The 288358-nt window shown below is 35.8% G+C and overlaps 3 protein-coding genes and 1 long non-coding RNA gene across 4 annotated transcripts; 2 read left to right on the forward strand and 2 right to left on the reverse strand.

Moving 5' to 3' along the window:
• Positions 1-29980: 29980 nt before the first annotated feature.
• On the reverse strand, positions 29981-185063 carry LOC123556538 (uncharacterized). The gene is made up of 27 exons (XM_053544445.1): positions 185030-185063; positions 184065-184196; positions 167802-167948; positions 162287-162419; positions 161535-161667; positions 155277-155411; positions 150255-150358; positions 142190-142314; positions 140379-140635; positions 135310-135510; positions 130090-130257; positions 126603-126788; positions 73733-73943; positions 70094-70225; positions 61514-61657; positions 57042-57197; positions 52468-52570; positions 51788-51924; positions 49517-49751; positions 48647-48771; positions 46731-46975; positions 41981-42181; positions 40136-40297; positions 38421-38562; positions 37364-37525; positions 35646-35800; positions 29981-35051 (listed from the first exon to the last, which is right to left on the reverse strand). Exons 1-27 carry the CDS (start codon positions 185061-185063, stop codon positions 34959-34961), a joined length of 4158 nt encoding a protein of 1385 aa, XP_053400420.1. The 3' UTR covers positions 29981-34958.
• Positions 77129-79062, forward strand: LOC123556358 (uncharacterized). The gene is made up of 3 exons (XR_006687433.2): positions 77129-77731; positions 78036-78153; positions 78689-79062. It is a non-coding gene; the product is annotated as an uncharacterized LOC123556358 (long non-coding RNA).
• Positions 185064-195417: 10354 nt separating the features above from the next.
• On the reverse strand, positions 195418-257042 carry LOC128556889 (uncharacterized). The gene is made up of 4 exons (XM_053542773.1): positions 256977-257042; positions 236208-236417; positions 204960-205055; positions 195418-195558 (listed from the first exon to the last, which is right to left on the reverse strand). Exons 2-4 carry the CDS (start codon positions 236412-236414, stop codon positions 195436-195438), a joined length of 426 nt encoding a protein of 141 aa, XP_053398748.1. The 5' UTR covers positions 236415-236417; positions 256977-257042; the 3' UTR covers positions 195418-195435.
• LOC123556539 (tripartite motif-containing protein 2-like) lies at positions 220864-229534 on the forward strand. Its single transcript, XM_045347319.2, has 2 exons — positions 220864-221017; positions 226470-229534. The coding sequence occupies exon 2, from the start codon at positions 226477-226479 to the stop codon at positions 228232-228234; it is 1758 nt and encodes a 585-aa protein (XP_045203254.2). The 5' UTR covers positions 220864-221017; positions 226470-226476; the 3' UTR covers positions 228235-229534.
• Positions 257043-288358: the final 31316 nt, after the last annotated feature.

Consider the following 288358-nt stretch of genomic DNA (forward strand, 5'->3'; position numbering starts at 1 on the left):
GACCTCCCGCAAGTAAATATTACCATTTTTATTACTAAAAATACACCTTCTTTGTCGCAATTTTATTCCGTACTCTGACAGTATTACTACAGCGTAACAATACACCCTGCCACATTAGGGGCGATCACATTATAAGCCATAATGGTGGAGTAATTTCGCGAGTACCTATTAAAATACCTCGTCCTACAATGCCACATGGCAAAATGATACGTGCTTAGTGATTCACTCCTATTATGATATAAAATATCAATTAAATGGGAAATTAGAGATTATAAAAGAAAGTTAGTGAGACATTAAGTAATTGAGTATATCCATTGTACTTTTCGGACTCCACTTTTCTATACCTCTGTAAAGTTTATCTTTTTTTTAAGTTTGAATAAATTTTTTTCTGTAGCTGGTAATATAATAAATTAAAAAAAAAAAAAAAGTTTAAAAAAAATCTGTTGCTTTCTTTTTGTCTTTTTGTTGATAATTTCCAAACAAGATAAAGGCTTTGAACATATAAGAGAAATAGAATGCAACCTGGACTTGGTAAAACCAATAGCACCAATGGATAGTGCGGAAATTGCGATAAAAATGAAATGTGGGCTGGAATAATTAATAATTGAAACAGTTACTGTACAGCTGGCTGATGATGTATTTTTAAAATACCTACTGTCAGGAATAATTAAGTAAAATGATATTCAGTTTTGCAGTTTAATCAAACAAAAAAAAAAGATGGTCTAACAATCAACTCAAATCCACATGTATCTTTTATAGAAATACAAATTTTAGCGATCATGAACTTCTGGTTCCTCCAATCAGACATAACAGTTTTGAACTTGAATAAATATCAAGTAATTTTGACCATTTTGAAGCATTAAAATAGGTTCAGACGGTTCACAAAGGATTTGTGCTTGTGATATGATATCTTTTTTTAAAGTACAAATTTAAGATATGCCTTCATTATCACCAAGTTAAGAACATGCATTTAAAATTCAATTTGGTCCACAGGGTTACCTTAAAGGAAACTATAAAAAGGTATGAATTAAAACATGACTATTTGATCGCATGTGAAAGTTCAAATTTGCTTAAATCATCAGTAATTCACGCTTTGTATCAATCCAAGAAAAAATGATTTAAGATTACGAGATAGGTCACAATTTCTCATCAATTGTTAAACTATTTATTATGGACGGAACCACTTTCAAATCTTGACAATTTTTTAGGGAAATTAATTTCCAACTGGTGAATTTCTGAGTTAAACGGCATTTAAAGTAAATTTTCATTTTTTTAATTGTTTTTGTGCATACCATTTATAAAAATGATGCTCAAAATACAAGGACTTCCCAAAATTCAGAAGATTTTTTCTCATGGTGCATATGAAGTTAAGATATAATTTAGAACACGGACCAGTTTATAAATAATATGCAAATTTAAGTGAGACACTGAAATATTTGAAAATGCATAACATTATTCATAAGATCTTTTAAGTATATGGCTCTGATGCAGGTTGATTATTAAGAATCTGACTTATTTGATTCAATTTTACACTCTGTGTGCAAAATAAATCAACTGTACTTTGTGACTTCAAATATTTTTTAAATTTTCCAAAATAGAACTACGGTATATCTTTGTCACAAGTTGTTTAAAATTGTCATACTAAGCCTTTTTGAACTTTATCAACCATTATACAAATAAATAAATATATAAGCGCCTGTCAACAGCATATTTTTATAAGAAATTTAAATTTGAGCTTAGTTCTTGGTCTAAAATTTGGCTCAATTTTACGATACAACATAAATCTTTAGACGGCTTTCGAAGAAAATAGACCAATGGAGACAAATTGCAGCCTTTAGCAAGTTAACAAATTCGAAAACATTTCGGAAGTTCCATGAAAATTTTCATTAAGATTCTCGAGGAAAACAAACCTACATGAGACGGCCGGTATAAACTTTCTTTTGACGGTAGTGAAAATTGTTACTTTTATTATAACATGTCTATTTTAAGTTAATAAAATTAGATTTTTCTCAGGCCTCCAATCAAAACAAAAATGCAGCAATTAAATTTACAACAATGTTCATTTAAAGACTTTGAGGAATTTGCGTTTGACCAGCCTTCACTGAAGACGGCTTGTGATCAGTATTTTTTTTAAATTAAAATTATAGATAATGTCCTTCATTATCACCAGCATGTTAGAGAACATGCATTTAAAATTCAATTTTAGGTCACAGCTTAACTTTGAAATAAGAAACTATAAAAAGGATGAATAAAACAGATGCTATCATAGTCGAGACCTGTAAAATGTGTCAGAAATTGGTTTAAATCGTATCAGTTTTTGTTATCGAAATAAGAAAAAAAAAATTGATTAAAAATATAAAGATATAGATCTGACAATCATCACCACATTGTTAAAATTTATTCAGGATAGATGAATACCAATTATCCATCTTGACAATTTTCTGAGCGACAAATTTCTCCAACCTGGTGAATTTCTGAGTTATGACGGCAATTACACATAAATTTCAATTTAACTTTTCAATTTTTTTGTTACACATTTATAAAAAAGGATGCTTCAAAATTACAGACTTCCCAGATGAGATCAAAGATTTTTTCTCACATTAGGTGCATATGCTAAGTTTGATAAAAATCAGTAAAACGGACCATTTAATATTATAAATATAGCAAATTTAAGTGAGACGACTGAAATAGATTTGCTAAAATGCATAAACAGTTGCATATCTAATCAATTACGCAGCTTTTCATTATTTGCTGGTGATGATGATGCATATCTAATGGCATTTATGACACTTTAAAATATTTTACTACTCTTGTGTGCAAAATAAATCAAACTCATGTACTTCTGACTTCAAACTAATGTTTTGTTTCACATTTCCAAAGAAGAAACTATGGTATATCTTTTTCACACAATATGGTTTAAAAGGATGGCATAGCTAACGCCTTATATAGATACTTTATCAACTTTCGTAACAAAATAAATAACATATAATGATAGCAGTCTGTCAACAGCATATTTATTATTCATAAGAAATTTAAATTTGCCAGTTAGTTCTTGGTCTAAAATATGGCCAAAAACAGATAAAAATAAAAACTTTACAAAGGCTTTAGAAAGAAAGACTAAAATGGAGACAAAATTCCAAGCCTTTAGCAGTTTGATACAAGAAGTATCAAAATATGATCTGGAGTTTCCATGAGACTTTTCATTAATAGATTCTCCGAGTTTGAAACAAACACTACAGTGATGCTGGTTGGTTTAACTGCTCTTATTGAATCTTTGTCTATTTCTTTTTTTATAATGCTCATTTTCTGTTTGAAATATTTTTTCTCAAGCCTCTCAAAAAAGCAAATAATGCCAACAAAATGCTTAAATTTATCAAGCAATGTCTTAAAAGACTTTTGAGAAGTTTTGCATTTGTTACTGCTCACTGTGACAGTTTCAAGTAGATTAAAAGCTTGTGTAAATATGGCAGCCTTCAGCATCTCCCAAAAGTAATCAGCATGCATTTGCAGCAATATCCATGTTGTTTGCTCAATGGATCATCAGCTGAATAATTATTCCATGGATCACTGTTTGAATTATTATTCATAGTATAAAATGGGAATGTTTCAGACTGAGATTAATCGGAATCTCAGGGTCTGAAGCTGACAGTGACAAAACTGTTGAAGGGCAACATGTAAAATATTCAATGTTATTTTTGTGTTGTTTGATTTCTTAGTCACCTTATTTACTAATTATATAGAAGCTTAATATTGATATGATCTTTTAAAACTATTTCTAATGTTTGAAGAGTTCAGCTACTGATTTAACCTAAGTAGGTAGGGCAATGGGATTATCAGTCGGAAGTCATAAGTGTGATCTTTGAGTGTGCATCAGATAATTTTCAAGAAAATTAAATAATTATAATGAAAAGTCAAAAACTTTTCAGGGAAAATATTTTTACTTACTTTAGTTAGTGCTTAGAACTGCATGTGAAAACAAGATATTTTGGTGAAACCTTTTCTTTTTTTATGACAAATAAATGTTTTCATGATTTTCTTTTGCCAAAAGTTAGAATGTTTCAGATGGCAAAGAAGCAATCTAATCAAAATTGAAATAAAATAGACTAAGAAACAAGCTGCCTTACTGTTATTTTATGGCATTTTACTGTTAGACATGCAGACTGTAGATTTTTTGTCTCCCCTTTATGAGCATGAGCTGAGGCCATAAACAGGCAAACATTAAGAGGTTTGGTTGTTTGATGCAAACTTTGTATTATTTTGGGTGTATACTAGATATTACATGTGGACTGATTTAGTTACAAGGCAAAAGCTGGTCCCATCCAATAAATCCAGGTTATGTGACTGAACTTGATAAATACTTTCTGATGTTGATCAAATAGGACCAGATCAAGCCCACAAAGAAAGATGACCACCCAGAGTTTGTTTATGTGACAGTGACTTTAATCACCATGCTTTTAGTACAAAGATGCACCCATTAAATATTAATAAACACAAACAAACTGGAAATTTTTACAATATTGGCAACTTGACAAACCCTTTGAATCTGAAAACTGCCATATTTTAAAAATGCCTCGAAACAGACCTGCATAGAAATAATTTTAATATTAACATGATAAAATAAGCATTATACCGGGTCTTCAACAAAAACTCTTCAAAATGGAGGTGGAACAACATTAAAGGAAGGGTCATTCCCAACAAAAACACAAATCAGATTTTCATCGCCTACTAATAACACATTAATGGTCGCTCCTCTTTATAAATCAACTATCTATTGTGTTTTATGACTTTATCGAAATAATAATCTTTGACCGGGAATTTTTCACATACAGTAGCAAAAACTAATTTGCAAACTAGTTTCTCCTATCTCTTTTCAATTACTTTTTTGGAGTACTACAATTTTTCTCTGAATCATAATGATACAACACAGTCATTTACACTTACTAAACTCTTTAAGAAGATCCTTTGGAAGCACAGAATGAAGCAAAAAAAAAAAAAAAAAAAACAAAAGCAGACTTGGTTTGATAGAGTCTGTTCAAAAGAAGTAATTGCTGAAAATGAACATACTGAATTTGTTATTTTGGAGCTTGAGGTACAAAGGGTTTATGTTGTTCAATGCTTTTATTAAGATATTCACTTTTTACTCTTAAAGTAATAATTTATTTATAACCTGCATATTCAATTACAAGTTATTTCATAAATACAGTGTAATTTTTATTTTCATTTAAGAATTTTGTTTTTGTATCAAATTATTTCTTTTGAGGTAGCGGTCTAGCGGAGTTAGTTTTCATACCATTAATCACATATTCATCGTTTGAAGTGACCACAGCATACTGTGTATTTCATATTTATATGCCTACCTCCTCCTGTGTACTGCAGCAGATAATGCATTAATATTTCTCTTGACATGCTATTTTATGATAAATTTGTGCATAAGCCATGAAAACTGTCTAGAAATATTAGATTTTCATATGAATTATGGTATTAAATAATAATAAATTATCATAAAACTGTTCATAATACCAGCTGGAATCAAATAGAAACCCATTTCATGAACTTTGTAACTGTCTTAAAATTAATTTGATGGTATGCTTTTATGCCTATTTAAATAAATTATTAATGAATTAATCAACAAATTCTCCTTGTCAGTATTTTTTGTTCAGATTGAAGTTTCACTTACAAAGTTGAATTTATTTCTTACCACTTTATCTTGCCGACTTTTCAGCTTTCATTGTGCAGGAAGTCCTGTGACTCATATTTAGGCAATATTGTAAGCATATGTGGGTATATTGGTAGAACCAATGACCTTTCTCAGGCTAGTTGTATGCTTTTCTCACGTTACACTAATGTACTCAAGCAAATCTACAAAGACCAGCAATGTTAGCCAGAAAGACATTTCCTAATATAATACTACTTTGAGTTCTGTCCGTCAGTATCTTCTTAGAAACTTTGAGGACTTACAGGGTATTCTGTCTGTCAGTACCTTAGAACTACTGAAGTTCTTATTTTAAATATGTTTACCATCTACAGTATGTTATGATGCAAATAGCTGAAATTCCTTACATAGAGAAGAAAGATTCTGACAGAAAGTTGTAACATATAGATCAAACAGGTATTTCATAAAAAGCTAGATGCTGAGATTCCACACACTGTGCATGAAGGTCCAAGAAGTAAGTTGCTCAGGAATAGGTATAAAAGGTTGGCACATAACTGAAACCAGCAAATCAGATAAAATCCTTTCAACGGTGGAAAACAGTCCTGAGAACAAGTTGTTTTAAATCACATGACACGCATAGTTTAAATAACAGCTTCACAAGCAGCTACACATTGTGATCCCTAAAATAGTGCAGATGAAGCCTAAAAGCAAGTTGTTCAAAGTGATAGGCATATAAATTAAATGAAAATTACCCAAGAGACCTGGATGCTGATACCTCTTGCATGGTGGAGTAAGGTCTAAGGAAAAAGCTTTTAAAGAAGACATGACAGGCATACAGTTTAAAGAAACCTCTCACAAGGTGGCAGATATTGATTCCCTTACATAGTGGAGAAAGAACATAACAGCAAGCTGTTATAAGTGGCATGACAGGCATAATTTGAACCTATACTCTACATGGGTGCTTAGATGGAAAAAAAATCAGAAGCAAGTTGTGTAAAACTGCATGACAGTCTCATAGTTTAAACAAATGTGACAAAAGTGACCAGGTTGCTGAGGTCCTTTACATAATTCAGAATGAGCCTAATAGCATTGTAGACTGTATGGCAGGAAAATGCAGTTTAAAAAAGGAACTATATGCTGGCTCCTTTACACAATGGGAAAATACCCAAAGAATAAATTGTTTAACACTGTATGACAAGCATAGTTTCAACTAACATTTCACAAGTGAGCTGGATATAGTGGAGAAAGATCCTGTGAGCAAGTTGTATATGGTGACAAGACAGCCGTATGAACTAAACCTGCTTCTAACAATTTTAATGGATGCTGATTCCATACTTAGTGTACAGGTTGCAAGAAAGACACAGATTAAGCTGGGACTTTGTAAGTCATCTTTACCTTATCTTTTTAAACTGTTTATTTACATTTCATATATAGATCTAGCAGAGAAAATAAAGACAAGACTGTTGCTGAGATACCTTAGTGAAGAATTATTTAAGGTGGCACGGGCTGTATATAGATTGAATTTCATAAATCATCCGGTAGATCTCAAACCACAATGCCTCTGCACCTTGCCACACACTTTACATCCTAGCATAGATAAAACAAATGATACATATTTTAAATCATTAGTTCAGATAAATACATTAGAGAATCAAGATAAAACACATAAATTATATATTGCCTAACCATTTGCATAATGACAACACAGTAATGATCTCGAGGTCATTACATATTGATGAGCTTGTTGGAATAGGGAATACGTCTCGCAACATTTATATGCAAATTATATAAAAACACAATTCTCTCTTAACAATCATAAAGTTAATGTTTAAAAGCTTTTATTTTAGTAACATTGTCTGATTATTGTCTGATATGAAACAATGTGTACTTTTTGAACTTAAATGGCAATAGCTTTTCCAGGAAACAAGTAAAAACTTGCTTTCCGCTTTGTGTTATTCGGAGCTTCCATTTGGTGGCATTAAAGTTATAGTTCAGTTGGGTGTAAAAACTTCAGCAATCAAAAAATTCTATAAAGTTGATAATGTGTCAGTGAGGCAATAGATTATGGATCTTGTTAGCACCAAACTATTTTTAAGCAATTTCAACTACAGCAAACACCGTAATGTCAGTGCTTTAGATAGCATGAGCTTGACCAAATTACCAAATTTTCATAGACATTCTGAAATAAATGTACTACAATACAGTAAATGAATAGATTTAAAGATATTTTCCAGCTTTTATTTAGTTAATTTCAATTTCTTTCAGAACACCAAAGAGGCAAAAATGAAGATATGGAACTGGAGTTAAAAAGCTGTAATGAACAAACCAAATGTACTGTTACTTTGCTTCCTTGTTTTTTTTTTGCTGAAGATTGTTGGTTCAAACTCCAGAGGCAGCACTCTTCATATAAAAATTATTAGTCTTTTGAATGTGATTTTAAATCAAGGTCTGGTGTAGGTGTTTTACATCTTGTACAGGAAAGAACCTGGAGATGCTTCTGAAATTTAAGCATCTACTAATCTTGCCCAACCTTTTCTGGAGGGGTCACCAACACAGGCAACCATAGAAAGAAACAAATTTGCTTCTTCACTGCAAGTTATGCACAAACACCTATATAAGTAAGGTACTCAAGTTTCTCCGCTCCTTACCTGTGACATTGATAGGTAGTAAGATGACACAATCAACTATCAATTCTACTGTCTTACATGACATACATACCTGATTAATACAGCCTTGTGTGTCCAAACAGTCCCTGACTAATGTTTCATCATTAAACTGCAATAAAACAATGTCACTGCTTAAATATTACACATATATACTTGTAGTTACAAAATGGATGCTTTACAAAAATAAAATGTAGTTGTAAATTATAGAAATAAAATTTAGTTCTAAATGTCCATAATCCAAGTTTGGCAGAAACCAAGCCAATGATTTGTGAGAACTAGCCATGACAGCAATGGTTACATACAGCCAGAGAGGCTTACTCAAGACCATTAATTTAGAGTTTAAGTCACATGAACCCTATTTAGGTCATATGGTGATTTTTCAGCTTTGGTGGTGGAGAGACACAAGTGTATCCTTCAGAACTACTCACCTTACACAGACCAGTTGAAAGACTTCTACATCCCAAACTAGGTTTAGAACACACAGTTGTGGTGGGCAAAGGAATCCGAACACACAGTCGTGGTGGGCAAAGAATCCTGCAAGGATATGGAACATAATGCTTTATACACATACTTTTGCTTATATGCAAAATGAAACTAAGTTCTGTAGCTTACAAAACGGAGCTGGTGTCGTATACTGCTGATTTGTAAAGGACACTGACTTTGAATAACTTGCCAGTAACCGATGTTGGTTCAAAACCTCACATGAGATGTAAAATTTTTACATGTGAGGAAGCCATCCAGCTGGGAACAATGTCTATTGAAATCTATTTACTATTTTGTTAATCAGTTCTAAAAACAGTCTGGAGAACAGAGTCATACCTAAAACTTCTTTTTTTATTTGTAGAAGACTTGAGTAAAGCAAAGAAGTCAAGTTTTCACCACCATATCTGCCATCTTTAATAATAAAACCAAATTAGCCTCGTAACAACAATACCACACAGGTAATCAAGGTGAAGAAATACACAAAAAAACAAAGAAATAATCAAGCAATTAATTACAAAAATATGACCATAAATAATGAAAGATATAAACTTATTGACAAGAGATCAATCAATACAGACAGGCATGTAATCTTCTGGGCTACTTCGGGCAGTCATAAAATACCCGTCGCCGACACTATGGATCGAGATAGTGTCAGAACGAGGACTACACTAAAAACTATCTTAACTTACTGAAATTAAAGAATAATTTACAACAGTTTTCTGTAAGGGCTTGAAATACAGGACAATCAATAGAAATATGAGAGTTTATAATCTCTGGGACTGTCAGGGTGAGAGTGTTAAGAAATGGTCAGTAGGGAATGGTGAGGAAATGTCTTTGGATATGTTTCTATGGTGGACATATATACATATTTAATTGACCAGTAATTTTACACCAAGTGACAACAGTTAGTTTACAGATTATGTCAAAAGCTGTAGGATTAGACACTAAATCATTTTATTAACTAGAGCTGCTTTTGAGAAAAGCGCATGTCTCCCACAACTGCCTAATCATCTGAATAGTAAGTCTGTCTTTATATACTGTTTACTCACAGCCAATATACCTTTAATAGTGTTGGAGTAAATGGCCTTTCATTATGTACCTGAGTCAACCATGCACCAACCCTGTATCACTTGCATCAGTATTTTCGGTAATTCAAGGGCCATAATTCCGAAGTGCCTAGGCCGATTTTGGCGTTACTGAACTTGGTCGAGGACTTATTGTCAAACACATTTTGTTCAAGTTTAGTGAAGATCGGATGAGAACTGTTTGACTTAGAGAGCAGACAAGATTTGTGACAGACAGAAGACAGACACACAGACAGGAGTAAATCAATATGTCTCCCACACCACTATATGGTGGAAGACATAACTGTTTAAAGTTTAATAAAAGTTTATGCCACTGAATCAAAGATTCTTACTTTGAAAATATTCAAATATAACTGTATACTGCTAAAAACAGTAAATGGTTCATATAAGATAGAATCAAGTTGTAAAATCAATTGGAAGTTTCAAAGCAAAACTACATTATACATATAAACATGAAATATGACCACCTCAGAAGCAAAGTGGTATAGCCCTTGCTAGGAGTGAAACAGGTTTTACGCTTGCTTCCTGGCTGCATAATACAGAAGACATGGTACCAACTCTGCAACATTATTAGGATAGATCTAGGTCATGTCAGCAGGATGACAATATAATGTGACTGGGCAGGGTATCATGTCATATATCTATGGGGTGATATTCCAGTGAGCCAGCACAGTCAGCACTATAAAGCTGGGCATTGTGCTCAATGCTACAAGTACACACGGTCATTTTTATAACCTAGAATATTGGTGAAAAAGACACTAAATCTGAACACACACACACTTAAATATTCTTGAAATTGCCAGTTTAAAAGCTTTCTTTCATTATAATACTCCTCACATTTTATAAGATTGAAAAAAAAAATGTTTTTGTACCTATACAATGACATATGTGTAAGCCGGAGTCCAGTTTCACCTTAGTTCACCTTACACCTTCCTGTCAACACAGTGGAAAATATTCATCAATAACATACACTTTGACAGACAACTGTTAGTTACTCTAATTTACTCATTAATCTTAACTAATTCTTTGCCGTCAGGTGTTAAATTAAAAACTGCATTTCTCTGGCAAATAAATTCAAGTTTGGCTTGCCTTTTTTCCCATCTTCACTATTTAAAAAAAGCAATGAATGATATAAAGCTATTTTAACCATGAAACTGTTTTAATAATAATGTCACTAAAAACGTGTGATATGTTTTGTTCAAAAGCTTCAAAACCTTGATCAATTCTCTGACAAATTTCCAATGGTTTTTCATTAAAAAATTTAGTTATATGTGAAAAATGTCAACAATTTCTCTCTTTTTGTAAACTTTCTATCCCAAACACAGGATTCTGCTCTTCTTTGAAAATAAAAAATTGGAAAGAGCTATGTCCTAGGTCCCTGATTATCGAGCTTTGTTTTGAGAGAAGTCTCAAATCTCAAGCACCGAACAACCAGTCTCAAAATCTAGGGTAAATCTTTATACCACTTTACAATGATGGTACCTTTTCATTTCCTAGCTGTTAGATAAATTCATAAACCAATCCCCTAACTACAACATCTGATTGGATGATATTTTGCACAAATTTGAAACTGACCAATGGCATTGCTGCATTCCAAGACTGGTCTCCAATTTGAATTTTTATGATCTAGGAGCCTGTTCAGAATCTAAAGTTCCATTTTAAAAAAGCAGACAGATAAGTTGTTATTTTCATTCACACACTTAAAAAGATAGACCATTAAGTTGTTACTAATATATCATAAAAAACTAAGACAACTAGCTGTTCAAACTGAACTTACATTAACATCAAATTAACATTACAAAATAATGCTTGTAATAATTCAAAACTCATAATTCAAACGCACTTTTAACATAATTTTCACCTGAATGTGAGTCTTGGTGACTTTGCAAACAAAAGAATTAATCATCAGAATATTAAGCCAGCATAAAAAATACAATAAGCCATGCGGAGCCTTATTTATCTCTATAACTCATACTGATACTCTATCATCATTACAATATAATGTTTAATTGCTAAATGAATAATAATCTACAGTAATTATGATGGTTTATAATCTAACCTATATTTCCTATTGTAGTTAATCATTTGAAATATATAGTGCTTGAAATTTGAATGAATTTGCAGGAAAATTTGCCAATTTCTTAGAAAGAGTGAGTGAGTTGGGTTTTATGGCGAATAAACACAAAAAGGTCATAAATTGTCAAGAAGAAGATATATTGCAAACGCTAATTGTAAAGCATATCTAAAGTCATTTATGTAAAAATGTAAAGCATATCTAAAATCATTTATGTAAAAATGTATAATATGTATGTGATAAAATTATCTGCTGCAAACATAATAATATTGCAAAAGATGTGAACTGTAGGGGAATTAAAGGTCCATGGTTGGAATTGAATTTTCTTTAATACCATCAAATTCAAAGACAGTTTCATTCATAGTTCTAAGATTGTATGCGAAATCCAAACAGTTTGATTTGGTTTGGTTTTTTCTCACATGAATCGAAGTACTTTGGTTTAAAAATGATTTTATGAGCAGGATTAGATTTGTTTGCAGCCATCCTCAAAGCATATTGCAGTGAAAGTTTTAGAAAGAGGAACAGAAGGCATTTGCAGTAAGAAAACATACCTGAAACTCTCATTAGAACATATATGGAGAAAAATCTCAGTATCATAAGATAACCAATGAGATGTCATTTATCAATGAAAATGCTTTCTACAATGCACTTCATTTAACAGTTAGCCCCATATTTTGAGAAATAAAAAATCAAACAACACCAAATCATAGAAAGAAAGAGTTGTTTTACATGAAAATTGAATGAAATATAAAACATATATATTACTCTACAAAACAACTGTCAGCTGCCTGATATATACATTGAATTCTTCAATAGGGCTGCATAAAGGAGCCAAACTTTGTTCAACGTCTTTAAAAACTCACCATTTGGAATTTCTTAATCACCAAGTCAAAAAACGAAGTCTGGAGATCAGTTTCAAATTCTATCATCTGATTGGTTCATTCTGAATATAATTTTGAAATTAACCAATGAAAAGGTTGCATTCTCAGAGTGGTTTAATATTCTGAAAACTTTGACAAGGACTAACCTTTAATTTCATTCATTTTAAAAATAGAGATGTCTTAAAACTTTTTCAGACTTCTCCCATTTTCAAATTGGAAAGGTGACAAAATATTTCAATCTTTCAATTCTATTGACTTCACATCTTCCTTACAAAATCTTAAAGGCAAGATCAGGTGATTATTTTTATTGATAATTTTTGTTTGAAAGTAGACTGTGACATTAAATGCTAGATTTACGCTGAAAGGTCCCACTGTCGTGACAGTAGTTGATATTTTTTCAACTTTTTCAATAATTTACGATAACAAAAATTGTTGTGAAATTGGAGAAAGATTTTTAGCACAATTTGATACTTTTTGATTGTCTTAGATTTCAGTCACAATTTTACTGACCCCCTCTAAAGGCGGCAAAGAATATGTGAGTCAACTTAGCAAGGGGTGAAGGCCCATAGATAGAAAAAAAATTGAGACCAGTCAAAAATTAACGAGTTTAGCGTGACTTTGAGTTATTGTTTTAGAGAAAATGGTGTGAAATAGTGCTAGATAAGGCTGCTCAAATTTAGATATATATACATAAGAACAATGCAAATATCATGATAATAAATCATTAGAATATAAAGGTTATACCCCCTGCACTTTTTATGTCAGTGCACTTGCATGCAGTCAAACCTGGGTTAATTAAGCAGCCAGCTAAGGGAGCACCACAATCTGGCTATTTATAGACAAGGTGAAATTGGAACTAAATTTGGATTTGGGAAGTTAGCTGACTGACAGCTTTTTAACAGAGATGACAGTTATAATTTACTTAAGAAATGAAATGATTTTTTTTGGTGTTCATGCGAAATGAACGACAGAATAGGATCGGAAAATCCATGAATAGCGCTAGCAATTCATGTTTAATTTGCCGATCCTATTCTGTCATTCATTTTGCATGAACACCGAAAACGATAGTTTCATTTCTTATATTTATATTCTATTTCCTTTCCATTTTTAAACAAGATAATATTATAAACTGCACATATTTTGTGGCATTTAACATTAAAATCAGCTTCCCGGTCATTCTGTTCACCACACAGAACAACTGCGACGTCATCTAAAGAACATTCTCCCTGACTATACACGGACGTAATCAAAACAGCAGTCCGTTATCACTAAGCAGCAATGACATAACTTTCGCGCCTTTCCTTTTGCTGTTCATACGAAATGAACCTCATAATTTTCAATGGAAAAAAATAGGGCGAATGTAAATATATACCAGTATTAGTTTATGCTAATTTCTTTTAACTCAAGCAAGGTAAATTTTAGAAAATATCAATGGCACTCTCAGAGGTTCTGCACAATACCTTGACAAGACGACTGGTGTAGGAGAATAGTAAATTGCTCAGTTTGAAACTGCAATTAACGTATCCTTAAGTGGAATTTTCTGTTCATGTCTTAGGAAGCAGAACAGTGCTTCAGACTTTTGAAATACAATACAATAAATTTTATTTAAAGTCGGCAAGACATCATAACAGAAAACATAAGCTCGAGACTGACTGCATTTTATTCTGGGTACTTTTGTTTGCAAATACTGTTACAACAAATAGCACAAATTCACAAAAACTATGAATATTAAAATTTTCCATATACATTATTGTTGTTATTCAAAATATTTGTATAGATATTCAAACAGTTGTACAAAATCCCTTAAAAGGACAATCTGAGTACATAGCTTAAAGTGTTTCTCCACTATATAGACAAATCTAAATTATAACAGGATAGAAATACTAGAAAATTTGAAAACTTCAAAATATCACAATACTTGTGTTATTCTAAAAACATTTAAAGTTATATGGTATGTATTCTCATGGAAAACTTGTAATCATTTTAAAAATAGGATAAGGCAACCTGCAAATTATTATTTTTCTTTCATCTAAGTAGAGGGTATAATTTTCATGTTCATCTGAATGTGCTGCTTTTGCAAGGACAAATTCAATTACTGTCTGCATTGCATGCATATTGATGGCTGACAAAAAAGAAACTCAAAATGGAGAAAATGTGATTACAAAATAAGAACACTTTTTTTTTTCTATAACGATTTCCACAAATTTCTTTTATGACAGATATTGGTTTATAAAATACGCAAATAGATTCACTCCAATCAGTATTATCAACCAGCGTGAGGCAAGCTCCAAAAAGACTATCAACTCACTGAAACTATCACCCTGTGAAATTACATACTTTAAAATTCAGTTGACCGATAGTCCAAATCTCGGCTTGATACCCAGGATTACAATCAAAAAACCTCTTTAACAGCAAGACATTGGGTGCATTCCTTTTATAATAACATAAAAAACATATAAATTATATTGCCGCCACTCAAACATTCAATATGGTCAACAAAAAAATTATTAAGTGATAAAAGAATTACTGTTCAAGTACGTACTTTATGACAGGAAAATTAACGCATCTTCTTTATTGGTCAGTAGTTTAAAAGACATAAATTCTGAAATGGTGATCGAAAACGCAGTAGTACCTTATGTTTTTGAACTTTTGACATTTTTAATACTGATAAAAAATACTGAAAAAAAAGAGAGAAATATTTGCTAATGATTAAGGTTTGCAGATATCGCGTCTTATATCATTTTGACCAATTTAAAGTTGCTAAAAAGACAGTTTTTTATCATTACAGAAAAAAGTTGTGGAATATAAAATGCCCCATCATTTAAATATTATTAAATTCTGCAAAATTTTGGTCACTCAAAAATATCTGATATCAAAACTGTTGCTGGGAAGAAAAGACGTAACAGTTTCCATTTAAATAAGATATTTGAGAAGATTTTTTTCATGCTGACCACAAAAAGGTACAATAATTACATTTAAGAAATAATGGATAAAAGGGCTCCAATAAAAATGGTCATAATGATATAACACAAATTGGTCACTGTGACTAGTCATGGTAAAAAGAATGCTCTAGTTTTGTTAAATTTTTTGCAGGTTCTTCAAATATCAATTTTTCAGTTTTTAAAGAAAATCTCTATTTTTGTACATCCTTGTTTTTTTTTTTCAAATAGTTAAATGAAGTTGATGTAAGGCTCTAAAAGCTATTAAATGTGGTGTTCAGGACTTCAGGCACTCCCAGTGTATCACAGGTAGGTCCTACCTAGAATATTTCAAGATGGTCCATTTTCACCTGATAACATTCATTTCAATCAACTATAGCCTCAATTGCTGCAGTTAAACTGTGACTAAAAGGCAGGTCCTTCCTGGAATATTTCAAGATGGTCCATTTTCACCTGATAACAGTCATTTCAATCAACTATAGCCTCAATTGCTGCTTGTAAAACTGTGACTAAAGGTAGGGTCCTTCCTAGAATATTTCAAGATGGTCCCTTTTCACCTGATAACAGTCATTTCATCAACTATAGCCTCAATTGCTGCAGTTAAACTGTGACTAAAAGGCAGGTCCTTCCTGGAATATTTCAAGATGGTCCATTTTCACCTGATAACATTCATTTCAATCAACTATAGCCTCAATTGCTGCAGTTAAACTGTGACTAAAAGGTAGGTCCTTCCTAGAATATTTCAAGATGGTCCATTTTCACATGACCACATTCATTTCAATCAACTATAGCCTCAACTGCTGCAGTAAAACTGTGGCTAAAAGGTAGGTCCTTCCTAGAATATTTCAAAGTGGTCCATTTTCACTGATAACATTCATTTCAATCAACTATAGCCTCAATTGCTGCAGTTAAACTGTGACTAAAAGGTAGGTCTTTCCTGGAATATTTCAAGATAGTCAATTTTTAACCTGATAACATTATTTCAATCAACTATGTGACTAAAAGGTAGGTCCTTCCTGGAATATTTCAAGATGGTCAATTTTCACCTGATAACATTCATTTCAATCAACTATAGCCTCAACTGCTGTAATTTAAAACTGTGACTAAAAGGTAGGTCCTTCCTAGAATATTTCAAGATGGTCCATTTTCACCTGATAACATTCATTTCAATCAACTATAGCCTCAACTGCAGTAAAACTGTGACTAAAAGATAGGTCCTTCCAAGAATATTTCAAGATGGTCCATTTTCACCTGATAACAGTCATTTCAATCAACTATAGCCTCAATTGCTGCTTGTTAAACTGTGACTAAAAGGTAGGTCCTTCCTAGAATATTTCAAGATGGTCCATTTTCACCTGATAACAGTCATTTCAATCAACTATAGCCTCAATTGCTGCAGTTAAACTGTGACTAAAAGGCAGGTCCTTCCTGGAATATTTCAAGATGGTCCATTTTCACCTGATAACATTCATTTCAATCAACTATAGCCTCAATTGCTGCAGTAAAACTGTGACTAAAAGGTAGGTCCTTCCTAGAATATTTCAAGGTGGTCCATTTTCACATGACCACATTCATTTCAATCAACTATAGCCTCAACTGCTGCAGTAAAACTGTGGCTAAAAGGTAGGTCCTTCCTAGAATATTTCAAAGTGGTCCATTTTCACCTGATAACATTCATTTCAATCAACTATAGCCTCAATTGCTGCAGTTAAACTGTGACTAAAAGGTAGGTCTTTCCTGGAATATTTCAAGATAGTCAATTTTAACCTGATAACATTCATTTCAATCAACTATGTGACTAAAAGGTAGGTCCTTCCTGGAATATTTCAAGATGGTCAATTTTCACCTGATAACATTCATTTCAATCAACTATAGCCTCAACTGCTGTAATTTAAAACTGTGACTAAAAGGTAGGTCCTTCCTAGAATATTTCAAGATGGTCCATTTTCACCTGATAACATTCATTTCAATCAACTATAGCCTCAACTGCAGTAAAACTGTGACTAAAAGATAGGTCCTTCCAAGAATATTTCAAGATGGTTCATTTTCACCTGATAACAGTCATTTCAATCAATTATAGCCTCAATTGCTGCAGTTAAACTGTGACTAAAATTCCTGGAATATTTCAAGATGGTCCATTTTCACCTGATAAACATTCATTTCAATCAACTACAGCCTCAATTGCTGCAGTTAAACTATGACTAAAAGGTAGGTCCTTCCTAGAATATTTCAAGATGGTCCATTTTCACCTGATAACATTCATTTCAATCAACTATAGCCTCAATTGCTGCAGTTTAAAACTCCTTCCTAGAATATTTCAAGATGGTCCATTTTCACCTGATAACATTCATTTCAATCAACTACAGCCCCAGTTGCTGCAGTTTAAAACTATGACTAAAAGGTAGGTCCGTCCTAGAGTATTTCAAGATGGTCCATTTTCACCTGACGACATTCATTTCAATCAACTACAGCCCCGATTGCTGCAGTTTAAAACTGTTACTAAAAGGTAGGTCCTTCCTAGAATATTTCAAGGTGGTCCATTTTCACCTGATAACATTCATTTCAATCAACTATAGCCTCAACTGCTGCAGTAAAACTGTGACTACAAGGTAGGTCCTTCCTAGAATATTTCAAGATGTTTGATTTTCACCTGATAACATTCATTTCAATCATCTACAGCCTCAATTGCTGCAGTTAAACTATGACTAAAAGGTAGGTCCTTCCTAGAATATTTCAAGATGGTCCATTTTCACCTGATAACATTCATTTCAATCAACTCTAGCCTCAATTGCTGCAGTTTGAAACTGTGACTAAAAGTTAGGTCCTTCCTAGAATATTTCAAGATGGTCCATTTTCTCCTGATAACATTCATTTCAATCAACTACAGCCCCGATTGCTGCAGTTTAAAACTATGACTAAAAGGTAGGTCCATCCTAGAATATTTCAAGATGGTCCATTTTCACCTGATAACATTCATTTCAAACAACTATAGCCTCAACTGCAGTAAAACTGTGACTAAAAGATAGGTCCTTCCTAGAATATTTCAAGATGGTCCATTTTCACTTGATAACAGTCACTTCAATCAACTATAGTCTCAATTGCTGCAGTTAAACTGTGACTAAAAGGCAGGTCCTTCCTGGAATATTTCAAGATGGTCCATTTTCACCTGATAACATTCATTTCAATCAACTACATCCTCAATTGCTGCAGTTAAACTATGACTAAAAGGTAGGTCCTTCCTAGAATGTTTCAAGATGGTCAATTTTCACCTGATAACATTCATTTCAATCAACTATAGCCTCAACTGCTGCAATTTAAAACTGTGACAAAAAGGTAGGTCCTTCCTAGAATATTTCAAGATGGTCCATTTTCACCTGATAACAGTCATTTCAATCAATTATAGCCTCAATTGCTGCAGTTAAACTGTGACTAAAAGGTAGGTCCTTCCTGGAATATTTCAAGATGGTCCATTTTCACCTGATAAACGTTCATTTCAATCAACTATAGCCTCAACTGCTGCAGTAAAACTGTGACTAAAAGGTAGGTCCTTCCTAGAAAATTTCAAGATGTTTGATTTTCACCAGATAACATTCATTTCAATCAACTATAGCCTCAACTGCAGTAAAACTGTGACTAAAAGATAGGTCCTTCCTAGAATATTTCAAGATGGTCCATTTTCACCTGATAACAGTCATTTCAATCAACTACAGTCCCAATTGCTGCAGTTTAAAACTATGACTAAAAGGTAGGTCCGTCCTAGAATATTTCAAGGTGGTCCATTTTCACCTGATAACATTCATTTCAATCAACTATAGCCTCAACTGTTGCAGTAAAACTGTGACTACAAGGTAGGTCCTTCCTAGAATATTTCAAGATGTTTGATTTTCACCTGATAACATTCATTTCAATCAACTACAGCCTCAACTGCTGCAGTTAAACTATGACTAAAAGGTAGGTCCTTCCTAGAATATTTCAAGATGGTCCATTTTCACCTGATAACACTCATTTCAATCAACTATAGCCTCAATTGCTGCAGTTTAAAACTGTTACTAAAAGGTAGGTCCTTCCTAGAATATTTCAAGATGGTCCATTTTCACCTGATAACATTCATTTCAATCAACTATAGCCTCAATTGCTGCAGTTTAAAACTGTTAATAAAAGGTAGGTCCTTCCTAGAATATTTCAAGATGGTCCATTTTCACCTGATAACATTCTTTCAATCAACTATAGCCTCAACTGCAGTAAAACTGTGACTAAAACAGTAGCAGTTAAGATCAACTTGAATCAAATTCATTGATGATAAGTAATGCACTAGCTTAGTTGTTTCAGTGTAATATCGAAATATCTTCAAATAGGTGAACACCAGAATTATGCAACCTTATAACTTGCTAAAAGTGGAAATAAATTAGGACTGAGACGATTACTCGGTTAATCGGATCCGATTCGATTACTAGGTGAAACCGGTTTCAATTTTGCAAAACCACTAACTGCTCTCAAACAATAAACACCACGAATCGTACTTTATCTTAATACATTTCTTTGACCAGCACATAGACCCGCAGTATATTTCCACTAAAACACATCAACTGAACATAATCAACAGTCTCGGAATTGCCTGTTGTGATATATCTAAAATAAAATACACCAAAATATGACTTATTAATTATCACACTGCTTCGAAATGATAAAGTCCGTAAGTTCCTAATGAAGTCAGCTGCTGGAAGTACCCTTTATACAGTTGTCCGGAAAGAAAACAGCATTTCAAATATGGCGGCCGATTAACCGTTTCGATTCGATTTCATACAAATGATTAACCGGTTTCAAAATTTTGAAATCGTCCCAACCCTAAAATAAATCAAGTTCATGTATCAAATACATAAAACACACATAATTTTCTTATATGTAATGTATTTTCAAATGGTTTTAACAAAGTTTTACCCATTTTGTACTTTCATACTAGTTTTATATATTCACTGTTCTATTACAATTATTATCTGTAAAAACATGACATTGTAACAATTAAGCATAGTTTTTAATGTGAAATTGGAGATGAGCCCCTTCACAATTTCTTTCATCTTTATATGAGTAAATGACTCATTACAGAAATGCTTAAACCTAAAAGGAAAGGTTTAAGTAACAATTATTTTTATATAAAACACCTGGTACATGGGAAAATAAAGAGTTTTAAGGTTCAAAGAAAGTGCTGAAAGACAATAATTATGATTTTTTTTCACATTAAAGATAATGTATCATCATGTACATTATAGCTGAATGTGTGAGACTATGAACTAGAACCTTAAGGATTTCAGGATTAGAAAATTTGGAACATCTTTAATATTTTGATGAAGAAGCCAATTTAATGAATTATTATTCCATGCAAAAGAGTGTTACATATTTTGTTACAGCACATACAAATTATGTAGCTATAAAATCACCCAATAAGGGGCCGCAATAATTGTTAAGTGAATAATATGGTAAGTGAGAGGACATTTGCTGCCTTGTATCCACTACTGAACAGAAACATTCCCACAAAATATCCGCTACATATGGCATTGGATGGAAATTTGTTAAATGAAGGACAATAACTCATGTGTCTGACTGGATTTGCTGAGTAGCATCATATGGTACAATCATGAATTTTGATATATTTTCTAAAGCTTACACAATGGCAAAGATATCAACATTTCAGTCTAATCAGGGGCAATAACTCACTTACTATATACTAAAATTAAAAGAAAAATATTGCAGCTATGATAATTATGAAGAAGAAAAAACATCTTTCATTTAATGTATTTTTAAACATGACAATTAAATTTTTAAAGCAATTTAACCATGTAATGGTTACAAATACACAGAAAAAACAGGGACAACTTTATGACTGATGTATATATCTAAGGCATTTTTTCCCAAAGAAACTGGCATTTGTTTTTAAATGTATGTGTATAAAAGAAATTAATTTGTCAATTCATTCTTAAATCTGTTAAAATCATGGTATCATTTACACAGAAAAAATACAAAAAAGGCCTTTAAAACTGAGGTATGTATCCGAGATATTCTGGGTTCAAATCTCACCTGTCCCTGTGACAAAGATAAAACCAACATACAGCTTTAATTTGACAATAAACCAGCGAGATGTGTACCAAAATTACTGGGTAAAATAAAGATTTATTTCTACATAATGTTATAGCCTCGGCCTGTAATTTGCCTGAAATTAAAATGTCAATGAGGTTTCAAAGAAATGATATAACCCAGATTCTAAATTGCTACCCTGGTATATTGTTGGACTGACATTACTTTACCAATACCTGGTCCACCTGTCACGCCCCCTATTTTTGCGCAATAACCCAAATATGGTAATTCTACCCCGTGGTGTATTTACTTTAAAAAATTGTATTTATTTCATGATAAACTAAGTAAACTGTGAAAAGCATTACCTATGAGAATCTTTTAAACAGTCCAAATTAAGCAATGTCATGATCTTTACTTTATTTGATATACTTTATACCATGTTCATATCTTGTTCAGAATTACAGCAACACTTTTTCAAACAGTTTGAATTTTACCAATAGAAAAATGTTCAAAATCTTAGTAATTTGTCTTTCATTTGGCTAAATGATTCTTTTCTGTATGCTGTGTAATTCTTTACTTTATCAGGACTTCAAACAAGAGGGTAACACAAATAGACATGCTATTGTAACAATTTTTTTAAAACCTAAATTTTCTGAAAACAGAATACAACAAGCTTTTCAAAAGTGATTTTTGTTGTTCAATGTATCTCTGTAATAGAAGAAATCATTCTTCATTTAAACTGTGAAATTAAAACACACACAATCATATGTCTTTTTTCTTTTTCTACACTAGCCTTTTGAGAGCCAGTACTATCACCCATTTATTATAAACACATGAATATTTCAATGTACAAAACAAATAATTCTAGTCTCTCTGAACAGTCATCAAACTATCCCTGACCCCTTTTTGCCCTGCCCATATACCCTGTCACATATAATTGACCCTTAATCCCTGCCACCATAAAACTCCAAAATTTACCCATAAACTCACTTGAACTGGTCATGTGACCATTTGGAAGACTATCAATTAGTCTAATTAAACTCGAGTTAAAACCAACACTTACTGAAATTGTTGCAATCAATTCTTGGGTGTTCGGAATAAATCACATTACTAACTATGTGTCCGAACAGACATACCCGAGGCAAGGTGCTTACCTTGAAATCTGAGCCTGCGGTCAAGACGTCTCGAGCAAAATTACAAGGCGGACAACAGTAAATTTCATGGTACCGTATTCATGTCAGTTTGACATCCAGCAATTGAGTCAAGTAGCTGTTTGTCTCGAATTTCACACTGTAAATAATAAAATTTTGTCAAGTTTAAACAAAATATTTTATCTGTGCTTATCATAGTAAAAGATATTAATGAGTATTTAATCATGTAAAAATCATACCATCCTTCTATCAGTTCTCAAGACAGAAAATGATTTTTTTAGATATGAGATTTTTCTAAGTATGATATGAATTACCAGTATATCTTTTGATCCCACAAAAAAACTGGATAGAAACAGTAATGATACCATGTAATTAAAGTTAATTAAAGTACGGTATGGGTAAATTTAGGTTAAAAACATTGCAAAGATAAAAACTGAGTATGTCTGTTTAAAGGTAACTTCAAGTTTCTGCAATGATTTATTTATTTTTTTCTGTTGGGTTTAGTATCATATCGACACAAATTACAGGTGACTTTCCAGAATCTGATGGTCCCCCTTTGTTTCTTATTTAACACACAGAAAGGCACTTTGGTAGAAGCATCAACCTTCTGTAAGCTAGCTGGATGGCTTCCTTACATGAAAGAATTTTTCACCCTTAGCAAGGTTTTGAATCAAAGCTACACTGGCTTACTTGCGTGGCGTACCTGACTAGTTTGTTGCTGTCATCTGCTCTGCTGGACTGTTGTGCTTGCCCTGCAATTAATGTGCTGCCCTACTCGCTGGAGTTCCCATGATTCTCATACTAATGACAGTTTGGGGCATAACGTTGTGCTACATGAAACATAAAAAATATGTATTATACATATATGCATTTATAGTAAGATTTACTGTTTGAATACAAAAATACATTTCTGATGTCTCCAGCAGACGGCGGCCACTCTTGTAATTGGACAATGTCAATTTCCCTCCTTATTTGTCAGATGTCATGTGACCAACCAGAGTTACAGCGGCGATGACATGATAACAGATAGATGAAATATACGACACAGACACTGTCTAAATCGTTAGTAATTTGCGCTAACTACTGCTATCCTATTTCATCACAACAAAAGAAATTCTTTTCAAAATGTTTAAAGTTACATGAAATCAATAGATCTGATGGGGACGCTGCCCTGGGATAGATATATGGTAATGTTAAATAATTGAAAAAGAGGATAGGTCTTTAGTCTCCAATTTATGTTTTTGTTCACTTGATAACGGCTCATCAGCACCTTTTAATCTAAGCGAAAACAGATATGTTTCTCCCTACAGCATCTTAAAAGATCACTGATTAGTACCTTGTGCAAGTTTAGGAGGATGCCCATAAATGAGACAATAAAATGTGATCATGAATAAAACCTCCAAAATCAAGGTGTTTAAAATAACATGTTTCATTCTTTATTGAAATCTATTATGATGTGTAGTACCATTCTTAAAGTACTAAAATAATTGGGGCTCATTGGCATAATTTTATGGTAAATGAGTAAGAATCATTCGCACCCCACCACTTTGGTTCGCAGCCTTACCAGTGGTTCAATTTTTTTCATGCATGGCCATCAACCTTCCTTGTCTTTGGTTCCAATGTCTGAGATAATGCTCAAAGATGAGAAAGTTCCATAAAACGTTAACTGCAAAAGCAATAAAAGGCATTTTGAATGGTAAAATCCAACTTACTCAAAATCATGACTATGCATGTACAAGTATGTGTATTCTGATTGCATCTACATACACTAGAACATGTTCACCAGACTGTAGTTCACAGGTTTCTGCATGGGCCATTCACAATTGTCCTGTATGTTATCTACCCTGATATTGATGATGATAACCATTGTTTTGTTTTAATCTGTCATCAATTACCTGAAATCATTGAAATTAATTATAATGATAACACGTATCATATTGCAGACATAATAGAAGTAGGTATACAAGCATGGGAACTAGGGCTGTAGTTAGCTGGGAAATTTTCAGTTAACATATCAATCCAGCAACAAAATTAACGTAAAACATTGCTGTTATGCAATCTTGAAAGTCAGAAGTTATAAAAAATGTTTCCATTGAGTAATATCTCTAAATATATGTATAAAATAAGTCTATATTACCATTTAAAATGGCAGTCAAACTAAGAAAGTTTTCAAGATATAACTTATCCTTATCCTCCCCTTCTGGATAGAACACAAGTATGGGTGACAGCATATGAAATGTTAACCATCTTCCCAGCAGGAGCAATGACTAATCTAAAGTTTCTAAGAAAACCAGACTTCTTAATATTAGACTGGTTCAAGATCCACGCCCATATTCATTACTGTCTGCAGTCTGAAATCTTGACTTAAGGTACTTCTGCACGTTTGATAAACCAGAAGTGATGGCGTAACGTCATTTATCCGGAAAACGTAGAATAATGCCTGGATTCAGCGTACGGAAACGAAAATCAGTTTATGAGTTAAGGGCAATTAACCTGTGAGTAAATATATAAAAATGGCACTGTTACTATCTTTCTACAGTTAAAATATGATATTAAAGCTTCTTACAGGTTAAATAATTCAAAATAATGTCTTAGAATTAGCTTGAAATAGGCGGTTCACTTTTATCATAGTCAGATATCTCAAAAATAAGCACACGGACCTATATATTTTATTTCATCATATTATAGGTCATATGTTTATTTATGACTGTAGGAAGTTTCATTAAAAGCTACATTGTAGAAAAATTTCTATTTGCAAAAATGTTATGAAAATTGCGTTTTTCCCATAGACTCCCATTGTGAAAAATTGCGCGAGGTCGAAATTTTTCAAATCAGTCTAGCAAAAAATCAAGCACACGACCCTATCTATTTTATTTGCTGAATTTTCTTAGTATATTCGGAAGTTTTGAAAAATCAGAGTATAATCAAATTCTACATTGTAGAAAAAATTTCGATCCTAACATGCAGAATTACCTTAAACCTTAATATTTTCCTTCTGCCACTGTTAGGTTAGCAAAATAAAAAGGTGTGAAATTTTGGTTAAAAAGTCTTACTGGATACTCACCAAGATGATTTTTTACAGGGAGGAAGAAGTTGTGCTGTATTTATATTTCGTGTTCAAAAAAGCTTACTAAATGTGAGCTGTATATAGAACAAACCATTAACAGTCAAATCTACCCGCCAAAACTTTTTACATCATTAAGTTTGAATGTGAAACACGATTATTATCTCTGATGACAATCTAGCACCAGTTGCTTCTTGAGTTACTGACGCCTCGAGGTGGCAATACTATCATTATTGAATTTATATCACAACGCTGCAGAACGAGGTATCTAAATAGTATTTAATACTATCACCAATCAGAAGTCAGTTATCGGCAGATTTCCGACATGTGATCTTGTATGAGCACTGATATGATATATGTAATAGTTATACGTGTTGACAGGCGGCCAAAGTGAGGGGTGCTGACCCTTTTGTTAAATTTCGAAATAGATCATGATAAAGCAATGGTATCATAAATAAGCAGTGACCATGCAAAAATATATAAATATCTTTTCAATAGTTTTTGATAATGGTTGATACATAACCAACAGCTACAATTGGATGATAAGGTTCACACATCTTTCATTCAGTCTGTCATTTCTGATATAAAATCAGGTTCTGACACTGTAAGTGCAAGGCACAATTCAACGTGTGTGTTTACTCTACTCTTAAAGGATAAAAAAAAACTAATTTAGTATGATTAACTGTGCAACTGTAGTTAACCAAGTTGTTACAGAGGTTGTAATTTCATATTTGTACATGTACGCATATACATATGATTTTATTCTTTATTTTGATAAGCACCCAAGGTGAAAAATTTCAGAACATCTAAAAAGTAAAACAAATTCACAAAACAACATAAATTTCATAATAAATACACACAATAAACAAAGGAAACAGAAATCTAATATTTGGCAATTATATGTCTCACATTCAAACAAGTAAGAACCTCAGACAGATATCAAATTATCAAAAATCAATCAAAATTTTGGCACGAAAAGTCTGTTATGAGAACACTGCATTAATAGAAATAACTCTTTTTTTTCAAAGCATAAGGTATTTGGAGTAAAGCTTGGAGTTTGTTCTATACAAGTTAAAAACTATGACAGCAATGTACACTTTAACATCTATTTTTGTCAAAAATGTATCAACTACATAATTATAACATCTTTTGTTTCAACCATTTACGACAGTTTTTCAAAAAAAGTAACAAACATCATAATGAGTATCAGATACGATCATAATGCAGGAAACAGGAGTTATCTGATCTTGGCTGGAGCCAGCGCTCTTTCAACAGATTTCATTTGAAGATAAAAATTTGTAACTTAAGTGTCATGTCCTTTGTTCCAACATTTCTGTTGAATATTTTTTCAAAGCTCAAAAATAATATAAAAGTTTGATGGTTACAATGATACCAAAGTTGTTACTGATTTTACGAGCTAGATAATCTAGCGTCTAAAGAAACTGATAAGGGGCTGGTAGCAACTGAAACAATCAGTTTGAAAAACATCTTTAGAAACCTATTGCTACAGTGGTAATTTGGCTATTTGTATTTATACAAAAGAAGTTTATAGAAAATTGTTACAAAAAATAACCATATACTAATAATCAAATTACAGTTGAACCTGTCTTAGTAATCTCCACTTGCTTTAAAGTTACCTTCCGTGGAATTGCAAGCATTTATATCTTTTATTTACAATTTCAGACTATGTAAATCGAAATTGTTGAATTTAAATTCCATTTTGTTACTTTGTAATCATTAATTTTTTTCACGGGGTACCAAAATCTATTGTTAGAACAGGAAATTGAAATTTGTATGTTTTCGTTTATGAAGTATCAATCATTTTTCAACAAAACTATCAATAGTTTCTGTCTCACTTTCTTTCGGCCCATGATCAGGACAGTTTACATCCGGACATATATGTTTGTGCATACGCTGAGGTGAACTGTTTATAATTGCTAAGTGTCTTCGATGACATTTAGTGGTTTCAAGGTATGCCATATTTCAACAAAATTATTTGACCACGAGAAAGTATAAATTTTTTTCTGTAACAAAATTTAATTGTTCTGTAGAAAGTAGAGGATATTTGGTGATTTCAGTTTGGTTCATTTTCTCCATATGTGCCTTTGGTATTCTCTGGTTAGTACAAAAACCAACGTTCATATGAGCCACATATACCACCAAAGAATGCCAAAATAACAGACTGATGAGAACATGAAATCGCACAGAAATTGCCAACTGTCATTATCGGTCAACTACCTAAAGCACCCAGTCGACGAACTTCCAAACTTGTCTTTTTGTTCTAATTTCAATTGCTCATAAATAGCCAGCTCAAGCAGCTCCCTTGGCCAGCTGCTTAAAACAGGTTTGATTGTACTAATGAATTCTTCAGTCTGATCCAGCCATCTAGTTGTGTGCCCATTTTCCAGCTGGACTTGAGGCAGAAGATCACTTTTTACTCTAAGGGAGTTTTTTATGGCATGAATTTAGGTTGGAACAGCAGGAAGACTTTAGTTTCAACTTTGCAAGGTCCAAACTAGGTGCAATAGCAGAGGGCTAGGAATGGCATTAACTGTTCAGAAATATGTAAAGGGAAACAACCTTTATACTACCACTAATAATACCATCATTTATTCTCTCCCTTTAGTAAAACAATTTACCTTTTGACACTTACTCCCTATGGATTTTCACAATTTGATAGCAAGTTGCTGCAAGTCTAATAAACTTTCTTGGTTAGTTATGTAACTATCAGTAAACTTCCTTATTTTATGTATATCAACATAGCACGGTAATTTAACACTCAACCCTCAGTTTGTATCTGACAGAACCGACAAAGTGAAAGGCCTACTATTCCACATACTTTGATAAGAAAACAGTGTTCTTGTTTTATATCAGACCGATTTTCCATGACTTCTTACAATGACTGAAATCCTTTCATAAACAATTAGTGCAGGATGATGCATTTCAAATAAATAAATTTGATATATGACCTAAATGGAATATCAGGGTTAATTTACGAGTTGAATGTCAAACATTAAACTGGATACACTATCATATGTTATGGTCAAAAGCGACCATGACAACAAGGATGTCTAAAATATCTTAAAACTTGCCTTTTTTTCATTTCTTAAAAGCTATTAAAATAAGTTTATCTTTCCTGTTTCATGAAGTACAAAACATTTTATTTTTTAAAGTAAGTAATTTGTTTTATTTTCATTTGTTTAAACTAATATTCATTTCAAAGCTTAAAATAGTTACAGTAGTATTTATCATCTGATTTTTATAAAGGAAAAAGTAATGTTTGCTTGCAACTGTTACTCCCAAAGTTAGTTAAGAAATTGAGAACAGGCCAGTGTAAAAGCCTTTGAATGTTTGTTAGATAATATAGGTTTCATGGTTCCCATCCATGGGAACATTAATTTAGTTACACTATCGCAATTTTCTACTGAAATATGGACAATTTTAGACTTCTTGAAAATAGGTATTAAAATAAAACCGCCCAATTATATGAAAATGGATGACTGATATTCTACCCAAGATATTTTATCTTCCCAAGAAGATCAGTTATCAAGAACTGTTTTCTGAAATTCTGCATGTTTCAGTCCAAGTACCTGAACACTGCAAAATACTGATCACTATTTAAAATGAAAGATTCATGAAGATATTTCTATTCAGACACAATTAGATTGTAGTAAATGTTGAAAATTCTCACATTTGCTTCCCCGTTGGACATGCACACATTCAAATATTGTGGTATACTACTTCCTTAAAACACTGAAGAATTTTATTTTAGTACAAGACTCGTTTCTGTAGAAGCAAATGCATGAAGACATGCAAACAGCTTCTGGGGGAATAATGTACAAATTTAAGGTCAGACACTCCAATAAGTACTAATATAATTATAATTAGAACGGCAAATCAGAAAAAGGACAGTGCATGGTTCAACAAACATTTATTTACATGTTTTATTTACAAGTAATCACAGTCTGGTGAAAATAGGTTATTGTTATAAATCAAATATTGTAATACATAAATAAAACATATGTAAGGGCTGAATCTTATAAACAGCTGAAATAAACAAAACAAAACAATTGAAATTCATGTCAGATCTTCAGTCTAGTCATGTGCTGCTAGGGAACTACTAGAAAGTCATTGTGGGTGGGGAGAGGATTGGCAGAAAAAGGTAACAAACAATCGTAGTTTAGCTTCATTATTTTCCATGTCATCAAACTTGAAAGTAAATACGTAGAAATTTAATTTGTTTGTTGGGACTTGATTTTATGGTTTGACTTAACCGTAAAAATTAACACCCAATGAGTATCTATGATTTTACAGTTTCAATTTAAAATGTTCACATTTCTAAGTCTGTGCCCATCAGTCTATGGTGTAACATGTTCTTATCCAGTTTTTGAATTTTGGCTGGTGATTTTCATACTCTGTTAAATTGCTTCACATTTGCCAAACTGTTTATTTTTCAAGGACTAAGAATTATTTTAACTGAAGGCGACTATATAAAACATTGTAAGACTCAAAAAGCTTCATTTACAAACATCAGTCCCAAATGAAAATTGTGATTTTCCAGTGAGGCCCAAACTGTCAGACCGCCATCCCCACCCCCACCAAAATATAATGGTCGTCCTCTTATAAGTGTTACAAATTTTAACCTTAACTGAAATACTATACCAAAGTTAATGTTTCTTTTATGAGAAAACAATTCATAAGTCATTTCAACTCGATTCAAATGCTACCGGTACTATATGAAGCATATCATCTTAATAAAAGTTTGTAGAAAATCATGACAACACACAGCTTATTTTTCAAACAAAATATTTCACATAATTATACATGTACATATATCAATGTGTATTTAATACACATTTCAAACTCTGTCTGTCTATTTTTCCATACTGACTTCTCTCACATCTGGTATGTGACATCATTTGATATGTAAATTTAACATGTATCACTGCATTAAAAGTTTAAATCACAATTTAATTCTTTCAAAAAACAAATTTAGATAATACTAGATACCACAAGTTAATCTGATATGATAAGCCAGAAATGTGTAGAATTTATTTTTTGCAAAATAATACTGCTCTCCTCTACTCTCAGAATATGCAACTGCTGCACTTTTTCATATTTCTTTACACAAATTTAACCACTGCCCTGCTAAATTTCTATAATGAACGGATGTGCAGGCTGATCATGATTTGCACTGGGTGCAAAGGCAGAATCAATCGTGTCCAGCATGATAAGGGTAAATAACACATAAGTATATTTTGTTCAGGGATATGAGATCACAGTCAATCATGTTAGAAAGAACAGTCTTAGAGAACTTTTCAAAACTGATTTTTCAAAAAAAAAAAAAAAAAAATAATTTTAAGATTTTGTTTGGGGTTCTCAAAAGACTTAGTGAAGTTGCAGATATAAAGGACAGTTAAGAAATATTTATTTAGTTAATTAGCTTTAAACCATTTGATAAATATTAAATGTAGTTTTTCAATAAAACAAAAGGGCCAAATCAGCGTGTCGCTCACCTGAGGCGAACTTTGCCATCTGACCTTGCTTTAAAAGAGGGTTGGTGAAAATCCTTTAAGCTGTTCATTAAAAAAAGTTATTTAATTGTTGTTTGCCTAACTTCTGCTGTGATGCCCCGAAAATGCATAACCATTTCAATATTTTTTTCTGGTTTCCCCTAAAAGGGACCAAGAAGAACCATTACAATGATTCTACATATCAAGTTTGATGACAATCCATTAAGTGGTTCATGAGAAGAAGTCATTTAAAGCCTTTTCTATTCTTAGCTCTAATGGCCTCTACAAGTCATCAAATAAAAAATTGAGAGAGGAGCTTATAACAATGCTACAGACAAAGTTTGATGAAGATCCATTGAGGGGTTAAAGAGAAAAAGTCATTTAAAGGTATTTCTATTTTTAGTTCTAGTAGCCCCTAAAAGGGCAAAGTGCCCCAATTTGAAAAACAAGAGGGTCATGATGACCCTGGATCGCTCACCAGAGTAATATGAGCTACATGTTTCAAATGTCAAACTGATGATTTTTAGAAATTTTTTGGAAGATTTTCCGTTGTACAATCAAGTAACCCCTGGGGCAGGGACAATTTTACCCCGAGGGTCATGATTTGAACAAAGTTTGTAGAAGTCTACTAGGAAATGTTACATATCAAATATCTAAGATCTAGGCCTTCTGGTTTATTTTTAGCAAATTTATGAAAATTTCCCTATGTACAATCAAGTAACCCCTGGGGCGGGGTCAAGATTTGAACAACTTTTGTAGAGGTCCACTAGGCAATGCTACATGTCAAATATCTAAGCTCTAGTCCTTCTGGTTTATTTTTAGAAAATTTTGAAGATTTTTCTATGTACAATCAAGTAACTCCATGGGGCAGGGTCAATTTGAACCCGGGGGTCATGATTTGAACAAATTTTGTAGAAGTCTACTAGGCAATGCTACATGTCAAATATCTAAGACCTAGGCCTTCTGGTTTATTTTTAGAAATTTTTTTAAGATTTTCCTATGTAAAATCAAGTGACCCCTGGGGCGGGGTCATGATTTGAACAAATTTTGTAGAGGTCCACTAGGCAATGCTACAAGTCAAATATCTAAGCTCTAGGCCTTCTGGTTTATTTTAAGAAATTTTTTGAAGATTTTCCTATGTAAAATCAAGTGACCCCTTGGGCGGGGTAAATTTTGACCCCGGGGGTCATGATTTGAACAAATTTTGTAAAGGTCCACTAGGCAATGCTACATGTCAAATATCTAAGATCTAGGCCTTCTACTTTATTTTTAGAAAATTTTGAAGATTTTTCTATGTACAATCAAGTAACCCCATGGGGCGGGGTCAATTTGACCCCGGGGTCATGATTTGAACAAATTTTGTAGAAGTCTACTAGGCAATGCTACATGTCAAATATCTAAGATCTAGCCCTTCTGGTTTATTTTTAGAAAATTTTTGAAGATTTTCCTATGTAAAATCAAGTGACCTCTGGGGCGGGGTCAATTTTGACCCCGAGGGTCATGATTTGAACAAATTTTGTAGAGGTCCACTAGGCAATGCTACACGTGAAATATCTAAGCTCTAGGCCTTCTGGTTTATTTTTAGAAATTTTTTGAAGATTTTCCTATGTAAAATCAAGTGACCCCTGGTGTGGGGTCAATTTTGATCCCGGGGGTCATGATTTGAACAAATTTTGTAGAGGTCCTCTAGGCAATGCTACATGTCAAATATCTAAGCTCTAGGCCTTCTGGTTTATTTTTAGAATTTTTTTGAAGATTTTCCTATGTAAAATCAAGTGACCCCTGGGGCGGGGTCAATTTTGAACCCGGGGTCATGATTTGAACAACTTTAGTAGAGGTCCACTAGGCAATGCTACATGTCAAAAACCTAAGCTCTAGGGCTTCTGGTTTTTGAGAAGAAGATTTTTGAAGATTTTCCTATGTAAAATCAAGTGACCCCTGGGGCGGGGTCAATTTTGACCCCAGGGTCACGATTTGAACAAACTTGGTAGAGGTCCACTAGGCATTGCTTCACACCAAATATCTAAGCTCTAGGCTTCTGGTTTTCGAGAAGAAGGTTTTTAAAGTTTTTCCTTTCTGTTGCCATGGCAACCAGAGTTCTGCATGGAATTCAATTCTTTGAAAAATTTTGTAGAGCTTCACCCAGGGAACATTCCTGTGAAGTTTGGATGAAATTGGCCTAGCGGTTTATGAGGAGATGTTGTGTAAAGTAAAAGTTTACGGATGCCGGACGGTGAATGATCAGAATAGCTCACCCTGAGCCTTTGGCTCTGGTGAGCTAAAAATTGGGAGAAGACCTTTAAATGATGCTTCAGACCAGGTTTTGATTAAGATCCACAACGCATTTCATGAGAAAGAGTCATTTAAAGGCATTTCTATTTTTAGCTCATGCAGCCCCTAAAAAGGACCAAATGCCCCAATTTGAAGGAACTTGAGAGAAGACCTTATAATAATGTTACAGACCAACTTTGATAAGTTCCACACAGCGGTTCATGAGAAAAAGTTGTTTTAAGGTACATGTATTTCTATTTTCAGCTCTAATGGCCACAGAAGTGAACCTTTTAAAATAATTTGATAGAGGTTTATGCCAGGATATTACTGACTAAATTTGGTGCAAGTCTGACCAGTACCTTCAGAGAAGAAAATGTTTAACTAAAAACGTGACGAAGGACTCAGGACAACTGATGCCAAACCATCTACCTATACTAATTTCTCACCCTGATCAAAGTTTAGGTAAGCTAACTAGAATGGTGTCAACATTGTCATATGCCTCATGCAAATGCCCGATAGAAAAATAAGCAAAGTCCACTACAGGGCTACAAGTCAAGAAAAATAATCAGACATGACACTTCTGGTAATATACACATATCCACTTCATGCAAAGTTTCATTTTAATTGGATAGAACAACAGGAGGAGACGAGTAAAGAAGAAAGTGACAGACTGAAGGTCGGATGCCCGGTTCAAACACTATATGCTTCCCCGGTCTTTGACACAGGGGACATAAAAACAGTGGAGACACGGTCTTTTTAAGGACTAAATGCCAATATTTTATCAGAGTTTAATCACTGCCAACTGTCTATACCCACTTTTTATCAAACAAGATGGAAAGTTCACATTTATTAAGAAGCAGTCAGTTCTACCTGCCTCAGCTAAATTATATTCAGACCTTGCATCTGTAATTGGGTTACAGAATATCAACATTTCCTAGAATTTCATCCGTTTCAACTGTCTCAGCACAAATTTTCTGTAATTTTGTTTCAAAAAGGACTGAGTGCCAACTTTTTCTCAGCCTTTCGTCATTTTCATAAGTCTTAGCTCTTTTTTATCAGAACCTGCATCTGTAAATTGGTGTTAAAAAGAATGGAATGCAAATATTTCCTCAAAATTTAGTCACTTCCACTTGTAATGTGTTGCAGCTGGTTGAGGGATTTACATCTGTCTCTATCTTCATCTCCTTCAATGACCTAACACTCTGAAATATATTGGTATAAAATCAACTTCTGCTAAACTCAATCTTCTTTAACTAAAATCTTCCACTAACAGTAAGTTATCTGAAATTCTATCTTTAAGCCTGTTATTAGATATTGTATTTCCAGCCAAATTCTATCAATTTTACTTTAAGCCACTTTTTAGAAAAACCACATCAAGCCAGTTTTATGGAAATTCTACCTTCAAGTCTAAATCCTGTCAGTTTCTAGAAATTCTAGATCCAGCCAGTTTTCAGAAAAATTCTAAAATCCAGCCTGTTTTAGAAAATCTACATCCAACCAGTTCTTAATTTTTTTATATCCAGCCATTCTTAAAATGATTCTTTTTACAGTGAATATTTCATTCATGGTTACAAATCTGCAGGATACAATCTTTGGGTACAGAGAAAATTAAACATAAATGTAAAGGTCCAAACCCATGGTGACGAAAACCAAGTGATTCAAAATTAGTAACCATTACCACTTGCTCTAGGGGCCCCACAGACTACATGAAACAAAAGTGTTTTTTAAACAATGATGCATACAGGAATCTATGTTGCTTCCAGAATTTCAGTCACAAAGAGAAAGAAAACACACACCCCTTGTTTGAGAGCAAGAGTAAAACTTCTAGCATCTGTCTGTGTTGCTGCGTCCTGAGACCCAATACTCAACTTCTTTCTTGTTACTATAAGAACATCTCCAGATGGTGAAATCTCTGAAAAGGACAACCTTGGTTTGATCTGGTCTATCGAACCTGTAAAGAGAAACTCACTGATATATGAAACTATGAGTGACATTTACTTGATCTCAGGTTCCCCAAGACTGAAAATGTAAATCTGTTCATCATGTACAAATTATGCAGCAAAATATAACTGGCCCTACCTAATACTGGAAATGTTACATTGTTAACTGCAGCAAAGCACTACTTACCGTTGGAAATGTTGCACTGTGAACTGCAGCAAAGCACTACTTACCATTGGAAATGTTGCACTGTGAACTGCATCAAAGCACTACCTACCATTGGAAATGTTGCACTGTGAACTGCATCAAAGCACTACCTACCATTGGAAATGTTGCACTGTGAACTGCATCAAAGCACTACTTACCACTGGAAATGTTGCATTGTGTACTGCAGCAAAGCACTACTTACCATTGGAAATGTTGCATTGTGTACTGCAGCAAAGCACTACTTACCATTGGAAATGTTGCATTGTGTACTGCAGTAAAGCACTACTTACCATTGGAAATGTTGCATTGTGTACTGCAGCAAAGCACTACTTACCACTGGAAATGTTGCATTGTGAACTGCAGCAAAGCACGACCTACCATTGGAAATGCTGCAATGTGAACTGCAGCAAAGCACTACTTACCACTGGAAATGTTGCATTGTGAACTGCAGCAAAGCATGGCTTACCATTGTGAACTGCAGCAAAGCACGACCAACCATTGGAAATGCTGCAATGTGAACTGCATCAAAGCACTACTTACCACTGGAAATGTTACATTGTGAACTGCCTACCATTGGAAATGTTGCATTGTGAACTGCAAGCAAAGCACGACCTACCATTGGAAATGCTGCAATGTGAACTGCATCAAAGCACTACTTACCACTGGAAATGTTACATTGTGAACTGCCTACCATTGGAAATGTTGCATTGTGAACTGCAGCAAAGCACGACCTACCATTGGAAATGCTGCAATGTGAACTGCATCAAAGCACTACTTACCACTGGAAATATTGCATTGTGAACTACCTACCATTGGAAATGTTGCATTGTGAACTGCATCAAAGCACGACTTACCATTGGAAATGCTGCAATGTGAACTGCATCAAAGCACTACTTACCACTGGAAATGTTGCATTGTGAACTGCAGCAAAGCACGACCTACCATTGGAAATGCTGCAATGTGAACTGCAGCAAAGCACTACTTACCACTGGAAATATTGCATTGTGAACTACTTACCATTGGAAATGTTCCATTGTGAACTGCATCAAAGCATGACTTACCATTGTGAACTGTAGCAAAGCACTACCACTGGAAATGTTGCATTGTTGCATTGTGTAAGTAGGAAACAGCAAAGCACTACCTACTTATTTTTGGACATGTAAGATTGTAAAAGGAAGGCACTACCTAACAACCCTTAGACAAGTTACTTTATGGAATGTTCTCAATACAGCTAAGCACTAGCATACTGTGCTGTAGGTTAGGCAAAGCCTATCTATTAGTTGAAAATGTGTACCACAGACTGTTGTCAACAATAAAGAGCAAAGAAAGGTCTGTTGTGAACAATAAAAAGCAAAGCAAAGCTACCTACCATTGGACATATTGCATTGTGGGTTGCTATAAGCATGGTTAAGTATTGCTTTCTGGCGAAGCTCCTGTGGTCGTTTAGGAGACATCTGTTTATTATGGCTTATTAACGTTGCTTCTGATAATTTTGGCAAACGCACCTGAGATGTAGAAAAATCTACACGATCTGAAATATAACATGATGGTTTCTTAAATATTGTACTATTATGTTTGTTAAAAGACAGTTGCAAACGTCTGTTGCCAAGCAACCACATTTGTACTATTGAAACTAAATCAAAGGACCTGCATATTTTAAGTCTCACAATCAGTTTTCATGAAAAAATCTCTTGTTTTTTAGAGTTTAAACAAGATCTGGTGACCATTAAATAGACAGATGGACAAACAAACAGTTAATATAAAATGATATGCATATTCTCCATATTGCTTTCTACATCCCCAGTATCATGTAAACAGTTTTTGTACATTTTAACCTTTAGCCTGCTGGTAGCAAGTGAGTCTGCCTTTGGGACCTGTTCAGACCAAGATCTGCCTGCATGGACAGGAAATTTTCAGTGCAAACCTCTTTGAGAAGTCACATGGTACTGCCAAAATTGAACATGTGGCCAGTCCATTTTAGAAATTTACCTAGCATGCATGTGCAGGGGTCATTATATATTACATCTACAGACCACATGTTTAATTCACAAAAAAATATTTACCATATCTGCTAAAACATATATAATACTTTATATATCTCCAGTTCACAAGATAAAATTAATATCTGCCACATCATGTACAGGACTTAATATCTACAGAAAATGTGTGTTCACAAGATAATATTTACCAAACCTGCAATAGCAAATACAAGACTTTATATCTACATGAAATATAATATTATATGTGTTCACAAGATAATATTCATAACATCTGCCACAGCATGTACAGAACGCTACTCTGTGTCAAAAGAGAATGTATATGTTTATAAAAGATACTATTCACCATACCTGCTACAGCATGTACAGGGCTTTGTTCTGTATTTTACAGACAATGTATATGTTTACAGAAGATACTATTCACCGTACCTGCTATAGCATGAACAGGGCTTTGTTCTATATCTACTGACAATGTATGTGTATTCACAGCTGGATAATATTCTACATGTTTCCAGTGTTTAATAAGTGCTGGTCCCCAATTATCTTGTGATAAACAAGCTTCTTGAATTCTCTGCAAAAAAAGGGAGATATTTCTGAACAAATATGTTCGGTGATAGTTAGAGCATATCTATTGGACACAAATGCCATTGCTCTGTGATATCACAGCACAGAGGTCCTGCCCTGTTAATAATGGCACTTCTGAAAATACAGAACATCTCGCCTGAGCTGACAGTGACATTTAGCTAGGGGTCTAAGTCCTGCAACCGTTATGTTGTCTTGCTATTGTGAATGCTTACCTCAAGTTATTTGAATACACATCTGTTTCCAAGTGTAAAGAAGTTACAGACCAGACAAAAAAATGACATAAAATATTTGACTTATTGTGACTGTGGAGCAACATATCGTGTTATGGTGATATCAGACACTGCAGGACAAAGTTCTTGGCTGGATGTGATTTTACACATATGCACACACATACAGGGTTAGCACTATACACCTCCCTCTCCATCCAATTACTGTATTACGACAAAGGCATAAATATGTACATGATAAAACTATTTCATGCAATGGGTTTGTCAATTACTTGCAAATATTATTATTATACATTGTTTATATATAGATTCCTTTCCTTATAAACAAAGGTGCTTTACAAACCTACTTACACTTAGAGCAATAAATTCATCCTCTACCAGTGCAAACACAGAGCGATCTGACAAGAGTGACAAAAAGAGAGAACTGAGACAGAAACCTTTTAGATACAGGCATGTCTGGCTAACTTAGCCTAGCTCTTTTAGAAGAGACAGCCTGGTTTCTCAATGTGCCCAGTGTATAGAACCAACACCCTCTTTGCTGTGAAGAACCTGTGCTAGTCTCTTACCTGAGTACATTCAGGAGCATCTTAGGAATCCCTAGTGGCTTGATTGGGATTCGAACCCCTGACCTCTGGATTCATCAACTGATGCCAATTTATTCTATTGGTTTAGAAGATATGTATGGACACAACTTCAATCTATTTGACCTTTGTTCTCCAAGTGTGACTGTGACCCTTGGACTTAGTGACCCAGATCATAATGCTCTATACACATCCTCTTGACAAGGTAAACAATTGGTACTAGTTTTATGAAAATCTTCTAAGCAGTTAACAAGATACTGAGCAGACACAAAATAAAGCTCCTAGACAATTTACATCAAAGTGTGACCTTGACCTTGGACCTAGTGACTTGGTCGTGTGCTCTGCACACAGTCTTGACGAGGTTAATATTTGATGCTAGTTTTATGAAAAACTTCCAATCAGTTTAGAAGATATGAAGTGGTTGACATTACATCTCCAAAGTGTGGCCATGGCCTTGGGCCTAGTAACCTAGGCTGTGTGCTTTGCAAGATGTCTTGATGAGATTAATGGTTGTTGCAAGTTTTATGGAAGACTTCCCATCGTTTTAGAAGATATGGAGCCAATGGAAGGATGGACGGACCAATGGATATGCCGGACTTCAACATAGCTCCTATATACCTTGTATCTGGGGTATAACTGTTTACTGACGAAGATACTAACTGTTAAACCAGACTGGCATGTATCTGACATTTAAAACTATTTTGATTAAGTGTGACCAATAAAAGATTTGTTCAAAGGATGAATTTATTACCTGTCGTATTGGTCCTTCAAGATTGCAAATTTTTTTCACAGCATACCCTGGTATTGAGATCACACATAGAACAGTAAGGGTAATAGCCAATGGCTCTGCCCAGACAGGATAATGCTCCGTTTTCAGGTTCACTCCAGTAATAATGGCAGATACAAGGATAAACTGAAAAAAATTACATCATACAGAATCAAATTATATATGACTGAGATATCACACAAAGAAAAGTGGTCAATAGGCAATGATTCTGTCCAAACAGGATAATGGTCCATTATCAACTTCATCTCATAATAATGGCATACACATGGATAAAATATAAATTAACAAGCTATTCATTCATTCAAACTTAAGGGTCCTGAAGAAACTGGTTCAAGTCATAGAGTTTGCAGCCAATTTTCCAGTTTTCATGCATAAGGTAAGACTTATAATATAAAATCCATATTTTCCACAAATTGCAGTATATCATCTGATGTATATTATCTAAAAATAATCTTTATTACAGTTGAACTTCATTGGCCTGAACTCGACATGACCAGCAAAATTTGTTTGAGTTATCGATAGTTTGAGCCACTAGCAAAATACATTATACAGAGGTTTCGTCGGTACCTAACAAAGAGTTTGAGTGAAGGACGGTTTACGAATTATCCGAGTTCGAGCAAACAAAGTTTGACTACCTACAAACTAGAAATTGCTTTTGTAAAAAAGTGCATGCCTACCCCAATGCAAAGTCCTATAGGCAAGAAGTCAATAGGGGTCAGGAGCGAAAGTCAAAGAGACACTGATGGTTTGCTGCAATAGGGATTATCTACTTGGCATGTCCAGTCATCCCGCTAAGTTTCAACACTCTTGACCTAGTGATTCTCAAGTCACTGTTCAGGCTCCTGTGACCTTGACCTTTGATCAAGTGATCGCAAAATTAATAGGGGTCATCTACTCTGCATGTCCAATCATCCTATTAAGTTTCAACATTCTAGGTCAAGCGGTTCTCAAGTTATTTTCCGGAAATGATTTTACATGACCAGGCCCCTGTGACCTTGACCTTTAAGTGGTTCTCAAGTTACTGACCGGAAATGGTTTTCAATGTTCAGGCCCCTGTGACCTTGACCTTCAACAGAGTGACCCCAAAATCAATAGGAATCATCTACTGTGCATGAACAATCATCCTATGAAGTTTCAACATTCTGGGTCAAGTCATTCTCAAGTTATTGATCGGAAATGGTTTTCCATGTTCAGGCCCCTGTGACCTTGACCTTCGACGGAGTGACCCCAAAATCAATAGGGGTCATCTGCTGTGCATGATCAATCATCCTATGAAGTTTCAACATTCTGGGTCAAGTCGTTCTCAAGTTATTGATCGGAAATGGTTTTCCATGTTCAGGCCCCTGTGACCTTGACCTTCGACGGAGTGACCCCAAAATCAATAGGAGTCATCTACTGTGCATGAACAATCATCCTATGAAGTTTCAACATTCTGGGTCAAGTCGTTCTTGAGTTATTGATCGGAAATGGTTTTCTATGTTCAGGCCCCTGTGACCTTGACCTTTGACTAAGTGACCCCAGAAACAATAGGGGTCGTCTCCTCCATAAGCCCTACCAACCTATGAAGTTTGAAGGTTCTAGGTCAAATGATTCTCCAGTTATTGCTCAGAAATGAAGTGCGATGTACGGACGGACAGGGCAAAAACAATACATCTCCCCCAGAGTGGGGGAGACATAATAATCTAAAAGCTCTATCAAATTTTAATTTTATTGAACATTTTTACACACCCCTTAAATATGTAATAGAAAAACATGATATGATTTCCATTGCCATATAGACTTCTGAAACTTAAAACTGTAATTACTTACTATCATTATAACTGGAGACACGAAACACCACATTCCTCTCCACCACCAGCTGACAGGCCGTCCCAACATCAACCCAAGGTCTGTACAGAAATGACGTATCTTGTAGACCCAGGCCAGACCCACACACATGAATATACCTATTACAACATTTGGTGTTCCTCCACAGAACTGATCCAGTAACTGAAGGAGGTATAAACCACCCTGAAAATTCAAATAAGATGTTTGATTCATGTATTCTGTAATACGAGGGGTGAATGCAAAAGAGTTCTAAGTGCTTCTTTATTTATATGCATTTAGAACTCTTTCCCATTCACCCCTCGAATAGGTTTTACCCTTACTTCTCTTTAAATATGAGGCATTTTGTTTGTTTCAGTTTTAACGCTGATTTTCAACAGTATTTCAATTTTTATGTAATGGCAGGCATACAATTTAAACCATTTAAGATATTTCAAACCCATGAAAAGAGAATGGAAAAAAATACTAGATATTATTTCTATTTCAATCAAACAGTTCTTTTATGCTTGTCTAATGCCTTATATGTACTTGCATGTTATCAGACCCCTGTATTACCCGCAGAAAGAGTGCTTTGTGGGAAGAAATTACAGTTCAAACAAAGTCTTGTCATAACTACTTAAAACAAGAGGACCATGATGGTCCTGAATTGCTCACCTGTCCCCACATGACCCAGTTTTAAACAGAGTATGATGTCGTTTTTTTTCTATTATTTGACATTGTGACCTAGTTTTTGAGCTCATGTGACCCAGTGTTGAATCTGACCTAGATATCATCAAGATAAAAATTCTAACCAATTTTCATGAAGATCCATTGAAAAATATGGCCGCTAGAGAGGTCACAAGATTTTTTATTATTTGACCTACTGACCTAGTTATTGACGGCATGTGACCCAGTTTCGAACTTGACCTAGATATCATCAAAGTGAACATTCTGACCAATTTTCATGAAGATCCATTTAAAAGTATGGCCTCTAGAGAGGTCACAAGGTTTTTCTATTTTTAGATCTACTTACCTAGTTTTTGATTGCAGTTGACCCAGTTTCGAACTTGACCTAGATATCATCAAGATAAACATTCAGACCAACTTTCATACAGATCCCATGAAAAATATGGCCTCTAGAGAGGTCACAAGTTTTTTTTTATTATTTGACCTACTGACCTAGTTATTGAAAACACGTGACCCAGTTTCGAACTTGACCTAGATATCATCAAGGTGAACATTCTCACTTAATTTCATGAAGATCCATTGAAAAGTATGGCCTCTAGAGAGGTCACAAGGTTTTTCTATTTTTAGACCTACTGACCTAGTTTTTGACCGCAGTTGATCCAGTTTCGAATTTGACCTAGATATCATCAAGATAAAAATTCTAACCAATTTTCATACAGATCCCGTGGAAAATATGGCCTCTAGAGAGGTCACAAGGTTTTTTTGTTATTTGACCTACTGACCTAGTTATTGACGGCATGTGACCCAGTTTCGAACTTGACCTAGATATCATCAAGGTAAACATTCTGACCAATTTTCATGAAGATCCATTCACAAGTATGGCCTCTAGAGAGGTCACAAGGTTTTTCTATTTTTAGACCTACTGACCTAGTTTTTGATCGCAGTTGACCCAGTTTCGTACTTGATCTAGATATCATCAAGATGAACATTCTAACCAACTTTCATACAGATCCCATGAAAAATATAGCCTCTAGAAAGGCCAGAAGGTTTTTTTATCATTTGACCTACTGACCTAGTTTTTAATGGCACGTGACCCAGTTTCGAACTTGACCTAGATATCATCAAGGTGAACATTCTGACCAATTTTCATGAAGATCCATTTAAAAGTATGGCCTCTAGAGAGGTCACAAGGTTTTTCTATTTTTAGACCTACTGACCTAGTTTTTGACCGTAGTTGACCCAGTTTCGAACTTGACCTAGATATCATCAAGATGAACAATCTAACCAACTTTCATACAGATCGCATGAAAAATATAGCTTCTAGAGAGGTCACAAGGTTTTTTTTATCATTTGACCTAATGACCTAGTTTTTGACGGCACGTGACCCGGTTTCGAACTTGACCTAAATATCATCAAGGTGAACACTCTGAATAACTTTCATGAAGATCCATTGAAAAGTATGGCCTCTAGAGAGGTCACAAGGTTTTTCTATTTTTAGACCTACTGACTTAGTTTTTGATCGCAGTTGACCTAGTTTTGAACTTGACCTAGATATCATCAAGATAAACATTCTGACCAACTTTCATAAAGATCCCATGAAAAATGTGACCTCTAGAGCGGTCACAAGCAAAAGTTTACGCACGCACGAACGGACGATGCGTGATCACAAAAGCTCACATTGTCACTTTGTGACATGTGAGCTAACAACGAGAGGAAAAAAATATGAAGCAACTATGTTTACATCTTGGTAGGAAATACATAGCAAGTGTATAAAGTAACTGTTGAGGTCTTTGGCAGAGATCCACACACTTGCCAATATATTCCCTGCACAGATCTGCACACTTCCAAAGTACTCCAGGACTAGATTCAAACACTTGCCAATGTGTTCCAGGCCTAGATTTCACAAACATGCCAAAGTATTCTAGGTCAAGATTTAAACACTTGCCAACATAATCTGGGCCTAGATTCAAACACTTGCCAATGTATTTAAGGACTAGATTCAAACTCTTTCCAATGTATTCCAGGCCTAGATTCATGCACTTGTAACTAGATTCAAACACTTGCCTATTTATTCCAGGTCTAGATTCAAAGACTTGCCAATATATTCCAGACCTAGATTCATGCACTTGGAACTATATTCAAACACTTGCCTATGTATTTAAGGACTAGATTCAAACACTTGCCAGTGTATTTAAGGACTAGATTCAAACTCTATCCAATGTATTCCAGGCCTAGATTCATGCACTTGCCAATGTATATAAGGACTAAATTCAAAGACTTGCCAATATATTCCAGACCTAGATTCTTGCACTTGGAACTATATTCAAACACTTGCCAATGTATTTAAGGACTAGCTTCAAACACTTGCCTATTTATTCCAGTCTAGATTCATGCATTTGCCAAACTGAATGTATTTCAGGACTAGATTCAAACACTGGCCTATTTATTCCAGGTCTAGATTCATGCATTTGCCAAACTGAATGTATTTCAGGACTAGATTCAAACACTGGCCTATTTATTCCAGGTCTAGATTCATGCATTTGCCGAACTGAATGTATTTCAGGACTAGATTCAAACACTGGCCTATTTATTCCAGGTCTAGATTCATGCATTTGCCAAACTGAATGTATTTCAGGACTAGATTCAAACACTGGCCTATTTATTCCAGGTCTAGATTCATGCATTTGCCAAACTGAATGTATTTCAGGACTAGATTCAAACACTGGCCTATTTATTCCAGGTCTAGATTCATGCATTTGCCAAACTGAATGTATTTCAGGACTAGATTCAAACACTGGCCTATTTATTCCAGGTCTAGATTCATGCATTTGCCAAACTGAATGTATTTCAGGACTAGATTCAAACACTTGCCTATTTATTCCAGTCTAGATTCATGCATTTGCCAAACTGAATGTATTTCAGGACTAGATTTAAACACTGGCCAATGTATTCCATGCCCTGATTTACACAATTGTCCATTCATTCAAGGCCTCGGTTTACACACTTTCAAATGTATTACAGGCCTACCTTTCTATGTTTATGTATAGGGCGGCTTGACACATAAAGTATGTGCTCTTCACCACTGTACCTATGAGTCGTGCAACATCAAGTTGTAATAATGAAATGAATGAACTAGCACGCAGAAAAGTGCCATTCAAATATTCCACATGAAAATGCAAACACAACTAGCCGTGTCCAACTGTATAAAACATTTTGGTTAATTCCGACTAGAACTGAAATAGTTTAATACAATAATTTAGCACAACCATTCTAAAGCATCAAATACCACCACAATCCGATAATGTTACAATATGTAATTAATTCAGAATTAACAGTTCTATCAATTCAGTATTCAATATAATATTCAAAATTTATAAAATTACAAAGGTGGGGGTTTACCTACAGCGATCTGCATATATTTAAAGTATCGAAATTAATATTTAAAGTAGCAGTCCTAAGGCAGTGAGTTTCATATATTTTTAAAGTGTTAATTGAGTAGGCAACAAAAATAAGCAAAATAAGGTGTCATGCATCCTTAGCCAGCACTACAGACACTACGAGTGTTTCAGCTGAGTAAAACATGTTTAAGGCACCACTACATTTTCACAAGGAATGTATAATGTCATATATTCTTGGGTCTTTTTTCCAGCACAGGCTGAACCGAAAGATAGTGCAAATATAATTAACCAAAATGTTCTTATACAGTTGGACACGGCTGGTTGTGTTTGCATTTTCATGTGGAATATTTGAATGGCACTTTTCTGCGTGCTAGTTCATTCATTTCATTATTACAACTTGATGTTGCACGACTCATAGGTACAGTGGTGAAGAGCACATACTTTATGTGTCAAGCCACCCTATACATAAACATGCCCTGATTTACACAATTGTCCATTCATTCAAGGCCTCGGTTTATACACTTTCAAATGTATTACAGGCCTACCGGTACATCTGCACACTTGCCAATGTATGTTAGGACTAGAATTAACAACTGCCAATGCTTTCATACCCCAAATAAAAACTTAAAAAAGCCTATCTCATTTCTTCAAATTCTAAGATATATACATACCTCTGTTGTCATTGGAAGCCCTAACAGGTATAATACAGAACATGTAATTAACAGCACCAGTATTCGTGACTTGCGGAAAATTTCCACGTTCTCATCCATGATCACGGTGATGATGATCTCTGTCATCACGAGGATGGAACTCATTCCCATCATCACTATCATCAGGAAGAAGAACGCTGACCACATTGCTGATGGCTGGAAATTGGTAACAGCAGCCGGGAATGCAACAAACACAAGACCTATATCTGTAACAGAAAATATACTTAAACAAGAGCACCGCCTTGCGGGTGCTGACGCTCATCTGATTTTTTTGTGTAATAGAAATATTGTCCTACCCATGATTTTCTAAGTCTAAAAAGGGCCATCATTCTTGCAAAAAGCAGGATAGAGTTATGTTTCTTGAAGTTCAGTGTCCACTTATGATGGTGAAAAACTGCTGCAAGTTTTAAAGCAATAGCTTTGATAGTTTATGAGAAAAGTTGACTTAAACATAATACTCAACCAAGAAAATGATTTTCTAAGTCCAAAAGGGGCAATAATTATTGCAAAAAGCAGGATGGAGTTATGTTGCTTGCTGTACAGGGTCAGCTTATGATGGTGAACAAGTGTTGCAAGTTTCAAAGCAATAGCTTTGATAGTTTAAGAGAAAAAGTTGACCTAAACATAAAACTTAACCAAGAAATCTGATATTTTCTAAGTCCAAAAGGGGCCATAAATCTTGCAAAAAGCAGGATGGAGTTATGTTTCTTGCTGTACAGGGTCAACTTATGATGGTGAACAAGTGTTGCAAGTTTTAAAGCAATAGCTTTGATAGTTTAGGATAAAAGCTGACCTAAACATAAAACTTAACCAAGAAAACTGATTTTCTAAGTCCAAAAGGGGCAATAAATCTTGCAAAAAGCAAGATGGAGTTATGTTTCTTGATGTACAGGGTCTGCTTATGATGGTGAACAAGTATTCCAAGTTTCAAAGCAATAGCTTTGATAGTTTAGGAGAAAAGTTGACCTAAACATAAAACTTAACCAAGAAATCTGATATTTTCTAAGTACAAAAGGGGCCATAAATCTTGCAAAAAGCAAGATGGAGTTATGTTTCTTGCTATACAGGGTCAGCTTATGATGGTGAACAAGTATTCCAAGTTTCAGAGCAATAGCTTTGATAGTTTAGGAGAAAAGCTGACCTAAACATAAAACTTAACCAGGCAACGCCGACGCCGACAACCGCTCAAGTGATGACAATAACTCATCATTTTTTTTCAAAAAATCAGATGAGCTAAAAATGACTAAAATAGGAGTGTGCAGGATTAATGTAAGAAAATTGCTCGCCAATTTTTAAACAAGGAGCTGCGTTCAATAAATGCTTGATGCCCTCTGTGGCATCCTTGTCGATACAAAGCAACATAAGTCCAAAACGAGGTCAAGTTCAAGGTCAAACTGAGGTCAGGTGATGTCTGAAGATGAGGAATGGTCATAGGTTACATCTGCATTAGTATCAAGTCATTCTAGTAAGGGGTATTGATGCTAGACATAATGGTTAACCTCGTACGGACGGATGAACGAACTGACAGGATAATCTCTATATGCCTCCCGCATTAGTAGATGCTGGGGGCATAAAAATGCTAGATGACAAAATATAAAATAACAATTGTATGAAATGAATTCAAAATCATCATTATCCCTATGAACAGAACACAAATCTATTTTACAACCCATATATTCTTTACAGATAACAGGCCATATTTTGTCCAGAAAATTTTTCTAATGTTTAAAAACAGCATGCCTTAATCTACAATATTATTTACAAGGTAACAAACTTCAATACAAGGACTTGAACTAGTTTTGAGCTAACAGTGAAACTGAATTTTACTATATTCATTAAATATAACAGTTACTACATTTTAAAGAACAGATACTGACTTGATGTGACAACATTGTCTACTGTGGTATTGAGCTGATGGGCCAGTATTCCCATAGAAGCAAACACTGTGAAGCCAGCCAGAATGCTCATCAGTGTGTCCACAATGCATATCAATATTGCATCCCTGCAATAAAAAGTGTGCACACTCATTTCTGTGTCCACAATGCATATCAATATTGCATCCCTGCAATAAAAAGTGTGCACACTCATTTCTGTGTCCACAATGCATATCAATATTGCATCCCTGCAATAAAAAGTGTGCAAACACTGTGAACCAGAATGCTCATTTCTGTGTCCACAATACATATAAATATTGCATCCCTCCAGTGGGCAAACACTGCAAACCAAGCCCGAACACTCATTAGTGAGTCCACAACACATATCAATATTGCATCCCTGCAACAAATAAATAAGCAAACTGACAGGTCACCGACTTCAAGCCATTTGCCACTCACCTCTGTGGGTTCAAGCCACACTTATCTTGTTATGCAAGGAGCAATCCAAGTTGCTTGCAGAAGGCTGGTGACTCTACTATGATTCTTATCAGTGCTCAAAATATCACCAAGAATGGAACCCAGGTTCATTCTGCACCATTAAAAATATAAGTATTAAATCATTAAGCTGGACAGTGAGGTGAGACCTCCATTACAGGCTGACAGCGAGAAAAAGGCTGTACTTCAAAAAGTCTTTAACTATAGATTTTATGGAACATTTTATAACCGGACAGCATGGTGAGAATACATATATAGTCTGAGAGTGAGAAGATTACTGTACTCCTATAGATGTTGTTATGAAACATCTTATAACTGGACAGCATTGTGATACAAGCTGAGAGCACGAGGTGGATTGTACTGGAAGAAAGTCTTTACCTGTAGATATTGTTATGGAACTTGTTATAACTGGACAGTGTGGTGAGACCTCCGCTACAGGCTGACAGCGAGAAGAAGACTTGTGATGCAGCATCACTCCAGACTTGCATTGTGAGCACCTTGTCCCATTTAGGGTTCACATAGAAACGGATCCCCTCTAGATGACCTTCAACCATCATTGCGCAGATTAGCAACACAACCAGTAAAATTATTGGAATAATCACAACAAAATATGCTACCTGAAATTAAAGTTTCACAATAAAAATGCTTCCATAGAAAATCTAATATTTATTAATAGGTAAACACATTTTTAACAAATTTTATACAGTTCTGGACCTATCATCAATTTTCTAAGTTTTTTTGTGTCTGATCAGTGAGCATTATTTGACTATGGTATGTACAAACAGGATATTATCAAACATGTTTTTAGCTCACCTGTCACATAGTGACAAGGTGAGCTTTTGTGATCACCCTTCGTCCGTCGTCAGTCCGTGCGTGCGTCAACAATTTCTTGTCTGCACGATAGTGGTTTCATTTATAATTTTATTTTAACCAAACTTGCACACTACTTGTATCACCATGAGATCTCGGTTCCTTTCTTGAACTGGCCAGATCCCTTTATGGGTTCCAGAGTTATGGCCCCTGAAAGGGCCAAAATAAGCTATTTTGACCTTGTCTGCACAATAGCAGCTTTATTTTTTATTTGATTTTTACCAAACTGGCACACAACTTGTATCACCATAAGATCTTGGTTCCTTTCTTGAACTGGCCAGATTCCATTATGGTTTCCAGAGTTATGGCCCCTGAAAGGGCCAGAATTAGCTATTTTGACCTTGTCTGCACAATAGCAGCTTTATTTATGATTTTATTTTAACCAAACTTGCACACAACTTGTATCACCATAAGATCTTGGTTCCTTTCTTGAACTGGCGAGATTCCGTTATGGGTTCCAGAGTGATGGCCCCTGAAAGGGCCAGAATTAGCTATTTTGACCTTGTCTGCACAATAGCAGCTTCATTTATGATTTGAATTTAATCAAACTTGCACAAATCTTGTATCACCATAAGATCTCGGTTCCTTTCTTGAACCGGCCAAATCCCGTAATGGGTTCCAGAGTTATGGCCCCTGAAAGGGCCAAAATGAGCGATTTTGACCTTGTTTGCATAATAGCAGCTTCATTTATGATTTGATTTTAACCAAACTTGCACACAACTTGTATCACTACAAGATCTTGCTTCCTTTCTTCAACTGGCCAGATTCCATCATGGGTTCCAGAGTTATGGCCCCTTAAAGGTCCAAAATTAGCTATTATGGCTTTTGCAGCCATAGAGACTTCATTTATGGTTTTATTTGATACAAACTTCCAAAATATCTTCAACAACAATAAATCCTGGATTCCATGACAAATCAGATCCAATCGTAGGTTCCAGAGTTATTTTATATCTGATTACCTCCCCTGATTGTAATCAAAATGGATTTATATCAGTAAGAACTTATAGGACTTATTTGAAATTTCATTATTGTTATTAGTTGGACTGAGACAATCAGGGTAGATAAATATGGACTGATTTTATGTCAAATTACTTCCCTTTATTTCAAATTAAAATGGGTATATCTCCATAACTAATGAAGATACTGATCTGAAATTTCATTTATGTCAACAGATTTATTTGGCAGATCCTTCTTTTGTTCACTTACAATATTTTTTTTTTTTTAATTACTTCCCTTTTACATTACTATAAATAGCTTATTTTTAGTAACTTTTTTATTATTGGCCGTAGGGAAAAACCGAGACCACTTTTCTATGGTACAACTTGGATGGTACCTCCAATTTTTAGGTGTATTTTGACATATCTATACCTTGTAAGAATTTTTTTTTCTTTTTGGTTAAATTTCTTCCCTTTGTTGTTCCTGTCCTTTGGACTTAGATATTTTTTTCGAGGACCTTCTTGTCCTCAAGTGCAATGATAACAGGTGAGGGATATAGGGCCATCATGGCCCTCTTGTTATAATAGGTGCTCAACTACTTGTTAAATACATTGCCACAATGCACAGAACAATGTTAATGTGTCAAATAACTTTCTTGTACACCGTATCAGGAAGAGTTGCCAGCCAATATTTTGAGTCAGGTTAATATCATATCCATCTGAGCTTATTCCCCTTGTTCAATATACCCTGGAATAATGTTCTATATGTATGATCTAAGATATAACTCTGTGATAGAGTGACATTCCTTGAACAAACTTTTTGTTTGGAATGATGTCCCCTGACCTACCTTTCCAGCAGAGTAGATTCCCCTGACCAAGCACATGAAAACAATGACCCAGCAAAGAAGAAGGTACAGAGCAAGTTGCCATTGTACAGATCCCATGTTCTGTAATCCATCAGACTCATTTAATACTTGATTACTGCAAGCAGAAACAGCAAAATATACATCTGCGAATGCTAGCAAGTTGTTTTAACAATATTTCAAGGATAGAATATTTTATCATCATCATCATAATCATCTCTAGTGATCACCTCATTTCTTCATTTCAGTAGAAATATTATGCATACTTTTGTTCTATTCATTACTTCACATTACGCAAACTTTAAATGGGATCTTTTCGGAAACAATTTACATCAATTGTTTGATTTTATGAAAATGTACAGATTTTTTCAGATAAAAAGCTGACGACGTTTAAGCCTGTGCTAAAGATCACAAGTGAACAACCTGGTGCTAAAGTAAGCTACTTTCATTTTCAATTTAAACATTTTCAGTGTAAACAGACCACCTGCAAATAAAGAACACTGTTAATGTCTCCAAAACAAGGTGTTTATACACAGGATTGACTGTAAATGATCTTAATTTTCACAGTGTGTGATAGTCTTTGATAGTGCTGGGTAAACTTTGCTGCCAGGAAAAGACATTAGTACATAAACTAAAAGTACAAAAACGACAGGTAACGTACTGGAAATATTCCTCGCTTGGATCTTTTAGGTTTGCCATCATATTCTGTCTCTCTGGTATATACAGGGCATCACCAAACTTGCCATGTAACCAACTTATACATCCTGTAAGAAACATATGGCAAAAGCTTTTTGTAAAACACAGAACTATGCTAATCAGGGTGGTCTGTAGGAGATAACTTGGAATGTTATACAGTTTCAGTCTAAATGATTGTGACATTGATCTTTGATAAACTGAGCTCTATAATATTCATGGTAACACTAACTATTTTAATATATATTTATATTTTAACTCTTTTTTGTGTTATCCTTAACATATAATGTTGATTGACATGGCTATATTAATTCATACATGTTTGTTTATTGTTTGATTGTATGTTTTAATTGTAAGTCGCCATGTAAATTGTACATTTTATGTTGAAATAAATCTATCTATCTATCTAACTAATGCAATCATCATTTGGAGCTTAAGCTCTATACGTCTCCTGGTGTTGAAAGGACACCGGTTTCAACAGCAAGGTCACTATAACCTTTACCTTTGGACTCAAAACAATAAAATTCATCTACTGTTGTATGCAAGCATCTTACCAGGTCTGATTGCTGAATACCTAACAGTTCTAAACTGGCTGATCTAAAACCTTTTTCAAGCGCAAGGTCACTGTGACCTTATCTTTTAACATAATGACCCAAAAAATCTCAAGGTCGCTGATCTGTTAAACTGACATACAAACCCTAAAATAATAGGTACCATCTACTTCCATAAACCATATTCGTGTCAAAGTCGTTGTGACCTTGACCTTTCAGCTACTGAACACAATAAGAATAACAGAGATAAAACTAACCACAGGCTGCCATACTATAAAGTCTGACATCTGTACACCAAAAAACATTTTCCACTATATGTATATTAAAACAGGAGGCCAAACCATTAATGTACCAAGCAACTGACCATCAGAAATGAGCAAAGCAATATATCCCTTCTTCGTGGAGGTCAAGACAAGGAATAAATATCATGTTATATACATTAATATATATTTAAGATGGCACTGAACATTGTATATAGACATGTTACAAGAGAGAATCCCTAACAGTTTACATACAATAATAATAACAATTTTGCATGGAAATCAATTAGCCCAAGACTTATAAAGGTATATATCCACCCAGAATATGAACATACACAGACATATACCCATAACGACAAAACAAAGCATAATCCTGTAGAAAATGTGCCTTTCCTCTGAAGTGCAAACAGGCATGTTTTCAACCAGTTAACGCTGTGACACATTCTATGGACACTATATTGTAGGCTTGAATGGGACAATGGATAGTGTGCAACTAGTTTACACAATGACACATTCAAAGGACATCATGATGCATGGACAGAGGCATGTATCCAACCTGTTAACACAATGGCACATTCTATAAATATTGTCTCCTATGCTTAAATTGGACAGAGGCATATATCAACCTGTTTACATCAACCTGTTTACATATGACACATTCTATGAACATTGCCTCCTATGCTTAAATTGGACAGAGGCATTAATCAACCTGTTTACATAGGACACATTCTATGAACATTGTCTCCTATGCTTAAATTGGACAGAGGCGTTAATCAACCTGTTTACATAGGACACATTCTATGAACATTGTCTCCTATGCTTAAATTGGACAGAGGCATTAATCAACCTGTTTACATATGACACATTCTAAGAACATTGTCTCCTATGCTCAAATTGGACAGAGGCATTAATCAACCTGTTAACATATGACACATTCTATGAACATTGTCTCCTATTCTTAAATTGGACAGAGGCATTAATCAACCTGTTAACATATGACACATTCTATGAACATTGTCTCCTATTCTTAAATTGGACAGAGGCATTAATCAGCCTGTTAACATATGACACATTCTATGAACATTGTCTCCTATGCTTAAATTGGACAGAGGCATTAATCAACCTGTTAACATATGACACATTCTATGAACATTGTCTCCTATTCTTAAATTGGACAGAGGCATTAATCAACCTGTTAACATATGACACATTCTATGAACATTGTCTCCTATGCTTAAATTGAACAGAGGCATTACTATATCAACCTATTTACATAGGACACATTCTATGAACATTGTCTCCTATGCTTAAATTGGACAGAGGCATTACTATATCAACCTGTTTACACAGGACACATTCTATGAACATTGTCTCCTATGCTTAAATTGGACAGAGGCATTAATCAACCTGTTTACATATGACACATTCTATGAACATTGTCTCCTAAGCTTAAATTGGACAGAGGCATTGATCAACCTGTTTACATAGAACACATTCTATGAACATTGTCTCCTATGCTTAAATTGGACAGAGGCATTAATCAACCTGTTTACATAGGACACATTCTATGAACATTGTCTCCTAAGCTTAAATTGGACAGAGACATTAATCAACCTGTTTACATAAGACACATTCTATGAACATTGTCTCCTATGCTTAAATTGGACAGGGTCATTAATCAACCTGTTTACATATGACACATTCTATGAACATTGTCTCCTATGCTTAAATTGGACAAAGGCATATATCAACCTGTTTACATATGACACATTCTATGAACATTGTCTCCAATGCTTAAAGCAGCATGCCTCCAGATTTGATTAAAAAATAATCTTTCTTTCAAATTGAAGTTTGGTCATATTATGAACATTAAAATATGAATTTTTGTTTCTAAAATATTTTAAAAGTTTCAAATCAAGAAAAAAAGAAGACCGTGTTGGGAATCGAACCCCAGACCGCCACGGCAATAACCATTAGCGCTATAGCTGAAGTGGCAAATAATGACTTCAAAATATAGATATTTATAATCGAGACAGTTTACATGGAGTAAAAACGTGACAAATGCTTTACGATTTTCATCGTAAAAAGTAGTAAAAACAGCAAATTCTCATGTGTTTCCGTAACAAAGTTTGTCAGTAATTAAGTTTTAAAGCCTTCTTAAAAAATATAGCATTTATTTCAAGATATCTAAATTTTTTAAAAAAATTTTTTGTTGTTGAATGATCTGGAAGCATGCTACTTTAAATTGGACAGAGGCATATATCAACCTGTTTTACATATGACACATTCTATGAACATTGTCTCCTATGCTTAAATTGGACAGAGGCATATATCAACCTGTTTACATATGACACATTCTATGAACATTGTCTCCTATGCTTAAATTGGACAGAGGCATTTGCCCAATCAGTTAAAAAATGACACATTACAGGGACATTATACCGATGAAACTGTTTCTGTCTTGAAAAAAAAGAAGGTATGTGTCTAACCAGTTCACAACATGACAAATAGGTGCATTAACTTGCAGCAACTGCATCATGTGATACTATACACAATAAACTGATTTTATGTACAGCTATCCATAAATATTCCATTATCAAGTAGACAAGGCAGTCTGGTAAACATTTGACCTCGAGCTGTGACCCTGTCGTTGAACTGACATGGCTGACCTAAGAATTCTGCAAATCGTCTTGATGAGGTGATCATTTGACCCAAGTTTCATGAAAATCCTTTTAGGGGTTTAGGAGAGATACAGAGATCACACCTTTGACCTTGAGTTGTGACCTTGACCTTGAGTCGACATGGCTGACATATGAGTTCTTGATGAGATTCCTTCAAGGGGTTTAGGAGATACAGAGTGGACACAAAATGGAAGGCTCAAACCTTTGACCCCAAGTTGTGACCTTGACCTTGAGCCGGCATGGCTGACTCATGAGTTCTGCACATCATCTTGGATAGGTGATCATTTCATCCAGGTTTCATATGAATCCTTCAAGGGGATTAGGAGATACAGAGCGGACACAAAATGGAAGGCTCAAACCTTTGACCTTGAATTGTGACCTTGACCTTGAGCCGACATGGCTGACTCACGAGTTCTGCACATCGTCTTGATGAGGTGATCATTTGACCAAAGTTTCATGATTATCCTTCAAGGGGTTTAGGAGATACAGAGCGGACACGAAATGAAAGGCTCAAACCTTTAACCTTGAGTTATGACCTTGACCTTGAGCCAACATGGCTGACTCATGGGTTCTACACATCGTCTTGATGAGATGATCATTTGGCCTAAGTTTCATAATTATCCCTCAAGGGGTTTAGGATATACAAAGTGGACACGAAATGGAAGGCTCAAACCTTTGACCTTGAGTTGTGACCTTGAACCGACATGGCTGACTCATGGATTCTGCTTTAGGAGATACAGAGCGGACACAAAATGTTACAGAAGAATGGAAGATGGAAGGTTGGACGGAGACCATTCGTATAACCCCCACCACTTGTGGCGGGGGATTAATAATGAGTATTGTTGATAGATTTGATACACTCTTGAATATAAATTCTACAGAGTGTATTGCTTATTGTAGGATCAAATAGAAATATATATATATATATATATATATATATTATATTCCTGTGATATTGGCCTGTATGTAATGAGTATTGTTGTCAGATTGATACAACCCTGTATGTAAGTTCCCTAGAATGTATTGTTTTATGTACATAGAAACATATACCTGTGATATTGTCCTGTAGGAACTGAGTCTGGTTGTCAGACTTTATGCACTCTTGTAGATAGATTCCACAGAATGTGTTGTTGACAGTAGGTTCATCAAGGAATGTTTCATTTAAAAGACTGCAGTTTGTCACTTGATACTTGTTCAATCTGCAAGCTAACACAAAGAATATTATGCATTACATAATTATTCAACACTGAAAATATACATTATAACAACATGACCCAGCAGGGCCATAGAAAGTTGCTAAATTTCACCAAGAAAGAGGGCATTGTATTATAGTTTTTTTAGAATTATCTGAATACAAGAAGCATTTATTCTGGCAAAAGTGCCAACAGCAGTAAGCATGAGAAGGGGTGTCCCACTCCTGTCCATTGGAGATCAGAAGAAAAATTTAGAATAGGACATGAAATAATGCATTCTGATGTGTTTATTTTGCACAAAAGAACTGTTAAAACTGTTTTTGAGAAAGGGAAAATGAGGGGGAAATCGATGAAGGCCAATAAGGGAAAAAAAAACTGACTGAGGCAAGTGCCACAGTTGCCTCAACAGTCGCTATGGCTATGAACTGACATTCTATCCAGTTTTACATATTTCAGTTATACAAGACGGTCATGTGGACTTACAAAGTTCCGTAATTTGGTTTTTGTACATTTTTTGTCTCCAAAATAAATTACAACTTCACAACATGAATAAGTGGAGGCAGTGTCTTTGGCCTGATTATCACATCAACATTCACCTCACTTGCAAATGTGACAGGTGCACGACGGAAGATACATCATCACTTATTCAATATGCAAAGTACCCAAATACCATATACCATGCTGCATGTTTTATGTGAGAAATGCGTAACGGAGATGGGTTAGAATATCTTCCTGTTCATGACCATGTTTCTTATAGTATACCCATAAGTAAGGTAAAGCATGAACAAATATACGCCTGAAGGGTTACATCAGAGGATGGGAGCAAAATTTAAAGAACTAAACTGTTGAAGCCCAAAGGACAGGAACAACAAAGGGAAGAAATCCAAAAAAAAAAAAGTCCACAAAATAATCCTTACCAGGTACAGTTATGTCAAAATACACCTAAAATTTGGAGGTACCATCCATGTTGTACCACAGGAAAATGGTCTTGGTTTTTCCCTACGGCCAGTAACAAATATTTTTTTAAAGTAAGCTATTTATAGTAACATAAAAGGGAAGTAATACAAATTTTTTTTTATCGTAAGTGAACAAAAAAGGGATCTGCCCAATATTCTAAGTCCACAAAAAAATCCTTACCAGGTACAGGTATGTCAAAACACACCTAAAAATTGGAGGTAACATCCATGTTGTACCACAGAAAAGTGGTCTCGGTTTTTCCCTACGGCCAATAATAAAAAAGTTTTAAAATAAGCTATTTATAGTAACATAAAAGGGAAGTAAATCAAATTGTTTTTATTGTAAGTGAACAAAAAAAGGGATTTGCCAAAAAAAACAACAAGAGCACGGCAATGCAGAGCAATATACACAAAGCAAAGACATATATGACCTTTGACCCCCCTAAGTGTGACCTTGACCTTAAAGCGAGTCATCCGAAACATGCCCTCTGCACGTCATCTCAGTGTGGTGAACATTTGTGCCAAGTTTCTTTGAAATCCTTCAAGCAGTTCAAGAGTTACAGAGCAGACACGAAACAAACTGGTCTGACCTTTGACCCCTGTGACCTTGACCTTGAAGCAAGACATCCAAAACATGCGCTATGAATGTTGTCTTGGTATGGTGAACATTTGTGTCGAGTTTCTTTGAAATCCTTCAAGGGGTTCAAGAGTTACAAAGCGGACACGAAATTGCTAATGGGCGGACGGATGGACAGACAAACACCGAGGGTAAAACATAATACATCCCTTAGGGCGTATAAAAATGGCATTTTCTTTCTAGCTTGGTGCCAGTGGGTTAGGCTGTAACTTTCTATCTTTGCAAATGCAATATCAATAATCAAATACTGTGTACATAGCAAAATAAAAACTGTCATAATCACAACTCGTGTTGACATAACAAATTACACAAGAGAATAATAAACAGCAACATTGCATCATTTATATGGCAAGACAAACTAGGCTGTGTTTATAGAAAGTGCTTACAGCTACAAGGAAGCCGACTATATTTCTAGAATGTTCCTGTCAAGGACAAAACAAATGTTAAAGTTTTCATTTCTCTTAAGATTACAACCAATGATGTCTTTTCTGATTCTTTTGGGTGTCAAGCCAAACTTTTAAATTACCTTAAACTATATTCCCAAGATATAAATTTTGGTTTAAGGTCACACCTACATATTGAGCAACTTTCCAGTTTTGTGGAAGAAGATCCAAGGTGAACTTCAGGGCATTCTTTCAGGCACTGGTGGACATACTGGACATATGTAAAACCATCGACCTTCCACATGCCTGCTTGATGGCTCCCTCACATGATGACCCAAACAGGGCTTAATTCTATTGTGTGAAGGCAAATGATTCAGTCAGAGGTGCACCAGCGGGCCTCTGTGGCCAAGAAGTTAAGGTTGCTGACAATGAATCACTAACCCCTCACCGATGTGGGTTCAAAACCTCGCTCAAGGTGTAGAATTCTTTCATGTCAGAAAGTCATCTAGCGAGCTTATGGAGGGTTGGCGGCTCCATCTAGGTGCCCGCTTGCAACTGAAATAATACTGAGGGAAGCAGCTGGGGTCTTTGTCCACCTCCAGAAGCTAGAAAGTTGCCATATGACCTACATTCTGCCAGTGTGAAGTTAAATGCAATAAAAACAAAACAAAACTAGAGATGTTTTTGAGAAAAGTGCATGTCTCCCACGACTGCCTCTATGAAAAATGTCTAGTTTCTCTAGATGGTTTAGACGAGTAGATCCAATTAGATGGTCTGGACAAGTGGATCCAATCAGTAATTCAAGGGCCATAAATCAAAAGTGCCTGGGCGGATTTGGCTAGTTATCGAATTTGGCTAAGGTCTTATGGCCAAACACATTTTGTTCAAGTTTGGTGAAGATCGGATGAGAAATGTTCGACTTAGAGAGCGGACAAGAGTAAAAAGGCAGATTTTTCAGTAATTCGAGGGCCGTAACTCCAAAATGCCTAAACCGATTTGGCTAGTTATCAGACTTGGCCGAGGTCTCATGGTCAAACACATTTTGTTCAAGTTTGGTGAAGATCGGATGAAAAATATTTGACTTAGAGTGCAGACAAGAGTAAAAAGGCCGATTTTTGGTAATTCAAGGGCCATAACTCCAATACGCCTGGACTGATTTGACTAATTATCGAACTTGGCCAAGGTCTTATGGTCAAACACATTTTATTTAAGTTTGGTGGAAATCGAATGAGAAATGTTCGACTTAGAATGCGGACAAGCTTTGTGACAGACACACACACACACACACACACACACACACACACACACACACAGACTGGAGTAAATCAATATGTCTCCCACACCACTGTGTGGTGGGAGACATAACAAAAACCCAGTCTTCCCACTCGTGGAGGAATAAAAATTCAAGAATAGTGATATTTCAATTCAAATAAGACGTTTTCCTTTCTCTGCTACAAAATCAATGTCTCCCTTTGTAAAACAAGATGATCTGTGGAACTGACGAATGTTCTTCAAATTAACAGGGCTTTGTTAAATAATTGTATGCGAAGAAATAAACAGCACCTTCAATAAGTGTACTACAGGGAATTCTTTACACAAGAACTAAATTGGGATCAGCAATTACTTTGTGTTTACCTTAGCTGCCACTTTCAATGAATGTTTGGATATCCTTAAAGCTGTGCTACAAAATAACTGTATTCATATGTATTTCCATGATGGTATATATATATAATGCAACCAATTTTGTTTTATCTGTTTAGCAATTTTAAAGACCTTTCCAATATATTTTCTATGGAAAACAAAAGATACAAACCTTTGTTTATTTTAGTGAACAATATTTCATATATTTCATAAAGTGAATTATGGTGCCTTAATTAATATGCTTTTGAAAAAAATGCAGAGAAGAAAGATAATGCTGCAATAAGTCAATTGAAGAAATATGTCTCTTGCACTCTGCATTTTCTCACACTGCAATCTGTCATTATGTCAAGTTTCTTTGTATTACATCCAACAGCTTTTTGCTTTACTCTAATAAATTGCATATCTCTATTTTAGTCATTTTGAGAAGATGACATTTAGAGTCACATCTCGGGTTTATACATCAGAACATCAAAGAAAAACATAATAATTGAGCCGCACTATGAGAAAACCAACATAGTGCATTTGTGACCAGCATGGATCCAGACCAGCCTGCGCTAGTCGCTTACGGTTTCTCCAATTGCAATAGGTTTTGAAAGTGAACAGCATGGATCCATGCTGGTCGCAAATGCACTATGTTGGTTTTCTCAAGGTGCGGCTCATTAATTAATATAACAGTCATTCAAAGACTTAATATACCACTGATAATTTATACCTTCAGTGTTCCACTTGTTATCACAAGAAGCCCAGGGTAGGTTTGCAGTAAATGATGAGAACAAATAGTGGAAAGCCCAAGCATTGATAACGTTGTAGTATACACAGATGAAAGCAACACTAACAACCATGGCATAGCCAACACCTGAAATATAGATATGTAATTTATAATACAATTCTATCACAGACATACATAGATCAGGACAACACTTTGCAAAGGTATGTGATATACAATGCAACTGCTCTATCCAAACACCTGAAATATAGAATACACTATAAATGGAGGCAAGATTCTCAACCATAACATACCCAACACATGAACAAGAACTGTTAGTAAAGCCTGTATGTGCACCCCCACCTCCCCCCATTTCAGTTCTGTGGTGACCTTGACCTTCTGATATTGGGTCAAGTGGTTCTCAAATTATTGAGCGAAAACCATTTTCAAGGTTCAGGCCCTGTTGACCATGACCTTTGACTTAATGACCTAAAAATTTAAAAGGGTCATCTATTCTGTTAGGTTTGAAGGTTCTGAGTCAAGTGGTTCTCAATTTACCTTCAAAAATAGTTCTCAACCTTTAGGTCCCTTTGACGTACTGACCAAAAATCAATAGTGGTCATCAACTTCATAGGCCCTATCACGGTATCACCTTTGAAGATTCTGGGTCATACGGTTTTGAAGAACAATAAGGGTCATTTACTTCATAAGTCCAATCATACTTCCAAGTTTGAAGGTTCTGGGTCAAGTGGTTGTGCGCCATGTGACCTTAATCTATGACCTATTGCCCTCCAAAACGTTAGCGGTCATCTACTTATAAGCCCATACATGCTACCAAGAATGTTTTGGGTCATGTGGTTCTCAAGTTATTGAGCGGAAACCGTTTGCTTTACCAACAGACGGACTGACAGACTAACCGCCATGACCAGTGTGCAAGGCATTATATCCCTTTCTTTTTGAAGGCGAGGCATAAATATAGATATACTATTGTATAGAATACTATTCTATCACGGACATACATTGAAAAAAGCAACATATACAAGCACCTAAACTAAATAACATGTAACACAGATTACAATTCTATAATCCAACATCTGAAATATAAACATGTAATACAGAATACAATTCTATGACAAAAATACATATATCTAGGCAGCGCACACAACTATGGCATATGCAAAGACTTAAACACAGCTGTGAAACAGACACACACAAATCAAGGCAACAATCTCAACCATGGCATACCCAACAGTTAAACACCACTCACAACAAAAGGCATTACTACTGTAACACAATACTGAAACAAACATACATATCAATGAGATGCAGTGGTAGTGTACATTTTGTAACAAACATTACATATCATACAGACACTGATATCTGTTATATGCGAGTCCACAGGATCTAGCTTTAGACATTGACCATAACTCTGCCTTTGGACAGCATGTCTCCTCTTAAGCGAAACCTTAGCATCTAGGTTTATACACTGACTGTTCCTCATAAAATTATCTCTAAAAAGAGTCCACAGCATCTACCTTTATAAAATGTCTTTTGACTGTATATACAACCACTTTCCACTGAGTCTAAAACGTCTACTTTTATACACTAACTGTAGCTATGTTCATACATTGAATAGCTTTGCTCACATTTTGATCTGATGACCTAAGAATTAAATCAATTTATAGGCTTTATCTGCAAATCAAATAGCTTACTGCAGGCATCTTAAAAGCCTATTCACAGGCTGATAAAATCTTAATGTCCATTCAAAGACAGATTGTTAAAATTCTGTTGAAGAGATAATGCTAAAATCAATTAAAACAATTTTCTAAGAGAATAGCAACATCTGCCTCCAGCAACATATGTATCCTATCAGTGTATCACCTCAGTGTTTCAGTTCATGCAATAATGAATAGCAATTAGCCCATCAAGCATCCTGTAGAAGCACCTGTTCTCAGAAAGAAACTGACAACTTCCCCACATGAATCAGTGAAGGAGACATAAGACAACAGACTATTTCCCACTGGAGTACAATTGCCTTATACTGAGGAACTGAATTAGTGACCTCTTCTTTAATACTCTTGTGGTGCCCACACTGAGATCATTGACATGTAAAATGATATCAAACATAATCTTCTTTCTGGGATAAACAAGAGGCCTAATTGGGCCTGTCACTCACCTGAATAGGACCTTAACCATCCGACCCTTAAAGGAGCCAAGATCCCTAAATTGAACAAATTTATGAGAGGACCTTATACTGATGCTACTTATATTTGAAGAAGATCCACTGAGTGGTTCATGAGAATTAGTCTTTCAAAGCAACCCCTAAAAGGGGCCAACTGCCCCAATTTAAATAAATTTGAGAGAGGACCTAGTAATTATCCTACATACCAAGTCTGAAGAAATTTCATCTAGCCATTCATGAGAAGAAGTTGTTTAAAGGTATTTCATTTTTTGGTTAAGGAAAAATCTGAAAAACTTTCCTATTGAGTGAAAAGTAAGATTTTCAAAAAGATTAAAGAACTGTCTTAAAATATTACCAAAGAACTTCCTACTAAGTTTCATGTCTCTTTATCATATACTTTTTGAGCAGGGTGTGACACAAAACTGTAACACAAGACTGCAATACACAAATACAAAGATAGGCAAATCTTCTAATAGTAGAATAGTCATGTGGATACTCCTCTGTTCCCAATTGTTTTAGCTAAGAAACTAGTTATGAAGAAATAGAATCACTGTTATCGATGGTTCCTACAGTCACCAAACTGTCCTGTTGTGTGTGTAGACAGACGGATAGAAAAAGGCAATCAAATTTGGCACCCTATGTGGGGATTAAAAGCAACTTTATGTGGGTGCAAAAAAAAAACCCTCCTGCGGGGACATCAACCCCTCTTTGAGGAGAAAAAAAACCCCCTCAAAAAACGGGGGGAAAAGAATTCTTAATATAGGGTGTAAAAAACTCTTTATTGGAGTATAGAAATATTCCTATGTGAGGGAAAAAAACCTTGAAGAGCAAAAAAATATTTAAAAAGACATCAACATCTGGGGGCATAAAAAAAAGAAAAAAGTAAACAGGAGTTTTTTTTTATGTTATTATTAATATATACTTCACAGTCTGTGAAATATGCATTTTTCTCTTTCCATACTAAAAAATACACTACCATTACTTTGTCTCTATCATACTTATCATCCATTTAAATTGGTTTGCAATTTTGTTCCTTTTCGCTCCACTTCAAATGAGGCACCCCTTTTTAAAACATACTTTATTTTGTGACGGAAGAAGCCTTCCCCTTGGGACTCTGACATTTTTCTCTAAAAAAACAGTCAAAAACGTATTATTTCTCCCCAATCAAAACACCCTAAATTGTATTTAAACCCTTTTTCCCCAAAGGGTAGCATACCTGTTAAACTTTAAATAAAAATTCCTTTTTATATCAATTTTTTGTTCTGATGATTTTAATGCTGTAGAACTTCAGTTATATATGGCAGTCCATTAACATATTTTTATTGCACTTTTGCACCATGTTCTCATGAAACCTCCATTCGAACTAGGACCCTATTAGGACATGATGAGTCCAAAACTGGCAGCAATGGCACAAGTACGTTACACGGAAACTTGATCCTAATATTGCACCTTCTATCCTTGCAATGTGTTCCTACATTATCATCCATTCACGACTTCGTGATATGAACAGGAGGTGGAAGATGACTGACATTAAACATAGTGTCTTCAGTCAAAAGCTTTAAACAGGTTGTCTGCAGACATTTCTGTTTTCTGACCTCTGTCCTTGAAGTCTTGTGCTTACTTGGTGAGCTTGCTATTTTTAGTCTTCGACTGTCTGCCTACTTTTAGAAATAATCTATCTTTAGAAATTAAGTCACTGTAATTAAAAAGCAATATTATATAAGAGATCCAAAGAGGAATGTTCATTCTCATACAAATTTGAAACTTTACCATAATAATTCATGTGAAATTACCTTAAAATTATAGGCCATTTGGTTAGAATGATTCTAAAAATGTCACATTATACAGTTCTTTATCTCCATTAAATAGGTGCTGTTCTAAATACAGAACACAAATGAAAACATAAAATGAGAAACTAAACAAAACTCTGTGGCAGCCCACAATGTAATGACAAAATAATTACCAAATTACATTTATTTTTGATCTTAACTACCTTTGCTTCAATAATATATCCACAGAACTATCCTGTATTTCAATAATGGTTTAAGGTATCAGGCCATTTTGGCAATCAGCAACTTTTGCATGTGGGCGGACGTCTTGTTATGCAATTTGGCATTTTTGCAATGTAAATTTAGCTGAATGTGCATGACACTTTTCCAGAATGCCAAAACAACATACAGAGAATACTTCATTGTCTGGTTTAGTGACCATTATCTGTCCACTATCTTATGCTTAGGACTTAAGAATGAAAATATTATCTATTTCTAATAATTACTCAAATTATCAAAAATTAAGCAGAGAATGGATGAGAATTTAAAACTTAGGACTGTCTTAATTTCTGCACTGTTTCAGCAGCCAATCAATGACAGGGAATGAAAAATGTTGCACCATTCAAGTGTAGGTATCTTACTCAAGAAACAGTAGGTAATATCGGCACTGACAGCTGTATGTGTAAGTCAGCATGTCACACACAGAACTAGATGGGCGTCTCCACATGTACAAAGTGTAGATAACATATTTTTTAAGGAAATAAAATGTGTAAGTGAATGTTATTATTATTAACATTATACCAGATTTATATAGCGCCCTTTTCATGATAAACACATTCAAAGGCGCTTTACATATAGCAAACGCAGCTACACAGGGTGCGAAATTCATCTTCTACCAGTACAGACATAGAGCGATCTGACCAGAGGGACAGAGTGAGATAAAGCCCCCAGAAGAGATAGAGAGAAATCCTTTTAGATACAGGCCTGTCCGGCTAACTTAGCCTAGCTCTTTGCAAATAGACAGTTTGGTTCTTTAACATGCCCGGTGTATAGCACCGATACATATGAAGCCCTCTTTCCTGGGAAGAACCAGTGCAGGCCTCTTGGGTAGGTGGGAGACACTCAAGAGCATCTCAGAAATTTCCATTGGCCGGACTGGGATTCGAACCCAAACGTCTGAATTGACAGTCAAGCGTGTTACCACTAGACCACCGGCCCACCTAATGTTATTAAGTTATTCACAGAAAAGAATGCTCAAAATTATTAATAAGGTTATGCCGTCTTCAAATAACACAATAAATAATCATTCAATCCAAAAACCCATAAAATATGTCAACTTTAAGTTAATGATGCATTCCAAGTCTCATTTCAGTTGGATGAAAACTGCAGGAGGAGTCAAGTACATAAGAAATGGCAACAGATGGGCAGAATGACTGTCAGACAGTTTAAACAATACAGGCCTCCCAAGTTGTCAACATCATGGACATAAAAGTATAACAGCTTTTTGTACGTTTCTAATGGTTCAAGTAAATGTAACGCAAAAATCAAAATTCTGATTTACGAAGTGAGACTTCATTTTCAACAAGAGCTCGTCGAACACGAAATGCCCCCCTTGATGCATTCAGTAATTGCACAAGGAACAGAAATTATATGCTCACTGTAAACAAAAGTTCTACCATTCAGGTTTAATCTGACCTTGACCTTTAACCTATTAACCTAACAAGAGATTACAGAGTGATCTTGGCGCCATCCACTGAGCCATTTTTGAATGTTCCAAATTTCATGACTAGCTCAAGGTCAAAATCAATGTCAAATTTCATTTCGGTACAAAAGAATGTGTATGTGGTCCAAATTTGAAAGCTGTGGCTTGAGAAATGTGAAAGCAGGTCAATAGATCAATTTCAAGGTCAAAGTTCATTTCGGTAGACAGAACTATGCATGTGCTTCAAATTTGAAGGCTGTAGCTTGAGAAATGTGAAAGTAGGTAATAGGTAAAAATCAATGTCAAATTTCAATTCAGAACACAAAAATATGCAAGCGGTCCAAATTTGAAGCCTGTAGCTTGAGAAATGTGAAAGTAGGTCACTAGGTCAATCTCAAGATCATTTTGGTACACAAAACTATGCATGGGGTTCAAATTTGAAGGCTGTAGCTTGAGAAATGTGAAAGTAGGTCACAAGGTCAAAATCAAGGTCAAATTTTATTTTGGAACAAAAAACTATGCAAGTGGTTCAAATTTGAAGCCTGTATCTTAAAAAATGTGAAAGTAGGTCACTAGGTCAATAACAAGGTCAAAGGTTTTTTCGGTACACAATCCTATGCATGTGGTCCAAATTTGAAGGCTGTAGCTACAGAAATGTGAAAGTAGGTCACTAGGTCAAGATCAAGGTCAACTCATGTCAAGGTTCATCTTGCCACTCAAAACCATACATGTGGTCCAAATTTGAATGATGTAAGTTATGGACATGAAGGTTCTAAGTTTTTCCCTATATAAGCCTATATGAACCATATTACCCCTGGGGCGGGGCCATATTTGACCCTAGAGGGATAATTTGAACAAACTTGGTAGAGAACCACTAAATGATGCTACATTACAAAATATCAAAGCCATAGCCTTTGTGGTTTGGACAAGAAGATTTTCAAAGTTTTTCCCTATATAAGTCTATGTAAACCATGTGACCCCCAGGGCGGGGCCATATTTGACCCTAGGGGAAAAATTTGAATAATCTTAGTAGAGGACCACTAGATGATGTCATATACAAAATATCAAAGCCCTAGGCCCTGTGGTTTTGGACAAGAGGTTTTTCAAAGTTTTTTCCTATATAAATCTATATAAACCATGTGACCCCCGGGGTGGGGCCATATTTGACCCCAGGGAAATAACCTTGGCAGAGGACCACTAGATTTTGCTACATACCATATATCAAAGACCTAGACCAAAATGGTTTTGGGCAAGAAGATCAGAAACCATTTTAACTGTTCCTGGCCAATGTGAACTTGACCTTTGACCTAATGACCTCAAAATCAATAGGGGTCATCTGCTGGTCATGGCCAACCTAACTATCAATTTTCCTGACACAAGGCCCAAGCGTTCTAGAGTTATTGCCTGGAAACCATTTTACTGTTCCTGGTCACTGTGACCTTGACCTTTGATATACTGGCCTCAAAATCAATAGGGGTCATCTGCTGGTCATGACCAACCTCCCTATCAACTTTCGTGACCCTAGGCCTAAGCGTTCTTGAGTTATCATCCGGAAACCGTTTTACTGTTTAGGGTCACTGTGACCTTGACCTTTAACATACTGACCTCAAAATCAATAGGGGTCATCTGCTGGTCATTACCAACCTCCCTATCAACTTTCAAGATCCTAGGCCCAAGTGTTCTTGAGTTATCATCCGGAAATCGTTTTACTATTCAGGGTCACTGTGACCTTGACCTTTGACATACAGACCTCAAAATCAATAGGGATCATCTGCTGGTGATGACCAACCCCCCTATTAACTTTCATTATCCTAGGCCCAAGCGTTCTTGAGTTATCATCCGGAAACGGATTGGTCTACATTCCGACCGACCGACCGACAGACCGACCGACCTACCGACCGACATCTGCAAAACAATATACCCCTCCTTCTTCGAAGGGGGGCACAATAATATTGCCTTAACAATTGATAACAGTTAAGTAACAACTAAACATCGAACTAATTACATGAAAGCTTCTTTTTCATATATCTCAATAACACTGCTACAAATATTCATTCTCTAACATCTCTAAACTCATTTAACAAGTCACTTAAATCTTATTTGTTACATGAATGTACCAACTTAGGTAAGTATTTGACTATAAACTCTGTTTTATGTATAATGTTTAAGTATGAAGACGATTTTAGATAATGTTTTCTGAGTGATTGATGTGTAATTTAACATTTGTACATTTTTTTTATGTTATAGAAGGCCATGTTTAAACTAAGATGTTGTAAATGTTCTATTTGCATATCTGTACACTGTACATGTTACCTTCTGAAAATAAAGAACTTATCATTATTATTATCAAAATATACATTTACCAAGCAGAGATCAAATAGATCCTGAAGCTTCTTTCAATGGGAACACTCAAAATTTTATGAAAGAAATCAAAATAGACAGATTTTATCTGTTTTACGTAAAAATGTTATTAGTTCCAAATGCACGACCCAATACAATATTATTATTCAAGTTCTGCCATTTCTGTGATAAAAGACTGTTATTAAGCTACCAGTTTTAGGCATTCCAATATCAGAGGCTTTTTAACACAAGTTGCATATAATTGTCCCTCATGAAATTGGGAGACATAAATATCATTGGAGATGGTCATCTTGGTCTTTTCTTAAACTCTAACAACATGTTGTATCACTGCAGTATCTTAAACAAAACCTAGATGTAAATGAAAAAGTGTTTAACATCTTTTAAAAAGGTAAGCTGGTTATATGTAGAAAAATCTTAACATGATTTTTCAGTTTGCTATAAACAGAACGATAAGCTTAATTTTTGAAAATATTCTAGATAAACTTTAGCCATACATGGGTGTGTTATGAACAGTACAACTATCACTTAAATTTTAGACAACATTATCAATAAATTTTATTCAAATACTTTACCTTTAAACAAAGGTACTGCCCTCCATATTGTGACTGGACCAAGACTGGCATACTGTCCAAAACCCATTTCCATAAATACCAGAGGAATGCCACAAAATGTCAGCATTATCAGGTATGGAATGAAAAATGCACCTGCAATAATGAACATAAAATCTGCATAAATACACTGATGAGGTGTGCAAGAAAATATTGGCATTATCAGGTAGTGAATGAAAAATGCATCTGCAATGATGATTATAAGCTAGAAGATGCTTTTGTAGAAAAGCTCATGTCCCCCCCCCCCAGTGCATGGTAGTAAGGCCAGCATTTTTTAATTTTCTGGTTTACGGGAGCGCCGACCCTATTTTTTGACAAAACAAAATAAAAATAAAAGTCATTTTCAGTACTTTTATTTTCATTTTACCCGCCGACCGTCCGTAATTGCTGCTGCCAAAAATAAAAGTTTAACTGTATGGTAGAGGTTTTTAATCTAGATCAGTAGACGCATGAAAAATGGCGGCCTACATGAATGTAAATTGTGTGAAATTAAACTGGGAAAATATACAAGTTTACAGACAATAATCTTTGGAATGAGTTGGCAGAGATAACAAGTGTTGTAAACAAATTGGATCGGAGTAGGAATTACGGCACATAAAGCTCAACATTAGGAGTAATCACCTACGAAAAATGGCCTTCACTATCAAAGCTGTCCAGATGTTGAAAATCTGGCGTATCACATGTACAAGATTTGTTGTCTGTATATTATAATTGGGACAACGATCGAATTCATGTGGGACTGTCAGAAAATACCACAATTGATAAAAAGGAAAGAAACCAAAGAAATGGCAAAATTGAAGAGCAAATGTGAGTATCAATTTGCTAAAGATATTTTTTTTAATTAGATTCTACTTTGAAGTTTTGAGAAGAAAAACTTATTAATACCACAATTTTCAGTAGTTATGTTCAAAACGAAGTGCAATTTCAATGTAAAATGACATGCCCCTGCAAATGCTTGACAATGGTAAATGTGATAAAAGATTCAAAGTCAAACTAGTCAAAATAATTGGACAGTCAGATAATGGTTGTTAAATATTTGTGACGGGCAATCTAATCCAGTGGAGATATTGGCCATATATAAAAGATTATCTCAATTTTTTCCTAGGATTGAGTTCTAGCCAGGTACTATAACTCAAAAGATAATTATTAAACATGAAACTCGAGCAATATATTGTCTGTTCACTTAATAAAGTATACCAACAAAATCTGTAAGAAGACCCTTTGAAAGTATATTTGGGACAAACATTCAGACACTATATGCCACATGTGCCTTTGACAATGGGGAACACATAATGACATATCCAGTAATAAATGTTTTTCGGACTCATTACTTATTAATTCCAAGTCCCATCTCAGTGAAGAGTCTTATAAATCTCCGATAATGTTGTCTGAACATCGGCCGATAAGGTTGTTTTGTACTCATTTAGCTGAACCAAAATTCAGATTGTTTTGGCTTGTCGTACAATATAGTGGCACTGACAGTCGGCAAAATAAAAAAACAATATTCAACCCACTGAAACTTAACCAAAGCAATTTAATTTAAAGCCAGACTGTGTGCATAATATTTATCAATTCGTAATTTTTCATTTCTAGTATGACAATGCCTGTCTTTTAAGACTCCATCTCCAGCCAATCAATATGCATATATCCAGGATGGAGACCTAAAGTAGTCATTGCATATCCCCATTTTAAAGCAGTTTTTATTCATGTTTAAATAATAAACATTATGCAGTGGTCTTATGATATGATAATGTCGACTGTGGTATATGTATATTTAATAATGAAAAATGTTTCCACAAGTCTATTTTTACTTCAAAATAGATACATACGAAAACACAAATAGTGCATATCCTAGGTGACTTTGAAAATGGCATTATTCATACAAGCAACATATAAAGAAAACAACAGTATACTGAGATGATGAGATATAAACCAGTTCAGAATAGGTCATTTGTGAGTGTGTATGCAATTTAAGCTTGCAAGCTTTTGTTTTCTGTGGTTTACAAAAAATAAAAAAATTGTATCCTTTTGGATGTTTTATTTTTATTTATTTGGTCGACTGCTCAAAATTGGGACTTTTATTTTTATTTTTATTTGTCCCCCCCGACCCTAATTTTTTTAAAAATCTCCCGTAAACCAGAAAATAAAAAAATGTTGGCCTAATAGGCAAGAAGTCGATAGAGGACAAAAGTGAAAGTCAAAGAGACTCTGACGGTTGACTTAGTGACTGAAATGCAATAGGGATTATCTACTTGGCATGTCTAATCATCCCATTAAGTTATAATGGATCAAATTATTCTCAAGTTGTGGACTGGAAAAGGTTTTCTATGTCCTGACCCCTCAGAAACAGTTTTCCATGTTCTGGCTCCTGTGACCTTGAGTAACCCTAAAAGCAATAGGGGCCCTCTACTCTGTAAGCCCTATAACCCTATAAAGTTGGAAGGTTCTGGGTCAAATGGTTCTCAAGTTATTAACTGGAAACGGTTTTCCATGTTCTGGCCCCTGTGACCTTGACCTTTGATTGAGTGACCCCAAAATCAATAGAGGTCATCTACCCTGTGTGTCCAATCATCCTATGAAGTTTCAACATTATAGGTCAAGAGGTTCTCAAGTTATTGATTGGAAATGGTTGTTATTCCATGTTCAGGCCCCTGTGACCTTGACCTTTGATCAAGTGACCCCAAAAACAAAAGGTGTTATCTATTCCATAAGCCCTATCACCCTATGAAGATTGAGGGTTCTAGGTCAAATGGTTGTCCAGTTATTGAACTGAAATGAAGAGTTTTCATGTTCTGGCCCCTGTGACCATGACCTTTGATCGAGTGACCCCAATATCAATATGGGTCATCTACTCAGCATGTCCAATCATCCTATTAAGTTTAAACATTCTGGGACAAGTGGTGCTCAAGTTATTAACTGGAAATGGTTTTCCATGTTCTGGCCCCTGTGACCTTGACCTTTGATTGAGTGACCCCAAAATCAATAGATGTCATCTACCCTGTGTGTCCAATCATCCTATGAAGTTTCAACATTATAGGTCAAGAGGTTCTCAAGTTATTGATTGGAAATGGTTGTTATTCCATGTTCAGGCCCCTGTGACCTTGACCTTTGATCAAGTGACCCCAAAAACAAAAGGTGTTATCTATTCCATAAGCCCTATCACCCTATGAAGATTGAGGGTTCTAGGTCAAATGGTTGTCCAGTTATTGAACTGAAATGAAGAGTTTTCATGTTCTGGCCCCTGTGACCATGACCTTTGATCGAGTGACCCCAATATCAATATGGGTCATCTACTCAGCATGTCCAATCATCCTATTAAGTTTAAACATTCTGGAACAAGTGGTGCTCAAGTTATTGGTTGAAAACAGTTTTCCATGTTCAGGCCCATGTAACCTTGACCTTTGATTGAGTGACCCAAACAAATCAATAGAGGTCATCTACTCTGTAAGTCCTAACACTTTATGAAGTTTGAAGGTTCTGGGTCAAATGGTTATCAAGTTATTGACCGGAAAGTAAGTCTGTAACAGCGCAGTACACAATGTAAAATATTCAGTTCAGTATTTTTAATTTGTATTATGAAAACTTTCTCAGAAATCATCCTACCTCCACCATTTCTATACACAAGGTATGGAAATCTCCAGATGTTTCCAAGTCCCACAACATATCCCAGACACGACAAAATAAATTCCAGTTTTCCCCGCCAGTTTCCTCTTTCCTCATTTTCTGGACCACTTTCTATACTGTCTGTACTTGTTACTGTTATAAGGTCTGATAAATATCCTCCAGTCATCTCTGAACTAGTTTCTTGTGGGACCTGTAGAAGTAAAATGAAACTATTTGGTTGTATTATTATCAAAAACGCACTTGTTTTGCCTGAAAAAGAAAAAATGGTTACCTTTACCTAAAGATCATCAAGATTAACATTCTAAGTTTCATGAACATACAGTCATAAATGTGACCTCTAGAGTGTTGACAAGCTTTTCCTTTGATTTGACCCGGTGACCTAGATTTTGACTCCACCTGACCCAGATTTGAACCTGACCTATAGATCATCAAGATTAACTTTCTGACCAAGTTTCATTAAGACATGGTCATAAATGTGACCTCTAGAGTGTTAACTAGTTTTTCCTTTGATTTGACCTGGTGACCCAGTTTTTGACCCTACATGACCCAGATTCAAACTGCACTTTGAGATCATCATGATTAACATTCTGACTAAGTTTCATGAAGATACAGTTATAAATATGGCCTCTACAGTGTTACATTGCTTTTCCTTTGATTTGACCTGGTGACCTAGATTTTGATCCCAGATAAACCAATATCAAACTCATGCAAGATTTTATTAAGGGTAACATTCCGACCAAGTTTCATTAAGATTGGGCCAAAACTGTGACCTCTAGAGTGTTAACAAGCTTTTCCTTTGATTTGACCCGGTGACCTAGTTTTTGACCCCAGATGACCCAATATCAAACTTGTCCAAGATTTTATTGAGGGTAACATTCTGACCAAGTTTCATTAAGATTAGGCTAAAATTGTGACCTCTAGAGTGTTAACAGACAAATTGTTGACGACGACGGACACGGCGATCAGGTGAGCTAAAAACCTGAGAAATGTAAGAAACAGAAAGTAATTAAAACAAGGAGCCATGTTTCCAAAACATGAAATCATGCCATTGGGTGTATGACAAAAAATGTTTTGTTTTTTCTAGTTTTAAGTTTAAAGGTGAAGATCATAATTATGAAGGTCAAGGTTGGTAAAATCAGTGGTTAACCAAAAATAAATTTTTTTTTAGGATTAAAGTTCGAAGGTAATGATTATATGACAGTCAAGGTCATCTATATTAGGTCAGTTTGTAGGTCTTACCACATGGTTTAATGAGTGTTAGTATGAACTACATTGGGTCATTTATGCCAGCTGCTATAGGACAATAAACTGTTCCAAGACTGAAGGTGAAGGTCATACAAGATTTAAGGTCATATAAATATAGGTCAGTTTGTAGACCTTACCACAGGTTATTCAAGTGGGTTGTAAGACACAGTTTCTTTAAGGTTTTAAGTTTTAAGGTGAAGTTCATTTGAGGTTTAATGTCTTCTCCATATATAGGTCAATTTGTAGGGCTTGCCACAAGGATTGCTGGGTGTGAGTATGAACTAAATTAAGTCAATTATGTGGGCTGTAGGACCAAAAATGTTGTGGTCGTTTTTAAATTTTAAGTCTGAAGGTAAAGGTCATATGAGGTTCAAGCTCATCTATATATAGGTCAGTTTGCAGGTCTTGCCACTAGGGTTGTTGAGTGTGTGTATGAACTAAATTAGGTCATTAATGTGGGTTGTAGGTGAAAGGTAAAATCTGGTTCCACGGACGGTTCAATCGCTATATGCCCAGGGCATTAAACTGTGAATTTTTCAAACAAGAACTTTGGTGCTTATAAATTATTTTCAACACATTGAGCACATTAAATCTTTAAAGTAGCTAATATTTTACATATTAGAATTTTATGGTTATTCACATGTATAAAATGTTAATCATATTCCTAAAACATATCATTAGAAATGCAATACATGCATTGAACAACATTCAATAGCATGCATCTATTGCATTAAGTCTTTGTTGAGAAACATTTTCATTCATTGAAATGAATGTAAATTTCATACCATGGATCAGCTTTCAATATATTTACATTTCATTATATTTACATAATAAATGCTCTTTGCGACTTCTCAATATGCTAGCTAACTGAGATAGAATGTACTTTCTCTTCCAATAATAACTTTACACATTTTTTTAAAATTTGTAACGGAGATACAATAATTGCTAACTTTATTAACAATGAACTAATCTAATATGGCCTCATCTGAAGATCTGGAAGAATTTGTTCCTAGAAGATAACCCACTCATGAAACTGATATTCGAATACATAGAAAATTCTTCATCTACAGCAACTCCTAAACCCGATACAAATTGACCTTGATCCCAAAGTTGATTTTCACACTGCAAAACTGCAAAACATGAACACTAGTACAATGTACTAACTACAAGAGCTGTCACAGGAGACAGTTAGCTCGACTATTTCGATGCTGGATAGTGAAATTGGGTACATCTGAGGAAGCTGGAGCTGTCACTGGAGTGTTTAATGACTCAAATGTTGATGAAGATAACTGGACAATAGCTAATAATTCAGAACAACTATTTTAAGTTTGAATCAAATCTATTTAGTAATACTGGAGATACAGCAAAAGTGCATTACAACTTGAACCAGAAATTCTATCAGTAAAAGAGGGCAAAACTCAGAACGTACTGGTGCCAACATTCTTGAACTTGTGTTGTATGATGTGAGTGATGATGTGGAACAACCATCTAAAGTTTAGTAACTACAGTGATATAAAAAGCATCAAAACTAAACTGAAACTAGACCCTTACCAAACTGACATACACTGACATATATGTCACTTATATGCAACTTATTCCTGACTTATAAGTGAAGTATATGCTACATATAAGCCACATATAAATCACATAAAATCTAGTCTAAGTCAGTTATATGTATAAGTCAATTATATGTCATCCCAAATTTTAACATATAAGCCACTTATATGCCACATATATGTTTCCTAGTATGTATCTGTCAGTTATATGGATCTCTTCAGTTTTCTTTCACAACCACATAGAAGTGAGAACTTAGAAAATTTTTGTGTGGTTTGTTATCTTGTTGGCTGAAAATTTCTAAGTCCAAATTGTGAGAAAAAATTGTCTAAATATGTGTAAATAGTTCTGTTATTATTTGACACCACACAATGGGTATCAAAATATCCAGAATTTAATGATCTATAATACTGGAGCACTTCTTTTTTTATCCAAATATATATTTTGATATTTTTAATTATTATTAAAGAGTGCATCATTATGAAACTGTAACAGCAGAGTAGATAATAAGCTTGAGAGTTTGCATTGAAAAAAAAAAATAACAAAAAAACTAGTATATGAATGGTTTTCTTACTGTATAACACTGTATAAGCTATTCATTTCTTTGTTTCAAATAATAGTACCAAAACAAATGTAGTAATTTATAAGGATTAAGTCATATAATCCAACAAATTATTAATTAAATAATACTATATATAATATGTTACATCATCATAACTGAATTAGTCTATTTCTTGGATAATTGGCAATGATTTATTATCTAGCTTTTACAGTCAGTTAATACACTGCTGTTCAATGTATACTGATGTATAAATAAACACACAGAGATAGCTGATATGACCAAGATAAGAACCAATGAAAATGCAGGCTTCTGAAGCCATTTTACACCTGTAACCCAAGAAATAATCCCAACATTTCTGTTCATTTTTCTGTGATCTTTGCAAATTCTTTGAGCAAATAAATTGACAAATTCCCACTTTAATTATAAATATATATATTAGTAACATTCTAGATATTCCCTTCAGTAGCTACATTGTGCTAAGAAAATTGCTCATGAATACCAAAAATTTGAATGTAAACAGGAAGTGCTTTGTTCATGTTGTTGGAGGCATTAATGGATTGGAGATAAATAATAATTGGGAAGCTGGAAATTCTTAAATGCTTTCAGAGGGACATCAGGTAAGAACATTAAACTTCTAATTCTAAATGAAATTTAAACCTATAATATGTCATAGCCATTAGGACTAAAAAAATAGACTGAAGCAGGAACTTTATTCATCTCAATGGCTGGAATTTTCACTGTCTTCAGGTGTATGTTAATGATAGATAATTATGCTTCTGTAGCAACAAGTTATTTAATACTTTGTGGCAATTTTCAATTAATATTTCTTGTAATTAGTACTAAACTCACAGTGTACCCCTGACTTACAAGAGAGCCTTATATAACATTTTCAAATTTTTATGTTATCATTTTACTTTTCAGGTAAAAGAGTGAGTTCCAGCAACATATTTCTTCTAAAATATGTGTGATCAGATATAGAATTTTATAGTTATTAATGGTTTTGGAGGAAAATGAACAGAAGTTTGGGAAAAAGATAAAGGTATGAAATTTATAAGTGAAGCAAACATTTATTCCTTGCTAAATTTGTTTATACTATATTTTGGGGTTAAGGACTACCAGCTTATCCCCAAACAACAAGATAGGTATGGCACCAAGGAATAATAATACAGAACATGGTATTTTAAAATGTCCTAAAATGTGTTTTCCTTTCATACCACTGTAGCGTTTCCATGTATTGCATTGAAACTTACCACAAACCTTTTTTTTTGTTGGATTTAACGTCGCGCTGTCACATGATAGGTCATATGGCGACTTTCCAGCTTTAATGGTGGAGAAAGACCCCAGGTGCCCCTCCGTGCATTATTTCATCCGGAGCGGGCACCTGGGTAGAACCACTGACCTTCGTAAGCCAGCTGGATGGCTTCCTCACATGAAGAATTCAACGCCCTATGTTGTTTCAGGCCTCACTCGGGGCGTTGAATTCTTCGGTATAATTCATTTAAATTATTAAAAGATTTTGGTCTTTTCGCAGTTAATAAAACAGTGATTGAGAATTATTTCGAATTCTTTTCCAGATTATGTATGTTGCGGAGAAAGATGTCGTTCAGGCGATCAACCAGAAATGTGCTGATGCCAGGTCAACGTTAGCAGCATCGTGCAAAAAAACAAACTTAACATTTATGACAACGCACTGAAAATTTGCTGTGTATATAGTTTTTACTTATAGCGTTAAATTTTTTAGTGAAATGACATTGTTGATATTTAATTAACTTCATTTTTTCTTTCTAAAATGCTATTTTATGTATATAAACTGTTCTATTTTTAGTTAGAAGAAACCCCTGAACATTGTAAATATTAACTTCGTTATTTTTTTTGTTATTGGTGATTTTTTTGGACTGAAATGCTCAATGTACATAAAGTTTAAACTTAAATTAATAAAGTGATAGTAACAATATGTGCTGCTTTTATATCATTATTCTGCTGTGGACACATGGTTAATTATGTACAATTTGTGTTGGCCATACCTGTAACTTAGCTTGATTATAATTGTGCATAATCATCAATTGACAGAAATTTATTGAAAACTGTACTTGCTGACAGTGAATTTTAATATATAACCTTCATATTGTACCTTGTCTTTTTAAGTTTCAGTATTTTTGGCATCCAAAGCGACTTATATGTGACTTATAAGTCACTTATATGTGACTTATAAGTCACTTATATTGGACTTATATGTCACTTATAAATGATTATATATGTCATATACAGTGCAACATATAAGTCACATATATGTGACATATTAGTCACTTATATGTGACTTATAAGTCACTTATATACTTTCCATATACCTATATGTTACATAATTATACTTCACATACATCTAATTTGCATGTAAAATAGGAATAAGTCCCATATATGTGACTTATAGGTAGATTGACTATGTGAACTATAAGTCCCATATAAAAATGGCATATAAGTGGCATATATGTTATTTTGGTAAGGGGAGGTGCTTTTGAGAAAAGCGCATGTCTCCCATAACTGCCTAATCATCTGAATAGTAAGTTTGTCTTTGTATACTGTTTGTGGCCTATTGGTATTCACATGTTGGAGTAACCGGTCTACAATGCTGTGTCAGTAGTGGTAACCGGTCTACAATGCTGCACCGGTTTGCAGTACTGTATCGGTAGTGGAGTGGAGTAAACTGGTCTACAATGCTGCACTGGTAGTTGTTGGTAATTATCTTCAAGGGCCATAATTCCAAAGTGCCTAGGCCGATTTGGCCAGTTATCGAACCTGGCCAAGGTCTTATGGTCAAACACATTTTGTTCAAGTTTGGTGAAGATCAGATGAGAAATGTTTGACTTAGAGTGCAGACAAGCTTTGTGACAGACAGACACACAGACAGGAGTAAATCAATATGTCTTCCACACCACTGTGTGGTGGGAGACATAAGTAACAAGAGGGCCAAAATGGCCCTATATCGCTCACCTGTTATCATTGCACTTAAGGACAAGAAGGTCAAATAATGACCTAGCTTTTGAAGGCATGTGACCCAGTTTTGTACTTGACCTAGATATCATCAAGGTGAACATTCTCACCAATTTTCATGAAGATCTCATGAAAAATATGGCCTTCAGAGAGGTCACAATGTTTTTCTATTTTTAGACCTACTGACCTACTTTTTGACCGCACGTGACCCAGTTTCGACTTGACCTAGATATCATCAAGATGAACATTCTCACCAATTTTCATGAAGATCCATTGAAAAATATGGCCTCTAGAGAGGTCAAAAGGTTTTTCTATGTTTAGACCTAGTGACCTAGTTTTTGACCGCAGTTGACCCGGTTTCAAGCTTGACCTAGATATCATCAAGATGAACATTCAGACCAACTTTCAGATAGATCCCATGAAAAATATGGCCTCTAGAGTGGTCACAAGGTTTTTCTATTATTTGACCTACTGACCTAATTTTTGATCGCATGTGACCCAGTTTCGAATTTGGCCTAGATACCATCAAGATAAACATTCTGACCAATTTTCATGCAGATCCCATGAAAAATATGGCCTCTACAGAGGTCACAAGGTTTTTCTATTATTTGACCTACTGACCTAGTTTTTGACCGCACATGACCTAGTTTCAAATCTGACCTAGATATCATCAAAATGAACATTCTGACCAATTTTCATGCAGATCCCATGAAAAATATGACCTCTAGAGAGGTGACAAGGTTTTTGTATTATTTGACCTACTGACCTAGTTTTAGACCGCACGTAAACCAGTTTCAAACTTGACTTAGATATCATCAAGGTGAACATTCTGACTAATTTTAATGAAGATACATTGAAAAATATGGCCTCTAGGGAGGTCACAAGGTTTTTCTATTTTTAGACCTACTGACCTAGTTTTAAACCGCAGTTGACCCAGTTTCGAACTTGACCTAGGTATCATCAAGATGAACATTCTGACTAATTTTCATGCAGATCCCATGAAAAATACGGCCTCTACAGAAGTCACAAGGTTTTTCTATTATTTGACCTACTGACCTAGTTTTGGACTGGACGTGACCCAGTTTTGAACTTGACCTAGATATCATCCAGATGAACATTCTGATCAATTTTCATGAAGATCTTGTGAAAATATGGCCTCTAGACAGGTCACAAGGTTCTTCTATTATTTGACCTACTGACCTAGTTTTTGATCGCAGTTGACCCAGTTTCAAATTTAACCTAGATATCATCAAGATGAACATTCTGACCAATTTTCATGCAGATCCCATGAAAAATACGGCCTCTACAGAGGTCACAAGGTTTTTCTATTATTTGACCTACTGACCTAGTTTTGGACCGGATGTGACCCAGTTTCGAACTAGACCTAGATATCATCAAGATGAACATTCTGACCAATTTTCATGAAGATCTTATGAAAAATATGGCCTCTAGAGAGGTCACAAGGTTTTTCTATTTTTAGACCTACTGACCTAGTTTTTGACCGCACGTGACCCAGTTTCGAACTTGACCTAGATATCATCAAGGTGAACATTCTGACTAATTTTCATAAAGATCCCATGAAAACTGTGTCCTCTAGAGTGGTCACAAGCAAAAGTTTACGCACGGACGGACGACGCGTGATCACAAAAGCTCACCTTGTCACTTTGTGACAGGTGAGCTAAAAAGGGGATATAACATACTTGTGCCAGACTGGCTGACCTTTAGCCGTATGATGAGGATGATGATCTGGGATTAACTAATTTAAGTTTTAATCAAATTCATTAAGTAATAATAAAGATATTGTGAAAGTGCACCACAATTAACCTGAAAGTCTGAATCAAATCCATTTGGTAATAACAGAGATAAAGTGGAAGTGCATCAAAACTTTAACCTGAAATTTTAACCCTTTCCCACATCGTTTATCACCGTATCTATCGATTACCAAACAGAAACGTATTGACCTGTGTCTATCGATTACCCGATAGAAACGTATAATACCGATTAACGGCCATTTGAACAGAATCGTATTATCCCGTCTCTCATAATCAATCGCTTTATTTTTTCGTTCTTTTCCTAAAGAAACAAATTCCGGATGTTTACTAACTCAAAATATGGGATTTCGTCATCATTATTTACGTACAAGATCATGTGGTTACTATTTAATTTATCAAGTACTTTGCAAAGAAAGACACCGGGGTTTTTTCCTACATGTGCACGACGCTACATCATGGAAAATTACTGAGAAAACTACTTGCAACTGGCCGGTTCGCGGGACTTTCCACGTTCTAAAAATAACAACCATTTAACATCCAAGTATTTTTAAATGTGTTAGGTCATGAAGGTCACGCCTGATATATGCATATTTCCCTTAAACAACAATTTGTGTATACGATGGCTTGGAACTTATGGCCTTACATAACTGGAAGTAATAATCAAAACAGAAGGACCGCGGCTTCCAAATATTTTATGACACCCCAAGAGTTAATTGCAGCGGAAGTCACCCGTGATGTACCGACGTTTGATCATCAAAATATTACGTAATATTATCTAAAAATATTTTAATTTTTAGCACAAGAATACTGTAGTTGATTACGAGCAGCATTCCCATTCACGCAAAAATCCGCGTAATTCACGCATAAAAAGTCACTTGCGCGCAAGTTTTAAAATTCCACGGGTACAATGCACGCGTAAATAATCTGACAGAAAATACATTGTTCATCCATAAAGAGCCGAAATTCAAGTAACCAGACATTATTTTTGATCCGCACACGCAAATTACCGCATTACACACTGTTGACAATTTACTATGTGTCAAGACGTGTTGAATTTACATGCCGATAGCATAATTTAAGCTCCGCCTACTCCAGGTACTTGTGAGATTTTTGCGAGAACTGTGACAGCGAATCAAATTATTCGTAAAACTAGACGCATTAGTATTCAGCCAATCAACGACGCTTTTACATCTTTGACACTTTCCGATAATTGTCAACATGTGCAATGTTTTTGGACATTTTTTTCAACAAGTTGTTGAATAATTAAGTGGTCAGCTGGCCTCTACTACACAGTTATTTGGTCTCCATTGTAAAAGAAAGACTCGAAAGCTGCTTGTTTATTAATATTTACAAAATGACCGGCAGACTGACTTTCATCGGGCAATTTTCTACAAATTACTTTTCATTTTTATTCGAGTCCGATACTGTTCCTGCTAAATAAGTATTACCCACCGAGTTTTTTATAATTTGTTGTTGCTATATGTTGCAGCAAGATACAGCAGCAAGAAAAAAATGTTATAAAAACTCGGCGGGTGATACCTACCAGCGTCTGCTTGAATTTTTGAAAACAGCTTTTTTTTCAGAATTATGGAATAAAGAAAAACTCATTGCATGTAAAATGATGTATCTAAGAAAAAGAATGGTCACATCAATAGTTTTTATCCATAAACAAGAAAATTATAGCCATCTTTTCAAATTGCTTCACAAGCTTGCTGGGTGTGTGGTGGTGGGGGTGGGGAGGGGGTATATTGAGAGTTAGAAATGATAAATTTCTATTTTTCAACTAGAAGTCTCTCCACTTTTCTATAAGGAGAAGTGACTTCTACGCTGTATCCCTGTGGTGCATGTGTAAAACAAACCAAGTCATTATAACACAGGCTGAATAAAAGCACTTCCCATATACTTTTTTTTCAGTTGGAACATTTTCTTCAATTTGTATGGTTTGTACCCAACTTTTTTTATCATGTACCCACATTTTCTGAAGTATGTGGGTACATGTACCCACTTTTCAAAAAGTCAGTGGGAATGCTGTACGAGTCTCGATCTCAGCGATCTTTTTGCACTTTCAGAAATTTTACGATCCGTTATTTATGTAGTGTTAATCAGTTTGATGGTTGTTTTATATATAAATACTTACCGATTCCGATTCGGAAGCGGAGTCTATTAACTATAAATCAAACTTTCAAACATCAAAATGAAATTGTATATGAATTTCAATGTGAAAGTAATCCAAAACAGAATTTTATGCCTAAAAATATATTTCCCTTACTTTAACACTTTATATCTTCGAAACTCAAAGAGAAACTACAATAAATAAGAGAATTTAAATTGCTATAAACTTTATATTGACAAAAAATAAAGTCAAACTTACAGAAAATATTAAAATAATGACATTTTAAACATAAGTGTGTGTAATCACAAAATAATGCCAACACCTCTGTTCAGGTAAGACAGTCACGCTTATCAGCCATATACCGATTATTGATTATTGATTATCACTTATCAGTGTTATGTAAAAGAGGTTACTTTGGCTTCTGTTCTGTGTGGTAAAGGGTTAAGCAAAAAGAGGGATCAATAAAAAAATATTGGTGCAATAGTTATTGTCCTTGTGTCATATGATGTGGATGATGATGTGGTACAACTGTTTAAAGTTTGAATCAAATCTGTTTGGTAATAACATAGAGTGGAAGTGCATAAAAACTTTAACCTGAAATTTTAAGTAAAAAAGGGGACAACTCATAAAATACAGGTGTCACAGTTATGGCCCTTGTGTCAAATGATGTAGGTGATGATGATGATGATGATGATGAACAATTATTTTAAGTTTGAGTCAAATCCCTTCTGAAACAAGAGCTCGCCGAACACGAAATGCCCCCCTTGATGCATTCAGTAATTGCACAAGGAACAGAAATTATAAGCTCACTGTAAACAAAAGTTCTACTGTTCTGGTCCAATCTGACCTTGACCTTTAACCTATTAACCTACCAAGAGGTCACAGAGTGACCTTGGTTTCTGACCACTGAGCCATATTTTAATGTTCCAAATTTTAAGACTAGCTCAAGATCAAAATCAAGGTTAAATTTCATTTCGGTATAAAACACTGTGCATGTGGTCCAAATTTGAAAACTGTGGCTTGAGAAGTGTGAAAGTAGGTCACTAGATCATTTTCAAGGTCAAAGTTCATTTCGATAGACAGAACTATGCATGTGCTTCAAATTTGGAGGCTGTAGCTTGAGAAATGTGAAAGTAGATACTAGGTAAAAATAAATGTCAAACTTCAGTTCAGAACACAAAAATATGCAGGCAGTCCAAATTTGAAGCCTGTAGCTTCAGAAATGTCAAAGTAGGCCAATAGGTCAATCTCAAGATCAAAGTTCATTTCGGAACAACAAAGCTATGCATGTAGTCCGAATTTGAAGGCTGTAGCTTGAGATATGTGAAAGTAGGTCACTAGGTCAAAATCAAGGTCAAATTTTATTTCAAAACACAAAACTATGCATGTGGTCCAAATTTGAAGCCTGTACCTTCAAAAATGTGAAAGTAGGTCACTAGGTCAATAACAAGGTCAAAGTTTGTTTCGGTACACAAAGCTATGCATGTGGTCCAAATTTGAAGGCTGTAGCTTGAGAAATGTGAAAGTAGGTCACTCGGTCAAAATGAAGGTCAAATTATATTTCTGAACACAAAACTATGCATGTGGTCCAAATTTGAAGGCTGTAGCTACAGAAATGTGAAAGTAGGTCACTAGGTCAAGATCAAGGTCAACTCACATCAAGGTTCATCTTGCCACTTAAAACAACACATGTGATCCAAATTTGAATGATGTAGGTTGTAGACATGAAGATTCTAAGTTTTTCCCTATATAAGTCTATATGAACCATGTGACCCCGAGGTGGGGCCATATTTGACCCTAGAGGGATAATTTGAACAAACTTGGTAGAGAACCACTAGATAATGCTACATTACAAATATCAAAGCCCTAGTCTTTGTGGTTTGGACAAGAAGATTTTCAAAGTTTTTCCCTATATAAGCCTATGTAAACCGTGTGACCCCCAGGGTGGGGCCATATTTAACCCTAGGGGAATTATTTGGACAAACTTAGTTTGTCTGTTTGTTTGTTTTGGGTTTAACACCATTTTTCAACAGTATTTCAGTCATGTAACGGCGGGCAGTTAACCTAACCGGTGTTCCTGGATTCTGTACCAGTACAAACCTGTTCTCCGCAAGTAACTGCCAACTTCCCCACATGAGTCAGAGGTGGAGGACTGATTTCAGACACAATGGCGTTTATCAAATAGTCATGGAGAACATACGCCCCGCCCGAGGATCGAACTCGCGACCCTGCGATCCGTAGACCAACGCTCTTACCTACTGAGCTAAGCGGGCGGGCTGACAAACTTAGTAGAGGACCACTAGATGATGTCATATACAAAATATCAAAGCCCTAGGACCTGTGGTTTTGGACAAGAGGTTTTTCAAAGTTTTTTCCTATATAAGTCTATATACACAATGTGACCCCCAGGGTAGGGCCATATTTGACTCCAGGGAAATAATCTGAACAATCTTGGTAGAGGACCACTAGATTTTGCTACATACCAAATATCAAAGCCCTAGGCCCTGTTGTTTTGGACAAGAAGATCAGAAACTGTTTAACTGTTCCTGGCAAATGAGACCTTGAACTTTGACCTAATGATCTTAAAATCAATAGGGGTCATCTACTGGTCATGACCAACCTCACTATCAATTTTCTTGACAATAGGCCTAAGCGTTCTTGAGTTATTGCCTGGAAACCATTATATTGTTCCTAGTCACTGTGACCTTGAACTTTGACACACTGACCTCAAAATTAATAGGAGTCATCTGCTGGTCATGACCAACCTCCCTATCAATATTCATGATCCTAGGCCCAAGCGTTCTTGAGTTATCATCCGGAAACCGTTTTACTGTTCAGGGTCACTGTGACCTTGACCTTTGACATACTGACCTCAAAATCAATAGGGGTCATCTGCTGGTGATGACCAAGCTCCATATCAACTTTCATGATCCTAGGCCCAAGCGTTCTTGAGTTATCATCCGGAAACAGTTTTACTAATCAGGGTCACTGTGACCTTGACATTTGACATACAGATCTCAAAATCAATAGGGGTCATCTGCTGGTGATGACCAACCTCCCTATCAACTTTCATGATTCTAGGCCCAAGCGTTCTCGAGTTATCATCCGGAAACGGATTGGTCTACATACAGACTGACCGACATCTGCAAAACAATATACCCCTCCTTCTTCGAAGGGGGCATAATAACAGAGATATAGTGAAAATGCATCAAAATTAACATAAAATTCTAAGTAACAAGAGGGCCAAGATGGCCCTAGGTGGCTCACCTGCGAAACACACCATAACAGTTGAAACATGTTTGACCTAGTGATTTCATGGAAACGAATATTCTGATCAATTTTCATTAAGATTTGGACTGAAAATGTGGTCTCTTAGGGGTAAACAAGTATTTTCTTCAATTTGCCCTAGTGACCTAGTTTTTAAGCCAAATGACCTACATTCAAACTTGACCTAGATTTGATCAAGGCAATCATTCTGACCAAATTTCATGAACCTCAATTGAAAAACACAGCCTCTATCACATACAAAACGTTTTTCTTTGATTTGTCCTAGCGATCTAGTTTTTGACCCCAGATGACCCATATTCAAACCTGACCTTAATTTCATCAAGGCTATCATTCTGACCAAACATGAACATCAACTGAAAAATACAGTCTCTATTGCATACACAAGGTTTTTCTTTGATTTAACCTAGTGACCTAGTTTTTGATCACAGATGATCCATATTTTATCTTGACCTAGATTTCATCAAGGCAATCATTCTGACTAAATTTTATGAATATCCAGTGTAAAATGCAGCCCCTATTGCATACACAAGGTTTTTATTTGATTTGACCTAGTGACCTAGTTTTTGACCCCAGATGACCCATTTTCGAACTTGGCCTAGATTTCATTAAGGTTACCATTCTGACCTAAATTCATGAAGATCAACTGAAAAATACAGCCTCTAGCGCATACACAAGGTTTTTCTTTGATTTGACCTAGTGACCTAGATTTTGAACCAGATGACCCATTTTCAAACTTGGCCTAGATTTCATCAAGGTGATCATTCTAACAAAATTTCATGAAGATCAGTTGAAAAATACAGCCTCTATCGCATACACAAGCTAAATGTTGACAGACGACAGACAGACAGACTACAGAAAATGGACATGGCTCAGGTGAGCTAAAAAGGGGGCATAATTAATGAAAAATATGTGCCAGAGTTATAGACCTTGTGTCATATGATGTGGGTGATGATGTGGAACAACTATTATAAGTTTGAATCAAATCTATTCAGTAATAACTGAGATAAAGTGAAAGTGCGCCAAAACTTAAACCTAAAATTCTAAGTAACAAGAGGGCCAAGATGGCCCTAGGTCGCTCACCTGAGAAACACACCATTACAGTGTAAACATGTTTGACCTAGTGATTTCATGGAAACAAGCAAATTCGATGAATTGGTATCCCCCGCCGAAAGGGTTTGTGGTGAGGAATGGCAAAAAAATATATCCGTCAAAAAGTTAAAGATGTTAATAAGAAGCAAATAATTTCATTAGTCAAAATCAATTTAACAGAAAACAAATGTTTAATTAAAGAGTACACAATAAATGTATGATACTTTGATCCTGACTAAAGAATTTATTTTGAATGGGATATGCTTTTTGTAATAAGCTTAGCTTTTAAAATTAAATGCAGTTAATTGAAATGTGAGCTTGAAGTTTAACTGGAACGAAATATTGTCTTTGCGTGGTTTGGCACCAGGTGTTGCTGATTAACATGTACATTTAATAGAACAGATGTCCTTAAGAGAACACAGGTAAGATATCTTGAACATGGCTGAGGGCAAGGTTTGTGCAGTCACAACTTAACATGTTGAAGGTTTGAACATTTAAAAAAAAAAGAAAAAAAGAAGGAATGGAAATATAATTATATATGTATATATTTATTTTTTTAGCGGGTGGGGTGCGGGGGAACGGGAGAGGAAACAAAATTTCACACGTTGATTATAAATATTGACGGAAAATTAAAAATTAAAAATAAAAAAAAGGTAAAAGGGTGAAGTTGTGGGGGGGGGGAATGCATGATTAGTGGTGGGCATGACTGTATGGAGGAGTGAGGTGGGGGAACTTGCATGTTGATAAATAATCAAGGAAGGTTTGAAAAAAAATCTAAAATAAGAAATGAAAAAAAAAAAAAATTATTATTTGTTTTTTTTGGGGGAAGGGGGGTTGGGAGGGGAAGGAGGTGTGACCAAGGCAAGTGGGTGACCAGGTGTAGGTGCGCAACTTCACATGTTTCTAATAAATGTTCACAGAAAAGAATGAAAGAAATTTAATGAAATTCTGCCGAATGGTAAGTTTGTTATGTACAAATATGTGGATTTTTTTTTTGGGGGGGGGGGGGGGGGGGCAGAGGATGCATGATCAGTGGTGGGCATGACTGTATGGAGGAGTGAGGTTGGGAAATGGTACAACTTGCATGTTGATAAATAATCATGGAAGGTTTGAAAAAAATCTAAAATAAATGAAAAAAATATTTTTTTTTTTTGGGGGGGGGGGGGGGGGGGGGGGGGGGTTGGGATGGGGAGGGAGTGTGACCAAGGCAAGTAGGTGACGAGGTGTGGGTGCGTAACTTCACATGTTTATAATAAATGTTCACAGAAAAGAATGAAAGAGATTTAATGAAATTCTGCCAAATGGTAAGTTTGTTATGTACAAATATGTGGATTTTTAGACAATTAAAGGGCAATAACTCTGAAGTTACAAAAGAAATCCGTACAAAATTGTGTGTGCACAACCACATTATAGTGCTCTAAATTCTGTTAAAGTTTCATAGTTCAAGGTCAAATATATCAAAAGTTATGATGCAGAAATTGCCATATCTATAGTACCCTATATTATAGTTAACACTAGAAACTTCTAAGGGTCATAACTCTGGTGTTACTTGGGCAATCTGTCTGAAACTTGATGGGCCCCATAACCTCATAGTGGTGAACATGTTTATGAAGTTTGTCTGAAAAAAATGTAAAATAATGAATTTTTTTTTTTTTTTTTTTTTTTTTTTTTTTGGGGGGGGGGGGGGGGGGGGGGGGGGGGGGGAGGGGTGTGATCAAGGTAAGGGGGTGACCAGGTGTGAGTACACAACTCCAGATGTTTACAATAAATGTTCTTGGAAAAGAATGAAAGAAATTTAATGTTTGTTATGTACAAATATGTGGATTTTTATACAATTAAAGGGCAATAACTCTAAATTTACAAATAAATCCAAACAAAATTGTGTGTACACAACCACATTATGGTGATCTAAATTTTGTTTAAGTTTCATAGTTCTAGGTGAAATATATCAAAAGTTATGATGCAGAAATTGCCATATTTATAGTACCCTATATAGTTAACACTAGAAACTTCTAAGGGCCATAACTCTGGTGTTACTTGGGCAATCTGACTGAAACTTGACGGGCGGCAAGAACTCATAGTGGTAAACATGTATATGAAGTTTTAAATAAATATTCCAAACCATTTCCTGGATATGGCTCCGGACGGACGGACAGACAACGCCAAAACTATATCCCTCCGACTTTCGTCGGGGGATAACAAATATTCTGGCCAATTTTCAATAAGATTGGACCAAAAATGTGGTCTCTTGAGTTTAAGTAAGTATTTTCTAAGATATGACCTAGTGACCTAATTTTTGTCCCCAGATGACCCATCCTAGTTTTTACCCCAGATGGCCCATATTCAATCCTGACCTAGATTTTATCAAGGCAATCATTCCGAACAAATTTCATGAAGATCAATAGAAAAATACAGCCTCTATCTCATACACAAGGTTTTTCTTTGATTTGACCTAATAACCTAGTTTTTGACCCCAGATGACCCATATTCAAATTTGGCCTATAATTCATCAAGGTAATCTTTCTGACAAAATTTCATAAAGATCAATTGAAAAATACAGCCTCTATCGCATACACAAGGTTTTCCTTTGATTTGATCTAGTGACCTACTTTTTAACCCCTGATGACCCATATTGAAACTCGACCTAAATTTCATCAAGGCAATCACTCTGACCATATTTCATGAAAATCAATTGTAAAATACAGTCTCTATCGCATACACAAGATTTTTCTATAATTTGACCTAGTGACCTAGTTCTGACCTCAGATGACCCATATTCAAACTGGACCTAGATTTCATCAAGGCAATCATTCAAACTAAATTTCATGAAGATCAATTGAAAAGTACAGCCTCTATCGCATAAACAAGGTTTTTCTTTGATTTGACCAGGTCATAGTGACCTAGTTTTTGACCCCAGATAACCCATTTTCGAACTTGGCCTAGATTTTATCAAGGCAATCACTCTGACAAAATTTCATGAAGATCAGTTGAAAAATACATCTTCTATCGCATACACAAGGTTTTTCTTAGATTTGACCTACTGACCTAGTTTTTGACCCCCGATGACCCGTTTTCGAACTTGGCCTAGATTTTATCAAGGTAATCATTCTGACAAAATTCCATGAAGATCAGTTGAAAAATACAGCCTCTATTGCATACACAAGCTAAATGTTGACAGACAGATGACAGACGCCGGACATAGAGCAATCAGAAAAACTCACCTGAGCATTGCTCTGGTGAGCTAAAAAGGGGGCATAACTGATGAAAATTGGTGCCAGATTTATGGACCTTGTGTCATATGGCACAGGTGATTATGTGGAACAACTATTATAAGTTTGAATCAAATCCATTAAGTAATAACTGAGATAAAGTGAAAGTGCACCAAAACTTTAACCTGCAATTCTAAGTAAAAAGGGGGATAATTCATGAAATATTGGTGCCAGAGTTATGACCTTTGTGCCATATGATGTGGGTGCTGATGATGAACAAATATTTCAAGTTTGAAGCAAATCCATCAAGTAATAACAATTATAAAGAGAAAGTACATAACTAGAAATGTGTCCATGGGACACAGATGCCCCCACTACATGACAATAAAATGACAATTTTTTCCCAGGTCAGGGGCCATAACTCCTACGATACTGAATAAATCCGGACGCGAAACCCCAGGTGCACAACTGCACATGCTGACCAACATTCCTGTAAACTTTGGTGACTCTAGGTCAAATACTTTCGGAGCTACGCACGACACAACATTAAAATGACCATTTTTTAACTAAGTCAGGGGCTATAACTCCTACAAGACTGAATGAATCCATACGGGAAACCCCAGGTGCACAACTGCACATGCTGACCAACATTCCTGTAAACTTTGGTGACTCTAGGTCAAATACTTTTGGAGCTATGCGCGACACAACATTAAAATGACCAATTTTGTACTAAGTCAGGGGCCATAACTCCTACATGACTGGATGAAATCCGGACGCGAAACCGCAGGTGCACAACTACACATGCTGACCAACATTCCTGTAAAGTTTTCTGACTCTATGTCATATACTTTTGGAGCTAGGCGCGACACAACACTAAAATGACAAATTTTTAGAAAGTCAGGGGCCATAACTTCTACATGACTGAATGAATCCGGACGCGAAACTGCAGGTGCACAACTACACATGCTGACCAACATTCCTGTAAAGTTTCGTGACTCTAAGTCAAATACTTTTGGAGCTAGGCGCAACACAACATTCTAGGAAGGACGGACGGACAGACGGACGGACAAGGGCAAATCTATATGCCCCCCACCCCCCAAAGTGGGGGCATAAAAACTTTAACCACAAGGTGGATGCAGAAGGATGCGGATGCGGATGCCGACGCCGGGTCAAGTAGGATAGCTCTCCATACTTTGTAGGTTTCATATGAATCCTTCAAGGGGATTAGGAGATACAGAGCGGACACAAAATGGAAGGCTCAAACCTTTGACCCCGAGTTGTGATCTTGACCTTGAGCCAACATGGCTGAATCATGAGTTCTGCACATCATCTGGATGAGGTGATCATTTGACCAAAGTTTCATGAAAATCCTTCAAGGCCTTTAGGAGATACAGAAATACAAAATAGAAGGCTCAAACCTTTGATCCTGAGTTGTGACCTTGACCTTGAGCCAACATGGCTGACTCATATGTTCTGCACATAGTCTTGATGAGGTGATCATCTGACCCATGAAAATCCTTCAAGGGGTTTAGGAGATACAGAGCGGACACAAAATGGAAGGCTCAAACCTTTAACCGTAAGTTGTGACCTTGACCTGGCATGGCTGACTCATGAGTTCTGCACATCCTATTGATGAGGTGATCATTTGACCCAAGTTTTATGAAATTCCTTCAAGGGGTTTAGGAGATACAGAGCAGACACGGAATGGAAGGCTAAAACCTTTGACCTTGAGTTGTGATCTTGACCTTGAGCCAACATGACTTACTCATGAATTCTGTACATCATCTTGATGAGGTGATCATTTAACCCAAGTTTCATGAAAATCCTTCAAGGGGTTTAGGAGATATGGTGCGGACATGAAAGTGTTACGGACGGATGGAAGGAAGGATGGATGGAAGGACCGACGGATGGAGACCATTCCTATAACACCCCACCACTCATGCGGGGGATTAACAAAAAGGGCTTGATACTGCAGTATCATTTAATTTTGTAGGCTTGAAATCTCATGGTTTACACAAAATGGAAGGCTCAAGTTGTGATCTTGACCTTGAGCCGGCATGGCTGACTCATGAGTTCTGCACATCCTCTTGATGAGGTGATCATTTGACCCAAGTTTTATAAAATTCCTTCAAGGGGTTTAGGAGATACAGAGCAGACAGGAAATGGAAGGCTAAAACCTTTGACCTTTAGTTGTGATCAAGGTAATATCTCAGTTATTAACAGCAATTCTTTGAGAATACATGAACTCAACCATGAAATCCACAGAAATTAGTATGATATCACAGTAGTTTCTGAGAAAAAACAGATATAACTGCTTCATGTGCCTAAATGTATCTTAACCATAATAATATAAGATTGTGATTTTGACCTCAGTATGCGAAAACCCACTAAACTCAAAAGGGAAAGCCCAGATCTATGGATTCTGAGTTCGAGAGTTCAATCCTTGGGCAGAGTGCAAGTTCTATGTGACAATTTTATAAAAGACAGTGGGTCTGAAATCATTCATACACCACCTCTGATTCATGTTGAGAATCGTGGAGAACAGATTTTTACTGGTACCGAATACAGGAACACTGGTTAGGTTAACTGCCTGCTGTTACATAACTGAAATACTGTTATAAAACGGCATTAAATCCAAAACTATGCATAAGCTGCTGATTTTTGTAAATGCACTCATGTTTTTGTGCATACAACACAAGCTGTTAAGTCTACAGCTGTGATAACATTCAAGCCATGAAAGAAACAACTGTATCAGAAAATGTGTAACAGTAAACAGAATATTTACATAAGTAAATGCAACAATAAATCATTTGTTGTAAATGGATCATCAGAAGTGTTTTTTTAGATTATATATTTAATATACCCATATTTTAGACAAATATAAGACAAAAAAAGACAAGAATTATATTCTTACTAAGGCTGCCAATATTCAGTTATTTTAATTTTATAACAAGTTAACCATAAATTCTTCCAAATGGTTAACATGTTACCTGAATTAAATGTGCTGCATCTACCTCTTTATTCATAGATGACTTTTAAAGTGACCCAACTTACAACACTTCTTCAGTACTTCAAAAGATCCATTACCACAGACAACATTTTAATTTAAAACAAGAGGACCATGATGGTCCTGAATCGCTCACCTCTTCCCACATGACCCAGTTTTGAGTATGACGTCGTTTTTTCTATTATTTGACATAGTGACCTAGTATTTGAGCTCATGTGACCCAGTTCTGAATTTGACCTAGATATTATCAAGATAAAAATTCTGACCAATTTTCATGAAGATCCATTGAAAAATATGGTCTCTAGAGAGGTCACAAGGTTTCTCTATTATTTGACCTATTGACCTAGTTTTTTAAGGCACGTGACCCAGTTTCAAACTTGACCTAGATATCATCAAGATGAACATTCTGACCAATTTTTATGGAGATCCATACACAAGTATGGCCTCTAGAGAGGTCACAAGGTTTTCTATTTTTAGACCTACTGACCTAGTTTTTGACTGCACGTGACCCTGTTTCGAACTTGACCTAGATATCATCAAGATGAACATTCAGACCAATTTTCATACAGATCCCATGAAAAATATGGCCTTTAGAGAGGTCACAAGGTTTTTCTATTATTTGACCTACTGACCTAGTTTTTGAGGGCACGTGATCCACTTTCGAACTTGACCTAGATATCATCAAGATGAACATTCAGACCAACTTTCATACAGATCCCATGAAAAATATGGCCTCTAGAGAGGTCACAAGGTTTTTCTATTATTTGACCTACTGACCTAGTTTTTGACGGCACCTGACCAAGTTTCGAACTTGACCTAGATATCATCAAGGTGAACGTTCTGACCAATTTTCATGAAGATCTTTTTAAATATATGGTCTCTAGAGAGGTCACAAGGTTTTTCTATTTTTAGACCTACTGACCTAGTTTTTGAAGGCACGTGACCCAGTTTCGAACTTGACCTAGATATCATCAAGGTGAACATTCTGACCAATTTTCATGAAGATCTTGTGAAATATATGGCCTCTAGAGAGGTCACAAGGTTTTTCTATTTTTAGACCTACTGACCTAGTTTTTGAAGGCACGTGACCCAGTTTCGAACTTGACCTAGATATCATCAAGGTGAACATTCTGACTAATTTTCATGAAGATCTTGTGAAATATATGGCCTCTAGAGAGGTCACAAGGTTTTTCTATTTTTAGACCTACTGACCTAGTTTTTGATGGCACGTGACCCAGTTTTGAACTTGACCTAGATATCATCAAGATGAACATTCTGACCAACTTTCATAAAGATCCCATGAAAAATGTGACCTCTAGAGATGTCACAAGCAAAAGTTTACGCACGCACGGACGGACGCACGGACGAAGGACGCTGCGCGATCACTAAAGCTCACCTTGTCACTTTGTGACAGGTGAGCTAAAAAGGGATGGCAATGAATATTTCGTTCATTACACAAATATTCGAATACTGTTTCACTATTCGAATATTCAGAAAAAATATAAGATCATGAAAAATAAATAAAAGTCTGGTGAAAGAACCAAAAATGTTCGTTTATCTAATTTGCTGCCAAAACCCTCTTTCATTATAAATACGCACGAAAATGGCTTCTGTCTTTGTCAGATGTGTCATTTTGTATAATTTTTTATAAGCGTGCCGAGACTGTACATTGCTATGGTGATGACAGTGTATCCTGTAGTTAATACCGCTAATTGCTTACCTAAAATTTTAAGGGTCACATGTTGATGTTAATCTTGTTTTCGTTAGGTGCAAACCGTGTTAATTAAAAATCATCAGATTGCACTTGAACTAATGACTTGGATTTTAATGACAACCGACAAAAGAGTAAAGAAAAATGCCGAAAAGTTAAGAGAACATGTCAAACAGAATGCATATTATTTTTTTGACGTAAATAGGATTATCTAATTGATATGATAAATAAATGTATTTCGTATGGTTAACATTTATTTTTCAATTTGTACTCAATATTTAGACAAAGAGTAATGTTAAGCCAAATATTTGTTTTTCTTTATATTATCCTTATTAGACTCCCCCACCCCCGCAGTCTAAAACACCTCATTAGATTGAAAATGTTGTTTACGCGAATCTACTGTCAAAATGCAAGCAATGTCTCCTGCCGTTTTGAAGTATTTCACGCTAACATCCGGATAGAAGTCAATTATGTGTAATATGTGCGGAGAGAACCTCACTTACGCGAGGACTACATCCCTGTAAGAAATAAATAAATCCTACATAAATTATATGTATATGAAGACAAATAACTAATATTTTATATCCCAAAAGATTAACAAGCAATGAGAACAATCTGTCAGTCTTAATTCGTCAATGTCTTAATTACTTTTAGTGTAAATGAAGTACTAGATTTAATGCATGTCGCTGATTATAGTATGATAAACACGTAGGATTTTGAGTTGATTTGTTGATCATTTAATGACCGAATATTCGAATATTCATTCGAAGGGTTGACTGAATATTTGAATACCAAAAATGCTATCCGCTGCCATCCCTTTTTAAAATTCAAATAGTGTCACCACAGACTTATTCTTATAACATATTTCAAGACAACTGATGAAGTAAAATGCAAACCCAAAACTTAAAACTGTTCTTTATTCAGTAAGTTAGTTCACTTATTTTGGTTTATTAATGTTAGTCAGTGTTAGTACTTAAATTTTCTTTGAAAACGGTCTTGCTGCATTCTTTGCATTGCTGACCACCAAAGGAAAATGTTCGGTGTGGGTTCGAGTCTCACTCGGTGCGTTGAATTCTTCATGTGAGGAAGCCATCCAGCTGGCTTACTGAAGGTCGGTGGTTCTACCCAGGTGCCCGCTCGTGATGAAATAATGCATGGAGGGGCACCTGGGGTCTTCCTCCACCATTAAAGCTGGAAAGTCGCCATATGACCTATCATGTGTCGGTGCAACGTTAAATAAAAAAAAATAAATAAAAAAAAATGGAAAAAGTGTGTAATGTAACTAGAAAACTTAGTGAAATTCATTTATATATACAGAATGGCAGTGAAAATATAAAATGGCATGAGTTAAATCGTGATTTTCAGTCAGAACTTTGTCATCTACACTATAGACATGCAAGTTGACAATGAGCAGTCAGTTAATTGTTTCAAATAAAACATACATTTTATCAATTGCTTTTAATTTTAACGAAAATTAAAATAAACTAGTTACAAATTTTGCTAACCAGTAATTGGATGTTGACTGGTTGATTAACTGCTGAAATCCCTAACCCCTACATATACCAATATTATCAGATTTTTTTTACAATTTTTGTGTCCAACAACCACATAATAAAATGGAACAAAATGTTATAAAAAGTATTAATGTCTACTGAATTTTTTCACCATTTTTTTTCTTGTTAATTTCATTACAAAAGACCACATAATAAATCTACTAGTAACTAGATAGTGACATGGTAGTACTATATCACATACCAAATAATGCTACCACTAATACATTTCACTTATTCCATTCAGTTATATTCAGAGTATTTCTGCCACTGAAATTCTACAAAAATTCTGTAGAAACAACAGGTCTCCAGCAAAGCTTTAAAAATGTCATGTAAATCCATTTCTTTTTACAATTTATCTTTTTCGTAATGTCCAACACATGCAGAACATTAACACTAACTTTTCTAATGAGAAAAATATCAAGTAGAAATCAATGCTATTGCAAGAGTAAATATCAAATAAATGCCATTTCTATTTCATAAATATCCATTGACAAAATATTAAATTGTCACTCTAGCCAATAGTACTCTATGATACTGTAAGAGAGAGTTGTGGAAATACGTTAAGCTCGAAATGAGATATGGTGATAAAATCTTCCATTTAATTGCAGATGTTATGGTCAATTACTGGTGTTATTAGGACTTTGTAAATTCAACACTGGAGATTCCTGATAAAAATCGTTTCTGATACAAATTTAAAATAATTTATTCTCATTCACTGTTACTATGGATACCATGGAAATCAATATTTTGGGATATACTACTATAGCGTTTGGGAAACCATTTTTTGCAGATTTCTCAATCACATTAATCCACAAAATTTAATCCCAAGAAACAAATAAATTCGTATTAATTCAAAATCCACAAAATCTTATCCGCAAAAAATGCTGTTTTGAACCATCAACATGAAGTCCTTTTCTGACTGGAACAATGGTAAAACTCATTCTGCAGATCATCAAAACACACCTACACTGACAAGCACTGCATAAATAACATTTCTAACACAACCTATTTGTTTTCCTTTTAAACAAAGAAAATTAAACAAAGAAGACTGAAAATTAAGTGTTATTATATACAACAAGGCAGTCTGAAAGACAGCTAAATCCCCCGCCACTGTTATGGATAGTGGAAGGGTAAACCTTTGACCATGACCTGTAACCTTGACCTTGAACTGACATGAATGACTTATAAATTCTGCACATCATCTTGACGAGGTGATAATTTGACCAAAGTTTCATGATAATCCTTCAAGGGGTTTAGGAGATACAGAGCTCAAACCTTTGACCTTGAGTTGTGACCTTGACCTTGAGTTGACATAGCTGAATCATGCGTTCTTGATGTGGTAATCATTTGACCCAAGTTTAATGAAAATCCTTCAAGGGGTTTAGGAGATACAGAGTGGACACAAAATGGAAGGCACAAACCTTTGTGACCTTGACTTTGAGCTGGCATGACTAACTCATGGGTTCTGCACATCGTCTTGATGAGGTAATCATTTGACCCAAGTTTCATGAAAATCCTTCGAGGGGTTCAGGAGATACAGAGCGGACACAAAATGGAAGGCTCAAACCTTTGATCCTGAGTTGTGACCATGACCTTGAGCCAACATGGCTGACTCATATGTTCTGCACATAGTCTTGATGAGGTGATTATCTGACCCATGAAAATCCTTCAAGGGGTTTAGGAGATACAGAGCAGACACAAAATGGAAGGCTCAAACCTCTAACCCGAAGTTGTGACCTTGACCTTGAGCCGGCATGGCTGACTCCTAAGTTCTGCACATCCTCTTGATGAGGTGATCATTTGACCCAAGTTTTATAAAATTCCTTCAAGGGGTTTAGGAGATACAGAGCGGACATGAAATGGAAGGCTAAAACCTTTGACCTTGAGTTGTGACCTTGATCTTGAGCTGACATGGCTGACTCATGGGGTCTGCACATCGTCTTGATGAGGTGATCATTTGACCAAAGTTTCATGAAAATCCTTCAAGGGGTTTAGGAGATATGGACCGGACACGAAAGTGTTAAGGACGGACAGACGGACGGACGAATGGAAGGATGGAAAGACGGACGGACGGAGACCATTCCTATAACCCCCCACCACACGTGGTGGGGGATTAAAAATTCACTGTTTGTATAATACAATTATTACATCATAGTGTCAAATGTCATAGTGGTGCTCTAGAAAAGAAACCTACAAAAAAAACCCCAAAAAACAAGTTTGATGGATGTCATTAAAGATGTACATAATAATCTTTGATAAAGTGTTAGAACTGAAATATTATCTTAAACAGTGATTTGCTTTAAACAAAATCATATGTGGACTGTATGTATATAGACTGTATGTATACAGTATAGTAACAAAAAACAAAGTCCCATAACTATGCAGAATATTTATCTAAAAGAACGTAACATGCACAACTAGGATTGGTACTGATCACTTGTGTGAAGTGTCATTAAATTGTGTGCAAGGGTTCGGAAGATTAGGCGCGCACAAGATTGCATATGCAGACTGTATGTACATAGTATGTTAACAAGAAACAAAGTTCCGTAACTCTGCAAATTTTTTTTCTGAAAGAACCTAACATGCCCCATGCACAACCACTGTTGTTACTGATCACTTGAGATTGTGTCTATGTATATAATATAGTAACAAAAAACAAAGTCCCGTAACTCTGCAATTTTTTTTTCTGAAAGAACCTAACATGCCCCATGCACAACTACTGTTGTTACTGATCACTTGTGTGAAGTTTCATTAAATTGTGTCAAGGGGATGAGGAGAGATGGTGTGCATAAGATTGTGTCTACGGACAGACAGACAGACAGACAACCTGAAACCAGTATACCCCCCTTAACAACTTTGTTGTCGGGGGGTACAATAAAAATATGCACATATTAAAAAAACAGACTTGAAGCAAGGGACATAACTCTATCATGAAATGAAGTAAAATCTGATTAATACAGTAAAACATCGCTCGCTCGAGGTCGCAAGGGGATGAGCAAAATGCTCGAGTTATCCATGGTTTCGAGCGACCCAAATATTGACCAACATAAGAAGAAAATTGTTTGTTTTACCAATTTCAATTGTCATCGCGACCATTTGCAAATAAAACGGTGATGCATAATAATAACATGCTTCTGACATTTAAAAAAAAACGTATTACAAACGTTATCTATGATAGACATTTCAATACGTAATTTGTAAATGGCACACGTGAAGAAACAACTAAGACTTTTTATTTTTATTTATCAACAAGTGCATATCAAAACTATCGTCTCAATTTTATGAAAAGGCTATATTATTTCCTTCACTTGCATGCAAACAACTGCTGATTAAGATACTAAGATCTCATGACAGTCTTCTTGATCCCACAGAAAAGAAGATTTAAGTAATTCTCACGGTGTGTGGAAAATTTTAACAAGAGCCATGTTACACATAGCTAATCCCCCCACCGGGCATATTATAATTGAAGGCTAAAGTTCCTGGCAAGTTATAGTGTCTGAAAGTATTAATTTTGGGGAAAGCTTTGAAGAACCGTTTAGTTGTGGTCCGCACCAGGGGTTTTAAAGATGTGGAAGAAAGAATAAGTCAGTAGTGAGGTGGTTTACTGCTAAATTTTATTAATTTTCATGAACAGTATAGCTATGATGTTTTTCTATATGGCTACTGTAAAAAGAAGGAATGGAAAGCTAACAGCGACAAATTTCTTTACTCTAGCAGCTGTATTTGCAAATGGAATGTTAATTTTGTGGTTGTTTAGTAATCATTCTAAGTCTTTTGTTTTTTTAAATCAACAAAAAAACTCCTTACCAGGTAGAGATACCTTATATATAATAAAATACACCTAAAATTGGAGAGTAACATCTATGTTGTACCACAGAAAAGTGGTCTTGTTTTTTTCCCTACAGTCAATTATAAAAATGTTAGAATATAAGTTATTTATAGTAACAACTAAGGGAAGTTAATCTTAAAATTTTTTTTTAAAAAAATTGGCAAGTCCACACAAAAATCTTTATCAGGTAGAGATTGGTCAAAATACACCTCAAAATTGGATAAAGCATGCATGTTGTACTACAGAAAAGTGGTCTCGATTTTTCCCTACGACTAGTAATGAAAAAGTTACAATAAAAGCTATTTAAAGTAACAACAAAGGGAAGTAATTCTAAAGAAGGGAACTGCGCATGACACTTCGTCTCATGATGGTGTATTATTGTGCCAAGTTACATCAAAATCCCTCCATGCATGAAGAAGAAATGCTTCGGACAAAGTCATTCTTGTATCTGACCTTTGGCGTCTAAGTGTGACCTTGACCTTAGACCTAGTGACCTGGATCTTGCGCAGGACACTCGGTCTCTTGGTGGTGAACATTTGTGCCATGTTATATCAAAATCCCTCTATGCATGAAGAAGAAATGCTCCGGACAAGGTTTTCATTCTTGTATCCTTTGACCTCTAAGTGTGACCTTGACCTTAGACCTAGGGACCTGGTTCTTGTGCATGACACTCCGCCTCATGGTGGTAAAACACTTGTGCCAAGATATATCAAAATCCCTCCATGCATGAAGAAGATATGCTCCGGACAATTTTTTTAAAAGAAAATATGATAAAGGGGAATAACTCAAAAAATAGGCAAGGTAGAGTTATTGTTCTTGCACACTGCACTTCCTCCTAATGTGTTCTATCAGTGTATGAAGTTTGAAGAAAATCCCTCCAGTACTTTTGGGGTTATGCTCTGGACAAAATTTTTTAAGAAAATATGATAAAGGGGAATAACTCAAAAAATAGGCAAGGTAGAGTTATTGTTCTTGCACAATGCACTTCCTCCCAATGTGTTCTATCAGTGTATGAAGTTTGAAGAAAATCCCTCCAGTACTTTTGGAGTTATGCTCCGGACAAAGATCGTTGCGGACTGACGGACGGACGGACGGACGGAGAGCATTTCTAATATCCCCTTCGCCTTTGGCGGGGGGATAAATTAACCGATAAATTCTGACCACCAAAGGTGTGAAAAACTTTGACACCTCTGCTCGAGTTTGCCAGAAGCAACAAAGAGTAAATTAATACACAGGGACCAGATGTCATGCTCGAGCGATCGAGTTATCGATGCTCGACCCAGCCGTGGTAATTTCACATAGAAAATAGAAGGAAATCGGCCGGGACCACATGAATTGCTCGAGCGAGCCCGGGTACTCGAGTCATCGATGCTCGAGCGAGCGGTGTTTCACTGTAGATCCTTATTTCATAAATGCGACTCCCAAGAAAGACAGGATTTTTTTCTATTCATTTGCATCTCGTCTGGATTGTTTTCAGAAGTTTTTTGAAAATTGGTGGTATTTCCCTCTATTTGTATCAGGATTTGAGTGGTGTTGTACAGTTTTTCGAATAGGTAGTCTTTCCTTTTACTCATTTCAGGATTAATTGGTTTCAGGCAGTTTTTAAAATAGGTAGTCTCTCCTTTCATTTGTATCAAACTTCAATTGGTTCCAGAGGCAAGTTTTCAAATAGGCAGTCTCTCCTATTTGTATCAGGATTGAGTTCAGGCAGTTTTTAGTTAGTCTCTACTTTCATTTGTATCAAGATTTAATTGGTTCCAGGCAGTTTTCCAAATAGGCAGTCTCTCCTATTTGTATCAGGATTAATTGGGCTCAGGCAATTTTTAGGTATTTTCTCCTTTCATTTGTATCAAGATTTAATTGGTTCCAGGGGCAGTTTTTCAAATAGGCTACAAATCTTTTCCTATTTGCATCAGGATCTGACTGGTTTCAGGCAGTTATTCAATTAGGTAGTCTTTCCTTCAAGAACATATTGAAATGTTCTAGAAATTTTACCTTTCACTCATTCTTTCTTCTTTTACTCAGGCTGTTTACTTTCATTTTTGCAGCTTTTGCTGGCGACAACGCATGAAGTTGGTTGCTGTCTTAGGTTAAATTCACAAGACATCAACCCAACATTACGTATTGTGCCAGCTTTTCGATCCATCCTTCACTTTTGAAGCTGTTTTCCATGTCAGAACTTTGCCACAGTTTGTGAATGTATTCAGTTTCCGCGATTTATGTCAACAATTCCGTAATCCTTCATTTTACTTTCCTAGTGTTAAATCCTGATTTCATATGATGCAGCAACATTTATTATGTATTTCTGCTGAGTAATTCCTTGAGATTTAGAGTAAAACATTGTTATTTTGATGTTTTATCACAGTGCACATGTGGTACATGTATGTCATATTTATTTTCACGGTGAGCAATCGTTACGCAACAGTGAAGCTTATGGAACGGCTTTCGAATTGTTTTAAATTGCTTTATTCGTGATGTTTTGCCATAATATTTCAAGAGAAGTTTGTAATACGTCTCTTTATGATTATGCAGTTGTTATTTTATGTATTTTTGTATTTTTAAGGCATTTTGGCCGTTCCCACGAAAAATCTGTGGTCCCCACAATTTTTCTGTGGGGCGTTCCACACTGTGGCGTTGTGGACGATCCCACAAAAAATCGGTGGTCACCACAATTTTTCTGTGGCGCGTTCGTTTTCCACAGCTCCACGCTGTGGGGTTGTGGGCTGATTCTATGGGGGTATAAATAGGTTTCCACAGTTTCAGTCGTGGTCTCCAACTTCAAAATTCGCACTTGCACACCGTTTTGGCTGTTATTATAATTTTACGAAATTTTGGCTTTATATCTAAATTCTAAAGGTGTGCAACATTTTATTTGTTGTACTTTGGCAATTTAAAGGTTTTATTTTAGAATTAAGAAATTAGATCTAATAGTTTTGTGCAGTAACAAGACTTTGACTTGGGAACTTATAATTTTAGTTGCTTCACGACTGTTCATCTTTACAAAAGTTCGGAATATTTTATGAAATGGTTTTCTTTATTTACATCAGAAACTGTTAAGATTTTAGTAAATAAACTAGGTTAGAAACTTTAGTTCTCGTTTGTAGTGTTTTAAATGATAAGCATTTCCCAAGGGTAATTTTAGAAACTTTAATTGTTGGAGTTCCAAACAGAGACCCCCAGAGTATCCCGTCCCAGCCAGTTCCAGTCAAGGTGAGCAGTCTAGTGTTCCAGTCATGGCGAGCAGTCTTTAGTCGTCCACTCATGGCGAGCAGTCTTTAGTTGTCCAGTCACGGCGAGCAGTCTTTAGTCGTCCACTCATGGCGAGCAGTCTACAGTGTCGAGTCACGGCGAGCAGTCTTTAACCTTCCAGTCACGGCGAGCAGTCTTCCAGTCACGGCGAGCAGATCACCGAGTTCCAGTCTCAGTTAGCAGCCTTACAGCAGTCTACAATAGTTCCAGTTCTATATAGTCCCAGTCATAATAGTTGGCAACCTATAGAATGCCAGTCACGCTAACCAATCGTTTAGTTTCAGTCTACCTTGAGCAGACTGTTGAGTGTCCAGTCACCTCTACCGTACCCTAGTAAATCTCGAGGCCAAGTAATTAATAGTGCCAACACTATCAATATACAATACTTGATACAGGACCCACAGCACAGTTCAGTCCAGTCTTGTCCAGTTCAGTCCTATCCTACACCCAAGGGCTACATTCTGTCAGCCTTTATCGGCATATGTGTTAGGCAGCGACTGACCACTGTCCTAGCATATAGGCCGTATAATAGTATCCAATCACTGAAGCGTCACGCAAGGGCAGGAGCGTAACAATATTACTGCTTTGAGCTTGAAATCCTACTGAGGATGTATAATTCTTTTCATGATTGAAAGCTATTCAGCTGGTCTACAGATGGTCAAACATTTTACACATCTTAAATTCTTCTTCCACAATTAAATCTTGAAAGTCACAATATGACATTAACTGCATTAAAAAACAACAACTCTTTCAAACAGACAAGAGAAACTGACAAAGACAACGTGTTACGCAACAAGTATCAAAATCCTTCAAGTCCACTCAATGGTGCTCATCCTGCCGGAATCTTTAGCAAATATGGTTTTAAAGTAGTCAGCTTTACATTTTACACAACCTTGTTATATAGCAACATTTTTACCATTAATCCCTTTTCATATTTCCAGTATTCAAATTTTTTTTCTAAGATGTTATCAGTCAGTCTACTGGCTAGTTTAAGTGATCAATATTATGTTTCAGGAAATACTGCTGTCAACATTAAATCCCTAAATTGATGTTGTCCACTTCTGGTCCTGTTCATTTACCTGTAAACCTCCTGAAAAAGCCATTAATGGAATCAAAGATTCCTATTCCAGTAGTGATAAATTTAAATGGTACTTGGACATGAGCTATTAAGAAGTAATGGATTTGGATTAAAAATGTCAGATTTGCACAATGGAAAAGATGGGTCCTAACGCTGTAGCTGTCATATTTCACTTGACAAGCACCTTAACAGCAGGTAAAACAGGTTGCCCTGTTTAACTGACATTAATTCTGCAGGCAGTAACTTTGCTGTTGAAGACTTATCATCAACATCAGGAAGTAGTTCATTTCAAATTTTTAACTAAATAAAATAATCTAGCAACTTCTCCTTTAACAAAGGTTAATCCATATTGTTATTTATTATCTACAAAAAATGAAACTGATATGTATGATCTCATCCCCAAGATAAAATTATGTAATTGTCACATCTTATTAATTATGATGTCATCTACAGGATATGCGACTGTCTCACAACTATTTATGAAGTCATCTATATCCAACTGTCTCACAACTACTTATGAAGTCATCAGGAGCAGGATATGCAACTGTCTCACAACTACTTATGATGTCATCAGTAGGATATGCAACTGTCTCACAACTACTTATGAAGTCATCAGTAGGATATGCGACTGTCTCACAATTACTTATGAAGTCATCAGTAGGATATGCAACTGTCTCAATTACTTATGATGTGATCAGCAGGATATGCAACTGTCTCACAACTACTTATGAAGTCATCAGCAGGATATGCAACTGTCTCACAACTACTTATGATGTCATCAGCAGGATATGCAACTGTCTCACAACTACTTATGATGTCATCAGTAGGATATGCAACTGTCTCACTTACTTATGATGTCATCAGCAGGATATGCAACTGTCTCACAACTACTTATGAAGTCATCAGTAGGATATGCGACTGTCTCACAACTTCTTGTGATGTCATCAGTAGGATATGCAACTGTCTCACAACTACTTAAGAAGTCATCAGTAGAATATGCGACTGTCTCACAACTTCTTGTGATGTCATCAGTAGGATATGCAACTGTCTCACAACTACTTATGAAGTCATCAGTAGGATATGCGACTGTCTCACAACTACTTATGAAGTCATCAGTAGGATATGCGACTGTCTCACAACTACTTATGAAGTCATCAGTAGGATATGCAACTGTCTCACAACTACTTATCAAGTCATCAGCAGGATATGCGACTGTCTCACAACTACTTATGAAGTCATCAGTAGGATATGCGACTGTCTCACAACTACTTGTGAAGTCATCAGTAGGATATGCGACTGTCTCACAACTACTTGTGATGTCATCAGTAGGATATGCAACTGTCTCACTTACTTCTGATGTCATCAGCAGGATATGCAACTGTCTCACAACTACTTATGATGTCATCAGTAGGATATGTGACTGTCTCACAACTACTTATGAAGTCATCAGTAGGATATGCAACTGTCTCAATTACTTATGAAGTCATCAGGAGCAGGATATGCAACTGTCTCACAACTACTTATGAAGTCATCAGTAGGATATGCGACTGTCTCACAACTACTTATGAAGTCATCAGTAGGATATGCGACTGTCTCACAATTACTTATGAAGTCATCAGTAGGATATGCAACTGTCTCAATTACTTATGATGTGATCAGCAGGATATGCAACTGTCTCACAACTACTTATGAAGTCATCAGCAGGATATGCGACTGTCTCACAACTACTTATGATGTCATCAGTAGGATATGCGACTGTCTCACAACTACTTATGATGTCATCAGTAGGATATGCAACTGTCTCACTTACTTATGATGTCATCAGCAGGATATGCGACTGTCTCACAACTACTTATGAAGTCATCAGTAGGATATGCGACTGTCTCACAACTTCTTGTGATGTCATCAGTAGGATATGCAACTGTCTCACAACTACTTAAGAAGTCATCAGTAGAATATGCGACTGTCTCACAACTTCTTGTGATGTCATCAGTAGGATATGCAACTGTCTCACAACTACTTATGAAGTCATCAGTAGGATATGCGACTGTCTCACAACTACTTATGAAGTCATCAGTAGGATATGCGACTGTCTCACAACTACTTATGAAGTCATCAGTAGGATATGCAACTGTCTCACAACTACTTATCAAGTCATCAGCAGGATATGCGACTGTCTCACAACTACTTATGAAGTCATCAGTAGGATATGCGACTGTCTCACAACTACTTGTGAAGTCATCAGTAGGATATGCGACTGTCTCACAACTACTTGTGATGTCATCAGTAGGATATGCAACTGTCTCACTTACTTCTGATGTCATCAGCAGGATATGCAACTGTCTCACAACTACTTATGATGTCATCAGTAGGATATGTGACTGTCTCACAACTACTTATGAAGTCATCAGTAGGATATGCAACTGTCTCAATTACTTATGAAGTCATCAGGAGCAGGATATGCAACTGTCTCACAACTACTTATGATGTCATCAGCAGGATATGCAACTGTCTCACAACTATTTATGAAGTCATCTATATCCAACTGTCTCACAACTACTTATGAAGTCATCAGTAGGATATGCAACTGTCTCAATTACTTACGATGTCATCAGCAGGATATGCAACTGTCTCACAACTACTTATGAAGTCACCAGTAGGATATGCAACTGTCTCACAACTACTTATGATGTTTAAGCCCGCCCGCTTAGCTCAGTAGGTAAGAGCGTTGGTCCACGGATCGCGGGGTTGTGAGTTCGATCCTCGGGCAGGGCGTATGTTCTTCGCGACTATTTGATTAACAACATTGTGTCTGAAATCATTAGTCCTCCACCTCTGATTCATGTGGGGAAGTTGGCAGTTACTTGCGGAGAACAGGTTTGTACTGGTAAAGAATCCAGGAACACTGGTTAGGTTAACTGCCCGCCGTTACATGACTGAAATACTGTTGAAAAAACGGTGTTAAACCCAAAACTTATGATGTCATCAGTAGGATATGCGACTGTCTCACAACTACTTATGATGTCATCAGCAGGATATGCGACTGTCTCACAACTTCTTATGAAGTCATCAGCAGGATATGCGACTGTCTCACAGCTACTTATGAAGTCATCAGTAGGATATGCGACTGTCTCACAACTACTTATGATGTCATCAGTAGGATATGCGACTGTCTCACAACTACTTATGAAGTCATCAGTAGGATATGCGACTGTCTCACAACTACTTATGATGTCATCAGTAGGATATGCGACTGTCTCACAACTACATATGAAGTCATCAGTAGGATATGCGACTGTCTCACAACTACTTATGATGTCATCAGTTGGATATGCGACTGTCTCACAACTTCTTGTGAAGTCATCAGTAGGATATGCAACTGTCTCACAACTTCTTGTGATGTCATCAGTAGGATATGCGACTGTCTCAATTACTTATGATGTCATCAGCAGGATATGCAACTGTCTCAAAACTACTTATGAAGTCATCAGTAGAATACTAGTATGCGACTGTCTCACAATCACTTATAATGTCATCTACAGGATATGCAACTGTCTAGACAGATCACTACCAAATCAAATGTAAGCCTCCGCAGGTAGTCCAAATATAAATAGTGCTAATCTTTCTCCCTTTCCTCGTGCATCCTGTTTTATTTTACTCTACCGCGTTTCAGTATGTATCACTCAGCATTCTATTGAAATCAGCATATTCCTATCGCAAGCTCGTTAAAAATGGCGACGTAACAATTTAATGTCTCAAAAAGAGAAATTGAAAGAAGCAAAAAGGAGTTAATACAGCAGGTTGTATTTAACGAACTTTAGTTTTCTAATATAAACGTTGACACCCCCTTTTCTTTTTGTTTTTCTAAAGAAGCGATATAGTTCTTTATGGGAAAATAAGTCTCTGAAAATCTGATATGCTAGAAAATGTCGAAAAAGCGTTACGAAGTAAGTGAATTTTATATGAAATAAAGAACAGCAGGATTTATTGGTGTTCAGTCTCTAACAACTACTTATGAAGTCATCAGTAGGATATGTTACTGTCTCGCAATTACTTATGATGTCATCAGTACAATATGCAACTGTCTCACAACTACTTATGATGTCATCAGTAGGATATGTTACTGTCTCGCAATTACTTATGATGTCATCAGTACAATATGCAACTGTCTCATAACTACTTATGATGTCATCAGTACAATATGCAACTGTCTCATAACTACTTATGATGTCATCAGTACATGCTTACCAACCTTTTTTGACCCTCAAGAGGGGTTTTCATGATTTCTAAGTGGGATATTTGGAGTCTCAAGTGGGAGTTTTTTCGCGGCACATACTATAAAATTGATGTTTTTTTACCTTACTTCGATGGTTTTTGACCTTAGTTTACTAGGTAAATAGGATTTATAACCAAATACAACAGTTTTATCTTTATCAAAATAATCAAATCATAACAGGATATATATCATTTATACATGTGAAAGAGCTCTCGTTTCTTTTGTTCAAAGATGACACTGATGATTCATACTTTCTAACATTCTTATTCTGTTACCCTCATGAATGCGAAAACGAAAGTAGAATGCGACGTAAAAAGTACATGCTGTGAAATTTGCTAGATAAGATCGTCTGCCACTATTTTTATCATTCCCTCAATGCTCGGGTTTCTGCGATAAATACACAAAAAATTACTGATTATGAATCTGTTTTTCCATTCTAGTCATACAGTATTCAGTAATATACACATAAGTGTGGATGCTTAAGGTTCATTGCGAGTAATGACTCGAAATTTCGGCTTATTTGATGCTTGCGACCGTGCACTTTCGACTTAAATTTCGGCCTTATAAAAACGTTTTGACAAATTATTTATGAAAACAAAACTGTGTCCTTGCATTTTTAATTTATTCCTTAAATCTCAATAAGTGTTTATAACTTTATTGCTAAGTTATCGGTTATTTTCATACGGATGTAGAATCTATATTTTCAAGATGGCGGCGACTTCTGCATCGGCGCGCCATGTGCTTGGATGTACGATGTCGTAATTATAAATCGATTTTACTGAATTTGTTATCATTCTAAAGTTTATCTAATTACTTTTATAAATGGAATCCAGAAAGGAATAAAAAAAATCTTGTAGATAAAATTGATAGTCTGGTCAATTTTCATGGGTTGGTCGGCGATCGGGCAAACATTTATTCAATATTTAGTTTCTAAAGGCCTAATGAGCACGTCGAAAATGTGCGATAATCTATCTACATTTTAAATGATTAGAATCTTTTAAATTAATTATCGTTTAATTGACCGTTTTCAATCATCTCTTCCATAAAAAGCTACATGTAGCTTCACCGCCGACTTGCTAAAAACGACAAATTTTCATCTATTATTCCCAATGAAAGTATCATAAAACAGTAATTGATTGCAAAATACTGTCAGTTCTTAATCAGGGTCATTCCCGGTTGATGCACCCATGTGTCGGCCTGTTGATCAAAGCCACTATAATCGACAGTACAATACACAGAACATGTCCCACGGACATTGGCTAATCTGGCTGGTTTTGAAAGGGCAATCTATCACAACCATAACATCATAACAATGCCCAAGAACTATTTCCATTACACATAACATCTGAAAATAAATTCAAATTGGGTTTTTTGAATGCTGATCAGGGTGATCAGGTTTTGGCTTCCTAATCGGGATAATCCCGATTGAATCGGGAGGGTTGGGAAGGATGTCAGTAGGATATGCAACAGTCTCACAATAACTTATGATGTCATCAGTAGGATATGCAACTGTCTCACAACTACTTGTGAAGTCATCAGTAGGATATGCTACTGTCTCAATTAATTATGAAGTCATCTACAGGATATGCAACTGTCTCAATTACCTATGAAGTCATCTATAGGATATGTAACTGTCTCACAATTACTTATGATGTCATCTACAGGATATGCAATTTTATGATGTCATCAGTAGGATATGCTACTGTCTCAATTACTTATGATGTCATCTACAGGATATGCAACTGTCTCACAACTACTCATGATGTCATCAGTAGGATATGCTACTGTCTCAATTACTTATGATGTCATCTATAGGATATGTAACTGTCTCTCAACTACTTATGATGTCATCTACAGGATATGCAACTGTCTCACAACTACTTATGAAGTCATCTACAGGATATGTGACTGTCTCACAACTACTTATGATGTCATCAGTAGGATATGCTACTGTCTCAATTACTTATGATGTCATCTACAGGATATGCAACTGTCTCACAACTACTTATGAAGTCATCAGTAGGATATGCAACTGTCTCACTTACTTATGAAGTCATCAGTAGGATATGCGACTGTCTCACAACTACTTATGATGCCATCAGTAAGATATGCAACTGTCTCAATTACTTATGATGTCATCTACAGGATATGTTAATGTCTCACAGCTACTTATGATGTCATCAGTAGGATATGCAACTGTCTCACTTACTTATGATGCCATCAGTAGGATATGCAACTGTCTCACAACTACTTATGATGCCATCAGTAGGATATGCAACTGTCTAAATTACTTATGATGTCATCTACAGGATATGCAACTGTCTCACAACTACTTATGATGTCATCAGTAGGATATGCAACTGTCTAAATTACTTATGATGTCATCAGTAGGATATGTAACTGTCTCTCAACTACTTAGGATGTCATCAGTAGGATATGCGACTGTCTCACAACTACTTATGATGTCATCAGTAGGATATGCAACTGTCTCACAACTACTTATGATGTCATCAGCAGGATATGCAACTGTCTCAATTACTTATGATGTCATCAGTACAATATGAAACTGTCTCAATTACTTATGATGCCATCTGTTGAATATGTAACTGGGTTCTTGATAGTTATTATGTAATCTTCAAGATAAGTAACTGTCTTGCAGTTTCTAATGATGTTAGCTGTAGGATATGTAACTGGCTCGCTGATAGTTATGATGCCATTGGTAGGATATGTAACTGGCTGGCAGGTACTTATGATGATATCTGTAGGGTAAGTAACTAGCTCGCTGATAGTAATTATGTCACTGGTAAAATATGTAAATGGCTTGCTGATAGCTATGACGTCATCAGTAGGATATGTAGTTGGTTCACTGAAAGTTATAATGTCATCTATAAGACATTCAACAGTAACTGCCTTAGGTCTCTTTATCCAGATTGTAAGTACAAAAACACAATCTATTCTTTACCTACTTTTCAAAAAACAGCATATACTGCAAACATTAAAGCTGGTGCAAAATACAAAGACAAATACTGTAGCAATCTTTTTAATCTCTTGACTTTTTTCTTACAATTTTTCTCAGAAAAACAGTAGTGGTAACTTATTGATTCATTAAACTGTAACTTGTCATTTAAAAAAGAAAATAGCAGAAGTTTAAGGAAAAATATTGGTTGGGGAAAATACAAGTGCACATATTTCACATACATGTAGTCCCCTAACATTTGTAACGTCAATTCGCGTAAAAATCAGGGTAAGTTTTTTGCTGGGTTCAGAGTCACACCAACACAATTTAGGTCAGATGTCGACTTTTCCAGCTTTTGGTAGTGCAAGACCTCAAGTGCCCTTCCTAGCATTGCCTCAGGCATGGGCTGGCACCTGGGTGAAACCACCAATTAGATGGCTCCCTTATGTGCAGTTTTGAAAAGCTTATATTTCGTCATAAGAATTTGAAACGGAGTTACCAATCTCCCCTGCCTGGAGACATTTTTCACAAAACATTTTGCATGCAAAAGTAATATAATTCATACAGAGGTATGTAGTTGAAAATGTCTGTAATTGGTGAATGCTTTCAAATGTTAATACAATTGAAACTTGGTATCTCGAAATCCAAGGGAACGAACATTTTACTTCAAGATAACCCAAATTCTACTTAAAATGATATTTTTGTGCATGTGTTTTCAAGATGGGACAGGCCTTGAAAAGTCTTTGAGAAAGCTGGAGTTTCTAGATAAAAAGTTTGACTTATCGAGTTTCAACTCTACCTGTCTTTTACATATTTAAAGTGATTTTATTTTTAAACTGGTAAGAATTTAAAAGAAATAACAAGAGTGCCAGAATGTCACAATATACGCCCGTCACAGCAAATTTCTTAACTCTAGCACCTGTATTTGCAAATGGAATTTTAATTTTGTGGTTGTTTAGTAATCATTGTAAGTCATTTGTTTTTCTAAGTCCACAAAAACACTCCTTACCAGGTAGAGATACCTTAAAATACACCTAAAATTTGAAAGTAACATCTATGTTGTACCACAGAAAAGTGGTCTTGTTTTTTCCCTACGGTCAATTATAAAAAAAGTTACAATATAAGTTATTTATAGTAACAACTAAGGGAAGATAATCTTAAAAAAAAAAAAAAAAAAAATATCAAAAAAAAAAAAAAAAAAAAAATCCAAAAAAAATTTGTAAGTCCACACAAAAATCTTTACCAGGTGGAGATTGGTCAAAATACACCTCATAATTGGATGTAGCATGCATGTTGTACTACAGAAAAGTGGTCTCGATTTTTCCCTACGACTAGTAATGAAAAAGTTACAATATTAAAAATTATTTTTCTTTTAAAATAATTTGATTTATTTTTAGAGAAATCAAATGTTATGTCCGTTGCTATGGAACCGATACGCCCTCGCTCTTATCGTTATAAATTGGTACCCGAGTTTATACAAGCCTGTAGCTAGTTAAATTTGATATCGGTAAACAGTCTGTCAAACTTGCATAAAAAGCTGAGAATTCTCGTGCAGCTCTCTGTCTGTTTTTGTACGTTGGCTGAGCGAGTACATGTAAAGTTGACAATTTTGAGTTGACAATTTTATAAAGAATTTAATTCTCTACGCTTGCCGAGAGGTTGTAATAAGAGAAGCGGGCTGGTCTGACAACAACCGACAATGAAGAGAACAGGCGTAATACGAGAGGTCCGTCGTAAATGAAAAGCCGACGAGTGTAACCTTGAAAGCAGGCCTGCTGGCGAACTTGTGGCACCTGAAGGTCGAACAGTCAACACTGGTGACATTGACGACAGAGGAAACAGACTACTACAGGATTGTTCTGGTGGGTCAATTGTTATTGACTTTGAACAAATTCTTTCAAATTCTGATGTAGTTCTTTCTAATAACTGCATAAGTAGCAATATTCCATGTGCTAATAATAATTCTCAAAGTGGGTGTGGCGGCATAATGGTATAAAAATCCTCTTTTTGCAAGTAAATTCCTTCAAACATCGCGGTCACAAACATGAGTTTTTCAGTTCGGATAATTAACTCCGCCAAATCACCAGCTAATATAAACGCTTTGAAACGATATGCACGTGATAACGGTAAAGTAGATGGGTGGTTTTAACCAAGAGTTTCCTATTCTCGATTGCTTCGAATTCAAAAATCTTTGCTCAGTTGCACTGAATTCTTGTATAATACAGAAAGAAATAAGGAAGATGAAGCAGGAAGGGTTGCGGGCCCATTTGTATCGTCCCATAGAAACTGAATCATTACATTGACCTAGTTTTATGGTAAGGTTAGTTCAAAATCTAGGATGAAGGGGTTTACTATCGGACGGCAAAAGTACATACTGGTTGGTGCACGGTCCGGGACAACTGGGTATGAAAGAGGTAGTCATCATAGCAAAATTTAGCAGTGAATATTAGGAAAATGTAGTAGTGAAGATGTATAAGTAAATAAACAGGCAAGAAACTAGTCATTAGTTATTTAAACGGCTCACGCGAAATTTGGGTGTCACGTACATAAAAAACATGCGTGTAAAGTTCATTATTTAATATTATGGCCTCAAACTTACAGCACCGCTAGAGAATAAATATAGTTGGAATTCTATAGCAATTTTGATAAATTATTGACAGAAAGTTCAACAAAATTACATAAAAACAGCTGATTTTATACAGGATTACATGTGAAATTTTATATGGCGCAATCATAAATAACTACTTAGTTTTTATCGTAAATACATGTAAAACACTTTTTGCACAAAATTCAAACTTTTGGCCGGAAAACACACAAAAAAAAACAGTATAGAAAAATATTTAATGATGAATAAGTGGCAGCAATTTAAAAACATAGAGTAAACGGTTACATGTCAAGCATTCTACTTTATCGACATGGCATATTCAACGAGGCGTGTAGTTTATATTAAACAGGTGTGTGCGTGACCTATATATCGGTCGAGCGTACAGAATAAATATGTCGTTTTAAAATAAACATTAGATTTACTGTTATCATCCTAAAAGTCACATATTGACAGTTCATTGCCACAACAGTTGCCACTTAGATGTTTTGTAAGTCAAGAAGAGAACCGCAGGTCTTTGTGGATAATTTTGCTAATAATCAACTACAACATTAGAAGACAGCATTCTGGCTTGGAACTTTGAACAGAAAGTAATATCTTATATTATTAGAAAACAAAACAAAAATAATTAAAATAAATATATTAATAAATGAATTAATAAGTAAATAAATGAATAAAAATAAATTAAAGAAAGAAAGATTCTGTGTGCTAAAAGACATCATAAGGTAAATACAATCTTTTATATTTGCTGCAGGGCTGGGCTATCGCATTTGGCAACTGTGTTTAAAAGATTATATTTCTAAGAACATGGCTTCCAATCGATAAGAATTTTGGGGGATAAATTTCTGAAAATTTATTGTGGCGGGAAAATTCTATCGACTGGAAGGTGACCGGGCTTTAGATTCGTTAATCGGTATCAGTTTAAACGTTTTTTGACTTAACATTATTGTAAGCCCGATTGATCTAGCTCGCGCGTTGTCATAATAGACGCAAACGTGAACCGCAATTGGTATTTAACCTTAGTTTGTTAAAGTTGTTGCATTGCGTTGCAGTTACATATTTTCCGTTAAGGTATGATTTTTGATTATTCGGACTGACTGGCATGTCACGCTTGGTCTCCTTCCCGTCAAGTGAATTTTTCATCAACTTGGTCGGAGCCCTCGCGCTTACCCTATCAAGTTTAATTAGAGCGGCCGTTACAACCCATCTTATTATAATATTGTCCCATCTTGTTATAATATTATGTAAATGGAATTGAACCTTCAAACCAACTTGACAGGAGCTTCTGTGCCTACCCTGTCTCATTGAAAATGTCACTGCGTATTTAAGATTGAATTAGGTTTTAATTACTTAACGGATAACTTTATTTTTGTCATATTTAATTTTTGTTGTTGAGTATGTTCAGAATTGTTGGCAAGGCAGTTAAGTTCATTAACCTTCATCAGCTGGACAGGAGCCTCAGGCGTACCCGGTCCCGTTGAGGAGGTTACTTATTTTTGACATAAAAAGTTATTAATTATTTAACTTATGATCACTTTATTTTGTTACATTTGTTGTTATGATAGAATTGTTTGTAAGGTAATTATTAAACATATAGAGGAGGCAATGTGTGTTAAATTTTATTTCGAGTAATTTCAAATAAAAGCTATTTATAGTAACAACAAAGGGAAGTAATTCTAAAGAAGGAAACTGCGCATGACACTTCGTCTCAATGATGGTGTATAATTGTGCCAAGTTACATCAAAATCCCTCCATGCATGAAGAAGAAATGCTTCGGACAGTCATTCTTGTATCTGACCTTTGGCCTCTAAGTGTGACCTTTACCTTTGACCTAGGGACCTGGTTCTTGCGCATGACACTGCCTCGTGGTGGTGAACATTTGTGCAAAGTTATATCAAAATCCCTCTATGCATGAAGAAGAAATGCTCCGGACAAGGTTTTCATTCTTGTATCCTTTGACCTCTAAGTGTGACCTTGACCTTAGACCTAGGGACCTGGTTCTTGCGCATGACACTCAGCCTCGTGGTGGTGAACATTTGTGCCAAGTTATATCAAAATCCCTCCATGCATGAAGAAGAAATGCTCCGGACAAAGTTTTCTTTCTTGTATCCTTTGACCTCTAAGTGTGACCTTGACCTTAGACCTAGGGACCTGTTTCTTGCGCATGACACTCCGCCTCATGATGATGAACAATTGTGCCAACTTTCATCAAAATCCCTCCATGCATGAAGAAGATATGCTCCGGACAAAGTCATTCTTGAATTTGACCTTTGACCTCTAAGTGTGACCTTGACCTTAGACCTAGGGACCTGGTTTTTGCGCATGACACTCCGTCTCATGATGGTGAACAACTGTGCCAATTTTCATCAAAATCCCTTCATGCATGTAGAAGATATGCTCCGGACAAAGTCTGTGGACGCCGCCCGCCCGCCCGCCAGGGGCGTTCCCATAATACGTCCCGTTTTTCAAACGGGCGTATAAAAATGTAATGAAATATATTACCATATCAAAGGGAAGTAATTAATAAACGAGCAAATTCAGTGAATTCATATCCCCCGCCTAATAAGTTGTTTTGTGAATGAGGGTACTATATATTTGAAAGATAATTCATTTCCAGACAGACAAAAGTTATGTACAAAGGTCCGTTGTTGGTACAAACGTCTGTTGTTGGTACCTTCCTGTTTGTGTAGATGGAGAGAGGGGTGGATGAATAGGACTAACTGATTCCAGTACAGACCCAATAAATCTCAATTTGTGGCAGTATGAAAACAGATTAAGAGGAAGTATAGAGTAGATTAAGCGGGGATAAAATAGATTAAGTAAACAGTATAAAGGATCTTACCCTGTGATAGCGAATGTTGATTATTTCCAAACATATCATCTTTATAAGTATTCCAGGCAAATACTGTAATAGCAATATTTTCACAAAAGGCACAAAGTTTCGTTCATTTGATTTGTTTTGGTATTTTTTTGTAGAAAAAAATAGTTAAAATTCTGATAAATATGCAAGGACAGGTACACTAACACCTTAGAAGCTTTGATTTTAAGACATTTTTTTTTAAATTTGCTACAATCATCTAAAATCCTCACACAGTTAATTGTCTCTTCCGAAATATATTCTTCTACTCAACTGCAAAAAGAGACAATTATTTGCAATATAAATCGAATGTTCTCAATTTAAAAAAATAAAATAGAACTTAATCAATTGCTATCTCTGTTATGTTCTTTACATGACAGAAAGAACTTATTCCACTCAAAACACTCAAGTTCACTTTGGCCCCCTTTTGTTTTGAGAAGTATACCAAGGTAGGGTGCTGATAATGAAGTCCTCTCACTCAGTGAACTTTAACAAAATAAATATTTAAGGAATTCAACAGAAAGCTTAATGTTAATTATTCATTTCTACGTCACTGTATCGTAAAACAGGATAAATTTGCGGCATCCATTTTTTTCAAATTAACAAAACAGTTCTTTTTCCAGTTGTGTACATATGCATATATTTTACTCATGAGCAAAAATTAAAGTATTTATGAATTATCTTTTTTTGTATAAATAAAACATTAATGTTCTTTCTGAATAAAAAAATTAGATAAATTGTTTAATGAAATGCGAACTGACAAGTTTTTCCTTGACTACAGTATATTCATGTACATGTATTCCTAGACGCCATAATATCCTCTGTTAAAGAAGCCTCCAGGGAAATTTCAGTACATCATGGAAGAGCTGCCATTAAGTATATTACATTGCTGCAAATGCAAATGACTTTAATTGATAATTCGATCTAACAGTAGTGTTCAAGGAGTATATATACCTACATAGACCAATCAAGTCACTGAAATCCCCAAAGAGCATGCTGGCTGTTTAAAATGTCTGACACACGAAATGAAAGTAATCCATTATTTCATTAATCCCTCAACAACACACTTCAAGATATGCAGCAATGCAACAAACCCAGGTTTTTAACTTCTGGCCTTTACCTTACTATTCAAAGGAATGTTCACTTTTCTGACTGAATAGTGAGCAGTGTAGACCATGATCAGCCTGCACGGACTTTTGGTCTGCACTGGTCATAAAGGCAAAAACAAGGCTAAATGTTAAACATCAATTTTTGTGCCAATGTATGTCAATTTGTACTCTAGTTTTTGGCCGGAAACTGTTTTCTTCCTCTATTTTTAGTAATGGTGACCTTGATCTTGACTGAAGTGGCTGCAAACTAGGTTACAATGTAAGTTTGCTATACACTTGATTGATTGCCCACAATTCAGAGTATAGTGGGAAAGATTTTTCAAGCTACAATTTATATTGAACTGCATTGGTCAAGTATGTGTACATATTGACCAATGAAAATCTGTTTCTTTTTACCAAATGTACGGTTGAAATTCCCTGTTCATGACCATGATTCTTATAGTATAACTGGGTGTTGGGTATGAAGATATCAAAATCAAACAATTTTTTCCCCGCAAATACAAGTATGCATCTAAAACAAATTAATCAACTTGTAATTTCTATCAAAGGTGGTATATGTACACCCACAATCATACAAAAAGCCTTATCAACTGGAAATAAATTAATATTTGTTTGAACTGATTTTTTGTATTTACATTATCTGATTTTATTGTAAAACATCTATGAAATAATAAATTACATGTTATCAAATGAATACTTACAGAGTGGTGTTTTAAGAGCAGCAAGTGTAATTGTGAAACCCTTGTACTAAAGAATGGGAAGGAGATAGTTACCTTTTATATGTGCCTGCCTTTGACTTTTATTAAAAATCATATATATTTTCCATGTTTACTTTCACGGAAGTTGGTTAAATAGGATGTAAATGGTAACTAGTATTATTCGGACACAAGATAATATGCAATTTTCTAAGTATTTAGTCACTAATTACTTTCATAATGTATTTTTATGTATGAAATGTGCTTTACTTCCTGCAGTATGCTGGAGACTTCTTATAAGACAGCAGTTTAGCCAGTTGTAAGTAAGTATCACAAGTATATTTCTACAAAATACAGTCAAACCTTTCTGTAAAGCCCACCCTTGGGAAATAAAAGAAGTGGTCTTTGTTGACAGGTGGTGTCGTAACACAGGTGAATTTTCACTGTTTTTTAGAGGGGACAACATTGGCTGCTATAGGCAGGTTTTATAGTAGTGGCCCTTAATCACAGGTGGTCTTTAGCAAACGTTTGACTGTATATTGTATACATACCAGTATGTGTTTCACTACTGATTTACCCAGTCTTCACTATTAATGGCATTTGATCTTTGTGCATTACATTAAGGTAGTAGAGGTGAAATAGCAACGTTTATAAAATTGCATTTGCTTGGTATATTCTTAAAGATGACCGTGTTTCGCACTGATTTGCAATTTTTTAACAACTTTTACCATACCGTTTTTTCTAAATTTTGTATAACTTATGGTATCTCCTCTAGCTCAAGTAGAGACAAATTTCAAAGTGATGGCCGCTTGATAAAACGTTTGCAGAGAACTCATTTTACCATTAATTTTAATAAAAGAATCATCACACTATTGGTAAACAATTATAAAACACAAAATAAAAATGTGGATATCATTTTATATGGTGTTCCTCAAGTAAACGGATTTAATGATACAGAATTCTAATTTCAGCGTTGAAAAAAATATGGTCGAATCCTATGTTTCTGTTTTGAATTTTGCTTACTTCATTCAAAAATAACCTTGGGACAGACGTAAAACGTACCTAAATTTCTTCCACGATATGTAATCTAAAGAGTGAAAGCAAAATAGAGAACTTTTACCACATGTAACTCAATATTTTTACAGATGTGTAACTCTACCCCTTCTGTTTAGGTAGTAAATTCACTTTGAACAGCAAGAAATCGCTTATCAAGTTATATTTTTTCCATTTTTGTACAATAAATCTATCATAAGTCTTGAAAGAAGTAAAAACTTACCAGAAAAAATCAAAAATAAGAAGAAAAAAAATTTGGTCCCAGCAGGGCTTGAACCTACGCCCCCCTGAGAATTGCAGTAAATGTGGGTTTATGTTAGGAATTGAATACTCTTCAAAAAGGAGGTACTCTATTACGCCTCTACTACCTTAATGGTCATTTTGAATACACAATAAGTCTGCCGCCTAATGTGGCATTAAACATCTGCAAGCAACTTTACATGCAAACCCCTCTAAAAACAGTAGAAAGGAAATTACCAAATTCAGTTTGACAGCTATCAGCTCAACGATGTTCTCGTTTATTTGACCAAATACTGGTTTCAGTATCAAGGTCAGTGTGACCCTCGGGAGCATCAATTATTCTATTTTAGGATATAATATATTCAAATATTTTCTAAACATTTTAATTAATGAACTTTGACATATTATTATCATTAAATGTATTTTCAGATACTGAAAAATGAAATTAAGACACCAAAAAATACTTGTATTGAAAGATATCCATATAATATTCTGTCATGTGATATCCTAAAATAATTTAAAGATATCATTAAATCATTTTAATAAATCACAAAATACATTAATGATGTCAAAAAATGAATTAAGGATATCACTAAATATCTTTAGGATATCAGGAAATAGTGAATAAATAGTAAAATGGCAACCCATAAAAAAGCACAAGTTTCATTTTATTCCCTTCATGCCAATTTAGTTGAAAATATTTTTTCCTCTATCTTACCACAGCAGACCTGTATATCTATTTTAGTAAAAATGAACTTCAACTTACTGACCTCACATAATTCATACTTACAGGTCAAGATATATTCAATATATACCAATCAAAACTCAGGTTATTTCACGTACATTTCTTCTATTTTTAGTAACAGATACCTTGACCTTTCATATTATTACTGCTTTTATGTATATCTGACGATAAAGATTATATAAATAGAGAAGAAATTTCTTAGATTAATATATGAGTGGAACCAAAATGTACGCTTCAATTTGAAGCAAACTGCAGACAAATGAATAAAATATAAATGATACCACTGCAAGGCAGAATACACCATATGATCATGCAAGTTCAAATTGAATCAATATTGTAAATCAGATTACCAAGGATTAAACATTTATATATAATCATACTGTTACTGTTAATCAATTTTGTAGCAGACCTTTTCCGAAGAAAAAAAAACCACATTCAATTTGCAAGAATCTTTATGATTTATGCAGCATTATAGAGTATTTCTTTCTATATCCGATGATTTCATTGTAAGTCCTTTATATAAGATGACATTGGTAAAAAATGAAATCTGGCCAGATAATGGTGGAAATGGGCTAGTTTGATTAGAATTTGATAGAAAATGAAAAAATAAATTTGCAATTTTGTTTGAAAATGGGGAAATAAAACCCAAAAATATCAATTTTTTCACTGTTTTGGGTGTATTTTTTTCAAAAACGCATATTATAGGCTATCATTGCTATTTTCTGTCCATCAGAGGAAAAAAGTGAAGAATATAACAGTTTAAATGTGTAATTGCAGCAGATCAGAGGAAAATGTCAAATCGGCAAAACAAGGTAATTTAGGGTAACTGCTTCAACTTTAGTCGCGACAGCTATTTTTTGACAAATCTGACGCTTTTCTTAGAACTGGAAATGCAATAAAAACTTGGAAACAGTTGATTCAAGCCTAAAACCTGGTATTTCTTCACATTTGGGTTTTTTTGTACATGCCAAATAAATTGGACATTTTCAGAGAAAAAAGTTTCTTCTTATGGGCCCATACGACACTAAATAGAAAAATCGCGAAAAACAAAGTAGCCCGCATAAGGGCGAATAAAAATAGTTCTCAGTTTTTTCGCTTTGTTAAGCTATTTTCCTTTAAATTTTTCTTGGCAATTTTTTTTGGAAAATCACATGACAGATCTTGCTGACAAGAAGATAGCATTTGTCATGAAAAACACCAGGACAAAATTTTTCATTGAAACTTAGATCTTTAACCACCATTTTAAATTTGGGGTTTCTCTTTTTCACTGATTTTGCGTTTGGTGTTTGACTGAAATTATTTTTCATGCTCAAACAGACCCCCACTTTCTTTGATTTTTAGTTAGCACTGACAATATTCTTCAAGAAATGTAAGTAACAGAAATTTAAATGGGTCCTGATGTGCGCGGTCATTGGAATAGGAAAATTTTATATAAAATAAGAACAAAACCCTATTGGTGTGATTATAACCTTTTAAAAATGTTTCCTTGAATTTATACAAAATACTAATTAATGCTTACTAAAATACCCTTTGAAGGTTTTACAAGGATCAGACAACAACAATCTGTGTTGACACTAACAATAGAAAATGGTTGTTTAAATCAGTGACATTTACAATGTACAAAATTCATCATAACAGATTTTTAATTATAAATATAAAACTAACAATTATATTTTTAAAGGAGAGGTAGCTGTCAGGCGATAGCAATCCTTGGCTATTACAAAGCCTTGCCTCAGAAAAAGTTACATGAATGAGAACACTATCTAACACTTACAGTTGTTTAAATCCGAATAAGAGGTGGGGTGTTTTAACTTTACAAGAGGGGTCGCTTTCTTGGTGTCTTCTCCTCAGGAAAGTTTTTTTTAAATCTTTGCAGTTTTCCCCAAAAACGGGACTTTAAATAAAGTCCTTTGAACACTTTATATAAAAAGAAAAGGTGCTATAATAAATCTGGTATAATAAATACACATCGGGAATTTTTAGCCCTTTTTGCCAACACACTGGATGGCACAAAGTTAACAATTTTAAAATTTAATCGGATTGCAAAACTCAAGTTGAAAAAATCATCCAACCGAACATGAAGATAATATCCCAACACCTCCTCTTAAAGGGGTGAAGCTTCTATGAAGTTTTGTTGGAATTACTCTAGAAAAGAATGGTACTAAAGTATACTAACTTTGAAAAAATAAGGGCTATGACTGTCGTAAACAGCGGCTTTGACTTTTCTTGGTGTTGACTCTTAATTAGAACTTTGTCAGTAAAACTTTATAAAATTTTTTAAACCAAAAATCTAATTTTAAAAAGGGCATAACCTCAAAATTCAAACAGAGTAGGGTTTGTTCCTCCTGGGTAACTTGATAGTAAATACTGTTTTAAGTTTCAAGTCAATGCTTTGAAGTAACAGAGATGTCTGATTAATCAAAACTTACACCAAAAAATTCAAAAGTTAAAAAAGGGGCATAACTCTGTCAAAATTCAATCAACTTATGGGGATTGTTTTCCTGGTGTAGCTTTGATAGTAATAACTATTTTAAGTTTCAAGTCAACAGCTTTGATAGTAACAAAGATATTTGACTTTATCAAAAACTTTAACTTTAACTAAAAATTCTAAGTAAAAAAGTGGCTTAACTCCATCAAAATTCAAACCAGAGTTATGGGGATTGTTTCTCCTGGTGAAGACTTTGATAGTAAATAAGTATTCTAAGTTTCAAGTCAATAGCTTTGATAGTAACAGAGATATTTGACTTTATCAAAAACTTTAACCAACAGCGACGCCAACGCAGACGCCGGGGTGAGTGCAATAGCTCGACTTTTTGAAGAAAATCAACCAAATGGAATATGAAAACAATATGGGCATCTCCTTTTAAAAGTGAAGCTTCCAGTTTCACTGAATCCCAGCTTGCAGTTGCTGAGGAATACTCCAGACAAGAAATAGAATATTTAAAGGGAAATAACTTGGTGAAAAATCATCTGACTGGAACATGAAGATAATATGTGGATCTCTTCTTATGAGTGAAGCTTCTTATCAATTCCAAGAAGAGGTCGCTGAGGAATACTGCAGACAAGAAATGGTGCTATAGTATAGTAATGATGAATAATGGAAAGGTAATTACGCCGAGAACAATCATCCGAAGAGAACACAAAAACACAAAGATAACATTTGCATCCCCTCTTAGGGGCAAAGATTCCAATGAAGTTTTGCTCAATTCTAGCCTGTGGTTGCTGAGAAAAACTCTAGAAAAGAAAAAGATTTATGGAACTGGCATATTTCATGCTAAATCATCACGTGTTAAGTTTCTCAGTTACATGTGTTGTGATATTAGCTCATTTAAATTGTCAAGTCAAACTGGAATTGTGTCCATAGCACACAGATGCCCCCACATACTGCACCATCCTCTAAATAGGAAAGTTTTCGTCAAGAAAGGGCCATAATTCCAGAAAAAGTACCCACAAAGAAGTCCATTTTTTATGATTATCTTCACATGAAGGTCCTTCATCTGTGAACTTTCAAGCATATCCTTTCAATAGCGTTTGAGGAGTTGGACACAAGATTTTTCTCAATATTCTCTAAATTATAGCAGAAACTATCAAGGTTCTCTATATTCTATATAGAACTATCAACGGTTCTCTATATTCTATATAGTGAAACTATCAAAGGGCCATAACTTCCTTTATGGTCATCTGCACATTAAGTTTGTTCATCTGTAAAAGTTTGAAGCAAATCAGCTATTAGTGTGGAAGGAGTTGGACACACAAGATTTCAGGATGTACAGACTATGGTCGTACTGGACAGCAGCAACGCTATATGCCCCCCAACCCCCTCCCACACACACACACAAATGTAGGTGCATAAAAACACATAAATGTAGGGGGCATAAAAGGGTTTAAATTTGTGACAATGCAAAACAGCATTTTAGAGCCTGTGCAACACAGATCATCTGTTCAGCTGTTTCCCACCAGTGGTTATGGAGATACCAGATTACTGCAAAAACTTTGGGAAGCCAACAGAAGGGCGAATACTACAGCTCTTCCTGCTCTTCCAAAATAGTCAAGCTATAAATAACAATACCTCTTCTGCTGAAAGCGGAGTCAACTGTGGCACATACAGATTTGCTGTCAACATAGCCAACCCATGCACTGGACGGTGGTTGTCCGGATGACATATCACATAGTCTGGTGCACTGTTGTCATGGTCATGACTGTTAATCAGACCTGCACCCCAACCATGAGGTGTCCGTAACAGCTCCTTCAGTCTCTACAAGAATTCGCAACACAAAGATAAGGTTCATTTATTTCATAAAAGCCGTTGGAGCAAAATATGCCTAAAGCAATCTGCCTATTAAGTTTAAGGATCATACTTCAAAGTGTTCCGAAGTTATTGACCCGAACAGATGTTCACCTGACATAGCATGATGGTGACTATGACTTTTAACTAAGAAATCTTAAAACAGAGTGGATCCATGGTGAATGCTTTCCGCACTAACAGTAACTGTGACCTTAGTCCAATGACCTCAAATCAATAAAGGCCAAGCAGTGCTCATGGGCAATGCAATTTTGCCAAGTCTGTGGATTTTTGTGCTAACAATTAGTGACTTAGACCTTTAACCCACAGATCTTAAAATCTATAGGAGTTATCAACATAAAAGGAGCAATGTGTTTACCAAGTTTGAGGATTGTAGGTCAAGACATTCTAAAGATAATAAGCTGAAACTTTTTGTAGTTACAATCGTTGTTACCTTGACCTTTGACCTACTGATCTCAAAATTGGTAGGGCTCATGAAATGCCCATTAGCATTGTGCCTATTAAGTCTGAGGATCATAGTTTAAAGCATTCTTATGTAACTGAGCAATTGTTGTTCAATATCTGACGATTCTATTTACAAAACGTGTCATTCTTATTCTATGTTATGTGATTGTATTTGTATAGCGATGCTGTGCTATTTATATCGCGGGAAATCGCACATACAATAAGAATATCAAGCTTACAAAAACAATAATGAATATACACCAACAATAACGTCTTTTACAATAAGAATATCGAACATACAATAAGAATAACGACATATAGAACTAGAAAATGCTTTTGTAAAAAAGCGCATGTCTCCCCCAATGCAAAGTCCTATAGGCAAGAAGTCAATAGGGGTCAGGAGCGAAAGTCAAAGAGACACTGATGGTTGGCTGCAAATAGGATCATCTACTTGGCATGTCCAGTCATCCCGCTAAATTTCAACACTCTTGGCCTAGTGGTTCTCAAGTCACTGTTCAGGCTCCTGTGACCTTGATCAAGTGACCTCAAAATAAATAGAGGTCATCTACTCTGCATGTCCAATCATCCTATTAAGTTTCAACATTGTAGGTCAAGTGGTTCGCAAGTTATTTCCAAAAAATGATTTTACATGAACAGGCCACTGTGACCTTGACCTTTAATAAACTGATCCCAAAATCAACAGGGGTAATCTACTCTGCATGTTCAATCATCCTATGAAGTTTCAACATTCTGGGTCAAGTGGTTCTCAAGTTATTCATCGGAACTGGTTATCAATGTTCAGGCCCCTGTGACCTTGACCTTTAACGGAGTGACCCCAAAAACAATAGGGGTCATTTACTCTGCATGAACAATCATCCTATGAAGTTTCAACATTCTGGGTCGAGAGGTTCTCAAGTTATTGATTGGAAATGGGTTTTCCATGTTCAGGCCCCTGTGGCCCCTTTACCTTTAACAGAGTGACCCTAAAATCGTTAGGGGTCCCTCTACTCTGGGATGACCAATCATCCTAGAAGTTTCATCATTCGGGTCAGAGTTCTCAAGTTACTGACCAGAAATAATTTCCAATGTTCAGGCCCCTGTGACCTTGACCTTTAATGGAGTGACCCCAAAATCGATAGGGGTCATCTACTTTGCATGTACAATCATCCTATGAAGTTTCAACATTCTGGGTCAAGTGGTTCTCTAGTTATTTATCGGAAATGGTTTTCAAATGTTCAGGCCCCTGTGACCTTGACCTTGACGGGGTGACCCCAAAATCAATAGGGTCATCTACTCTTCATGAGCAATCATCCTATGAAGTTTAAACATTGTGGGTCAAGTGGGTTTTCAAGTTATTTATCGAAATGGTTTTCAAATTTTTCAGGCCCCTGTGACCTTGACCTTTGACGGAGTGACCCCAAAATCAATAGGGTCAAACTACTCTTCATGAGCAATCATCCTATGAAGTTTAAACATTGTGGGTCAAGTGGTTCTCTAGTTATTGATCGGAAATGGTTTTCAATGTTCAGGCCCCTGTGACCTTGACCTTTGACGGAGTGACCCCCAAAAACAATAGGGGTCGTCTACTCCAGCAGCCCTACAACCCTATGAAGTTTGAAGGTTCTAGGTCAAATGGTTCTCCAGTTATTGCTCGGAAATGAAGTGTGACGTACGGACGGACGGACAGGGCAAAAACAATATGTCTCCTGGGGGAGACATAATAACAATGGTAACACATAGAATATGAATGACACGACATTGAATAACAATATCAAAGATACAATAAGAATAACGAAATATAGAATAACAATAATGACTTTTACCATAAGAATATCGAACATACAATAAGAATAACGACATATACAAAAAACAATGGTAAGACTTTAGAAAATGAATGACACGACACTGAATAAATATCAAAGATACAATAACAATAACGAAACATAGAATAAACAATAATGACTTTTACCATAAGAAAAACGAACATATCATAAGAATAACGACATATACAATAACAATAGCAAAATTTAGAATATGAATGACACATCATTGAATAACAATAACAAACATACAATAATAATAACATATATATATAATTTAGCAATGTTTGACATGCCATAGACAGCCAGCACCAAGACATAATAGGTCCCTTTGGGTATATAAAAGATAACTCTGATCTTCAACTGCACTTAAATTTTCCTGCCTCTTAACATTCAGCCTTTAATTATATTAATTAGTTAATAAAAGTTTGTTCTATAGATTGAAAGAGAAGTGCATTAGTCTCTTGGTACAGTTCCGAACTCCTAGTTGGAAGATACAAGAAACCAATCCTAGTGCAAGCGAAATTTGACTCTGACCTCAAAAAATTCCAAACAAATAATTATGCAAGTTCTAAAAATGATATCTGAACAAGTCATTTGAGGTGTAATTTGCACTTTCTTTGCATTCCACATAAAATCAACACATTTAATTTAATTTGTCAAGACAGTGAATCTCTCAAATGTACATGAAGAAATGTCAGTAGAAAACATTTTGTATAATTTACGCTATTGTTAGACGGCTAATTTACTTTAAATAGGAAACTGAAAAACAAAAAATCATGGATTTGACACTATTTTCACAAATCAAGTTTCTTTCAGTTTCAGATTTTCCTGTATTTCTTAAACAACTTTTCATCAGCCGTCTAGCAAACAAGCTAATTGTCTCCCTTTATTAGCTTTTAAAGAACTTAGTTTTATGGGATAATAGTGTATAGTCTTGCAATAACAAATTGTTGTTAGAAAATTAAAATTTAGGTGTAATAATATACCTGTGTAAACGTGCCTGGCTGTTGTAAGAATGCCTTCAATCCACACCCTGGTATACACACTAGTGGTAAGACAGACAAACACCAGCCCAGTATTTCTGTCCAGTCAGGATATGCCAGATCTCTGTATCTCACATGTACAGGGAACATGATGCTGCAAACTATTAATGCCTGGAAATTTAAAACCAACTCAGAATACAACCTTGCTATTGATCTATTTCAAGAGTACTTATCAAACCTACCACTGTACCTACAGGGCTTGGAAAACCTACCACTGCACCTACAGGGCTTGGAATCTGATACAGCAGAATGGTTGCACTTCACCCTGGCTTTTACCTATTATCTCACAGACAAAAAACTAATAATTTTCAACAGATCCACCTTTAAAAGGTAAGTCTTATTTACCGTCGCTTGGTGAAACAATTAATATAAGCTCTATAGTATAGAGCTTTTCTGCGACCCTATATTAAGAACAGTTAAAACCAATTATACCTCACCCCCAGCAATTTGCTGGTACCCATTTACAGCTGGGTCGACTGAGGCAATCATGATAAAGTGCCTTGCCCAAGGACACACCGCAATGGGAGTAGCCAGGATTCAAACCAGGGGCCTTCACCTCCGTAGGAAAGCATCTTAGCCCTCTCAACCAATGCGTCCACTATTCTTATTTATTTCTTATTTAATCTTTTCTTATTAAATGAAGTACACCTGAAACCACCAACTTCGCTTAAGCTGAAAGGGATTTGCATCCAGATTAACATATAAGATCATACATTTTTAAACAGTTAAATATTTAAACACTGCATATCAAAATTCATAAATTAATGTATTCATTATATGCTATAAATTTGTTTTAAGCTTATCGCCATTCAGTTATGTAATGGCAGGTGTATGCTATGCTATAAACTAGTTAGAATTTACCCCAAAACTAAAAAAACAAGAGAACCATGATGGTCCTGAATCGCTCACCTCTTCCCACATGACCCAGTTTTGAGTATGACATCATTTTTTCTATTATTTGACATAGTGACCTAGTTTTTGAGCTTATGTGACTCAGTTTTGAACTTGACCTAGATATTATCAAGATAAAAATTCTGACCAATTTTCATGAAGATCCATTGAAAAATATGGTCTCTAGAGAGATCACAAGGTTTTTCTATTATTTGACTTATGGACCTAGTTTTCGAAGGTACTTGACCCTGTTTTGAACTTTATCTAGATATCATCAAGGTAAACATTCTACTAATTTTCATGAAGATCTCATGAAAAATATGGCCTCTAGAGAGGGGCACAAGGTTTTCTATTTTTTTACCTAGCCCTTGGCCAGTTTTTGACCGCACGTGACCCAGTTTCGAAACTGACCTAGATATCATCAAGGTGAACATTCAGATCAATTTTCATGAAGACCATTGAAAAATATGGCCTCTAGAGAGGTCAAAGATTTTAATAATTTTAGACCTCTGACCTAGTTTTTGACCGCAGTTGACCCAGTTTCAAACTTGACCTAGATATCATCAAGATGAACATTCAGACCAACTTTCATACAGATCCCATGAAAAAAATGGCCTCTAGAGAGGTCACAAGGTTTTTTTATTATTTGACCTACTGACCTAGATTTTTGTGGCACGTGACCCAGTTTCAAACTTGACTTAGATATCATCAAGGTGAACATTCTGACCAATTTTCATGAAGATCCATTCAAGGGTATGGCCTCTAGAGGGGTTTAAAAGGTTTTTTCTATTTTAAACCTACTGACCTAGTTTTGATCGCAGTTGGGCCCAGTTTCAAACTTGACCCATATAAACATCAAGATAAACATTCAGACCAACTTTCATACGATCCCATGAAAAATATGGCCTCTAGAGAGGTCACAACGTTTTTTTCATTATTTGACTACTGACCTACTTTTTTAAGGCACGTGACCCAATTTCAAACCTGACCCAGATATCATCAAGATAAACATTCAGACCAACTTTCATACAGATCCCATGAAAAATATGGCCTCTAGAGGAGGTCACAAGGTTTTTCTATTATTGTTGACCTACTGACCTAGTTTTTGATGGCACATGACCCACTTTCGAACTTGACCTTTGATATCATCAAGGGAACATTCTGAAACCCAATTTTCATGAAGATCTCATGAAATATATGGCCTCTAGAGAGGTCACAAGGTTTTTCTATTTTTAGATCTACTGACCTAGTTTTTGACCGCACGTGACCCAGTTTCGAACTTGACCTAGATATCATCAAGGTGAACATTCACACCAACTTTCATACAGATCCAGAAAATATGGCCTCTAGAGAGGTCACAAGGTTTTTCTATTTTTAGACCTAAATGACCTAGTTTTTGATGCACCCTGACCCAGTTTTGAACTTGACCAGATATCATCAAGGTGAACTTCTGACCAATTTCATTTAAGATCTTATGAAATATATGGCCTCTAGATAGGTTACAAGGTTTTTTTATTTTTAGACCTACTGACCTAGTTTTTGATGGCACCTGACCACTTTCGAACTTGACCTAGATTTCATCAAGATGAACATTCTGAACCCCAAATTTTCAAAGAAGGGGTCTTGTGAAATATAGGCCTTAGAGAGGTCCAAAATTTTTCTACTTTTAACCTACTACCTGTTTTAAGGCACTTGACCAGTTTCGAACTTTACCTAGATATCATCAAGATGAACATTCGACCAACTGTCATAAAGATCCCATGAAAAATGTGACCTCTAGAGGGTCACAAGCAAAAGTTTAAGGACGCACGACGAAAACCGTTGCAATCATCAAAAAGCTCACCTTGTCACTTTGTGCAGGGGAGCTAAAAATAGACATTCAAAAGGAATAAAAAGAATTTAAATATTTTACAATGTCACAAATGTACCTGAATCATAGTTCGACATTTTTATTTCAAAATCACTACTGACACAAACTAGAATGCCTTGATGGCCCTCACCGACTTACCTGAATTCATGGGCAAAAAATGTCGAAGTTAAAGTAAACAAGAGGGCCAGAAGGCCCTGTATCGCTTTATGCCTTTTGGTTTTTAAAATCATCAAAATTTTTATTTTAAAATGGTAAAAATGTGGCCCCCTAAAGTGTTAACAAAATTTTTTCCTTTGATTTTACCAGGTGATAGGTTTTGACCCCACATGACCCCGATCATAAGATTAACATTTGACTAAGTTTTTAAAGGGGTACAGTCAAAATGGGCCTTAAGTGTTTAAAAAGCTTTCCCCTTTTATCTGACCCCCGGTGACCAGTTTTTGATCCCACCTGACCCAGATTTGAACTTTACCTATAGATCATCAAAATTAACATTCTGACCAAGTTTCATTAAGATATGGTCATTAATGTGGCCTCTAGAGTGTTAACTAGCTTTTCCTTTGATTTGACTTGGTGACCTAATTTTTTTGATCCTACATGACTTAGATTCAAATTGGACTTTAAGATCATCATGATTAACATTCTGGCCAAGTTTCATGAAGATACAGTCATAAATGTGGCCTCTACAGTGTTAACAAGCTTTTCCTTTGATTTGACCTGGTGACCTAGTTTTTGATCCGATAAGACCCAATATCAAATTCGTTCAAGATTTTATTGAGGGTAACATTCTGACCAAGTTTCATTAAGATTGGGCCAAAATTGTGACCTCTAGTGTGTTAACAAGCTTTTCCTTTGATTTAACCTGGTGACCTAGTTTTTGACCCCAGATAACCCAATATCAAACTTGCCCAAGATTTTATTGAGGGTAACATTCTGACCAAGTTTCATTAAGTCTGAGCCAAAATTGTGACCTCTAGAGTGTTAACAAGCTTTTCCATTGATTTGACCTGGTGACCTTGTTTTTGACCCCAGATGACCCAATATCAAAATCGTCCAAGATTTTATTGAGGGTAACATTCTGACCAAGTTTCATTAAGATTAGGCCAAAATTGTGACCTCTAGAGTGTTAACAGTCAAACTGTTGACTACAGACACAGGGCGATCACAAATGCTCACCTTGAGCACTTCGGGCTCAGGTGAGCTAAAAATGTTCTTTCTATTGTACCAAAAGTGTTTTTCTATGACTTGACCTAGTGATCTAGTTTTTAAAACTAAGGTGACCAAGTTTCGTAATTTAATTTTTTTTTATAAAACAAACATTCTAAATAACCAGATTTTATTGATCAGGTACAAAATGCAACCTACAGTGTGTTCATACAGTGATCTAACCATGTGACATAGTTGTTTTTACATAAGATGACCCAGTTTCAAATTTAACCCAGATTTTCTGATGACAAAGTTTCTAAGGTAGAAACATAGCATCTAGAGTGATAACAAGGTTTTTCTAGGATTTTACATAATTACCTACTTTTTTCATAAAAGATGACCCATCTGAAAGTTTGCCAAAACTTTGAGAAGGCAAACATTTTGTCCAAGGGCACTATCAAAAATTTTAACAAAAATCTGGAGGCAAGTTCCTTTCAGAAAAAAACAAGAGAAGTCACTATTGGTGACAAATGCCCCCAAACAGTACCCAAGAATGCTACAGTTGTCTGCACAAAATATGCCAGCATAGTTTAGGTATAAATCATTTTGTGACCTTGACCTGAGAGACCCGGGTCATAAGTGCGACACATCTTCTCAATATGGTTAACATTTATGTCAAATTATTTTCAAATCCCTTGATAAAAGGCAGAGTTATGGACCGGACAAGAAACAGACCACGTTAACCATTGACTTCTAAGTATGACCTTGGAGCTAGGGGTCTTGGTATTGTGCATGACATGTCGTCCCATTATGGCAAACATTTATGCCACGTTATTTCAAAATCCCTTAATGAATGGTCAAGTTATGGACCAGACAAGAAACAGACCATGTTAACCTTTAACCTCTAAGTGTGACCTTGATCTTAGAGCTAGGGGTCTGGGTCATCATCTTATTATGGTAAACTTTCATGCCAAGTTATTTCAAAATCCCTTCATGGATGGCAGAGTTATGGACTGGACACGAAACAGACCCTTTTAACCTCTAAGTGTGACCTTGTGAGCCTGTGCAAGACACGTCGTCCTATTATGGTGAACATTTACGCCAAGTTATTTCAAAATCCCTTCATGGATGGCAGAATTACAGCCCGTAAGAGAACTTACACAGACGCACAAATGTATGCATGCACAGACTGACGGACAGACAGTGCGATTTTAATATGCCCACCTTTGGGGGCATAAAAAAACAAAACAACTTACCAGTAATATACAAGGAGAAAGGAACTTCCAATTACACATCCACCATGGTGAGTTTTTATGTCCAGTCATATCTTCTATATTATGCACAAATTTCCTTGCCCCAAATATGTACATGAGTAGGCAGCATTCAAGTGTAGCAACAACATATGGACAAATCTGAGATATATAGCTGTCCACAAAGTTCAGTGCCAAGATACCACCCTGTGAAAAAAATCAAATAAAACAAGAGGACCATGATGGTCCTGAATCGCTCACCTCTTCCCACATGACCCAGTTTTGAGTATGACGTCGTTTTTTCTATTATTTGACATAGTGACCTAGTTTTTTAGCTCATGTGACCCAGTTTTGAACTTGACCTAGATATTATCAAGATATAAACTCTGACCAATTTTCAAGTAGATCCATTGAAAAATATGGTCTCTAGAGAGGTCACAAGGTTTTTCAATTATTTGACCTATTGACCTAGTTTTCGAAGGTACGTGACCCTGTTTTGAATTTTATCTAGATATCATCAAGGTGAACATTCTCACTTATTTTCATGAAGATCTCATGAAAAATATGGCCTCTAGAGAGGTCACAAGGTTTTTCTATTTTTATACCTACTGGCCTAGTTTTTGACCGCACATGACCCAGTTTCGAAATTGACCTAGATATCATCAAGATGAACATTCAGATCAATTTTCATGAAGATCCATTGAAAAATATGGCCTCTAGAGAGGTCAAAAGATTTTAATAATTTTATATCTACTGACCTAGTTTTTGAACGCAGTTGACCCAGTTTCAAACTTGACCTAGATATCATCAAGATGAACATTCAGACCAACTTTCATACAGATCCCATGAAAAGTATGGCCTCTAGAGAGGTCACAAGTTTTTTTTATTATTTGACCTACTGACCTAGTTTTTGATGGCACGTGACCCACTTTCGAAACTGACCTAGATATCATCAAGATGAACATTCAGACCAACTTTCATACAGATCCCATGAAAAATATGGCTTCTAGAGAGGTCACAAGGTTTTTCTATTATTTGACCTACTGACCTAGATTTTGATGGCACGTGACCCACTTTCAAATCTGACCTAGATATCATCAAGGTGAACATTCTGACCAATTTTCATGAAGATCTCATGAAATATATGGCCTCTAGAGAGGTCACAAGGTTTTTCTATTTTTAGACCTACTGACCTAGTTTTTGAACGCATGTGACCCAGTTTCGAACTTGACCTAGATATCATCAAGAAAAACATTCAGACCAACTTTCATACAGATCCCATGAAAAATATGGCCTTTAGAGAGGTCACAAGGTTTTCCTATTATTTGACCTACTGACCTAGTTTTTGACGGCACGTGACCCAGTTTCAAACTTGATCTAGATATCATCAAGATGAACGTTCTGACCAATTTTCAGGAAGATCGTGTGAAATATATGGCCTCTAGACAGGTCAAGAGGTTTTTCTATTTTCAGACCTACTGACCTAGTTTTTGAAGGCACGTGACCCAGTTTTGAACTTGACCTAGATATCATCAAGGTGAACATTCTGACCAATTTTCATGAAGATCTTGAAATATATGGCCTCTAGAGAGGTCACGAGGTTTTTCTATTTTTAGACCTACTGACCTAGTTTTTGAAGGCACGTGACCCAGTTTCGAACTTGACCTAGATATCATCAAGATGAACATTCTGACCAACTTTCAGAAAGATCCCATGAAAAATGTGACCTCTAGAGCGGTCACAAGCAAAAGTTTATGGACGCATGGACGGACGCACGCACAGACGGACGACGGACACCGCGCGATCACAAAAGCTCACCTTGTCACTTTGTGACAGGTGAGCTAAAAATATGGCCTCTAGAGAGGTCACAAGGTTTTTCTATTTTTATACCTACTGGCCTAGTTTTTGACCGCACGTGACCCAGTTTCAAACTTGACCTAGATATCATCAAGATGAACATTCAGACCACCTTTCATACAGATCCCATGAAAAGTATGGCCTCTAGAGAAGTCACAAGGTTTTTTAATTATTTGACCTACTGACCTAGTTTTTTAAGGCACGTGACCCAGTTTTAAACTTGACCTAGATATCATCAAGGTGAACACTCTGGCCAATTTTTATGAAGATCCATTCAAGGGAATGGCCTCTAGAGAGGTCACAAGGTTTTTCTATTTCAAGACGTACTGACCTAGTTTTTGATCACAGTTGACCCAGTTTCAAACTTGACCTATATATCATCAAGATTAACATTCAGACCAACTTTCACACAGATCCCATGAAAAATATGGCCTCTAGAGGGGTCACAACGTTTTTTCATTATTTGACCTACTGACCTAGTTTTTGATGGCACGCGACCCACCTTTGAACTTGACCTAGATATCATCAAGATGAACATTCTGACCAATTTTTATGGAGATCCATTCACAAGTATGGCCTCTAGAGAGGTCACAAGGTTTTTCTATTTTTAGACCTACTGACCTAGTTTTTGACCGCACATGACCCTGTTTCGAACTTGACCTAGATATCATCAAGATGAACATTCAGACCAACTTTCATACAGATCCCATGAAAAATATGGCCTTTAGAGATGTCACAAGGTTTTTCTATTATTTGACCTACTGACCTAGTTTTCGAAGGTACGTGACCCTGTTTTGAACTTTACCTAGATATCATCAAGGTGAACATTCTCACTAATTTTCATGAAGATCTCATGAAAAATATGGCCTCTAGAGAGGTCACAAGGTTTTTCTATTTTTATACCTACTGGCCTAGTTTTTGACCGCACGTGACCCAGTTTCGAAACTGACCTAGATATCATCAAGGTGAACATTCAGATCAATTTTCATGAAGATCCATTGAAAAATATGGCCTCTAGAGAGGTCAAAAGATTTTAATAATTTTAGACCTACTGACCTAGTTTTTGATGGCAGTTGACCCAGTTTCAAACTTGACCTAGATATCATCAAGATGAACATTCAGACCAACTTTCATACAGATCCCATGAAAAGTATGGCCTCTAGAGAAGTCACAAGGTTTTTTTATTATTTGACTTACTGACCTAGTTTTTTAAGGCACGTGACCCAGTTTTAAACTTGACCTAGATAACATCAAGATGAACACTCTGACCAATTTTCATGAAGATCCATTCAAGGGTATGGCCTCTAGAGAGGTCACAAGGTTTTTCTATTTCAAGACGTCCTGACCTAGTTTTTAATCGCAGTTGACCCAGTTTCAAACAAGACCTATATATCATCAAGATTAACATTCAGACCAACTTTCATACAGATCCCAGAAAAAATATTGCCTCTAGAGGGGTCACAACGTTTTTTTATTATTTGACCTACTGACCTACTTTCTGACAGCACGTGACCCACCTTCGAACTTGACCTAGATATCATCAAGATGAACATTCTGACCAATCTTTATGGAGATCCATTCACAAGTATGGCCTCTAGAGAGGTCACAAGGTTTTTCTATTTTTAGACCTACTGACCTAGTTTTTGACCGCACATGACCCTGTTTCGAACTTGACCTAGATATCATCAAGATGAACATTCAGACCAACTTTCATACAGATCCCATGAAAAATATGGCCTTTAGAGAGGTCACAAGGTTTTTCTATTATTTGACCTACTGACCTAGTTTTTGATGGCACGTGACCCACTTTGGAACTTGACCTAGATATCATCAAGATGAACATTCAGACCAACTTTCATACAGATCCCATGAAAAATATGGCCTCTAGAGAGGTCACAAGGTTTTTCTATTATTTGACCTACTGACCTAGTTTTTGGCACGTGACCCACTTTCGAACTTGACCTAGATATCATCAAGGTGAACATTCTGACCAGTTTTCATGAAGATCTCATGAAATATATGGCCTCTAGAGAGGTCACAAGGTTTTTCTATTTTTAGATCTACTGACCTAGTTTTTGATGGCACGTGACCCAGTTTCGAATTTTACCTAGATATCATCAAGGTGAACGTTCTGACCAATTTTCATGAAGATCTTGTGAAATATATGGCCTCTAGAGAGGTCACAAGGTTTATCTATTTTTAGACCTACTGACCTAGTTTTTGATGGCACGTGACCCAGTTTCAAACTTGACCTAGATATCATCAAGATGAACATTCTAACCAACTTTCATAAAGATCCCACAAAAAAATGTGACCTCTAGAGTGGTCACAAGCAAAAGTTTACGGACGGACGGACGACGGACGCTGCGTGATCACAAAAGCTCACCTTGTCACTATGTGACAGGTGAGCTAAAAATCAAGAAATACATGAAAAACGTTATTATCAAAAATACGCTGAAGACATGTTGTGAAAACAGACCACTTATTTCACCTAAACATTTGCAATGTCATTTATCTTAAGACTACTCTTTCAATCATAACATCTGCAATTAACTCCAGACCACTCAATTTATCTTGACTTTTGCAATGTCATTTAACTTGAGTCCTCTCATTATACATAAACATTTGCAATGTCATTTAACTTGAGTCCTCTCATTATACATAAACATTTGCAATGTCATTTAACTTCAGTCCTCTCATTATACATAAACATTTGCAATGTCATTTAACTTCAGTCCTCTCATTATACATAAACATTTGCAATGTCATTTAACTTCAGTCCACACATCATTCAAACATTTGTAATTCATTTAACTTCAGGTCACTTATTTCAACTAAACATTTGCAATGTCATTTAACTTAAGACAATTCATTTGGTCTAAATATTTGCAATATCATTTAATTAAAGACCACTTGTTATACCTGAAAGTTTGCGATGTCATTTAATATAAGTCCACCCATTTCATCTAAACATTGGCGATGTCATTTAACTTTCAACCACTCTTCATATAAACATTTACAATTTCATTTAAGTGCATTCATTTCTCAGCATAAATGAAAGAAAGAAATCAGGACTATGAATAACTTCTGATGGAAAGAATAGAGGAAAAGGATCTTCACATGACATTAGGTTACACAAGTTTGCATCAAATTACATAAGACAGGAACATGTGTCGTAAAAAAGGTCTCCTGGTTCTAAAAATACAAAATAATATTACCTTTGTTGTAAATACAAGTCCAATAATAGACAGCACTGCACACAACACTAACTGAACCATCCAACGTGTCATTCTAGAACAACCTATCCCACAATTCACCATTTTCTCCGTGATGGCTCCTACCAAGGTCTGCACGTATATCACGAGCGTGTCCAGACCAATCACGATGATGATGGAGAAAAACAGCATACTTAAAGCTGCAGACTCTGATATGTTCATCAAGATATACGGATACAGGACAAAACCTAGCTCATACTCTGAAATGTATTTAAAAATAATAACTGAAACAAGAGCTGTCACTAATGGTGACAAATGCCCCCACAGCGCCTTGACCTTTGACCTGGTGACCTTGACCTATGACCTGGTGACCCCAAAGTCAGTAGGGGTCGTGTACTCAATAAGTACTATCAGCATGTGGTTTGAAGGTCCTGGGTGTAGTGGTTCGCGAGTAAAGTGCCTTCATGCAAAAAGTTAACGTTGTGACGAACGAAACGAACGAACAAATGGATGGACAGCTGAAAACTAATATGCCTCACTTCGGGGGCATAAAAACATACAGGCTTTTATTTCGTATGTGTACATGTATCTATTTGTATGTGTTGGATTTCATTCTTTGTTTTAAAGAGATACATAGGTAAAATTGTGGATATAAATATAAAACCCTTTAAATCATTTTAGAAACCATATTTCTCACATTTTACTAACATGCTTAGTTAAATTAGATAGATTTTTTTGTTACTTTGATGATGTGAGTGCACAATATTCATGCTTTTGCTAACCTCAGCTATGTATGCCAGGTTAGGAAAACACCTGAAAATTGCTATAAAATGTAGTATTCCACTTACTTTTTTATGTTAATTATTTTAACAATAGATAAGGTAAGACAATTTGAGTTTGATGATCAGATTTCTGTGTGTTAATTAAGTATGCATTAATTGTATATTTGAGAGCATTGTCATCCTTCTCATCAGGTCTGGTATTGAAAGTGGAAATAATAATATTGAAGAACTTAAAGAAGAAATATATGATCATGTGCTGTGTACTATGATGTAGTCCTCTTGAGTTATCTGATTGCTGAGTGCTCTACCATGAGAAATACCCTTGGACTACACTATTTTTAATATTCTTGCATCTTCACATATAGGTAGTACTACAGCAAGATTTCATTGACAAGCCTCCCCTTTCTGTTTCCTTTAATTAACTGAGTAAAGCAGAATAAATAAATCATGGATCTACTTCTTGAACAAACACCCAAGTATCCCTTTAATATGCAATTAAGGTGTCAAAAAACCAAACATTATAATTTTCACACTATTTAGCCATATACATTCTTGCAAAACCTCTATCTAAAATCTCAAAATGTTGATTTAAATTTAGTGTGCACTTAAATTAAATTTATCAGACAGATTTTTGCAGACACTTACTGTTATGTCAACTGACCAACTACAATTATGTCTACATGTACAAATAGAGAAATCACAGCCATTTTTTGTTAATATTGCCATGAAATCTTCTATCATAAAACTATTCCAATTCCTACCTTTATAAATATCACTGTAACTCTTCAAACAAAATGTAAGAAAGTTAATATACAATTAATTGCCTGTCACATACGTTTTCAATCAATCCTTCAGTTCATCAAATATATGATATAAATTAAAACTGAAACAGCTGGTTGACAAAATGGAATAAATAAATTTGTTAAACTGACGAAATTCTTTAAAACATTTATTTTACCTTACCTCCCTTTGCCTTTCTTTAATATTAACTATTATAGTGAATAACTATTGCTTAATGAAGAAAAAACAAACCTGTGAATTGGATATCACTAACAGAGACATTCGTCATGTTGGCAAATATTCCTAGCCCTGAACACACTGTCAACCCACCAAACATGACAGCCATAACATTGCATAGACAAATCAGTACAAGGTTCCTGGAAAAAAATAACAACATACGAAAATTATAACACTGAACTGACAAACCAATGTGGTTCCTAGGGAAAAAAGAATGACTTATGAAAACTTTATCATTGCCTAAATAAATCAACACAAACTTCCTTCCTGAAAAATAAGAATGGCATGTGAAAACTTTAACATCGCCTAGCCAAATCCACACAAACTTCCTGAAAAACAAGGCAGTCTGAAAGACAGCTTCATCCCCCGCAGCTGTTATGGAAAGTTGATGGTACTGGATGGAAGCATTGACGTTGTTAAGTATATTTTATGGTGACCTTGACCTTGAGCCTGCATGGCTGACTAATGGGTTTTGCAAATCATCTCAATAAGATGAACATTTAACCTTTTTTTTTTTTCAAGAAAGTCCTTCAAGTGGTTTAGCAGAAAAGGAGGGGACAGGAAATTGAAGGCTCAAACATTTGAACTGTGACCTTGACCTTAAGCTGGCATGGGTGAATTTTCAGTTCTGCACATTGTCTTGATAAGTGGAATACATTTTGTATTACAGCCAAGTCATGTTAAAATTCTTCAAGGCATTTAGGAGATACAGAACAGACACAAAATGGAAGGCTCAAACCTTTGACTTGAGCTGTGACCTTGACCTTGAGCAGACATGATGACTCATGAGTTCTGCACATCGTCTTGATGAGGTGATCATTTGACCCAAGTTTCATGAAAATCCTCAAGGCGTTTAAGAGATAATGAGCTGACACTAAATGGAAGGCTCAAACATTTGACCTTGAGTTGTGACCTTGACCTTGGGCCGACATGGTTGACTCATAAATTCTGCACATTGTCTTAATGAGATGATCATTTGACTGAAGTTTTATGAAAATCCTTCAAGTGGTTTAGGAGATACAAAACAGACACAAAATGGAAGGCTCAAACCTTTGACCTTGAGCTGTGACCTTGACCTTGAGCAGACATGATGACTCATGACTTCTGCACATCATCTTGATGAGGTGATCATTTGACCCAAGTTTCATGAAAATCCTCAAGGGGTTTAAGAGATAAAGAGCGAACACTGAACGGAAGGCTAAAACATTTGACCTTGAGTTGTGACCTTGACCTTAGGCCGACATGGCTGACTCATAAATTCTGCACATCGTCTTAATGAGATGATCATTTGACCAAAGTTTCATGAAAATCCTTCAAGAGGTTTAGGAGATAAAGAACGGCCACAAAATGGAAGGCTCAAACCTTTGACCTTGAATTGTTACCTTGACCTTGAGCAGACATGACTGACTCATGAGTTCTGCATATCGTCTTGATAAGGTGATCATTTGACCCAAGTTTCATGAAAATCCTTCATGGGGTTTAAGTTCTATGGAGCGGATATAACTGATACAGATGGAGACCATTCCTATAACTCCCCAGCCACTCGTGGCTGGGGATTAATAAGAGTTACATATGAAAACAACACAAGGTTCTTTGAAAATAAGAATGACACATGAAAACTTAACACTGCATAGACAACACATGGTTCCTGGAAAGTGATGTATTATGTAATTCAATAAAAAATGCAACTGCTTAATATCTTTCAAAGTATATCATATTAACTTTATTTAAATACATTTAATTGTAGGATGCTTCTCAGGAAACTCATGAAGTAAGTATGAAAACAAGAGGGCCATGAAGGCCCTGTATCGCTCACCTGACCTAGGAATAATCAAGATTAACATTCTGACCAAGTTTAATTAAGATATAGTCAAAAATGTGGCCTCTAGAGTGTTAACTAGCTTTTCCTTTGATTTGACCTGATGACCTAGTTTTTGACCCCACATGACCCAGATTCAAACTTGACCTAAACATCATCAAGATTAAAATTCTGACTAAGTTTCATGAAGATACAGTCATAAATGTGGCCTCTAGATTGTTAACTAGCTTTTCCTTTGATTTGACCTGGTGACCTAGTTTTTGACCCAGATTCAAACTGGACCTTGAGATCATCAAGATTAACATTCTGACCCAGTTTCATTAAGATATGGTCATAAATGTGGCCTCTAGAGTGTTAACTAGCTTTTCCTTTGATTTGACCTGGTGACCTAGTTTTTGACCCTACATGACCCAGATTCAAACTGGACCTTGAGATCATCACGATTAACATTCTGACCAAGTTTCATGAAGATACAGTCATAAATGTGGCCTCTAGAGTGTTAACAAGCTCTTCCTTTGATTTGACATAGTGACCTAGTTTTTGACCACAGATGACCCAATATTGAACTCGTCCAAGATTTTATTAAGGGTAACATTCTAACCAAGTTTCATTAATATTGGGCTAAAATTGAGACCTCTGGAGTGTTAACAAGCTTTTCCTCTAATCTGACCAGGTGACCTAGTTTTTGACCCCAGATGACCCAATATCAAACTCGTCCAAGATTTTATTGAGGGTAACATTCTGACCAAGTTTCATTAAGATTAGGCCAAAATTGTGACCTCTAGAGTGTCAACAGTCAAATTGTTGACGACGACGATGGACACAGGGCAATCACAAAAGCTCACCTTTGAGCACTTTGTGCTCAGGTGAGCTAAAAACACATGCACATGTACAACACCAGGACTTTTTTGCACAACACAATATGATCTGTTGTCAGATATTTTCACAACTAGGAAATTATGTAGCTACATAAAAACGGTTGCAAATGACAGTCATGTTATTCCATATTTGTCTGATAAATTTGTTACTTTAAATGAAGTTAGACATTGTACTTCCAATAAAGCAAGTATATTCTTTTTCACTTCTAAGCAGGGTATTTATGTCTAAAGAGATCAAGTTGAATATCTCCAAAATTCTTTCATACTGTTAGGAGAAATACTGCTACATGAATGCAAAAGGATGGTGGCATATTCTGCCTGAACTTGTCAAGGTTTGCGAACATTTTTGCATTACCCAGATAAATATTAACAAACAAGAGGACCATGATGGTCCTGAATTGCTCACCTCTTCCCACATGACCCAGTTTTGAGTATGATGTTGTTTTTTCTATTATTTGACATAGTGACCTAGTTTTTGAGCTCGTGTGACCCAGTTTTGAACTTGATCTAGATATCCTCAAAATAAAAATTCTGACCAATTTTCATGAAGATCCATTGAAAAATATGGTCTCTAGAGAGGTCACAAGGTTTTTCTATTATTTGACCTATTGACCTAGTTTTCCAAGGTACGTGACCCTGTTTTGAACTTTATCTAGATATCATCAAGGTGAAAATTCAGATCAATTTTCATGAAGATCCATTGAAAAATATGGCCTCTAGAGAGGTCAAAAGATTTTAATAATTTTAGACCTACTGACCTAGTTTTTGACCGCAGTTTACCCAGTTTCAAACTTGACCTAGATATCATCAAGATGAACATTCAGACCAACTTTCATACAGATCTCATGAAAAATATGGCCTCTAGAGAGGTCACAAGGTTTTTTTTATTATTTGACCTACTGACCTAGTTTTGTAAGGCACGTGACCCAGTTTCAAACTTGACCTAGATATCATCAAGGTGAACGTTCTGACCAATTTTTATGGAGATCCATTCACAAGTATGGCCTCTAGAGAGGTCACAAGGTTTTTCTATTTTTAGACCTACTGACCTAGTTTTTGGCGGCACGTGACCCACTTTCAAACTTGACCTAGAGATCATCAAGGTGAACGTTCACACCAACTTTCATACAGATCCCATGAAAATTATGGCCTCTAGAGAGGTCACAAGGTTTTTCTATTATTTGACCTACTGACCTAGTTTTTGGCGGCACGTGACCCACTTTCAAACTTGACCTAGAGATCATCAAGATGAACATTCAGACCAACTTTCATACAGATCCCATGAAAATTATGGCCTCTAGAGAGGTCACAAGGTTTTTCTATTATTTGACCTACTGACCTAGTTTTTGATGGCACGTGACCCACTTTCGAACTTGACCTAGATATCATCAAGGTGAACATTCTGACCAATTTTCATGAAGATCTCATGAAATATATGGCCTCTAGAGAGGTCACAAGGTTTTTCTATTTTTAGACCTACTGACCTAGTTTTTGACCGCACGTAACCCAGTTTCGAACTTGACCTAGATATCATCAAGATGAACATTCAGACCAAATTTCATACAGATCCCATGAAAAATATGGCCTTTAGAGAGGTCACAAGGTTTTTCTATTATTTGACCTACTGACCTAGTTTTAGACGGCACGTGACCCAGTTTCAAAATTGACCTAGATATCATCAAGGTGAACGTTCTGACCAATTTTCATGAAGATCTCATGAAATAAATGGCCTCTAGAGAGGTCTCAAGGTTTTTCTATTTTTAGACCTACTCACCTAGTTTTTGATGGCACGTGACCCAGTTTCAAAATTGACCTAGATATCATCAAGGTGAACGTTCTGACCAATTTTCATGAAGATCTCATGAAATAAATGGCCTCTAGAGAGGTCTCAAGGTTTTTCTATTTTTAGACCTACTCACCTAGTTTTTGATGGCACGTGACCCAGTTTCAAACTTGACCTAGATATCATCAAGATGAACATTCTGACCAATTTTCATGAAGATCTTGTGAAATATGTCGTCTAGAGAGGTCACAAGGTTATTCTATTTTTAGACCTACTGACCTTGTTTTTGAAGGCACGTGACCCAGTTTCGAACTTGACCTAGATATCATCAAGATGAACATTCTGACCAACTTTCATGAAGATCCCATGAAAAATGTGACCTCTAGAGTGGTCACAAGCAAAAGTTTACGGACAGACGGACGGACGCACACACGGACGGACGGACGACGGACACCGCGCGATCACAAAAGCTCACCTTGTCACTTTGTGACAGGTGAGCTAATAAAAACAAGCAAACTCGATGAACTGGTATCCCCTGCCGAAAGGGTTTGTGGTGAGGAATGGCAAAAAAATATATCCGGCAAAAAGTTAAGAATGTTAATAAGAAGCAAATAATTTCATTAGTCAAAATCAATTTAACAGAAAACAAATGTTTAATTAAAGAGTACATAATAAATGTATGATACTTTGATCCTGACTAAAGAATTTATTTTGAATGGGATATGCTTACTGTAATAAGCTTAGCTTTTAAAATTAAATGCAGTTAATTGAAATATGAGCTTGAAGTTTAACTGGAACGAAATATTGTCTTTGAGTGGTTTGGCACCAGGTGTTGCTTGTGCAGTCACAACTTAACATGTTGAAGGTTTGAACATTTAAAAAAAAAAAAAAAAAAAATGAAATGGAAATATATATATGTATATATATTTATTTTTTATGGGTGTGGGGATGCGGGAGAACTAGAGAGGAAACAAAATTTCACATGCTGATTATAAATATTGATGGAAAATTAAAAATGAAAAACAAGAGGGTCATGATGACCCTGGATCGCTCACCAGAGTAATATGAGCTACATGTTTCTAATGTCAAACTGATGATTTTTAGAAATTTTTTGGAAGATTTTCCGATGTACAATCAAGTAACCCCTGGGACGGGGCCAATTTTATCCTGGGGGTCATGATTTGAACAAAGTTTGTAGAAGTCTACTAGGAAATGTTACATATCAAATATCTAAGATCTAGGCCTTCTGGTTTATTTTTAGCAAATTTATGAAGATTTCCCTATGTACAATCAAGTAACCCCTGGGGCTGGGTCAATTTGACCCTGGGGGGGTCAAGATTTGAACCAATTTTGTAGAGGTCCACTAGGCAATGCTACATGTCAAATATCTAAGCTCTAGGCCTTCTGGTTTATTTTTAGAAAATTTTGAAGATTTTCCAATGTACAATCAAGTAACCCCTGGGGCGGGGCCAATTTTACCCCGGGAGTCATGATTTGAACAAAGTTTGTAGAAGTCTACTAGGAAATGTTACATATCAAATATCTAAGATCTAGGCCTTCTGGTTTATTTTTAGCAAATTTATGAAGATTTCCCTATGTACAATCAAGTAACCCCTGGGGCTGGGTCAATTTGACCCTCGGGGGGTCAAAATTTGAACCAATTTTGTAGAGGTCCACTAGGCAATGCTACATGTCAAATATCTAAGCTCTAGGCCTTCTGGTTTATTTTTAGAAAATTTTGAAGATTTTTCTATGTACAGTCAAGTAACCCCATGGGGCGGGGTCAATTTGACCCTGGGGTCACGATTTGAACAAATTTTGTAGAAGTCTACTAGGCAATGCTACATGTCAAATATCTAAGATCTAGGCCTTCTAGTTTATTTTTAGAAATTTTTTGAAGATTTTTCTATGTAAAATCAAATGATCCCTGGAGCGGGGTCAATTTTGATCCAGGGGTCATGATTTGAACAAATTTTGTAGAGGTCCACTAGGCAATGCTACATATGAAATATCTAAGCTCTAGGCCTTCTTGTTTATTTTAAGAAAATGTTTAATGATTTTCCTAAGTAAAATCAAGTGACCCCTGGGGCGGGGTCAATTTTGACCCCAGGGGTCATGATTTGAAATTTTTTTGTAGAGGTCCACTAGGCAATGCTACATGTGAAATATCTAAGCTCTAGGCCTTCTGGTTTATTTTTAGAAAATTTGGAAGAGTTTTCTATGTACAATGAAGTAACCCCATGGGGCGGGGTCATTTTGACCCTGGGGGTCATGATTTGAACAAATTTTGTAGAAGTCTATTAGGCAATGCTACAGGTCAAATACCTAAGATCTAGGCCTTCTGGTTTATTTTTAGAAAAATTTTGAAGATTTTCCTATGTAAAATCAAGTGACCCCTGAAGCGGGGTCAATTTTGACCCCGAGGGTCATGATTTGAACAAATTTTGTAGAGGTCTACTAGGTAATCCTACATGTGAAATATCTAAGCTCTAGGCCTTCTGGTTTATTTTTAGAAAGTTTTGAAGATTTTCCTATGTAAAATCAAGTGACCCATGGGGTGGGGTCAATTTTGACCCCGGGGTCATGATTTGAACAACTTTAGTAGAGGTCCACTAGGCAATTCTACAAGTCAAATATCTAAGCTCTAGGACTTCTGGTTTTTGAGAAGAAGATTTTTAAAGATTTTCCTATGTAAAATCAAGTGACCCCTGGGGCGGGGTCCATTTTGACCCTGGGGTCACCCCGGGTGACCAAGGCAAGTGGGCGACCAGGTGTGGGTGCGCAACTTCACATGTTTGTAATAAATGTTCACAGAAAAGAATGAAAGAAATTTAATGAAATTCTGCCAAATGGCAAGTTTGTTATGCATAAATATGTGGATTTTTAGACAATTAAAGGGCAATAACTCTGCAGTTACAAAAGAAATCCATACGAAATTGTGTGTGCACAACCACATTATAGTGCTCTAAATTCTGTTAAAGTTTCATAGTTCAAGGTCAAATATATCAAAAGTTATGATGCAGAAATTGCCATATTTATAGTACCCTATATAGTTAACACTAGAAATTTCTAAGGGCCATAACTCTGGTGTTACTTGGGCAATCTGACTGAAACTTGACGGGCCGCAAGAACTCATAGTGGTGAACAGGGATATGAAGTTTTAAATAAATATTCCCAACCATTTCCTAGATATGGCTCCGGACGGACAACGCCAAAACTATATCCCTCCGACTTTCGTCGGGGGATAACAATGTTCTTGGAAAAATAGAGAGTACAACAATATCAGAACTGTAATATTGTATGAACAAGTATGCCCACAGGCAGAATGTTGAGCCTGCCAGCTGTCTAAGTGTGACCTTGACCTTAGACCTAGGGACCTGGTTCTTGCGCATGACACTCATAGTGGTGAACATTCATGCCAAGTTACATCAAAATCCCACCATGCATGAAGAAATGCTCCGGACAAACTTCAATTTGACCTTTGACCTCCAACTGTGACCTTGACCTTTGAGATAGGAACATGGGGTTTGCGCATGACACTCCTTCTCATTGAGGTAAACATTAATGCCAAATATATACAAATATCACATAAGCACTCACCTAAAACAGTGGCTATGGAAGTGTGTATAACCAGCCAGTGTATGGAGACATCCTGTACCCAAACTCAGTGTGAAAAACATCAGCTGTGCTGCATCCTTCCAGATCTAGAAATAAGAGTAACACAACAAAATTTAAACAAGAGGGTCATGAAGGCCCTGTATCACTCACCTGACCTATTGACCTAAAGATCATCAAGATTAACATTCTGACCAAGTTTCATTAAGATATGGTCATAAATGTGGCCTCTAAAGTGTAAACTAGCTTTTCTTTTAATTTGACCTAGTGACCTAGTTTTTGACCCAATATGACCAAGATTCAAACTGGACCTTGAGATCATCAATATTACCATTCTGACTAAGTTTCATGAAGATATAGTCATAAATGTGGCCTCTATAGTGTTAACAAGCTTTTCGTTTGATTTGACCTAGTGACCTAGTTTTTAAACTGACATGACCCAGATTTGAACCTGACCTATAGATCATCAAGATTAACACTCTGACCAAGTTTCAGTAAGATATGGTCATAAATGTGGCCTCTACAGTGTAAACTAGCTTTTCCTTTGATTTGACCTGGTGACCTAGTTTTTGATCCTACATGAGCCAGATTTGAACTGGACCTTGAAATCATCAAGACTACCATTCTGACCAAGATTCATGAAGATACAGTCATAAAAGTGGCCTCTACAGTGTTAACAAGCTTTACCTTTGATTTGACCCGGTGACCTATTTTTTGACCTGACATGACCCAGGTTCAAACCTGACCTTAAGATCATCAAGATTAACATTCTGACTAAGATTCATGAAGATACAGTCATAAATGTGGCCTCTACAGTGTTAACAAGCTTTTCCTTTGATTTGACCTAGTGACCTAGTTTTTGACCTCACCTAACCCAGATTCAAATTCGACCTATAGAACCTTAATATTAACATTCTGACCATGTTTCATTAAGATATGGTCATAAATGTGGCCTCTACAGTGTAAACTAGCTTTTCCTTTTATTTGACCTGGTGACCTAGTTTTTGATCCTACATGACCCAGATTCAAATTGGACCCTATGATCATCAGGATTAACATTCTGACCAAGTTTCATGAAGATACAGTCATAAATGTGGCCTCTACAGTGTTAAAAAGCTTTTCCTTTGATATGACTTGGTGACCTAGTTTTTGACCCCATAAGACCCAATATCAAACTCGTCCAAGACTTTACTGAGGTAACATTCTGAGAAAGTTTCATTAAGACTGGGCCTAAATTGTTACCTCTAGAGTGTTAACAAGCTTTTCCTCTGATTTGACCTGGTGACCTAGTTTTTGACTCCAGATGACCCAATATCAAACTCGTCCAAGATTTTACTGAGGGTTACAGTCTGACCAAGTTTCGTTAAGACTGGGCCCAAATTGTGACCTCTAGAGTGTTAACAAGCTTTTCCTTTGATTTGACCTGGTGACCTAGTTTTTGACCCCAGATGACCCAATATCAAACTCGTCCAAGATTTTATTGAGGGTAACATTCTGACCAAGTTTCATTAAGATTGGCTCAAATTTGTGACTCTCTATAGTGTTAACAGTCAAATTGTTGACGACGACAGATGACTGACAACGGACGACAGACACAGGGCGATCACAAAAGCTCACCTGGTGCTCAGGTGAGCTAAAAATTAAACAAGCAAATTCGATGAATTGGAATCCCCCGCCGAAAGGGTCAGAGTTGAGGAACGGCAAAAAATATCTCCAGCAAAAAGTTAAGAATGTTACCAAGAAACAAATAATTTCATTAGTCAAAATCAAATTAAAAGAAAATGAATAGTTTGTTTGGGTGTGGGGGTGGGGTAGTGAGGATACAACAGTTTACATGTTGATTATAAATATTGATAGAAAACGAAAAATGAAAAAAAAAAAAAAAAAAATGAAAAAAAAAAAAATGGTGGGGGGGGGGGGGGGGGGGGGGGGGTGGAGGGGGGTGACCAGGTGTAGGTACACAACATCACATGTTTATAATAAATGTTCATGGAAAAGAATGAAAGAAGTTTAATGAAATTCTTCCAATTGGTTGGTTTGTTATGTACAGATCTGTGGATTTTTAAACTATTAAAGGGCAATAACTATATGGAAAATTGACCAATCGAAAAAAAACTTGAAGGGCATCGTCGCAGTATCTTGGTTCATGTCTATTTCAAGTTTGATGAAATTCTACCTGCTAGTTACTGAGAAATGGCTGCAGACGGACATTTTTCATTAAATCAAGGGCAATAACTCTGAGGGAAATTGACCTATCAAAAAAAAAACTTGATGGGCATCAGCGCAGTATCTTGGTTCATGTCTATTTCAAATTTGATGAAATTCTACCTGTTAGTTACTGAGAAATGGCTGCAGACGGACATTTTTTATTAAATCAAGGGCAATAACTCTGAGGGAAATTGACCAATCAAAAAAAAAACTTGACGGGCATCAGCGCAGTATCTTGGTTCATGTCTATTTCAAATTTGATGAAATTCTACCTGTTAGTTACTGAGAAATGGCTGCAGACGGACATTTTTTATTAAATCAAGGGCAATAACTCTGAGGGAAATTGACCAATCAAAAAAAAAACTTGACGGGCATCATCGCAGTATGTTGGTTCATGTTTATTTCAAGTTTCATGAAATTCTACCAAGTAGTTACTGAGAAATGGCTGCGGACGGACGGACGGACGGACTGACGGACGGACAACGCCATTTCAATACCCCCCTCCCGATTTCATCGGCGGGGGATAATAAGACTTACCTTGGTAAAGGTCGAAGTTTGATTTCAATTCTTTGAGTAAGAACTGAGTAAGGGATTTAACTGTATTGTGTACCATTAAAATTGTATAATTTCAAAATGATAAAGTTTGCATATTTGAGAATGCAGGGACTCCATTTCAAGAAAATATAACTATATATTTGTATTGCAAATAATGATTACATATAATAGAGTTCTGCTTATACTGGTGCTAGGAGTATGAGGGATATTGAACCTTTAATTATCTTTCATGAACTGAGTCTGCTATTATTTTGTTTGGTTGTGTTTCACATTTCCAAAGAACTTTCGTTGAAGATTTTATTAAATACCACAACAACAGTTTTTAGGTGAAGTTAGCTGACAAAAAACGTTTCCCCATATTTGGACTCAATGTTACATTTTCTGGTCCTTTCGGATCATGGAATCTATTCAATGTTCATGCAAGGTAATAATTCCACTTAAACTGGTGCTTAGGGTTTTGTACATTTCATTACCTTTCATGAACAGATTCAATCAAATCAAGTGCTGTGTTATCATTTAGTTTGGCTATGTTCTATGCTGCAAAAAGCTCATATTAAAAACCTTATTTTTTATCAAATGTTGGAAGCATTATATTTTTAGTTACTGTAGATCTTCATGTGATCTGTCTGCTTCTGAACAATAAACATATTAAGAAAATGATATTGCAAGAAAATGGCAACAATTTTGGTAGAACCACTGACCTTCCACATGGTAACTGCATGGAATTCACATGTCACAGAATTCAACATCAGGCAAGACTCCATCCCAAAGCAGTTAGTGCAAAATCATTTAAAACAGCAATGTTACCACTTGGTTAAATACCATTGTTTTATTTAAGTGAGATTCATCAACAGTATTTCAGAAATGCTAGGGCAAGCACCTAGCTGGTGTTTTTGGTTTCTGTACCAGTAAGCCAAATACTTTTTGAGATGTGCGGCACAAGCTTTTAGACCCCTAATGTATATTTTTGAATAAGTCAAGGGCCATAATTCTGGTTTTGCCGAGTGAAATCCAGAACAAAAATCTGGTGCAAAAATTCACATACTGAATAATACTTCCTTCATGATCAAAGGTAAAATATTTTCAAGATACATGCAACACAAACTTTTATGCACTTAGTGTGTTTTTTTCACTAAGTCAAGGACCATAACTCTTGTCTTACTGAGTGAAATCCCAAACAGAACATCATGTGCACTACTTTACAGTCATGCTCTAAAAAAAACCCTCAAACATTTTATGACTCACAAAAACCTAAAAAGCACAACTTCACATGCTGTATGATATTACAATTATGTTGTGTGACCCTGTCAAAACCTTTTAGACTTGTGCCATTCAAATTTTTAATGCCCTTTTTATGCGTATTTTTGCCTAGGCAAGGGCCATAATATGGTCTGGCTGAGTGAAATCTCAAACAAATCCCCAGGAGCAGAACTTCACATGCAAAATAATATTCCGACTAGAAGGTGTTTTTGTCACAAAAACATGTCTACCCCCTATGTATACCTTTAGCTCTGGTGGCCATTTTGTGCAGCTAAGCAGAACGTGTTGGCGATATGCAAAACTAGGCTTGATACTGATCACTCTTAGGAAGTTTCATCGCAATCTGTCCAGATGTTTAACCTGTGAAGGACGGACAAGATTTTTCTATTTTTAGCTCTGGTGCACATTTTGTGAAGTGAAGCGGAACATGCCAGCGATATGCACAACTAGGCTTGGTACTGATCACTCCTGTGAAGTTTTGCCAAAATCCAGCAGCAGTTTCACCTGTGAAAGCCAGATGAGCTTAATGCAGACATATGGATGGACAGACAGACGGTTAAGGCAAAAACAATATGTCTCCCTAATGTATGGGGGAGACATAATAATGTTTCATAATCCTAGATCAGATATATTTTACATACGTGCGACATATATTTTTGGCTCTTTTTATGCATTTTTTTTTGACTAAGTAAAGGGTCTGGCAGTGTGACATTCCAATTAAAACACCAGATACGCAACTTCACATGCTAAATGTTAATCCTGTGAGGTTTGATGACTCTGGGTCATATACTTTTTGAGATATGGACAAAACATATTAAAACCATTTTAAGACAGATGGAAGGACGGACGGACAGACAGACATGGACAACTCTGTGTCCAAAGCAAGGGGGTTGCGGGGAGCTCAAAAATAAATAAATGACATAACATCTTTATGATAATTTCATACGTATGTACCATTTACTGTGACATGATTCATATGTTCACCTGAACTCCAGCTAGAGTTTTCCAGTCGGGGCTAAGAAAGAACCGAATCCCTTCAAGACTTCCATCGTTGAATAACGAGAACACAAACAGAACTGGCAGGCCAATGTAGGGGTATGGTGCTGTCAAATACATAACCTGCAAAACATACACATCCAAAGTCAGAACAAAAATATTAAGTACATATACTTTACAAACTTATTTTTTTTTAAAAATCTATTTTACAAAGTCTATTCCACATAATGGACATTAAAGCTGTAATAGAGTATCTAAAATAATTCTGCGTTTGGAACTTGATCATTAAATTTACTTGCAAATGATACATAACTTTATTCGACATACAATTTATGATAATACAATCTAACATGTATTAAGCAGCCAACAAAGGGAGAGATCAATTCAGCTGCTTAATACAGCTACAAATTGAAACTCGAGATGCTTTTGAGAAAAGCGCATGTCTCCCACAACTGCTTAATCATCTGAACAGTAGTATATGAGTCAACCATGCACCAAGACCTCAACTGCCTTATCAGACTTTGAGTGCTTTGATTATCAAAAACAAGTTTCAAGGGCTATAATTCCGAAAAGCCTGAGCCGATTTGGCTAGTTTGACTTACTGGCAAACCCATTTTGTTCAAGTTTGGTGAAGATCAGATGAGAAATGTTCAACTTAGAGTTCGGACAAGCTTTGTGACAGACACACACACACACACAGATTTCCACACCACTGTGTGTTGGGAGACATAATTACAACTAAATGTGGATTTGGGAAGTTAGCTGACTGGCTGTTTAAGACAGGTGACTGCTAAGACAGTTTCAACTGTATTCATATCAAATTCTAGGAGTTAATGGAAACATAAAAATCATTCAAATTTTTTGTCCCTACATAAAGTATACTAAACACAGATCTATAGATTGAATTAAAAACATTGCAAATTGTACAAGTAGTGTACAAATAGAAGGCTTATAGTGCGAACTTGTATGTACTAATTCATGTACATGCAATCATAAATACGAGAAAATGTACAGCATTCCAATTAGATATACAGTAGAAACATAATTATGACCATCCCAGAATTAAGACCAAGCCGGTAATATGACAGATTTTTCAAAGAACGAAATAATTTTTTCTAAAATGTACCCCGGAAGTTGAAGGTTCTTCAGCCGAAGCATTCTTCAGTCATTATTTTCAGTCTCAAGGTCACTGTGTTTCTGACATTACCTACTGACCCCGAAAACAATAGATGTCTTTTACTGACAATCATCCTATGATGTTAAACAACTATAGGCCAAAGCATTCTTCAGTTATTGAGCAGACACCGTCCTCAGTATCAAAGTCACTGTGACCTTGACCTTTGATCTACTGACTTCAAAAACTACAGGGGTCATTTACTGACTACAAGCAATCATCCCATGAAGCATTCTTGTTATTGATCAATGATCGATTTCAGTTTAAAAGTCACAATGACCTTGACCTTCACTGTGGCCTCTAGAGTGTTCATAAGCTTTTTCTTTGATCTGGCCTACTGACCTAGTTTTTGAACCACATGACCCAGATTCAAATTTGACCTAGAGATCATCAAGACAAACATTCTGACCAAATTTTTTTAAGATTGAGTCACAACTGTGGCCTCTTGAGTGTTCACAAGCTTTTCCTTTGATCTAACCTACTGACCTAGTGTTTAAGCCCATATGACCCAGTTTCGAAACTAACCTAGAAATCATCAAGATAAACATTCTGGCCAAGAATCATTTATTTTATTTATTTATTTGGGTTTTACGGTGCACCAACACAGTATAGGTTATATGGCGCCAAACAGGACTACAAAAGAATCATAAAGATTGGGTCACAACTGTGGCCTCTAGAGTGTTCATAAGCTTTTCCTTTGATTTGACCAGCTGACCTAGTTTTTGACCCCACATGACCCAAATTCTAACATGACCTATGAATTATCAAGACAAACATTCTGATTAATTCTCATGAGTTTCAAACTTAAATTGTGGTCTCTAGAGTTTTGATAAGATTTTCCTTTGACCTGGCCTAGTGACCTAGTTTTTGACCCCTCATAACCTGGTTACGAAATTGACCTAGAAATCACCAAGAAAAACATTCTGACAAAGTTTCATTAAGATTGAGTCAAAATTGTGGCCTCTAAAGTGTTCAAAAGCTTTTCCTTTGATTTGACAGGGTGACCTAGTTTTTGAACGCACATGACCCAGTTTCAAACTTGACCTAGAGATCATCAAGACAATCATTCTGACCAAGTTTCATAAATATTGCGTCACAACTGTGGCCTCTAGAATGTTCACAAGCTTTTCCTTTGATCTGGCCTACTGATCTAGCTTCTGACCCAACATGACCCAGTTTCAAACCTGACCTAGAAATCATCAAGACAAACATTCTGACCAAGTTTCATAAAGATTGAGTCAAAATTGTGGCCTCTAGAGTGTTCACAAGTGTTTCCTTTGATCTGGCCTACTGACCTAGTTTTTGATCCCACATGACCTAGTTTCAAACTTGACCTAGAGATCATCAAGACTATCATTCTGACCAAGTTTCACAAAGATTGGGTCACAAATGTGGCCTCTAAAGTGTTCACAAGGCAAATGCTGACGGACAACGCACGACTCCTGATGCATGACAGACGCCGGACAATGACTGATCACAATAGCTCACCTTGAGCACTTTGTGCTCTGGTGAGGTAAAAATTGAGACAGGACCTTGCAATGATGTTAGAGAACAAGACTGATAAAGATCCATTATGCAGTTCATAAAAAATCATCTAAAAGCTTCTGTCTTTTTTTTTTAACTCTAGTGGCCCCTACATGGGGCTAAGAGCCTCCAACTGAAAAAAAAATTGAGAGGGGACCTTACTATCATGCAATACACAAAGTTTGACGAAAATCCATCATGCGGCTCATGGAAATAAGTCATTAAAAGGATTTTCTAATATTAGCTTCAGTAGCCCCTAAAAGGTACAAATTGTCACAATTTGAACAGAAATTGTGAGAGAACCTAATAATGATGCCACAGACTAAGTTTGCTGAAGAATCATCAAGCAGTTCAAGACGAGGTTGTTTAAAGGTATTTTTGTTTTTAGCTCTAGTGGCTCTTAAAAGGGGTCACAGGAAACCATTTGAACAAACATTTGGAGAAGACCATGCCAAAATGCTACAAACCAAGTTTGGTGTAATTCTGATCAGAAGTTTCAGAGCAAAAGATATTTTTGTAAATTGTGAAAGATGGATGCCAGACATCTGACCATCCACATATACTAATAGATCGCCTTTAAGCTTCAGTTAAGGTGAGTTTACCAATATGTGTGGTGGTACTGTTACATAGATGTATAAAATAACTCATTATCGATGTCTGTTTCACCTTTAGGCATGCACACAAAGCAAAGCTAGTAAACATACCAAACTGCGATGTGTATCACTACATCTACCTTATCAAAGAAATTAGGTCCATAAATGAGACATCCAAGGACATACCAAACAGGAAATGCATAAAAGAAGCTTTATCCATACATAATATTCGAATATTCGTTCATTACATGAATATTCGAATACTGTTTCACTATCTGAATATTCGGAAAAAAATATAAGATCATGAACAAGAGATCACAGAGTGATCTTGGCGCCCACCAATGTGCCATTTTTGAGTGTTCCAAATTTCAAGATTTATTGACTAGCTCAAGGTCAAATTTCATTTCCGTACACAACACTGCATGTGGTCCAAATTTGAAAGCTGTAGCTTGAGAAATGTGAAAGAAGGTCAATAGATCAATTTCAAGGACAAAGTTCTTTGTACACAAAACTATGCATGTGCATCAAGTTTGAAGGCTGTAGTTTGAGAAATTTGAAGTAGGTCACTGGGTCAATCTTAAAGTCAAAGTTATATTCCGGTACACAAAACTATGCAAGTGGTCCAAATTTGAAGGCTGTAGCTTGAGAAATGTGAAAGTAGGTCACTAGATCAAAATCAAGGTCAAATTACACTTCAGAACACAAATCTATGCATGTGGTCCAAATTTAAAGCCTTCACAAAAATGTGAAAGTAGGTCACTAGGTCAATGTCAAGGTCAAAGTTTGTTTCAGTACACAATCCTATGCATTTGGTCTAAATTTGAAGCCTGTAGCTACAGAAATGTGAAAGTAGGTCACTAGGTCAATCTTAAGGTCAAAGTTCATTTCGGTACACAAAACTATGCAAGTGGTCCAAATTTGAAGGCTGTAGCTCGAGAAATGTGAAAGTAGGTCACTAGGTCAAAATCAAGGTCAAATTTTATTTCGGAACACAGAACTATGCATGTGGTCCAAATTTGAAGCCAGTACCTTCAAAAATGTGAAAGTATGTCACTAGGTCAATGTCAAGGTCAAAGTTTTTTTCAGTGCACAAAACTATGCATGTGGTCCAAATTTGAAGGCTGTAGCTACAGAAATGTGAAAGTAGGTCACTAGGTCAAAATCAAGGTCAACTCATGTCAAGGTTCATCTTGCCACTCAAAACCATACATGTGGTCCATATTTGAATGTTGTAGGTTATTGACAAGAAGATTTTAAAAGCTTTTCCCTATATAAGTCTATATGAACCATGTGACCATATAGAAATAAACAAAGGGCCATAACTCACTAAAAAATTGTTGAACCAGTCTGATTTTCAGGGGGACACAACTAGGGTACCAATACATCATTCTGACAAAGTTTGGTCAAAATCCACCTGGTAGTTTCTGAGGAGATGCGATAATGAGAAATTGTTAACGGACGGAAGGACGGACGACGGACGACGGACGCAGAGTGATTTGAATAGCCCACCATCTGATGATGGTGGGCTAAAAATAAATAAAAGCCGATGAAAAAATCGAACATATAACTAACATAACAGGGAAGAATATAACTTTACCTGTTCTACAGTTTTATCTATACATGAGGCAGGCTTAAGGTAGCTCTGCACGTTTGGATCAAAATCTTTTATACAATGTAGGCTTTGATAAAAGCCTGATTTTCCAAAACTTCACAATACGCTTAGAAAATTCAGCAAATAAAAAAGATAGGGTTGTGTGCAGAACTACCTTGAATACAAACCAATAAAAGTAAATATACCAAACAATGCTGTATCTATCAAAACAATTTTACCTTTGGAGCTAAGGTCAATTACTAGACAGGCATACACACATACCAAGGCACAAAAACATGCCAAATGGTATTTATACAAGCAAATTCGATGAATTGGAATCCCCCGCCGAAAGGGTCAGAGGTGAGGAATGGCAAAAAAATATATCCAGCAAAAAGTTAAGAATGTTACCAAGAAGCAAATAATTTCATTAGTCAAAATCAAATTAATAGAAAATGAATGGTTTGTTTGGGGGGGGGGGGGGGGGGGGGGGGGAGGATACAACAGTTTACATGTTGATTATAAATATTGATAGAAAATGAAAAATGAAAAAAAAAAAAATTAAAAAAAAAAAAATTGGGGGGGGGGGGGGGGGGGGGGGGAGTGACCAAGGTAAGGTGGCGACCAGGTGTAGGTACACAACATCACATGTTTATAATAAATGTTCATGGAAAAGAATGAAAGAAGTTTAATGAAATTCTTCCCATTGGTTGGTTTGTTATGTACATGTGGATTTTTAAACAATTAAAGGGCAATAACTATATGGAAAATTGACCAATCGAAAAAAAAACTTGAAGGGCATCATCGCAGTATCTTGGTTCATGTCTATTTCAAGTTTGATGAAATTCTACCTGCTAGTTACTGAGAAATGGCTGCAGACGGACATTTTTCATTAAATCAAGGGCAATAACTCTGAGGGAAATTGACCTATAAAAAAAAAAACTTGACGGGCATCAGCGCAGTATCTTGGTTCATGTCTGTTTCAAGTTTGATGAAATTCTACCTGCTTGTTACTGAGAAATGGCTGCAGACGGACATTTTTCATTAAATCAAGGGCAATAACTCTGAGGGAAATTGACCAATCAAAAAAAAAACTTGACGGGCATCATCGCAGTATGTTGGTTCATGTTTATTTCAAGTTTCATGAAATTCTACCAAGTAGTTACTGAGAAATGGCTGCGGACAGACGGACGGACGGACTGACGGACGGACAACGCCATTTCAATACCCCCCTCCCGATTTCATCGGCGGGGGATAATAACTCTACCTACTTCACAGAAGCAGTTTTATATCACAAGACAGACACACCCACACACAAGCCAAAGACAGTAACTTCACCAAACAGGGAAGAAAATAACTTAACCTACCTTACCGATGGAGCTAGGTCCATGCAAGAGAGAGGCATACACACAGACCCAGGCAAGCAAAAGACAGAGCACTATATACCAAACAGGAAATCCAAACTCTGACGCTGAACCGGGAAAATTCAAAACATTTGAACTGAAATAGAAAGCAAGAAAATTTATCACCAGTTTAAAATATTTTAGGCTTTCAGGCTTCCATATAGACAATTTCTATGCACAACATGTACACTCAATTGTTTAGTAAAAATAGAGTAGGGTTTGGAAATAGGCAGCTTGTCCTTTTGGATATCTATTTCTATGGTCCATAGTCTTTTCTTTATTAAACATTACATGTCATTACTTATATGTATATTATTGTGTGTTTAACATATTTCTCCAGTTGTTCAAGATGTTACAACACTCATCCCAAAATATTACGAAAAAAATATATGAAAAGCTGCTGTATTTCAAAAAAAGATGTAGTTTTATCAATTCTTATTACATGAAGTATGGAAGACATTATGGAAAAAATATTTTTTTACAAAAATGTTTCAATTGATATTTTCTACAAACATGGACAGAGGAAGTACATGTGATATCAGACAGAATTTGTTGTTCCAAAAACAATGTTCTTGGAAGTATCTTTTACCTGTTCCAAACAATCTCGTATTCTTTTTATGAAAAAAACGTCTATGAGGCATGCAAAAAAATATAAAATATTAACTAGGGGGAGGTATCAAACACATTATTTAAATTTATGAATGAAACAAACCTACTAGAAATACTGAATGGTCCATGTATATTGCAAGGAATGCGGAGTTCTCTCCCCTGCACTGACGTCTGCTACACTATCATACTGAGGTAGATTGGTTTGAAAGAGGTAGATACTATCTGACTCTAACACTTCTTCTGCAAAATATATGGACATGTATCTGAAATACTGAGTGGCCATTCTTCCATCATCAAACCGAAACAGACTGGGTTGAAAGAGGTTGATAATATATTACTGTAACATATCCTCTGCATAGCATACAGAAATATATTTGAAATACTGAGTGGCATTTGTTCCATCATCACACAGAGGTAAACTGGTTTGGAAAAGGTAAATTCTAACTTACTGTTTGGTTTCTAAAAATATATCAAAATATATCTGATGGCTAATGGTCTAATCTATCTATACTGATCAGTCATTCACTGCTTTGACTCTGTACTACTGGCCTGCAGTAAAAAGACTGTTCCACAGACAAAGGGCTTGAACAAAGAGTTGAATGCATTACCCAAGCAGTAATAGATTACAGTTCTCCTAGGGCAATGTGCTTTCATTAGATGAACAGACCACTACTGGATCCTGTCAAAGACTGACCTATTATTAATCATTAGGCAATCTAAGCAATACTGGTCTAAAGTAATAACAAGAGGGCCATGAAGTCCCAGTATCACTCACCTGACCTACTGACCTAAAGATCATCAAGATTAACATTCTGACGAAGTTTCATTAAGATATGGTCAAAAATGTGACCTAGAAAGTGTTAAATAGCTATTCCTTTGACTTGACTCTGTGACCTAGCTTTTGACCCCACATGACCAAGATTCGAACTTGACCTAAAGATCACCAAGATTAGCATTCTGACTAAGTTTCATGAAGATACAGTCATAACTGTGACCTCTAGAGTGTTTACAAGCTTTTCCTTTGAATGACCTAGTGACCTAGTTTTTGAACCTACCTGACCCAGATTTGAACTTGACCTATAGATAATCAAGCTTAATGTTCTGACCAAGTTTCATTAAGATACGGTCATAAATGTGGCCTCTACAGTGTAAACTAGCTTTTCCTTTGATTTGACCTTGTGACCTAGATTTTGACCGCACATGACCAAGATTCGAACTTGACCTATAGATAATCAAGATTAACATTCTGACCAAGTTTCATGAAGATACAGTCTTAAATGGGGCCTCTACAGTGTTAACAAGTTTTTCCTTTGATTTGACCTGGTGACCTAGTTTTTGACCCAAGATGACCCAATATCGAATTCATCCAAGATTTTATTGAGGGTAACATTCTGACCAAGTTTCATTAAGATTGGACCAAATATGTGACCTCTAGAGTGTTAACAAGCTTTTCATTTGATCTGACCTGGTGACCTAGTTTTTTGATCCCAGAAGACCCAATATCAAACTCGTCCAAGATTTTATTTAGGGTAACATTCTGACAAAGTTTCATTAAGATTGGGCCAAAATTGTGACCTCTAGAGTGTTAACAGTCAAATTTTTGACGACGACGCTGCTGCCGCCGCCACCGAACACAGGGCGATCACAAAAGCTCACCTTGAGCACTTTGTGCTCAGGTGAGCTAAAAAATGCTTAACCATAACTATACATATAGGTTCAAAGCAAGCCTACTTTTAATATTTCACCCACAAAATACTTGCTTTAATTTACTGGTTAAAGTTGTATTCAAATTTGACTTTTTGAAACAGCACTACTAAGAAACAAGACGGCCATGAAGGCTCTGTATCGCTCACCTGACCTTCTGACCTAAAGATCATAAAGATTAACATTCTGACCAAGTTTCATTAAGATATGGTCATAAATGTGGCCTCAGGAGTGTTAACAAGTTTTTTCCTTTGATTTGACCTAGTGACCTTGTTTTTCACCCCACCTGACCCAGATTTGAACTTGACCTAAAGATCATCAAGATTAACATTTTGACCAAGTTTCATCACGATATGGTCATAAATGTGGCCTCAGGAGTGTTAACCAGCTTTTCCTTTCATTTGACCTGGTGACCTAGTTTTTGACCCCACATGACCCAGATTCAACCTTGACCTAAAGATCATCAAGATTAACATTCTGACTAAGTTTCATGAAGATACAGTCATAAATGTGATCTCTAGAGTGTTAACAAGCTTTTCCTTTAATTTGACCTCGAGACCTAGTTTTTCAACTCACCTGACCCAGATTCAAATTTGACCTAAAGATCATCAAGATAAACATTCTGACCAAGTTTCATTAAATATGGTCATACATGTGGCCTCAGAGTGTTAAATAGCTTTTCCTTTGATTTGACATAGTGACCTAGTTCTTAACCCTGCATGACCCAGACTTGAACTTGACCTAAAGATCATCAAGATTAACAATCTGACTAAGTTTCATAAAGATACAGTCATAATTGTGGCCTCTAGAGTGTTAACAAGCTTTACCTTTGATTTGACCTAGTGACCTAGTTTTTCATCCCACCTGACCCAGATTTGAATCTGACCATTAGATCATCAAGATTAACATTCTGACCAAGTTTCATTAAGATAAGTCATAAATGTGGCCTCTGGAATGTTAGCTAGCTTTTCCTTTGATTTGACCTGGTGACCTAGTTTTTGACCCCACATGACCAAGATTCAAACTGGACCTAAAGATCATTAAAGATCATCAAGATTAACATTCTGATGAAGTTTCATGAAGATACAGTCATAAATGTGGCCTCTGCAGTGCTAACAAGCTTTTTCTTTGATTTGACCTGGTGACCTAGTTTTTGACCCCAGATGACCCAATAGCGAACTCGTCCAAGATTTTATTGAGGGTAACATTCTGACCAAGTTTCATTAAGACTGGGCCAAAATTATGACCTCTAGAGTGTTAACAGTCAAATTGTTGACGATGCCGCCGATGCCGATGGACGGACGACGGACACAGGGTGATCACAAAAGCTCACCTTTGAGCACTTCGTGCTCAGGTGAGCTAAAAATGGTGTAACTGGTCAATGTTTTAGCAGCATATTGCCTGCCTCAGGTTGTAAGTGTTTGCTTTCAGCTTGATCATTTGTTTATTTGTTTTGGATTTAAGTACTGTTTTTCAAAAGTAATATAGTTAGGTAAATGCCAGCTGTGTTCCTGGATTATGTACCACTATCTATATTTTATCCACAAGTAACAGAGGTGGAGGACACAGTTTTGATTAAATTGTATTCTATCATATTACTGTTTAGAACACATGCCTCACCCGGCAATCAAACACATGACTCAATGATCTATAAATCTGGGCCCTCCCTATGTGGGCAGCTTAGGTTGATCTTTGCCTTACTCAATTGCTATGGTGACCACACCTGGGTTATTATTTGCAGAAAAGCTTGATGTAAAGCTGTTGCCAACATTATCAGGTGAATGTGAACACAGCTGAGTGAAAAACAACGTTAGGGCTTTGCAACCAGAAAGGATCCAAATCAGTGCACATCCATAGTTTATCCCCACATTCATATTGTTCCTTTATCAATTTCAGCACTTGTATTTAACTGATTAGCAAATAGTTTGATCCAGATCAGACTACATGTTTGTACAGGCTGATCTGGATCCATACAGGTTGCCACGCCCTAATGCTGGTTTTCACACAATTGCTCTCAATCTTGATTTTTTTTCAATAATCATTATGTGCATTGTAAAGTTGATACTGCAATAAACATATTCTTTAATATGTGTAAACAAGACGGCCATGAAGGCCCTGTATCGCTCACCTGACCTACTGACCTAAAGATCATCAAGATTAACATGACAGAATGATATGGTCATAAATGTGGCCTCTAGAGTGTGCACTAGTTTTTCCTTTAATTTGACATAGAGATAGTTTTTGACCCCAAATGACCCAGATTCGATCTTGACCTAAGGATCATCAAGATTCACATTCTGACCATGTTTCATGAAGATACAGTCATAAATGTGGCTTCTAGACTGTTAACAAGCTTTACTTTTGATTTGACCTGGTGACCCAGTTTTTGACCCCACCTGACCCAAACTGAAACCTAAAGATCTTCAAGATTAACAGTCCGACCAAGTTTCATTAAGATGTGGTCATAAACGCGGCCTCTAGAGTGTTAACAAGCTTTTCCTTTGATTTGACCTGGTGACCTAGTTTTTGACCCCACATGACCCAGATTCAAACTTGACCTAAAGATCATCAAGGTTAGCATTCTGATCATGAAGATACAGTTATCGGTGCTTCCGAGGGATCTACTTTCCAGATTTTATAAATGTGGCCTCTAGAGTATTAACAAGCTTTTCCTTTGATTTGACCTGGTGACCTAGTTTTTGACCCCATCTGACCCACATTTAATCCTGACCTAAAGATCATCAAAATTAACATTCTGACCAAATTTCAAAAAGATATGGTTATAAATTTGGTCTCTATAGTGTTAACTAGCTTTCCTTTGATTTGACCTGGTGACCTAGATTCTGACCCCACCCCAGGTTAACATTCTGATCATGAAGATACAGTTATAAATGTGGCCTCTAGAGTATTAACAAGCTTTTCCTTTGATTTGACCTGGTGACCTAGTTTTTGACCCCATCTGACCCACATTTAATCCTGACCTAAAGATCATCAAAATTAACATTCTGACCAAATTTCAAAAAGATATGTTTATAAATTTGGTCTCTAGAGTGTTAACTAGCTTTCCTTTGATTTGACCTGGTGACCTAGATTCTGACCCCACCTAAACCAGATCTGAACCTGGCCTAAAGATCATCAAGTCAACATTCTGACCAAGTTTCATTAAGATATGGTCATAAATGTGCCCTTTAGGGTGTTAACAAGCTTTACCTTTGATTTGACCTGGTGACCTAGTTTCTGATTCCACTTGACCTAGATTTAAACTTTGCCTAAAGATCATCACGATTAACATTCTGACAAAGTTTCATCGAGATATTATCATAAATGTGGCCTCTAGAGTGTTAACAAGCTTTACATTTGATTTGACCTGGTGACCTAGTTTTTGACCCGACCTGACCCAGATTTCAACCTGACCTAAAGATCATCAAGATTAAAATTCTGACCAAGTTTCATTAAGATATGGTCATGAATGTGGCCTCTAGAGTATTATCTAGCTTTTCCATTGATTTGACCTGGTGACCTAGTTTTTGACCCCACCAGTCCTAGATTTAAAGCATACCTAAAGATCATCAAGATTAACATTCTGACCAAGTTTCATTAAGATATGGTCATAAATATGGCCTCTAGAGTGTTAACAAGCTTTTCCTTTGATCTGACCTGGTGACCTAGTTTTTAATCCCACATAACCCAATATCAAAGCCATCTAAGACTTTATTGATGGTAACATTCTGACCAAGTTTCATTAAGATTGGGCCAAAATTGTGACCTCTAGAGTGTTAACAGTCAGACTGTTGATGACAGATGGACGAACGACGACGGACACAGGGAGATCACAAAAACTCACCTTGAGCACTTCGTTCTCAGGTGAGCTAAAAAGTTAAAACCTTTTCTTATAAATACTGAAGGAAAAACTCTCACCTGACTTATTTCTAAAATCCCAGGGTAACTTTCTTCCACCAAGAGCTGTTGACATGGCAACACCAAAATAGTAGATGGCCCATGTTACTTCTGTCATGTAGTAAGTTGAGATCAGGAAGGTTGTAGTTACCATACAATATCCCAAACCTGAAATGTACCTATACAATATCCCAAACTTGAAATGGAAAACTATACAATATGCAAAATTGAAATGGAAAACTATGCAATATGCAAAACTTAAAATGGAAAACTATACAATAAGCAATATAGAAATAGAAAACTATCAAATATCCCAAACCTCAAATGGAAAACTATACAATATCAAAACTTGAAATGGAAAACTATTCAATATGCAAAACTTGAAAATTAATGGAAAACCATACATTATCCAAACTTGAAATTGAAAGCCATACATTATCCAAACTTGAAATTGAAAACCATACAATATCCAAAGTTTGAAATTGAAAACTATACAATATCCAAAGCTTGAAAAGGAAAAACCATACAATATCAAAAGCTTGAAATAGAAAATGATATAATATCCAAAACTTGAAATGGAAAACTATATATTATCCAAAACTTGAAATGGAAAACCATACAATATCCAAAGCTTGAAATAGAAAATTATACAATATGCAAAACTTGAAATGGAAAATTACACATTATCCAAAACATGAAACTGAAAATTATACAATACCCAAAACTTGAAATGGAAAAATATACAATATGCAAAACTTTAAATGGAAAACTATTCATTATCCAAAACTTCAAACTGAAAGCTATACAATATCCAAAACTTGAAATGGAAACTATGAAATATGCAAAAACTGAAATGTAAAGCTTCTCAATATCTCAAACCTGAAATAAACAAGGAGCTGCTTCAATAAACGCTTGATGCCCCTGGTGGCATCCTTGTCGATACAAAGCAACCTAAGTCCAAAACGAGGTCAAGGTCAAACTGAGGTCAGGTGATGTTTGAATATGAGGAATGGTCACAGGTTACATCTGTATTAATATCAATTCATTCTTGTAAGCGGTACTGATGCCAGACGAAACGGTCCCATTTGGTTAAACAAGAGATGGCCCATATAAAGCAACCTAAGTCCAAAATGAGGTCAAGGTCAAGGTCAAACTGAGGTCAGGTGATGTCTGAAGATGAGGAGTGGTCACAGGTTACATCTGCATTAGTATCAAGTCATTCTAGTATGGGGTATTGATGCTAGACGAAACGGTCCCATTTGGTTAACCAAGAGATGGCCCATATAAAGCAACCTAAGTCCAAAATGAGGTCAAGGTCAAACTGAGGTCAGGTGATGTCTGAACATGAGGAATGGTCACAGGTAACATCTGCATTAGTATCAAGTCATTTTAGTAAGGGGTATTGATGCTAGATGAAACGGTCCCGTTTGGTTAACCTCGTACGGACGAACGGACAGATGGACAGGACAATCACTATATGCCTCCCGCATCAGTAGATGCCGGGGGCATAATAAAAAAAGCTAAACCAAACCTGAAATGAACATGAGGGCCATCATGGCCCTAGATCACTCACCTATGTTTAAGAGTTTAAACTGGCTAGACAGTGTGCATATTTTGGATGAGGACCATAATATGTTCCAGATGTCTGAAGTTTCACAAGCAGAAGTTGATTTCATCAGTTTGTTTTACAGTTCAAACATTATTTGCTTCTTAGGTCTTTAAAATTGGATGGAAAAATACATACAGACTGGAGCATCAGAGAATTTTTCAGAATGTCTCTTTATAATAGTTATCTGCATCAAAGGGTTCATAGGAAGAGGTTGCTTAAAGTTATTTCTACATTTCCTTCTAGTGGCCCCTGAAAGGGAGACAGTGGCCCTACTGGAACAAGTTTTGGAAGTGGATCTTACAATGATTCTACAGACCAAGTTTGGTCAAGATCTATCTAGCAGTTCATGGTAAAATGTCATTTTTAGGTATTTCTATTTTTAGCTCTAGCAGCCCGTAAAAGAGGTTAATTGTCCCTATTTGAACAAAATTTGGAGTGGACCTTACAATGATGCTACCAACCAAAATGATGCAAATCCAACTAGCAGTTCATGAGAAGAACTTGTTTGAACTGATTTCTATTTTTAGCTCTAGTTGCCCATTAAATGGATGAGAAGCCCCCATTTGAACAAATTTGGGAGTGGACCTTGCAATGATGCTATAGATAAAGTTTAATGAAGATTCATGTAGCAACTCATGAAATGAAGTTTTTAAAGGTATTTTCATTTTTAGTTCTAGTGGCCCTTAAAAGAGGCAAAGCACCCCAACTTTAAAGTATAAATTCAGTGCATTTATATCCTCTACAGAATTATAAGGTTGTTTTGTGACCAAGGGGGCTATGTTTTGAAAGATGTCTAATTTCCAGATATACAGAAGTTATGTACAAATGGATCATGCAACTATTTGTTGGTTCCTATTTTTTACAATATCTAGGGGAAAAACTCTCCTCTATAGTGATCTATATTTTATAAAGTTTCATGAAGATCCATCAATGGATTACTTTGTTATGTGGAAAAGTATCTATTGTAAAACAATTAATGGGTAAGATACAGTAAAAAAAATCCCTAACTTTTACCAAATCAAGGGGAAAACTCTGCTTTAACTGGGCCAAGGGGGATTATACAAAATGTGAACAAAGGTCATATGCTTATCAATAATTGTGTGAGGTTTGTGTGATTCTATATGAAATACATTTTGAATAATAAGCATTCTAAATTTTTTTTAAAGAATCAAAGTTCGTGATTCTAGCTTAAACACTTTTTGAGTTACAAGCAATTTCAACCTCTGAGAGATGGACTAACATCCGGACGGACAACGTCAAAACAATAACCCTCCACCTTCTGCGGGGGATAATGGAATTGGGAAAGTACCTTAAAATGATGCTACAGAAAAAGTTTGATGAAGATCTATCAAGTGATAAATGAGAACAAGTTGTTTAAAGGTATTTCTATTTTTAGCTTTACAAGGCATCTAAAAGTGGCCATGCTAACCCATTTGAACATATCACGGAGATGGCTTTACAATGATGCTAACAGACCAAGTTTAGTTAAGATCCATCAAACCATTCTGAGAAAAATTGTTTAAAAGATATTTCCACTTTTAGCTCTAGTGGCCCCTAAAAATGGCCCGGTGCCCAAATCAGAATAAATTTTGAAGAGGACCTTACAATGATGCTACAAATCAAGTTTAATGAAGGTCCATTGAGCAGTTCATGTTTAAAGGAATTTCTACTTTTAGCTTTAATGCCCCCTAAAAGGGGCTAAGTGCTCCCTTTGGAACAAAACTGGAAGAGGTCTTTATAATGATTGTTCATGAGTAGAAATCATTTAAAGGTATTTCTATTTTCAGCTCTACCTACCCCTAAAAGGAGCCAAGTACCCTATTTAAACAAAACTGGGAGAAGACTTTACAATGATGCTATAAACCAAGTTTAATGAAGATCCATCTCACTGTCCATGAGAAGAAGTCATTTAAAAGTATTCCTATTTTTAGCTCTACTGGCGCCTTAAAGGATGTCAAGCTCCCCCATTTGAACAAATTTGGGAGAGGACATCATAATAATGCTACAGATCAAGTTTGATGAAGCGGTTCACCAAAATCTTTAAAAACTAAAATGAGTCTGTAGGACACAGGGTGTGCCCCCCACTGGTACATCTGTCACAAATAAGGGGCAATAATTCTAATGTTTGCAGTCTTAAAGGGGTGCACAAAAAACTTTCTAGATGGTAAGGGGAGATTACTCCATTGAAGACTGAAAAACAATAGCTACAGCATTTTGTTTTACTGAAACAAAAATAGCTTGTTCTAAGAAACTATTATTCTGCTAGCTTGCTTTTTCTCCTGAACAGTAATAAAAACACAAGACCAATTACTACTTCCACTTTAAATAGCAAACTTGGAATTAAAACATCATAAATGAAGCAATTAAAAGCAAAAAATCAAAGACCAACTCTTCCCTGTCAACAGGCCATCAATCTAAAGCAGTGGCTCTGTTTCAGAACATTGCTCCTACATCAATTTCTTCTTTACTAATCAATTCCTAATTGTGATCAAGAAAGAGTTTCCGTTGTAAAAATAATGTGGTAGACATATTGATTACGATATTTTCACATTTTGTTCAAAAAACCAGTGGGCATTATCTTTGAGGTATATCAGAAAGAAAATGTTAAACTGTAAAGCAAAAAAAACATATCACTAAAACACCTTGCTTGCAAAACCTCCTAATTAAAATCATCGATTAGGGGAGAAGAAGTTCTAAAACTAGAAGATTACAGTTCAACCATCATTTTTGCTTGGCAAAGTCCTAATTACAACCATCAATTATGAGAGCAGATGTTCTGAAAGTTTACTGCTCAAATATTTCTGGTAACAGCCTTTCAACTATTTTTATGAAATTTTGTTTCTTATCTTATAAACCTGTAAAACATTACTGAAAAGATCAAAGTTTGCAAAGCTCTTGTAAACTTTGTAAAACTGCCTCCAACTATCATAAATTCTGTGAACAAGATATTCCTGTACCAGCAGAGCAGCTTGATTTATTACAAATTCTATTTCACTTTTCCACTATTTGATTTTGTCCTTTAATGTAGTCATAAAGAATAAAATATGTCTTAAAATAATTAGGTTTGCGTGCTTGAAATTGATATACTGGTTTCTGAAGATCACAGAGCACTAAAAATATTAGGATTTCATAAAATCTGAAATGTGACACACACATATAGTATGAAATTTTTTCTCATCGGCCTCAATATAGCTTTGTTTTTCTCACAAATATCAGAAAGAAGAGCTGTCTCTTGACAGCGTGATTGACTATTCAAAGAATTGATGTAAGTATGGGTCTAAATACAACCAGGGATTTTCAAGGAGAAGGAAAACAGACATGGCAGTCTGAAAGAGCTAAAACAGCTAAATTTACATGCCACTGTTATAGATAGTGAAAGGGTTGATAGCATTGGGTGGAACAATTAAACATTTGAGTTGTGACCTTGACCTTAACCTGGCAGGGGTTAATTTTGAATTCTGCATATTGTATTGATAAAGGCAATATTACAGCCCAGTCATATTAAAATCCTTCAAGGGGTTTAGGAGATACAGTGCAGACCTAAAATGGAAGACTCAAACCTATGACCTTGAGTTGTGACCCTGACCTTGAACCAACATGGCTGACTCATGAGTTCTGCAAATTGTCTTGATGAGGTGATCAACTGACCCTAGTTTCATGAAAATCCTTCAGGGGGTTTAGGAGATACAAAGCAGACGCAAAATGAAAGGCTCAAACATTTTACCCAGAGTTGTGACCTTTACCTTAAGCCAACATAAATGACTCATAAGTTCTACACATCATCTTGATGAGGTGATCATTTGAACCAGGTTTTCTATGAAAATCCTTCAAGGTGTTTAGGAGATACAAAGCGGACACAAAATTGAAGGCTCAAACCTTTGACTTCAAGTTGTGACTTTGACCTTGAGCCGACATGGCTGACTCATGAGTTCTGCACTTCATCTTGACAAGGTGACTATTTGATCTCAGTTTCATGATTATCCTTCAAGGCGTTTAGAAGATACAGAGCGGACACCAAATGGAAGGCTCAAACCTTTGACCTTGAGTGGTGACCTTGACCTTGAGCCAACATGGCTGACTCATAGGCTTTGCACATTGTCTTGATGAGGTGATCATTTGAACCAAGTTTCATGAAAATCTTTCAAGGCGTTTAGGAGATACAGAGCGGACACAAAATGGAAGGCTCAAACTTTTGACCTTGCATTGTGACCTTGAGTTTGAGCCAATATGGCTGACTTACAGGTTCTGCAAAAATCGTCTTGATGAGGTGAACATTTGACCCTAGTTTCATGAAAATCATTTAAGGGAGTGAAGATACAGAGCGGACATGAAACTGAAGGCTCAAATCTTTGACCTTGAGTTGTGACCTTGAGCTGACATGGCTGACTCATAGGTCCTTCAAGGGGTTTAGGAGACACAGCAGACACAAATGTTACCGACGGACAGACGGACACTGGATAATTCTTGCATTATATGGCAATGTGTAACTTATTATTATTATTAACTAATTTCTATGTCAAACAAGGAGCTGCGTTCAATAAACGCTTGATGCCCCGGTGGCATCCTTGTCGATACAAAGCACCCCTAAGTCCAAAACGAGTCAAGGTCAAACAGATGTCAGGTGAAGTTTTGAAGAAGAGTAATGGCACTGTTATACATCTGTATTAGAATAAATTCATGCTTTTAAGCGGGAATAATGCTAGAGGAAAACATTCCGCCTTTGGGTTAACCAATAGCTGTGGCCCATATAAAGCAACCATAAGTCCAAAATAGGTCCAGGTCAAAACTGGGTCCAGATTATGTTTGAAGATTAGGGAATTGTCACAGTTTACATCTCTTATTAGTAAATCAATTCATTTATTCTTGTAAGAGCGGTACTGATGCTTAGACGAAACGGTCCCCATTTGGTTAACCAAGAGATGCCCATATAAAGCAACCTAAGTCCAAAATGATGTCAAGTGGTCAAACTGAGTGTCATGTGATGTCTGAAGATGAATTACGATCACAGGTTACATCTGCATAAGTCTCAATCCTTCCTAGTTTTTTAAGGGGAGATTGATGCTAGATGAAACGGTCCCATTTGGTAACCTCAACGGACGATGTGGGGGGGGTGAGGGGCGTGGGGGGCATATCGGACAGACAGGACGATCACATATGCCTCCCGCAACATAGATGCCGGGGCAGCAAAAGGCAAAAACAGAGTCAAAATCCCTTTCCTAGTTATGTAGTCTAGCTGACTATGGAGCACAATGATGAAAAAAATGTGGTGAAAATGTTTCAAAGCCAAATGTCAAAACAGTTTAGACAAAAGTTTTGGTACAGAAGATTTTCAAAGATATTCCCTATACAAGTCTATGATAAACCATGTGACCCCCAGCGGCTGGGGCAATATTTGATCCTAGGGGATAATTTGAAACATGTTGGTAGAGGACCACTAGAAGATGACGACACACCAGATATCAAAGCCCTAGGCCCTAGTGGTTTTGGACAAGAAATTTTTAAAGTTTTTCCTTCGGTTGCCATGCAACCAGAATTCTGCATGGAATTCAATTCCTTTGAACACTTTTGAAAGGGGCCACCCCAAGGAACAATCCTGGAAGTTTTGGTGTAAATCTGCCTCAAGATTGTTTTCAAGAAGAATTTTTTTAGAATGTTGACGGAACGCACGACGCACAACCGCACGACATCTATGAGCGGGTCTCCACAATAGCTCATGCTAAAAACAAACGATTTTTGTATTTCTCAGTGACATGGCCAAAAAAAATAGGGTAGGTAGGTAGGCTTTTTTTTTCGTTGTTAACTAAACACCATCGTAGTTTCCAACAGGAGATTATAAACCAAATAAACATGCATCCCTATGTTATGTTTTGATTTACCACCCGAATGTACAATGACTTAGATGAAGTTTTAGCAATATAAAATGCAAATTTGATGTGTAGAAAAATAATATGAAATAAATACTTTGCTTCTACATGTTTGCATTTGTTGTTTTTTTTTTTTTTTCGTTTCCATGATAGCCCGTCCTGATTACCTCAATAGGTAGAGCAGATGATCTATGGATTGAGTGGTCTTAGTATCGTTGTGTCCCTAATCATTCATTCTCCGCCCTAAATTCATGTGAGAAGTTGCAATTACTCGCAGAGAAGTTCAGGTTTAAATTTGGATTAAACATGAAAACTTGAATAAAACTTGTCTGTGGATACTCCTCTATTAAATAATACTTTAACTATTGAATATTATATTCAACAACCAACATTTTATATTCAAACTAAAGACCAAGTAAAAGCCCACTGGCCAGGAATAAGATACTGCATCTTTGAGTCTGCGTTTTAGATTAATAACCATCACCAACCCCAACCCCAATCTATAATTCTGGATTAACAGGGAATTGCCAGACAGTGCTGTTTAGACTGGAATGCCCAAAATTGTGAATTAATAAAGCTGCAAGTTGTTGTTCGACGCTACGTCTTACAACTATAAAAACCTCATCTAAAACACTTGTACTTTTCATGACTCGCAGGCCCGAGCCTTAACTTTTTTGCAGCATTGCCAGCATTTTTCACCAACCTGGCTAAATCTAGTAGTCCTGCTCAGACTTTATTGGACCCCATTCTAACACATAAATAGTTTAAGTTGTTAGACATATAACTTCATATAATCAAAGCAACAGAACTCAAATCATTAATAGCATAATAATTAACACTCATTCGAAAAACTGTAGCAATTTTGTTATCCCCCAAAAAAATTATTCTAAAATGTACCCAATCTATCATCATCCACACCCTGTTAAAGTGAAAAAAAAAAAAAAAAAAAGAAACTAAAACCATTATCGTTAATAATTCTGATGAAAAAATGAGAACAAAGTAATAGGCCTTGGTTTCATTATCAATTAACAGACCGCCCTCAAAGAGCTAAAAGAATTGTGGTGTCAGTTATTATGGCATCTGAATGGAGATAACAGTGGATAGTTCCCGAGATTGTCCTGTCATTACGTCATGTTTTCGGCAGCCATGTGAACACAGTCACTGGTAGCTGATCGTTTTGTTGGCTTTCTAGTCTCGATTCCTTAAATCTGTTGCGAAAAAACTCAATCTAAAAAATTTTATCACCTATATTTTTACTCAAACAGGGAAGTGCAATAATCCCAAATAAACTGACATGTAAATAGCATACCACCTGCGAACGAATGGATATTGGATTATCCTACCTCTGTGACTTATGTGCCCTCAAGGATTTTTACATTATTATTTGAGATGAATATCTAAGCAATAAAGGTGTTGTCAAAAGATACATGACATTGTTCAAAGATTCATTTAAAACTTAATTAAAAAACCGCCAACGACATCAAACTGCTTTATTTCTAAAACCACATTTCTGTTACGTTCCCGAGGTCTCGTAACCTATTCTGCCGCTCTAACAGAAAACTCTGATTGCCAAAATGTTTTACTCCATGTATTTAAATTGCTGGCCGCTTTTTCATTACTTAAGGATTTTTTTATTGTGTTTTTTTTTGACTTTCATATCAAAAGTCTGATTTTTATTACCATAGTATAAACTGTTAGTTACTTTAAGAAGAAATAAATTAATCAAGATCGCGCAATTTGAAAATTTTTACAAAACATTTTTATGAAAATTTGATTGGTTTCGAAAAAATATTGCCTACATTTTTGGGGGGCCGGGGATATCTTATTAAAATTGTTATAGAAATCAAAGACTGTATTAGTTTTCTCAAGCGGTGTTGAAAATTGAAGTGATTATTTTAAACAAGAGGACCATGAAGTCCTGATCGCTCAGCGCTATCCCCACATGACCGACAGTGTTGGAACTGAGTATGAAGTCGATAATTTCTATTATTTGACAAAGTGAACTAGTTTTATGACACATGTACCTAGATACATCAAGATAAAAAATTCTGACCCAAATTTCATAAAGATTCCATGAAAAATATGGGGCCTACTATAGATGTCACAAAGTTTTTCTATTTTCAACCTACTGCCGCTAGTTTTTGACCGCATGTGACCCAGTTTCAAACATACCTAGATATCATCAAGCTGAACATTCAGGAACCCCCCCAATTTTCAAGAAGATCCATTGAGAAATATGTGGCCTCTAGAGAGTCACAAGGTTTTTCTCTAATTTTTAGGGACCTACTGACGCTAGTTTTTATGATCCTACGTGACACAGTTTCGGGGGAAACTTACCTATGTATATCAACAAGGGTGAACATTCTGACCAATTTTCCATGAAGATCCATTGAGAAATATGCCTCTAGAGATGTCGCACAAGGTTTTTCTTTTTTTAGACCTACTGATCCCCACTAGTTTTTTTTTTTTATTTTTGTATTTTGACCCCCACGTGACCTAGTTTCGATCTGACCTAATATCATCAAGTGTACATTCCTGACCAATTTTCATGAAAATTTGGTGAGAATTAAAATGGTCCCCTCCTAGAGAGTTACAAGCTTTTTCTATTTTTAGACCTACGGACCTAGATTTAGACTCCCAACGTGACCCATTTCAGAACTGCCTAGATATCATCAAAGGGTGAAACATTCTGACAATTTCATTAAGATCTTGTGAAATAAATGGCCCTCTATAGAGGTCACAAGGTTTCCTATATTTAGACCTACAGACCTAGTTTTTTGAAACCAGCTACGTCTGACCCAATTTCGAACTTGACCTAGATATCATCAATGGGAGAACATTCAGACCAATTTTCATGAAGATCATGTGAAACATAAAGGCCACAAGAGAGTCACAAGTTTTGTATTTCTATTTTAAGACCTACTGACCTAGTTTTTTTGGACCGCACTTGACCCAGTATCAAACTTGACCTAGATATCAACAAGAGAACAAATCAGACACAACTTTCATATAGAATCCCATGAAAAATGTGACCACTAAGAGTCACAAGCAAAAAGTTAACGCACTTGCACTGACGACGGAACGTCACGACGGACTGCTGCGTGAAATACAAAACTAACCAAGTCACATTGTGACAGGTTGATCTAAAAGTGAAAGCACAATGGCGCGTTTTTTTGTGTCAAAAGTAATGCGATGTAAAATCAGATTTACGATCGTGTTCTCACGTGCATGTGGAAATGGAAAATTTACCATCAATGACGTTTTGATAATCTTTATACGAAACCGCGGGGTAATATACCAGTCAATCAGAAATTTGCCTGATGTAATATTTCTCAATTTGGTAAAGTTAACAAGGTAAAAACCAACTCGCCCGATCGTGGAGTATCCAATTCGTGGCAAAGAGTGTCTATAAAAATAATAATATACTTTCTGTGCACAAAAATAAGTCGGCCTGAATTAATACCGCTAAAAAAGTCTCAGGGTCCGGCGTAAAAAAATAGGTTAAGGTCGGGCCAAGCCCCGGAAAAACTAAACAAGTTTTTTTTACACCGTCACCATGAAGCGCTTGGCTGGATATGACTAAATAACCACTGGAGAGACGCAGACACTGACCAGAGGCTACATTTTGGAAGGATAGCGCTAGGTATATTCTTTGAATAGTAGAGCTAAACAAGAGGGGCAAGATGCCCTAGGTCGCGATCACCAGTGTAACGTTAACATGCCACCAACCATGTGTAAAACCCATGCTCTCTACCAACTACGACTACATGGAGACCACAAATATCCTCCCTCCAACCAAATTCTCGTAATGACTGACCAAAAACATGGTATCTTGTCATGATGTAACAAGCAATTGTCTATTGATCGGATCAAGTGAACTAGTTTTTACCCCACATGGACCCAGATATAAACATGTCCAAGACTTCATGATAACAAACATTCTGACTAAAATTTTATGAAGATAAAATCAAAAAATTGCACCCTAGGGTCTGTCAACAAGGCTCATTCTTAGATTCTGCACCTGTACACCTATTTCTTGACACAACCCACATGATCCATGATACAACCTTCCACCTACACATATTTACATGCAGACGAACATTCTGAACACATCGATATCACTGAACAAGAGGTTTTACACATCCTTTTTCCTTTTATTGTTGACTAGGTGAACCTAGTTTTTGACCCCATAAACCCAGTTTCAAACCTGGCTAGTAACCATCAAGATAAACATTCTGACCAAGTTTCATGACCGATAGGGACATAAATGTGTTGCTGAAGAGTGTTAACAATGTCTGTTTCCTTTGATTTGACCTGATGACCTATTTACTGACCTATATGAACCATTTCAGAACTGGGCCTAAATATCATCAAGATAAAACATTCTGTCCAAGTTTCATGAAGACAGGGTAAAAAATTGGGCCCTTCTAGTTGTTTCCTTATGATGCTTAACCTGATACAACCAGTTCATTGCGCACACACCCACACGTGGCAAATTTCAATCCTGGCTTGCCAGCACAATCAAGATAATCATGTTTGTCAAGTTTGTATCAAATCCAACGCATCTAATGAAACCTCTTTATAGCTGAAAAAGCCAAAATAGAAAATTTTGCCCTTTCAGGGTCAGTAACTCTAGGACCCATGATGGAATCTGGCAAGATTTTCGTAAGAACCAAGATTTATGTTTACATAAGTTGTGTGTCAGTGGATTAAAATCAAATAATAAAATGTACATCAATAGTATTCACAAGTTTAAAAATTACCAAATTTTGCTCTTTTAGGTCAATCAGGGGCCGGTAACACCAGAACCTATGATTGGAACTGAAAAATTCATGAACGGAATCCCAAGAATCATTGTATATGAAGATATATATGCAAAGTTTGTAATCAAATCAAACATAGATTAATCTCTATATGGCTGCAAAAAAGCCAAAATTGCAATTTTGGACCTGTAAATGGCCAAACTCTGGACCCTGATGGACGGCCAGTTTTCAAAAAGGAACCAAGTATTATATAAATACAAATTGTTGGTCAAGTTCATTCCTTGCCTTAAATGTATTTGATGCAAAATGTTGTCTATATTTTGTTCACAAAGGCCAAAAATTGCAAAAGTTGCCCTTTAAGGGGCCATACTCTGGAACCCAATGATGGGAATCTGGCCATTTTCGAAAGGAATTGAGATATTATGGCAATACAAGTTTGTGGTGCATGTTGATTAGAAGGTTTAATTGCAAAATGTGGTCTCTATTGTGTTCACAAGCCAAAAATTGCACTCTGGAACCCATGATGGGATCCAGCCAGTTTTCGAAAGGAACTGAGATATCAGCCAATACAAGTTGTGTGAAAGTTTGATTAACAACAAATACAAAATGTGGTCTCTATCGTGTTCACAGGGAAATTGTGAACGGACGGACGGACGACGGGCAATCACAAATACTCACCCTGTCACTACATGACAGGTGAGCTAAAAATGTTAAGACTTGAGTTTTTTTCAAGGCAAGCAAGATTATTTTATCTACATATATAGGATTTAAAACACTGAAAGCTGACAAACTTAACATATTGTCAATAAACATGTGTTTCAGGTGCAATAGTAGATTCTTTTTCTGTCATATTGGCCCTCTGCCTGGGCCCTTGGCCCAGTACCACAGACCTTGAATGTATTACAAGGTCATTATGAGAACACTGTTTATCAGCATTATCAAACTTTTCGAAATAGTAAAATTTAAAAATGTAAAAAAATCATAAACCTGTAATATGTTAGTTAATAATTTATGAGCTCCTTTTTTTACAAAATTTTTACTGTATCTACCAGTAATTAAGGTTTATTTTATTTTATAATACAAACTAAAACTTGTTAACTTCTCCTTCTTATAGGTTTTATTTCCAAGTACTAACAGCTAAAAGATATTCATAACAACACTTATAGTTCCTTCTCTTGAGAAGGAACACTTATGGTTGAACCTAGGTTTCACACTTGACTGAGCAGGTAATGGATTGTCAAAGGCATCAGATTACCAGAAGGGCGCTGCAAACTTGGACTCCAGCATATTCATTAAGAATAGCCTCTATGCCAGTGTGTGTTCATGTGTCTTTAAGTATATCTATTGTATAATGCAAGTCACTAAAATGTTAGGCTCAACACAGAACAATAAACGTATAGAATTTAAACCCGTTCAATGTAATATTTATATGAAGAGTAAGATAAAAATATAAGTTATAATTAAATCTGCATGATCTAAAAAATAGACTCAGCCAAATAATCACGTAATGAAATAGACTTGCTGGTCATGTGATGCTTTTAGCTCTAGATGTTTTTCTGCAATAGTGTAAAATTGTGCTTTGTGTTCAACACATGACAAAAACATGTGGGGAGTGCTACTTAGACAAAAATTCAGATGTTTCATCACTGTCATATTCAGACATCTGTAAAATGATGCTACAACATTTTCTTAAAAGACAGAATATTGCATAATGTGCTAGGAGGAACCAATTGATAAGCTACATCTTGTCATCACAACTTGATCAATACAAAATCGATATCTGCCTTCAGATTTTCTATATCAAACATCACTTCCTTAAATTACTCTTTAGCAAAGCAATTATCCCTAACATGCACACATAATGCATTATCAGTAATTCAAGTGAAACTCTCAAGAGCTATAAAAGTCTCTAGATAAGGACATGATACAATGTCTCTAAATGTACAGCAGTATCTATTGTAATCATTACAATTCATTGACAATTTTAAGAGTGAACCGCCAAGAAAAAATTATCCCAACAAAGCTGTAAATTCCTATTCAATTTCAATGTACAAATGTCAAAATCCCGGGTTCCAGACCTATATATCACCAAGAAATTCACCAAAAAATTTTGTTCTCTACAAAAATAAAAATTTATTCCACAGAATGCACCTAAAAATTTTTTTTTTTCATATCTCTGCAAGGGGAACATTACATACTACCAAGAAAATCTTAACCAGTGGAAAGTATGAATACAGAAAAGTGCCTTTTCTCTTTGTATTCAGAAGCAATAATGAAGACAGAAAGGCAAATTTGTCAAAAACATGAAAATATTTTTCAAACATTTTTCTGACTTTCTCAAACATCTTAAGCTGACTAAGGTTCATCACTTACAAATTGCCTGGCCAATTTACTCTTAACAAAGGTATAACACTTCCTACAGGCTGTCAGTGACCAGTCAATTGTATTTTGTATAGGTGGTTTACCTCTAAACACAGAAATTCAGTGGTATGACCTACCTTTAAACAAAGGCAATCAATGACCATCATTAACAAAGGCAAGACTTTCCAGGCTGCAAAAGACCACAATAAGTATATTGCCTGGGTGACTTATCTCTATACAAAGATAGAACTTTCCGGACTGAAAGTCACCGTCACAAACTGTCTGGATGACTTCCGCTAAAAATGATATAACTTTTGTGCCTGAAAGGGACCATCAAAAATAATACTGTCTTAGTGACTTATCTCCAACCTAGGTTTACTTCCCATGCTGTCCATGGCCTATCATTGGCATACTGTCTGAGTGACTTTTCAATAAACAGAAGACTTAGTGTAACATTCCAGACTGTCAGTGTTCCATTATTTCCACTATATCTGGTTTGATTTCCCTCTTAACCCTTTCGCTGCCTACAAGACGGGTATATCCGTCTCACTTCTATGTCAGCTTATTTGCCTACAAGACGGGTTTACCCATCTTGGGATTTTCCCGACATTCCCAACTTATAACAATGCAAATGACGTCACATGTATTTATCACAAGAGCAAACCAATCATATTAAAAGAATGTTTTTCCATCAGTGTTTGCTTTTCTATTTTAGAAATACTTTTATCACAGAAAGCCCCCATAATGGTATATTTCCCATTTCAAATGGTGGACGGCCGATTCAACTGCGGAAAAGTAGACAAAGACAACCTACCAAATTCCCTCTAAACTGTTCGAAGATTTGGGGGAGATGGAAATTAGGTCCTTCATAAGTTGCAATTTTATCTAATTATAGATTTTACAAGCCAAGGCAGATTACTTCAAAATGGTTATAGCTGTTTAACGGTGATCTTCCCCAATCTACCCCTTCGCTGTCTACATGTATGACTGTTATTACCCATACTCACATTTACGTCATCATATTTCAAACTAAATCAAGGATTTTTTTTGAAGAATAATCTGCTGCTTATCTGTATGCATTTTTTTATTTTTCTTTCAAAATTTTTTTAGTTTTTTGATATACTATCTGTGAAACATAAAGCCATCTCACTATTCTGCCATAACTAAGGTGATTTCCAGGGAAAGTACCTTGGCAAATACTGTGTACATAACATAATCGGGTGCTCGGCAGTGAAAGGGTTAAGGAAGGTTCAACAGGGTAACTTACCTAAACTTTCCAAGCTGTCAGTGGCCCAACATTGGTAAACTATCACGGTTTTTTGCCTCTAAACAAAGGTATATCTTTCCATGCTGTCAGTGGCTCAACTCTGGTAAACTATCTGGTTATTTTGCCACTAACCAAAGGAATACCTTTTCCATGGTTCCAGTGCCCAACACTGGTAAAACTATGTGGGTTACTTACCTCGTAACAAAGGAATTATTAATTCCATGCCATAAGAGGCCCACCACAGTCAAACTATCTGCATAACATTCCCACCTAACCATTGTATAAGTTTTCAATGTCATCAGTGTCCCCACACTGCTTAAACTACCTGAATAACTTACCTCTAAACAAAGGTATAATTTTCCATGCCATTAATGGCCCAACATCAGTAGACTATATCGGTAGACTATCTGGGTAACTTACCTCTAAATAAAGGTATAACTTTCCATGCTGTCAGTGGCCCACCATTTGCATACTGTCCAAGTGTAGTCTCCAGGTAGACAAGAGGACAACCAAATAGGATCATACAAATCACATATGCTATGAAGAACACACCTGTAAACAGATGTTATCAAGTTAAGTGTCTTCATAAACAAACTTTTATCATTTCTATTCAATGAGTTTCATAAATTAAATGTAGAAAGACAAAAACATAATATTCTTTCATCACATGATAGCTTTTTCTGGTAAAGCAAAAAAAAATTGTTTCCTTTATCTATCAAATACCAAGTCAATTTAACAAACTTTAACTGAAACAATGTCAGTGCCTAAATGTTATTAAAATAATACCAACAATATGACACAGTTTTATTACACTACTTAAACATTCAACAAAAATATAGTTATAAAGGTGCAATGTGTTTGAAAAGCATACTATATTGCATGATTTGTGTTATTTGAAACACCATTTTAAAAAGGTAAAGCATAATTATATTTATAGGTTATTAGATTTGTACTGAGAAGTCTGTACAAGTCCTGCAGTAGTGATACAGTAAACCCCACTTATAAGGAAGTCGGATATAAGGAACACTGGGTTATAAAGAACAGTTTTCAATTCCCCTATCTAATTCCTTCTTTATTCAATGTAAAAATCCATAGTTATAGGGAAACAGAACACGGTTATAGGAACACTCGTTCTAAGGAACACTTTTTCCATCCCAAAGAAGACATTCAATTGAAAACCCCTCTGATCTAGTGAGAACAGACATAAAGAATGAAATTATTGAAAAACCTAAATAAACAAGAGATACGCAGATGCCGTCAGAGAGTACTGTCCCCGACTAGTTCACGTGCTTTACTGTACAAACGCAAAAACACAATTATTTCATTTTCTAAGCTCTTTAGTTCGTTAATTCAAGAAACGATTAAAAGAAAACATTAACATTTACCAAGTACTAGGAGGAACATATAGTAGTATTTCATGTTAACAATTATAGTAAACGAAAATCAGTCACTGTTTTCCGTCACAATCACTCAACTTTGGATTTTAATATAGTAATAATTAGTCTAGTTTTCCAATCAAGAATGGAAATAACCTTAAATAAAGTGTGCTAAATACAGCTCGTTTAAATGGCAACTGATTGTTGCACTATAAAAAATAGACTGGTCCTTGAACTATCATCAAAAATTAATTTTTTTTTTTCCCTAATATAATGTAAAACTTGGGTCCTCCCGGACAGGCCTCTTTTCACACCATGGGCGATAAATTGAACAATTATGGTAGAAGACCACTCAAGGCATCAACATACCAAATATCAAATGCCTTGGTGCCTTATCAGTCTTCAGCAATAAAATTATTAAATTTTTGTTTCCCTATATACGACTATTAACAACTTGGAGGGACCCACCCTGGGTGGGCCACTGATTCACCTAAAGGGAAAATTTGAATAATCTTGGTGAAGAACCACTAGGCAAAGCTACATATCAAATAACAAAAGCCTATGCCTTGCAGTTTACAAGCCAAACGGTTTTTAAAAGTTTTTTTCCGATATAAAGACTAATTAAAACATGTAACCCCAGGGCATGCCCGACTTTCACCCTAGGGGCATAATTAACAGTCCCTTAGTAGAACAACCATAATGCAATGCTACATACGCAAATAACAAAGGTCAAGGTCTTGTGGTTTCCAGACAAGAAGAGTTTAAAAGTTTGTTTCCAATATAAGTCTATATAAAACCATTGTGACCCCTGAGGCGGGGCCCTAGTGGAAGTATATTTATGAACAAATCTTGGCAAGAACGACTATAAAATGCTACATACCAAATATCAAATCCAGGCCCTGTGGTTTTGGACAAAGAAATTTTTAGAAGTTATACCTTTCGGTAGAGTTCCTGTTTGAAAATAAATATACTTACGTAATAATTTTGAAAGGTGGCCACCCAAGAAACATTCCTGTGAAGTTTGGTGTAATTCTGCCCAGTTGGCTTTCAAGAAGAAGATTTTATTAAGGAAGTGTTGCCCAGACAGACCATCGCACTACAGACGAACTAACATTGAGGCGGTCACAAAAGCTCACCATGAGCCTTTGGCTCAGGGAGCTAAAAAATACATCCTGTGCTGAAATAAACAATAGCGAAAGAATAGGTATAATTTACACTTCAATGTATGGCGCCATTGTCCAGTGTGTGCAAAATAAAGATTTGAACATTTATTTTATATTAGTATTTATGCCACTTCATATAACATGCAGTCGAGGAAAGTAGCGCTCTTTCAAAACGAAGACAGAACTAGAGATGCTTTTGAGAAAAGCGCATTTCTCCCACTACTGCCTAATCATCAAAAATAGTAAGTACTCTGTCTTTAAATTACCGTTTACTTTAATCCACATGTGAATAGCGCTTTCTTGACACCAAACGGACTTCTTTTAAAAGTAGTATAGGTCGCCGTTATGGGGGCAAAACTGCGCAAGAAATCTGAGGCTTTTTTTTTAATTCAATGGCCATAATCTGAAGTGACAGGGCCGAATTATGGCTAATTAATCAAACTTGAGTTGGCCGAGCACTATTGTCAGACACTTTTTGTTGAAGTTTGGTTGAAGATCGGATGATAAAGTATCGCACTTCGAGAGCGGACAAGCTTTGAGACAGACAGACACCCCCAGACAGACAGTACATGCACACAGACTCGAGGTAAAACAAAAAGTCTCCCACACCACTGTGTGGTGGGAGACATAAATAACCTTACAAAATACACAAAATTACAGTCATAGTCTTACAGACTTACATATTGGGGCTAAGTTAGGTTAACGCAGTGTTTCAACACAAATTTAGTCCATACACAAGCCGGCCAGACCACATACCATCTCTCCAGGAAAAGGAACCGGTATTAAGATTCACAACTTCTCACATAAAGAATCAAGGTCGGACCCAGAGTGTGATGAACACACAAGCCCTTTTCAAACGTCTGTACAAATAGTGTTCACTATGCCAAACTGTGGTTCTTTATACATACCTCGTAACAAGGAACTAGTTCGCTATACGGAATATAAGGTAACCTCGGTTATAAGGTGAACCATTTAAGAGGTCCCAAGCTGTTCCTTATAAGCGAGGTTTACTGTATTATGCAACTTATAAAAGCCCATGAAGCCAAATATTATTGTGTAAAAAGAACAGTGTATATTTTTCTAAAATCAAATAGAAATGAAAGGATTGACAGTACCAAATGGAGAATTCTAGGCCACATAATGAAGATGTTCATGAGACAAAAATTGAAAATGAATCATACTATGTCTGACTGTGTACATAGTGAAGCATACTTAGACAACATAATGAAGGTGGCTGAACATAAAAGAACCAGTCTCAAGGCAACATAATAGAATGTGTGACTGGTACATAATGAGAGCGAGTCACAGGTAACATTAATGAAGGTGTGATTTGTACAAAAAGATGCATTCATAATCAACATAATGAAGATTCTGACAACAAATGAACAATTGGTCGGCAACAAAATGAAAATGTATTTTATAATAATGAAATCAATCCTCAGGCAACATAATGAAATTGAGACTGAACATAACAAAGCAGATCTTAGAAACATAATGAATGTGTGAGTTGTACAATAAAGAAGTGGTCTTATGCAACATAATAAATGTGTGACCCCATAATGAAGCAATCAAAGTAACACCACAAAGGTATGAATGTACATATAATAAAGCAGTCTTAGGCTATATAATGAAGGTGTAAATGTACATTATGAAGCAATCTTAAGCAACATAATGAAGATGTGACTTTATAATAAAGCAATTGTAAGAAACACAATGAAGTTGTGATTGTACATAATGAAGCATTTCCAGGCAACATAAACAAAGTGTGACTGAATATAATTGAAGAATTCTTAGGCAACATAATGAAGGAGTGATTGACATAATGAAGCTTTCTTAGGCAAAATAATGAAGGTAAGACTAACATTATGAAGCATTCTAAGGCAACATAATGAAGATGTAACTGCACACACTGAAGCATACTTGGGCAACATAATGAAAGTAAGACTGTAAATAATGAAGCATATTCTTAGGCAACATACTGAAGGTGTGTCTGTACATAATGAAGCTTTCTTAGGCAAAATAATGAATGTAAGACTTACATTATGAAGCATTCTAAGGCAACATAATGAAGATGTAACTGCACACACTGAAGCATACTTAGGCAACATAATGAAGGTGTGATTCTACATGATGAAGGTTTGACTGTACATAATGAAGCATTCTTAGGCAACATAATGAAGGTGTGATTGTACATCATGAAGCTTTCTTAGGCAACATAATGAAGGTGTGACTCTACATAATGAAGGTTTGACTGTACATAATGAAGCATTCTTAGGCAACATAATGAAGGTGTTATTGTACATCCTGACGCTTTCTTACGGCAAAATAAAGAAGGAGTAGGAACGTGCATAATGAACATTCTTTAGGCAACATAAAGTTTGGTAGTCCAGTACCTAAAGAAGCTTTCTTAGGCAAAATAAAAGAAGTAAAACATTACAAAATGAAGCATTCTAAGGCAATCAATTGAAGATGTAACTGCATACACTGAAGCATTCTTAGGCAACATAATGAAGGTGTGACTCTACATAATGAACGTTTGACTGTACATAATGAAGCAATCTTAGGCAACATAATGAAGGTGTAATTGTACATAATGAAGCATTCATAGGCCACACAATGGAGGTAAGACTGTATATGATGAAACATTCTTAGGTAACAGAAAATGAAGATGTTAATTGAAGAAAATGAAGCATTCTTATGCAACAATAATGAATTCTAATTATTTTGGGGGTGAGTGTTGTAACATATGCAACCAACACAATTAAAGTCATTGCGAATTTCCAGCTTAGATGGTAATGGAAGACACGAAGTGTCCTCTGTGCATTATTTCATCACGAGCGGGCACCTGGGTAGAACCACCGACCTTCTGTAAGCCAGCTGTATAGCTATCTCACATTAAAAATTCAACGCACTGAGTGGAGGCTCGAACCCACAGGTCGATGAGTGGCAAGTTATTTGAAGACAGCAACCGTTAACACTCGCAATTAGCCACGTGGGCAACATAATTAAGGTGAGACTGTGTACATATGAAGCATCTTAGGTAACATAATGAAAGTAAGGCTGTGCATAAAGCATTTTTAGGCAACATAATAAAGTTTTGACTATACATAACAATGCATTCTTAAGCAACATAATGTAGGTGTGACTGTAAAATATGAATGCTATACAAAACCAAACAAGTGAATTATGTATTGCCAAAGCAATAACAAAGTCCCCTACTGGAAGGTCACCTAATTTTCTCTACTGCATTAGATGCAAAAATGAAACAGAAACGAGTCAATTAAGTATAAACAATATTGGTACAAAAATAATGGGGGGGACAGTATGCAATAAACAAAAGACGTGGATAAAATTGGTAAATATATAAAAAACCCTATAGTTGTTTTCATATACATTTTTATGCACAATTTGTTGTTAATCAAAAAGGTAACGTATTTATAGAAAAAAAAAAAAAAAAAAAAAAAAAAATCCTATAATCCGCACAAAACACTTTACCAGGTGAGACAATATGACCAAAATACACCTAAAAACTGTATGAAGACATGCATGGTTGTACCACAAAAACTGGTCTCGATTTTTCCCTACAGCCTGTAATAAGTAAGTTTACAATATAAGCATTAAAGTAACTACAAAGGGAAATAACTCTAAAAAACAAAGTGTTCGCACATACGTTTAAATATCATGAGTGTAGAACAATTGTGCCAAGTTACAACAACTCCCTCCATGCATAAATGCAGAAATGCTCTGGACAAAGTCATTCATGAATTTGGCTTTTGACACTCTAAGAGACATTTTGACCTTAGACCTAGGGACCGGTTCTTGCGCACAACAATCAGTCTCATGATAAGTGAACATTTATGCCCAAGTTACAACAAAATCCCTCCATGCATTAGAGAAGAAGTGTCCATACAAAGTCATTCTTTGTATCTGACCTTAGTCATCTGTGTGTGACCTTGAACCTGGACCTTCAACCTAGGGACCTGGTTCTAGTGCAAGACACTCTCCCTCTCATATTGGGTGAACAATTGTTCCAAGTAATATACAAATCCGTTTTTGCACGACAAAGTTATACACCGACGATGAAAAATGTCCCATTAACCTTTGATCTCCAAGTGGACCTTGACCTTTAAGCCTAGGGTTCTGGGTGTATCGCATGACATGGCGTTTCATCATGGTGAACATTTATGGCCAGTAATATTAAAATACCTGATGGATTGTCAAGTTCTGGACCGACAGGAAAAAACCCTATAGACACTTTGACCTCCAATTGTGACCTTGATCATTGAGCAAGGGGTCAGGGGTTTTGCGCATGACACGTCTTCTCAACATGGGAACATTTGTGCCAAGTAATATTAAAAAATCTTCATGGATGGCAGAGGTGATTATGGACCGGACACGAAAACAGATCCCTGTTTTCAAATGCCATTTTAAAACATTGAACTGCCAAGTGTGACCTTGACCTTGAGCTAGGACTGAAAGGTTGTTGCAAGACACAACGTCTTATTATGAGGTACATTTGCAGAGTAATCTTTATAATATCCTCTACATGATACAGTGTTTATGTACTGGACAGGAAAAAAGCTCTGGACATTTGAGACCTCAAATAGTGACCTAGACCTTTCATCTAGGTTCCGGGTATTTCGCATGACACGTTGTCTCATCAATGGGGGAAACATGTGCCAAGTTAATAAAAAAATCCTTATGGATGAACAGAGTTATGACTGGACCAGAAACTGACCCTGTTTCAAGCCATGTTTAACATTTGACTGCCAAGTGTGGAACCTGACCTTTGAGCTAGTGGACTGAAAGTTGTGCACACATCGTCTTATTATGAGTCCTCAATTTGCCAAGTAATATTAAAATCTTTCATGGATGTCAGAGTATCTGGACCTGGGACATGAAAAATACCCTGTTGACCTTTGACCTCAAATTGTTGAACCTTGACCTTTAAGCTAGGGGCCGGGTTATTGCGCATGACCAGTTCGTCCAGCATGGTGAACAATGGCCAAGTAATATTAAAATCCGCTTCATTTATGACAGAGTATGGACCGGACAGGAAAAAATCCCTGTTGACCTTTTGACCACAAATCGTGAACGTTTACCATTAAGGCTAGGGTCCGGGTATTGCGCATGTACATGTCCGTCTCATACATGGGGAACATTTGTGGAAATTGTCATAAGGACGGAAAGACGTATGGAAAGACGGAATATGACGACGGACGGAAAAGAGCGCATTTCCTATATCCCCGAAACTGGGTTTTTCAACCAGTAGGGGACAAATAAAATGGATAGGCCCCCCTTGCCTGTACATTATAAAGAAGCATACGTGAGGCAACAAGAAGTTTATATACAATTGCAAGAATACAACGGTCTAATTTCTATCTTGAGATAGGCTATACAACTGGCAACAAAATCAAAGTAAACTAGAGCTACACTAAAGGTGATAATGTACCCCCCGCAAGGCACTGACACAGTAACAATGCAATTTGACGCAATACACAATATTGCATAATAAGTTGACTGTATGTAAAAAGACTAAATACTGTATACAGTATAGTAACAAAAAACAAAGTCCCATAACTAAGCAGAATATTATATCTCAAAGAATGTAACATGCACCATGCACAACTAGGTTGGTACGAACACTTGGTTGGAAGTTCAATAATTTTGTGTGTAAGGTTTGGTAGATTAAGTCACGCACAAGATTGCATATGCAGACGTATGTACATATATGTTAACAAGAAACAAAGTCCCATAACTCTGCAATTTTTGTCGCTGAAAGAACCTAACATGGCCCCCCCCCATGCACAATCTACTGTTTGTTACGATCATTGTGTGAAGTTTCATTAAATTGTGTCACGGGGATTAGGAGAGAAGGGGCGCACAAGAGTTGTGTCTATGTATTTAATTGTATAGAAACCAAAAACAAAAGTCCCTTAAAACTCTGCCAAAAAGTACTTAAATAAACCAAACAAGATGCCCGATGCACAACCTACAGAGTTGTTACTGATACTTGTGAAGTTTTTCATTAAATTGTGTCAAGGAAGAGGAAAGATGTGCGCACAAGATGTGACTAGTATATATATAAGTAACCAAAAAAAACAAAGTCCCATAAACACTGCAAAATTTTTTTTCTAGCAAGAACTAACAAGCCCCAAACACAACTACTGTTGGTACTGATCACTTGTGTGAAGTTTCATTAAATTGTGTCCAAGGGGGATGAGGAGAGATGGGGTGCGCACAAGATTGTTTCTAGTATATAGGAATAGTAACAAAAAACAAAGTCCCAATAACTCTGCAAATGTTTTTTATCTAATCACTTGTGTGAAATTATCATTAAATTGTGTCAAGGGAATAGGAAAGAGAGTGGGCCACAAGATTGTTGACAAGATAAAGTATATAAACAAAAAAACAAAGTCCCAAAACTCTGCAAATATTTTTCTGAAAAAAGAACCTAAACAGCCCCAAGCACAACTACTGTTTGGTCCTATCGACGTTGTTGAATTTCATTCAATTGTGTCAAGGGATGAGTGGAGAATTTGGTGGCGCACAAGAAATGTGTCTATGAATATAATAAAGTAACAAAAAAACAAAGTCCCATAACTCTGCAAATTTTTTTCTAAAAGAACCTAACTGCCCCATTGCCCAACTACTGATGGTACTGAACACGTCTAGTGTGAAGTTTCATTAAATTCTGTCAAGGGATAAGGAGAGATGGTGCGCCAAGAATGCGACTACGGACAGACCGGACCAGACAACCTGAAACCATCTACCCCCCCCTTACAACTTTATTGTCGGGGGTGCAATTAACTCAACATGATCAACGTATCAACATTGACAAAATTCGCAAGAACGTATAAACATTAATAAAACAATGCTGACAATACTATAGTAAATAGCAAAATATATTTGCATAACGAACTTAACATGATGTAAAGCAATGACAAGAGCCAACTTAATGCATATTCTATTTTCAAGGTCATCTTTAATAACTAATTCTTCCAAGACAAGTGACAAACAGGGGTATTATATTGATAAAAAACAAAGTTCCACAAGTGTTTTTCAGATACATAAATAACAGAAACACTACTGCTTAGAAAGCCTCTTTGCCTGTGTAGTCCTGATAAGGATATAAATTTACTCAGTATTTTCCTAGTTTCAAAACAGCTAAGACCATTCTCCCTACTCAGACATAACAGCAACATCTGCATGTTATAAAATATTAAATCTGAATATTTACTGTACGTATTATTAATGACTGTTTATGCAAATTTATAGATTATGTGGTAAGCTAAATTGTTTGATTTCAATAAAATTCAATCTGTAATATCACATTATTTTACAGTACAATACAAATCAAAACATTTGATGAAAAACATGAATTTCTTCACATAATGTGAAAATAAGCCTTGTAGAATTAATACAAGATCATATGGATGAAAAAAAAAATAATTCAAAAGCCACAAACACTAAATATGACTCAAATATTTAATGAAATAATATTCATGTATTATTTAGTGTATGCAAACCAATGAAGTTCCCTGGTGGAGAGCATAAAATGGAAAAACTAAACAAGAGCTGTCCGTAAGACAGCGCGTTCGACTATTTCTCAGTGCTAGACACTGAATCCGAGCGTTTATGCCAGTAAAAAGAAATTCCAAGTTACAAAAGGGGACATAACCTGTCAAAAATCAATCAGAGTTATGGAAATTGGTGTCCTCCTGGTGTAGACTTTGATAGTAAAAAAACTTATTTTGAGTTTTTCAAGTCAAAAGCTAAATATATAAACAGAGAATATTAGACATTTTCTAAAAATTTTAACAAAAAAACATCCAAGTTAAGAAAGGTGACTAAATCTGACAAAATTCAATCAGAGTTATGGGTATTGTTATCTTCTGGTGTAGACTTTGATGTAAATAAGTTTTAAGTTTCAAAGTCAAAAGCTTTGATAGTAACAGAGATATTTGACTTATATCAAAAAACGGGTGGTTTGGATATAACCAAAAATCTAAGATAAAAAGGGGCATAATTATGTCAAAATCAAATCAGAGTTAAGGGAGTATGGGGTTGGGGGGGTAGTGGGGGGGGGGGGAGAGGGGGTGGGGGGGGTTGGGGGAATGGTTCTCCTGTCAGACTTTGATAGTAAATACCTATTTTAAGTTTCAAGTCAATAGCTTTGATAGTAACAGATATTATCTGACTTTATCAAAAACTTTAACCAACGGCGACGCCGACACCGGGGCGAGTGCAATAGCTCTACTTTTTCTTCGAAAAGTCGAGCTAAAAATCAAAGTTAAATTGCAGTCATCACTACATCAGATCAGAGACCACAAAACCCATAACCACATGTGCATAACTCATGATTTTTCCACCTAATTACCTGTCTGTGCAAACTATCATGTAGGAAATATTCCTCTTTACCAGACATCCAGCAAAATGGAATGCATCACTTAACACTTTAACCTTTGTACTACTGATCTTAAAATTAAAAACGTTCATTTACTGCAATGTGCCTGCCAAGTTTGAGGGTTGTAGGTAAAGGCATTCTCCAAAGATATATTGAAATGCTTTTTGTACTAATAGTCACTATGACCTTGACCTTTAACCTGATCTCAAAATCACTAGGACCTGGTGTCATGCTCTGTCCATTAGCAATGTGCCTGCTAAAATTGAGGATATAAGTAAAGGCGTTCTCCAGACACTGAGCTGTAGATGGAGTGCTGAGCAGCAGCAGCCCCAGAGTCATGACACACTGACCTCAACTATCAAATGAGGTCAACCGGCTCCCAAAAGCTAATAGTAACATTTAGCCAATATTGATAACCTTTAACCAAGACCTCAGGAAACTGAGCAGGAACAGTTATTGTATCAAAAGCCTCTTTTACCTTGATCTTTGACCAACTGGCCTAGAAATCAATAGGGGTCATGTGATGCCCATAAGGAATGTACCGACTAAGTTTACAAATTACAAGGAACAGTATTCATCAGTTGTTGAGTGGAAATTGCTAAGAGGCAGACAAACATCCAGACAAGCCAGTGCAACTCATATACATTCCTTGGGGTGTTTACAAAGCGATAAAAATAGTCAACATATGCAAGATATAAAATATATTTCCATAAACACCCTACCTCCCACCATGAGTGACTATCTGTAGTTGAAGCTTTAATGAGACAGCCAAGTCACCATTCACTAAATCCCCTACATGTCAGCAAGTACTCCCATCTGGTGTCCCAAGAGAATGTTTCGTCCATTCATACCCTCCCAAAAATGTCAACCATGTGTCGTACTTTTGGTTTATGGCCCTTGCTATCAGATCTAGGTGGTGGTATTGGCTTGCCAGAGGGCTCAGTGATATCATCAGCCTCTGACTGATTCTACAAGGGAAAAAAGAACATACACATACTGAAAGCAAAATCAAAAGTGAAACACATATGCCCCCAACCATGGCCTATCAAAGGTAACTGGGTGTGCAATCTGCTGTTACTTTGACCTTTGACCTAATGACCTAAAACACATTGGGGTTCATCAACTAGCCATCAATAAGCATACTATGAAGTGTGACCACTGTAGGCCTAGGCATTCCCCAGCCACACATCCTAAACAATTTAAGTCTCAAGGTCACTGTGACCTTGACCTTTAGCCTGCAAAACAATAATGATCATCTACTGACCATAGAGAATAAGCAATACGCATAGACCCCAACTATCTCCAGCACTCACTAAACAAAGGGTATGATTACCCTGAACGCTCACCAGATAATATGAGCTACAATGTTTTCAAATGGTTCAAACTTGATACAAAATAATAAGAAGTAAGTCAGATATGCACATTCATGGGCAAGGAAGTAGGTCAGTAGTTAAGGTTACAGTAAAGTGACCCCTATTTCTTAGGTCATTAAAGTACTTAATATTTAAACCGTCCAGAAATATGATCAGATAATTTTTTAATTATTTTTTTCCTAAATAATTCATAGAAAAACAAAGTGACCCCGGGCAGGGCTTAAATGGTTTGAACAAAGTTATAAAGAACAACTAACAATGCCACATGTAAAAATATCTTAAGTCTCTGTGCCTCTCGGTTTTCAGAGAAGAACATTTCTTTTATGTTCTTCCTAAAGAACTCTATTGTAGCATTCAAGGGACCACTAACAGACCACTCTTGTAAAAGTATACTTGACAATGCCACATACCAAATACCTAAGCTCTAGGTCTTCAGGCTTCATAGAAGAAAATTTTTTAATATAGTCATATTGGGAAAATAATCCCCAACCCCCTGGTGGCCTTGTTTTGGTAAAAAGTCACCTAGAGATTATTTCTACATAATATTTTTGAAATCTGGCAAACAGGTTCTGAGAAGTTGATTTCTGAAGATTTCCCTTTTGGTTGCCATGGTAACTACAGTTCTGAATGGAGTTTAACTTTTTGGGCAATTTTGAAGGGGGCTAGCCAAGGATCATTTCTGTGAAGTTTGGTGTAAATCTGCCTTGTGGTTTTGAAGATTTTTGAAATTTACAATATAGCCACTGAGGGAAAATAAGCCCCCCCCCCCCCCCCCCCACCCCGCACCGAGGGCAGGTTTTTTTCCGAAATAGAACAGCTTAATCAATTTTGGTAGATGGTCACCTAGTCACCTAGAGATCATTTCTATAATATATTCTTAAAATCCTGCTAACAGTTTCTGAGAAGATTTTTTAAGATTTTCTTTGTGGTTGCCTTGCAACAACAGTTCTGAATGGATTTTAATTCTTTGGGCAATTTTGAAAGGGGGCATCAAAGGATCATTCCTGTGAAGTTTGGTGTAAATCTGCCTAGTAGTTTTTAGAAATTCTTGACAGACGGATGATGGACATCAAGTGGTCACAAATGCTCACCTGGCTCAGGTAAAATCCCATTTTAGTCAAAATGTCAATACGACCTTGACCTTCCTACTGAACAAGAGGGCCATGATGGCCCTATATTACTCAACTGAGTTTAGTTGCTTGCTTTAACAGTTAAAAGTTTCTACTTAATATATACAGGCAGGTACTGTGTTATGCATGTTGAGGTCTGGGTGTATGTGGGGGGCAGGGCACTACATAAGTAAGGGGTAAAGTGACCACACCTCCTAGTGGCAATACTTTTTGATGAAACAGTATAATTTGTACATTCTTGGTAAAAGGTGACCCAAGATACATTTATGTAAAATCATTTTAAAATTGGACCTGCTGCTTCTGACAAGAACATTTTATAAGTTTCCAATATATACATAGAGGGAAAAATGGCCACATCCCCTGGTGACCATGCTTTCTGACAAACCAAATAATTTGAAAATCTTGGTAGAAGGTCCCACAAGGATGATTTGTGTGAACTTATTTCAAAATCGGGCCAGCAGTTTCACACAAGATTTTCAAAGTTTCCATTATATACATACAGGGAAAACTGACCACGCCTTCTGGCAGCCATGTTTTTTGAGGAATTAAAATAATTTGAACACTCTTGTTTGAGGATCACACAAGGACCATTTGTGTGAAATTATTTCAAAATCGGGCTAGCAGTTTCATACAAGATTTTTAAAGTTTCCACTACATACATATAGGGAAAAGTGACCACGTCCCCTGGTGGCAATGTTTTTAGACGAATCAAAATAATTTGAATAAACTTGGTAGAAGATCACACAAGGATCATTTGCGTGAAATTATTTCAAAATCAGACCAGCAGTTTAAGAGGAAAGGTCTTTTAAAGATTTTTCTATTTTTAGCCCTTGCAGCCCCTTTTTAGAACAATTTTGGAAGAGGATCACCCAAAGAACATCCAGGCCAAGTTTCATCAACTTCCACCAAATAATTTCAGAGGAGATGCTGTTTAAAGGAAAGTTTGGCCAGACGCCGGACGGACAGACGCCGGACGATAATCAACTCCATTCGAAAAATTTTCCATTCAAAACAGGTACAACATACAACACCTTAGACCACTACAATTTGACCTTGATTCCATTGACCCACATATGCAATTTCTACCTTGATCTTACTATAAGCTACCTATAGACTAAGTTTCATCTCAATATCTCAACCAAAAACTAAAGTTATCTAGCAGAAATGAAAATCTTAATGTCTTAATGTTGTGTGTTCATCTGCCCTCCTGCCACAAAAATTGCAATGTAATCAACCAGGTTTTCAACCTTGATATACCTGTTTAATAAGATTTTGTAAACAATCATAGACATCTCTGAAACAATTATAACAGTAAGCAATCAATTTTATAACCTTTTTTTTTTCTTAGTGGCATTTAGACATCTTGGAAACAATCAAAACTGCATAACACACAATCATGTAAATCAGCATCACAAGTATTTTATATGCATGTATGTATCGATCTGTTATAAAAGAGCTGTATAATGACTAATGACAGCACTTTCGATTATTTGAGGATCTTCTACCTAATACTTGCTTTAATGATATTTTCTAAGTTGAAAATGGGGCATAACTTTGACAAAATGTACGCCAAAAAGCCTTTAAAAAAACAAAACAATTGTGTTATGCCAGTCTTTGAACTTTTTCTGTATTCAAGGGGTACCTTACAAAAGAATGGGCATGCAGTTACAACAGCAAAATAACTATCAATAATAATAACAGGAAACAAGAGCAGAAAATCTGATAAATTGTCCTACAAGGATCATTCCTGCAGAGTTGGAATAAATTTGGCCAAGTGGCTTCAGTTACAAGCTGTTAGAAGTAATTGTTCATGAAAACTGGAAGACAAAACATGTACAACTGGCACTAAACATAAAGTATCAAAATAAAGAAAAAAAAAAACAACAAGAGGTCCAAATGGGCCTAAGTCGCTCACCTGAAACGGAACTTAACCATCTGACCCTAAAAGGGGCCAAACACCCCAAACTGAACAAATTTATGAGAGGACCTTATATTGATGCCTTAGACCTGGTTTGATGAAGATCCACTGAGTGGTTCACGATAAGTAGTCATTAAAATGTATTTTTACTTTTAGCCCTAGCAACCCCTAAAAGGGGCCAACTGCCCCCCATTTGAACAAATTTGAAAGAGGACCTTACAATGATCCTAAAAACCAAGTCTCGTGAAAATCAATCTAGCCATTCATTAGAAGTTGTTTAAAGGTATGTCTAGTTTTAGCTCTAGCAGCCCCTAAAAGGGTCCAGGTGTCCCCAATTGAAACTAGAACTGTCACAGGAGTGACTCATACCCCCACCATACGGTCTTGTCACAGAAGAATGGCAACCATAAGGAATCTTAAAAATACTTTGGAGTACTTCATCCTGGGCTTCCACATATAAGTAATACTAGTATAATACTAGTATAGTAATACTAGTAAATATATTAAATCTCTAATATTAGAGATACACTAAAAGTGAATACAAAAAAGTGTCTTACCGACCCATGTTACCACAGAAAAATGTTTTTACTTTTTACATAGGACTTATAATAAACAAGAGGACCATGATGGTCCTGAATCGCTCACCTCTTCCCACATGATCCAGTTTTGAGTATGACGTCGTTTTTTCTATTATTTGACATAGTGACCTAGTTTTTGAGCTCATGTGACCCAGTTTTGAACTTGACCTAGATATTATCAAGATAAAAATTCTGACCAATTTTCATGAAGATCCATTGAAAAATATCGTCTCTAGAGAGGTCACAAGGTTTTTCTATTATTTGACCTATTGACCTAGTTTTTTAAGGCACGTGACCCAGTTTCAAACTTGACCTAGATATCATCAAGGTGAACATTCTGACCAATTTTCATGAAGATCCATTCAAGGGTATGGCCTCTAGACAGGTCACAAGGTTTTTCTATTTCAAGACCTACTGACCTAGTTTTTGATCGCAGTTGACCCAGTTTCAAATTTGACCTAGACATCATCAAGATAAACATTCAGACCAACTTTCATGAATATCCATTGAAAAATATGGCCTTTAGAGAGGTCACAAGGTTTTTCTATTATTTGACCTACTGACCTAGTTTTTGATGGCACGTGACCCACTTTCAAACCTGACCTAGATATCATCAAGATGAACATTCAGACCAACTTTCATACAGATCCCATGGAAAATATGGCCTCTAGAGAGGTCACAAGGTTTTTCTATTATTTGACCTACTGACCTAGTTTTTGAAGGCACGTGACCCACTTTCGAACTTGACTTAGATATCATCAAGGTGAACATTCTGACAAATTTTCATGAAGATTTCATAAAATATATGGCCTCAAAAGAGGTCACAAGGTTTTTCTATTTTTAGACCTACTGACCTAGTTTTTGACCGCACGTGACCCAGTTTCGAACTAGACCTAGATATCATCAAGATGAACATTCAGACCAACTTTCATACAGATCCCATGAAAAATATGGCCTTTAGAGAGGTCACAAGGTTTTTCTATTATTTGACCTACTGACCTAGTTTTTGATGGCACGTGACCCAGTTTCAAATTTGATCTAGATATCATCAAGGTGAACGTTCTGACCAATTTTCATGAAGATCTTGTGAAATATATGGCCTCTAGAAAGGTCACAAGGTTTTTCTATTTTTAGACCTACTGACCTAGTTTTTGACCGCACGTGATCCAGTTTCGAACTTGACCTAGATATCATCAAGATGAACATTCAGACCAACTTTCATGCAGATCCCATGAAAAATATTGCCTTTAGAGAGGTCACAAAGTTTTTCTATTAGTTGACCTACTGACCTAGTTTTTGACGGCACGTGACCCAGTTCCAAACTTGACCTAGATATCATCAAGGTGAGCGTTCTGACCAACTTTCATGAAGATCTTGTGAAATATATGGACTCTAGAGAGGTCACAAGGTTTTTCTATTATTTGACCTACTGACCTAGTTTTTGATGGTACGTGACCCAGTTTCGAACCTGACCTAGATATCATCAAGGTGAACGTTCTGATCAATTTTCATGAAGATCTTGTGAAATATATGGCCTCTAGAAAGGTCACAAGGTTTTTCTATTTTTAGACCTACTGACCTAGTTTTTGACCGCACGTGACCCAGTTTCGAACTTGACCTAGATATCATCAAGATGAACATTCAGACCAACTTTCATACATATCCCATGATAAATGTGACCTTTAGAGAGGTCACAAGGTTTTTCTATTATTTGACCTACTGACCTAGTTTTTGATGGAACGTGACCCAGTTTCGAACTTGACCTAGATATCATCAAGGTGAACGTTCTGACCAACTTTCATGAAGATCTTGTGAAATATATGGCCTCTAGAGAGGTCACAAGGTTTTTCTATTTTTAGACCTACTGACCTAGTTTTTGACCGCACGTGACCCAGTTTCAAACTTGACCTAGATATCATCAAGATGAACATTCTGACTAATTTTCATGAAGATCCATTGAAAATTATGGCCTCTAGAGAGGTCACAAGGTTTTTCTATTTTTAGACCTACTGACCTAGTTTTTGAAGGCACGTGACCCAGTTTCGAACTTGACCTAGATATCATCAAGGTGAACATTCTGACCAACTTTCATAAAGATCCCATGCAAAATATGACCTGTAGAGTGGTCACAAGCAAAAGTTTACGGACGGACGGACGGATGGACGACGGACACCGCGCGATCACAAAAGCTCACCTTGTCACTTTGTGATAGGTGAGCTAAAAAGTTAGAAAAATACCTAAAATATTAAAAATCTAAAAAATAGGATTTCTAAAAATAGACTAATTCCTGGAATTTAAGGGGAAGAAACTAAGTACAAAAGTTAAAAAAAGGTTACTTCCCTTTAGCTCTAAGCCAATCAGAATGAGATATAGTGAAAATACATCAAAATTAACCTTAAATTCAAGGTAAAAGGGGACACAATTCAAGAAAAATTAGTGTCAGAGTTATGCACCTTGTGTCACATGATGTGGGTGATGAGGTGGAACATCTATTTTAAGTCTGAATCAAATCCATTCAGTAGTAACTGAGATATATTGAAAATACATCAAAATTAACCTTAAATTCTAAGTAAAAAGGGGCATAATTCATGAAAAATTGGTGTCAGAGTTATGCACCTTGTGTCACATGATGTGGGTGATGAGGTGGAACATCTATTTTAAGTTTGAATCAAATCCATTTTGTAATAATTGAGATATAGTGAAAATACATCAAAATCAACCTTAAATTTAAAGTAAAAGGGGACATAATTCATAAAAAATTTATGTCAGAGTTAAGCACCTTATGTCACATCATCTGGGTGATGAGGTGGAACAACTATTTTAAGTTTGAATCAAATCCATTTAGTAATAACTGAGATGTAGTGAAAATGCAACAAAATTAACCTTAAATTCTAAGTAAAAAGGGACATAATTCATGAAAACTTGGTGTCAGAGTTATGCACCTTGTGTCACATGATGTGGGCACATGATGTGGGTGATGAGGTGGAACATCTATTTTAAGCTTGAATCAAATCCATTCAGTAGTAACTGAGATATAGTGAAAATACATCAAAATCAACCTTAAATTCTAAGTAAAAAGGGGCATAATTCATAAAAAAATGGTGTCAGAGTTATGCACCTTGTGTCACATGATGTGGGTGATGAGGTGGAACATCTATTTTAAGTTTGAATCAAATCCATTTAGTAATAACTGAGATATAGTGAAAATACAACAAAATTAACCTTAAATTCTAAGTAAAAAGGGACATAATTCATGAAAACTTGGTGTCAAGAGTTATGCACCTTGTGTCACATGATGTGGGTGATAAGGTGGAACAACTATTTTAAGTTTGAATCAAATCCATTTGGTAATAACTGAGATAATAGATTTCGGGATGCGACGGGACGGGACGGGACGGGACGCGACAAAACTGACTCCTATATACCCCCCTCAAACATGTTTGGTGGGGGTATAAATATTTGGTAAAGGGCCTTACTATTATGCTACAAATCATGTTTGATGAAAATCCATCGAGCAGTTCATGAGAAGAAGTCTTTTTAAGGCATTTACATTTTTGTTCTAGTGGCCCCTAAAATGGGGACCGACTGCACCCATTTGTAAAACTTTGAGAGAAGACCTCATAATGATGCTATAGACCAAGTTTGATGACGATCCACCTGGCAGCTCATAAGTAGAAGTCATTTTCCTTTTTTAGTTTTAGTGGCCCTTAGTGGCCCCTACAAGGGGCCAAGTGCCCAAATGTGAACAAAATTGGGAGAGGACCTTATAATAATGCCACAAACCAACTTTGATGAGGATCCTTCTAGTGGTTCATGACAAGAACTTATTTAAAGGAAATTTAAGAATTAAAAAAATATAAAAAAATATAAGGAATTTATTATTTTGGCTCAAGTGGCCCCTAAAAGGGGCCAAGTGCCCCCATTTGAATGAAATTGGGAGAACCTTATAATGATGCTACAGATCAAATTTTATGAAGATTCACTATGTGGTTCGCGAGAAGAAGTTGTTTAAAGGCATTTATACCTTTAGTTAGGGCCATTATGAGTGCCCCCATTTGAACACATTTGGTAGAGGACCTTATAATAATGCTATTAATCAAATTTGATGAAAATCCAGTGAGTGGTTCATGAGAAAAAGCCTTTTTAAGGCATTTCTATTTTTAATTTTAGTGGCCACTAATCAATTTGAACAAAATTGGGAGAGGACCTTATAATGAAGCTACAGACAAACTTTGATGAAGATCATTCTAGTGGTTCATGAGAACAAGTCGTTTATAGGCATTTCTAATTTTTAGATATAGCAGCCCAGAAAAGAGGCCAAGTGTCCCCAATTGAAAAACTTCTGAGAGGAAGTTATAATGATGATACATACCAAGTTTGATAAAAATCTTTCGAGCGGTGCATCAGAAGAAGTCATTTAAAGGTATTTCTAATATTGTCTCTTGTGGCCCATAAAAGGGGCCAAGTGCCCCCACTTTGAACAAACTTGTGACAAGACATTATAATGATGCTACAGATCAAGTTTAATGAAAATCCAAGCAGTTCATGTGAAAAGCTTTTTAAAGGTTTTCCTATTTTTAGCTGTGGCATGAACCATTTGAACAAACTTGATAGAGGGCCATGCCAGGATGCTAATGACCAAGTTTGGTGTAACTCTGACCAGTACTTTCAGAGGAGAAGATGCTTAAGTGAAAATGATGGATGCCAGACCACCTACCTATACTAATAGAGAACCTTTGGTTCAGGTGAGCTAAAAAAAAGCCATTGGTGTCATTTACTTCACAAGCCTAATCAAGCTATCAAGTTTGAAGATACTCCGTCAAGTGGTTTTCAATTTAAAATGGACCTTTGACTTACATTCCCCAAAAGCTATAAGGGTCAACTACTTTATAAGTTCATCATGCTACCAAGTTTGAATGTTCTTGGTCAAGTAGTTCTCAAGTTACTAGGTGGAAACCATTTGCTCTACCGACCAACCGATCAATATTATCAAATAATACTACGTGGAGAGCAATATACCCCCACTTCTTTGAATGGGGTCATAAAAAGAATCAAATTTCACCCTGGATATAAGGTTCAATATAAGAGAAAAATTAATGCAAATGTGAATGAAATATAAGACCAAATAAATTTACTAAAATGAACTATAGTTTGACTGCAAGGACTACACCTGATTAAAATGTTCATCTGTACTGTTCTACAGAAAAAAACACAAAAAACTGATGGCAACTTCTTACCATAAATGGTAAGAATAAGCTAAAAGACTTACCTCTGGTTCAACATGACTATTAAAACAAGGAGGTGGGTTCAGACAAATACCATTGGTTGGTCACCATGACAACCAGAACGCAGATGTGGGTTCAGACTTACCTTCGGTTGGTCACCATGGCTATCAGAACGTGGTGGTGGTTTAGGTGTATTTTCAGCTAGGACGTAAACATCATCAGCATCTGATACAGTCTGTACCTAAAATGGTAAACAAGAGCTGTCACAGACTGGGCACATCTGAGGAACTGGAGCTGTTACTAGAGTGTTTAATGACTCAAATGGTGGATGAAGATATTGCACAATAGCTTGAGCCTGTGTCAAAAATATTAAGTAATAAGAGAGGTAAAGATAAAGTGTATCAAAACACTATATAAGTATAATTCTAAGCAAAAAGGGGGCATAATTCATAAAATATTGGTGCAAGAGTTATGCACCTTGTGTCATATGATGTGGGTGATGATGTGGTACAACTACTTCAAATTTGAATTAAATCCATTTAGTAATAACTGCGATAAGAGTGAAAATGCATCAAAACAAGCAAATTCGATGAATTGGTACCCTCCACTGAAAGGATTTGTGGTGAGGAATGGCAAAAGAATATATCCGGCAAAAAGTTACTAAGAAGCAAATAATTTCATTAGTCAAAATCAATTTAACAGAAAATGAATGTTTTAAGTGTACATAGTAAGTGTATGTTTTGTTGATCCTGAGTAATGAAATTTTTTTGAATGGAATATGTTTACTGTAATAAGCTAAGCTTTAAGAATTAAATGGGAGTTATTTGAAATGTGAGCTTGAAGTGTAACTAGAATGAAATATTGTCTTTGTGTAGTTTGGCACCAAGCGTTGCTATTCAACATGTACATTTGAACATTTGAACTTAAAAGAACAGATGTTCTTAAGAGAGCACAATCAAGTAAGATATCTTGAACATGGCTGGCAGCGGGGTGGGTGTGGATGTTGAAGGTTTAAACATTTTTAAAAAAAGGAATGGAAAAATGGGGGGGGGGGGGGGGGGGGGGAGACCGGGTGAGGGTACAAAACTTCACATGTTGATTATAAATATTGATGGACAAAAATGAAAGAAAAATAAATGTTGTGGAGGGGGGTGGGGGGGGGGGGATGCATGATCGGGGCGGTGGGCATGGCTTGGGTAGCGAGGTGGGGGAATGGTACAACTTTGCATGTTGATAAATATTCATGGAAAGTTCCAAATAAATTTAAAATAAGAAATGAAAAAAAAATCACTAAATATATATTTTTTTCGGGGGCGGAGGGTGACAAAGGCAAGGGGGTGCCCAGGTGTGGGTACACAACTTCACATGTTTAAAATAAATGTTCATGAAAAAGAATGAAAGAAGTTTAATGAAATTCTACCAATATGGCTCTGGACATGGAATTTTCATTTAATCAAGGGCAATAACTCTAAGGAAAATTGACCAATTAAAACAAAAAATTACGGGCATCATCGAAGTATGTTGGTTCATATTTATTTCAAGTTTCATGAAATTCTACCAGCTTATTACTGAGAAATGGCTGCAGATGTGGATTTTTCATTAAATCAAGGGCAATAACTCTAAGGGAAATTGACCAATCCAAAAAAAAAATTGACGGGCACCATCGCAGTATGTTGGTCCATGTTTATTTCAAGTTTTATGAAATTCTACCTGCTAGTTACTGAGAAATGGCTGTGGACGGACACACATACGGACAACACCATTTCAATATCCCCCTCCCGATTTCATCGGCGGGGGATAATTAACCTTAAATTCTAAGTAAAAGTGTGCATGGTTCATGAAAAATTGGTGCCAGAGTTATGCACCTTTTGTCATATGATGTGGATGATAAGGTGAAACAACTATTTTAAGTTTGAATCAAATCCATTTAGTAATAACTGAGATAGAGTGCAAGTGTATCAAAACTTTAACCTGAAATTCTAAGTACAGTAAACCTCGCTTATAAGGAACAGCTTGGGACCTCTAAAAATTCTTCCTTATAACCGAGGTTCCCTATATCCGTATAGCGAACTAATTCCTTATAACCGATTTTTGTATAACGAACACAATTTGTACAGCGAACACTCTTTGACTGACGTTTGAAAAGGGCTCCGGGTCGACCATGAATCTTTGTTGTGAGTCTAGTACCGGTCCTATCCTACAGAAATTGAAACAGTGTTGAAACACAGCGTTTAAACCTAAACTAAGCCAAAATCGGTAAGAATGACGTGATTTGTGTTTATTTTTTGTCGGCTATTTCTATCTTCCTTTTTAGGAGAGCACTACATTATGATTATAAGATATGTTGCAGCCCTTACCTTGCTCGACATCATTTTATGTGAATAGGCATCAATACTAATATTAAATAAATGTTCAAATAATTAATACAAAATGTTATATTAGCCTACTAATTCAAATCAAGTTGGGTGTTTATGACATACAGTGCATTACAACTAGACAACGGTGCCATACAAACGGACTAAAATGTAAATTATATCTATAGTTTTGCTATTGTCCATTTTAGCACCTGCTATAATTTTTACAATTGAAAATTGGGTAAACTGGACTGTTTATCATTGTTAATCACGCGTAATTAACACATTTATTTAGGATAGTATGACATGACCGTGTCCACGACTGATTTTCGTTCACTATTGTTAACATGAAATACCAAATACATGTAGCTCTCAAACATAATCTCGAGTAAATATAAGTTAATTATGATATTATTTTATTACTCAAAATAAAAACCAATTATCTCATACAACACTCTTTATTCATCAAGAATATGCATTGATACTTACAACGATAGTTAAACATACGCATGATACATTTTGTAATAATTTAATTAAATTCAGTAAAAGTATATTGACAATATTGGGAGTTGATCGGCCGCTCATGACTCAACAAGGGTCTCACCGTGTAGAGTCGTTAAAAGCACAGCAAAATCCGTCGACCGAGAGGAGAACAGACGCACCAACCCAAGGCTTGCAAAAACAACGGAACTGCGCAATCCATCGAACTTCGAATTGTGAATCCAACCCAGCCCGGGTGTCACCGGGATGCGGTCAAATGCACAACCCTAGCCAATGTAAAGCGAGGCAATATAACACAACGGACCACAAGGCAAAGCAATGCAAGACACTTTGTACTTTGTAACAGGTATCACTCAAACAACGCAAAGTAACGCAAGACACTTTGTACTTTGTAACAGGTGTCACTCAAAGGCAAAGCAACACAAGACACTTTGCACTTTATAACAGGTATCACTCAAATGCAAACACACAACAATTTCAATTGAACGTCGAGCTACCATTCCACCCATTTCGGGTTTCACCGAGAATGAGCGAAACCGCAACACGAGTCAATGAAAGGCAAGGCAAGGCAAGGCAAAGTGACCCCACTGAGAGCAACGCAACATACGCAACACACGCAACACTAGGAATCGCCAAGTACTAGGGCAAAACCTTTTACTATCCAGTTAACACAAACTGGTAAACATATGATACCCCAAAGTACGCAACTTGAATGCAAACATACAGACACCGTATCCGCTCACCTCACGGCCGACAGAATTTTACCGCCAATATATTATGAGCGACAATATCCATCAAGCCAGTATTATAAATAAACACCTTTTACTTATAGTATTATGACAAGATGAAGAAAAACTAATATTAAGGTCTATCAAATGTCACAGTTAAAAAGCCAGTGTCCTACATAATAATTGTTACCACAAATAATAGCAGAATTTTCTTAGAGATATCTAACTGTGATCACAAAGTTTTTAAGTTCACATAAAATAATATTTACGACAGTCAATACTTCCTATAATTATTTTCCTGTCCTTGAATTTCATGTCAATACGACACATTTAACTTAAAAAGTGAAACTTATTCTAATAATTTCATTACTTCACTATTGTCTTCTTGTACATTTAGTTTATATATTTTAATATTAGAAATACGTATATTAATATCAATGAACTATCCCGTGCCTTTTTAAAGAAGTATAAAATCTTTCAAATTATACTGGAGAGTCTTATACAAATATAGTCACGCCCATGCTAAACCGTTTTCTTAAATAACAAAATTTATATACACTGCATCAAAATGTCTCAGTTTTTTCTTCATAACACGGTATGAACATCTCACTTTGGAAGTCCTTGGTCACGTAAAAAGATGACATCTAGCCCCGTCATACATTTGATGGCTGGATGTGTTATCTCCTGCAGTGTTATTGCTCTCCGGTATATCACCCTCATCAATTTACTTTGGCACGGTTTAACCCTGCAATTGTAAGTAAAAAAGACGGCAGTACCTAACAACTCAGTCGTCAAGACCGGGTGGACAATAACAATTAACTTGAACTAAAACATCAACGTTAGCTATTGTTAAATAGATGGACTTTATGCAAATTTCCTTTACAACTTTGAACCAATTTCATAAAACATTCCACAGATGATGTAAGATCAACATAAATAGATCAGTAAAGTGTATATAAAATACTGACAAAGTATTCTAGCAAGTTGTTAAAACTACAATACTAGCCCGAAATTAAAGATGCAAAGCTCTATGTTTCGAAAGTTTCCTATAAATACGGGGTGTGGCGGGCGGGTAGTTTTGACGTTACCGACGGTGTAGCTAGCAAAATGTGAGAGAACTGCACGAGATTATTGGTATTTATATTATATCGACTGGGTACCAGTATCAATAGGAACCAGTTCAGATCAGCCAAGTGTAACAATATCGATGACACGTTTATCTACGAAACAGACGACAATTTAATAAACTAGCAGACGGTAATTAACGAGCAACAGTTTGAGAAAAAATAAATTAAATTATTTTAATTCTAAAATAATTTCCATTATTTATTACTCAAAATAAAAACCAATTATCTCATACAACACTCTTTATTCATCAAGATATGCATTGATACTTACAACGATAGTTAAACATACGCATGATACATTTTGTAATAATTTAATTAAATTCAGTAAAAGTATATTGACAATATTGGGAGTTGATCGGCCGCTCATGACTCAACAAGGGTCTCACCGTGTAGAGTCGTTAAAAGCACAGCAAAATCCGTCGACCGAGAGGAGAACAGACGCACCAACCCAAGGCTTGCAAAAACAACGGAACTGCGCAATCCATCGAACTTCGAATTGTGAATCCAACCCAGCCCGGGTGTCACCGGGATGCGGTCAAATGCACAACCTAGCCAATGTAAAGCGAGGCAATATAACACAACGGACCACAAGGCAAAGCAATGCAAGACACTTTGTACTTTGTAACAGGTATCACTCAAACAACGCAAAGTAACGCAAGACACTTTGTACTTTGTAACAGGTGTCACTCAAAGCAAAGCAACACAAGACACTTTGCACTTTATAACAGGTATCACTCAAATGCAAACACACAACAATTTCAATTGAACGTCGAGCTACCATTCCACCCATTTCGGGTTTCACCGAGAATGAGCGAAACCGCAACACGAGTCAATGAAAGGCAAGGCAAGGCAAGGCAAAGTGACACCACTGAGAGCAACGCAACATACGCAACACACGCAACACTAGGAATCGCCAAGTACTAGGGCAAAACCTTTTACTATCCAGTTAACACAAACTGGTAAACATATGATACCCCAAAGTACGCAACTTGAATGCAAACATACAGACACCGTATCCGCTCACCCCACGGCCGACAGAATTTTACCGCCACAATAAATTTATAATTTATCCGCCAAAATTCTACGGCCTTTCAAACTCTTCTTTAACAAATCGCATCTTTTATGTAATCACCAAAAAACTGTAGTCCTACTTTCTTATACTGTATTCCATCTGACCGAAGCAAAATGTGGCATAGCATCAATATCGAGCCTAATTATAATGAATTTGCCACCTGAATAAACTAACTTGCGGTAGGCCATATATTACTAATCTAATCTTACAACTTCCAAAACTATGATTTTGATATAACTTGCATCAACAATTAGACAGTACAAGCTCCCCTTTTAAAGATTTGGCTGAAACGGCAGAAAAAGAAAAAAACTGACATTTTACTCCAGATTAACGAGTAGAAGTCCTGAATTTACGATCATTTCTCTATTAATTGAGATAATTAATGCACATACAGAAGACATTTTGTCTGCGCCTATAGAAAAATTTGTGACCCGATTTCTACTCCTTAATTCTGAAATAACGGGGGATAGATACATATTTCATTGTTTTGAAATTTTATATACGCATATTTGTTCTCAACTACGGACAAGTCTGAAACTTGAACAATTTGTATGTTAATCGTTTGCTCACATAAACAAACCAAAGTATGATACAATAAACAAAGTCTAACATATTTTCAACTCGTATTCCTCGTATATCGTGCACGGGAAGCAGTCGCATTTGACCTTTATTAAAAACTTTGTCGATAGAGCCCGCTTGTCTCGGGTAGCACAATTATTTCGACAGCCGTCTAACAGTTTATTTATGACGAGACCCGTATGTAAATAAAAAACCCGTGCAGTTTGTGAAATTAATTTAAAGCCCTGCTCCCGTTCTACATTTTAACCTTGAATCGTAACTGAAAAAGCAAGAAAATCCCGACTATGAACAGTGACACCTGTCAAAATAGAGTCTATTTTATATATAATTCTATATGAAATACCATTAGTTTTGCGTGCAACAGTGTGGTACGTGCCTATTATAATCATGGTTGCATACACAACAGAATTAATTGAATAGCAGCGGGATAGGATTTTAAGCCTGTAATGTAAGTTAAATTCGTCTTTCACAAAACAACATACACTATAAGAAAATAATGTGATGGGTTGATATCGGTCATTGTTAAGGTAAACGGTAAGTGATTTTTTTTTTTTTTTTTTTTTTTTTTTTAATGATTCAATAGCTGTATTGTATGTAACCGAGGTATAATTGCTACTTTTATTTAAGATTGTAACAATGTTCGAACTCTATGGATCTACATCAGGAGCTGCTTATCTGCATCTGAATAACTTAAACCAAAAATGTCATATTGACGACCTGGTACATGTTCAGCGTATATAGGAAAGCAATAAAATCTGTCAACTATATGATAGTTTGTACAAGATACTTATAACTGCCCTATTGAGGCAAAAGAGCTTTTAGATTTATTACTTATTATTCAGCAGTTGTTTAATAAGTCTGATCCCCAAACCACAACCGCCGCTAAGATTGGAAACAATTCCGTCAATGTTATGTTTGCTGTAAATCCAAGTCTGTATCATAAATCAAGTCATCAGTGACGGTGAAAATAAATACCAAAGTCGGAATATTCACCCGGGTACTATCAAAAGACAAAATTATAAATCTTAGTTTGTAACAGAAAAAACTGAAATCCAACTGATTTATTTTTGTAAAAATCATAACATTGTTAAATATCCTAATTCTTGTATGATGATATAGTTTTGTCAGACCAAGATTGACCGGTAAAAATTGTCATCGTGACGAACCGGTACAATCTTAGAAATGTGACAATTTATTAGTGTTCAACTTTGATTTATGCAGATTCTAAAATCTAGCAAACTATTCAAATGTTATGTACCTGGTTAAGTTACAAATGAAAGCGACTTTAATTGATATGACAACGTCCTCGTGTATCTACAAATAAGTTTTAATTTGTGTTCGCCTGTGAATTTAATGTTTTGACATACTTCTATGCTACATAACGTAAACTATTTATAAATGGTTAAATTGAACCTGCTGCGCATGAATGACGTAAACTGAAATCCGAAGTGACCTAATTATTGAACCCATTTATTTTAACCGTTAATAAGATCGTTCATTGTATGATAAATGGTGAGTTCCTCTATATTCACCGGAAATATTTTTGTGAAATGAAACATTTTACTGAAATCTTGAAATTTAGCAGTGGGACCGGCTACTCGGTCAGTTTCAATATTATTTTAAATTTGCGTATTGATTATTCTGAATTCAGTGAAACGTATTTAATTATTACTCTTAAAGTGAACATAGCAATTCAATGAAATTAGAAGACAGTTTGTGTAAGAGATAAGATGTTCCAACTGTTATGTTTCCTAAACTGACAGAATCTGAGAATTGATCCTTTATGAAAGAAGCTCGAACAAAAAGACGAAAACTTTTGATTACTTAAAGACTTTATTGCGCGTTGAAATTTGTACACTTTACATCGTAAGCAAATTTGCGAATAAACCACGTACGATTACAGAAATTACAGTCATAATACATATGCATAAAACTGATGTTAACTGGTTTAACCAGCATGTAATGGCCCATAAATTATTGTTTGACTTAGACCATGGAGCTGAAGTGCTTTGACGTAAAAGAAATTGATCGTCATAACTCGTGAATGAATAAGTTCTTCTAACGCAGTGCGCGATCTCTGATGTTATACATGTAATGCAATATCTCATCAATTTTGTAAGAATACCTGGTATACTGAAACGTAAGTGATGAATTCATTAGTAGATTTCTCAAAAAACTTAATATTATTCTGTACATTCAATGCGCTAGTAACTATTCAGATTAACTACCAAACCCTTGTAAAATACGGACTTTTGACTGTGCATTTCGGTTGCAATACCTAATTTATCTACTCGCCTTAACATTTAATTAAAGCTGACACTGAATCGCTAAGTAAACATCTGTCAAGCGTAAACTTTGTAAAGAAATGTCAAATACAGTTCAATTACTAGGTCATTCGTACCACAAGTTTTCAAAACAAGTATTTCTCTACATGCAAAATAACCTAATTTTTGTTTATATTTTGTTTTAGCTTGAACTCATGTTTTTCTTATAAATATCAAAATATGAAAATCGTAGCTAGGATACAAAAACTAAATCTAATTTTTACAAACATGATGTTTACAAAAACGAACTGTTGTTAGACACCTGCTCCAGTTCTACCTTATGACCCTAAATTGACACTGAAAAAGCATGGAAATCATGACTATGAACAGAGACGCCTGTCAAAATAGCGACTATTAAATCAAATTATACATTTGTGTATACAAAACACCTTTGATTTTGCAAGCTAAGTGTAGTACATGTTGCCTTATGTCATCAAAAGTTATATACACGGTAAAATTTGAATAACCGTGGAACCGAGTTTACTGATATTGTATGCCAAAATAGAGTCAAAAGGATAGCCTGTAGCCGCGTGCGTAGATATATATTTGCGTCGCCACACCCCATTCGTGAATATTATGAAAAAACGTAAGGATCTATGTTTGAACAACAAACAATCTACTAAATCTGTGATATTATTTTTCGACATACCGGCAGAAGATTAGTAACACTGTCAACAACATTCTCTTCTAAGGCATCTGCACCTAGCATCCCTCTTGCCATTGTCCTGAGGAGCATACTGCAGAATATTTCTGTTGCAAGGATTCCTCCGAAATATCAGTTCCCGCCTTTGACCACGAGGCATTGCGATGATAAATCAAAACATGTAAATAGTTTTGACGTTACCGACGGTGTAGCTAGCAAAATGTGAGAGAACTGCACGAGATTATTGGTATTTATATTATATCGACTGGGTACCAGTATCAATAGGAACCAGTTCAGATCAGCCAAGTGTAACAATATCGATGACACGTTTATCTACGAAAACAGACGACAATTTAATAAACTAGCAGACGGTAATTAACGAGCAACAGTTTGAGAAAAAATAAATTAAATTATTTTAATTCTAAAATAATTTCCATTATTTATTTTCATTTATCATATTCGTGAAATAACAAACTAAAGACCATAGAAATGAAATAATATGTGTTTATTCATGTGCATAAAAGCGCGTGGAAGTGCCGACGTTACTCTGACGTCATCAGCGATTCTCCTGTTTATTTCTAGTTTTCAATAATTTTTATTATTTATATCTGTTCGCTATAACCGAGGTGTTTTCTATTGAATTTCGAACTTTGGGACTAGAAAAAGTTTTCCTTATAACCGGGTGTTCCTTATAACCGAGTTCACTATAACCGAGGATTTTTACATTGAATAAAGAAGGAATTAGATCGGGGAATTGAAAACTGTTCCTTATAACCGAGTGTTCCTTATATCCGAGTTCCTTATAAGTGAGGTTTACTGTAACAAGGAGCTGCGTTCAATAAACGCTTGATGCCCCCAGTGGCATCCTTGTCTATACAAAGCAACCTAAGTCCAAAACAAGGTCAAGGTCAAGGTGAAACTGAGGTCAGGTGATGTTTGAAGATGAGGAATGGTCACAGGTTACATCTGCATTAGTATCAAGTCATTCTAGTAAGGGGTACTGATGTTAGACGAAACGGTCCCATTTGGTTAACCAAGAGATGGCCCATACAAAGCAATCTAAGTCCAAAACGAGTTCAAGGTGAAACTGAGGTCAGGTGATGTTTGAAGATGAGGAATGGTCACAGGTTACATCTGCATTAGTATCAGGTCATTCTAGTAAGGGGTATTGATGCTAGACGAAACAGTCCCATTTGGTTAACCTCGTACGGACGGACAAACGGATGGACAAATGGAAGGACGGACAGGACAATCACTATATGCCTCCCGCATTAGTAGATGCCGGAGGCATAAAAAGGGGGGTTGCTAATTCATGAAATATTGGTGTGAGAGTTATGGCCCTTGTGCCATATGATGTGGGTGATGATGAGGAATAACTATTTTAAGTTTAAAGCAAATCCATCAAGTAACTAGAAGATGCTTTTGTAAAAAAGCACATATCTCCCTTAGCGCATAGTCGTATAGGCAAGAAGTCAATAGGGGAAGGAGCGAAAGTCAAAGAGACACTGATGGTTGGCTGCAAAGTTTCAACATTCTGGGCCTAGTGGTTCTCAAGTTATTGTTGAGGCTCCTGTGATCTTGACCTTCGATCAAGTGACCCCAAATTGGGGTCATCTACTCTGCATGTCCAATCATCCTATTAAGTTTCAACATTCTGGGTTAAGTGGTTCTCAAGTTATTGATTGCAAAGAGTTTTCTGTGTTCAGCCCCCTGTGACCTTGACCTTAGATGGAGTGACCCCAAGAACAATAGCAGTCATGCATCTACTCTGAAAGTCTTATAACCCTGTGAAGTTTGAAGGTTCTACATCAAATGGTTCTCAAGTTATTGACCAGAAATAGATTTCCATGTTCAGGCCCCTGTGACCTTGACCTTAAACAGAGTGACCCCAAAGTCAATGGTCATCTTCTTTGCATAACCAATCATCCTATGAAGTTTCAACATTCTGGGTCAAGTGGTTCTCAAGTTATTGATCAGAAATGGTTTTCCATGTTCAAGCCCCTGTGACCTTGACCTTAAACAGAGTGACCCCAAAGTCAATGGTCATCTTCTTTGCATAACCAATCATCCTATGAAGTTTCAACATTCTGGGTCAAGTGGTTCTCAAGTTATTGATCAGAAATGGTTTTCCATGTTCAAGCCCCTGTGACCTTGACCTTTAACAGACTGACCCCAAAATCAATAGGGGTCATCTACTCTGCATGACCAATCATCCTATGAAGTTTCAACATTCTGGGTCAAGTGGTTCTCAAGTTACTGACCGGAAACGTTTTCCTTGTTCTGGCAACTGTGACCTTGACCTTTAATAGAGTGACCCCAAAATCAATTGGGGTCATTTACTCTGCATGTCCAATCATTCTATGAAGTTTCAACATCCTGTGTCAAGTGGTTCTCCAGTTATTGATCTGAAACGGTTTTCCATGTTTAGGCCCCTGTGACCTTGACCTTTAACAGAGTGACCCCAAAATCAATAGTGGTCATCTACTCTGCATGACCAACCACCCTATGAAGTTTCAACATTCTGGGTCAAGTGGTTCTCAAGTTACTGACTGAAAACGGTTTTCCATGTTCAGGCCCCCTGTAACCTTGACCTTTAATAGAGTGACCCCAAAATCAATAGGTGCCATCTACTCTGCATGTTTAATCATCCTATGAAGTTTCAACATTCTGGGTCAAGTGGTTCTCAAGTTATTGGTCAGTAATGGTTTTCAATGTTCAGGCCCCTGTGACCTTGACCTTTAACAGAGTGACCCTAAAATCAATAGGGGTCATCTATTTTGCATGACCAATCATCCTATGAAGTTTCAACATTCTGGGTTAAGTGGTTCTCAAGTTATTGATCGGAAATGGTTTTCAATGTTCAGGCCCCTGTGACCTTTGACGAAGTGACCCCCAAAATCAATAGGGGTTGTCGACTGCAGAAGCCCTACTACCCTAAAAGTTTGAAGGTTCTAGGTCAAATGGTTCTCCGGTTATTGATCGGAAATGAAAGGTGACGTACGGATGTATGGACAGACGGACAGACAGGGCAAAAACAATATGCCCAGTGGGAGGGGGGTTGGAGACATAACTAGAGTTGTCACAGGAGTGACGAATTATACCCCCGCAATATGGCCTTGTCACAGAACTAAGCCAATGTCAATGCCGAACTTGCTTGACCTTTGACCTACTGACCTCAAAATCAATAGGGGTCATCTGCTGGTCATGACCAACCATCCTATAAACTTTCGTGATTCTCTTGACCTCTTACAGATATACCTTTCTCGCATATCATGAATAATGAGATTTAATTATATTGAAACAAGAGGGCCATGAAGGCCCTGTATCGCTCACCTGACCTACTGACCTAAAGATCATCAAGATTAACATTCTGACCAAGTTTCATAAAGATATGGTCATAAATGTGGCCTCTAAAGTGTTAACTAGCCTTTCCTTTGATTTGACCCAGTGACCTAGTTTTTTGATCCCACTTGACCCAGATTCGAACCTGACCTAAAGATCATCAAGATTAATATTCTGACAAAGTTTCATGAAGATACAGTCATAAATGTGGCCCCTAGAGTGTTTACAAGCTTTTCCTTCGAATTGACCTAGTGACCTAGTTTTTGACCCCACCGGACCTTGAACTTGACCTATAGATCATCAAGATTAATATTCTGACTAAATTTCATTAAGATATGGTCATAAATGTGGCCTCTAGAGTGTAAACTAGCTTTTCCTTTGATTTGACCTGGTGACCTAGCTTTTGACTTTACATGGCCCAGATTCATACTGGACCTTGAGATCATCAAGGTTAACATTCTGACCAAGTTTCATGAAGATACAGTCATGAATGTGGCCTCTAAAGTGTTAACAAGCTTTTCATTTGATTTGACCTGGTGTCCTAGTTTTTGACCCCACAAAACCCAATATCGAACTCATCCAAGATTTTATTGAGCGTAACATTCTGACCAAGTTTCATTAAGATTGGGCCAAAGTTGTGATCTCTAGAGTGTTAACAAGCTTTCCCTTTGACTTAACCTGGTGACCTAGTTTTTGACCTCAGATGACCCAATATCGAACTCGTCCAAGATTTTACTTAGGGTAACATTCTGACCAAGTTTCATTCAGATTGGGCCAAAATTGTGACCTCTAGAGTGTTAACAAGCTTTTCCTCTGATTTGACCTGGTGACCTAGTTTTTGACCCCAGATGACCCAATATCAAATTCGTCCAAGATTTTATTGAGGGTAACATTCTCACCAAGTTTCATTCAGATTTGGCCAAAACTGTGACCTCTAGAGTGTTAACAAGCTTTTCCTCTTATTTGACCTGGTGACCTAGTTTTTGAACCCAGATGACCCAATATTGAACTCGTCCAAGATTTTATTGAGGGTAACACTCTGACCAAGTTTCATTAAGATTAGGCCAAAATTGTGACCTCTAGAGTATTAACAGTCAAATTGTTGACGACGGACGCATGACGGACATAGGGTGATCACAAAAGCTCACCTTGAGCACTTCGAGCGCGGCACATCCTTTAATGTTTGCAGACAGCAGACTGCAATGTATTAAACATTTTTGACTGGTTTCCAAATATGTCTGACTGGATCAAAATCATTTCGATGGGGATCCACTTCTTTTATTTAGAATCCGACGGATGGTTTATTTCAAAAGGCTATGTTTGATCACGGTAAAAAACAAATGGTCACAGCATTTAATCAAAGAGCTATAATTGTACATTATAGGTCTTTGATTTAATGAGACATCACACGGAAAACCGATATAAAATATTTTTTATAATTACTTGATTTGAAAAAATTACAAGATTTATTTGTTGGGGCTCCAGTTGAAACAAGTGCAGAAAATCGTCTTTGCAACCTGACTGTGCAAAAAAGAAAAAGAAAAAAAAATGGACTGGCAAACACGAATGATAAAGAAAACTGGAGTGGCGCTGTTTATCAAATCGGTCTTTTAAAAAACATTTCAAAATGAATTTTTTTTACATCAGAAGAGAACATATAACTTTATAAAATGTAGTTGCTTATTGAAGTACAACATAAGTGAAACGAAATATCCGTGGCCAACACGCGTGACCTTTTGGTACTATACATGTGGGAAATTCGATCTCAGCGTTCATATAACGTACACATTCGGTCCGCGGCAGAGTATTCTTAAAATACTGAGACTGTTTAGCAGAGAATATGTGTCGTGTAATTCACTTTGACGCATTGTATTTTATAGAATTCCGTCAAAGAATGAGGAAACATCACAAAGTATCTGCCGTGTATACGGTACCGGTCACGTGCGTTGGCTTTTAGACTAGTTACGCACACGGTGTCAATGCCTCGGTAATTTTATCCTTACAAGTATTTTCTTGGAAAAAAAATCGAAATTTAAACAAAGTAACGATCACACATAACACTGAATAACTGTCTTCATTGTATGGAAACACGTGGTGACCGGTAACTCAGTTTTAATGCATGACATGCTTATTTCTTTACTCTATCACGTTTTACAAAATATGTAATATTGGGAATGCGGTGGGTGGGGTAGCGCCGATGTCAGGATTTTCGTTTCGGACCGATTGAGTTACCAAAATTTCCGGAGCCCTGACTTGTACATAGATATCATGTTTTACCTATTCATTGGTCATTACTTGTTGAAATATACCATTAATAAAGCTTTTTGCTGTTTCTTTCTTGTAAATTTCAACTTTCTTTCAACCTACTCCCTGGTTTCTAATACCTCTTTCCACCATCTTGTGTGAAACTCACTCTTAAGTTTAAACCTAAACACAATATAAATTGGACAGAATCTTGATTTCTTGGTGTTTATAAATGCTATTAAATTCACTCAAATTGGACACAATTGAATATGATTTACTCAATCAGCGTGAGCGCAGGTTAATTGACTTTGGGTCGTAGGCAGGACCAATGAGTGAATAACTGCGCATCTTGTTTTTCACACCTACAGATGCAGATGACAAATGAGTGAATACAAGCACATGCAGCTTATTGCACCTGCGTTTGGCAGACTATTAATGTCCACTCAAGATAACCGATGTCAAGATAGAGTAAATTTCAAAGTCACGGACTGATAATTTAGTCAAAATATCAAAAAGAATCGAAATAACTAAATCAATATATTCGTAGTTGACTTATATAAGATAAGAAGGAAAACAAGAGCTGTCACTAATGGTGACAAATGCCCCCCGCTGCGCCTTGACCTTTGACCTGATGACCTTTGACCTGGTGACCCCAAAGTCAATAGGGGTCGTGTACTCAATAAGTACTATCGGCATGTGAAGTTTGAAGGTCCTGGGTGCAGTGGTTCGCGAGTAAAGTGCCTTCATGCAAAAAGTTAACATTGGCCCCTGTGACCTTGACCTTTGACCTGGTCATCCTAAAGTCAGTAGGGTTCGTGTACTCAATAAGTACTATCAGCATGTGAAGTTTGAAGGTCCTGGGTGCAGTGGTTCGTTAGTAAAGTGCCTTCATGCAAAAAGTTAACGTTGAGACGAACAAACGAACTAACGAACAGACGGACAGTTGAAAACTAATATGCCTCCCTTCGAGGGCATAAAAAATCGGGACCGGGAAAATCCACTCAAGATATTGAAATATTGAAATAACTGAAGTCTAGATAACGGTTTTGGACTGTACTTTTACTGAACTTAACTGTAAAATAGAAAATACCAACATCCTTAAACACATAAAGACAAAGCACGGAAGTACCTACTGGCCATCTTTACATACAATCTAAATGACCCTCTTCCTAATCTTGTTACATATGAAAGTCATGTGACAAGGAATTGAAGTGAGAGAAATATACTTACTCTCATCATCAGATTGTTTGGCATTTATATGGATTTTACAGTTTAAATATGATTCTCTGGTAAGATATTAATCATTTTTAAATTATTACTCTTTAAGATAAGATAAATCCTTGATCTATTTATAAATCTTCACAGTAGTGAAATTATAACACATTAGTGCTTTCTAACTCTAAATTTTCTCGTAGAATACCATAGAAGAAAGCTGTATTTTGTGCCAAGCCACATATCTGACGTAAAAACTTGGTCATTAACTGATGGGAATTGATGCCAGAGAGTAATGGTCACTGATCAAGACCTCTTAATATATGCAGAACAATCAATTTACAGCCGATTTATTTTCCTTTAACCCTTGACCACACAGAACAGAAGCCAAAAAAACCTCCTTTACATAACACTGATAAGTGATAATCAATAATCGGTATATGGCTGATAATCCTGACTGTCTTATTTGAACAGAGTAGAGATGGTACCTAAAAATTCAAATTGCATCTGATACTATTTTCTGTTGAAAACGTAATACCGGAGTGCCTCAATTATATAATGGTTTAACTTTCATACTTCATTTTTCATGCTGAAAGGCAATATTTAATCCGAAAAATTTGGTCCTACTTGAAAAAGTGAAGCCAGTGTCAGATAACTCTTCTAGGACTATTTAGTTATGTGAACAAAGTACGCACAGTTTCGGATGTGTTTCCCAAAAATATAGTTTACTTCAAGATCTATGAATACTCATTCAAACAAAAAAAGTTGAGCATTATCTTTCATTTTTGAAAGAAATAATTCAAAGACAATGCTTTTTATTCATTACTGTTGATAATTTACAGGTACGGTATGATCATAGGAAAGAAAACATTAGTTGTGAGAAAAAATATAAATAGACTATAAGAATTTTACGACCTCGAATCCCTCAACATTTTACAAAATTCGTTTGCCAAGAATAATCAAGGCCTCAAAATGTATGAGTTAAAAACAGAGCGATATAAAAATGTATATTCTATCTGATGGTCACACCAAAACCATACCAAAAACTGTGCCGAGAGAAGTTATTTCACTTTTTATGGCACCCACCTTCTGTTTACAAATGTACCTAATTTGCATATTGACCGAGGTGTGCGGAATCGCATTTACCTTGCTGAATTTGCCGTTACAGAAACTTCTGTTAATATAATGTAGACGGTCATTAGTATAAATAAAATGGTTGTGTTAGTTAAAAGAATTGACAATCACCTTTCTTTAGCTAATCCATCAAAATTACAAAGCCGGTTTCGCTGTCAAAAGTACCCGTATTTACTGAACGGTGCTATGCTAAAATATTGCTAGCGTGAGATAAGCGATATGCGCTTCAGTTTTGCACTTGATTTGTTGTTGTTGTCGTTGAATACGTGACCTTAGGTACCATCTCTAAACAGAGGTGTTGGCATTATTCTGTGATTACACACATGTATGTTGATAATGTCATCATTTTAATATTTTCTGTAAGTTTGACATTATTTTTGTAAATATAAAGATTATAGTAATTTAAATTATATTTCTGATGATACAAAATTCATTGTAGTTTCTCTTTGTGCTTCGAAGATATAAAGTGTGTTTAAGTAAGGAAAATATATTTTTAGGCATAACTTTCTGTTTTGGATTGGTTTCAAATTGAAATTCATATAATTTAAGTTTTTTTAGAGTTCGATTTATAGTCTATAGACTCGTCTTCCAACTAGGAATCGGTATGTTTTTACATAAAAAACGACTTTCATACTGAATAACACTACATAAATATCAGATCGTTACATCATTGAAAGTACAAAATTTTTGTCAAAAAAAACCGCTGATCTCGAGGCTCGTAACCGAAAAATACTTGGGCTAAAGAAAAGAATACTTTTAGATAATATCACGCAATTTTTTGATGATCAATCGCCAGTAAACCACGGGTGACTTCCACTGCAATTAACTCTTGGGGTGTCATAAAATATTTGGAAGTCGCGGTCCTTCTGTTTTGATTAACACTTCCTGTTTTGTAAGGCCATAAATTCCAAGCCATCGTAAACACAAATTTTTGTTTACAGGAACTCCGCATATATCACGTGTGACCTTCATGACCTTACACATTTAAAAATACTTAGGAGTTAAATAGTTGTTTTTTTTTAGAACGAGGAAAGTCCCGCGAACCGGCCAGTTGCAAGTAGTTTTCATAGTAATTTTCCATGACGTAGCATCATGCACATGTAGGAAAAAACCCCAGTGTCTTTGGTTGCAAAGTACTCGATAAATTTAAATAGTAACCACATGATCTTTTACGTAAATAATGATGACGAAATCCCATACTCGCATTAGTAAACATCCGGAATTTGTTTCTTTAGGAAAAGAATGAAATTAAAGCGATTGATTATGAGATACGGGGTTATACGTTTTTGTTCAAATGGCCGATACTCGATAATATACGTTTTTATCGGGTAATCCATAGACACGGATCAATACGTATCTGTTTGGTAATCGATAGATACGGGGAGAAACGTATCGGTGTGGTAAAAGGTTAAGACAACCATGATTTCCTTAACCTATTTTTCCCAAACTGATGAACACTGAATCTGAAGTAGTTCCTTGTAATTTGCAACAAGCAAATTCGATGAATTGGTATCCCCCGCCGAAAGGGTTTGTGGTGAGGAATGGCAAAAAAATATATCCGGCAAAAAGTTAAGGATGTTAATAAGAAACAAATAATTTCATTAGTCAAAATCAATTTAACAGAAAACAAATGTTTAATTAAAGAGTACATAATAAATGTATGATACTGATTGATCCTGACTAAAGAATTTATTTTGAATGGGATATGCTTACTGTACTAAGCTTAGCTTTTAAAATTAAATGCAGTTAATTGAAATATGAGCTTGAAGTTTAACTGGAACAAAATATTGTCTTTGAGTGGTTTGGCACCAGGTGTTGCTGTTTAACATGTACATTTGACTTAAAAAAACAGATGTCCTTATGAGAACACTGGTAAGATATCTTGAACATGACTGAGGGCAAGGCTTGTGCAGTCACAACTTAACATGTTGAAGGTTTGAACATTTAAAAAAAAAAAAAAAAAAAAGGAATGGAAATATATATATGTATATATATTATTTTTAAGGGTGTGGGGGTGTGGGGGAACGGGAGAGGAAACAAAATTTCACATGTTGATTATAAATATTGAGGGAAAATTAAAAATGAAAACAAGAGGTCATGATGACCTTGGATCGCTCACAGAGTAATATGAGCTACACGTTTCTAATGTCAAACTGATGATTTTTAGAATTTTTTTGGAAGATTTTCGATGTACAATCAAGTAACCCTGGGGCGGGGCCAATTTTACCCCGGGGTCATGATTTGAATAAGTTTGTAGAAGTCTACTAGGAAATGTTACATATCAAATATCTAAGATCTAGGCCTTCTGGTTTATTTTTAGCAAATTTATGAAGATGTCCCTATGTACAATCAAGTAACCCCTGGGGCTGAGTCAATTTGGATGGGGGGTCAAGATTTGAACAAATTTTGTAGAGGTCCACTAGGCAATGCTACATGTCAAATATCTAAGCTCTAGGCCTTCTGGTTTATTTTTAGAAAATTTTGAAGATTTTCCGATGTACAATCAAGTAACCCCTGGGGCGGGGCCAATTTTACCCCAGGGGTCATGATTTGAACAAAGTTTGTAGAAGTCTACTAGGAAATATTACATATCAAATATCTAAGATCTAGGCCTTCTGGTTTATTTTTAGCAAATTTATGAAGATTTCCCTATGTACAATCAAGTAACCCCGGGGGCTGGTCAATTTGACCCTGGGGTCAAGATTTGAACCAATTTTGTAGAGGTCCACTAGGCAATGCTACATGTCAAATATCAAAGCTCTAGGCCTTCTGGTTTATTTTTAGAAAATTTTGAAGATTTTTCTATGTACAATCAAGTAACCCCATGGGGCGGGGTCAATTTGACCCCGGGGGTCATGATTTGAATAAATTTTGTAGAAGTCTACTAGGCAATGCTACATGTCAAATATCTAAGATCTAGGCCTTCTAGTTTATTTTTAGAAATTTTTTGAAGATTTTCCTATGTAAAATCAAGTGACCCCTGGAGCAGGGTCAATTTTGACCCAGGGGTCATGATTTGAACAAATTTTGTAGAGGTCCACTAGGCAATGCTACATGTGAAATATCTAAGCTCTAGGCCTTCTGGTTTATTTTTAGAATTTTTTTGAAGATTTTCCTATGTAAAATCAAGTGACCCCTGGAGCGGGGTCAATTTTGACCAAGGGGTCATGATTTGAATAAATTTTGTAGAGGTCCATTAGGCAATGCTACATGTGAAATATCTAAGCTCTAGGCCTTCTGGTTTATTTTTAGAAAAATTTTGAAGATTTTCCTATGTAAAATCAAGTGACCCATGGGGCGGGGTCAATTTTGACCCCGGGGTCATGATTTGAACAATTTTAGTAGAGGTCCACTAGGCAATGCTACAAGTCAAATATCTAAGCTCTAGGGATTCTGGTTTTTGAGAAGAAGATTTTTAAAGATTTTCCTATGTAAAATCAAGTGACCCCTGGGGCGGGGTCAACTTTGACCCCGGGTGACCAAGGCAAGTGGGCAACCAGGTGTGGGTGTGCAACTTCACATGTTTATAATAAATGTTTACAGAAAAGAATGAAAGAAATTTAATGAAATTCTGCCAAATGGCAAGTTTGTTATGTACAAATATGTGGATTTTTAGACAATTAAAGGGCAATAACTCTGCAGTTACAAAAGAAATCCATACGAAATTGTGTGTGCACAACCACATTATAGTGCTCTAAATTCTGTTAAAGTTTCATAGTTTAAGGTCAAATATATCAAAAGTTATGATGCAGAAATTGCCATATTTATAGTACCCTATATAGTTAACACTAGAAACTTGTAAGGGCCATAACTCTGGTGTTACTTGGGCAATCTGACTGAAACTTGACGGGCCGCAAGAACTCATAGTGGGGAACAGGTATATGAAGTTTTAAATAAATATCCCCAACCATTTCCTAGATATGGCTCCGGACGGACAGACGGACGGACGGAAGGACGGACGGACGGACGGACGGACAACGCCAAAACTATATCCCTCCGACTTTCGTCGGGGGATAACAAAACATGAAATTTGATAGGGGTGGTCATGTTCTAAGGTTTCTAATCTATTTCATTGTAACTATTGTTTCTATTGTAAACCATGGTCCTTCAGCTATAAACTGTATACCATAAACAGCACAGTTTTAAATGGTAAATCATGGTCCTACAGCTATAAACTATGTGAAATATATAGTGTGTGGGACAGCACAGTTTTACAAGGTAAACCATGGCACTTCAGCTATACACTGTATGAAATATCATAATCAGCACAGTTTTACATAGTTAATCCTAGTCTCAGATTTATAAACTGATTTTGTGAAAGAAGGTGAACAGTGTACAGATGACTTTAAAATACATGGAAATTTTAACATCAAACTTACTTATTTTATATTTCAGTTAAGAAATGGCTGTCCCAGGCAAAAAGGAAACAGAACAATTTTCTTCATCGGCAACTCTGATAGGTTCGGATGAAGATCTGAAAGTATACTGCCAACCATGTGATAGAGACGGACCACGCATTCCTGCCCATGGCTATTGCACTGAGTGCCAAGAACACCTGTGTGAAACCTGTTTTACAGTTCATAAAAAACACACCCTTTCAAGACATCATACTCTTCTAGATAAGAACAACATGCCTGCAACTTTACAACTGTCTTCGACAGCTGTCACAGCTAGCCAGCCTGACCGCCTCACAAAACCTTGCCCTGCACACAAGAAAGAAGTGATAAAATTCTACTGCCATGACCATAAAACATTACTTTGCAATGTATGTGTTACCCTTGAACACACAGCTAAGACTTGTAAAGTCGACTACATACCCAATGTTTCTGGAAAGAGCATTGATGGTAAAGAATACAAAAACATCCTGAAAGCCATAGATAACATTACTGGCCAATGTCACAAGATGTCAGAAGATGTGAAGAAAGTGACAGCATCATCTAACAGTTCTTTGAAGAATGTTTTGGCAAATATTGACAAGTTCCGAAAAGAAGTGAACCAAAGACTAGATGAACTAGAGAGACAAGCTAAAGATGCTGTTAAAGTTAAACAACAAGAAAATGACAAAAAACTGAAAACAGTAGAAACAACATGTGATGATGTGAGCACATCCCTCAAAACAAGATCCGCTACCATCAAACAGCTGAACACATCAAAACAAGCAGGCACACTGTTCATGGAACTGAAATTTGCTGAAAAAATGATCGAAGATTATGAGAAAACTATCCAACAGGTGACAGCATATGAAGTCAAAGAGTACAACTTTAAGCCAAATGAAGCAATGTCAACTATTGTGACTGAGAAGTCATTTGGTAAATTAACAACGAAAACATTGAAACATACAAGACCTTCAGCAGTCACAGACATAAAGTCCCGAAAAGCTTCACACCAAGATGACATCTGTATTAAAACATCTAAAGATAAAAACGTGTGCCTGATAAAAGGAATGACTTTCCTTACTCCTGATCTTCTTGTTATCACAGACTTTGGTAACAAAGCTATAAAAATGGTGGATACCAACAGCAAATCTGTTACCGATCAATTACAACTTGACACAGAACCATATGATGTCACCTCAGTTACCAGTACTGACTTTGCTGTCACACTACCAGAGAAGCAAACCATTCAGTTTATATCAGTCTCCTCAAAGAAACTCAAAAAGAGACATACTCTGAAGGTCGCGGAAAACTGCTCGGGTATAAGCTGTCATCAGGGGAAATTTGTAGTGTCATTTATTAATCCTGCAAAACTCCAAATCCTTAATAACAATGGTACTATACTGAAAACAATAAAGGGAGAAAACACTTTCAGTAAGCCAATGCATGTTACAACTGGCAGTAGTTTTATTTATGTATCCGACTGGGCTATGAAAACAGTTACAAGGTTAAATTGGCTGGGTGAGGTAACTGGTAGCTATCGTGGTGAATTGGTAACACCTCAAGGAATTTCTCTGTCTGATGACAGAACTGTATTTGTGTGTGACTCTGAGAAGAAAGTTATAGAAGAGATATCAGGTGAATGTTCCGCAGGAAAGACTGTGTTGAAGGAACCAAACTGTCCCCGCACTGTCTGTTGGAATGCTAAAACAAGTGCACTGTACTTCAGCTGTAAATCTGCCAATGAAAAATATGCCAATTTCCTTCATGTTTTCAAGCTGTCATAAACACATAGCTTTACAAGTGTAATAGACAGCCTCAACAAAATATATTTTGCATATCACCAACTACTGATTGTTAGTAACATGGCTTGAACTTACACATGCCGAACATTCGTAATATTTTCTACTATACATAAAATCATTATATGAGCCGTGCCATGAGAAAACCAACATAGTGGGTTTGCGACCAGCATGGATCCAGACTAGCCTGCACATCCGCGCAGTCTGGTCAGGATCCATGCTGTTCGCTTTTAAAGCCTACTGCAATTAGAGAAAGCTTTAGCGAACAGCATGGATTCTGACCAGACTGCGCAGATGCGCAGGCTGGTCTGAATCCATGCTTGTCGCAAAGCCACTATGTTGGTTTTCGCATGGTGGGGCTCATATAATTATCTTGGTACATTTTGTTGTTTCAAGAACACTATAGTTTGAATTAAATCCTCAGCAGCTATTGATTCGAACTAATTTTTTCCTGGAATGCTTTCCTAAAGTGTACTATAATGAATAAAGATATCATAGTGGCGACTTATTCTGTGTTCCAGGAGGCACAAGTTACGTTCGTGAAAACAGTATTCAAACGAACATCAAGTATCAATTTGTTAGATAAATAGACTGACCAAGATTTCTAATGATAAAAGGTTGCTTTGACTTTCACTGTACATATATACGATGTTTGACATTACTAAAAACGTTGACGCAGCTTTGCCACACATGCAACACTAGACTGTTGTGTCACTGAACTACTTTTTGTGACTAGTATCTTAAAGCAGCATGCCTCCAGATCGATCGACAATAGGAAAAAAATTTTTTTTTTAGATATCTTGAAATAAATGCTATATTTCTTAAGAAGGCTTTAAAACTTAATTACTGACAGACTTTATGTTACAGAAACACATGAAAATTTGCTGTTTTTACTACTTTTTACGATGAAAATCGAAAAGCGTTTGTCACGCTTTTACTCCAGGTAAACTGTCTCAATTATAAATATCTATAGTTTGAAGTCATTATTCACTACTTCAGCTATAGCACTATTGGTTACGACGACGGGAAAATGTCTTTATTGCCGCGGCGGTCCGGGGTTCGATTCCCGGCGCCGTCATATTTTTTTCTTGATTTGGAACTTTTAAAATATTTTAGAAACAAAAATTCATATTCTAATGTTCATAATATGACCAAACTTCAAATTGAAAGAAAGATTATTTTTTAGCCAAATCTGGAGGCATGCTGCTTTAAAGGCTCATAATTCCTTTGTTGATAATGTTGCTGTTATGAACAGGTAATATAAGTAATTACATGTTAAATCCTATTTTTAATAGTTGTTTTCTCCAATATATGTCGAAGTTTGAATATCAGTTGACATGGTAGAAAGTTTTATTGAACCCATTGTTTTTGATTATCTCCCTTTATGGCTCTTACACCAATTGTTCATATGCAGTAATGAAAGTAGTGCTTTTCTAACCATGTCATTATGCATAATGTCTATGCATCCACACATGTTTCAGCAGTCTTAAACATAGAATGTAAAGCCTTATGAAACTTTAATAACTGGATGGTAGCTGATCTTGTTGCGTTAAAACAACTCTTTTTTTAGAAATATAAAATCCATGAAGAAACTGAATTTCAAGAAAGTTGTGATGAAAATGGCTTTTCTGGAGTTGGTACTGACTTCTAAAGGCATTAACAGTTTATATTTGCAAAATTACGCTGTGAATACTGTGGGACATAAATTACAATATGAGGTCAATGTGTACAATGTTATGCTTAAAGTAGCTTAAAAGAAACCAATGTACTGTGAAATCATTATTATTCGTGGGGGATTAATTTTCGTGGATTTTGTGGTTGAGCTAAACCACGAATTTAAGTCCCAACGAACAAATTGTGCCCACGATAATTTTTTATTGTACGCAAAGTCGCCAAAAAAGACACCATAGCAGTTCGATCTGATCCGTAATTGTATGCATGCGGCAGTACTAACCTGCAGCTTTCGTGTAGTTTATGGAGACTCCATCAAAGATAAATATAGGTATGCGTGGAAACAAAACCAACTATTTTATTCAAACATTTACCTGTGGTTTGTTTATGACATGCTTATCAAAGTAAAAGTAAATATTAAAAATAGAAGTTTGACGTAGCGTCACGTGCCAACCGCACTATAGTACGGCTGTTGATTTTTTTTCGGCCCTGTTATGCAACGTTTAAACAGGCACGTGCCCAGGTGGGGCATGGGTCAGGGCCCCCAACCCCAGCTGGCTGGCTAGTTACGAATTTTATTACTATGGGCCCCTCAATTAACAAATTTATACACCAGCGCAATTGGCTTGTTTTGACAGCAATACACAGGCTAAAGAGCCATAAAATCGTGTCCGGTAGTGGAAATTAGCCCAAGGCATGTTACAGGTAAAAGTTAATCTGTACATGCTTCATTGATCGCTTGCCTTTTAAACGCGGTACTTGATTGGGTAGTGGAGAAACAACTGACCAATGAGGTTGCCCGATACATTAGATTGTACGGCATTGTATTACAAATGGCTGAAAAAGAAATGCTTTACTCGAAATTTGTGAAAAAAACACATAAAATTTGATGTTATAGTTTGTACAGTTAAGAGTTCACTGTCACATGAAATCTATGATGTAAATAGTAATTGTCATTATACTTTCCTTTGTTAGAAATAAAACAAGTGGGTCATGATGACCCTGGATCAAACATCCGAGTTGTATGAGCTACATGTTTCAAATGTCAAACTGATGATTTTTAGAATTTTTTTGGAAGATTTTCCGATGTACAATCAAGTAACCCCTGGGGCGGGGTCAATTTTACCCCAGGGGTCATGATTTGAACAAAGTTTGTAGAAGTCTACTAGGCAATGTTACATATCAAATATCTAAGATCTAGGCCTTCTGGTTTATTTTTAGCAAATTTATGAAGATTTCTCTATGTACAATCAAGTAACCCCTGGGGCTGGGTCAATTTGACCCTGGGGGTCAAGATTTGAACAATTTTGTAAAGGTCCATTAGGTAATGCTACATGTCAAATATCTAAGCTCTAGGCCTTCTGGTTTATTTGCAGAACATTTTGAAGATTTTTCTATGTACAATCAAGTAACCCCATGGGGCGGGGTCAATTTGACACCGGGGGGGTCATGATTTGAACAAATTTTGTAGAAGTCTGCTAGGCAATGCTACATATCAAATATCTAAGATCTAGGCCTTCTGGTTTATTTTAAGAAAATTTTTGAAGATTTTCCTATATAAAATCAAGTGACCCCTGGGGCGGGGGTCATGATTTGAACAAATTTTGTAGAGGTCCACTAGGCAATGCTACATGTCAAATATCTAAGCTCTAGGCCTTCAGGTTTATTTTTAGAAAATTTTGAAGATTTTTCTATGTACAATCAAGTAACCCCATGGGGCGGGGTCAATTTGACCCAGGGGGTCACGATTTGAACAAATTTTGTAGAAGTCTACTAGGCAATGCTACACGTCAAATATCTAAGATCTAGGCCTTCTGGTTTATTTTTAGAAAAATTTTGAAGATTTTCCTATATAAAATCAAGTGACCCCTGGGGTGGGGTCAATTTTGACCCCCGGGGTCATGATTTGAACAAATTTTGTAGAGGTCCACTAGGCAATGCTACATGTCAAATATGTAAGCTCTAGGCCTTCTGGTTTATTTTTAAAAAAAATTTGAAGATTTTCCTATAGAAATCTATGTAAAATCAAGTGACCCCTGGGGCAGGGTCAATTTTGACCCCGGGGTCATGATTTGAATAATTTTAGTAGAGGTCTATTAGGCAATGCTACATGTCAAATAACTAAGCTCTAGGGCTTCTGGTTTTTGAGAAGAAGATTTTTTTAGATTTTCCTATGTAAAATCAAGTGACCCCTGGGGCGGGGTCAATTGTGACCCCAGGGTCATGATTTGAACAAACTTGGTAGAGGTCCACTACGCAATGCTTCACACCATATATCTAAGCTCTAGGGCTTCTGGTTTTTGAGAAGAAGATTTTTAAAGTTTTTCCTTTTGGTTGCCATGGCAACCAGAGTTCTGCATGGAATTCAATCCTTTGAATAATATTTGTAGAGCTTCACCCAAGGAACATTCCTGTAAAATTTGGATGAAATTGGCCAAGCGGTTTATGAGGAGATGTCGTTTAAAGTAAAAGTTTACGGATGGACAATGGACGCCAGATGGTGAACGATCAGAATAGCTCACCCTGAGCCTTTGGCTCTGGTGAGATAAAAAAACATTTGGCCATTTTACAAATAAATCAATCATCTTAAAACTTCAACAATTTTTTTTCATTATATTTGCTTAGAACACAAGAAATGCAGAAAAAGTTCAAAAAATATTTTTGTGTTTTTATTTATTTTATTATTAATATTTATTTGTGAACTTAGTAAATCATTTTTCTATAAATCATGTCATTTTGTATATCAATTTTGAGCAGTTTTTGATAACTTTCTTTTTAGTGAAATTACACATATTATTTTTTTTAATTAGAAAAAGTTTTTTATATCATGATTGAAAGAAAAGGGTAGAATGAATGAAATTTTATTCATGTGATTAAAATGTAGTATAATTATTGCTGACAATCATATAGTTTGTTTTATTATGATAAATAAAGTTGATTTTCAAACCACTAGCTTCTTTATTACTTGTAGCTGCTTATACATGGGATTGGTAGATATCAGAGCCAATACTCTGAGACCTGGGTATCATACAGAAAAATGAAGTCCATACACTGTGACTGTACAATCATACATACATTGAAAAGGCTTGATGAAATTATTAAAAAATATACTTTTCCTTAATCTTTTCATGTGCCTATTAAATTTTTTTCGACCCTCCCCAACCCACCCCAGGTTGCCCCCACACCCACAGCAAAAAAATCCTGGACACAGGCCTGGTTTAAACACTAGCCTTTATTTTTACTGACATGTAAAATACTATGACTTTGGAACTACTAAATACTACAAATTAATTGCTAGATTTACGTCCGATGCTTTAATACCTAATTTACATTACACGTTTCTCGGCAGGAATAACACATGCACAAGTTCAACAGCTTGTAATTTCAAATGCAACCGCGCATTTATTTTGCAAAAAAAAATCGCACCAGTTTATAATAGTTTACGTAAGGATTATTATGGTTATATAAGTACTACGGAATAAAAAAACAACATTATTTAAATCTATGATAGTTTGTTTTAATTTGCAGTACAATGACTAGTTCTTGTTTAAAACACGATCAAATGATCAATAATCAACTTCATATTTGTTTCGATTATGAACGCTAATTGTGCAATTTGCTACGGTTTTGACACTTTTTAATTGGTGCCGACTTATCTTATTGAATATTTCACAGTTTTAAAAAGTTTTGCAATTTAGGGGACGTATAATTATAGATAACGCGGTCATTAATTGGCACATGATCACTTGCTAATCTCCCGCGGCATAGATTGCAAATTCGGTAACAATGGTAGCGCTGTTTGACACGTGTAGGTTTCACATGTAAGGACAGAAGTACTAGAAGATCTATTCCTGTAGAAATTATGATTTTTTTTTTCAAAAATTGAAAATCCATGAATTTACGTCCCCACGAAACAGCCGCTGTGGCCAAAACCACGAAATTTCGTGCCAAAACCACGAAATTTCGTAAATGATTTCATAGTATTAGATCTGATTCAATGAACAAGAACAAATGAATATCAAAATGTTTGGATAAAAAAATTGCAAAATGAAATACTTGTTTTATAAAGACATTGCAATTTAATTCAATCCAGTGTAGTCACCATCATATCTCATCTATATATTCATATAAACTTTGTCACACAAAGGAATAACACTGTCATATTTATCTGCTACTTCTGAAAGGTAAATGGTTTTTTTGTTGTTGTTTTTTTTTATTTAACGTCGCACCGACACATGATAGGTCATATGGCGACTTTCCAGCTTTAATGGTTGAGGAAGACCCCAGGTGTCCCTCCATGCATTATTTCATCACGAGCGGGCACCTGGGTAGAACCACCGACCTTCCGTAAGCCAGCTGGATGGCTTCCTCACATGAAGAATTCAAAGCCCCGAGTGAGGCTCGAACCCACATCGATGAGGGGCAAGTGATTTGAAGTCAGCGACTTTAACCACTCGGCCACGGAGGCCCCTAAAGGTAAATGTACATGTCATTATTTCTAAAGGATTGTACATATGGTCATCCCTGTTTTCAACTTCTTTCAAAGCAACAGAAACTCTCCAGTCATTGTCCATTCAAAGACATTATACTTTATCATCTTCTACTCCAAATCCTTAAAAAAAGACATTTTACTCAGTTTCTTATGTTCAGAAAGCCTTTCCTCATTTAAGCCTCTAAAAAGCAACAACACAATTTCTCTAAAATAGTGCCTACTTCATTTGGAGAGGAGAATTTCCCTGAGTTAGTGCTTACATCATTTAAAGGCCTCAAGAGCAATAGCAGAACTTCCCTCAAGTAGTGCTTAACTCATCTAAAGGTCTCAAAAGCAATAACAGAATTTCCTTTAAATACTGCTAATCTCATTTAAAGGCCTCAAGAGCAATAGGAGAATTTCCTTTGAACAGTGCTTCCTTCATTTAAAGACCTCAAGAGCAATAGGGGAATTTCCCTCAAATAGTGCTTACCTCATCCAAAGGTCTCAAGAGCAATAGGGGAATTTCCCTCAAATAGAGCTTACCTCATCCAAAGGTCTCAAGAGCAAAAGGGGAATTTCCCTCAAATAGTGCTTACCTCATCCAAAGGTCTCAAGAGCAATCGGGGAATTTCCCTCAAATAGTGCTTACCTCATCCAAAGGTCTCAAAAGCAATAGTAGAATTTCCTTTGAATAGTGCTTCCTTCATTTAAAGGCCTCAAGAGCAATAGGGGAATTTCCCTCAGATAGTGCTTACCTCATCCAAAGGTCTCAAGAGCAATTATAGGAGAATTTCCCTCAAGTAGTGCTTACCTCATCTAAAGGTCTCAAAAGCAATAGTAGAATTTCCTTTGAATAGTGCTTCCTTCATTTAAAGGCCTCATGAGCAAATGGAGAATTTCCTTCAGATAGTTCTTCCTTCATTTAAAGGTTTCAAGAGCAATAGGAGAATTCCCCTCGAATAGTGCTTCCTTCATTTAAAGGCCTCAAGAGTAATAGGAAAATTTCCATCAAATAGTGCTAACCTCATCTAAAGGTCTCAAAAGCAATGGGAGAATTTCCTTTGAATAGTGCTCCTTCATTTAAAGGCCTCAAGAGCAATAGGATAATTTCCCTCAGATAGTGCTTACCTCATCTAAAGGTCTAAATCCTTCAAATAGTGCTTACATCATTTAAAGGCCTCAAGAGCAATAGAAACATTTCCCTCAAATAGTGCTTACCTCTAAAGATCTCAAAAGCAACAGGAGCATTTCCCTTGAACAGTGCTTCCTTCATTTAAAGGCCTCAAGAGCAATAATAGAATTTCCCTTGAATAGTGCTAACCTCATCTAAAGGCCTCAAGAGATGTAAAAGAAGGCCTAATTAATTAATAAAAATACCAATTTCTAATTAGGCCATTCATTAAATCCTGTCTATACCATAAAAACTAGTATGGTGACAAACCTTAAGATCCTCAAAATTGATAGAGTAAATACTGAATTAAATCTGTGTAAAAGTTTAAAAACATTTGTTCCTAGGAAATGTCCTCAAGGCCTCAAGAGAAATCAGACAATTTCCCTCAGTTAGTGCTTGAATCATCTTAAGGCCTCAGGAGCAACCTTGACATAATGCTTAATTCATCTAAAGTTGTCAAGAGTAGTTGTCTCAGTAAGATCTAGGCCAGGTTCAAAAGGGATTAGTATCATTAGAGTTAAGGCCCATGAGCAGAGAGTCAATTTATGTCTGTCAACTAGACAACCCTCCGGTCAACCTGCCCACCATTGGTGATCTCACAACAAATCCTGTCAAGACAGACAAGTGTTTAAAACAGCTTACCTCACTGTCTATATCTTCAATTTCCTCAAGAGCAATAGAGACTCGCTTGTCAGAGCTGTGGCGTTTCCTAGGAAACACGTCTCCATCCTGTAGAACCAAACCTCCAGCACAATCCTCACCAGTACAGCACTCATCAAGAACCTCACTGTGATCCGAGTTGTCTGTATTTGTAGGTTTTTCACTCATGCCATCAACTTTCACTTTCATTCTCTGAAAATTAACAATCTAATTTGACAATTCAACCATCATGATAAGTGTGCCTATTTTAGAACTGGCATACTTGACTCTGATCTAGTAAAGTACAATAAAACCACACTTCTTTTCAATCAGGACAAGCTCTATGAGGAATTTTTGGATTGTCAGAACTTGTATTATCCAGTGTCACCTTTTTCATATTACTAGTATAACCACATTTATTTATACATGAACTTGTTTTATGCCATCAGATGTGGATGATTGTGTCCTGTCATATCTCAATCACTGGCATTTCATCACCATTATGCAATTATCATTTGAACTGCATCACTAAGATACATCTAAATAATTTTATAAACGTCCGAGAAATTCATGCAACAAAACCCCTTCAAATATGAAATCTTCGAATGAATCTATTCCACAGTTTTACTGAAAATTGGATCAATATGATATCTTACAGATCTTGCCTCATGCAGTGTGCAATGGAATTTAGAAGTCAATCAAAATTTATTTGGCAAAATATTCAGATTAGTATTCTGATATCCTGTTTTATGGCTGCTATTTCAAATTTATTTCATAACTCTTGATCTGGCTATTATGCTACAATAATAATAATACCAGATATAATTTTATGAGTGGAAGTATTATTTTTAAAGGCACCACTAGAATACACAATATGTGATTTTGTCATGCAATATGAAAGTAAATCAGCAAACAGGATTTACTTTATTATAAAGTTCCCTGTCTACGTCAGTTTTTCTTGACAATAATTTTTAAATATTTTTTGTATGTAAAAATATTTGTTGTGTCATTCTGTTACAGCATGGAGCATATTTTAACTAGAAATGTGTCACAGACAAGGATGCCCCCGCAACATGAGAAAGGTCACAGGCATGGTACTGCTCACAAACTAAAACAAGGACCTTTGGCCTTAAAAAATATATTGTAGGAAGACAAGACAATTTATTAATCTGTATATGTAGTGAAAATTGGCTAAGTTCAACCAAGGACGTGACCTTGACCTTAGAGCTAGTGAAATGGTTGTTGCCTTGACACATCGTCTATCCATGCTTATCATTTGTGTCAAATTATTTTGAAATCAGATCATGCATGTCAAAGTTATGGACTGGACACAAAGACCATATTACCAGTATATATTTAGTGAAAATTGGCTAAGTTCAACCAAGGACTGTGACCTTGACCTTTGAGCTAGTGAAATGGTTTTAAGCATGACATATCGTATATCTATGCTTAACATTTGTGTCAAACTATTCTGAAATCGAAACATGCATGTCAAAGTTATGGACCGAACACGAAGACCACATTATCAGTATATATGTAGTGAAAATTGGCTAAGTTCAACCAAGGACTGTGACCTTAACCTTGGAGCTAGTAAAATGGTTTTGCGCAGGACATATCCTCTATCCATGCTTATCATTTGTGTCAAATTATTTTGAAATCAGACAATGCATGTCAAAGTTATGGCCCTGACATGAACACCACCTTTTCCCCGAACACACACACACAAACACACAGACAGACAGGGGTAACACTATTTATGGCGGGGGCATAAAAATGTTGGAATGAAATGGGGTAGTAGTTGTATGTAACCTATACATCTTTGCTAAATTTAACAGCAAATGATTAATTTCCTAGAAATGCAAGGCAAAATAGTTTAGGAAGGAAACATGCAATTTTCCACATCAGCAACTATTTGGACTCATTTCTTCCTGTGGACCAAAAACATATCATCACTGCTGTCAAAAATTATATCTATAGATGACATTCAATCTGTCAAAACATAAAATGTGTCCAGTAAATTCAAACTTTGAAAGCAATGCCAATTTTTGAAATATACCAGAAGCACTTCAATGACGCTGCAGCACCATCCAGGTTCCGCAGTTACTTCTAAAGTATCGAGGCATCAATTTGGCCAAAAAGTAACCAAGTAACCTTCATTCCTTATTGGCACAGACAGTACCGCAGGCACAGGTTAATACCACTGTTACAGACTGGCATAAATTTTCCCAGGTATACTTATAATGATCTCATTAGAAGCTATTCCTCTAGAGTGGCATAAATCTTCCAACGTATGTCAAAAATGATCTCATTTAGAAGCTTTTTTCCTATAGAATAGCATAAATTTTCCCAGATATATTGATAATGACTTCATTAGAAGCTTTTTCCTATAGAATGGCAATATTTATTGTAGCTACATTTTAGTGACCATATATTTGCTTGGACAATCTGACTAGACAGTCATTATATAACAATCACTTTGGAGGGATATAGACATATTCTGACAGCACATTCTAATATATACCTTTACATAACCATCATCCAAAAAAAGAACTAGAGCTATCACTAAATGTGATTATCACAGCCACACACCCACCCACCCATCCAAAGCCTTGTAATTCATTTTTATCTTGTTTGTTTGTTTGTTTTGGGTTTAACGCCGTTTTTCAACAGTATTTCAGTCATGTAACGGCGGGCAGTTAACCTAACCGTGTTCCTGGATTCTGTACCAGTACAAACCTGTTCTCCGCAAGTAACTGCCAACTTCCCCACATGAATTATCAGAGGTGGAGGACTAATGATTTCAGACACAATGTCGTTTATCAAATAGTCACGGAGAACATACGCCCCGCCCGAGGATTGAACTCGCGACCCCGCGGTCCGTAGACCAACGCTCTTACCTACTGAGCTAAGCGGGCGGCTTCATTTTTATCTATCATTTTTATCTATCACTGAGTCAAGTTTCATGGAATTCCCTTCATTGGCTTTAACATACTGTGTGAAAAAGAACAGGAATTTTATTACACAGTAACAACAACAATATATGCAATATTCATGGTAAGTGTTACAATTCAAGAATCTCTCAATCCATGGTTGAGTTACAGCCAGGACAAGCCTTGATCTTTGACCTCAAAGTATGATCTTGACCTTTAAGTTACCAATCTGGTTCTTGCATGCGACACACCGTGTCATTGAGGCAAACGTATGTGCCAAGTTATATTTAAGAATCCTTTGATCCATGGACAAGTTACAGCTAGGAAAACTCGGACGCATGCACGCACAGACACACGCACATACACCAAACTGCCATTATGACAACTATGTCTAGCTCATTGTCAGTAGGTTCAACAAACAAGAGGGCCAAGATGGCCCCTAGGTCGCTCACCTGAGAAACACACCATAACACACCATAACAGTGTAAACATGTTTGACCTACTGATTTCATGGAAAAAAATATTCTGACCAATTATCATTAAAATTGGAGCAAAAAATCTTGAGTATAAATAAGTATTTTCTTTGATTTGACCAACCATTCTGACCAAATTTTATGAAATCCAGTGTAAATTGCAGTCCCTATTGCATACACAAGGTTTTTCTTTGATTTGACTTAGTGACCTTGTTTTTAAACCCAGATGACCCATATTCGAACTTGACCTAGATTTCATCAAGGTTATCATTCTGACAAAATTTCACGAAGATCAGTTGAAAAATACAGCCTCTATCGCATACACAAGGTTTCTCTTTGATTTAACCTAGTGACCTACTTTTTGACCCGAGATGACCCATTTTCGAACTTGACCTAGATTACATCAAGGCAATCATTCTGACAAAACTTCATGAAGATTAATTGAAAAATACAGCCTCTATCACATACAGAAGGGTTTTCTTTGATTTGACCTAGTGACCTACTTTTTGAGTCCAATGACCCATAATCAAACTCAACGTAGATTTTATCAAGGCAATCATTCTGAGGAAATTTCATGAATATCAATTGAAAAATACAGCCTCTATCGCATACATAAGGTTTTTTTTAATTTGACCTAGTGACCTAGTTTTCGGCCTCAGATGACCCATATTCAAACTCGACCTAGATTTCATCAAGGCAATCATTCTGACTTAATTTTAGGAAGATCAATTGAAAAATATAGCCACTATCGCATACACAAAGTTTTTCTTAGATTTGACCTAGTGACCTACTTTTTGACCCCAGATGACCCATATTCAAACTTGACCTATATTTCATCAATGCAATCATTCTGACCAAATGTCATGAAGATTAATGGAAAAATACAGCCTCTATCGCATACACAAGGTTTTTCTTTGATTTGACCTAGTGACCTACTTTTTGACCCAAGATGACCCATTTTCAAACTCGGCCTAGATTTCATCAAGGCAATCATTCTGACCAATATTCATGAAGATCAATTGAAAAATACAGCTTCTATCGCATACACAAGATTTTTCTTAGATTTGACCTAGTGACCTACTTTCTGACCCCAGATGACCCATATTAAAACTTGACCTATATTTCATTAAGGCAATCATTTTGACCAAATGTCATGAAGATCAATTGAAAAATACAGCCTCTATCGCATACACAAGGTTTTTCTTTGATTTGACCTAGTGACCTAGTTTTTTACCCAAGATGACCCATTTTTGAACTCCGCCTGGATTTCATCAAGGTTATCAATCTGACCAATATTCATGAAGATTAATTGAAAAATACAGCCTCTATCGCATACACAATGTTTTTCTTTGATTTGACCTACTGACCTAGTTTTTGACCCGAGATGACCCATTTTCGAACTCGGCCTAGATTTCATCAAGGTTATCATTCTGACCAATATTCATGAAGATTAATTGAAAAATACAGCCTCTATAGCATACACAAGGTTTTTCTTTGATTTGGCCTAGTGACCTAGTTTTTGATCCGAGATGACCCATTTTCGAACTCGGCCTAGATTTCATCAAGGTCATCATTCTGACCAATATTCATGAAGATTAATTGAAAAATACAGCCTCTATCGCATACACAAGGTTTTTCTTTGATTTGACCTAGTGACCTAGTTTTTGACCTGAGATGACCCATTTTCGAACTCGGCCTAGATTTCATCAAGGTTATCATTCTGACCAAATTTCATGAAGATCAGTTGAAAAATACAGCCTCTATCGCATACACAAGCTAAATGTTGACAGACAGACGACAGACGACGGACGACAGACATCGAGCGATCAGAAAAACTCACCTGAGCACCTTCAACGGTTCCAGAGCTATTTAAGAAAAGCAATCATTTTGACAAAACTCTTCTTTAAAGTACAAAAGGGGGAATAATTTATTTAAACAAAAGTCAAAATTGTGAAACCTTGTATATCTATGAACCTAACTGAGGAGTCATACAACCTGTTTTAAAGCTGAATGAAATACTATCATTGGTTTCTGAGAATTAAAAAAAAAAACTACAATTTTGTAAGTATCTAAATAACAAGAGCTGTCTCCATAGGATGACACATGCCCCCGATGGCACTTTGAATGAATAGTTATGGCCGATGTTAGAGTTTAGGACCTTTGACCTACGGAGCTGGGTCTTGCACGCGACACGTCGTCTTACTGTGTCACACATTCATGCGTAGTTATTTTAAAATCCATGCATGAATGACAAAGATATGGACAGGACACGCCCATCAATGCACTATCATGAAAAATGACCTTTAACATCTAAGTGCGACCTTGACCTTTGAGCTACGGACCTGGGTCTTGCGTGCGACACGTCGTCTTACTGTGGTACACATTCATGCCAAGTTATTTAAAAATCCATCCATGGATGACAAAGATATGGACCGGACACGCCCATCAATGCAATATCCTTTAACATCTAAGTGTGACCTTGACCTTTGAGCTACGGACCTGGGTCTTGCGCGCGACATGTCGTATTACTGTGGTACACATTCATGCCAAGTTATTTGAAAATCCATCCATCGATGACAAAGATATGGACCAGACACACCCATCAATGCACTATCCTTTAATGTCTAAGTGTGACCTTGACCTTTGAGCTACAGACCTGGGTCTTGCGCGCGACACGTCGTCTTACTGTGGTACACATTCATGCCAAGTTATTTGAAAATCCATCCATCGATGACAAAGATATGGACCGGACACGAAAATTGCGGACAGACTGACAGACCGACTGACAGACCGACAGACCGACAACTTCAAAAACTATATGCCTCCCTTCGGGGGCATAAAAAAGGGAAATAATTTTGTTAAAATGAATGGCAGAGTTATAGAACTTGGTATGTAAACTAAAATTATGATCTTAAAGGTTTGCATGAACTTTCAATCATATTATGTGCATGTTTCAAAATTATTTAAAGCTACTTTCCATAGAATCGCAAGCAACCTTATCAGTTGTCTTTATTTTCTTTATGGTTTCAGACTATGCAAATAGCAATTATTTTATTTAAATTCCATTTTGTTACTTTGTAATTGCTTATTTTCCTCGGAGTACCAAAACCTGTTTTTAGAATGTGAAACTGAAAGTAGACTATTCTTTCAGGTTACACTCTACCAATTCAAGTCCTTATTTATTTCATATTAATAACAAAACATTCAGACCTCATTTTCAGCACTTTAGAGCATTTCAATGATATGAAAACCATATATGGTCATTTAGTATAACATGTCTTCTTATCAAAAATAGAAAAATATTGACATGTTATGTTGAATACAAGAAAAATAATCTGTTCTGAGAAACATCACCCTCTAAAAATGCCCCCATGAAAACAGCCGTTTAGCAGTTACGCGTAGGTAGACATTTTTCGCAAAGAATAAAACTTATTCCAAGAAATTTACAATGAAAATGGTCTAGATCTATTCTCAATACTATAAGCAATAAACATAAGCCAAAAATTTAACTGTCACCTCCTCATGTCACTCATTATACCAGATTTCATCCATAGCATGGAACTACATTTTGGACTACTTCACATGTAACACTGAGTAGTCACTTCCGGTTTGGTGTAATCCGTCCTTAAAGGTTACACTCTACCAATTCAAGTCCTTATTTATTTCATATTAATAACAAAACATTCAGACCTCATTTTCAGCACTTTAGAGCATTTCAATGATATGAAAACCATATATGGTCATTTAGTATAACATGTCTTCTTATCAAAAATAGAAAAATATTGACATGTTATGTTGAATACAAGAAAAATAATCTGTTCTGAGAAACATCACCCTCTAAAAATGCCCCCATGAAAACAGCCGTTTAGCAGTTACGCGTAGGTAGACATTTTTCGCAAAGAATAAAACTTATTCCAAGAAATTTACAATGAAAATGGTCTAGATCTATTCTCAATACTATAAGCAATAAACATAAGCCAAAAATTTAACTGTCACCTCCTCATGTCACTCATTATACCAGATTTCATCCATAGCATGGAACTACATTTTGGACTACTTCACATGTAACACTGAGTAGTCACTTCCGGTTTGGTGTAATCCGTCCTGAAATTCAGGAATTTCCAGTATGTAAAAAAAAATACCCAGATGTAAACAATCAACAGCAGTCCAGAGATTTCAGTAAGATAAATTGACCGTAACATGTATGTCTTGGTTTACGTAGCATAAATTAGTTTTCTATATTGTGTGAAAAAGTCTGAAGTATGGTACTGACACCGCTGAATGATGAATTATGTAATAGTAAAGGCCATTTATGGCCGAAATGCCAAATAAAAGAAAAAACTCGCAAAGAATTGATTTTTTGTGTAAGTATTTTACAGGATGTATGTAACAACATATTAAAAGTATAGGAAAGTAACATGATGCAAAATGTCTATTTTGGGGTAAAAATGAAAAAAAAAAAAATGAAACTGTGGATTTCTGGAATCGACCCATAGCAACTGAACTATGCATCTTAAGAGATCCAAATTTGGCACAACATTAGATTACTATATTGTACAAAACGTAGATTATTTAGAAATTTTGAAAAAAGCAAGATGGCTTCCTAAATCCAATATGGCCGCCATAAAAACGACATTTAAACCAGAATTATCATTGATTTTATGTTAAATTGTCTCATATCCTTGCTTTTACACACAATAAGTTGATTATTGTTATATGCAGCTTACGATGGAAAACATACTGCCAGAAGATTCAATATGGGGCAATAGTGCAGTATACAGACAACATTTTTGAGTCATTCAGCAGTAGAAATTATCGTTAAACAGCGATAACTTCCTTATTTACTAACAAAACATATAAAAGTTCAAGTATTTGTTTTCTTAGTAGGATCATTTCCCATCTTTTCTTAGTAGGATCATTTCCTACCTGATAATCATGTTTTTGGGAAAAATTACATTGAAATTGTTTACAGTTCTGTTTTCACTAAATAGAAAAATGGCGCGAAATAGATGTTAGTTGCATAATGGCGCATTCAAATAGTCCTCAGGTTTTGTTTCATTATTTTCTTTTCAATTCTTGCTGAAATCACATGAGAGATCTATGCTTGATCTGTAGGTAGCCTTTTCCTAATGAAATAATATCATTACAGAATTTGCCATGTATACTTAGATCATACATCACCTCTACAATCTAGAGTCTCGATCATTGTTAGCTAATTTTGTAGTTTGAGTATATTTGACTGAAAATATTTCCACGCATCAAACATGACCCCGACTTTTATATATCTTTATTCAGAACTGACAATATTCTGTAAGAAAATGTAAGTTACAGACATTTTACATTTTAAATCGGTCCTGGTGTGTGCTGCGGCCATTGCAAGTACGTGAATTTTATATAGAATAAAGAAGAACAGCTATTTAGTGTGTCGTATGTGGTTAATTACAGTAATAACTTGATTTCATCATCACACATGATGTTATATACAATAGTAAAAGGGAACCAAATATTTATTAGAGCAAGTACTCATGTTCTTGTTGTAAAATATGTTAGAATTTGAACCTATCAGAAACAAGATATAGCTGCAATTAAAACACACCTCTGCTAGGTAAGTTAATAAGACAGATTACAATGAAGTCATTTTCTATCCAGCGATTGATGTAAACACATTGAGGATTCAACTTATAATTTATCCAAGTACCTTAAATGAGCTATTACAGCTACACTGAAATGGCAGATAAATGGCAGATAAATTACATAAAAGAAGACTTGAGACTAAAAAAGTGTTGCAGTATTGTAACAAAAAAGTGTTGCAGTATTGTAACTAGGTTTCGAGCTTAAGGGCCAGCACATAGAAATTAAACCTTTACGGGATAGACAATAGCAAATACAGGCTGAGTATTGGAAAGTTGAGAGACGTTTGGTTTGGTAACCTTCTGAATCAGTAAGAGAGTTCCCGCTCACAGATGGGGTTCAACATTCATACCAATATGGTGGTTTAATGCTATATGTTATAGCATATAAACACTGAGCATCCAAGAGTCAGGGCAATCATACTGAGTTGCAACTTCAAGTAAGAGAACATCGGCTGAACATCTATGTAAAAACACATCTATGGATGTCTCTGAATTACTTTTTGTACTTTTAGCATGTGCAAATGTTGAGTTCTGCTCAACCCGGGGCCAGAGGGCGTGGACGGTAGCATGCATTTCCATTACCATCCATGAACAGGCTCAATCAAACCGAGCCTGCAACATTTTCGTGTTTGTTGTGTTGAGCAACCTGCGGAGTTTCCATTTTTCTATTTTTGTATGTTGACCATTCAAAGACATTGTCTGACGGGAACTTCAACAAAAAGACCTGTCAATATAGCATCCCCAGCCTATAGAAGTTTGAGCTGATTATCATTATTTGAAGGTTGTTAGTTTGAAGCATTGAGTGATTTTTGCCTGATCCCTGAAATTATCTAGCTCATAACCAGAGATACAAATTAGCAGGGGTCCAGTAGCTCATGGCTAAATAGATTTCGGGCTGGGCCCCTAAATTGTTGGAGAAAATGCCTATTTACCTAATGTTAAATATTTATTTTTGACCGTCTGGTCGCTAAATAAAAATAGCTAGTTTATATCCCTGATAACTGCAATTATTTATGAAATATTGGAATACAAATCAGTTAGGCAAGATAGTTAGAGAAAAAAAAAATATGAGGTATATGGTTTCACTAGCTCTACATGTTTTAACAAAGGACATTCTACATAGTTTGTCAGTTAGTCTGAGACATTGTCACCTTAGTGATTGAACCCATTACAATGTTTAAGATACTAAAGGCATAGGCACTCTCCTGGGCCATCTAATTTGACATACATAATATTGATATAAATATGCTACGTGGAAGTATAAGCACATGCGCTGAGGTTAACAGTGCTATTTTCATAATTGCTTTGCTATTTTTATAACTGCTATATGTGTCGTCGACGACAGTTAGTAGTTTACCACTGAAATCTTTGAAAGTACGCCGAATTTAACAATTATCAATGTTTCACTATTGAAACCAGAATTATCTGACCTGCTTCAACCCTTATTATGCTGGACAAGACTGATTCTGTCTTTGCAACCAGTGTAGTTCATTATCAGCCTGCACATCCATGCAGTCTGATCATGATCTGCACTGTTCACCATTCAGTCAGTATCTTCTGGTAAGCACCCCTTTTAACAGTTAATGGTACTATCCAATTTTAAAGACTGACAAGGTTCATTACAGAAATTTAGCAGGGTAAGGGTTAAAGAATATATGCATAAAATTGGTTTCTGATGTTCAATGAAAACATCAGTTTTGCTACATTTTCCAAGTCAAAAACGAAATAATTAACTTGATGTGCATATTTTACTTTCTGATTTATGTTTGCTTGAAAATTTAATCAAATACATGAATAAATTTCAGAAAGTTAGAAGATGTCAATTTCAGGAAATTTTGCAAGTGAAAAAGGGCAATAACTTTGTCTAAACACAAGAAGTCACAAGTTACGGGTCCTGATATTTAAGCATATCTTATGATCCTACAAATTGTAAGTTTCAAAATGATATCTGTATCAGTTCCATAGATGGTATAGAGACAGACAGGATAAGATGGGATGGGATATAGACAGATGGGATGGGACAGGGACAGATGGGATGGGACAGGGACATATGGGATATGGACAGATGGGATGGGGACAGAGACAGATGGGATGGGATAAAGACAGATGGGATGGGATATGGACAGATGGGATGGAACAGGGACAGATGAGATGGGATGGGGACAGATGGGATAGGATGGCACAGCATAGTACAGATTAATTCCTCTATAGCTTCCCAAAGTTTGGTGGGATATTAATGAACACAACTTTGCCACAAATGAAAATTCCAGGCAAAGTTGGTTAGCTGAAAAACTGTTCAATTCAGTGCCAGCATGGCATTGTGAATGTTCTTTATGATGATATGACTCAAAACATTATTACCAAAGTGATTCAACCTCTGCCTCTGAATCATGTATTCAATCTTGTCAATTACTTGCACCCAGCAAATTTATTGTTTTCTTTGTATGGTGTCGACTAAATAATACTTAAGTTTATAACAGTGGTAAATAACCAAACCAATGTTCCTTTATTCTCTACCAGTACCGATTTGTTCTTACATATAACTAACAACTTCCAAACATGGAAATATAAACTTGTATTAAGCAACCAGCCAAAGGAATGAAATAAGACAAGTCAGGTTGAAATTATAACTAAATGCCAATACAGGGAAATAGCTCACTGGCTGCATATGGTAAGTGGCTGGTTAATACAAGTGGACATAAAGACAAGTTTAACAGAATAGCTTCCCTATCATTTTGGAAAACCTTTGGTCATGCCCTTGGATCGAGCTTGTACACTCCTGACATAGCCTTCAACTCTCTTCAATGGTTCAGCCTTGCATAATTACTGAAAGCTTGACAGACCCCTGAATGAAACAAAAATAATAGTTTTGCATATCCAACAATGGAAATGAAAACAAAATACAACCATCAGACACAACAGATTGAAATAAAAGAATCAACATTACCTTTCCATGTACAGATCACAACCCTAGAAAACATTAAAATCCGAGTCATTTGATTATACAGCACTTCATTTTGCACATTTTTTCTCACATCCTGTAAGTTCTTTATAAACTACACATATTTTACTTGTCTGCAGTCTGATGAAAATGAAAACTGATCACAAATGTACTTTCATAATGACTCAGTCAGACAGCATGGCTAGTCTGGCTTTCACATGGCAAAAAGGTGCTACATAGTAATTATATCTATTGCTTTATACAGCGAAAATCTCAGACATAAAAAATGTTTGCATTATTACAGAATTGCTTCTGAATTTTGTACTTCCTCTTGCAGATCAATTCTTCCCATCACAAGATTGGAAATGTTGTCTTTGAATCAAGCATTGAATCGATACTTTAAATGAAAATTGATCTAGCAACTGCATGTTGCATGCTGTGTTATTATTATGTAACTGTCTGCAGACAAAGATAATCTATATAAATGACAGAAATATACTTATTATCAGAAAACCCATTGACAGTGACAAGCTTTATTTCCCTTGTAGAAGCATTCTATTTTGTAGTGATTTTTTTTTCCATAAAAATTTGCAAATACAGATTTTTCTGACAACAGGTTTATCTGTTTTTGTGCTTTCATTCTCAAATAAAACAAGAGATCACAGAGTGATTTTGGCACCCATCACTGAGCCATTTTTGAATGTTCCAAATTTCAAGACTAGTTCAATGTCAAAATCAAGGTCAAATTTCATTTTGGTACACAACACTGCATGTGATCCAAATTTGAAAGCTGTGGCTTGAGAAATGTGGAAGTAGGTACTAGGTAAAAATCAATGTCAAACTAGAGATGCTTTTGAGAAAAGCGCATGTCTCCCACAACAGCCCAATGAAAAATGACTAGTTTCTCTGGATGGTCTAGACGAATGGATCTTATTAGTAATTCAAGGGCCATAATTCGAAAGTGCCTAGGCGGATTTGGCTAGTTATCGAACTTGGTCGAGGTCTTATAGTCAAACACGTTTTGTTTAAGTTTGGTGAAGATCGGATGAGAAATGTTCGACTTAGAGTGCGGACAAGCTTTGTGACAGTGCTGCCCAACGAAAAATGACTAGTTTGTCTGGATGGTCTAGATGAATGGATCCATTTCTGGTAATTCAAGGGCCATAATTCCAAAGTGCCTAGGCCGATTTGGCTAGTTATCGAACATGGCCGAGCACTTATTGGCAGACACATTTTCTTGAAGTTTGGTGAAGATCGGATGAGAAATATTCAACTTAGAGTGCGGACAAGCTTTGTGACAGACAGACAGACACACACACAGACTGGAGTAAATCAAAATGTCTCTCACACCACTGTGTGGTGGGAGACATAATTCCTATTCAGAACATAAAAATATGCATGTGGTCCATATTTGAAGCCTGTAGCTTCAGAAATGTGAAAGTTGGTCACTAGGTCAATCTCAAGATCAAAGTTCATTTCGGTATACAAAACTTTGCATGTGGTCCAAATTTGAAGGCTGTAGCTTCAGAAATGTGAAAGTTGGTCACTAGGTCAAAATCAAGGTCAAATTTCATTTCGGAACACAAAACTATGCATGTGGTCCAAATTTGAAGCCTGTACCTTCAAAAATGTGAAAGTAGGTCACTAGGTCAATGTCAAGGTCAAAGTTTGTTTCGGTACACAAACCTACGCATGTGGTCCAAATTTGAAGGCTATAGCTACAGAAATGTGGAAGTAGGTCACTAGATCAAGATCAAGGTCAACTCATGTCAAGGTTCATCTTGCCACTCAAAACTATACATCTGGTCCAAATTTGAATGTTATAGGTTATGGACATGAAGATTCTAAAAGTTTTTCCCTATATAAGTCTATATGAACCATTTGACCCCTAGGGCGGGGCCATATTTGACCCTAGCAGGATAATTTGAACAATCTTGGTAGAGAACCACTAGATGATGCTACATTATAAATATCAAAGCCCTAGGCTTTGTGGTTTGGACTAGAAGATTTTCAAAGTTTTTCCCTATATAAATATATGTAAATTATAAAAATAAACAAAGGGCCATAACTCACTCAAAAATTGTTAAACCAGTCTGATTTTCAGGGGGACACAATAAGGGTATCAATGCATCATTCTGACAAAGTTTGGTCAAAATCCCTCCAGTAGTTTCTGAGGAGATGCAATAACGAGAAATTGTTAATGGACGGACGGACGGACCACGGAAGCAGAGTGATCTGAATAGCCCACCATCTGGCTAAAAAAACTTAATTTACATGAGGGCTAGTCCTGTGATGTGAACTTGCAAGGGTCCTATGAAAATGACAACAAGCTCTGAAACTCGGACGACGTGGCAATATAAGACCTGAAATTTCTAAGGCAATGTCATGAAATTCTTTTCACAACAAGGAAAAACACTTTTATCAGCCAAAGGCTGTAATGTGAAATTTTCAGTCAATACATTAAGCTCCAGAATACCCTTTCACTTTCTTGATGCTGATGTTTTCATCCTATACCAACACTGATAACCTTGACCTTGACACCTGACTTTCCAAGACAACCTCTAATTAAGGGCAAACTTATCACATTTTAATTTTCCTCTAGATTTTTTATTTTGAAATTACATCAGTCTGTGCACTTAATATTCCCCTTTGTGGTCTATGAAATTACAAAGTAAATACTGTTTATTGCTGTACTTTTTCACTGTTGACATAAAATCAATTCAGGTCAATTTTCTGTGATTCCTTTTATGGGAAAAACATAAGTAACTCTGCCAAAATTCTGACATCTCATAAATTATGACATTTTCAAGACATAGCTACGATCCTTCACAATTTTCTGTTGCAGAGCTTAAACTTGTTAACTGCTAGCAGGGACTAAATGACATGATGGGGATGTGGGACTGCACACTATATAACATACAAACACGGGCCCACTGCATTTTTAAAGTGATCCTAACTGACCAAAAAGATTGTTTTTTCTTTTTAATGTCTAGCAATATTAGATTTTATCTGGATTGTATTTTTGCTTCAAATTACATATCTTGATGTACTTGGATAGATATTTAACTAGAATTACCATTTCCCAATTTATCCACGACACATGGTTTCTGGTGCCAGGAAGATTACAGTTTGATCTACCTAATACTATTAAGTTATTTAACATTGTACAGTACAATGTTAAATAACCTTTTTATTCTATACCTATTTTATTTTAGTATAAATTAAAAATGATTCACTGAATATTGTTTGTTTTTCTGCCTTTCTAATTTCAAGACGCATAATCAAACTCTGTAAACAGAGCGCCTACTTTACCCAATTTACATTCAGAACATTTTTACAAGTTTCGGGCTTTATCTTATATTTAACATGGGGCTGTTGAACCGTCCAAATACAAAAAAACAAGAGGGTCATGATGACCCTGGATCGCTCACCTGAGTAATATGAGCTACCTGTTCCAAAGATCAAACCGATGATAAAATATTAAGAAAGTCAGTAGGTCACATTCATGGTCAATGATATTCAGTTTTACGATTGGTGTGCAAAACTATGTATGTCATCGAAATTTCAAGGCTGTATCTTAAAAAACAAGAAAGTAGGTCAGTAGGTCAAGGTCAAAGTCAAGTGACATCATATTACTTGGGTTCATCAGGTAATTATTACTAAACAGTCTTGGAAATAGGATCAAATGATTTTTTAAGTATTTTTCCTATATAACTCACATAGTAACTAAGTTACCCCAGGGCGGGACTTCTTTTAACCCCAGAGGCATAATTTGAACAATTTTGGTAGAGGACTACTAGACAATGCATCATACCAAATATCAAAAGCATAGGTTGTATGGTTTCAGACAAGAAGATTTTTAAAGTTTTTTTTCCTATATAAGTCTATATAAAACTTTGGACCCCCAGGGCAGGGCCTCTTTTCACCCCAGGGGTACAATTTTAACAATTTTGGTTGAGGACCATAAGACAATGCTACAAACCAAATATCAAAGGTCTAAGTGTTGTGGTTTCAGACAAGGAGATTTTTAAACTTTTTTTCATATATAAGTCTATGTAAAACCTGAGACCCCCGGGGCAGGGCCATATTTGACCCTAGAGAGATAATTTGAACAATCTTGTTCCAAATATAAAATATTTTACCCGATTTTTTACAAGGAGAAATACATACCAAATATCAAAGCCCTAGGCTGTGTGGTTTTGTACAAGAAGATTTTCAAAGTTTTCCCCTATATAAGTCTATATAAACCCGGGGCAGGGCCATATTTGATCCTAGGGGGATAATTTGAAAAATTTTGGTAGAGGACCACCAGATGATGCTACATACCAAATATCAAAGCCCTAGGCCATGTGGTTTTGTACAAGAAGATTTTCAAAGTTTTCCCTATATAAGTCTATATAAACCATGTGACCCCCGGGGAGGGGCCATATTTGACCCTAAGGGGATAATTTGAATAATTTTGGTAGAGGACACTAGATGATGCTACACACCAGATATCAAAGCCCTAGGCCCTGTGGTTTTGGACAAGAAGATTTTTCCTTTCGGTTGCCATGGCAACCAGAGTTCTGCATGGATTTCAATTCTTTGAACAATTTTGAAAGGGGGCCACCCAAGGATCATTCCTGTGAAGTTTGGTGTAATTCTGCCCAGCGGTTTTCAAGAAGAAGATCTTTTTAGAAGATGAAGGACACACGCCGCACAATGCACACCGCATGACGCACAACGGACATTGAGCGGTCACAATAGCTCACCATGAGCCTTTGGCTCAGGTGAGCTAAAAATACAGGTTTTCTGTACGCATGTGCGTCCAATACTGTAATATATTGTACGGTCACGTGTTGCAAATAAATGTTCACGATTGGATAAATAAAATAGATATAGAATAAATAACAGTGAACTGTGGCTCCTGACATCAATAATTATACACTATTCTAAAGGTCTATGAGGATGGTAGCAGGATCTTTTTTGAATTTTTAAAGTATCTTGAACAATGTTAATTTCATGAGCAAAAATGTATTTCTCCTTGTAAAATATCGGGTAAAATCAAAACTTGGAAAAAAAAATAATAAAAGTTTACAAACATTTTGCATGGAAGCATTTTGCTTTCATGCTTACTAAGATATCCTGAAAGTGGTATAACAATCTATTAACAAAGTTATAATTGATTTTAAATCAAAAATGGCTGAAAAGAAATCATTAACCCTATCAAAACTTAGTTTGTTTGATGATAAACTCAAAACTTGTCACAACATACATTTTGATAATTAAAATAAAATCCTATTATCGTCCTTGGGAGTTCTTGTTAACCTATATAACACTGATGATTTTATTTTACATTTAAAGAAAAATCAAGGAAAATCCTTCTGACAGAACAGCTGGATCAACCAGTAGCAATATTCATGCCTTTTATATACAGGATAATAGTAACTAGGTGTAATTTTATTTTAAATAATTTTAACATAAGATGTATTTCTTTACAAGGTTTCAAACATTTATTTTCCATTTTCTTTTAAGTGATTTAATATTTCTTAAGTTTCTGTCTCTGTGAAGAAATTACACATCTACTGAATAATACAATACCCTAGTCTACAGACTCCACTTTCTATACTTGCTTATGTTGCAATGAATCAGTGTAAAATGAATCTACAGGGAAAAACTCCTTCATTTGCCTCATTGAGTTGCTATGAATTGCTGTACAAGAGCACCAACAAATTGGACAACATACACCTGAAGTTCCTTCTATACTGGGTTTAACGTCGCACTGACGCAACCTATAGGTCATTATTATGGTGACTTTCCCCAGTGCCCCTCCATGCATTATTTCATCATGGGCCAGCACCTGGGTAGAACCACGGACTTTCTGTAAGCCAGCTGGATGGCTTACTTACATGAAGAATTCAACATCCAGAGTGAGGCTCAAACCCACATCGGTGAGGGGCAAGTGATCTCAAGTCGGCAACCTTAAAGGACAGAGGACAAAAAAGTGATTTTTTTTGTTTAGTGTTTTAGAGGGGCACGAAATGTGGCAATGGAAGAATGAGTGTTGATAAATGTTGATCTTACAGTGATACGTTATGAATTTTATGGTGTTTGTAGGTGACGGAAGAGGAAAACAAGAGCTGTCACAGGAGACAGCGCGCTCGACTATTTCGATGCTGGATAGTGAAACTGGACACATCTGAGGAAACTAGAGCTGTCACTGGAGTGTTTAAAGACTCCAATTGTGGATGAAGATATTGCACAATAGCCTGAGTCTATGTCAAAAATATCAACTTAAAGTAATAAGAGAGGTAAAGATAAAATATATCAAAACACTATATAAGTATATCCTAAGCAAAAAGGGGCATAATTCATTAAATATTGGTGCCAGAGTTATGCAGCTTGTGTCATATAGTGTGGGTGATGATGTTAAACAACTATTTTAAGTTTGAATCAAATCCATTCAGTAATAACAGAGACAGAGTGAAAGTGCATCAAAACTTTAACCTAAAATTCTAAGTAAAAAGGGGGAATAATTAATGAAAAATTGGTGCCAGAGTTATGCACCTTGCATCATATGGTGTGGGTGATGATGTTGAACAACTATTTTAAGTTTGAATCAAATCCATTCAGTAATAACAGAGACAGAGTGAAAGTGCATCAAAACTTTAACTTAAAATTCTAAGTAAAAAGGGATATAATTCATGAAAACTTGGTGCCAGAGTTATGCACCTTGTGTCATATGATAAGGGTAATGATGTTGAACAATTGTTTAAGTTTGAATCAGATCTATTCAGTAATAACAGAGATACAGTGAAAGTGCATAAAACTTTAACCTGAAATTCTAAGTAAAAAGGGGAATAATTCATGAAAAATTGTGCCAGAGTTATGCATCTTGTGTCATATGATGTGGGTGATGATGCTGAACAACTATTTTAAGTTTGAATCAAATCCATTCAGTAATAACAGAGGTAGAGTGAAAGTGCACCAAAACTTTAACCTGAAATTCTAAGTAAAAAGGGGGAATAATTCATGAAAAAATGGTCCTAGAGTTATGCACCTTGTGTCATATGATGTGGGTGATGATGTTGAACAACTATTTTAAGTTTGAATCAAATCCATTCAGTAATAACAGAGATAGAGTGAAAGTGCATCAAAACTTTAACCTGAAAATCTAAGTGAAAAGGGGGGATAATTCATGAAATATTGGTGCCAGAGTTATGGCCCTTATGTCAGATGATGTGGATGATGATGAGAAATAAGTATTTCAAGTTTGAATCAAATCCATCAAGTAATTACAGAGATAAGTTGAAAAAAGAGAAAGTGCACCAAAACTTTAACCAAGGTGGGGACGCGGAAAGACGCCGACGCCGACGCCGACGCTGGGGCGAGTAGGATAGCTCTCCTTATACTTCGTATAGTCGAGCTAATAAGATGATGGTACCATCACTAATTGTTCATGACCTTATACGTAAGAATTAAATAGGATGATTGCCTTCGGGCTTGTAAAGTTCAACTGTATAACAGAAGTAACACTACCAGGGTTTTGATAATTAAAAGGTTTATTCAATATGAATCTAGCTGCATTCCGCTGTATTTATTCAACTTTCTTCACTTGCTTGGATTGTTGAGGATTCCAAATAGTTAAGCTATATTCCAATTTTGGACAAACTAGAGTTTGATATGCATGTTGTTTTACAGTTCTGGGACAGAGTTTAAGATTACGTTTCACAAAGCCCAGGACCTGAGATGCTTTTGACATTATGTTATGTGGGTGTTGTATTTCAAGTTTTCGGACACACCTATATTCCAAGTTTAAAGTCAATACCTTGAACAGTGTTTAAGTTGCACTCCAGACACAAAATACAAAGACTGACATTTTAACTTAATCTGTAACCTTGTCTTTGACTTACCAATCACATTTATGTTCTTGGCACATCGTTTCATTGACACTTACCTATATGCCAAGTTTGAAGTCAGTACCTTGAACAGTGTTTAAGTTGCACTCCAGACACAAAATACAAAGACTGACATTTTAACTTAATCTGTGACCTTGTCTTTGACTTACCAATCACATTTATGTTCTTGGCACATCGTTTCATTGACACTTACCTATATGCCAAGTTTGAAGTCAGTACCTTGAACAGTGTTTAAGTTGCACTCCAGACACAAAATACAAAGACTGACATTTGTGACCTTGACTTTGACTTACCAATCACATTTATGTTCTTGGCACATCGTTTCATTGGCACTTACCTATATGCCAAGTCTGAAGTCAGTACCTTGAACAGTGTTTAAGTTGCACTCCAGACACAAAATACAAAGACTGACATTTGTGACCTTGACTTTGACTTACCAATCACATTTATGTTCTTGGCACATCGTTTCACTGGCACTTACCTATATGCCAAGTCTGAAGTCAGTACCTTGAATGCTTTTACAGGTATGCTCTGGACACAAAATATGAGATAAGATTTGATCCTGATGTGACCTTTTGACCTTTGATATCTACTGACCTTTTTATGCGCTAATATAGTAAGAAACAACAAGAGGGCCATGATGGCCCTGTATAGCTCACCCGAGGTGGTAACTTTGTGTGACGCTCACGCCGACGCCGGGGCGAGTAGGATAGCTCCCCTATTCTTTGAATAGTCGAGCTAAAAAACTCTTCATGGTAATTTCATTTGAATCCAAAATATATAAAGAGTGAAGGTAGTCTTGCGACTGATCTAACAGCTCTTTGAACATGTGTAAGATGACCTCTATATATCTCTTTTCAAACTCTGTTTGTCAAGGTATTATAACAGGTATCATACCTTTAAAGGAAGAAGTGTCCATCATTCTGTGTTTTACACCTCTACAGTCGGTTTCTGTGAAAATCTGGAATATAAAACAGCATCACATTACAACAGTTTCATGTTCATCCTTGTCACAATTATTTCAGAAAATACCTTTGTGACAAATTATTTTCTCAGGTCTTCTAGTTTTGTTAGCATTCGTAAGTATTCAAACACTAGCAAACCTAACTGCACCAAAGGATAGTTCATTTTATTGATGTAGTTTCTGCTCTGTCAAGCATTTTTTCATTAAGTTTATTGTAATTTTATGACAACCTATGCCGTCATAAAAATTGCATTAGGAATCTACTCATTTTTATCTTTTACTGAAACCTGACATTTTTTCTTTTATATTTAATGACAGTGACAGGGTTCTTCATGTTACAATTCGTCACTTTATTTCCACAATGCCGTAACTAGCTTTTTGATAGTTTTGGGAGACAATATTTAAAGACTTAGTGTCAATGACTTTACATTACTTTCAACCTTGTTGAACTAAAATTTAGCCCGTTTATGGTAGTTCTACAAGGCCACAAATTTACCATCATACAAAGGTCATTGGGACATATCTAATGACACTAAAATCTCAGTTTTGCCAAAAATGAACTTACAGCATTGAGGAAATAAGGCAATGACATGTAGGATAAAGATTTGTGTGTTTATGCCAAATCCTGTTATCTGACTCTCACAATGTAGCTAATCTTTGTACATATTTTTAATGCCAGAAAGAAATCACAAAAAAATATTTACTGAATCTCATCTGCTTACACAATTTTGTTTACAACGGAGCTTTCTCAATTAGAAAGTGGCATAAACTGGGTCAATGTACAAACAAAACAAACTAAATTGAGTTTAAGTATATGATTTTTCAGTCATACAAACAACAGTGTCTACTTGTAGCAGTGAGCACAATGCCCAAACCTCGCTGGAATATCCATTAACACATATACCCCACCCAGTGACATTACACTGACACCAGGCTGACCAGTCCTAGAACTATCCTCTTAATGCTGAGCGCTAAGTGAGAAAGCTACCTGTACCATTTTCATGTTTTTGGTATAACATGGCCAGGGAGAAAACCAACTACCTCCCGCACTCAAAGCCGATGCTCTACCACTAGGCTACCCTACCACTAGGCTACAGAGATAATGTTTTGTAAGTACTGTATAAGTGAATATTTTTGCATCACAAAAATTGAGAAACACCACAAGTACATGTTTTGAGTTTGAAAATGTTTTTTAATATTTCAATTATATGTATATAAATTATCGCAATAATTAAATTGTCTGGCTGAAGTGAACATTTTTCACCAGAATATTTTTTTTGTTGACCCACCTTATTTCTAATTGTCTGAATATTTTTATGTTTTATACATGCGTGAGATACTAACTAATATTTATCTTTATAAATGAATGATCATATTTTTGCAAATATTATTTGTCAAATTGTTTAAGAAAAATAAAGAAAGAAAAAAAAATGAAGTTCCAGTTAGACTCTATACAGCAAAGATTCATTTATACAGGTGTGAAAAACCCGTCCCTATAAGGTCAATAATGTCTGGGAACCACTATTTATTAGCAGTCTAACCTTTGCAATGCATGTTCTTAATTCAGAAGTCTGAACTTCTGACATTTAGAAAGATAAGAAATTGGAGAAAAAGTTTCTTGTTCTCTGAAATATATGGTCAATAATTCAATCAAAACCCGGAACCAGCTCATTTACAAATGTAAACCTGTAACAATAGAATCAGAGAAATCTCTAGTCAGAAAAGATGCAATTCTTTGACAGCAGCAAAAACTGTTGTTTTTCTACAGGCTGGTCAGTGAGGCTGTATATGTTAGTGACAACAGCACCAAGTACTACTCCTATAACTTTCAAAACATGTATACAAATTCCCTAACATTGCTGTCAACTTCTCCTATACCATGTACTTCCTTAAATGACTTAATAAGAAGCTAGTATACCATAACATTCAAATGTGCATATGGCCAACCATATGCTAAAGTGAGAATTTTATGTAAAGGAGAAAAGCCGAAAACTGTCCATTATGTGAAAGAATGGACAAATCGAGGCGCAACGCGCCGAGATTGTCCATTCTTTCACATAATGGATAGTTTGAGGCTTTTCTCTGACTTAAAACATGGTCATCTCGAATAAATTAAGATTGTCCTGATATTATATAATGTCCCTAATATTGTCCTCTTTGAGGCAAAGACAAATCATTGATTTGTGTCTCTGTGCTAAGTAAAAATACCAAGTCAAATAAAGTTTAAATAAGATTGCATGAAATATTTATTGCAATGAAAAGATTTTTTCAACACTAATGATATGCAGTGCTGATTTTTAGGACAGTTTCGAACATATCACGTTTTGTCATATTTACATATGATTTGAAGTATCTTTACAAAAAGTAAAATTTAGCTTGGCCTTATGATGTATGTATTAATAGTTTTCCACGCTTTGTTCGTGCTGAGTTTGCAGTTTTATACAGATGTCAGGTCCAGGGGAAGACATTCTAAAATGTATGTATATGTATTTTATATCATTATTACAAAACAACCGTTCTTATCTCGCAATTACGTTGTTTTCTATCAATTTTATTAGAAGACAATAACACGTATTATATGAGACGTTTACTAGTTATGAAAGTTAAAAACATAATAATGTATTGTTAAATTAAAATCATTGCGGCCAAATTTCCCTGTATACCGAAATACCGAAACATGCAGTAAAACGATAAGAAATTTGACGTTTTTAGTGTGTTTTTTTGTTTGTTTGTCTTTGTAGTAGAAATGTGAAATTGCACATTTCTGAATGTCAGTTATGACAAAAAAAATTAACCAGGTGTTTTAGCTGGACTATTCAAAGAATAAGTAAAGCTATTGGTTTCCAGTTTAATTCTGCCCATGGTTTTCTCGTTTAGAGCCCAACCATTATTTTATCCGCTTTTCAAGGAATTGCACTTTGTGCATCATTGAAGGTTCCATGTGCACCGCCGTATGAACACATGGTACAGAATCCAGGAACACTGGTTAGGTTTACTGCCCGCCGTTACATGACTAAAATACTGTTGAGAAACGGCGTTAAACCTAAAACAAACAAACAAACATTGGGTTAAATATCATACGTTCCACATAAGAGTTTTTTTATTGCAGCTACAAATTCTGAAAAAAAAACACGTTGCAGTTTTAATATATTTCGAAACTTTCGAATTTCAAAGACTGATGTATTCACACCTCTCAACGTACAAGGTTGTTACTATACCTGTCCATTATTAACCTGTACCTGTCCATTCTTAAAGTATCCATTATTTTAAGAATGGACTCTTACAGGTTAATAATGGACAGGTATAGTAAAATAATGGTGTGTATAGAGCGGTACAATAACCTATATAATGGGCAAAACTAACAAAGGATTACGGCACAACCGTGTTTTAAGACAAACTAAATGTGTTTGTATGTTCATTCTTCTGAACAATTACCTTTTGTCTTCAATCTGATTCTTATTGTTTATTAATGCTGAAATAATGAATAAAATGTAGCACACAAACACTACAAAACATTGTTGGGTTAAAATGATGTCATCGACATAATGATGTTACTGTTTACCATGCAAAATTAATAGCTTTCATCTTGAATGTCTGTGATTCTGAACATTTTTTTACTGGAGCTATTTTCAAACAGTCATTATTTGCCAAAATGTTTTAATGAGTCTTTGGCTTTGAGTAATGATCAATACTTTGTGGCTTTGATGTCCTAAATATTGAACTTTCACATCAAAGCATATTTATTTTACGAGGGCTTGGCGCAAATCTATTGTATCTTGTTCTTTATTTATATACACTTACAATAGTTTTGCACCAAGCCCTCAGTATAAATGAAACCTCAATATGGCTGAAGGGCAAAAAAAAAAAAAATGTTTGCCCCTTTCAGGGACAGTAACTCTAAGAACCCATGATAGAATCTTGGCAGTTTTTGAAAGAAACCGAGATCTTATTGTGATTTTTGCCGTTTTCTCTCTGTTCAGCAAGGAAAACAAGGTATTTTGACTTAAATACACGACTACCGTTATTGTAGCATACACTGTCATATAGACATTGTTTTCTGATTATCTCCTATGCTTGATACTTTTACCAGTTTGCTGTACTCGGGAAATTTGAAGCCACTAGTCATTTCCACAATGGTAGGATGCATGGACCGGAGGTTATTTCTGTTCAAATATTACCTGCATTTGTATTTATAACAATGAAGATACAACACTGTCTAGCATGAGATATAGAACTGCGCTTTGGATCTGCTGGGTATAGCTAAAAAATCTGAGAAGTGGTTATTATGCTAGTAAACATTTACACTGATGCATGCTTGTGTCCAAGTCTTTGTGCTGATTTTGTTACTTTTTCAAGTTTGCCTGTATTGAGTACTAATAAACTTTGATAATGTGGCAGTTGACCTCAATACAATCGACACTGTTTATTTTCCAATACAGGTAAATCCAATAATTGCTTTACAACAGATCTACTACGGATTATATTTGAACACCCCTGAACTTACTGGACTCAACTGCCACATTATCAAAGTTTATTAGTAGCAGTTTTGATAACAGTTCTACCTATGACGTTTTTTTAATATTTAATAAATGTCTTCTGACACATTTTTTACTTGTTGTAATAGTCCTGATCCCCATTCCCAGACTAGGTGAGGAGAAAAGCAGAATAGAACATGTAACACCAGACACCAAATGAACTGAAAACCAAGAATTGTCTTAATGTGTAAATGGAAGCCTTAAGAAATGATAAAACAGATAATTTATTTATTTACAATCTGACTGAACTTTCTGTAAGAGAAACTGATTAAAATTAATACTGTCTACTGGGAAAACCTGGCACATTTCTTTTTTGTATTGAGTGTTTTGTCTAATGAAAATCCGAAAAAAGTGTCAAGTCTGGCAGCTTCTGACAGTACACTAGCTGCAGCTAAGATTACTGTTGGCTGTAAACGTCTGCCTGAATAATTAAGAGAAGAAAGCAGGTGGTTAACCTATGACTGCTGACTGCGGCAAAGTTCAATCACTCTAGACAACAGACCCAAGTATCTGCTATTTAGGTGACAGATTGCTATCTTGATGACAGGTTAAAGGCAGGTTAAATATTTGAATAAGTGTAGGCATTTGTTTTAAGATACCATATCATAAATACTAGCTCAATTACCTAAGAATCAAAATATCGTGACAGTTTAAATGTAGAACTTTAAAGTACGGATGTGTACTATATTTAGCAGAGCTCCAGATAAGCTGCGAATTGGCGTATTTACGCAATTAAAATTGCAGAAAACCCAATTGAATTCATACAGTGTGCGTACTGAAACGCAAGTAAAATTCCTAATACCCAATTCGTAAAAAATCGCATGCGTATCGCATTTTCCTTATTACTAGAACGGGTACGAGACTTTAACGCTAGATTTGACTGACTGGTTATACGTAACTGCAGAACAGGTTGCAATTTATCGGAAAAATCACAGGACCATTCAGTCAGCCGATCAGTGTTATTTGGACGCTTTGTAAACAATTTTACGCCAATAAAATGTAAAAGAGGTTGCAGAAAAAACATTGTTGCAGCACAAACAAACAAATTAGTGGGATATTTTGCTGTTCAACAATGACAGTTATCTGTTTGTGACGATGTAGTGTCACCAATACTGGGTGACATCTTTTGGGAGAATGCATATTGCGGTGACCACATCGTTCGGGATATTGTGGATGAACTGATCTCCGACTGCATTAAAAGTGAAAAAGAAAACAACAGTATGGAACATTCATTACAATTTTAAATACATTTTTGTATTAAACATTGAAGGGCGCCATTAAAGTACTTAGGTACTTAGTTAATCCTGTTTAATGATATATACCATGTATACTGTAAGCGAAAAATACTCAGTTGTTAGTGTGAGATTGGTGAAATACCCAGTTGGTTTTAGCAAATACCCAATTCTTTCTGAAAAGGCTGGGTAATGATATTATCTGGAGCTCTGATTTTGTACTGTTTGTCCCGCCATTTATTATGCAGTACAACTTGTATTGAGAGACCATAGAATTATGGAGACAAAAAGTGGTCTTTCAATACAATTCAATATAATTCATGATCTCTTAATACAACATAATTTCTTCTTAATTGAAACAAAAAGGAACAAAAAAATGGTCTCTTAATGCAAGTGGTCTCTTGACCTTGACCCATGTTGCTGCACAAGCAAGTAGGTCTTCTATAAAAAAAAAATGCAGTCATCCAGATAGCTGGTTAAACATGGTGGGGTATTAATTAAAATCAACTGTTTTTGGGAAGTTTTGGTTAAATGTCTGACAGATACGAATTGATCTGTTTGAACTTAGGCAGCCATCATGAAAGTATACTTAAGCACAGGGATGGTGTCAAAGAAATAAAAAGTAAGACATTATCAAACCTCTCTACGTTAACTTCAGTTTTCTCGTAAAATTGGTTTGAAAGGCAGCAGTTTTTCAAAACTGTTACTTAAAATATCATATTTTTTGTAATTCGTCTGCAAACAATTGAGCCTGTAAAATCCATATTCTAAGTATTTCTAAGATAGATCTAATTAGAAAACAGCAAAGTTTGACTTACAAAGTCAACATAAAAGTTTTGGAAATGCTTATTACTGTGAAATCACTGAATTTTGTGGACAAGAAATTAAGTGGTAAAGGTCAAAAGGCCTATACTATATAACAATCCTGTAATAGTCAAACTTTCATGCTCTTTTATGCATATTTTTGACTAAGTGAAGGGCCATAACTCCGGCCTGGCTGAGTGAAATCTCCAACACAACCCCAGGTTCACAACTTCACATGCTGAATTATATTCCAATAGTATTTCATAATTCTAAGTCAAATACTTTTTGAGATACATGCGACAAAAACTTTTAGGTCCTTTTGTGCATATTTTTTACCTAGACAAGGGCCATAACTCTGGTGTGGCTTGTCAAATCTCATCAATGGGTTAAATATTTAACAACACAAATTTGGATAGACACACAGATAAATGGAAGGACAGATGGACAAGGGCACTCTCTCGCCCCAAACATTTTTGGGGGCACAAAAAGACCTAAATTTTGACTGATGACACCTGGAAGTACCTATTGTTTGGTAAGGTTATTTAGTCAAAAATTTGGTCTTTGTAAGCGAATTACCTCTCTTGACAGGTAAAAGTGTTTATATTGCAGGAAAATAAGAAGAAAAGATGATGACCTATCATGTCAGGTAATAGGGTAATGGTTTTTATTTGATGTGGTCTTAATTCAGAGATGGTCTTTATTTGAGGTCTTTATCGAAGGTGATTTGTATTCAGAAGTGGTCTTAATTCAAAGACTGTATTTATTCACAGGTGGTCTTTATACAAGTTTGACTGTATATGAAATATTATAAGACTTCAAGGAACTCTTCATCTTCTCATGAAGTCATATATAATGTAAATAACAATACTGCATTTTCATTCAACCCTTTTCTGTCTGGGCATCTTGTCTGTCTATATGTTTATAGATCATCCTTTTTTAGAACATCCAGACAAAACTAAAATTAATCAATCACAAAATGTTTTCTGCATATTCTGGAAGGAGCATATGTTTTTCCCATCAATATTTGATCAAGGTAACTTATTACTTCATCAGATAATAAACCAAAATCTCTTTATACCAGGGGTTAAAATACCATAAAATTTTCAATTTTCATTCCTTGATCTCATAAAAAAATACCTTGTGCACAAATTTCAGAGTTAACGGTTATCAAAGAATTTCAATCCATGTTAACATTTCGATATCCATGTATTAAGACCTTGAACCTACAAGCCCGAGTCTTACGCCCAAAACTTCAATACCGGTATTCGTGCCATATTAATAAAATTCCTTGGTGGATGTCAAGAGTTTAATGTACAAAACAGAATATCTGACTGACAGGAAGACGGACAGATGGACACAGGATGTTTGTGCAGACCACTTAAAATGGGCCACATTTTCAGTTATGAACACGGAATATGATAATTTCTTGTTTAATCCTATTTCCAAAGATTGTTTTTCTTTAATAACTGTCAAAGGTTTGAATATTGATGAACATAGTAGGAAGTTGTTTCTGATTACCTCCCCTTATGGCTCCAACTGTAAAAATAATTTAAAGCTTAGGGCTATTCTTACCATGTATTTGGACAGTTGTTTTATCTTAAAGCCTTACAGACTTTAAACAGGAAGGGATACAGTATCAATTCTTAAAAAGGTTGCAATGTCGATAAAATATTAACATCTAATGCTATTTTGACACAGTAGCCTATATACTGTAAAATCCTTTATATTTGTGGGGGACTAATTTTCATAGATTCAGCTGTTGTGTCAGTCTCACTCAAAGAATAAGTGGTGTTTAATTAACATTTTATGATTATTTTGTATTATTCAACTACCAGTACTTAAGGAACAAAAAGGCCCATCATATAGGTAGATCCCTATAAGAAGTGTATGTTTTTTAAACAGTTTTTTTTTTATAAAATTTATAATTACTTCCCTTAATATGATTTTTTATTGGGTTTAACATCAGCCCTGAAATATGACAGAGTATTTAGAAAGCAGAATATTTCTCTTGAATTCAATACAAAGGGAGGTAATAATAATTTGACAAACTTTTATTGCAATGAATTTTGGCTAAATATCAAATTGTCGATTCAAATCTATTATGAATAATATAACAAAATATTAATTCTCCATATATTTACACAATTCCTCAGGCATATACTCTATTTTGATTGTGCAACCAGCATGGGAAAATCTGAAAATCTAGCACTGACTTGTACAGTATACTGGGGATTAATTTTCATTGACCTCATTGTAGTGCTAGTCCATGACATTAAATCCCAATAAAAAATAAAATTCCCACTCACTTTATCTACAAATACTAACATCCACAAATTCATATCCCCATGAAATAGCCATTTTGAACAGAACCATGAAACTTCATGCCAACAAAAATTACAGTTCAAGTTTCATAAGACTTAAAATTTATGTCCAAATAGGTGTTATGCATACTAACATGGTCAGAAAAGCACTACTTTTAATACTGTACATAAACTTTTACAATTAGAGCCATAAAGGGAGGTAATAAAAAACAACAGATTAAAAAAAAACTTAAATATTCAAACCTTTGACAAATACTAGAGAAACAATTATTGTAAATAGGATTTAGAAAGAAATTCTTAATGATATATTTAATGTTCAAAACTGAAAATGTGGCAGTCACATTTAAAACAAAGCTAGGCATTATGAGTCTTTAACTGATTTTGTAATAATCGTATCATGTGTAAATGATCAGATTTTGAAATATTTCAAACAAATCTATCACTTGACAACAAAATATCACAATAACCATCTTTCAAACCTGATATGAAATAACAGACTCTTACCTTAGTAGTCCATACTATCCATAGCGCTCTATAATCCTTGTAAGAAAGAAGAACTATTTCCTTATAATGATGTATTTCCCTCACAGTAACTAAACAAAACAACACTAAAATTTGTCAATCACAAGTCTTAAGTAAGACGACTTGATAATATCTAATCTCATATGATATTGGCACAATGTTTTATAGGATACTCTCCATTAGTTAAGACACTGCTGTTAAGTATAGATAATTGATCATTAAAGCTCCAGGAGAACTCTCTCACTGGAATTATGACATTCTAGACTGCCTATTGAGACCACTGTTATGCCATTAGGTTAATATGCTACCACTGAACTCTGTGTCTGTTACATTACTTTCACATCTGTGATTTAATGATATATTTGATATCTGAGAAAATTTCTGGTATATTTGAGTTTCATTGTTGTGCCAATCTAAAACTGTCTCCTTCATCATTCCAACTTGCTATCAATCTGAATCTCAAACTATTTTCCTAAATATTTATTCCTTATTATAAATCTGAAACTTTTCCCCTCATCATTTATTCCCATGTGTTATAAGTCTGATACTTTTCCCCTAATCATTTACTCTCACTTCTTGTAATTTATTAGCCTCATTATATATTCCCACTGTCAATCTGAAACTGTTTTCCTCAGCATTTATTCCTGTTTGCTGTCAATCTGAAACTGTTTCCCTCAGCATTCATTCCAGCTTGCTGTCAGTCTGTCTGAAACTGTTTCCCTCATCCTCTATTGCTACTAGCTGTCAATCTGAAACTGTTTCCTGCAGCATTTATTTTGCTTGCTGTCAATTTAAGCTGTTTCCCTCAGCATTTATTCCTGCTTGCTGTCAGTCTGAAACTGTTTCCCTCAACATTTATTCCTGTTTGCTGTCGATCTGAAACTGTTTCCTGCAGCATTTATTTTGCTGGCTGTCAGTTTAAACTGTTTCCCTCAGCATTTATTCCTGCTTGCTGTCAGTCTGAAACTGTTTCCCTCCTCATCTATTGCTACTTGCTGTCAATCTAAAACCGTTTCCTGCAGCATTTATTTTGCTTGCTGTCAATTTAAACTGTTTCCCCTCAGCATTTATTCCTGCTTGATGTCAGTCTGAAACTGTTTCCCTCAGCATTTATTTCTACAAATGTTTCCCTCAGCATTTATTCCAGCTTGCCGTCAGTCTGAAACTGTTACCCTCGGCATTTATTCCTGCTTGCTTTCAATCTAAAACTGCTTACTCCAGCATTTACTTCTGGTTGCTGACAATTAAAACTGTTTCCCTCAGCATTTATTCCTGCTTGATGTCAGTCTGAAACTGTTTCCCTCAGCATTTATTTCTACAAACTGTTTCCCTCAGCATTTATTCAAGCTTGCTGTCAGTCTGAAACTGTTTCCCTCAGCATTTATTCCTGCTTCCTGTCAACCTAAAACTGCTTCCTCCAGCATTTACTTCTGGTTGCTGTCAATTTAAACTGCTTCCCTCAGCATTTATTCCTGCCTGATGTCAGTCTGAAACTGTTTCCCTCAGCATATATTTCTACAAACTGTTTCCCTCAGCATTTATTCCAGCTTGCTGTCAGTCTGAAACTGTTTCCCTCAGCATTTATTCCTGTTTGCTGTCAGTCTGAAACTGTTCCCCTCAGCATTTATTTCTACAAACTGTTTCCCTCAGCATTTATTCCTGCAGCTGTCAATATGAAATTGTTTCCCTCAGCATTTATTCCTGCTTGATGTCAGTCTGAAACTGTTTCACTCAGCATTTATTTCTACAAACTGTTTCCCTCAGCATTTATTCCTACTTGCTGTCAATTTGAAACTGTATTCCCTATTTGCTGTCATCCTTGTTTTCCTAATTACTTTTCCTATTATAAAATGATCTGATGGATTTTGAGACACAGCATGGACATAATCTATCCAGATAGATATTATTTCAGGCATTATCTTAGGGTGAGCACCTGTGTCAACAAAAGCTGTCTGTAAGACAACACGCTTGACTTTTCTCAGTGCTTGACTCTGAATTAGAGTTTTGCCAGTAAAAACCCTGATAAAAATCCAAATTTAAAAGGGGCATAACTCTGTCAAAATTCAAACCGAGTTATGGGGATTGTTTCTCCTGGTGTAGACTTTGACAGTACATAACTATTTTAAGTATCATGTCAAAAACTTTGATAGTAACAGAGATATTTGACTTTATCAAAAACTTTAACCAAAAGTTAAAAAGGAGCATAACTATGTCAAAATTCCATCAGAGTTATCGGGATTGTTTCTTCTGGTGTAGACTTTAATATTAAATAACTATTTCAAGTTTCAAGTCAAAAGCTTTGATATTAACAGAGTATTTGACTTTATCAAAAATTCTAAGCTTAAAAGGGGCTTAACTCTGTCAAAATTCAAACCAGAGTAATGGGGATTATTTCTCCTAGTGTAGACTTTGATAGTAAATTATTATTTTAAGTTTCAGGTCAATAGCTTTCATAGTAACAGAGATATTTGATTTTTATCAAAAACTTTAACCAATGGTGCCAGGGCGAGTGCAATAGCTCTACTTTTTCTTCGAAAAGTCGAACTAAAATCCAACCTACAGCAAGCCAGTATGATAGCATTCTTATATAAAAGAATTCAGTTCCAAACACACAGTGGTAAGGGGCAATCTATTCAAAGTCAACTGTCATGAGACTGTTCCGCTACTGAGCTAGCAGTCAACACTATTACCTCAGTACAATCACACTAGGATAAAGAGTTTGAGATTATAAATATTGCATTCCTGATTTTAGGGTGATATGAAAAATGTTCATCTCGAAATGTATGAATATCAACCGAGGCATCAGCCAAGGTTTAAACTCATATTTCAAGTGGTGAACATTTTTCATGATCACCCTCTCAGGAATGCAACATTTATTTTATCATACCGAAATTATACAAAGGTTAGATCATTTACTGGAAAATCAACATAATGAGTTAAAAGATTTATTGAAATAAACATTAAAAAGTAGATTATGTATTAATACTCAATAAAATAAAGACAGTAGGAATCTTGACTAAAGAACACTCCGTAATTGTGGCAAATTAGCCTTAGGACTTTTTTTCAAGCAATCTGATTGGTTCAGCTGAAATGTTCACATATCCATAAACCCCTTCTTTATCATTTTTGTATTTATGCATGTATTTCAGTATTGCATCGATGCCAAAACCAACAGCAGTAACATTTGAAAAACAGCAATAATTTTCTTATTTCAGAACAATACATATAAGTGTGAGCACTCTTTTTCTTAGTTAGATCATTTCCTATCTGATGATCATAGCTTTTATTCAAAATTTAACAAAAAATGATTAAGACATTTTGAACACCAAGTGCAAATCATTAAAAAAAGAAAAATCAGCAGGGTTTAAATCCCATAATATACAAACATCTTGTCAACTTTGATCTTTGCAGTCTTTAATTCAACACGAAAGCATCGTATCACCCTACAAAAGATATGAAAAATAATATCACATGCGCAGAAAACCAAAATAGTGCTGTTTTGTATGTGATATTAAATTACTGATAATATCACATGCAGAGAAAACCAAAATAACAATTTTACGCATGAGATATTAAATCACAAAACACATGATTTTTCAAGTTAAACTAAATGGAAATTTACATTGTGCATTTATGCAAGATGTATTAATATGCTTTACACTATGTATGTTCAATGGTTCATTTGATTTTTTTCTCAGTTACATATGCAGTATTCATTTTAACAATATATTTGCATAGACATGTAGTAAAGGAATAACTTTATACATACACATGCTAGAAAATTACACATGTTTTCTTACAAAAAAATCAAATAGAAAGAAGAGATGTATACATTAATGACATAAATGCTGCATTTGTTCTACCTATACTGCCAAGTCATGTAGCATGCTTCACCACTAATAAAAGTCAAGTATTCTCACTATAACATGAAATATATGAAAGGTGTTGTATGTATTATTGTATATAAACAGTAATTTTGAGAGTTTTGGCATGCCCACCAGTAACTGATGTCATATGGTATGTTTACCTATAACTTACACAAAATATGTACTACATCCATAAACAAGATGAAAATTATAAAGTAAGAACACAAACTTCCAACAATGCAAACAAAAATCCTCCATACTATTTACTGATTGAAAATACCCAGAAAATTCACAGTGAGACTATCAAATGCCAGGGAATTATACATCTCAAATAGCGCAATCTGGCATACATCTGACATAAATTATACTTCACAATGACATTATGTCATCTTTTAAACTTGTTATTTTCAAAAAAACAACAAACAAACAAGAAAAAAACCCAAAAAACACCAAGATGCGTTTGTAATTTTAAAGACATGCATGCTCTATGACATTTGTCCTTTGATCAAATGAGCGCAAAAATAGGGGTAATCTTCTGATCACTGCCAATATAATCCTAAGAAGTTTGATGCCTTAAGTAGAGATAGTACTTAAAAATTCAAATTGCATCTGATATTACTTTCTGTTGAAAACTTAATACCGGAGTACCTCAATTATATAATGGTTAAACTTTCATACTTAATTTTTCATGCTGAAAGGCAATATTTCATTCAATAAATTTGGTCCTACTTGGAAAGTGAAGCTAGTGACAGATAACTCTTCTAGGACTATTTAGTAATCTGAACAAAGTATGCATAGATTTGGATGCCTTTCCTAAAACTATAGTTTACTTCAAGATCTATGAATAATCATTCAAACAAAACAGTTGAGCATTATCTTTTTATTTTCAAACAAACTAATTCAAAGACATTTTTTTATTTATTACTGCTGATAATTTACAGGTATGGTATGACCATAGGAAAGAAAACATTATTCATGAGAAAATTTTTTTATACACTACCGTATAACCCCGTTTTAACGCCCTCGGGGGCGATGCATTTTATGAAAAATTTGATCCAAACAATGTCAGTAACTCGTATAAACGCTCCCCCAACTATTCATCCCAATTCATGCACTGACATAACCCGATACGTCATCGTACTGGGAATCTGTGTGAAGTCGCACGCTGAGTGACTATTCGATCAATACTTACACACAATAGATTTATTTGTGCCATGCCTGTTGACGTGTTTAAAAGTTTGTGTTAATAAAGTGTGGTTTCTTTTTAAATTCATTTGTATTGTTATGAAATTGTTATTATCTGGATATTATTGTGTTGGATCTAGGACCAATTTTTGAAGGTAAGATTTTTTTATTTCCCCCAAAAAACGTGGGGGGCGTTAATACGGGGTTATACGGTATATGAATTTTACGACATCGAGTCCCTCTACAATTTACAAAATTTGTTTGCCAAAAATAATCAAGGCCTGAAAATGTATGAGTTAAAAACAGAGCGATATAAAAATGTATATTCTATCTGATGGTCACACCAAAACCATATCAAAAACTGTGCCGAAAGAAGTTATTTCACTTTTAATGACACGCACCATGTGTTTACAAATGTGCCTAATTTGCATATTGACCATGGCATGGGGATTTGCATTTACCTTGCAGAATCTACTGTTACAGAAACTTCTGTTAATATTATGCAAACGTTCTTTAGTATAAATAAAATGGATGTGTTAGTTAAAAAGAAGTGACAATCCCCTTTCTCAATCCGCCAAAACAAAGAAGCCGATGTCACTGTCAAAAGTTCCTGTATTTACTGCACAGTGCAAAAAATGTTAAATTATTGTTAAGTGTGAGATAACTGATAAGTGATATGCACTTCAGTTTTGCACTTGATTTGTTGTTGTTGTCGTTCAATACACAGCCTTAGGTACCATCTCTAAGTACTGTAAGCCAAACAATTCTTAAGTTATCAATAGGAATCCCATGGTCGACAAAAAGACAGACAGGCATTGACAAAAATTGGCAATGTCACAAGACACAGCTTTCTGTAAACTTAGGGGTCGTCTATTGACCACATGCAGTCATCCTATGAATTAAGCTAAACTATAAGCCACAGCATCTTTCAGTTATAGAGCCGAAACTGCTTTCAGTTGCAAGATCACCGTCTGCTGCTCAATTCAGGGGTCGTGGGTTTGACCCCCACTGGGGTCATGACCATGCCTTCTCATATGAAACCAGTACTGGCTTTTCCAGGAAGCGGACTCGAGAGTGGTTAAAATAAGCTTAAAGCTTTCATCACAATCCAGCTAAAATAAATTAGTATAAATGAACAGACTCACAAATCAATAGAGGTCCTCTAACTACCACAAGCAATCATACCTGTGTCTTAAGCGTTCTTCATTTATCAATCAGATTCCAGCCTTAAGTAGATTGTATTTTTCAATTGAAGGGGGCTCATATTTCACTACACAATTTTCATTTTGGACTCATTTAGAATGAAAACAGGGTTTTTTTATCAGTCTGGTCATATTTTTTTTTTGTCTCAAGTCCAATACTCGTGCCTTTAGCTTATTTGTTGACAATATATGTAAAGAATTTCAAATAGAAGAAATAACGTCAAATCACAGCGGCTTGTCAAAACGGCAGCTATGTCTAACTGCAGGGTACCTGTGGCTGTGGCATGAATGGTCAGTTTGCAAAATGTTACACAAAGAAGTGTGTTTTTGGCAGGCTTTTGAAAGCATCCAGCATGTCAGCTTCCTAGCCCAACAAATCTGATGCGATCCTAGGAAAAACTCCCAACAAAAATAGTCAACGAAATTTCCAATGAAATTGTTATCACTGCCGATTTAGGTTTAAATGCTGACTTTGTTGCGAATATGAGATAAATTCAAATAAAACTTTCATGTATCAAAAGGGATTCAATTCCTCATTGATTTATGTAAAAATTATTAAATGCTGTAAAATCATTTAATTTCGTGGGGATGAAATTTCAAGGTTTTAGTCAAAATGGCAATTTTGTGAGGATATGAATTCTTGGAGAAACCGCTAACTCTTGGACGGATAAACTGTCATACTTAATATCTAAAAACATAATTAGAGGAAAAATAAAAGAATTAAAATATTTTTCGCCAAAATTAATTAGTTACACCATTTTTTATGAAATGGAAGTGATCTACAAAAAATGAGAGCAAGAGTTGAAAGTGCTGCAATGGTAGTTTTTTGTTAAACGACTTTTAAGGTAAAATACTAAAATACTGTGTTATTATGAAAGATATAATGTTAGTGAACCATCTGCATCATTTTAGAAAAGAAAAGTCTTCATCTAAATAGGTCACTGAAATACCTACTTTCGAAGTTTTGATGGTATACTGCCACCCCATTGTACTGATCCATTCATTGTATCGCTCTATTTTCAAATTTCATAATATTTCTTTTATGAGCGCCCTCTACCGATTGTTTACGTTCACAGCAGTGTCACTGGTTACTTTCCGTTTCTGTTTAGCAAAGTTTTTCAGTAAAAACATGTTCAAACCAGTGGTAAGTATCATAACTGAAAGTTTTACAACAGTTTTTAACAAAATCTTATGCATGATACACTGATGTGACATTTTGTTTGCCATTTCGGCTTATTGATATGAATGTTCGTCTGCAAAACAAACATGAGTGTCACTGACCCTAAAGAGCTCACCTGTGTACAAGGCTTCAAGTTTGTTTGTATAAGTCGGAGTTAGGTTTCTTCTATGTTAGCCTATATTATATACATGTGACACACACTTTCCAACCTAGGGCAATATTTTGAATAATTATGGTAGACATTACAAATCTGATATCACACGCCAAATATCAAGGCTCTAGCTATTATTGATTCAGAGAAGAAAAGTGACCATGACCCCTGGAAGTAGCAATGCTACACTCGCTAGATGGCGCTGCGCAGCGAGATGCGCACTGGTTTAAAAACAGAAACCCCAGGAAAGCCGTGATACCCTTCCTTATTTTACGGGTTTTCCTGAAATAAAGCAATTTCATTAGGCCAGGAAAACGTCATAACTTTTTAATAGAAACATATGCACATGTGTAATCGTTAAAATTTTGTTTCCGGACCGCACAGAAAAGAAATGAGGCAAGTTTGAAAAGTTCTTTCCAGAAAATTTAGCGTTTTACGCTCTATTACGGTGATGAAACCTAGATAAATTAGTTCAATAATGTGTAAACACTTGATATAAGCGCAGAATACAATAGTAATAGGATGACAACGTATCAAATTTAGCAAAACTTTGGACCACTTTCTTTTTCGGAGGTATTCTGCCAATTATCTCGGACAAGTCATGCATTCCTTATGATAATAACAGAATTCGTCCGAATGAAAGAGAAAATGTCAACACGCGAAGTGTTTGCTTGAAATCAGAGAGGAATCTTACATTTTATCGATAAATAAATAATGGTAGGGTATCTAAACACTGTAATATGTTTTGTTGATAAGTATTGCAACTATTTTGTTGTATTTTGTTGGACGACAGCCGTGGGAAATTTATAAATCGCTTACAAACAATGCGCCGCTGTGATGTGGAGTGGGTGGGGTTCATTTTCAGTGAATATGAGATTCAAGTTGTACTCGGAGGAGAGACATTGGCCTATTCAAAAATTGGCCAAAAATTATCACAATATCGTGACTCACGTACAACTAGTTGGAATATACAGGAAGGGACTTCCAGAAAAAACTATTTGAGTTGAGCATAAACAAAACATTAATTAACTACAGCATACTACCTATTTCTAGTATTTGGTCCGCAGGTCGCTAAATGACAATAGGCGCGCGTTCACTGCAAATGGCTATTCTAAATGTAAGGGAAACAACTCTTCTCAACATTTTCTTTACAGTCTAAAAGCTGTGCCTCTACCGTTATCATTTTCATCAGACTTCTTTCAAAGTCGGCAATATAGCAAGGAAATGCAATATAAACTTGTGTGATCTTTTTGAACTGCGGTAAGGTAATGGTGCCTGGTTTTTGATTTTGTCATTTGGCAGTTTCTGTGATATGCAGGTTCCATGACCTAAGATCACCTTTCTAAATTCCAGTTTGTTTAGGTCTGTCCATTCTTTTCTCATTTATGGCAATCCCATGATTTTAACTGTGGATTATACACCGCTTTTCATGGAATTACACACTAATGTATCATTGGATGTTCCATACGTACTGCCGTATAAACACGTCTGCGGATGTGGGACTAGTTTAATAGTATATTAAAATATTTAATTAATGACGACAGCGCCTTTGATTCAGTTCGTCCATACCTCCAATTTATTTATTTCATTGAGGTTCATTGGTCAAACTTCTTGTATAGTACGGTCATTTTTATTGGTCTTATTAGTTATTTAAGAGGCCCACCGAGGTTTTCGTGCCAATTAGTAGTTTCTTTGTCAGACGTGTCACAAGCAGAAAGAATTTTTTAGTGTAGTAGTTCATCAGAGAAAATTATAAAGGACTTTAACTGTTTGCATTTATAAAAGACAATAATGTCGGATAAAAGAGGAGGAAATTGTGGAGTGTTCTAGGGAACGAGCATTGGTGTCCCAAGATCTGTAAGAACTTTTTTGTTTTCATTTTGACACTGTGCAAATCAGATGAAAATCGTTCAACGATGAATAGTGATAAGTTGAGAAAACGCACTAGAAACGGATGCAAGAAGGCACCGCTGAAGACGAGCTGTCATCTAGAAGAAAATGAAGGACCCTGTAGCGTGAAATCCGTCAGCCCGTGAGATCCTTCAGACATCCGGTTCCGGCTGATCGATTTCACGCTAGGGTCCCGTGAGATCATTCAGTCATGAGAAATGTGAGACATTTATGTGAATCGCTAGATTAAACAGTCTCTGCAAACAATGTTTGTGTGTAGAAAGTTTGAAATATGAATAAATAAAAACAACATAACTATGTATGAAAAAAATCAGATTTTGTATTTGTCACCCAGAATAAAACTAAGATAAATTACCTATGCTAGCAATGACAATTTTATACATATTTTTTTCACCCAGAACAAGAGATAAATTACGTATGCGAGTCTAGCGAGCGAGAAAAATGCATTTTTTTTTTTTCACCCAGAACAAAGACAAATTACCTATGCTACGGTGATTTTAGTGGGGGAACGTTCCGGGTGCGCCCCCGCCCCTGGATCCGCCCTTGTTTGTCAAGATTTTCGAAATGTTATAGATCTTCTATTTAATTATAAATTAATTACGATGCTAAATCTTAAATCTTTGCTAAGGATTTTATTCAATATTTCCAGCAATATAACTTTAGATATAAAATCTTCTTAGCCGCAAAATGTTTCGTCTCTTGTTTTTGGGAAAAGTGCAGTATGTGATTATATGTAACTTTGAATACCTGTCAAAAAAAAAAACACGTATATAGATCAAATATCTGACATGGGAGAAGTTAATAGACAAATATGTAGAAGTACATCATTAGCGGCTAGATTCGTAACGTGGGCTGTGTAACAAGAATGCCGGGTACAGTGGAACTCCCAACACTACAGCAACACCTTCAATCAAACTGGTTGATCTTCTTGTTCAAATCGATTGAGGGTCTGGTGTCAGCAGACTCAACACTACCTGCACCCAACGAAATTGAGCAAATCAAGTCAGGAAATACATAGAGAAGTTCTTCTTATATGGTCTCAAATGGTTAAAAATCACACTGAGCAGTTAAGAAACGCTTTCTTTGTAAAAATGCACCAGGAGTGGAATATAATTGAGCCGTGCCATGAGAAAACCAACGTAGTGGGTTTGCGAAAAGCATGGATCCTGACCAACCTGCGCATCCGCGCAGTCTGGTCAGGATCCATGCTGTTCGCTTACAGTTTCTCCAATTCCAATAGGCTTTAAAAGCGACAGAAGCGCAGGCTGGTATGGATCCATGCTGGTCGCAAACCCACTATGTTGGTTTTCTCATGGCACGGCTCATATATATTCCCATACACACAACTACACTTTGTATCAACGATACTGACAAGGTATTGAAATATTGCTGCAAGAGTTATGGCCCTTGTGTCATAAAATATGAGTGATGATACTAATATAAGCTTGAATCAAATCCATTTAATATAGTAACTGAAATAGATTAGTAATAACTGAAATAGAGTAAATGCATCGGAATTTTAACCTGAAATTTTAAGTGAAATTCATGCAATATTGGTAACTGAGTTATGGACCTTGAGTCATATGATGTGGTTGATAAAATGGAACAAATGTTTTAAGTGTGAATCAAATCCATTTAGTAATAACTGCGATAGAGTGAAAGTGCATCCAAACTTTAACCTGAAATTCTAAGTAAAAAGGGGTAAAAAGGGGGATAATTCATGGAATATTGGTGCATGTTATGGCCCTTTGTCATATGATGTGAGTGATGATGTTGAAAACAATTTTAAGTTTGAATAAAATCCATTTATTACAAAGTAAGAGTGAAAGTGTACCAAAACTTTTAACCTGAAATTCTAAGTAAAAGTGGGACATAATTCATGAAATATTGATAAGTAATTACAGAGAAAAAGTGAAAGTGCATCAAAACTTTTAAACAGAGTGCGGAAGCAAAAGCACGCCGATGCCAGGTGAAGTAGGACAGCTCTCGGTACTTCGTATAGTCAAGCTAAATATCTTTCAAAAGGAACGTTCTTTGCACATGCACAACTTGACTTGGTACCTATAATAATTACAAAAAGTTTGATAAATGTTTAGTATATAAGGACCAAGAATTAGTACAAACAAATTGTTTCCCTATACAGTAAAACCTGTCTTAAGCAGCCAAACAAGGGAGTGGGAAAAAGGCTGTTTATAGTAGGTGTTTAATGCAGGTAATTATAGAATGAATGACCATTTTAAGAAATGAGACACTGGCTGCTTAAGGCAGGTTGGCTGCTTATTAGAGGTGACCACTAAAGCAGGTTTTACTGTCCTTATAACGGAAAACAATTATAACGGGTCATATCTATAAAACAAGAGGGTCATGATGACCCTGAATCGCTCACCAGAGTAGTATGAGCCACATGTTTAAAATGTCCAACTGATGTTAAAATATTAGGAAATAGGTCAGTAGGTCACATTCATGGTCTCTGAACGTCAGTTTTAAGATCGGTGTGCAAAACAGTACATGTCATCCAAATTTCAAGGCTGTATCTTAAAAACAAGAAAGTAGGTCAGTAGGTCAAGGTCACAGTTAAGTGATCCCTAATCGCTTGGGGTCATGAGGTAATTATAATTAAAGAATCTAGGAAATATGATCTGATAATTTTTTAAGTATTTAATTTATTCCTATATAACTCATAAAACAAGTGACCCCAAGGCGGGGCCTCTTTTCACCCCAGGAGCATAACTTGAACAATCTTGTTAGAGATCCACTAGGCAATGCAACATACCAAATCGTCGCGTGAGTGGAACGATGCTCTATCTACCATTTTTTAAACGTGGCGAAAATCGCTTCCAAAGTTTAACTCTCGTCTAATACCGTGTTCAGACTACGTTTTTAATCCTACATTAAAGTGGGTTTATTTTTTAAACTTGTTTGCGTCCACACTATATGTGGTGTAAAACGTGAATTATGTAAAGGTCAAGTGGTTTCTGTAATGTAGCATTAAAACCACATCGGGAGGTGGTTTTAATGCTATATTAAAAAATAATACTACATTATTTTACAAGTGTGAACGCAAATGTGAGTTAAAACGGTTTTACAATCTATTTATTGCTTTCCCCCCCACCCCCACCCCCCTCCCCACACCCAAAGTCTGACATTTTGGCGGGAGAATACCACATGTAAATAATGGATGCTATGGCTGTGGAGAGTAGCAGGAGTAATTGGAGTGTTACAGAAACCAAGACATTAATAGCAATATGGGGTCATGAGGATATTCAAAACGGACTTGATGGCATGTATAGAAATGCTGAAGTATATGTTTACTTCCCACAATGCATCAATGCTTATAAATATTCATGACATTTGCATGTACATTTTTAAACCACATTTCTCTGCACAGTGTGGACACAAACTAGATTATATTATGATGGGTTTTTAAATGTCAAATACCAATTATAGCCAATTAGTGCCTGATAAAAATAAAACGGATCTGCTAGTGTGAACACGGTATAATTTCTTTATTTCTGGGCGAAAATGGTGATAAATATATCTACTTGTTCCTTGCGCTTATTTCTTTCAGACTGTAAATGCTTTCAAATACATTTCGTTTTTACTTTTCTGCATTTATACATTTTTCACTTTGGAGATAGAGCAAATTTGGCAAAAATAGAAAAAAATGTTAAAGGTGTATTCCCTTACAGAAGCAAGCCTCTGTGGCGTACATGCTGCGTATTTGCTGTGTATATGCCGCGAACACAGTAGTACGCCAGAGGAGTACATTTTACATACACTGCATGCCGCGTACATGCCGCGTACTATTTCGACGAGTACACAGCATGTACGCAGGAGGTCACTTGTACACTTCAAGTACGCAGCACAGACTCTGAAAATTTAAGGAGTACACTGCATGTACGCAGGAGGGACTTGTACAAGAAAATAGTACACTGCATGTACACCGCAGATACTTTGAAATTTGTGCAGTACACTTCATATACGCGGGAAAGACTTGTACAATTTCATTTGGCATTTATACTTAGGTTTTTTTTATAAGTTTAAGTCTGAAGTAAACTTCATATACGCGGGAGGGACTTGTTCATTTTCTTTTGGTGTTTATACTTTGAATTTTTTTAGGTAAAAGTCTGAAGTACACTTCATGCAGGAAGGATTTGTACATTTTTTTTTTTTTGGAAGCAAGAACTTGATTTCCGAGTAACTTTTATCTTAATAGCATAGAATAGTTCAGATTACCGGTATTCTGAACAATGAAAATTTGCCAAACTATTTGCAATGTTCATTTGTGAAGCTTACATCTTAGTGATTTCTGAGCTGCACCTTGCATGCAGTGTAAAAATATATTCTTTTTCATTTTGAATTAATCCTGGAGCTTTCTAACTTGGATAACTGAAAAGCCTTATTTGAACTTCGTTGCATTACATTTTGTAATACATGAAATAATTACCAAGATAATGCCTCAACAGCGCCCGAATGAGAAGAATTAATAGCTCTCACTGTTATTTGAATACTCTTAAGCAAAACACCATTCTATCATGTTTTATAAAGGCTTTAATGCTCATTATGTTAACTCATTAAGGACTCACCAAATTAAAAAGTTGTTCATCGGATTTGCCGCTTGTATATTTTCAGAACGTTTTTGGCTACAGTAATTGCGCTCGCCCCATTGGAAAAAATCAATCCAAAATTTTTTGGCGCGCTACTTTTTACGGACATAAAAGTGTATAAATGCTTATATAATTCCAGTCCTAGATTGTTCTCAGATGGATTTTAATCAAAATAGATACATACTACGCACACATCGTCTATAATAAATCATAACACTTATATTTAGTTGCATTAAAGTTGTTTCCCCTTGATGCAGTTACGCCATTTTCTTCAAATGTTTACCAAATATCATGCTACAAAAACTGATTTATTTCATTGAAAAGTGGATGAAGAAAAGCATACTAATTTATTTGATAACATCAATCTACATTATTTTGGTAAGGGTAAATACTTATTGATGCATGTCACTTATCTTTTTTCTGTTTTTTTCTGTCCAAATGATCAGCATTTGCATACGAAAGTTGGTGGGGTAAGGAATTTACATTATCACAGCAGTTTCGCCACAAGAGTACACAGCATGTATGCAGCAGGAGTACACAGCATGTACGCCGCAGGACTCGGGCCAGGAGTACACAGCATGTACGCCGCAAGAGTACACAGCATGTACGCCGCAGGGGTAGTACACCGCAGGCTCATTTGCATGTGAAAAGTGTATGTGCCGCGTACATGCTGCGTACTATTTCCCGCATATTAAATTCCTCCAGCGTACATCCTGTGTACTATGTAGTCCACAGCATGTACGCAGCAAGTAGTACGCGGCAGAGCTCATTTGCATGTCAAAAGTGTACTACAAACGTACTATCGGTGTATGTGCGGTGTATATCCTGCGTACTATTTAAAGCCCTTGATTTCAGTACACATCATGTACGCATCATATACGCTGTATGTACACAGCAAGAGTACGCAGCAGGCCTTTTTCTTCTGTAAGGGTTGCTCTATCGGGAGATAGAGCACTGTGAATTTACAAAAGTGGACATAGAGCAAGATAATATTTATTACAATTGTATATTGAAAATAGTGAGAGAGCTCTTAAACAGTAATGACAGTCACTGTATTCATTTTGAAATTAAAGGAGGATTGAACTGACACCATGTCATAGGCCATATTGCAACTTTCAAGATTTTCTTTGAGGAGGAGGACTCTAGTTGGCACGCGCAGATACCTGGGTATATGACTTTCTTCGTGTCAACTGGATGGCCTCCTCACATGAAAAAGCGAGGTTTCAAACAGTGGTGAGGAACAGGTGTTCAAATTCAGAAGATTTGGACTAATTTGCAAATGGTTTTTCCATGCTGTCCGTATTGTTCAGGGTTAACTGAACTGCTCCGCTATAGACGTAATCGACTATTAAACTAGGCACATTGGTCTTATTTATTTGCAGATGGGTATTCGTAAACCATATCGTAGTATTATGTTAAACAACAACAGAACGATTTTGAAGTTTAATTACTCAGTAACCGCAATAGTTATTGTCAGCAATGAACAAAGATCTAAAATCTTTTTTAGTCGTAACTATTCTATTTGCCAAATATAACTAGCTTTTCATTACGCTGAGTAAGATTTTCCGTGTTTTGTTATAAGTTGGCATTAAGGTTGACATAATACTAAGCATTATAACAATACCTAATGACATTGTCTTTGCATCTAAATATTCTCAGTAATAACTGTATTCTTTCACAAAACGACAATTTTTATATTACGTTCATTTTTTGCATGTAACTGTACTTGTCAGTCATACCAGTTCTCTTTTACACAACACAATCAATGTTATATTCATGTCTATTTTTAGCTATTAATATAGGTTGATTGTACGGCGTCCATCGTCCGTCTTCCTGCATCAACATTGTACTTAAATTTTTTCTCCTCTGAAACTACTGGTCAGTAGAATTTTAGGATAGATCTCTATCAAGTTTGATCAAATGATTAATCTTGGCCACTTTAAGGACAGCTACTGCCATCTAGAGCAAAGAAAAAATAGGAAAAACATTTAAGGAACTTCTCATGAACCGCTTGATGGATATTTATCAAACATAGTCTGTAGCATCATTATAACATCCTCTCCCAAACTGGTTCAGATGGGGACGATTGGCTCCTTTGAGGGGTTACCATAGCTAAAATTAGAAATTCCCTTAAATGATTTTATCTCATGAACCACACAATGGATCTTCTTCAAACTCGATTTGTAGCATCATTATAATAATCTTCACCAAAATTGTTCTGTTAGGCTCCCACTTTGTGGTATGTGTATTAAAAATCCTACGGGTGTTTTTATTAAATGTAAAAATTTATATTTGCACTGTATGTATGTTTGTTTGTTTGTTTTGGGTTTAACGCCGTTTTTCAACAGTATTTCAGTCATGTAACAGCGGGCAGGTAACCTAACCAGTGTTCTTGGATTCTGTACCAGTACAAACCTGTTCTCTGCACGTAACTGCCAACTTCCCCACATGAATCAGAGGTGGAGGACTAATGATTTCAGACACAATGTCATTTATCAAATAGTCACAGAGAACATACGCCCCGCCCGAGGATCGAACTCACGACCCTGAAATCTGTAGACCAACGCTCTACCTACTGAGCTAACCGGGCGGACATTGCACTGTATGTGGGCAAGTTACTGTGAAATTGAACTGACTGAAAATTAAAGAGGCAGCACCATAAAAATAAATTAACAAGTGGTATGTCAACTTGTCAATAGAGATCATTTATGCCTCAAAGATGATATTTTCATGAAATATATGAGAAAACAGCTATAATAAATTATTTGGGATGATGGAAAATTGAAGGGACATCTTATCACAAGGTCATATATTCTAACATTTTACAGTAATTATTATTGTAATTTCTATATTATTCAATATCTCATTGCATTAAGCTGTGTATGCAGATCTTTCCGATTAAGATGTAACTTTAGGAATATATACTGTCTATATTGATCCTTATTCTAAGAATATAGTCTGAATACTTGCACAATGATAAAAGGATTTTCCCTGGAGGGCATTTCAGTATTGAAATAAAGTACTTTAATAATAAAAAAAACTAAATAAAAGCGTTTATTGTCACAATTAACAAGCATAACAATCATACAGTCCATAAATAAACTGACACACAGAAAATTCACTTTAAAACAGTCCTTACAGCTAGTGACAGTCTCATATTTTTCAAGGACATAGAATATCAATAAATCTAAATAAAGCTCTTTCCACAATTGCTCAAGGGATAAACAGCTGAATTTTGATTACATTATCGTATTTTATCCAAATCTACTAATTTAGATTGAAGTGACAGCGGCTGAATAATGATGTAATTAATGTAAACAAACTTTTCTAAGACCTATTCGCATGTAGTGCCACCTATACGCACACCTGTTTAATCAGGGAAATTAACTGACCGATATCGCCCATTACAAGGAAGTTATGCTTACAATTAAATAAAGCTTATAATTCTTCATCAAATATGAAGAGAGAAGGCAATCTGAACAGACTGATCACTTTTTTAACTTCTTGTTGTTACAGGCAATAACTTCACTAAAATGTGTTAAACTACAATATTTATGTCATATCATAAAATCATATAGTTTATTGGATTTCTTTTGTGTCTTTCATTCATGGCCTACTGTCCACCAAATTGTTTAATTGCTTTCTTATCTGTTAGATGAATCCTTAAACAGACATCCTGCCATTGGAATAACTATAGTATAAATATTTAAGTTATAGTGTTTACTCCCTCTTCTACTCTTTTACAGAATAAGAGCTAAAATTGTGAAATAAAGGAAATATCTAAAGTATATCTTATGTTATAAAACTGCTTTAAAACCTTTCCAAACTAGTAAATGCTTTTGTAGAAAAGTGCATGTCTCCACCAGTACATAAATGTATAGGCAAGAAGTCAATAGGAGGCAAGAGCAAAAGTCAAAGAGACACTGGTGGTTGGCTACAACAGGGATCATTTACTAAGTCTCAATAAGAGACCTCTACTTTAAAAGGAAGATATACCGAGGGGCATAATTTGGTCAAAAATACATATCAAAGTTAGTGGGATTGTTACCATACATACATACAGATGATGATGATGATAAAGATACATTTTTAAGTTTCAAGTCTTTATCTTATATTGTACTAAAGTTATATCGTTAAAAGCTAAGATTGCCAAAACACTTTAAGTATGAAAGGGGCATAATTCTGTCAAAAATACAGTAAGAGTTAAGGGGATTGTAACCACACAATCATGCAGATGATGATTATAAAGAAATAGCTTTTAAGTTTCAAGTCATTATCTTTTAAAAGTACCAAAGATAATTATTATGTCTATAAACAAAGCTTTCAAAAAAAATTAACATGAAAATAATTCCAAGTATAACACCATGGTGGCCTTGACCTTGGGTATAATGGGCCTAGCCCCTGCTCATATTTTGTTTATACGCTAGACAATGTTTATGTGAACTTACAGTATGATATAAGCAATAGTAACAAAGACATGACAGAAAAACGGAGTTGCAGAAAAACTTTTACCTTAAAAATAACATACGTATAACACCTTGGTGACCTTGACCTTAGGAATAATGGGCCCAGCCCCTGCGCATATTTTGTTTGTATGCTGGACAATGTTTATGTAAAGTTACAGTAAGATATAAGCAATAGTAACAAAGATATGACAGAAAAACAAAAAGGTTGCCGAAAAACTTTAACCAAGAAATGTCACGCTGACGCCAGGCGAGTAGAATAGCCCCCCTAATCTTACGAATAGTGGAGCTAAAAATGAAAAACAGGGGAATGGGGGAAGAGACTGGGCACTGTTACTACAACAAACATTTGTCTTTATACACTTAATATTTTCAGCGTCACTGAAAAGTTACCACCCTAATGGCCCTTATATTTAAAAAATCGCACTGGACTGTGTTACAAGCATAACATGACTACATTTTTGACGCAGCTGAGATGTCACTGGTGTAAAGATTTGTCAAATTCGATTAACTCCATTTGAGGCACGGGCTGCACGTGGAAAATGACTTTTTCAAGCAATGTCAACATGTACGAATTTTCTATCGCAAATCATTCATCGCACTTTAAAGTTAGTCGACAGACTAAAAGAAATACGTTAAAAAACCCAGAATATCCTTGCTAAGAATGCCACGTTTAAGGCACGATCAACGCCATATATTGTATAAAATAGTAAAGAGGTATATATTAGGTAGTAACTTTTCAGTGACGCTGAGTATAAGTTTATGAAATTTTTGTGAATAAGTTTTTGTTGAACAGGTTGGAATAGAGAAATAGCCAACCACCTATATTTTATGAGCATATGGAAAAAATAATAATTTAAAGTTTCTCATTTTGGTTCGAGTAAGTTTTGACCTGCTGGCCCGCAACAGAGCAAACTGATAAAAAAGGTAATAACATTGGCATACAGTACAGTGTAATCATACAGGGATATAAACTAGCTATTTCTATTCAAGGGCCCAGACTGTCAAAAACAAATGGTTACCATTAGGTATGTGCATTTTCTCCAACAATTTAGGAGCCCATTCTAAAATCTAGGGACCATGGGCTACTAGGTCCCTGCTAATTTATCAAGAAGTGCATGCATTTGAAAATGCTGTTAGAAAATATGTACTATACAACAATGCATTATCTTAAACCATAATCACGACATATATAGGTATGCGATTTGAATATTTACTGCTATGAACTTGTTGCATTTTTAGCGGACTGTTCTAAGTTTTTAATAAAATCAAATATCACTTGTTACTATTAAAGCTATTGACTTGAATTTATATCAAATAAATTCATATCAAAGTACACCAGAAGAAACAATTCCCATAACCCTGATCTGAAGTCTGATAGAGTTATGCCCCTTTTTGACTTAGAATTTTTGGTTATTATAAAGTTTTATATAGTGTCCAATATCTCTTAGACTATTGCTTTTAAAGCTACTGACTATTGATTATGCCACTTTCACTGGCAAAGTGCTCAGGTACACCTCAAATTACAGGAAATGCATTCCAGATTCAAGAAAAAAATCACGGGGAGGTCCCAATACCTCACCTACACTGCAGCTGTGGGGGACATCCTTCTGCACCTATTCCCAGCTTGTATTCACACAACCTTCCAGAAAATCCTGGTTACTCCTGTTGCGATATGAATAAATTAAACAGAGTTCATTCAATTACATTTGTTATAAATGAATACAGTCCACTGAATATAACATTTGCAGTAATTAGGTAGAATTGTTTATCTAAAGGTCTTTGATTTTGATTATAAGTGAAATAAATGTTCGAGTGAAATAACGTACTTCAAATATTTTTTAAACTAAAGACAAGAATGCATGTAAACAAAACACAATTTTCATAATAATTGTTTTATTAAACATCTGACATGCTGAAACAGATCCCTTAAAAAGAATATTTAATATGCGCTAGAAAGAACCTTTTGGTGAACTAAATCACATTATAGTACTCTGGTAACCAAACAACAAAACTGTAACACAAGTGGCGTATTTGTAACAAAGGGGAATAACTTAATAATTAGACTATTGGTAATAACCACCATTTTTGACATGCACATTCTTCAGGTTTTGTAGCTTCTTGCAATTTTTCGGCTACATGTATTTGTCTATTTAAAGGAAGATTTTTCCTAGTTTCTTAATTATAGAAATTACACAGTCATTCGATAAAAAAAGAAAAATGAAATTTTAGTCAAATACAGGAAATACTTTCACTTTGAATAAAGTGTATATTTTCCAATCTGCAAAATTTCCTGTCTTAATAATCATACAGTATTTAAGATACCCTAAATGCAGCACAATAAAGATGATTTAAAAGTGAAACGAGCATTCCAGTTTTTTTTGTGGACACATAATGATGAATCAAGTGTTTGCAGGAGTTATCTTTCCTACATGCTTATTCCTACCTTCAGAACATCAAAAATCTTTGAGTTTTCGACTTGGAAAAAAGTGAAAGTTTGGCAAAAATGTTGTCATTTTTTACATTTTAAAAGTTTATCAAATGGATAAATATGGGCCTGTAGTTAGAATCTACTCGTCATTTCAAATACAAACATAACAGCGCGTTACTGAGGTGCTCTTTTAAAGAAGAATACATGACTATTGTTTTTTCATGTCAGCAGTGAAAACAAACAGTAATCGGTCAGTAATCGATTCGCCTCTGAATTGCTAATGCTATCTCTTTACAACACACTTCCATGTTACCTAATTCGCTGAAAACACCCCAAATTTCATTGCCCTGTCTTACACTTTTCACACCGGAAGTAAACAATATTGTGCGCATGTGCACTGACAGATATTACGGGGCTGACGAATCTCACACTACAACTGGCCTTCCCGGCTTTTACATCTCCTGGAAAATTGGCTCGATAGAAGAAATTCCTTAAGTTCCAGAAATCGCTTCAGGATATGAATCCGACGACGCGAAGACGATGAAAAAAGAACTAGCACAGTTAGATAAAGAAGAGAGTAGGCTGCGAAAATTGAATGACCTTGAGGAGAAACAGCCAAAGTGAAGAAGTTACAAGGCTTGTCAATTTCTAAACACGTTAACATCCCAAATATCAGTGCCAGCGCCCAAAAAAATAAATTTAACCAGGGGCTAGAGGGCGTGGACGGTAGTATGCATTTCCACTGCCGTCCATGAACAGGCTCAATCAAACCGAGCCTGCAACATTTTCGTTTTTGTCGTGTTCAGCGATCTGTGAAGTTTCTACTTTTCTCTATTTTAAACGTTTTGAAACAATCTAAACCTCTTAAAAAGCTAGTCAAGAAAAGAAATCAGGCCTTAGGCCTG

The sequence above is a fragment of the Mercenaria mercenaria genome, chromosome 5, assembly GCF_021730395.1.
Source record: "Mercenaria mercenaria strain notata chromosome 5, MADL_Memer_1, whole genome shotgun sequence".
NCBI lineage: Eukaryota > Metazoa > Mollusca > Bivalvia > Venerida > Veneridae > Mercenaria > Mercenaria mercenaria.

What these genes read in the sequence shown, in the direction of transcription:
- LOC123556538 (XM_053544445.1), bottom strand. Translation starts at nt 185,063, where the DNA reads ATGAAATACTACTATATGTTCCTCCTAGTACTTG. An exon ending in TATGTTCCTCCTAGTACTTG is followed by an intron (nt 184,197 to 185,029) that starts GTAAATGTTAAT and finishes ATCTGTTTACAG; the next exon opens with GTGTGTTCTTCATAGCATAT. An exon ending in CCAAGCGAGGAATATTTCCA is followed by an intron (nt 51,925 to 52,467) that starts GTACGTTACCTG and finishes TTCTGCTTGCAG; the next exon opens with TAATCAAGTATTAAATGAGT.
- LOC128556889 (XM_053542773.1), bottom strand. Translation starts at nt 236,414, where the DNA reads ATGAAAGTGAAAGTTGATGGCATGAGTGAAAAACCTACAAATACAGAC. An exon ending in TTGAAGATATAGACAGTGAG is followed by an intron (nt 205,056 to 236,207) that starts GTAAGCTGTTTT and finishes TTACCATTTTAG; the next exon opens with GTACAGACTGTATCAGATGC. An exon ending in GCCATGGTGACCAACCGAAG is followed by an intron (nt 195,559 to 204,959) that starts GTAAGTCTGAAC and finishes TTTCCCTTGTAG; the next exon opens with AATCAGTCAGAGGCTGATGA.
- LOC123556539 (XM_045347319.2), top strand. Translation starts at nt 226,477, where the DNA reads ATGGCTGTCCCAGGCAAAAAGGAAACAGAACAATTTTCTTCATCGGCA.